The following is a 288,358-nucleotide window of genomic DNA, read 5'->3' on the forward strand; positions in this document are numbered from 1 at the left end:
GATGCGCATTCTTCATAATTAGCCAGAACAGGGTCACGTATATCAGAGTGCCTCGTGGGGGGTAAGAGTGAGTGTTATTTCATGAGTCTCGTGTGTGTGTGTGTGTGTGTGAACACATGTACTATATGGATACAGCAATAGAAAGATGGCACATTCTGATTGGGTTGTTTGTGGGCATTTAATAAAGGAACTATTTACAAAGACGTGGGCAGGGTGTAGGGAAGTCACAAGAGAATTGTGAGGCTTAGTTATCACCCTCAGGCTTAAGGCTTGAAGGTGGAAGGTGTTTCCAGAACTTGGAAACAGAGAGAGTGATGAGGCGAAGGCCCAGACAGGACCTGTGATCATCAGCCAGATGGGGAATGAATACTTACCCTCCCTCCTCTCCCTCCCTCCCAGCTCCTGCTGGGCTGCCCACTAATTGAGCCCAGGAAAGCCTGAGGGCCGGCAGCCACGGACCCAGTCCATGTGTGGAAAAGGCCAGTACATAATGTGTGCGTGGGATGCAATGTAAAATGGCACCGCACTTCTTACTGTGAGTCTCAGTTAATGAAGTTTTAAGCACCCTGGAATCATGTGCCTGAGGCTGAAATTACTGCCAGGAAGAGGCAAAACGTTTCTGAATGGCCCCAGATCAGGGCTTTGGGTGGCAGCTAAGACCAGTGAGGAAAGGGCTGTCCTGTTCTCAGCAGGTGGGAGTGCACCCATCCTCCAGATGTGCCAGGATGGAGGTGCCCGACAGTGGGGCTGAGCAGAGCCAGCCAGTGTCACAGGCTGGGGCTGATGTCACAGAGGAAGAAGGGCAGGAGAGGGGAATGGGTGGGAGAGAGGAACAAAGGGGCCTGTGGTCAGGACACCCACGCCAGGCAGTTGCTTCAGCTCCCCAAGGACAAAGGGCAGGGTTCTATTTCTAGCTCCCATGGGAGCAGGAGACAACAACCTTCTTGCTTTTCACACACTTGAGGTCGGCTCACTAATCCTCGTGTGGTTGTTCTGGACTCACACAAAACTGTCTCTGAGCCTCGTTTCCACGGCCCACACCGCTGCCGAGTCCATCACGGCAGGGTCACATGCAGGCAACTTCACGCCTTCCTCGCCAAGTGTGACCGGGCTCCGAGGCCGAGTCTCCTGAACCCCAGAACATTCCCCCACAAGCCCACTCGACACCCACCTTCAAGTGCCCAGTTCCCAGAAGAGAGACTCTTCCGGAAAGGAGATAGTTTCCTCTAAGGACTAAAAAAACATGACAACAGTGTTCACGACAGCTCGGAACTCTCATTTTACCCTTGCTGTTTCCCTGGACAATAGAAAGCAGCTCTGCCTTCACAGACCTGGTTTCCTCCTGGCTTACTCATCAACACATAAGGCTGAGGTGTGTACATGAGGGTTAATAAAGTGCAGAGCATTTTGCCCTTTGAACGTTCCTTCAGAATTTCTTCATTTCTTTCTGCCATGTTCCTGGTACTGGCAGGGATGGGCCAGAGTCTCGAGAACACGGTGAAGGTGTTTCCTGCCCAAGCCAGCCGGACCTTGGGCCAGACCCTGGTGTTAGATCCTGAAGACACCCCAAGGAAATGGCTCACCAATGTCATCATTTTTAAGTCAACCAAACAGAAAGTGGTTGCTTGACTACTTCATCAGTCTTAACCGACTCATTATTAAGCTATAAGTTACAGGAAAAGGAGAGAGAAAGTCAAAGGGGATCAGGGTCTTGCCAGTGTGATGCTTACAATTTGGACCATGACTTGTGGAAACCGGCGTGCCAGTGGCGATGCCTGGTTAGCATCCCTTTACTGCTTCTCTTTATTCTTCACAGCTCTGCCATGATCCACGAGGGCGCTAACTCCCTCTCTACCTCTTGCACTTTCAAACACACATGGTCAGTGGTTGACTTGACTCTCTTCTTCCATAACTTGAGAGCACTCTCAGAGGGCAGGAGCTCTGTCTTATTCACCTCATGCTATCCCCATGGTCTGCACCAGTGCCTAGGCTGTCAAAACTCTCCATGAAGTATGTCTGGGGTGAAAACCTAAGTTTTTTAATGTGGAAAAAAAAAGATAAAGAGCTAGCCGTGGCTTTCCAAACTTTTATTTTTTGGCAGTGAAAACTTTGATTCCAAAAGAATCTAACCTAAGCTCCAAAATAAATAAAAGCAAAGCAGGACACCCAAGTAAATTTGCCAGGTTTAGCAAATAGAAATGCCAGATAATACAGTTAAGATTGAATTTCAGAAAAATAAATAATTTCAAAAGCGTAAGTATATCCCAAATATTGCATGGGACATACTTATACCAAAGAAAAAATTTTCATTTGTTGTTTGTCTGATGTTCAAATTTAACTGAGTATCCTCATTGTAACTGGTGGCCCTCTACCCAGACCCCTGCACGCATGGGACCCCCAGGGTGCCCTGGGATTGTACAGTCTGGTTTGTGAACCACTATTTGAAGAAACATTGTGACTCTCCCACACTGCTGTCCTTCTCCCGTCTCTGGAGCTGCTCTCCCTCTGAGCAGGACCAAGGCTTACTTCCCAGCACCTCTGCGTGCAGCCCAGGTGTCTCTGTGGCCCTGGGCTGTGAGGAAAGGCTGCTGCTAAAATCGGGCTCAGTTTCCTGAAGCATCAGAGTGTTAAGTGTCAAAATGGCTGGAGAGACAGCCAACATTCATGACAAATAGCTATGCCAGTTCACACAACCATCTCAAGCCCAACATAGATTTCTTCACCCTTTGTTTTCACCAAAGTCCTGACTTTCCCTGAGAGACTCTTCCGAGAAGGCGTGATGGAGCTGGGGCTGTTCCGAGAAGACGTGATGGAGCTGGGGCTGTCCTGCTTCCTCCTCCTTGCTCCCCGGCCCTGTCCTTCTGGGGTGAACAGAGGGGCCACCACATCCAAACCAGTCACCCTGGTTCTGCTGGGCGGATACTGGTGGCCTCTGTGGCACCAAAGCACAGGTGAGTGGGGAGATGTCTCACCTCCCTCTCTTCAGTGCCCCCCTCCTAAGAAAAGCAGTGAAGGGGCTCCTTGGAGCATCACGTGAACTCCTGAATGCCTTCCAGAACGAGCTTGCTCTGGAGAGGGAGAAGGGCAATCTCGGCGGATGATGTCTGCTGATTTTTGCCTGACCACCTTGCACCCCCTTCCCAGATGGTTTGTCCACCAGTGTGTGGTCTTGGTGGGGGGCAGACAGTCCTCTAGGCCCAGGTGTGACTCAGGCTCGGCCCATGGGATGCTCCGCCTTGGGGCTTTGACCCTCGGGGGAGAAGAGGGCAGTCAGAGATGACTCTAAAGGACGTTGCCGGATGTCCCTCTGCAGCTCTCGGGTCCCGTGCTTCCCAAACCTGCAGTGCTTTCTGAAAACAGAGACACGGGCACCACTTTTCCTTTCAGGTAAATATATAGGATCATAGTCCCACCATGGTATGTGCAGAAGGGATAAGTACACTTCTGGGTGGAAATGGTGTTAAAATTCAGTCCATAATTCACCACAATTTTCCCCCCTCTGTCACAGAAGCCAGCAACTCTCCAGGTGGTAGCCACTCCATCAGCCTGGGTCCTGGAATGAGGACAACTCAGACAGTCCCAAACCAACTCAAGGTGACCTTTTGGAGTAAACAAGAAAGAAACCGTTTGTTGTGTCAAGTCACTGAGAGGTTGGGGTTGTTTGTTATTATAGCATAACCTCTCCGATCCTGACAGACACCCAGGCACCGTCCGGGACCTCCTGAGTCTCAATCACCATGGGAGCTCTAGCTGAGCCATTTTCTCAAGTCCCACAGTTGTGATTTTGTAGATCAGCTCAGTTTGTGAACCCGCACTTCACTCCACACTGATCCTGAGGCACAGCTGAACTGTAGTGGGTTGAATAGTGGCCCCCCCAAAACATATCCACATCCTAATCCCTGGAACCTGTGAATGTTACATTACTTCAAAAACGGGGCTTTGTAGACGTGATTAAGAATCTTGAAAGAGGAGATCATCCTGGATTATCCAATAAGTACAATGACAAGTGTCCTTATAGGGGGAGGCAGAGGGAGATTTAAGACAGACACAGAGGAGAAAGCCCTATGAGACAGGCAGAGATTGGAGTGATGTAGCCACAGCCAAGGAATACCAACCACCACCAGTAGCTGGACAGGCAAGGAATGAATTCTCCCCTAGAACCTCAGAGAGAGTGTAGCCCTGATGTCACCTTGATTTCCAGAACTGTGAGAGAATACATTTTTGTTGTTTCAAGCCACCAAGTCTGCGGTACTTTGCTTCAGCTGCCAGTGGACGGACAGCATCCACTAATCCTCAGGGACCTCCCAGTCTCACAAGGGAAATTGGGGCTGCACCAGAGAGAGGTGGGCAGCAGGGGCAAGGCAGCCAGAGCTGGGCTGACTGCTTGGGAAATGAACTCTGGTGGAGGAGAATTTTGAGCAGAGGTCTGGGGGGATATGCACTGGAGCTTAGTAGAGAAGGAGCGGGAGGGTGTTTCAGAAAGGGGCTGGTAGGTGTGGACACCAGGATGGGGGCCAGGCAGGTATTCCAGGCACAGAAGAGAAGCAGAATCTGTGCTGGGGATGAATGAATGGAACAGGAGGGCTGGCAAACTTGGTCTTGAAACCCAAGCTGGCCTTCCTTCATACCAATATTTATAAAGCCAGAATGGTAATTTGAAATATTGTCTGTGCTTTCAAAATAAGCCAAAATAGTTAAATTCAAAATTGTATCTATGCCCTGACCACTACACATATATATATGTGTGTATATAGATATACACACACATATATACATATATATGTGCATATATACATACAGACAGACCAAAACATAAGAAAATCATGGGATAGACTTAGGAATTTTTTTCCTTCATTTTTTAACTTGTTACTTAAGTTGCAACACTTTAATAAACAAAAGAAACCCAAAATGAGAAGTTCTGGGTTAATATGAAATTAATAATGAACTACTGAGCGTTCTCGAGGAAGGGTGGGGTGGGTGATCAAAATAATGGTTAAGGAAGGGAGTTGGGTCAGTCCTGTGCATAAAGGAGAGGAGACGGAGCGGCAGAGGCCAGGAGACAAAGGGGCCGTGCAACATTCCAGGAGTGAGGTGTAGCGAGGCCCAACTAGGGATGTGTGTGAGGACGGAGCAGTGTCGGAGCAGCGCTCACAGCCTCCGGTAGCTGCCAGGCCAGACGCTCGCTACACTCGACTGCCCTCTAGTGGCCAAATCCGGGAAGCCAGCCACGCCTTTCAAAGCTACCTCCTAGGGATAGAGCATTGCGGGAACGTGAAGAAGGAGCTCCGGGCTTTCTGGTGTCAGACAAGGCTTCCCAGAGGACACGATGCTTCCTTCCACTGAGCATGGTAATTCTTTATAACGGGGCCAGTCCAGCTGTCAGAGACCTGACAGGCAAGGCATAAGGAATGGCATGGGTAATAGCCTAAAGGCTTGAGCCTATATTGCGTCATCAGGGAACGCAAGGTATTTGGTAGGACTGGAGAGCAGGGCTTGTACAGGGTGGTGAAAGGTGAGGCTGAAGAGGGGAGCTGAGGCTCTGCCTCCAGTGGGGGTTGAAATGCATCGTAGACAGTGGGAAGGCTTCCAAGGGTTTAAGCAGGGACGTGATACAGGGACAAAAAAAGGTAACATTATCAAATTTGCACTTCAGAAAATCAATCTAGCAAAAGTGTGGAATATGGGCTGGTGGGAGGGGGACCAGTTAGTCCAGGACCGAATGCACACTGAGGGTTGAGAACCCTGCATCTGAAGGTCTTTGCTGTTCACCCCCTGTGCTCACTCCTGAGGGCTTGCAGGACTGGAGAAGTGGTAAAGTGGCAGAGAACTGAAACGCAGTTAACTTGTGAAGATAAGCACAGGAAACAGGAGACCCGACAGAACTGTGCTCTAGAGAATGATGGGTCTTAATTTATTGAGTGCTCTTGAACCTGAGGACCAACCTGCTGACTTTGGGTGGGAGTGTTTTGAATATTACCTTTGATCTCTCTTGGTGCAGGGCTCTTCGTTGCCATATGGCGTCTCTGGGGGTTTAACACTAGCCACTCCTTATACCCCACATAATAGGAGCTGCTCTCTGCTTTATACTGCCCGTCGCTGGCTGGAGTTGGAGCCTAATTTGTGTGGCCAGGTGAGCTGCCTTCCTGTTTAGCACCAACAGCTGGCATATTGATTAGGTCACAACCCTAACAACTAAATACTGTTATGTTCCCATTTTACAGATGAGGAAATCAAGGCCCAGAGAGGCAGAGGGACTCACCCACAGTCACACAGCTGAGGTGACAGAACCAGAACTGGGAGGCTGGGAGGCTGGCTCCTGAGTCTATGCTCTTAACCACTTGCCATTTGACCCTCTTTGTGCTGGTTGCACAACGATGCCCAGAACCACATTGAGGAGTGTTTTGCCTTTAACCATCTTCTATCTTGTTCACCACCCTTGTTCAACCTGTTTCCCACTCCCTGAAGGGTATTTAATGGCTAAATGAATCCCAATTGAATATTAACTAGAAGAGAGGCACCTGAGCCTTCTCCCCCGGAACCTTCCCTTTCTGCTCAGAGTCCCAGTGTTTGTCACAGCATCTGTGTTTGCAGAAGGTTCATGGGTGCAGACATCCCTGCAGGACGGATGGGAGGACACAGCCTCTGGTCTGGGGAAATTTATGTCTAAAGGGAGCCGAGACGGATGAACCATTCAGTTTGCTCCTTTTGCTCTCTATCAAGCACAGTCAGCTAGTGTTTTTTAAACTGTGAGTCACCACACATCAGTGAATCATGACAACCTTTCAGTGCATCTCAAATCACATTTTATTTACAAAAAACGAATTAAAATTTAAAATATCGTGTGCATTTTATGTAGCATGGTTAAGAATTGTTTTAGGGGGCTTCCCTGGTGGCACAGTGGTTGAGAGTCCGCCTGCCGATGCAGGGGACATGGGTTCGTGCCCCGGTCTGGGAAGATCCCACATGCCGCGGAGCGGCTAGGACGTGAGCCATGGCCGCTGAGCCTGCACGTCCGGAGCCTGTGCTCCGCTGCGGGAGAGGACACAGCGGTGAGAGGCCCGTGTACCGCAAAAAAAAAAAAAAAGAATTGTTTTAGGAAATTTTGTTTTAGTTGTGTGCACTGCACACTTGGCTACGATATAAAATATATTCTTACTGTGAGTCCAGTCAAACAAGTTAAAGAGCCACACAGCTAAATGTTTTTCTCCTCTGCTTTCACAATACTTGTTTACAGGAGCTTTACAACCTATGTTTTTCTTTTGCTCGAGTTAATCTGAAAGTGAGTTTCTATCAGCCAGTCTACACTGGCCATGATGGAACAGAGGAGGGGTGAGGGGTGCTAAGACAGCACACGGAGGGAAGCTGTTGGCCACAGAGCCGGGGTTCCACTCCTCGGCCACCAAATGCACCACCAAGATGATGACCCAGCGCGTCACCTGCTTAACTGAAGTCACCTGTGCTTCATTAAAACCTTGAGGCCTGTGAGCAAGTTAAATTGTTTGAATTAACACAGCTTGTTGGAGCCAAACTTAAGCTATATTTTCATAGGGCATATTTGTCGTTAAAATCCTACTATCATATTTATATTCAAAAAATCCAGTTTATGAATTTGTCATTTATTCTCCCCTGCTTCGAATCAACCAGTCCTGGCATATTTATAGGACTTCCTTCTCGCATCCCAGGCGCAGACCCTCGGCTGTGTGGTGTGCATGGGAGGCTGGTCTGGCCAGCCCCGGGCATCACAGGCCTGCTTTGGCAGCCTCGCGGAGGCCCCTCCTCCCGCCCCGCCCCTGCCCGGCTCCACTCTGAGGCCCTGAAGCTGGGTCTTTATTCAGGGAAGACAGCCTTCCACTGTAGGGCAGCCCAGACCCTGGGGTCCCTGGGATCCCCCGTGCTGAAGCCAGAGAAATGCCCCCACATCTGTAACACATTCATCTTTCCTCAGCAAGCCTGACACTCCTGACCCACCTTCTGGGCAGGGTGGATCATTATAGAAGTTAGAACATGAAATCAGACAGCCTGGATTCTCATCTCAGATCTTCTGCTGATAAGATAATGCCTTTGGGCATGTTGTGTAACCAAACCAAGGTTCAGCCGCCTCACCTGTGAGATGGAGGCTGCTAACAGCACCTATTTCATCATGGTGCCGTAGGGGGAAATGACGTAGCACAGGTAAGGCATTTGAGCTCCATACTTAGCAAACGGTAAGTGCTCACTAAGTGTTACGGGCCATTACGGTAACGATTATGATTGTTACAACAGTCTTCCAGGCAGCCTCAGGGTGGCTGTAGTCTGAGAGCCACACAGGGCCCCTCCAGGTTAACTCCCAGTGTCCATCTCTCCATCACCCACTGACTTTCCCGCCTTAAGCCCCGTCGCTTCCCCCAGGGCCCCTCATCCCTGCCGCTTTCTCGCCTCTTCATGGCCCATTACCCACCTCTCAGCTTCACTTCCTCTGTTCTAAAGCCGGCTTTGAAGCACACGTCTCCTCAGTCCTTGCCGTGGCCTGAACAAGATAACGTGGGGTGTGGTGTGAGAGGCCCTGGGTTTGAGTCCTTGCTTTGCTTTTTCCTGTCAGGAAGCATGGCTGTTTGCTTCAAGTAAATCAAGACAGGCTGGAGAGGGATCCTGAGCCTGAGACTGTACTAAAAGGGAGGGTCCTGCCGGTCAGGCAAAGCCCAGGGCCGAAGGTGTGTGACAAGGGCTCCCGGCTGCGGGGCGTCCAACAGGCAGAAGGAACGCTGACTCAGGGAGGGAGTGGACTGGAGGCAGGCAGGCAGACCCTGCCATCTCCTGGACGGGGCTCAAGGAGCCTGGAGGGGTCAGGGGACCCACAGTGGGAACCGGGCCTTGGGTTGGGGAACTGAGGTCAATACCCAGACACCTGAACTGGGCAGGTCTTGTTTTTGTGGAAAAAGTTTGGATGCACACCAGGTGGCTGAAGGGTCACCATCTCCAGAATCCACATGGTGCCGAAGGACATAATGCAAGGATTGATTGGCTGTAGTGGTCCGCACTGGGCCCTGCCCCAGATCAACCTGGATTCACTCCCCGCAAAGGGAGCTACGTGGAGAGAGGCCTCGCTGGTCCCTGAGGCTTCCTGTCTCCAGACTAGATGGGTATGGGCTAGCCAGGACAGGGTCAGAGCTGGCTCAGCTCTAGCGGAGCCGGGGAGGCAAAGGCCTGGGAAATAGAGTCATGAGGAAATACTGTGCTGCTCAGAGACACATGTCCTCTGAGCCTCCTTTAACTCATTTCTGTGAGACAGAAATAGTGATGAGATCCCCAATACCTAAGCTCCTGGGTGTATTATGGAGATGAGTGTAAGAAGTAGTTTGGAAATAGCTGAACTAATGTTCTTATATTGTCATTACTGTCCCTTGTGTAAGTACACAAGGATTTTACTAAATTTCACTACAGTGTAAATTGATACAACACTTCGGGGAATTCACAAGGGTTCCTGAAATCAGACAAGGCTTCTGAGCAGGAATGGCGCTGAGAATGGGCCCAGCCGTGGTGAGAGTAAGTATCTGTGTGGGAGATGAGGGAAGGGAGTTACCTGGGCTCAAAACCGGTGACACAACTGGGCTTGAATTTTCCTGAACCAGGTGCCTGCCTGCCTCGGTGCTCAGGGGCGGTGCTGCCGTGACTGGGGACCCCAGCCTGAGGCCTGCCTCCTCTGAGCCAATCCTGGGCGTGTCTGGGGAAGGCCTTTGGTCAACGTGGGCACACCAAGTTCAGTCGTGGAGCAGCAGAGCTGATTCAAGGCTACCCCTGGGGTTAAAGGAGCCGAGGCAGGGGAATGGGCATCACACTGGCACATCTCTTACATTTCAAGAGTTTTCATAGCCCCTCATACCTTTCATCCTCTCAACAACTCAGCCCAATTATTATCCCATTTTTAACTGCATAGGCGAATAGGACTCAGAGCGATTTGCCTAAGGGCAAACGGCCAAGTTGGGACTAGAACACAGACGCTGGAGCCCAGATCCAGCCCATGTCCCCAGAACACTTAGAGCTCAGTGTCCCAGAATGGGGGCAGGAGCCAGGATCAGACCCAGGCTGTGGCCAGTAGCTCAGAGGACCAGAACCTGGCAGTTCCAAGCCCAAAGTCATGTGCCGAATGTCTTGATGGGTTGAAACCGTGTCTGGTGGCAGCATATGAGAGATATGTCCTTTCTTCTTTATAGTTTTCTGTATTGATCAGAATTTTTGCATAAACAAGCTTTATGTTTATAATCAGACAAAAACATAACATTATTTTTCTGGGGCTCGGGTGGTAGAAATCTGCATATAGCCGAGTTAGGGCCCTTCATCGACCAGCAGCTGCTCTTGTGGGCAGGTCTCTGGCCTCGTCATACCTGAGTCCCCAGATGCTCTTTTCCTGATGATGGTTTCACCACTTCTAATTTCCAGTTCTCTCAGCTCAGTCCCCTTTCTGGCAACCACAGCTGCCCTCCCCCATCCTTTGAGGGTTTTCCAGCAAACCTTTGCACTCAGTTCCTTGGCAGAAGATCAGGGGATCACATGGCTGAGTGACTGGTGTTTTCTGAATCATGGAATGGAAAGAAACACTACACACAAAGCCAGCACACAGACCCTCTGTTGCAAGCCTGGTAATAGCGCGGCGTGGAAGTGATTCATCTGAGACCGCCTGGCGTGTGCACATGCATTGGAGCGAGGTCAGTGCAGTGTTCGCCTTCTCCAGTGACTAATGGGGCTTCTCAGGCAGAGGGAAGCCCCAGGCCCCTCCTAGGTACACCGTGGAGCCCAGCAGCCCTGTGCCCCAGGCTCTGGGGCTGCCAGAGAGGTGTCTGGGGACGTCATAGACAGGCTGGGGCAGGAGGTGAAAAGGGTGGAAGATTTGGGGGATGGGGGTGGGGATTAGGGGAGGAACTAGGCAGACAGGTGTAGGTAGAATGTGGTCAGCCTCTCCTGAAAACCAGGAAACAGTCTCTGACTTCTCCACTTCACATCCCAGAAACACACCCCAGGGCCCACCAGGTACGGGAGACACACACTCACCAATGTCAGAACGCACCTAGTAAATAATTCATGCACTCAAGGAGTCCCTGTGAAGTCCAGGCATGGTCTCAGTCCTTGACTTCAGCCTCCCAATAGCCCTATGAGAACGCCAGTGAACCCATATGGCAGATGAGAACATTCTGCACAGAAACATGAAGTGACTTGCCCAAGGTCACACAACCAGCTAAAGGGAATTCTAACCCAAGTCACCCCATTCCAGAGTCTGCGCCGAGCCCCTCCTGTAGGCCAGGCACTGCTCTACACATACATTATCTGTCAATGTCCTCATAGCAACAATGCAAAAAGGTATTATTATCCCCACTTTAAAGATGTGACAGCCAACACTCAGAGAAGTATGTTGCCTGAAGCCACACAACTGGTATGTGGTGAAGTGGGGACTCACCCAGGTCTGTCTGACTCCAAAATCCATGATCTTTACAGGACATCTATGTTCTCATCATTTTCTGGGACCGTGCCCCTCTTTTCTGTGTCTCCCACTCCCCTACCTGTGGTTTGGATTGGTTAGAGCTTGACGCAACAATAGTAGCCTCTTGGTTATTCCACACAGGGTCCTCTTGTTGGAGAGAGAGGGGAGAGGTTGTGGCCCAGGGATAATGGACTGACTTGGAGAGTTTTGGACAGGTGGGGAAGGATGAGGGAGGTGAGGCAATGCTGGCTAGCCAGCAGATCTAGTGGATCTCACCAGGCTCCGTATCAAAATCCCCTTTTAGGAAACACAGAGGCTTGGCGTGGTGGAGGTCTGGGTGTGGGGGGAGGAAGATGACTCCAAGGGGCAGCTAGGGCTGAGAAGCCCTCATCACATCTAGGGCCATTCTCTGCCCCATGGAGCACTTCCCCTTGGAATCAGCCCGAAACTAGAAGGTAAATTTGGGATCCCAAATTCGTAGTCCATAAGCCTCATAGATAGATTAGATGTAGGTTTTGTTTGGCTGGATTTATTTCTCTTGTTGTCACTTAAAGTTGATGTCTTTAAGCAAGATGTGCATTCTTCAGTTTGCCACAGACCCCACCACTCCCTATTGCCTCACACCATCCCACTCAGTCAAGTTACCATGTTACTGTGGCCCATGACAACACTGGAGTCTGAAACCCTTGAGACATAATTTGGTATCAGCGTTGCACCTGGGAGAAAAAGAAAATAGATGTGCCTCCTAGACCAAAATGAAGACACTGAGGTGCTGGGAGGGCACAGTCAGGTCCGCCCTGAGCAGCTGCTCCTGGAACAGTCAGTTGTAGCTGGAGCAGAGCTCGAAATTTATTACAGTCTCTGTTTCTCTGGGACCTGGACCCATGTATTAGTATCCTGTGGCTGCAGTAACAAATGACAAACTTAATGGTTTAAGACAACATAAGTTTATTATCTTACAGCCTGGAGGCCAGATCTCCAAAATCAGTGTCACTGGGCTCAACTCAAGGTGTCGGCAGAGCTGCATTCCTTCTGGTAGCGCTAGGGGGGAAACGCGTTTCCTCGTCTCTTCCAGCTTCTAGAGGCGGATGTCATCATCGTCCCCAGAGTTAGGGTGGGGAAACTGAAGCTCAGAGGGTTCAGCATTGTTGCAGGCAGTTCAGGGACAGAAGGTACATGCAAAACAGAGGCTGAAGGGCTTGATGAAAAGACTATGTACAGAAGTGTGGGCAGAGTCAGGGGACCAACATGGGCTGGTGGGCACCCAGAGCCTGCAAAGCAGGAGGCTTTTGCCGCCCTAGGCCTCTAGGATCTGATGTGTGCTGTAGCTATAGGAGAGGGTTGCCCATGAGGAGCGGGGGCCTTTGGGAGAGACGTCAGCCATTGCCAAGCCGCAGCCCAGCAGGGAGGGCGTCTGCACCTCACTCTCCTCTCGTCCAGCTGAAGCCAGAGACGGAGGGAGCCCACCAGTGCAGCTTTAGGCCAGCCTCAGGGACATAAAGCTGGAGGGCCCAGTGGGGAAGAGTACAGCATCTTCCTTGGGGTCATACAGGCAGTGAAGAGCTGGCTCTACACTGGTTCTTATCAACCCAGAGGAGATTTCTGGCAGGGAGAGAGACACCTGGTGATAGTTTGGCCTTTTGCCTTTAAAATCATTTCATGCTGCTGAGTCTCCACTCCATCTATCCCACCAATCCGCCCCCCCCACAAAAAAAACACCTTTGGGTTCAGGTTGCCCACCCAACTCCACTAATTGATTTGGGCTCAGTTAATCCAAACTGGACAAAAGGACTCCATTTCAACCAGAACCAGGCATATCTAGAAAGCAAACTCGGCAGCAAACAAAAATTTATAAAACCAAACATGCAACCCACGTTGAAGAGAACTGGCTTGAGATGACCCGTTGCTTTGGGTCACCTCAGTCATTGATGCCCACACGTGTGGAAAACCAAGCCCTGAGTTCATTATTGTACATGCTTGGAGTCTGTCACATGGAAATGCATGTCAATGGACACACCCACAGGTGGAAGGACATGTAAATGCATATCCTTGGCTTTCCTAAGTTAGAAATTATTTTATTGGGCCTGGCTTCAAAAGGGGCCAGAGGTCATTGGTGGGGAAGGAGGAGAATCTTCCTTTCCTTCATTTATTTATTGCTTGCATGATTTTTTCCTGCAGGCACCAATGACCTCTTTAGTACAAAAATGTTTCGAAGAAGGCTGATGATCAAGGCAGCCTGGGGACACGTGCAGCCTGGAGCTCACTGCTCTCCAGACCCTCTGGTTTTTTGTAAGGTTGACAGGCCTTCTCTAAGTGGACAGGTAAGGATGTGGGGTGACACGAGGAGAGGAACAGGCTACAAAGGGATCTGCACGTCCACAGCTCCCCTTCTGGAGCTGCAAACCTGTTATTTTGCATTCTTCTGACGGTACTGCCCTGTGCAGCTCCTGATCTGACACAGGCTTCTTTCCCACCCCACCACTAATGTGAGGTTCCCCACTTCCGGCCCTCCCACTCAGCTGACAGTCCCCCCAGGCCAGGCAGCCCACATCCTGCCCTGCTTCCCCTGGGATGAAGGCTGGGTCTTGTACCCTCCCTGGATTGGGGCAGCCAGGTTAGCTCACCAGGTTGAAGGGTGGAGATAGAGAGATTCGTATCCTGGGACTAACTCTGAAAAGCCCAATGTTATGCTCAACAGAAAAGCTCTGCTGTCCGCAAAGCCCCTGGAGCCATCTCAGGGTGGCCAGGGACACCTGACAAAAGCCCTAAACCCCACACAGTACCAGGGATGGTGGGTCTGGCTATGACCTCCCAAATAAACCCCTGCCCACGACTGAGCTGGTGACTCTCCAGTTCCTGTCAAGCTCGGCTCAGAAGCACCACCCAGCTGCTAGCCTAACACCCCAGGACAGCCCTGGCCCTCATTCTCACCTAGGGACAGCGACTAGAGCCACAGCAGTGCCTTGTATGTGAACAGCACTAGACAGTGTTCAAATCACCATGAGCTCCACATAAAACCCCACAAGGAAGGATGGGCAGAGGTGCCACGTGCATTTGCACAGGTAAGGAATTTGAGCCAGTTGCCTGGGTCCCATGCTGATGAGTGGGAGCCAGAACCAGAGCCTGTGCCTTTGGACTCCCAGGCAAGGGCTCTTTGCCTCAGAAAGCAGTACTTCCTGGTGTATGTCGTGCTTCTGGGACCCCCAGTACCCCTGTGTCTGAGAGCCAGGGAAGCCCAGTCCGTGTCTCCCCAGCCTCCGGACTTGGTGCTCCCAACGCCGTGCACGCAGACCTGAGCTAGCCCTGGCCACTGCCCTCTCCAGCTGACGACACGCAGCAGGCTCGAGGCTGCAGTCCTGCTGTGATGTGGCCACTGTGGGCCCCTGCCTCCAGCCCACAGCCCTGGTTGAGGACCTAGAAGGTCATGTGAACAGAGGAGAGCTGTGGGCTTAGGATAGGCCGAAGGTTTGCCAAGTTTTGAGGTCACAGAAGCATGTCCTTCAAATGCACGCCCATTCAAACCAGAGGAGCAACACCGACGAAGGCCCGGCTGTGCCCTGCCTCCCCGACCCGGCCGAGGCATCCCCCTTTTCCCCAGGCCCTGGAGCCACCTGCAAGGAACACCTAGGTCACTTCATCGAACAGTTTTAAACGCCATCCCAGAGCCCTCCTGGCTGGGCGCTCCCTGCCTTGGGGAGCCCTTGCCTGTTCTGGTTCAACACCCGCTCTCTGCCCGCCAGAGTCCCAGAAACCCCCGTGGGGTTGTGTCCCTGAGCGTGCCAGGCTTCAGGGGGAGGAGGACAGCGAGGAAGGGGCAGGGGACAGCTTTCTGATTCTTCTCCCCTAGAAATCCTGCCTGAGGCTCTAGTATCCAGAGGGAGGCAGAGGAGAAATGGTTCCTGCACATGGGGGCCTCCCCGGCTGCTGGGGAGCGTGTAGGGGGTGCACACACAGGTGCAGAAGCAGGTCCAAAAGAGAAACCCCATAAAAGCAAGCCCAGGTTCCCCCAGCCACCTAGAGCAACACATCCCAGTGAAGGGCCGCTGGAGTGAAGGTGGGCCAGAGCCCGGGTGAGGCAATGGGACGTCCTCCCAGGAAAGGCCTGGGGGGAGAAAGGAAGACCCCTGATGCCGATCAGGTCACACACCTCAGCCAGCAGGAGAATGCCAGGCAGCCTGTGCTTGGCACGCAGGTGGGGCAGGGATGTTTCTCCCAGGTGTGCCCTGAGCTGGTAGTTTGGGTTGGGGTGAGTGAGGGTTACGGGGGCAGGGCGGGCAGCCTGCCAGCGGGGACCCACAGCAAAGGCATCAAATGGGAGAGGAGACAAGTAAAAGACCTTGTGAAGCAGAGGCGAAGAAGCCTTCTACCCACAAGGTTAAAAAAACAAAACAAATGGGAGAGGAACCGGCACCCCCTCCCCCCCCCACCCGGTACCCAGCCCCTGCATGTAGCCAATGTTAAACAAATGATGTTTGAATGACAGAAGGAAAGGAGGAAGGAGGGGAGGGAGGGAATGGATCTGTTTAGCTGCATCATTCTCCTTACTGAGGGAGGAAAAGAAGAAATAAGACAGTCATCAATGAGGACTATTTTTTTATTGAACAGTTTTACTGAACAAATGGTTTCGAGCTTGTAAACATTAAAGCCTCTGAAAAGAAGCAGAGACACGAATTCTGGAGACTTGAGTTCAAGGAGCTTCCGGACCGGTGCTGAGTAAGAACCCCACCCCCGTGACCCCCTCACCCTCCGCGGAGCTGCAACAACCCGGGCGACCAGGGCTTCCCAGAAGGGCCACCTCCCTGCCCCACACACAGCTGGGAGCCCAGCCAGCCTGAGCAGTGGGCGGGATCCTGAGCTTCCTGCCAAGGGCCAGCGGGGCCCAGGGGTCTGTCACATGGGCCTGACTCTCAGGCAAAGCTCATCTCCGAATCCCCCTCCCCAGCTCGGCTCCAGTGGGAGGGCCTTCCAACCCTCACAGCGCTTTCTTCCCCTAATTGTCCCCCTGGAGACACCTGAGGCCACGCCCCAGCACTGCCTGTCCCGGACCCACGTCCTCCTTCTCGGAGCCTGGACTCAGAGCTCCCCGTAGCGAGAAGTTTCCTGAACAGGCTGGTCAGGCCTCCACCCTTTTCTGGCAGATGGTGCGAGGGGGCAGGGCAAACGGGTGATCCTGGGCACAAGAAGGCTGTGTGTGCCTCGTGGAAAGAATCTGTGAGTGAGATAACCTTCGTCCTCACACAGAACAAGGCTCCGCGTTTAGGGGCATCTTCTGGGCCCTACCCTGTGGGCGGTGCCTGTGCTTCTGCTGCTCACCTGCACCCCTGCTTCAGCGGGGCTTGAGGGGCGGGCGAACGAGACTGTCTGAGGCGGGGGTGAGCGTTCAGCCATGTGTCGGCTCGAGGTGGGAGGTGGGCGTCCCAAGTGACCCAGAGCTGAGAGCTCAGCTTCAGGCCTAACACAGGCCCAGCTGTATATGCCTCTTTGAAAACTGTGCCGCTTCTGCAGAGCCGCCGGGCCCACCACCTTGGAGGTTGTCCACGACAGAGTAGGCAGTGGTGGAGGGAGGTCTGTGGCTGCAGAACATCCGTTCCCTGGCCTGTCCTCACAGCCCTCCATCCACTCGCCCCTTCGGTTCCCACCCCCAGATGCCTGTCCCCCTTCCCCACAGAAAACACCGTCCCTGGCTGTCACCCCACCTCACAAAAGACAGACGTCTCCACCGCCTGCCCAGCACACCGTCCTGGCCCTTCACCTGAGATGACTCTTGAGGACCCCCTCCATTTCAGGGCCCAGGAGGAGCAGAGGGCACCCCTGTTCTCACAGCCTGAAACCCCGAGCCCTGCAGGGAGGCTTGCCGGGGTGCCTGGGGGGCTGGGGTGAGGGCTTGGGCCTGGCTCCACAAAGCCACCGCTTTGTCTAACTAGGTGTGAAGTGGGCCTCTGTGACCCAGGCTGAGGACCAGCCCACCAAACATGACTTCTGCAGGGAAACCAGTTCTGAATCCCGAGCCACCCGCTTGCAGAGGTGCGCGTGTCCAGGATCTGTGGTGATTCGGGTGCTGAGCAGGGGGCAGAAGGCATGGCCCAGACCCACGGTGGCTGCCTACCATGGGCACAAGCCCAAGCTGCTCTCCCGGCCCCCCAGGCCTGCACCCTCGCCCTCAGTCTGCCCTCTGCAGCTCCCATCATCCCTTGCAACTTCTGCTGCCAGTTACCAAAAGACCCAGCACATTGCTGGGCCAATGGAGCTTTGAAAACCCAGTCGATCCTCACTACTCACGGATTTAATATTTGCAAATTCACCTAGTCACTAAAATGTTTTACCCCAAAATCAATACTCAGGGGTCTTTCGTGGTCCTTCACGGACACATGCAAAGTGGTGACAATTTGAACTGCCTGACAGCACGTTCCCAGCTGAGGTCGCAAGGTGATACTCTGCCTTCTCATTTCAGCTCCCCTGCTGGAAACAAGTCTAGTTAGTGTCACATTTTTAAACTTTTGTGCGTTTGGTGATTTCCCAAGGATGTTCCTGAGCACAAGAAGGCTGTGATGTGCTTTACGGAGAAAAGATGAGCGTGAGACAAGCTGGGCTCAGGTGTGAGTTTTTGTGCTGCTGGCCACGGGTTTGACATTGCTGAATCCACAATATATATCAGAGTGTCTTTAAACAGAAATACACATACAACAAGGTTGTGTATTAATCAGCGGATGAAGCTTGTGTCCAGAGGCTCACAGGAGCCTAACCCCGTATTTCGTCTAGGGGCAAAGGTTCAGTGTTTGTTAGGTCAGTGTTCCCCCAACTTTACAGAGCGTAACTACCCCGAACAATGAGAATCCACCATCCAGGTGCTACGCCTGGGCCCACCCGGATTTAGCTTATCAGGATCTCCTGGGCTTGGGGCCCAGCATCTGTGTTTTTCAAAGCTCCACAGGTGATTCTGATGCAGGGCCTGGGTGGGAGCCGCTCCAGTGATTCCTTGAAGCACCCATGTTAGACCTGCTGGGCCTGGATGGTGGCAGCCCTGAAACAACCTTCCGGCACCACTGGGAGGTGATGTGTAGTGTGATTTGGTGAAGAGGACACAGGACTGCCACGGTCTTTGGGACCTGAAGACTCTGTGTGACTTCAGGCAGGTCGTCTAACGCTCAGGGCCTCAGCTTCCCCACGGATATCATGAAGGTAATAACACCTGTGCGTGGTGGGGTTTTGCTCCGGCACTCAAGCATGTTTTGTGGGCTGGGACACCAGGAGTCCACTGGTGTCTTTTGAGAGAGAACTTGTTCCCAGAGGAAAGGAGATGGCCTCGGCCGAGAGTGATGGGCACGTGTCTGGGGAGGGACAGCTTGGGGGACCACCCCTTAGGTTCCACCTCCTGGGCTTTTCCGGCAGCAAGATGCAGACTCAGTCAAGTAACTTCAGGAAAAGAGGTTTTATGGGAAAGAAAGATGTTCCTGGGAAAGGAAACGGAAACCCCCAGGATCCCAGCAGCCAGTCTCTGTCCCTCCCCCAAAGGCACCGAGTCTCCTGTCCCCTCTCCTCCCCCTGCCCAGTTTCCGCCTCAGTGCCGGTCACTCTTGGCTTTGTATCTCAGGAGTGCTTCTCTCAGCTAGCTCAGTTTCTGCGACCCTCCACTGGCGTTTTCCAAGGCAGGAACGAATGGGTCCACCTTTCTGGGGCACGGTTGCTGGCTGGCCAGCCCTGTGGGTCAGCTGCAGGGGTGGGTGACCATGTGGGACTGGCCACCACCCTGTGCCTCTGTCCTGCGGCAGATCCTCCCAAGCCCTCTGCGGCCTGAACACACGCACAGAGTGACGAGGGAAGCTTCTGGAGCAGCCCAGGGCCTGGCCTCCCGAAAAGCTCTGAGGGCAGAACAGGCCAGAGGTGGGATGCCGCCTGTGGGGTGGGTGCTGAGACACTGGAGCTGAGGTGGCACGTGTCCCCTTTCCCCTCAGCATCCCTTCTCCTGACACGCAGAGGCCCACACAGGGAGGAGCTGAGAACAGACCACTGACCTCTCCAGGACGAGCCGGCACCTCTTTCTCAGGGGGCAGCAGTTACAAACCACCTGCGGGGGTAGAAAATCTGCTTTTGATCTTTCCTCAGCCCCCTGTGGCCCAAAAGGCCCCCAGAGGCCAGGACATGGCTTGAGCCACCTGACACTGGTGTCGGAAAACTTAAACATGTATCATGGAGGTGGCACTGCAGGAAGCATCACCACCCCGAGGGTGAGGCCAGGGAGGGGAGCTTGGAGGACTGTCAAAACTTAGAAATGGGGGCACGCCCCACAGGGCGGGGACCCAGGAGTCTGGGCTGGCCGGCCCCGTCAGCCGGTGTGACTTCTCTGGGGTGGAAGGGGCACAACGATGTTGGTTCTGCAAGTGCTGGAAAACTGCAAACTGGATTTAGCTGCTGCTGCGGGGAGGAACCCCGCTGCTGGGCAGAGGAAGCCCCGGCTGTGGTGCCGCTCACGGGGCGGGAGGTGAGCAGGACAGAGCCTGTCTCCCTCCAGCGCGCCACGTCTCTGCTCGCGCCTCCTACTGGCAGAGTTGAACCGCGAGCAGCTGCCAAAGCCAAAAGCTGTCTGCCGGGTCCCCGCGCCTCGGACGCGGACCAGGGAAAGACCAGCGCTCCCGGAGCGCGAGCTGGGGCCTGTTCTGCACGTGTGTGTACGTGCACACACACACACACAGACACACACACAGATATACACACACACACACGGAGACACACACACAGATATAAACAGACACACAGGTACACACACTGATAATACACACACACACAGATACACACACTGATAATACACACACACAGATATACACAGCGATACATACATACAGATACACACACACAGACACACACACAGAGATATACACACCGATAATACACAGACACACACAGAGATATACACACCGATAATACACAGACACACACACAGATATACACATAGATACACACACAGACACACAGATACACACACATAGATATACACACTGATACATACAGACACATACACAGATACACACACAGACACACACACAGATATACACAGACACACACATACACAGATATACACACTGATAATAGACACACACACAGATATACACACACAGATATACACATCAATAATACCACACACAGATATACACACTGATAATACACAGACACACACGGAGACACACACAGAGATACACATCAATAATACACAGACACACACAGATATACACACCGATACACACAGACACACATACAGATATACACACAGATACATACAGACACACATACAGATACACAGATACACACAGATATACACACAGACACACACAGCTACACACACAGATATACACACCAATAATACACAGACACACACACAGATACACACACACAGATATACACACCAATAATACACAGACACACACGGAGACACACACACAGATATACACACAGACACACACACAGAGATACACACCGATAAGACACACACACAGATATACACACAGGTACACACACACACACAGATATACACACCGGTAATACACAGACACACACAGATATACACACTGATAATACAGACACACACAGAGATATACACACAGATACACGCACACACACACACAGAGATATACACACCAATACATACACATAGACACACACAGATATACACACAGATACACACACAGACACACAGATATACACACAGATACACACACAGGCACACAGACACACACACACAGATATACACATCGATAATACACAGACACACACACAGATATACACACCGATACATACACACCGACACACACACACAGATACACACACACAGATGTACACACTGGTACATACACACAGACACAGACACACACACAGATATACACACCGATACGTACACACAGACACAGATATACATACAGATAGACACACACACAGATACACACACAGAGATAGACACACAGACACACACACAGATAGACACACACAGATACACACACACACCACACACAGATATACACACACAGGTACACAGACACACACAGAGATATACACACAGATACACACACAGACATACACACTGGTACATACACACAGACACACACACAGACACACACACCACACACAGATATACACACACAAGTACACACACACAGGCACACACAGATATATACACACAGGTACACACACAGATATACACACACAGGTACACACACACACACAGATATATACACACAGATACACAGATATACACACCAATACACACAGACACACACATATAGACACACAGATACATACAGATAGACACACACAGACACACACACAGATAGACACACACAGATACACACATAGAGATAGACACACACAGATAGACACACACAGATAGACATACACAGATATACACACACACCACACACAGATATACACACACAGATACATACATACAGACATACACACAGATACAGACAGGTACACACAGACAGATACACACCACACACACAGGTATACACAGACACACAGATACACAAATACACACACACACATGGATACACAGACAAAGATGTACATGCACACCGAAACCACAAGCTCCCTCCCTGCAGGCTGGATTGTGGGTCCTGCCCCTTGAGTGTCAGCAAACCTCATGGTCTTGACTTGGGGGAACCTTCTCTGATTCTGAACCGCCAGCCCCCTGGGCCCATTACCCGCCACACCCCCAAACAGCCCATGGTTTGAGATCCTGTATCAAAAGGAAGCTCAAAATTCTCCATCTCTGGAGGATCATCTGGGCCTGGTGGGTAGGCAACATCGGCGGTGCCCACCCCTGTTCTGGAGGAGAGTCCCAGGAGCTGAGATAAAGCCAGCTGTGCACTTAATTGCTCTTCATGCAGGAAACACGATGAAACGCCTTTACCAATAGAAGGTATGGGCTAAAAGCCTTCTTCTGGGCTCCTTTTAAATGTCACTTTCTCGGAGAGATCGTCCCAGCCCGCTGTGATTAGGTCGCTCTGCCACCCCACTGTTCTCCATCCCTCCACTCAGAGCACCTGTTACGGTGGGCAATTCTGTTCTTTTGCAGCTGGTTTATTGCCAGTCTCCTCTAGACAGCAGACCCACAGGGCAGGGCCAGGCCGGCCTCCTTCACCACTACAGACTCAGGATCTGGCACAGTGCCTGCCTCATAGTAGATCTCTGTAAGGGTTTGTCAGATGAATCAACTTAACAATATAAAATGGTTCTAGATGAGTTGTGATAAATTGATGGATGATGGAGCTATGAATTAGCGGTGTGTGTGGCATAACCAACTCTGAAAAGAATGCTGTGGAGGGCAATTACTCTCCTCTCCCACAAACCATTTCCAGATTGAGAGGACAGCGGGCAGGAGAATTGTTCTGCCCTCTGCGGCGTTTCTGCTGGGATTGTGGTCCTGTACACCCATGGGGATTAGGGCCTAACCCAGGCTTCTTCCTCGGCACAACTTTCACTCCTGACCCTCCGAAGGCACTGGGCTCATTGAGTGTTAGAGCTGGTGGGACCCATAGATCTCAAAGATGCCTCCATGTCACAGTCACTGGGTACCATTTAAAAACCCCAATTTGTGGACCCTGCTAAGGAGCTTAAGTCCTGACTGTGCCGCATACTGTGTGAGCTTGGGAAAGTTACTTAATCTCTCTGTGCCTTGATGTCTTCCCCTGTAAAATGGAAATAATCCCAACCTCAGAGATTTATTGTAAGGATCAAAGTCAACAATGTACCTAAAGCTCTTGGTGCAATGCCTGACTCAGTAAATACTGAATAAATGTAGCTATTATTGTAATGATTATCTCACCACTAGTTAGCGGCTGACGTGGGGCGAACATCCAAGCCTCTTGATCCCGGATCTAGTGTTCTTTCCAACACGTCACTCTGAATGTGCACACAGCCTTCCCTCTGAGGCCAGGCTCATACTCGGCGAAGAGGACATATGGCCGCTGCCCTGGGACCCTTTAGTCAAACTGAATGGAAGAGAGAACTGTACATGAGAATGAAAGGCAGCTCTAACCCCTGGAGAACAGGCAGCTGGAGAACATGGGAGTTCAGCAGGCGGATTTTGGGTTCCTTTGGGAAGCCCTTTGGCTGCTCCTGTGAGCATTTCATTATGGAATATTGGGAACCAAAAATAGATGTTCTTAAGGGGACCTTAATCCTCTGGGCTTTACAAAACAGCTGCTGGAGAGTTCCATGAACCAACCACCGAGGGGCACTACTGTTCCATGCAAGTGGTTGCTGGTGAGCCGGAACTGGTCAGAAGTTTCCCTGAAAATCCCAACACCTTTCCGAGCCTGTCCCGCTCAGGATCCTGTGGCTCGGGTCCCCACAGATCGCCAGTTCCTGGTCCTAGAGATACCTCTTCACAGCTCAGCCCACTGCTCTCCTCCTCGGGGACCCTTAAGGGCCAGGACAGTTCTTGCATCTATTTTCCTGGCTTCTACCCTCCACCCCACCCCCAGGACTAGCACAGCACTGGATACATAGCAGGCAATGTGCTGGTTGGTAGCTGGCCATGTGAAGTCCGATGTAATTGAGGACGTTGTGGAAAGGAGGCTGCCTGCGCTTTGGGGGAACGGTGAGAGTGTGGAGTAATATGGATCAGAAAGAGGTTAAGGCTGATGGTCAAGGGGAGGGTCACGGCTAAATGGGAAAGCAGGCTCTGAGGGGACTCCAATGGGGAGGCAACAGATGTTATTTCGGAGATTCTGGTAATGAGAAACCGCTCCACGTCCAGGTTGAATCCTTACCTCAGGGTCCTGGGCGGTAGCACCAGGACGTTATGGGGTGACGAGCTCGAGCAGCCCAGCACTGCTCAGCTGACCTCCAGGTGGGCATTGCTGGCCCCAAGGCCATTGTAGTCTCTCCTGTCTTTGGGGTGGTTTGCAGCTGCCACCATCAGGTGTGGGGCTCCCACAGGTGGGCTTGGATCCCACTGCCTCCTTCTGGGTGAGGCCCCAGGCTCAGCACCTTGAACCTGTATCACACGTCCTTAGTCCAAAAGTCTCCCTCAAGAGAGCCTCAAGGATTTTAGAGTCTCTGCCACGAGCCTAGCATATCGCATCCTAATTCCACCCGCCCAGAGGTTAGCCTCGCCTAGAAGACTTGATTTTCAGGTGCAGTATAATGAGGCAGAGTGGAAAGAACATAGGAAGAGAATAAGTCTTGTGTTGGAATCCCAGTGTGTTTTCCCTGGACCTTGTCATCTGTAAAATGTTACTACCTCCTTGCAGAGGATCTGATGAAGGAGTAAATGCCTAGGGCACAGGGCTCATGCCTGCAATCGTCCCTGACACAGCAGTGAACTTAGACAAGAGGTCCACAGAGCCCACAGCAACGCTGACTAATGGCATGAATGTGTAGACAGACAGGAAGCCAGGTCCAACTGGGAGGGGTGTGCAACAGGGTGGGCTTGCCTGGGTGGCAGTGACTGCAGCCCTGAAGGTGCAGTAAACTCAGTACCCCAGGAGGAAGGGAAGTGAGAGGAGAGCAGGAGTCTCACTCAGGAATGGGGAGAAGCCAGCAGCAGCATGATTGACAGGTCACCCACCAGCCACCCACTACAGGTCCTGGGCATCCACTTCCCAGACACCTCAAGGCCACACCCCAGACTCTGCCTCTAACCCTCCCCTCTCAGCTGCCGCTTCTCCCCTCTCTTGGTTCTACTGGAGCCCGGCTTCCCTCAGGTGGTCTGCAGCTCACGTGGCTTCACCCTTTGCCAGTGCTTTTTTATTTTATTTTATTTTATTTATTTATTTAAATATTTTTATTTGATATTTGGCTGCGTTGGGTTTTCCTTGTTGCACGCGGACTTTCTCTAGTTGCGGTTAGGGGGGCTACTCTTCGTTGTGGTGCGCAGGCTTCCCATTGCCGTGGCTTCTCTTTGTTGTGGAGCACGGGCTCTGGGCGCGTGGGCTTCAGTAGTTGTGGCACGCAGGCTCAGTTGTTGTGGCGCACGGGCTTAGTCGCTCCATGACATGTGGGATCTTCCTGGACCAGAGCTCGAACCCATGTCCCCTACGTTGGCAGGCGGATTCTTAACCACTGCTCCACCAGGAGAAGTCCCTACTGGTGCTTTTTTAGATCTCTTCCAGCACCCTCTGCAGCTCGTGCCTCTGACTCCCATACCCCATGGGCCTCTAGAACCTCAGCCTGCGGGAGCCCCAAGTCCCTCTAGTCATCCTGGAGGGGAGGCTGGGGTGGTGCTGAGAGCGGGGTCACTGCAGGGCCTGGGCTGAGCCGGGCGGAGGCTTGGCAAGAACAAGGCCGTGGGCCTGGCTGCAGGGTGGGCACTGAAGACCTGGGCAGAGACCCTGCGGGTGAGGCCTGGGACAAGCTCAGCACAATGGGCACCTGTAACATTAGGCCTCTGGCAGCAGGACCTGAGTCTCCAGCTGGCAGCCTCCGAAGTGAGGCACTGGGCAGGGCGGGGCAGCCAGTGGAGGACCCCAGTGACCCCACAGGGTGGGGACGGGCCAGGCAGCGCAGGGACTGACAGGGGTGGATAGTCTGGGCAGATGGGCAGCTCCTTTGGCCATTTTTTCCCTTTGGGCTTCAGAGCAGGTGGTCCCCAGAAAGCCCTGAGAGAAGAGGCAGCTCAGATGGGCCCTGCCCGGCCCAGACAGGACAGCAACAGTTGGGGCAGGGCTTCTTTCCTCCAGCCTGAAGGCTTCCCAGGACTGTCTGTGCTGGTTACCATCTACTGAGATGGTTGCCAGGGGAACCACTTACTATTTGTATATGTTCCCACATGACAAGGCTGTGCAAAGGCTCAGGCGTGTTTGGTCCAGGAGAGATCCCGGAAGCAGCGATGCCCCGTGGGCTCTGGAGACCTTGGCCGGAGGGCAGGAGCGGTCGTGAGGCCCCAGGATTCAGACCTACATCCCTGAGTGTAGGGTGAGGCGGGGCCAAGAAGAGGGTTGCCCTGGGTGTGGGAGCACCAATCCATTCACTCATTTATTCATTTCATCAAACACAGCAGGTGCTGGGCGGTGTGCTAGGTGGTGGAGAGAGCTGAGAACAGGGCAAGTGCCTCACAGGCTGGTGCAGAAATTAAAACACGATTGCCTCCACAGAAGTATGCTGGGTACCTTCTTGGCAGAGAGGGACCCAGGAAAACTTCCCTGATGAGGTGATATGTAGGCCACGATAAGATTTTGCAGGTGATGTGGGCAAGGGGTAAAAGCATTCCAGGCAGAGGGAACAGGATGGGAGAGGGGCCAGCGGAGATTGTGAGGGAGGCACCTCCTAGAACTGAAGTCACTTAACTTCTGGAGTGTGGGGTAGGGTGAAAGCTGGGCAGGGACCCAAACCATCAGGTACGGGCAGGGGTGGGCCAGGCTGCACCACAGTGGGTACCCCCAGGCACACCTGATCGTAGGCCTCTGGCAGCAGGACTGCAGTCCGGGCAATGCCCTGGGGGTAGAGGGGCCCGTTTCCCCATTGCCCTTGGGACTCTGGGAGAATTTCCAGGGCTTCTGGGAACCAGAGAGTCTGAGCTATTAGAGGTTTCATCAGGGCAGCTGGGTTACTGCTCATACTTCTGGGCTGAGCAGCTAGACGAGAGAGAGAGAGAGAGAGAGAGAGAGTGAGAGAGAGAGAGAGAACTGTAGCTGGTCACCCTGACTTCAACCCAGCCTTTTGCCAAGGCCCCAGACAAACAACTAAATGTTCTTCTCACCTGGGTCCGTGGACCCTGCTGGGAAGTCCAAGAAGCCACCAGTCCTTGAGGTGAGGGTGGAATGGAGTGCAAGGGGGCGGGAACAGGAGGTGACACTGCCCCGTATCAGGAGTCTGCTCTCACATACAATGCATACTGCATGTGTATTACATGTACATTACATACACAACCGAGCCTAATCCTAGCGCCAGCCTTGTGAAATGGGTATTTTGAACCTCCCCCCCCCCCTTTTAAAGGTTAGGAAACTGAGGGCTCAGAGAAGCTAAATAACTTCTCCAGGATCATACAGGTAGAAAGTCATGAAACCAGGATTCAAACCAGGTCCGTCTGATGCTAAACCCTGTCTCTCTCTATAAGACAAATGTGATTTACTGCTATGTGTCAGGCACTGAGCTAAGTACTGCACACCAAAAGACGAGATAGCATCTCTTCTCTGAGAATCTAATGAGATCATGTGGGAGGAATGACCGCAGATCGTGTTTTCCCAGAATGGTCCATTGCCCCTTGACTCTGGGCGGAACTCCGTGGCTGCCTTGGCGAGTAGAAGTGATGCTGCCTGGTGCCGAGGCCGGGTCATAAAAGGAGGCACAGCCCGGACCTCTCGCTGTGAGAAGTGACACGTGGAGAGAGCTGGAGCTCGGGCTGGCAGCCAGAGTCACCATGGGACCTGTGGGTCCCACTGCTCCCTCTCAGAGCTCCTGACACACACAGTCTCTGAGCACGAAGAATAGCCGTTTCACGCCACTAGATTCTGGGGGTGATTTGTAGCCGTGGTCACTGGAACAAGAGCTTTGTGAACCGTAAAGTGCTATACAAGTGTCAGATGTTATTAGTAAAACTGAGTTTGGCATAAGGGGATTGTGTTAGTGTCTTAGGAAAGTAAACTTTGTCTTGATCAGAGTTCTCCCCCAAAGCAGAGACTGAGCAGGGGATCACATTTTGGAAGTGAGCCATGGGATTGGCCAGTTCAAGGGTGTGTATGGAGCTGATTCCTGCTGTGCCCAGCTGGGGCTCAGCATCTCCTGGGACCCCTGTAGAATGGGCGTCAGGGTGTGGGACTGGTGTACTGGTTCCAGCCCTGTTGGTGGAGGGTTGGTCCGGGGGATTAAGGCCTTGCACTTGCCATTGGGAATGCCTCAGAATGGCTCAGAGCAGCTCGCATGGCAGAGGAGTCGAGGGAAGAGAGCTGAGTCTGTCACTGAGGGATGACACCACACGTGCTGGGCTGACCGTGAAATGGAGCATAAAAAATGAGTGACACATCGTGGTATCAAGGCAATGATTACATCTGATGTCCCGGACGGAGGCCTGCAGGGCCATCCTCTGCCTGGATAATTTCCCCACCGGTCGTGGGGCAGCCTGCCCGGCCTGCCTCTCCAGAGAAGCCCGGGCACCTCCAGGCCTGCTTGAGCAAGGCCTTCGTGGCTTGGAAGCCTCCAGGAGCTGACGGAGCCCCAGCAGGCCATGCTTGTTGGAGTCTGGGGCTTTGAGAAGCGGCCTTTTGAAGGAAGCCAGTGTAGAGGGTAAGGCTGCTTTATTCAGACCCTTAGTTTTTCTCCTGGAAGCTAAGGCGGTGGTGAGCAGACCCCCTTGGAGCAGATGCCTGAAGGTCATGAGGTGTCTGAGTCTGGAGGGCATCCGTCCAGACTGGGACCCGGGCAGGATGCCCTCTGCACGACCGTGTCTCTAGGAGCTGGCTTGCTGGTCAGGTCCCTCTGCCTGCTCTCCTGTTGACCAGTCAGCTCCATCGCTCTCCCCTCTGGGATGCTCAGTACTTAGTGGTGTGATCTTCCAAATGGAAAACGAGGCTCCCTGTTCCAGGCCTTGTCTCCTGCCTTTAAACCTTTAAGCCTCTTCATCCCTGTTATGGGCAGGGAGCCGGCTCTGTTCCACCTGTCGGGGAGGCCTGGGCAGCTGCCCGCCAGGAGCACAGAGAGGGAGGGGTGAGTACCCTGGCTGTGGGAAACACGAGGCAGGAGGAGCTGGCTGTGCAGCGCCTTCCGGGAGACGGTGGAGGAGATGCACCTTGTGAGAGGAACTTCGATTTGGGGAAGGACTTAATGAATTACACCAATATCAATAACACTCCAATGTTCTGGGCACCTACCTTAGGCCAGAAATTGAGTGTCCCTTCTGAGAGGTTGAACTTGAACTGTGTGGTTTAAGACCCAGCCCACAGGGCTTCCCTGGTGGCACAGTGTTTGAGAGTCCGCCTGCCGAAGCAGGGGACACGGGTTCGTGTCCCCGTCCGGGAAGATCCCACATGCTGCGGAGCGGCTGGGCCCGTGAGCCATGGCTGCTGAGCCTGCGCGTCCGGAGCCTGTGCTCCGCAACGGGAGAGGCCACAACAGTGAGAGGCCTGAGTACCGCAGAAAAAAAAAAAAAAAAAAAAGAACCCAGCCCCCGTCCACTCTCCCATCGCCTTCCCCTCACCTTTGCTTCTCCTGCGTAAAGGTCACAGCTCCTTTCTTCCTTCTTCCTTCCAAAGTGGTGCGTGACCTCCCCACTATGCCTGGGGTCCCCCGCTGGGAGGAGGCCTTGCCGCAGCAGCTGGTGCAGCTCTGTCCCTCAGGTCTGCTGAAGGGTTTCCTGGGATGCAGGACTTTCAGTGTAAAACCCAGCAAGTCGGGAAAGGTTGGCCACCCTAGGTGAGTCTGTGCTTTCGTGTTTGGGGGAGACAATCTCATCAATAGGCAATTACAGCAAAGCGGGTGAGTGCTAAGCTATAGGGGACCTCAGAGGAAGCCTTCCTGGCAGAGGTGCATCCAAGCTGAGTCTTGCAAGGATATAAACCTTTAAACCAAAGAAGACATGACAAACAAATGTGGGAGAAGGGGTAAATGGGGCAGCAGGCTTTGGGCTCCAGGGATCTCTGTGTTTTTCCTTAGGTCCATAGACCACAATGATGCAAATCCCCCCACCAGCCTGCATCCCCCTCCCCTGAGCTGTACCTACCCTGAGTGGAGCCTGTTGGGGGTGCCCAGATTTGTGTGTGCTCTGTCCTGGCAAACGCTGACTTGGAATCTCCAAATGAGAGACATTCTTATTCAGAGAAGACCCTTGCTGGGGTGTAGAAGGCGGTCTTTGAAGTGCAGGGCAGGGAACTGGGCAGAATTGACCCAGGAGTAGGGGTCCTAAGACCCTGAGGGAAAGATGTGCGGTGATGGGGGCAAGGGGAGGAGAGGGGAGCGGGGGAAACAGTGGTCCTGGAAAGTTCCCAGGGTCCTGAGTTTGGAGACCTTGCCCACCTTGCAGAGACGGGGCTCCAAGGAATGGAATCCTAGCCCATCCGTTGCTTGGTGATGTGGGAAGTGGGTGGTACATAAGTAAAAGTCATCTCTTGGGGGTTCCCAAGGACTTATAACCATTTGTATTCATTCATACATCATCTGTTTGGGGGCAAAATGTCCCAGTACAGACTACCTTGGCCACATGAACAACTTCCTGAATTCTAGGCCAAAGAGTCCTTCTGATAAATTCTAGACCCATTCCTCTTGGATGGCCAGCAAGCTCCCTGCTTCTGGAGTGGGACCCAGGAGTTCACCATTAGTCTGGACACACCAAAGAGTAAAGCAAAGGTCAAACGTGGTCCTCCAAAAGGATCTGGATGAGTCCTCCCTGCGGTGACTGGTAAGGCGTAAGTGGTGTTTCTCAAAGTACATCTGGGCCCAAGTGTATCACAATCTCCTGGGGAGCTCATTACAAATGCAGTTCCCAGGCCATGTTCTAGAAATACTAAATCATAAGCCCTAGGGGTAGGACATAGGAATCAGCATTTTGAACAGTCACCCTAGGAAATTCTTCTGCTTAAAATTCTTCTATGTAAAAGGTCTCTCTTGGGGGTAGTTGCTGTTTGTTTAAATAACAGACAAAGTTATATGTCAAATTTATCTCTACCGTAAAATTTCCAGGATTTCTCAACCTTGGCACAATTGACATTTTGGACCAGGTAATTCTCTGCCATGGGGACTGTCCTGCTCATTGCAGGATGTTTAACAACATCCCCGGGGGACTTTCCCTGGTGGTCCAGTGGCTAAGACTCCATGCTCCCAATGCAGGAGGCCCGGGTTTCGATGCTGGTTGGGGAACTAGATCCCACATGCCGCAACTAAAAGAAAGATCCTGCATGCCACAGCTAAGATCTGGTGCAGCCAAAATAAATAAATATATTTTTTAAAAGTCTTTAAAATAAAACAAAAACAACATCACCGGACACTAGATACCAGTAGCATCCTACAGTTTTAACCACCAAAATTTTAAAAATAATAGCTCCAGACATTGCCAAATGTCTGTTAGAGGGAAGAATCCTACCCTCAAAAGGGATTTCCTTATGAAATCTGACCTGAGTCCAGCGTGTTGCATGTGCTTCACCATCTTGGAATGACCTCCAGGGCAGGCTTCGCCCATACCGGACCCCGGCCCTCCTCACCACCTTCCAGCTGCAGAAGGGGCTGAAGCCAGTTCACACCATCACTCTCCTGGTCATGGTGTAACGCCAGGCCCTTTCATAGCTTTCTTCCCCATTCTCCACCCCTCCACCTAATGCACCCCACTTCTGCCGCATCTCCTGGATGCTGGAGACAGAAAGCAGGCCAGCAGAGACATGGGGTGCTGGTGAGGCTCCAAGGAGAGGGCACGTGTGGAAGAATTCTCCTTTTGTGAAAATAGGAAGTTTATTTTGGCGCTTATTCTGAAGTACACATGGTCATGGTAGAAAACCTGGCAAGTACAGAGCAATATAAAGAAGCAGTAAAGGTCACTCGTAATTCCTCTGTCCCCATAGCCCACGTTGACACCTAGGAGGTGTCCCCCCTCAGCGACTATTACCTCCCTGGCTGGTGTGCGGGCAGGATACCTAGGTGGGTAGAACAGTGGACCAAGGGCAATAAAGGGCATTCAGTGTTCCAGGTTAAACATCTGCTTTATTCAGATCTGGTGACCAGAGGCCCCAGCAGCCTGTTTTGCGGGAGAGTTTGCATCTGAGTGCCTCCCTGCCTCACCCTCCCAGGAACGGTCTCCTGCAGATCAGAACTCGTCCTTTATGTCGAAATGGGGCTGGTCTTCAGGCTTGAAGTCCAGGTTGGGGCTGCCGTCCTCGTTGAGGATTCTTCGGGCTGTGTAGCCAACGATGGGATATTTGGCTTTGTACACTTTGGTGAAGACATCATCCAGGGATTCCAGTTCCTCGGATGTGAGGCCCGTCTTGGGGAGAAAAGCCCAAGAAATACAGGGGTAGGAATGAGTGACTCGTGCCTGCCACCGGCTTCTCGCCAGCCCCTACCCCGACTTTACTCGCCCCACGCCCCCTAATGCGAGGGAAAAAGTGTTTCAGAAAACAAATCGTGGACAATTTTTTCGAGACAGCCCTGTGTGTGCGTGTGTGTTGCAGAGGTTATGTGTGGGGGGTGCAATGGCTGCACCGTGTTTGTGGTCTGACTGATGTAGGAATTAGACTCCAGAGAACCCCCAGCCCGGTTGGCGTCGGGGGGCGCTCTGCGGTCTGCAACCACCTCCTCCTGCGTGATTAATCCCCCTGCCCTCTACACTCCTCCCCTTACAGATTTACACATCCTTCCCCCTCTCTGTAGTTTCTTGATTTGTTTCTGTAACGTTGCAGCTTAAAAGTGTGACTCACCTGAGCACAATGGGGGGGGTGAACGCCAGCCTTTCTGTTGGGATTACTTAGACCCCGAAATGGTTTTTGTTAATGCTATTTTCTCCTTCACAGAAATATAAGCACGGCGGAGACTCTGCTCTCCCACCCTGTTCCTCCCCTGAGCTACTGGTAGTGGCCTGGAAAGCGGGTCTCAGAGACTAACAGCAAAGCTATCACAGGCTGGGGGGTGGCAGGTGCAGACTGTCAGGGGGCTGGGGCAGCCAGGGCAGGCTGGAGCCAAACTCTGAAGATCAACTGAGTTTGATCTCAAGTTCACAAGAGTTCACACTTGACTCTGTAGGCAGTGGGGAGCCCCGGAAGGTTTTGAGCAGGAGGGGCACAGGCAGATATCTACTTTAAGAAAACAACTGGCTACCTCTGGAACAGTAAACAGACTAGTTAGGAAGCTTTGCTACTGCCCAGAGGTGGGGCGTGGGGAAGAAAAAAGGCCATGGCCAAGGAGGTGGGACACTGTGACAGAGGCTTATTATCTGGCTCACAGTGTCATGGGTGAGGTCTGCAGGATCCAGGGACATCTTGGCCACCCCTCTGGTGGAGTCCTTCCCGGTCAAGGCGTTGTAGGGGGCTCCTCGTCCGTAAAACTCTGTAGTGGGGAGGAAGGAAGAAGATGTGAGCGCATGTGCACAGAGCAGCCAGGAGCCTGTACACGGCACGGGGCGGGGCTTCTGAGACCCCACCCCACCCCACCCAATCCTGCAAAGGCTCGGCTGAGGAGAGGGACATCAGTGAGGATGGGAAACCAATAAGCCGCCCCCAGCCTTCCCACTGGATTCCGCTAATTCAGAATATGGAATAAGTCACACATGCTGGGCTGAGAGGTGATTTTTTCTTTTTAAATACAGAATGAAAATAATCCCTTAAAAATATTTAAAATGTAAACAAGAGGGACTTCCTACTGGTGGTGCAGGAGGTAAGACTCCACGCTCCCAATGCAGGGGGCCCAGGTTCCATCCCTGGTCAGGGAACTAGATCCCACATGCATGCTGCAACTAAGAGTTCACATGTCGCAGGCGAGCCACAACTAAGGAGCCCGCCTGCCGCAACGAAGACCCAGTGCAACCAAATAAATAAATAAATATTTTTTAAAAATGTAAACAAGAAAAGTGTTCTGTCTTCCTAAATGTTCATGGAAGCCAAGTCTACTTCCATACATCTTTTGTTTGATATCAAATAAACAACGAACCATTACAAGACTACTTCCACGATATCAGTTGTAGTTTCCATTACGGAAAACATGAGACGGCACTAAAACGTTCTGTAATGTTCTATGATCACGACTCTTTGCTAAGTAATACTTTTCCTCTCACTGCTTTATCTAGGGTAAATCATCCAGTTTGACTTTGATTCAATAGGCAACAGGCAGCCATGGAAGGCTTTTGAGCAAAGCATGACATCATTAGAAAAATACTGTTGAAGTACCTCACTGACAAAGATTGTGAACTCCTTCTGGCGGGGGGAAGGACCTGCCCAGCATTCCCTCCCTTCCCTCACACCTCCAGCACCCACTCAGGCTGCCACACTCCCCAGAGGTAAGGATTCATAAAGCCAAGCCACTTACCCTTTCCAGAAGTGACATCGAACACCACCCCTTTGACTGCCATGTAGATGGGCTGATCTTCCTAGGAAGCAGGAGAGAAGCTGTGAGGAGACAAAGAGCCCAGCTCCGCCAGTTCAAGTGAGTAAAATCTCTTCCCATCACAGCCGGTGCAGAGGGTGGCGGGTGAAGTTACAAGCCGGTCCTCAGGCAGCTCGCCCCACCTGCGTAATGTCATGCCCACTCACAAAAACCTGGAAAAGTCACGAAGCATCAAGACAAGCCTATGGCAATACCTTTCCCAGGAACTGAAGCAGCTCCGTACAGATAAAAACTCAAAAGAGTATTAAATGAATTACTTAAATCAGTCCATGGGACTTCCCCGGCGGTCCAGTGATTAAGACTCCACGCTCCCAATGCAGGGGGCATGGGTTCGATCCCTGTCTGGGGAACTAAGATCCCGCATGCCACATGACATGGCCAGGAAGAAAAAAAAATTAAATCAATCCAAATTTCATCTTCATCAATGTACATACATGGAGGTAATCAGTGTAAATGATTTATTTTATATCACTATATTGCTTCCTACAGGTAATATTAGCTCATACAAACATTTTCATGTATTGAAATAACCCAAACAGCTGTCACTTAAACAGTTCTATTTTATTTTAGTGGTACTGTGTACCTGTTCGTGTAGCTATTCTATTTTGGATCATTTCCAATTCCTGAGAACTATAAATGGCTGCATTATGAATATCTTTCTACAAGGTACTTTCTAATTTGTTGAGTTATCTCCTTGAGGCCTATTTCAATGTATTGCATATAAGTAGATGAACAACAAAGTCACTTTTTATATTTTACCAGTTTGTCCTTCAAAAAGCCATTTAGGGTGCTAGAAATATACAAGCAATACTGTTTCCTTGCAGTTCCTTGGCTTTTATACTTTATTTTTTGCTATATCCCTGGGTATACAAAAGGAAAGTAATTCCCAAGCGACAGATAAGGACTCTGGAGGAATTTTAAGTTAAAATCAGAAGGGGCCTTGAAGATAATCTATCTAACACCTTCGTTTTACAAATGCACCTTCATCATCCAGGCCTACCCAGAGTCACAGAGCAAATCAGAGGGAAAGCAGTTTCTGGAATCTGGAGCCCAGGAATCCAAGGCTCAGTCCCCTCTCTGGCCTGCCCTACCAGGGGGCACACAGCACAAGGACAGTGCACTTGCCTGGGACCAGGAGAGGGTGGGTGTCCTGGGAAATTCATTCAAAAGACCCAGGGCCACGAAGAAAGACAGGGAGTGAGTGGGTCGGAGGTACCCAAATGTTAGGGAACCAGGGGAGTCACCCGCATCAGTGAGGCAGGGCCTTTATCTTTCCTCTGGGTTTTGGGGTTGCTTGGCCATCTGGCCTTCCTCCCTACCTGTGGCCAAGCAGGGCCAGGAGAGAGTGCCACGTGAGCTACCGTGACAAAGGGATACCAGAGCAGTGCGGCAGAGGAAGGAGGGCCTCTTCCACACCTGGAAGAGCGCTGGAGCCTGGGTGCAGGCAGGAAGGCGGGAACTCCTGGGCCTCCAGCACCCTCAGACCCTGCAACAGAAGCTGGGGACAGAGCAGAAGTTCCTCACCGGTGACTCTTCTTAAAAAAGAGAGAAACTACTACAGACGTTTTCTTCTGCAGAAATACCTGGGCCCTCCAGTGGTCTAAGGCCATGTTTTTCTAACCGCAATCGGCATTGGTAATATTAGTGGGTCATGCAATCAATTTAGTGATTTATCAACAGGCTTAAAAAAAAAATGAAATAGGAAAAACAAAGTTCAAAATAGAGCAGAAACTAGAAAACATCAGAGTGCTTCACACATAGTAAGAATGAGCATAGTTTCACGGCACTTTTGTTTCAGTTGTGTGTGTGCGTACACCAGGGTAGGATGCAACATACATTTCTTAACACAGCCAAAACGTCTGCAAGCCGTCATTTTATTGTATAATTAGAGAGGGTGGTTTCACCTCTTTACTCACCTGCCTCTATCCAACAGCCTTCACTGTCTGTATATTCTTTATTGTCTGTCCAGAATGATTCTTTCAGAAGAAGTACAAGTTCTACTCTTCACTATTTTTTTTTTTTTTTGCCGTACGCGGGCCTCTCACTGTAGTGGCCTCTCCCGTTGCAGAGCACAGGCTCCGGACGCATAGGCTCAGCGGCCAGGGCTCACGGGCCTAGCCGCTCCACGGCATGTGGGATCTTCCCGGACCGGGGCACGAACCCGTGTCCCCTGCATCGGCAGGCGGACTCTCAACCACTGCGCCACCAGGGAAGCCCTACTCTTCACTATTAAGTTTTAGAAAAGCAGAAAACAAATGTCACCCCATCCCCGCTTAGTACAGATTCCAGGGAGAGCTGGTGAGTGAGTACAGACAAATTCCATTTACAAAGAATAACCCTAAAGCCCAGAGGGGCCTTGGGTAAGCTCAGGGTCCAGGGTTGCCCTAAATAAACTCAGAAGGTAAACAACATTTCTGGTCATGCTTGCCCTCTGATACCTTCTTCTTAGCTGAACCAATATACCCCCGAAAAGGTCACTGCCTGGAGTGATGGAAAGGGAGGCTCTTGGTGGTTCATTTCGTTTGTACAAACTGGAGAAAGCACAGCCTGGTCCACCTCTTTTACTCACTAGCTGTGTAACCTTGGGCAAGTTACTCAACCGCCCTATGGCTCCTTCCTCACCTGAAAAATGAGATGATGATAATAGCTCCTTCCTCACGGGTCATCATTAAATGATTTAATGCTTTAAAGTGGTTAGGACGGTGCTTGGCAGAGTTGGCTCTACATTAAGTGTTTGTTAAATACAGACATCTGGTCCCAGGCCCGGAAGTCATTCTGGGGGTATGGGGGCAGGCGGCCCTCCCCTCCCTGCATTTGGTATCCTACGGTGCAAGTAAGGCAGAAAACATTTTCTGAGGATAGCAAAAGTCAGTTTTGCCCTTGGAGGGTGGAGGATGACATTTGCTCGGGACCAAAGAGAACCCTCAAAGTCACCCCAGCCGCCCCGCCCCAAAGCTAACTGCTTCATGACATCTGCTTTCCTTAATAAACCAATCCTCCCCCGCCTTTTTCCTCCATCGCTAAGGCAGGGGAAAATAACATTCACGTGCCATTGACTCGTCTCCGTTGGGGAAAATTCTGCAGATTCCAGCGTCTGACATACAGGTTAGAATGCCAGCAGCAAAGAAGGGATATATACACCTCTCCCCGCCAGTCCTGCCACACATTTATTTCCCGAGGAAGAACGATGACCAAACTCATGAATGGCTTGTGATTTATGCTGTTTTTCTATTCTAAAAGCTCGATGTGAGGGTAAGTCATACAAGAATATTATTTTGATCATGTTGCCTGGGCTGGGCCCTCAGCCACTCATGCTGGTTACTAGAGGCTTATAATTCAGGACAATTAATATATTTCAGGTGTGATCAAAGGGAGGGCAGAGAAATTCATATTTACTGAGATTCTACTGTGTTAGGTTCTCTCCATATGTTATACATGTCTACTTATAATAACGTATGTCACTTAGGTCAATTTTTACAATGACCTTATGAAAAAGGTATTACTATACCTGTTTTGTAGATGGAGAAACTGAGGCTTAGAGTTTAAATAACTTGCCGACAGTTTCTCTGCTGGTAAATAAATAGCCAGAAGTCAGACTCACACCTGTTTGATTCTAAAGCCCTTCCCGCGACATTCATCCTTGTCGAAAACTTGAACGCCAATCTTTGACCTATATAATTTGTAAACAGTGAAGCCCTGCTAAAAGAACAGCTGATGTGACATGGCGAAAGCTGCCAATGAAAGCATGTGATCAATATCTCTAGTTATAAGGGCAGCTGAAGAAATCAGGGTCCACAGGAAGGCCCTCTGGACACATGTGACCTTTCTCCACCTACGTTCATTTTTGTTCAACATGCTTACTCTGTGATCTATGTGTTATCTACAGGAAAGGTCCCTAAAATGACTTCCTCTTTGCAAGCCTTACTAGGATTACTGGGAGAATGGGCTTTGAAGAGGCACCGGGGAGGCCGGATTTCAGCAGGTATTCCAAGAGGACTAATTCATGCCGGAAGCACACGTGTAGCTATCTTCACACTCCCACGTGGGAATGATTCAGGGAGCCACACTGTGGATCACTCTGACAACCTCAACTGCCCCAAAGGGATAAAGTAGCACAGGACCTCGTGCAGTAGATCCAGAACACCGTAGGTTCGGCGAAAGACACCAGCAGCCGGGACCCCTGTCTTTCGTGATTTCCAATCTGAAGCGTCCACTGAAGATACTAGGCAGCTTCCTGTCGGGGTGCGCGAGCTCTCACCACAAACCGGGGAGCAGAATGTGGAACAGGTGGGTCTGCCTTGGCTCTCGTCCAAAAGAATTATAACAGAAATGAGAATTCATAGCTAGTTGTTTCAGAACGACTTGTTATACAAGGTCCACAATCCCACAGCAGAAACCCTTGGGGGTCAGATGTGTTTTAGAATTCAGAGTTTGTCAGATTTTAGAAAGGTGTTATGGGGCACATGCCAGAACACCTACCGGGGTCTGAGGCAGCACCCCATCGTCATCTATATCAATATTTCCACAGTAAAGCATAAACATAGATATTCCCACTAAGTAGGATAAAAAGACTATAAATAGACTCATGTAGCTCCAACAAGGTTCCATCACCAAAGGAGTTCAGATCAGGCAGGGTTTTGCTGTCAAATGACGTAAAAAAGAAAAAACCTTCTGGGACTTCCCTGGCGGTTCAGTGATTAAGAATCTGCGCTCCCAATGCAGAGGGCACGGGTTCGATCCCTTGTTGGGGAACTAAGAACCGGCCTGATGCACAGCGACGGCCAAAAACAAAAAACCTTCTGCTTTTCAGAGCTTATCTGATTTCTGAATTGCATAAGAGGATTATGGGCCTGTTATAGTGCCTCTTGTTTGTATCTTTAATAATAAGCTAATAAAAATAATAACAGCTAAGATTGATTAAGGCTTACTATGCTAAGACTACACTAAGCCTACTACGCTATGCACTTTGCATATCGCCATCTCATTTAATCCTCGCAAAACCCCTATGCAGAGTAGGAACTCTTATCCTGTAGCCATTATCACAGTCAGTTTTATGTGTCAATTTGGATAGGCGACAGTATCCAGTTATTCAGCACTTATCTAGGTATTGCTGTGGAGGTATTTTGTGGATGCGATTAATATCTACAATCAGTTGACTTTGTGTAAAGGAGATTATCCTGGATAATCTAGGTGAGCCATCAGTTGAAAGGCCTTAAGAACAGAATTCAGGTTTCCCCGAGGAAGAAGAAACTCCACCTGTGGGCTGCAGCATTGCTCCTGCCAAGGGTTTCCGGCCTGCCCTTCCTGACAGCCTGCCCTATGCATTTCAGACTTACCTAGCCAGCCTGCATGATCACATGAACCAATTCTTGCAATTAAAAACATACCCATATATATATATTTTTCACTGGTTCTGTTTCTGGTGGAACCCTGACTGATAACAAGTACCACAGATGAAAATAGAAAATTGAGACTCCAAGAGGTTTAGCTATTTGCCCAAAGGGACTCAAACCCAGATATGATTCAAAGGCATAACACTCTAACTATACTATTAGTATAATGTATTACACAAACGGTAACACTTCTGAGAGTGAAAGGTGGTGCTATTAATAATTATCCCAGGGCTTCCCTGGTGGCGCAGTGGTTGAGAGTCCGCCTGCCGATGCAGGGGACACAGGTTCGTGCCCCGGTCCGGGAAGATCCCACATGCCGCGGAGCAGCTGAGCCCGTGAGCCATGGCCGCTGAGCCTGCGCGTCCGGAGCCTGTGCTCCGCAACGGGAGAGGCCACAACAGTGAGAGGCCCGCGTACCGCAAAAAATAATAATAATGATAACTATCCCAGGACAATAGGCATAAACCAGAACCATCTAGGGCAAACCTCAGCACAGGGCAGCTCTAACCAGCTGCGCTCAACTGCCTCTCTCCTCTCTTACTCTCTCTGCCTGCAGACATCCTCTGGGCGCCACACCCCAAACAATTCTTTCCTTAACCCGCTTCCATCTCAAGCCTCCCTCTCTCCTTCTGGCAGTTGAGTATCAATCAATAATATCAGCACAAAAAAGCCAAGGGTCTTTTCTCAGCCCTCATCCTGAACCCTGGGCATGGTTGCTGCATGCAGTCTCCACTAGGAATTCTCTCTTCCCTTGGACTCTGTGCTGGGGGTCCCCAAGATTACCCCCCCATTTGGAGATTCACGAGGACTCATGGAACTTAGCATATAATTGTACTCAGAGCTATGTTTTATTACAGTGATGTAGTAAGGGTCATAGGGGAAAGGACACAGGTAGAGTCTAGAGGAATCTGTCTACCTGTGGACTTCCTTACACTGTCTGCCTCCCATGAGGGGCCACACAGAGCACATTCTTTCCCTGGCAACAAAATGCAGCAACACGTGTGCAATGTTTTTGCCCAGGGAAGCCCGTGAGAGACTCAGAGCCCAACGTTTTTACTGGGGACCGGCCATGCAGGCCCTCTCTGCCTAGCAGTGTTCAACATGAATGCACAGTTTCTACGAAGAGCCCAGACTGAGCCACCTTTATCTGTTAGGGAAATGCAGAACACCCTGGAAATCCAGACATCAGCCAAGGCCTTTCTAAGGACTGCGGGCCTGTTATGTTAACTCTTTTCTGCACAGGTTCCCTAACCCAGTACCATCTGGTTCCCCGCTGCTCCAAAAGATGGTGTCCCTTAACATCCAGTCACATACCTGTCTCCCTCCTTCTGTGTTCTCAATGACTCAGGCTTCTAACCAACCTCTCTTTACAGTGATGCCCAAACTAGCACCACTGCCTAAGGGCCAGGTTTCTAAATCCCCCTGGAGAAACTAGTCCAGCTAAGGCTACTTAACTTGGGGGTTAGGGAGCCCACACCAGAGTGTTTTAACAAGAGAATTATTAGGTTCCTTCCTTGTTCTACCACTAACTGGTGGCATGCCTCAGTTTCCTCACCTGTAAAAGCATGAAGTTGATTCCTATCAACTCTGAAATGCTGTAATTCCCTGATTTCCCCACCAAACTGTTCCTCCCACCTCCTGATCCAATATCAGCTCCACGGCCCTTCCCATGTGCAGCATCCTGTTCCCACCGTCCAGGGCCATCACACTGGGCCCCAACAACCCGAATGGTCAGATGGCTGTGAGGAATATCCTAGACACGTCCAGACTGCTGACCGATGTGGACTGAAGTGGATGCGTCTGGGGTTGGGGGTCGTCTTTGTCTCTAACCTCCGATCTCCCCCCCTGCCCTCTCCCCCAGCTCTGGCTCAGCCTCAAGAGCACAGCCATTAAGAGCCAGTGTGAGGAGTCAGCTGCAGAGGGGCACGGTAAATGAGGAAGGCAAAGTGCAGGGAAAGTTTGGATCAACCATGGACCTGCCCCCATTCCCGCCTAACCCGGGGAGCGGGCCTTGCTTCCCTCTCTCCCTCTCCCCCGACTCCCCCCAGGAGCAGGCAGAAGTGTGTGCCCGCAGCTGATGCTTACATTGAAAACAAAGAAGTTCTGAGGTTCGTGTACAGACCGCCAGCCAAAAGGCGTCTCTAGGAAACAGCTCTCGGGAAGAGAGGGCGAAGCGCGGGGTGGGGTGCTCTGGCTGGGGAAGGCGGAAGCAGGGATCCCCGAGTGCTGGGGACTCCCCCCTTGTCCCCAGGCAGCGATCCAGGCCTGGAGAGAGGAGCCCGGCAGGCTTCGCGCCCAGCTCGGAGCCGGGGCTCCGGGAGGGGGCGCCCGCCGAGGCCCGCGCCTTTCCCCGAGGCCTCCCCTCGGCGCCGCGGCTTCCTGGGATCCCCGCCTCCCTCTCCGCGAGGCCGGACTCGGCCCGGTCCCTGGGCCGGCGCTTCCCCGCTCACCTCCTCCCCTCCGTAGCGGGCCAGCTCCTCCTCCGTGAAGAGCCGCACCGGAGGACCCCGCTCGGCAGGGCGCGGCGCCTGCCCGGCCCCGGCTGCGAGGAGCCCCGCGGCCAGGGCCAGGACCAGGGCCAGCGCGGCCAGCCACCGCAGCCGCCGCCCGGGCGCGGGGCCTGTCATGGTGAGCCCACCGAATCGGGCCTGGGGCGGCCTGGGCGGCGGGGCCCGCGCGCGCGCGCGCCCCGCGGCCCTGGAACCCCACCCCGCGCGCGCCCGCCCGGCGCCCGGAGGCCCCGGAGCCGGGAGCCAGGAGCCGGACTCCGCGCCTTCCACGCGCTGCGGGGCGTGCTCGGCCGCTGGGACGCCGAAGCCGAAAACTTGGAGCTAGGATTCTGGGGGCTCCCGACTCCAGACTGCGCACTGAAAGTTGCGCCAAACAGTGGCGTCTGTTACAGCAGTTCCTTGATTAGGTACAGAGTTGACACAGCCAACATTCCAGCACCTAGGAAGAGAGATTTACAACCTAGGGCCCCAACTTTATTAATTCACTTTTACTTTGGGCTGATTTTTTTTTCTTCCCAGTTGTGTTTAAATTTCGAGTCCCCAAAGGACTTTTGCAGAGGGTAGGGCACAAGACATGCACTGAAATAATTATAGCTAACATTTGTGCAAGGATTTCTTCACTGATTTATTCAGCAAATACTTTTTGAGGGCCTCCGTGTACCAGGTCACTGGAGGCACATCGCTGAACAAGACAGATCCACGCCCCATGGAGCTTACATTCTATGGGTGAAATAGACAAACACGATACATAAGTAGTATGTTAGATGGTGATGAATGCTAGGGAGAAAAATAAAGTGGGCAAAGGGATAGGGAGCATTGGGAGTTGCAATCTTAAATAGGCTGACCAGGGAAGGCCCCAATGAGAAGGCAATATTTGTATGAACATCTACAGGAGGTACGGGAGGTAACCTGGGGGAGGACAATCCCTGCAAAGGGAAAACTGCTTAAATGCTGAGGAAGGATAGTGCCCGGCTTGTTGGAGGAACAGCGAGGAGGGAAGAGGGGTAGGAGGGGAGGTCAAGGACTGAAGCAGGGAGCTACTGTAATAATCCAGGTGAGAGATGATGATGGTTTGGCCCCAGGTGGTAGCAAGGGACGTGGTGAGAAGTGGGTGGATCACGGATTTGTTCTGAAGGTGTAGCTGGCAGGATTTGCTGACAGACAAGACATGGGGTCTGAGAGACAGAGAGGAACCAAGGATGACCCAGAGGGTTTTGGCCTGGGCAGCTGGAAGGATGGGGTTGCCACTTACTGAGATAAGGAGAGACGGTAGGAGCAGGTCTTGGGGAAGATCAAGATCAGGCTTGTTCAGTTTGAGAACACCTAGATAGCCAAGTGGAAGGATCAGGTAGACAGTTGGCTATATGAGTCTGGAATTGGATGAAGAGTTCCAGGCTAGAGATATAAATTTTGGAATCCTTGGCATATAGGTTTCATTTAAAGCCACAGAATGGATGAGATTGTCAAGGAGCGGCACATGGATCGGAAGGAGGGAGGACCAAGGACTGCGTTCTTGGGGTTTGCCAAGATTTTGTGGTTGGGAGAACTGGCCACCAAAGATAGGCTTGCTGTGTGCCAAGCACTTTTACGTGTATTATCTCATTTAATCCTCACTGTAGCTCTAGGAAGTAAGAAATATTATCACCCATTTTACAGATGATGAAGCTCAAGTACACAGACCTTAAGTGCCTTGCTCAAGGTCACACAGTAGGTGGCAGAGCCAAGACTCGAGCACAGGCCCTGTGTCCCAGAGCCCCTGACCGCCAGGCTACACCTCCTCTCAGTGACTGCACCTTCTCATCCATGTACTTCTTCAACCGAATGGGCTTCTAGTGCAGAGCAGCCTAAACAGGGTCTGTCCACAAATCGTCTGAATCTTAATTTCCACATCAGTAACGTACCAGCCTGCCTCCTGGATAGGGCTGTGTCAAAAGTAAAAATGGTATGGATGTGAAAAGCTGTGTAAGCTGTGCAGTATCCACATTACACCACGTCACAGGGTCTCCAGATTAGAAGAGGCTCTTCTAAACCCTTAGAATATCACCCTCTTCCTGAGGCATCCTGTTCCTTGGCATACAGGGTGCTGCTTCTCTGCTTGAGCCCTTTCTCTCCCTGCAGCTGGATTTGTTAGGAACTGCTCTGAGTCAAAAGAAACTCCCTATAATTTCTACTGATCAGATCTAGCTTCCTCGTCCCTGAGACACTGAGTGTGAGTCTATAATTTAATAGCGTGCTCATATGCCCTTGGATTTCTCCAGGCATCCCCCTGATTGCCCTTCCCTACTTGAACCCAGCTTCATTTTTCCAAATGAATCAGTAAGTTACCTGCAAGGAAAACAGAAACTAATCTAAGTAAAACAGAATGGCTGTAATGCAGGGAGTTGGTTACATAGGTGATGCAAGAGGCTGAGAAGCAACCCCGAGGGAGCCCAGAGATTAGCAAAGCAGGAAGATTGGCAACACCCTGGTGTTTTTAGAGTTTAGGAGCCTGGGTCACCTAACCGAAGCTACAACCACCAAAAAACCTTTGCATCAGGGGCTAGAGCTATGGAAGGGAAGCTGCCAGCGGCAGAGCAAGGGAAGGAAAAACCCTGGCTTCCCCCTTGCCCAGATCCCCTCCAGTCTCCGAGCACTGCTTCGACTGAACCCAGTGGAAACCCAGCCTTCAGGGCCAGTCCCGGGAACCGAGAGCTGAGCAGGAGAGGCGAGAATGGGACCTGAGAGCAAACAAGCCCAGGATCAGCACAACCCAGTCTCCAGGATCTGGCCTCTGCCTGCCCCTCTGACTCTGTCTCCTAAGTGCCCCTCCATCGGTCCCCTCCAGCCACATTGCCTTCTGCTTGGGTCCCAGCCTGGGCCTCTGTACTGTACCGGTGCCCTCTTCCTGGGATGCAGGTCGTCATGACCCTCTTGTCACTCAGGTCTCAACTCACAAGTAACTACCATCTTGAGGTCTCTCTTGACTCCCCACGATCAGCACCTCCCTCCACAGCTGCCCTATCACGTGGTCTCTTTTCCTTTCTTTAGAGCTCTTGTCACCGTGTGAAATTATTTTGTTCGTTTATTTACTAAACTACTCGTTCAGTACCAGTAACTGCCAGGCGCTGTTGGAGGCACTGGGATATAGCAATGAACAAGACACATAAGCAGCCTGCCTTCACGGACCTTATATTCTAGTGCAGGGAAACTGAAAATGAAAGTCAGAAGGTGGTACACGCTAGGGAGAAATATAAAGTATAGGGGCACGAGCTAGCAATGGGGTTTGCAGTTTTAACAGGGTGCTTCAGAGGAGGCATTGCTGATAAGGTGATGTTGTGAGAAAGACCTGTAGATGGTGAGGAAGTGAGTGGCCTACAGCTGCATCACTGCAATCTCCGCTTCTGTCATCACAGGGCATCCACCCTGTGTGTCTACCTTCCTATCGTCTTCCATCTTCCTGTAAATTCACAGGTTATAACAGACGAAGGGACCACCTTGCTTAGTGTGACCTCAACTAATGACATCGGCCACAATTCTATTTCCAAGGAAGGTCACATTCTGAGGTACCAGGTGTTGGGACTTCAACATATCTTTTTGGGGAACGCAATTCAACCCATAACGGGAATCCTTAGGATATAGATGGTAATTCAAGCCATGAGACTAGAGGAGGCCACTTTATTAGTCCCTAGGGAGTGAGTAGAAAGATCAGAGACCTGGCTTGAGGAAGGCGACCCTGTAGAGGTCAGGGGATGAGGAGAAACCAGCAAAGGAGACTGGAGAAGGAGCAGCAAGTGACGTGGGAAGCAAAGTGGGACCATGTGGTGTCCTGAAGCCAGGGGAGGAAAGTGTACAAGGAAGAGGGAAGATGACCTGAGTCCAGTGGTGATAGAGCGAGAGGAGGATAGGGAAGTGGCCATCTGATTTGACAACGCAGAGGTCATTTGTAACCTTAATAAGCACCGTTTCAGTGGAGTGGAGAACATAAAAGCCTGATTGGTGTGTGCTCATGTGGAAATGGGAGGAGAGGACTTGGGGACAGCAAGTACAGAAAATTCTATTAACGTGTTCAAGGTCTGTTTCTCGACTCTAGCATGGAAGAGTCACAAGAGCAAGGACCTTGGAGCACCCTATTCATGTCTATATCCCAGTGCCTGGCACACTGTATTTGTTAAACCATGTCAGATATTGTATTTGTCAGTATCTCCTTCAAATGTGGGAGCCCATAATTTTCCAGTTTGCTCATACCAACAAAGAGTAGAGAGAAATGATAGGGCTGGACTAGATTTCTCTGGTTCCTTCTAGTTCTAAATTTCTATGATTGTGTGACTTGTTCTATCAACCTCCCTTGTAGTAAAGCAGTAAGTAATTCAATGAGTTGTTTGTTGTTGTTTATTTGTTTTGGTAAGCAACTGTTAACGGAAATGGATGCAATAAGTGTTCCATTCATAAATTTAACAAACATTTGCTGAATGCCTACAATGTGTTAGGTGCTATATATATTGTCCCATTTCATAGATGTGAGAGCAGAGGGTCTGGGCTGGGGTAGGGTGGTCAGAAGAGGTGGTGGAGGCCTCCCAGTACTAACACGCTGAAGGTCCAGGCTGCTCTGATGTGGTTGGTGCTACTATGGTTGCCACTGAGGAGGGAAGAGGCCCTGAGTGCAGGGGTTTGCAGAGTTGCAGCTGCCCGGAACACAGAGCAGCATTCACCAAGGCATAGGCAACCTCTATCTGCTTCACTACCAAGCGGCCCAGAGCAGCCACATAGAACAGCTGTTCAGGCAGCGGGAAGAGGGGATGATGTGGGTCCGCCCTGCCACAGGGCAAACACCCAATTTTCCACCACATTCAGGGCAGGAGGCTTTTGCTACTGTGAACAGCACCTTTGGGTTTTGCTGCAGGACCTGTTTTGGCTCAAATGAGGACCCGTGAAGCAGGGCAGGGTTTAGCAGTTGCATTCTAAGGTGAACAGAGGATGGCTCAGAGTATTACAAGACCTGTGGGAGAAGGGCAGAGCCGGGACAAGAATCTAGAGGTCCTGACTCCAAGTGTCTGCCCCAGGAATAATGGAAAGAACTTGGATTTTGTCATCTGTTCCTGGATTAAATAATCTTCACTTGTTTATGGCCTTCTCCCCATCCCTTCTGAAACAAGGTACCTCAGTTTCCTCACCTGTAAAACAGAGAGAAAAATGTACTCTTTACAGGGTTCCTCGCAGGATGAAAGGCATAATGGGCATGAACGTGCTTATAACTATGGTTATAACCTACAAGGCCAAGCTTCCTCTTTCAATTATAGATTAGGATCTCCTACCTGTCTGACTTGGCCCCCTTGTTCCACTCTCCACTCATTTTCTCCGTCCTTCCCCCTCCAATAAAGAGAGGAAGTAAGAGAAGAGGAAAGCACGTGCGTCTAACGTGCGGGTTAAGCCTGGCTCTTGGTAACTCAAAGGCTTCGCTACTCCGGGAATGCTGAGTGGGGACCTCAAGCCCAGAACTACATTTCCCAGCAACCCTTTCGCGGCTCCGGCGGCGGCGGGGGCGAGGCGCATGCGCCGAGTGCGCCCCGCCTTGTCTCGAAGCCGCTCCTGCGGACCGGTTTCGCCTCGGAGAGCCGGCAGGTCTCGGCGCTGCAGCCGCGGTGGTCGCCTAGCTGCTTCCCGGGGATCGCAGCGGGCTCAGGTTTGCCTTAGGTCCGGTCAGTGCCATGATCCGCCAGGAGCTCTCCACATCCTACCAAGAGGTACAAGGCAGGGGCGGGGGCGAAAGCAGATTTTCCTGTGAGGCAGAGCGGGTCCCGGGGGTCCGGGCGGCTGGGCTGTGTGGGGCGTTCGGGCGGGCAGAGCCCGCCTCCGAGTAGCGGTGAGTGCTTCGGCGGAGGGGTCCGCGCGTGCTGAGCTGCGGCGGAGCAGGAAGGAAGCGGGACGCCGAGCCTCCTCCGGATGCTGCCTTCGCTTGGCAGAAGGATGGAGCCGGGGCCCCGGAGTCTCGACCCTTAACCATCAGGTGAATGATTAAAGCCTCGTCCGACCCAGGCAGCAGCGCTGTCCGCCGGGCGGACTCCCCCCCGCCCCCCACGCCGAGGTTCTTTGCAACAAGTGGAAGCACCCGCGCCTTCCTCCCAGCTGGGCAGAGGCGCGGTGGGCATCAGCCCCCTCCACGCCTAAGGCCTCGTGGCCCCTGCAGCTGCTAACGATAGCGATAATTACAGCTCGTTTTGATGGCCAACCAACTTTGAAAATGTGCTCTCACCGACAGAGCTGCTTCTCGCCCCGTTCCGTTTCTCTCTCCGCTTTCACCTCCTCGCACGACTGTAACTCTAACTTTCCAGTTCTTTGTCTCATTCTTGTCTGTGCTGCGCTGCAGGCTGCGGTTCCAGCTCTTCCCTCAGACCAGCTCCTCCTGCTGACTCTTACTGACTCTAGTGAACTGCTCTCCTTCTCCTCCTCTAGGGTCCCAAACCTTGGTTATTTCTAGTTCTCTTCCCTCCCCTGTGTCCCTCACCGTGCTCCCCTCCCTTGGCAAGTTCAGGCAGTTCCATATCCTCAATCCTGAGGTTTGTGACCCCAAGTCTGCTCTAACCAACTCTCCCTTCGGTGTCTCCCATGCTGGGCCCTGCCTTGATCTCCGAGCATTCCTTTTTACATACACCTGATGCTGCTGTTGGTCTACCCAGAACAGTCCAAACTTACAAGCTTTCACAGCCCTGCAGCCGTGTCTTCTGTTACCTTCGTCATCTTCTCACCCACCTAGGTTCTGGCGGCACTGGAAAGTCACCGATTAAAAACGTGCTCCTGCTATGCCTATGCTCACACCATTTCTTCTTCTTTAACCCCTTCTCAAACTCCTTTGGTTAAAATTCCCCCCATTGTGCAAGGAGGGATCTCAAATCTCACATGCTCCATAGGGGTCTCACTTCCCAGACGAGTCTATCATCCTGCCAGTCCTTCTCATGTGAACTGCTGCTGTCTTGATCAATACTGATCAATATTGATGTATATTTCTCCCTTTGTAAATGATACTGTGTGGAGTATATAAAGCAGATGCCTTAGCCCTGTAGTAGAAGGGGAAGCCAAGTTAAAGACAGATGAGATTTGCCTGAGGCTTGCCATTTTGTAGTGTGGGATCTGGGCTAGAATCTGACTTTGGGACAAATTTCTGTATTTCTCCTACCATTTCCTTTGTCCAAAAGGAGCCTGATGGATTTTAACCAGTGCTGTGGATTCTGTGGCCCCTAGATTCTGTACCCGAGGCAGTGGGGGAATCCTGGGAAATGAGTTGTGTCTTTCCTCGACTCTGAAAGTTTTCAAGTTTGTAGGGAATAGAGCATAGTGGGTAGATACTAGGACTTTTAAGTCAAAAAGCCCGCATTCCTATCCTGCCTCGCCTCTTGCCATTTGTGTGACTTTTGTCAAGTTACTTAACTTCTCTGAGCCTCACGTTTCTTCGTCTGCAAAATGAAGGTAATGATAGTCCCTATCTCACAGGGCTCTGAGGATTAGATGAGTTGGTCTGTGAAAGTGCTCAGCTCAGTGCCTGGCAGTCGTGACCCCTCAGTGAATGCTAGTTCTTATTAGCAGGGTGTGGGCAGCTCCTGCTTCTGGGGAGCTTTGGGGTCCTGGTTTACAGGACCATGTCCCTCACCATTCACACGCAACCTGCATTATCTCCTTACCTAGCAGGGCTCCTAAAATGTTTATTAAAATATAGACAGTTATCCTGCTTGCAGGGGTAAGGCCAAGGGTGGATTCAGTTTCCGTTGGTGGGAGACACTGGAAGGACCCCTCCCCTTACTTTCGCTAGTGGCCCGTTCTGAAGTCCCTGTCTCTCACCTTCTTCAGAAGGAGGCCTCCTGAATCTTTCTTGTATGGGTCATTCTGAGAGTGGACCTAGCTCCAAGTTAGGTTTCTTTGCTGGGGGGAGATTTTGGTTTTGTAGGATGGGGCATTTGAGAATTTGGCCAGGGCCGGGCAAGGAGGTGGGTTTATTATGGCTGCAGGTAGTCAGCAGGGGAACTGGGTTAGGAGTGTGTTAGGGTTAGGCTGAACCTGTGTGAGGCTTGGATCAGAGAACGCTGGGCCTTCCCAGGACTAACATCCTCCTTGCCCTTTGGCCAGCAAAAGGGAAAGAGCCCTGGGGACCTCTTGATCTGTGTTTCTTCCCACTGTGGGCCTGTGTTTCATGGTGTCATCTTTCACGTGTTGGTTTTCTTTTCTTTTGGGCTTTAGGGCTTTAAACTAGAGGCTTTACCTGATTCTAAAGGGGAGGAGCAATAAAGACGCAGACGTAGAGAATGGATTTGAGGACACGGGGAGGGGGAAGGGTAAGTTGGGGTGAAGTGAGAGAGGGGCATGGACATATATACACTACCAAATGTAAAACAGATAGCTCGTGGGAAGCAGCCGCATAGCACAGGGAGATCAGCTCAGTGCTTTGTGACCACCTAGAGGGGTGGGATAGGGAGGGTGGGAGGGAGACGCAAGAGGGAGGAGATATGGGGATATATGTATACATATGGCTGATTCACTTTGTTATATAGCAGAAATTAACACAACGATGTAAAGCAATTATACGCCAATAAAGATGTTAAAAATAAATAAAGGGCAGGAGCAGAGGCATGGAGAAGGAGATGGAAGAATATTAGATACGTAAGAGCTTTGTTGTAACTCAAGTTTCTTAGAGGTGAATTTTTAATGATGTCCTGCGACCTTAAGTGTTGACCCTGTGAGCCTAAGAAAATACCTGGGAAGTCTATCCCCTCCCTCACCTCCCAATCCAGTGATAGGTCCTCCTCTAAACTCTGGTCTTGGTGTTTCTTGCTTTTCTCCTTAATGCTGTGGAACCTTGTTGGTTATCATTGTATCATCGTCGCCATCTGACAGGTGAGAACGCTGATGAAGTGAGGTGGAGGTTGCTTGCTATTAGGCTGCTAATTAGCACCTTTCTCTGGGTGGTCTGCCCTCCCCACTTTGTTCTGCCATTTGCAGCCTGAGTTGGTGGACTTTAGCTCTGACACCAACTTCTGTTCCCTCTGCTCCCTCAGCAGACTCTAAGCTTGCATTTCCTCCTTCTTTGGGAAGTGATTAAGAGCATGGGTTTTGGAACTAGACTAACTTGGATTTTGCTCTTTGCTCTGTGGCCATGGAAAGTATTGTGGGTTGAATTGTCTTCCTCAGAAAGGTATGTTGAAGTCCTAACCCCCAGCACCTCAGAAAGTGACCTTATTTGGAAATAGGGTCATTGCAGATGTATTTAGTTAAGACGCAGTCATGCTGAAGTAGAATGGGCCCTAACCCAGTACGAATGATGTCCTTATAAGAAGATTGACCATGTGGAGACACAGAGACTCTGTGTGAAGATGGAGGCAGAGATCGGAGATGGGATGCATCTACAAGCAAGGAACACCAAGGGTTGCTGGCCATTATCTGGAGCTGGAAGAGAGGCATGGAAAAGGTTCTCCCTCACAGCCCTTGGAAGGAACCAACCTTGCCATCACCTTGATTTCAGCTTTCTAGTCTCCCTAACTGTGAGGGAATAAATTCCCGTTATTTTAAGCCACCCAGTTTGTGGTGCTTTGTTACCGCAGCCTGGGAAACTACCACATTGAAGTTATTTGAATTTTCTGAGCTTCATTGTGCTAATCTGTAGAACTGGTATAACATACCCTATATCATGTGATTTCTTTTTTTTTTTTGATGACAGTTAAGTGAGAAACAGCTTCTGCTTTCTTATTCTAGTCCAGAAAAGCAAAGCTGATATAGCTGACTTCCTTGCCCTCTTTGTTTCTCCCTTTAGCTGAGTGAGGAGTTGGATCAGGTGGTTGAGAACTCAGAGCAGGCAGACGAGCGGGAAAAGGAGGCGGTCAAAGTCCAGGGTCCAGGGATCTTACCAGGTAAGTGGGTTCAGCGCTGGGGGTGGAAGTGGCGGCAAATGGTGCTGAGCCACTGCCGCAGCTGGAGGCCCCAGTCCAGGCTCCTCGCCAGCTGGGGACCTGTGTCGGAGGCACAGCCCCTGCCTGGTGTCGGATCTCAAGTATTGCCCTCATTTTAGAGCTATACATATTTAACCAGCCTTGGGACAGAGGATGTGTCCAAGCCGGCATCTGCTCTTTTCTGTCCTCTAGTTTGAGCCAGATCCTGAGGCCAGGCCATTGGATACAATGACAAGAACTTTGGGTCTCTGTTTTTTTGTTGCTTTTTCCCAGGGACGCTGTCAGCAGTTGAGCCTCTAATACCTGGGTCGCTTCCCAGGGCACTCTGGGCGATTATCTGATAGGCCTCATCCCTGGACATCAGGCCTCTCCAGTTTTGTCGCCCAACTGGGTGGTCCCATCAGTAAGGTGGCATCTTGTAGAGCCTTGCAGGAATGTTTGATACTGTCAACCACTTCTTAATCCCGGATACACTCTGCTCCCTTAGCTTCCATGATGTGACACTTTACTTCTCAGGTCACTCCTTCCAGCCTCCTTTGCAGTCACCCTCCAGCTCTTGGGTGTTAAATGTTTCTCAGAGGCCTCCTTCTCTCAGTCTCTGGCAGGTGACCTCACTCGGGCCCCCTCCCCTGCTTTAGTCACTGTTGGCTCACACGTGACTGCCGTGGTTATATCTCTGGCCCAGAGGTTACCTGTTCTCATATCCTGTGTATCCAGATTCCCAGATGGTGGCTCTGCCAGGATGTCCCAAAGGTCCCCTGAACTCCACACGTCCAGAATTGACCTCATGGCCTCCCCACTGCCAGCTTCGCCCTCTTCCAGTGTCTCCTGTTTCCAGGAATGGTACCATCACCACCCAGTTGAACCCGAAAGTCATTTATTTTTCCTTCCTTCCCTACTTCCCCTTTTTCACTGCCCCTCAGCCATGCTGGCCTTCTTTTACTTTGGGCCTCCTTCCCACCCCTGGGCCTTTTTGTAGTTTTATTCCTCTGCCTGGAATTTTCTTCCGTCTGTCACCTTGTTAATGCGTAATCATCCTTCAGCTCTCAGCTCATTCATTTATTCCCTGCGAAGCCTTCTCTGACCTCCTGGCTAGATCGCCTCCCCTGTCACTCGTAGCCTACACATCTCTCCCTTGCAGCTGTTGCTGATGGAACGGTATATGTGTTTGCCTGACTGTTTGATTAATGTCTCTGTGTTCTACTAGACCGTAAACTCCACCAGGGTGGAGACAGTCCCTTTCGCTCCCCATTCAGCCCTGGCCATGCAATAAGGATTCATTGAGTGAATGAATGAGTGAGTGAGTGAAGGAATGGAGTCCCAGCCTGACTCCAGCTTCTTGGGTGGATTGAGGGAGGTGGGCTTCTGCTCCTCTGGGTTCCCATATTTGTAGGGGAGGGGAATGGGATAGGAAATTCTGTGATTGTGCCTAATCCTTAGAGAGGACTTTGTAGAAGGAAGGAGGCAGGAAGGGCAGCTAATGTTTACTGACTGCCAGGCTCTGTCATCCCCATTGCCCATTTAATTCTCATAACAACCCTGGGAGGCGGTCATCCTCATGACTCCAGATGAGGCCCTGAGGCTCAGAGAGGCTAAGTGAAGTCTGGGAAGATCACGTAGCTGGTCTAACAGACAGACTGGATCAAGCTCTGTCTGACCCCAGACTCTTTCTACTGCACCCATGATTTTTAAAAAATATCTTAAGCATCCTTCTATTAAAGCCTAATGTGTAAAAGGTCGTAGCCTGACTACCCTCACTCTGACTCTAGGCATTGCCTCTGAAGCCCTCAGGTCCCAGGGAGAACTGTTCAAAAGCCCTGTATGTTAGTTTCTATTGTGTGTGTAACAGGTTACTACAAACTTAGTGACTTAAACAGCTCAGGTTTATTATCTGAGAGTCCTGGAGATCAGAAGTCCAAAATGGGTCTCACTGGGCTAAAATTAAGGTGTCGGCAGGCGAATTCCTATCTGGAGTCTGCATGAAAAAAACCATTTTAGTGCCTTTTCCAGCTTCTCGAGGCTGCCTGCCTTCCTTGGGTCATGTCTCTCCTTCCATCTTCAGGTCTTTCTCACATCTCCTCGTTCTGCCTCCCTCTTCCATGTTTAAAGAGCCCTTGTGATTACATTGGGCCCATCCAGATAATCCAGAATAGTTTCCCTGTTTTAAGGTCGGATGATTAGCAACTCTGATCTCATCTTTGCCGTGTAACTTGACATATTTATAGGCTCCAAGATTTAGGACGTGGACATCTCTCGTGGGCCATTATTCTGCCTACTGCACCCTGCACTGCTCTCTTGCCCCCAGTCAGAAGAGAATAGATGGTGACAGCAGGAAGAGGAGGGAGGCCAGACTTGGAAAGATGAAGTTTCCTGTTGTGTTTCCTTTTATAGATAAATGCCAGGCAAATTAGGAAGTGGCCGTGATGACCTTCGACCTTGGCAGTCTCTCTTTTGCCTCAGATTCCTGGGGCCTCAAAGCCTGCGATCAGTCACGGCAAGCAGCCAGACCTCAGGCAGAGCAAATTTTGGGTAGTTCCTTTGGCTGGCAAAGAGCCTTCCCTGCTTTTGGGGAAACTCTCCTGGGCGCATCTCCTGTTTAGACCGTAGACAATCCAGTGCACAGAAGCCCCTTTGGCTCGTCTCAGTAGTGACTTGGCCCGAATTTGATGACCTGGTACACAACTTTCAGAGCTCATTTCCTGCCTCTGAGTCCCCTAAGAATAATAAAAATAATGGTTAATGACAGCAGCCACCAATGATTAGGTGCTTTCCTCTACTAGGCCTGGGTAGGGCTTTTTCTATATACTTTATCCCATAATCTTCCCAGCCACCCTCTGAGGGAGGCGGTTAGTCCTAGTTTATAGACAGAAACCTGGGGCACAGAGAGGTTAAGTACTGTGCTCAGAGTTAAAGAGTAGCAGGGCTCAAATTGAACCCAGGGCTGTCTCTGAACGTGTTCTGACTCTGGCTCAGTTGTTCCTGGTTGAGAGGCTTTCTTGTTCCAAAATCCTCCCCTTCCTCCACCAGAGTCACTCATGGATTCCTTCACCCTTATGCCCAATGCTAAAACCACGAAGAAGGTGAGTGAGGCATGGCCTGCTTCCGGGAACTCAGGCCATGTGGAGAGAGAAGGCAGGTTACCCAAAGAAGAACTTGCCCTCCTTCTACACAGCCTGCCCTGAGCTACCTAATGGGGTCTTTTTCTCCCTGTTACCTGCTTTCTAGTATTCAGTACTTTTCCTTTGTAGCATTTAGCACAGCTGAGAGTGTCCATTTATTGACTATAATTCTTTCGTTAATTGTGTCAGCCCCTAGGCCCTGCCCCTGAGTTTTGTGAGGCACAAAGGTTTGTCCCCTCCCTACCCCCATTGTAACTCCAGTGCCTCGTAGAGTGCCTGGCCCTCTGTATGTGCTCAGTGTGTATTGGTACCCTGGGGGAGGGAGGTGGGGATTTGTAGCAGGAAGGCATCTCATGTAAGCCAACTTGAATGAGTGAATGAGGGCCAAAGAAATGCTAGAGACAGGTGCCTCAGGAGTGAACGAAGGAGGGCTGGTTGGTGAAGGAAGTGGGATTAATCTGAAGGAGGGTGATATATGGGTGAAAAAGAAGGGCTAGCCAGGGAGGAGGGGTGTGTGCGCAAACACGTAGAGATGGGAATGACAATAGGGTGTTTCAGAGTCGGTGGGTGGTACAGTGGTTGGAGCAGAGGGTTGGTAGGAGAAGCAGAGGGAGGTGAGGTAGGAAAGCTCAGCTGGGTCGGACTGGGGGTGGCTTTGAGTGTCGGGGTTTGGACTTTCTCTGGGGGGCAGGCAGTATTTAAAGGGAGTGGAGCAGAGCAGTAAGAGGAGTGAAGCGGGCATGTTAGGAAGATCAGTGTGGCAGGTTGTGGGCCTGGATTAAGGGGAAGTGAGACAACTGTGCCCCATCAAAGGCTGAAGGCTGATGTGATAGGCTGCTTTGATGTAGGGGAGGGGGTAGAAGAAAGAACCAAAGAAGACTCTTAGGTTTGAAGCCAGGTGAGTGGGAGAATAATACCATACAGAGACAGAGTCCGGAGGGGTAAGTGGCTGGAAGAGAAGATGCTCGTCTGCGGTGCACACACCACGCTTCAGTTGATGTGGTGGGTCTGGTTAGAGATGGCCTAGAGGCAGTGAGAGGTATAGGACTGACCAGAGAGAGGACCCATAGTGGGCGGTTTAGGGCCCTGGAAGAAAGCCTGGGACACAGAATGTGGAATGAGCAGGAGAGGGCCATGGAGACTGAGCCTCGGAGGATGTCCACACTTGGAGGCCAGAAGAGGAGGTGGAGCTGGAGTTGAATGCAGGGCCTGGAACTAAGAGTAGCAGGACAGGAAGACAGTATGAGGCTGCTGAGCATTTAGCAGCTGAGGTTTGAGTTAAGCACCTAGCGCCCAGGATTATGTTCCCAATGTGACTCTCTGAGATAAAGGATTCCATACCATAATGTGGTAAAAGCCTCAGTCTGTTCGTTGCCTCTCTATCAGGGGAAGCACAACCACTTATTCTTTTCAAAGGGAGAGATGAGACCAGACATGCTAACTGAATAAGCAGTTTATTACATCAGAGATGTAATCACATTGAGGAAAACAGTTAATTAGTCATTACCATCAGTTCTCCATGGAAACAGTTGTATATTAATAGAATAGATAAAGATAAGCAACCAAAGGAAAAATAGGTAAATTGGACCTCATCAAAATGAAAAACTTTTGTGCATCAAAGGCTACTATCAAGAAAGTGAAAAGATAGCCCGCAGGATGGGAGAAATTTTCAAATCATATATCTGATGAGGGACTTGTATTTAGAATATATAAAGAACTCTTACGCTCAATAATAAAAAGACAACCCAATTAAAAAAATGGGCAAAGAATCTGAGTAATGTTTCTTCAAAGAAGATATCCAAATGACTGATAAACACATGAAGAGATGCTCAACATCATTAGTCATCAGGGAAAGGCAAATCTAAACCACAGTGAGATCCCACTTCATACCTACAGGGATGGCTACAATCAATAAGATGATGATTAACAAGTTTTGGTGAGGATATAGAGAAATTAGAAACCCCATACGTTGAAAGAAGTCAGACACAAAAGGTCACATATTATGTGATTCCATTTATGTGACTTGCCTAGAAAAGGTAAATCCATAGAAAGAGAAAGTATTGGGTTGGCCAGAAAATGCCTTCGGTTTTTAAGTAAAAATAAAAGACACGTTTTTCATTTTCACCAAGAACTTTATTGAACAAGGTATTCACCCTTTAGTTCCACTACCTTCTGCCATTTTTCAGGCAACTTCATAATTCCATCTTCCCAAAACTTTTTATCTTTTTGAGCAAGGAACTGTTCTAGGTGCCTTTTACAGTCTTCCAGGGAATTGAAAATTTTTCCATTAAGAGAATTTTGTAAAGACCGAAATAAATGGCAATTCGAAGATGCAATGTCTGGTGAATACGGCACATGAATCAGAACTTCCCAGCCAAACTGTAACAATTTTTCCTTGGTGTCAAAGAAGCATGCCATCTTGCGTTATCCTGTTGGAAGATTATGTGTTTTCTGTTGACTAATTCCAGATGCTTTTCCACGAGTTCTGCTTTCAATTGGTCTAATTGGGAGCAGTAGTTTTTGGAATTAATTGTTTGGTTTTCTAGAAGAAGCTCATAGTAGAGGACTCCCTACCAATCACACTGTATACACAACATCACCTTATTTGGATGAAGACCGGCCTTTGGTATGGTTGGTGGTGGTTCATTTCGCTTGCCCCATGATCTCTTCCATTCCACATTATTGTACAGTATCCATTTTTCATCGCCTGTCACAGTTTGTTTTAAAAACGGAACATTTGGGACTTCCCTCATGGTCCAGTGGCAAAGAATCCGCCTTACAATGCAGGGGACACAGGTTCGATCCCTGGTCAGGGAACTAAGATCCCACATGCTGTGGGCCAGCTACACCCGTGTGCTGCAACTACTGAGCTGGTGTGCCTCAACTAGAGCCTGCGTGCTGCAAACTACAGAGCCCGTGCGCTCTGAAACCCGTGCGCCACAACTACAGAGGCCTCACGCCCTGGAGCTTATACGCCACAACTAGAGAAGAGAAAACCCGCACGCCACAACTAGAGAGAAGCCCGCGCACTGCAACGAAGAGCCCGCATGCCGCAACTAAGACCGGATGCAGCCAAAAATAAATAAATTAAATAAATAAGTAATAAATCTTAAAAAAAAAAAGTGGAATATTTTCATTATGTTAAAGAATCGTGTGTGGAAATATGGTCAAGAAGGTTTTTTTGGCTCAACTTACGTGGAACCCAAACATCAAAGTGATTAACATAACGAAGCTGGTGCAAATGATTTTCAACACTTGATTTGGATATTTTGAGTATGTCAGCAGCTATCTTCAGTGTGGTATAACGTTGATTGTTCTCAATTAATGTCTCAATTTGATTGCTATCAACTTCAACTGGTCTACCCAACCATGGAGCATCCTCCAGCAAGAAATCTCCAACACAAAACTTTGCAAACCACTTTTGACATGTTCAATCAGTCACAGCACCTTCTCCATACACTGCACTAATCTTTTTTTGCATTTTGGTTGTGTTTTTACCTTTCTTGAAATAATAAAGCATAATATGCTGAAAACGTTGCTCTTTTTCTTCCATCTTCAATATTAAAATGACTACACAGAAATTCACAAATTTTGATAAGTCTTTTTTTAAATGCACGCTGATATGACAGCTCTCACAAACAATCTAACAGAATTGTTTTGAACAAAGTTAAGGACAACTAAGTGCTACCAGAGCCATCTTATGGAAAAAACTGAATGAAACTTTTGGCCGACCCAATAGTTTATTGGTTACCAGGGACCAGGAGGAGGGTGGAGTGACTGCTAATGGGTGTGGAGTTTCTTTTTGGGTAATGACAACGTTCTGTAATTAGATAGTGCTTATGGTTATACACCTTGTGAATATTTTAAAAACTACAAAATATATTCACTTTAAAAAGGTAAATTTTATGGTAGGTAAATTATATCTCACAGAAAAACCAAAACAAAATTAGAACAACAAACCCACCACATCACTAAAAAGAAAAAAACATAAAGAAGTCATTTCTTCTTCACAATCTGAATGCATCTTAGCCCAGTGCTCTCTGCAAGGTAGAGTTTTGCAGGGTTGCGGTAGTCAGCCAGTTTCCTTTCCTGTAAATAAAGGTCCCACAATGTTTTACATATCCTCTTAATGGCCTGATTTACATTCTGGGGCAAGTTTGGGTTTTTGAAGCAATTCTGTCATGGGTTTTACAAAACTCATAAATTACCTTTCCCAAGAAAATCTTGTGCATTATTTTTCTCTTCTACTGTGACTTTGCATATATATATAAAGGATGTATACTTTTAAAATACGTTTATCCTGCTTGCCACAAAAGAAGCCAGAGTTTGGTTTTTCTGACTGCAGAGTGTGTGGGACATTTTCTCAGATATCCAGCACCTGTCTAAAAGAATGGTAAAATGAAACGGTGTCTACTTTTAGAATTGGAGTGTCACATATAGCACGTGTGGATGATAAACAATTCTAGTGTTTTATTTACGTTACATGCCAATTTGTGGATCAGTGAAGGGCCTGTGGAGAGGCTAAACCTGGCTTCTGTGATTGAAACGGAAGAGACTCTGGGCCCGTGTTCCCACGAGGGTAATTTGTCCAGGTACCCCTGCCAAACAAATGCAGATGGTGCAGTTGTCATCTGACCTTTCTGTTAAATTAGATTTTTGCCTTAAAGTTTTTGCCTTTTTGCCTTAAATTAGTTTGTTTTTTGAAGTTTCGAGAATAAGTAGGGAGAAAGTCATCTCTTTCCCTAACCAAAGGCACCATGAAGGCAGAACATTTCAAATCGTGTTCTGGCTGTGATAGAGGAGACACCTGCCCACAGATGCCTGTCATTGTTCATCTTCATCATGTTGTACAGCCTAGACGTAATATGCAGTTTACCTTAAAAATGTTCTGCTTGTTTTGAAGTTATGTTTCTTCAATCAGATCTTCTTTTATCGTCATTAGTAACTGAATCTTAAGGACTGATGTTTACTGTCGTGTAGCGGAAGAGCATGTGCTAGGAGTCAGGACTCTAGGACCCTCATTCTGTGCCAGGTGTTGACTGTGGGACCAGGATCACTGCACAGGGAATGGGGTTGGACCAGATAGCCTTTCAGGTCCCTACCAACTCTTAAAAATTCTATTCAGACGTTACACACCAATTCAGTCCTTCACTTTTATCTTGTGATCTTTTCAAGCCCCCTTAGAATGTAGCAACCTGAAACCTGTTGCCACTGCAGTTATGAACAGCTCATGACAGTGAATATGCTTTTACCTGCCATGTTTTTTTTTAACATCTTTATTGGGGTATAATTGCTTTACACTGGTGTGTTAGTTTCTGCTTTATAACAAAGTGTATCAGTTATACATATACATATGTTCCCATATCTCTTCCCTCTTGTGTCTCCCTCCCTCCCACCCTCCATATCCCACCCCTCCAGGTGGTCACAAAGCACCGAGCTGATATCCCTGTGCTATGTGCCTGCTTCCCACTAGCTATCTACCTTACGTTTGTTAGTGTGTATATGTCCATGACTCTCTCTCGCCCTGTCACAGCTCACCCTTCCCCCTCCCCATATCCTCAAGTCCGTTCTCCAGTAGGTCTGTGTCTTTATTCCTGTCTTACCCCTAGGTTCTTCATGACATTTTTTTTTCTTCTTAAATTCCATATATATGTGTTAGCATACGGTATTTGTCTTTCTCTTTCTGACTTACTTCACTCTGTATGACAGATTCTAGGTCTAACCACCTCATTACAAATAGCTCAATTTCATTTCTTTTTATGGCTGAGTAATATTCCATTGTGTATATGTGCCCCATCTTCTTTATCCATTCATCTGATGATGGGCACTTAGGTTCTTTCCATGTCCGGGCTATTGTAAATAGAGCTGCAATGAACATTTTGGTACATGACTCTTTTTGAATTATGGTTTTCTCAGGGTATATGCCCAGTAGTGGGATTGCTGGGTCATATGGTAGTTCTATTTGTAGTTTTTTAAGAAACCTCCATACTGTTCTCCATAGTGGCTGAACCAATTCACATTCCCACCAGCAGTGCAAGAGTGTTCCCTTTTCTCCACATCCTCTCCAGCATTTATTGTTTCTAGATTTTTTGATGATGGCCATTCTGACTGGTGTGAGATGATATCTCATTGTAGTTTTGATTTGCATTTCCCTAATGATTAATGATGTTGAGCATTCTTTCATGTGCTTGTTGGCAGCCTGTCTGTCTTCTTTGGAGAAATGTCTGTTTAGGTCTTCTGCCCATTTTTGAATTGGGTTGTTTTTTTGTTAATGAGCTGCATGAGCTGCTTGTAAATTTTGGAGATTAATCCTTTGTCCGTTGCTTCATTTGCAAATATTTTCTCCCATTCTGAGGGTTGTCTTTTGGTCTTGTTTATGGTTTCCTTTGCTGTGCAAAAGCTTTGAAGTTTCATGAGGTCCCATTTGTTTATTTTTGTTTTTATTTCCATTTATCTAGGAGGTGGGTCAAAAAGGATCTTGCTGTGATGTATGTCATAGAGTGTTCTGCCTATGTTTTCCTCTAAGAGTTTGATAGTTTCTGGCCTTACATTTAGGTCTTTAATCCATTTTGAGCTTATTTTTGTGTATGGTGTTAGGGAGTGATCTAATCTCATACTTTTACATGTACCTGTCCAGTTTTCCCAGCACCACTCATTGAAGAGGTTGTCCTTTCTCCACTGTACATTCCTGCCTCCTTTATCAAAGATAAGGTGACCATATGTGCGTGGGTTTATCTCTGGGCTTTCTATCCTGTTCCTTTCATCTATCTTTCTGTTTTTGTGCCAGTACCATACTGTCTTGATTACTGTAGCCTTGTAGTATAGTCTGAAGTCAGGGAGCCTGATTCCTCCAGCTCCGTTTTTTGTTCTCAAGATTGCTTTGGCTATTCGGGGTCTTTTGTGTTTCCATACAAATTGTGAAATTTTTTATTCTAGTTCTGTGAAAAATGCCAGTGGTAGTTTGATAGGGATTGCATTGAATCTGTAGATTGCTTTGGGTAGTAGAGACATTTTCACAATGTTGATTCTTCCAACCCAAGAACATGGTATATCTCTCCATCTATTTGTATCATCTTTAATTTCTTTCATCAGTGTCTTATAATTTTCTGCATACAGGTCTTTTGTCTCCTTAGGTAGATTTATTCCTAGATATTTTATTCTTTTTGTTGCAATGGTAAATGGGAGTGTTTTCTTGATTTCACTTTCAGCTTTTTCATCATTAGTGTATAGGAATGCAAGAGATTTCTGTACACATTAATTTTGTATCCTGCAACTTTACCAAATTCATTGATTAGCTCTAGTAGTTTTCTGGTAGCATCCTTAGGATTCTCTATGTATAGTATCATGTTATCTGCAAACAGTGACAGCTTTACTTCCTCTTTTCCGATTTGGATTCCTTTTATTTCCTTTTCTTCTCTGATTGCTGTGGCTAAAACTTCCAAAACTCTGTTGTATAAGAGTGGTGAGAGTGGGAAACCTTGTCTTGTTCCTGATCTTAGTGGAAATGCTTTCAGTTTTTCACCATTGAGGATGATGTTGGCTGTGGGTTTGTCATCTATGGCCTTTATTATGTTGAGGAAAGTTCCCTCTATGCCTACTTTCTGCAGGGTTTTTATCATAAATCGGTGTTGAATTTTGTCAAAAGCTTTCTCTGCATCTATTGAGATGATCATATGGTTTTTCTCCTTCAATTTGTTAATATGGTTTATCACATTGATAGATTTGCATATATTGAAGAATCCTTGCATTCCTGGAATAAACCCCACTTGATCATGGTGTATGATCCTTTTAATGTGCTGTTGGATTCTGTTTGCTAGTACTTTGTTGAGGATTTTTGCATCTATGTTCATCAGTGATATTGGCCTGTAGTTTTCTTTCTTTTTGACATCCTTGTCTCGTTTTGGTATAAAGGTGATGGTGGCCTCATAGAATGAATTTGGGAGTGTTCCTCCCTGTGCTATATTTTGGAAGAGTTTGAGAAGGATAGGTGTTAGCTCTTCTCTAAATATTTGATAGAATTTGCCTGTGAAGCCATCTGGTCCTGGGCTTTTGTTTGTCGGAAGATTTTTAATCACAGTTTCAATTTCAGTGCTTGTGATTGGTCTGTTCAGATTTTCTATTTCTTCCTGATTCAGTCTTGGCAGGTTGTGTATTTCTAAGAATTTGTCCATTTTTTCCATGTTGTCCATTTTATTGGCATAGAGTTTCTTGTAGTAATCTCATGATCTTTTGTATTTCTGCAGTGTCAGTTGTTACTTCTCCTTTTTCATTTCTAATTCTGTTGATTTGAGTCTTCTCCCTTTTTTTCTTGATGAGTCTGGCTAATGGTTTATCTATTTTGTTTATCTTCTCAAAGAACCAGCTTTTAGTTTTATTGATCTTTGCTATTGTTTCCTTCATTTCTTTTTCATTTATTTCTGATCTGATTTTTATGATTTCTTTACTTTTGCTAACTTTGGGGTTTTTTTGTTCTTCTTTCTCTAGTTGCTTTAGGTGCAAGGTTAGGTTGTTTATTTGAGATGTTTCCTGTTTCTTAAGGTGGGCTTGTATTGTTATAAACTTCCCTCTTAGAACTGCTTTTGCTGCATCCCATAGGTTTTGGGTTGTTGTGTCTCCATTGTCATTTGTTTCTAGGTATTTTTTTTATTTCCTCTTTGATTTCTTCAGTGATCACTTCGTTATTAAGTAGTATATTGTTTAGCCTCCGTGTTTTTGTATTTTTTACAGATCTTTTCCTGTAATTGATATCTAGTCTTATGGCGTTGTGGTCGGAAAAGATACTTGATACAATTTCAATTTTCTTAAATTTGCCAAGGCTTGATTTTTGACCCAAGGTGTGATCTATCCTGCAGAATGTTCCATGAGCACTTGAGAAAAATGTGTATTCTGTTGTTTTTGGATGGAGTGTCCTATAAATATCAATTAAGTCCATCTTGCTTAAACGTATCATTTAAAGCTTGTGTTTCCTTATTTATTTTCATTTTGGATGATCTGTCCATTGGTGAAAGTGGGGTGTTAAAGTCCCCTACTGTGAATGTGTTACTGTCGATTTCCCCTTTTATGGCTGTTAGTATTTGCCTTATGTATTGAGGTGCTCCCATGTTGGGTGCATAAATGTTTACAATTGTTATATCTTCTTCTTGGATCAATCCCTTGATCATTATGTAGTGTCCTTCTTTGTCTCTTGTAATAGTCTTTATTTTAAAGTCTGTTTTGTCTGATTTGAGAATTGCTACTCCAGCTTTCTTTTGGTTTCCATTTGCATGGAATATCTTTCCATCCCCTTACTTTCAGTCTGTATATGTCTCTAGGTCTGAAGTGGGTCTCTTGTAGACAGCATATATATGGGTTTTGTTTTTGTATCCATTCAACCAATCTGTGTCTTTTGGTGGGAGCATTTAGTCCATTTACATTTGAGGTAATTATCGATATGTATGTTCCTATTCCCATTTTCTAAATTGTTTTGAGTTCGTTATTGTAGGTCTTTTCCATCTCTTGTGTTTCTTGCCTAGAGAAGTTCCTTTAGCATTTGTTGTAAAGCTGGTTTGGTGGTGCTGAACTCTCTCAGCTTTTGCTTGTCTGTAAAGGTTTTAATTTCTCCATCAAATCTGAATGAGATCCTTGCTGGGTAGAGTAATCTTGGTTGCAGGTTTTTCTCCTTCATCACTTTCAGTATGTCCTGCCACTCCCTTCTGGCTTGCAGAGTTTCTGCTGAGAGATCAGCTGTTAACCTTATGGGGATTCCCTTATGTGTTATTTGTTGTTTTTCCCTTGCTGCTTTTAATATGCTTTCTTTGTATTTAATTTTTGACAGTTTGAGTAATATGTGTCTTGGCATATTTCTCCTTGGATTTATCCTGTATGGGACTCTCTGTGCGTCCTGGACTTGATTAACTATTTCCTTTCCCATATTAGGGAAGTTTTCAACTATAATCTGTTCAAATATATTCTCAGTCCCTTTCTTTTTCTCTTCTGCTTCTGGAACCCCTATAATTCGAATGTTGGTGCGTTTAATGTTGTCCCAGAGGTCTCTGAGACTGTCCTCAGTTCTTTTCATTCTTTTTTCTTTATTCTGCTCTGCAGTAGCAATTTCCACTATTTTATCTTCCAGGTCACTTATCCGTTCTTCTGCCTCAGTTATTCTGCTATTGATCCCATCTAGAGTATTTTTCATTTCATTTATTGTGTTGTTCATCACTGTTTGTTTCATCTTTAGTTCTTCTAGGTCCTTGTTAAATGTTTCTTGCATTTTGTCTATTCTATTTCCAAGATTTTGGATCATCTTTACTATTATTATTCTGAATTCTTTTTCAGGTAGACTGCCTGTTTCCTCTTCATCTGTTAGGTCTGGTGCGTTTTTATCTTGCTCCTTCATCTGCTGTGTGTTTTTCTGTCTTCTCATTTTGCTTATCTTACTGTGTTTGGGGTCTCCTTTTTGCAGGCTGCACGTTCGTAGTTCCTGTTGTTTTTGATGTCTGTCCCCAGTGGCTAAGGGTGTTTCAGTGGGTTGTGTAGGCTTCCTGGTGGAGGGGACTAGTGCCTGTGTTCTGGTGGATGAGGCTGGATCTTGTCTTTCTCATGGGCAGGTCCACGTCTGGTGGTGTGTTTTGGGGTGTCTGTGGCCTTATTATGATTTTAGGCAGCCTCTCTGCTAACGGGTGGGGTTTTGTTCCTGTTTTGCTAGTCGTTTGGCATAAGGTGTCCAGCACTGTAGCTGGCTGGTTGTTGAGTGAAGCGGGTGCTGGTGTTGAGATGGAGATCTCTGGGAGATTTTCGCCTTTTGATATTATGTGGAGCTGGGAGGTCTCTTGTTGTCCTAAAGTTGGGTCTTCCATCTCAGAGGCACAGCACTGACTCCTGGCTGCAGCACCAAGAGCCTTTCATCCACACGGCTCAGAATAAAAGGGAGAAAAAGTAGAGAGAAAGAATTAGTAGAAGTAGGAAGAAAGAAAGAAAGAAAGAAAGATGGGAAGGAAGGAAGGAAGGAAGAAGGAAAGAAGGAAAGAAAGAAAGGAGGGAGGGAGGGTTGGGGGAAGGAATGAGGGAAGGAAGGAAAAAAGAAAGAAAGAAAGAAGATAAAGTAAAATAAAATAAAGTTATTAAATTAAAAAATAATTAAGAAAAAAAAACGGACGGATAGAACCTTAGGACAAATGGTGGAAGCAAAGCTATACAGACAAAATCTCACACAGAAGCATACACATACACACTCACATAAAGAGGAAGAGGGGAAAAAATCATAAATCTTGCTCTCAAAGTCCACCTCCTCAATTTGGGATGATTGGTTGTCTATTCATGTATTCCACAGATGAAGGTACATCAAGTTGATTGTGGAGCTTTAATCCGCTGCTTCTGAGGCTGCTGGGAGAGATTTCCCTTTCTCTTCTTTGTTCTCACAGCCCCCAGGGGCTCAGCTTTGGATTTGGCCCCGCCTCTGTGTGTAGGTCTTCTGTTTTTTGCTCAGACAGGACGGGGTTAAAGGAGCCGCTGTTTCAGGGGCTCTGGCTCACTCAGGCCGGGGGGAGGGAGGGGCGCGGGTTGCGAGGCGAGCCTGCGGCGGCAGCGGAGGCCGGCGTGACGTTGCACCAGCCTGAGGGCCGCCGTGCATTCTGCTGGGGAAGTTGTCCCTGGATCCCGGGACCCTGGCAGTGGCGGGCTGCACAGGCTCCCCGGAAGAGGGGTGTGGATAGTGACCTGTGCTCACACACAGGCTTCTTGGTGGCGGCAGCAGGAGCCTTAGCGTCTCATGCCTGTCTCTGGGGTCCACGCTTTTAGCCGCAGCTTGCGCCCGTCTCTGGAGCTCCTTCAAGCAGCGCTCTTAATCCCCTCTCCTCGCGCACCAGGAAACAAAGAGGGAAGAAAAAGTCTTTTGCCTCTTCGGCAGCTCTAGACCTTTTCCCGGACTCCCTACCGGCTAGCCGTGGTGCACAAACCCCTTAAGGCTGTGTTCACGCAGCCAGCCCCAGTCCTCTCCCTGTGCTCCGACCAAAGCCCGAGCCTCAGCTCGCAGCCCTGCCCGCCGCGGGTGAGCAGACAAGCCTCTCGTGCTGGTGAGTGCCGGTCGGCACCGATCCTCTGTGCGGGAATCTCTCTGCTTTGCCCTCCGCACCCCGGTTGCTGTGCTCTCCTCCACGGTTCCGAAGTTCCCCCGTCTGCCACCCGCAGTCTCTGCTGGTGAAGGGGCTTCCTAGTGTGTGGAAACCTTTCCTCCTTCACAGCTCCCTCCCACTGGTGCAGGTCCCATCCCTATTCTTTTTTTTTTTGTGGTATGCGGGCCTCTCACTGTTGCGGCCTCTCCCATTGCGGAGCACAGGCTCCGGATGTGCAGGCTCAGTGGCCGTGGCTCATGGGCCCAGCCGCTCCGTGGCATGTGGGATCTTCCCGGACCGGGGGACGAACCCGTGTCCCCTGCATCGGCAGGCGGACTCTCAACCACTGTGCCACCAGGGAAGCCCCCCGTCCCTATTCTTTTGTCTCTGTTTTTTCTTTTTTTCTTTTGCCCTACCCAGGTACGTGGGGAGTTTCTTGCCTTTTGGGAGGTCTGAGGTCTTCTGCCAGCATTCAGTAGGTGTTCTATAGGAGTTGTTCCACATGTAGATGTATTTCCAGTGTATCTGTGGGGAGGAAGGTGATCTCCACGTCTTACTCTTCCGCCATCTTCACAACACCCCACCTGCCATGTTTTGAAGTGAACCTGTGGTCTCACATGGACCATGGGGGCTGGGAGTGCCTTCCAAGCAAAACAGCTATGGATAGGTCCCTGTGCACAAACCACCGTACTTTGGGTCCTGTGGCCCTGCAGCCAAGCTACATGTGACTGATGAGGAATCAGCACCAGAGCTAAGGGAAGCCATCTACAGGCTGCATGTGGAGAAGGGCAGTGTCTTGTGATGTGCCTAATGGGGTACCCTATACAGGATACTCTCCAGGAGGCGGTTTGCATGCAAAACTCAGAGAGAGGGACTTCAAGAGTAAAGTGGAGCAGGGTCATGAGAGGAACACAGCGGGAAGGCAGGTGGCAGAGCTGTGAGGGTGCAGAAATTGACACAGTCCCACTAGGGACCTACTAAACAATAAGCAGCCAAAGTAGAATCAGAGACGAAGTTGAAAAAGTGAATTGCTTTAATTCCTTTTGGAGAACTAGAGCTGCTTTGTACCTTGGCTTCAATCTCAGCTACCCAAGGGATTTCCTTGGGGCTTCCTGGTTCCTCTTAGAATAAACAGCTATCGTCAGCAGTAACCTGTTCTTCACAGCCTGAAGGAACCACACAGACACTTCTGGGAATTGCCATTCCTGTAAAGTAAGAATTTTCTAAACTATTTTACCAGAAATAATAAGGCACACCAGTTGGTTTTTTTAGATTGGATAATTACTTTTATGTGCCTGAAATACACTAGTATTCTCTGACCAATTCAGGGTAGCTAGTAAGCATTGTAAGACTTAGTTCCTCTGTTATTTGGGTTATTCATTCATTTAACAGACATGGAAACATTACATGACTACTATATGAAAGACACTGTATTCTGCCCCACCTCCATTTTATCTTCAGCATATATTTTTTCTAGTTAATTATTATGAGATTGTCATTCCATGCTCTTCATCTTTGTTATCTTCATCGTTGAGGGCTTCATTTTTTGAGGGGTAGTGGGTACATTCTGGGTCTCCAATAAGAGTAATTCATTGAGCAGGCACTCTATAGTGCATTTTACAACAATCTCTCATTTGAAATGTTTATTTCCTTTTCACATGAAGAAAGTTAGCCTTAGGAGCATTAAGTAACTGTCCTGGGTCACAGAGTAGTTATATTTAGTAGCAGAGCTGGGGCTGGAGACCAAGCTCTTACTCTACCACTGGCCTAGATATCTGGTCTTTCAGTTCACAAAGCAAATGAATAATGAACACCAAATTATTTCCTCCTCAAAATCCTCCTGGTGCTTTAGGGACAGGGCTAATGCAACCTCCTCCACAAAGCCTTTGCTGATCTCTGCCCTTAGCCCTGCACTCCCCATTCAGCCCTCCAAGAAAAGGAAATCTCACATTTTACATCTTCACATCCTTCTGAATCCTGTAGCACAAACCATCAATCCTTCTCTCTTGGTATCTCCCTGAAGCACCTAGTACAAAGTGTTGCATGTAGAGTTGATGCTTGATGTATGTTTGTAGAAGTAAAGAATGAATGATTTCCTTCTCTCTGTCAACCTAGGACATTTAAAAGTTCTGTGCTTGGGCTTCCCTGGTGGCACAGTGATTGGGAGTCTGCCTGCCGATGCAGGGGATGCGGGTTCGTGCCCCAGTCCGGGAGGATCCCGCGTGCTGTGGAGCGGCTGGGCCCATGAGCCGTGGCCACTGGGCCTGCGTGTCCGGAGCCAGTGCCCCGCGGCGGGAGAGGCCACGGCAATGGGAGGCCCACGTACTGCAAAAAAAGAAAAAAAAAAAAAAAAGTTCTGTGCTCCTCTTGCTTTTGTGCTTTTAAATAAAAGAAAATGAAATAATTATGAGCAAATACTCTTCTGTCTTTGTATTTAGAGTCCATCTCTTATAGACATCATTTGGTTGGATCTAGTTTTTAATCCAGCCTGACAGTCTCCGCCTTTTAATTGGAGTGTTTAGTCCATTTACATTTACAGTAATTATTGATATGGTTGCATTTGGTTCTACTATTTTGCTGTTTTCTATTTGTCTTATATGTTGTTTCTCTGTTCCTTCTTTCCCAAAAGTTAGAAAACCTTACAGTATTGTTGTATAATTTTTGCTTTAGATAGCCTAAAATTTTAAAAATATGTAAATAGCTTTTTATATTTACCTACCTATTTAACATTTCCAGGGATCTTTATTCGTTCCTATACATCTGAGTGTTACCATCTAGTGTCATTTCAGAATTTTCTTTAGCGTGCACTGTAGTGCAAGTCTATTGGTGATGAATTCTCTCAGCTTTTGTGTTTGAAAATAACCTATCCCCTTCATTTTTTTTTTTTTTTTTTTTCCCTTCATTTTTGAAGGTTAGTTTTGCTGGAATTTTAAAATTCTCAGTTGACAGAATTTTTTTCTTTCAGTACTTTAAAGATGTTCCGGGCTTCCCTGGTGGCGCAGTAGTTGGGGGTCCGCCTGCCGATGCGGGGGACGTGGGTTCGTGCCCTGGTCCGGGGGGATCCCGCGTGCCGCGGAGCGGCTGCATCCGTGGGCCGTGGCCGCTGGGCCTGCGCGTCCGGAGCCTGTGCTCCGCGGCGGGAGGGGCCACGGCAGTGAGAGGCCCGCATACCGCAAAAAAGAAAAAAAAAAAAAAAAAAAAGATGTTCCGTTGTCTTTTGACCTTCATTACTTATGATCAAAAGTTAACCTATCATTAGATATAATTTCCTGTATGTAATATGCCTTTTTTTTCCTGGCTGCTTTCAAGATTTTTCTCTTACCTTTGCATTGGCTGTTTGACTATGATTTAGGTAGGATTGGTTTTCTTATTTATCCTGCTTGGCATGTATTGAGCTTCTTGGATCTATAAATTGATGTTTTTTCTCCAGTTTTGGGAAGTTTGGGCCATTAGTTTTTCAAATATTTTTTGTGATCCATTTTCTCCCTTCAGTTACATGTTGTTAGACTGCTAGATATTGTCCCACAGTTGTCTAGGCTCTGTTAGTCTTTTTCTTCAATCTTTTTTTCTTTTTTAGATTGGATAATTTCTGTTCATTTAACTTCAACTACACTGGCTTTTTTTTCTTGTCAACTTTTGCTGTTAAAGACTATGCTGAGAGTTTTTCATTTTATTTATTTTTCTTTTCAGCTCTAGAATTCCCATTGGTTCTTTTCTACAGTTTCAGATTCTCTATTTCCCCTCTGTTCATTCCTTATCCTTACATTTTCTTTTAAATCCTTAAAGTGCTGTAAAATTCCTGTCTGCTAATCGCAACATTTGGGGTCATCTTGGCATTGGTTTCTATATACTGCTTTTTTCCTTGAGTATGGGTCATATTTTCTTGTTTCTGTGCATGTCTGGTGATTTTTTAATTGAACACTAGATGCTATTAATGACACGTTATAGAGGTTCTGGATTCTCTTATGATCCTCTGAAGAAGTTTTGTCTTAGCAGGTAATTAAAATGACAAGACTCAAGTTCTAATCTATGTTCCTTGCATTAGCAGCAGCTGAAATCTCCACTCAGATCTTTTGGTTTCCACTTGCTGCTTTTTTGCTGGCCCTCCTGGTGTCTCCAGTCAAGAAGTTGAGCATATTTCATTTGCAGATTTGGGAGTTGACTACCTTGTGTGGCTCCCTCCCTTTCAGGTTTCCCCCTAACTTTCTCTGACTGCTCTGCCATCCTTGAACTCTGTCCACTGTCACCCCCTCATGTGACTTTTTCCCTGTGTATGCATCATTGGTGTCTCTCCCTCTTCTTTTTTTTTGGGGGGGGTGGAATATAGTTAATTTACAATGTTGTGTTAGTTTCGAGTGTACAGCAGAGTGATTCAGTTTTATATGTATATGTTTTTTTATTTACTCTTTTTCAGATTCTTTTCCATTATTACAAAATATTGAGTATAGTTCCTTGTGCTACACAGTAGGTCCTTGTTGTTTACCTATTTTATATATAGTAGTGTGTATGTTAATCCCAAACTTCTAGTTTATCTCACCCCACACCCCCTCCAGTATCCTAAGTTTGGTAACCTAAGTTTGTTTTATGTGTCTGTGGCTCTATTTCTGTTTTATAAATAAGTTCATTTGTATCTTTTTTTTAGATTCCACATATAAGTGATATCCCATGATATTTGTCTTTCTCTGATTTACTTCACTTAATATGATAATCTCTAGATTCATTCATGTTACTGCAGATGGCATTATTTCTTCTTTATGGCTGAGTAGTATTCCATTGTGTGTGTGTGTGTGTGTGTGTGTGTATGTGTGTGTGTGTATATATACACCACATCTTCTTTATCCATTCATCTGTTGATTGGAGACTTAGGTTGCTTCCATGTCTTGGCTATTGTAAATAGTGCTGCTTTGAACATTGGGATGCATATATCTTTTCGAATTAGAGTTTTCTCCAGATATATGCCCAGGAGTGGAATTGCAGGATGATATGGTAATTCTAATTTTAGTTTTTTAAGGAACCTCCATACTGTTCTCCATAGTGGCTGTACCTATTTACCTTCCTACCAATAGTGTAGGAGGGATCCCTTTTCTCTACACCCTCTCCAGCATTTATTATTTGTAGACTTTTTAATGATGGCCATTCTGACTGTTGTGAAGTGGTAACCTCACTGGAGTTTTGGTTTGCATTTCTCTAATAATTAGCGATATTGAGCATCTTTTCATGTGCCTTTTGGCCATCTGTATGTCTTCTTTGGAGAAATGTCTCTTTAGGTCTTTTGCCCATTTTTTATTGGGTTGTTTTTTGGATATTAAGCTGTATGGGCTGCTTGTATATTTTGGAAATTAATCCCTTGTCAGTCACATAGTTTGCAAATATTTTCTCCCAGACCATAGGTTGTCTTTTCATTTTGTTTATAGTTTCCTTTGTTGTGCAAAAGCTTTTCAGTTTAATTGGGTCCCATTTTTTTTTTTTATTTCCATTACTCTAGGAGATGGATCAGAAAAAATATTGCTGTAATTTATGTCCAGGAGTGTTCTGCCTATGTTTTCCTCTAGGAGTTTTATAGTATCCAGTCTTACATTTGCATCTTTAATCCATTTTGAGTTTATTTTTGTGTATGGTGTTAGAGAATGTTCTAATTTCATTCTTTTACATGTAGCTGTCCAGTTTTCACAGCACCACTTATTGAAGAGACTGTCTTTTCTCCATTGTGTATTCTTACCACCTTCGTCACAGATTAGGTGACCATGAGTGTGTGGGTTTATTTCTTGGCTTTCTATCCTGTTCCATTGAGCTGTATTTCTGTTTTTGTGCCCCCCCCCCCCCCCACCATACTGTTTTGATGACTTTAGCTTTGTAGTATAGTCTGAAGTCAGGGAGCATGATTCCTCCAGCTCCATTCTTCTTTCTCAAGATTGTTGTGGCTTTCAGGGTGTTTCGTGTTTCTGCACAAATTAAAAAATTTTTTGTTCTAGTTCTGTGAAAAATGCCATTGGGCTCTCCCTCTTCTTATAAGGATACTAGTCCTATTGGAGTAGGGCCCATCCTTATGACCTTGTTTAACCCAATTATCTCCTTAACTGCCCTGTCTCCAAATATTGTCACATTGGGGGTTAGGGCTTCAACATAGGACTTTTGGGGAGGAGCTGGCATTGGGACACATTCAGTCATTTACCATCTAATTGCAGAATGCCTGCTTTATTCCAGGTACAGCGTGAAGGGCTAGGGGTTCAGTATGGACAAGACTGGCCCTGTCTCTGCCCTCATGGAGCTCACAGCCTAGGGGGATAAAAAGACATGTAGACAGTAACATTGCAGAGTGATGACAGTGGACATAGGGTGCCCTGGGAGCACTGAGGAAGGGGTGCCCAAATCAAGTTATGGGGTCAGGGAAGGCTTCCTTGAGGAAATGCGTTTCTAAACTGAACCCTGAAGGATGAGTTAGGAGTCCGCAGTAGCAGTGCCTCAGGCCAGGCTTGGGGTGTGAGGGGCTCCAGGGCTTAGGAGGGCACACTGGGAACAGTTGTTTAGTATAGCTGGTCCTGGGGGAGTGGAGTGGTCAGGGGATGGGGCCAGAGAGGTAGGCTGGGGCCGGCTCCCTTGCTGGGTTGTAGCTGTCTGTCCCTCTAGAGGGGCGCCTCCTTCAGCTCAGGGTCCTCCTCCTGGCAGAGCAGGTGTGTGGTGAATGTCTATAGGGGCCGCGTGTTGTGATTCAGATGTGAGGGCTGAGGTGGGGAGGTTGGATGTGTGGGCGACCTCGCCTCCTTGGTAAAGCAGGTCGTGGGCCTGGAGGTTGCCCGCCTGCTCTGGCTCACGTGTGTGTCATTGTCCTCCAGCCCTGGACAGCGAGTCCGCCTGCAGCAGCATCCGCTTTAGCAAGGCCTGCCTGAAGAACGTCTTCTCCGTGCTGCTCATCTTCATCTACCTGCTGCTCATGGCCGTGGCCGTCTTCCTGGTCTACCAGACCATCACGGACTTTCGTGAGAAACTCAAGCACCCTGTCATGTCGGTGTCTTACAAGGAGGTGGATCGCTACGACGCCCCAGGTAGAGCCTGTGCCAGGCAGACATCAGGCCCAGGTCTGGGGCATCGACTTGCAAATACTCCCTGAGCTGCCATTGCACTCCTGGCGTCTTGCTGGGCACCTCGGGCAGGGCAGAGGAGTCCGAGCACAGTCTAGGGGTGGGTTATGCACCCCAAGAGCTGCTGTTGGTGCCCAGCAGAGTGTCACGTGCAAAGGAGGGAGGTGGACCGAGCCTGGAGTGGTCGCTGCAGGACTGGGGTGGGCAAGGAATGCTTACGCTCAGTGGCAGGATGTGAGCTGGGCTTTGGTAAATGGAAGAGAGTTTCTCTGGGAGGGGGGTCTACAGGAGTGAAGGTGAGCGTAGGGAGGCAGAGGGCTTCTCTGGAGAGGATGAGTCTAGCCTGGCTGGAGCCAGAGGCCAGTGATACAGAGAAGTGGGAGTTACAGGTGGCAGGGAGGTGAGGCCATCCAGAGGTGGGCGGGGCCCTGCCTGGAGAGGGGCTCCCGGGCCACATCATCCGTACCTCTCCTGTCCCTGCGAGGGGCTGTCTTTGCCGTAGAGCGGGCTGTCTGCTCCGGGGCGGTGGGGCTGGCACTGGGCTCTGGCAGAGTGGAGTGGACCGGGAGGTGTGAGCTCTGTGAGCTCAGGCTCTGCCCACAGGATGCCCCCGAGTGACCCTTGGATGGCCTGTTCACAGGGCAGAGCCGGAGTCTCAGGTCCCCTCTGCCTGGGGCTTCTTGACAGGTGTGCTGGTCCCAGTGCGCTTGCTGTCTTTGCCTGTTTGGTGATTGTTCCCCTTCTCTGTCTGCTTTCGTCTCTTTATCTGTGGGTTTTGCCCTCTCTGTCTGGTCTCTTGGTCTGACTCTGCCTGTGTCTGGGGCCACGTGCTGCCCTCACTGTTTCTACTATTGAGGTTAGAACAGCTGCTGTCCTTAGAGCTTTGAACGAGGTGACTTGGCTGCGGGAGGGGGAGGGGTTTGGGGCCGCGACTTGCACACTTGGAGCTCCCAGTCTGGGCAGGAGATGCGAGACGGAATGAGACCTGGGGAGTCCCACAGCTGAGGGCTGCCCAGTGAGTCTGCAGGTGGGCGGCGGTGCGGGGGGCCTGGCAGTGCCCGGCTTGGTCTCGGAGGCCTCCTTGGAGGGTGTGGAGCAGGGTTCTGAAGCGGGGCGAGTTTTGGTGCAGGCACTGGGGAGGCTGCATCCCCGGCCGGGGGGGGCTTACCGAGGGGGCAGTTGTCTCCTCCATTAGAGCAGGGCTTTCTGAGGGCAGGGTGTGTAGCTCCCCATCCTCTGTGACACTTTTCTTCTCCCTCGTCTGCAGTCACCCAGGGAGTCCTGAACTTAGGTGGTTGGCGGGTGTGAAAAAATATATGTGACATGATTTTAGGGGTGTGGTGAGGGACTGTGACCGTTCACTTTTCCCTGCTTGTCCCCCAGGCATTGCCCTGTACCCCGGTCAGGCCCAGCTGCTCAGCTGTAAGCACCATTACGAGGTCATTCCACCTCTGAAGAGCCCCGGCCAGCCAGGAGACATGAACTGCACCACCCAGACGATCAACTACACGGACCCCTTCTCCAATCAGACCCTGGTAACTCTCGTCTCCCCGAGCTGGGTCTGGGCAGCATGCTCCGTTGGCCTCGCACCCTGAGGACCCCAGTCTTCTCTCTGCCGGGTGGCCTCGCCCCTCCCCACATCTGTGCGGGCCCTCGGCCCCTGGCAAACACTCCTAAGTGGAGTCTGGCCGCGGCTGGCTCACCTGCTTTCAGGGAGGGCAGTGGGGCCTTTGGCCTCCTCTGAGTGACCCTCCGGGATTCCCGACAAAGTGATAAGATCCTGTCCTTGATGGAAGGGTGGCGAGCTGCACAGTGGGGCCAGTGTGACACAGCCAAGCGGGTCCCATAGCTAACTGCCCAACAGAATTGCCAGGATCCCTTCCGAAAGCAAAGATTCTGGGTTCCATGTGGGCCCACCTGAATCACTGTTCCTGGGGGCGGGACCTAGGCATCCATATTTTGGAATAACTATGCCGGTGTAAGAAGGAGCACTGGTCTGGGAACAAGGACCCCCGCCCTGCCGTCACCCACGGCTTCGCTCAGCTGGGGAGTGGACGGCGGCGGGGAACAGCGTCTGCACAGGGTTCTGGAGGCAGGGAAGGAATTTCGTATATATTTACATCTTCTCCTTTTCATCCCATATCCTTGTTTCCAAAAGGATTGAACAGGGCTGAGTAAGTTTTCCAGCTCAAAGAGAGGAAGGAAAGGTTTTCTAGGCACCAAGGCATAAAGGGAGGAGACAGCACGTTTGTTTGTGCCTCTGAGCAAAATTCCACAGGTGGGTGTTTCTGGAGGGCCAGGTGCCCCCAGAAGGGCGGTGGGCGGTGAAGTTGTGGACAGAGGTACCGGCCAAATGAGGAAAGCATGTGTATCTGCTGTGGAGAAGGACCTGCTCCTTTGGGTGATAAGGAGCTACAGGTGGGCCTTGAGACGAAAGAATCCCACTAAGACTTTTTCGTTAATATTTGTTCTAGACCTCCTCCTAAAATCCTGCTGAAATGATTCCCACTCCTGCAAAAAATAGAATAAGATAAAATATCGATAACAGCCCTGCAAACCAAGGATGGGTATCATCTGAGGACCAGAAATTTTGAGGAACTGGTGTAAAATATAAATAGCACACTGAGTCAGATTGATGGAGCAGAATCAGAGAAAACCCATGCTCTAAAACAGATGCCGGAGAGGACTGCTGTAGAGGTGAAAGCTTTCCTTCCAACTGCTGGCTCTGTGTCAGCACATTAAAGAGCAGGGCTGCTGTAGGGCAGGTCAGGATAATAATTACAGGACCGCCTGCCAGGCTTTTAGCCCTCCTGGGGCTCGCAGAGCTACTGGGGACAGTGTTTGCTCCGGGGAAAAGGCTCTGGGCCCATTCTCTACCTAAGCTAAGGGGAGGTTCCCTGCTTGGGCATTGGGCCAGCAGAGAGAAACAGAGCAGAACTTGAGATTGGACGTCCACAATGGAAGGAGAGAGCCATCAGAAAGGAATCTTTTCCCAGAAGAGAAGTACGCAGAGCGCCTGGCCTGCTGGCCTTCTCTGCTTGCTGCCTCTGAGCGTCCTCACCGTCAGCCCCAGGCAAGGGCGAGCCTGGGAGAGGGCCTGTTAGGAAGAAACCCACAGCCCAGACCTGTACTAGTCAGCCTAACCCTTCACTCAGAAAGAAGAATGGAGAATTAAGGGCCACTAGACTTCTACACGAAACCAACCACATAAAAGGATGGAGAGGAAAAAACAGAAAGGACTCCAGGGAAACGGAAGCTAATTTAAATGAAAAGGAAAAGAACTTTTAAAAATTTTAATGAAGAGCTAGATAATACAGTACAAACGCTGTCTGTCTGGCTTCCCCGCTCTCTCCGTTCCCTGTGTACCGACTGGATGCCCGTGCGTGCTTAGATGGCACTGCAGGTACAGGCTCTCCGGCCGTCTTTCCTCTCGGCTCCCCATTGAGTAGCACGCTAACTAGGAGTCCTGTGTCCCAAACCTGTTCATGCCAGTTGTATCTGTTATAATAGTTACATAGTTTAAGTATTATAGAAAACCATAAAGTAAGGGCACAAAATGGGAGTCATTTGCATGCAAACTTAAGTTGACTGAAGTTACCTGTCTCCAGCCCTGGGTGATGGGCAGTCTTCACCACTGGGGCTCCTTGCCATTCACAGCCGCAAACTAGAGAGAGCTAACCCGCTCCCTGGGTACCAGGTCCCCTCCCTACACAGTGCAGAGCCATGAAGGAGGAGCAGAGGGGCTCAGTGGAGCTCCTGAGGGAAAGGGAAGAGCGGGAAGCATAGCCGCCCCCGAAGCCTGATGGAGCCCCTTGGGCGGGACCTGTGAGGTGTCCTGCCTCGGCCCCCGGGAGGAAGGCAGAGGTGGGTGGCAGGGCCTGCACCTTGGCAGAGACTCCTGCGTCCTGGATTGCCCTGGCCTTGTCCACTGGGAGAGCCTGCCTTGGCTGTGATCCTCTGGGCCCGTCCTCTGGAGTGGACACTAGAAAACAGGCCCTCCCTGGGCCCCGCGGCTTTGGGCTGTATAGGTTGGGAGGCTGAACAGTCCTTATCCTTCTGCTGCCCGCAGCCCCTTTGTTTGCAGTGAGATGTCTGCAGAAACGTGGCTGTTTACATCTTGTTGAGTCCACGTGAAAGCATCCCAGCCAAGGGGCTCATCTGGTCCTGCTTCATCAATCTTCAGATGCTCACTGATTTTCTAGTCTCTACCTCTTGTACCCTCGGTTAAACCTTGTTAGTTTTTACCGAATGCCTTGCTCTGGCGCAGTTAGGGTCACCGCCCTTCCAGCCTGTAGGACCCATGTCTGTTTCCTCACCGCCTGCCATATTCCCGGTGTCCAAATGTGAAGTTGATGCCTTATCTTCAGGCGGTTGTTCCCTCAGCACTCCAGTTCTGGAAAACAGCTTATGTTGGTCAGAGTACAGGCCAAGCTCCTGTACAAAAGCAAACACTCCAGACAAACACAGCGGCTGAGATAAGAGAGGGCTGTTTCTTTCTCGGGGGACGTCTGTGTGTGCGGGCAGTGCTGCCTCGCAGGATGGCCAGTGAGGGCTTCTGTCTGTCACTCTGCCATCCCCGGGCGCCGTCTCGGTCCTCGGGGTCAGTGCTGACCCACCAGCACGTGCGTGTGCACTGCCCGATCTCGGGAAGGTGAGCAGTGGAGGGCGGGCAGTTCCCCGCTAAGGGCCTGGCGTGGGATTGTGTGAGTCACTTTTGTGCTCATTCCAGGAACTTCGTCCCATGGCCACATCTGAGGCCAGAAATGCACCTCCAGTGGGCGACTATATCCTGCTAAAATCCGCAACTGGTTCTGCAGGAGGAAGTGGATAATGGAAACTGGGGACAGTTAGCGTTCTCTGCTGCCCCTTAACCTGTCATGGAAAGGTTGAAGATAAACAGATGGGCAGAGATCTCTTGGGAAAATGCAGCCATAACCGGAAGAAGTGGAGTGGCAGTTTTACTGTCAGTTAAAATGGAATTCCAGATGCAAGGGGTTAAAAGAGGGCTGTTGGACTTCCCTGGTGGCACAGTGGTTGAGAGTCTGCCTGCCGATGCAGGGAACACGGGTTCATGCCCCTGTCCAAGAAGACCCCACATGCTGCGGAGTGGCTAGGCCTGTCAGCCGTGGCCGCTGAGCCTGTGCGTCCGGAGCCTGTGCCCCGCAACAGGAGAGGCCACAGCAGTGAGAGGCCTGCGTACCGCTAAAAAGAAAACCAAAACAAAACAAAAAAAAAGAGGGCTGTTTATGTGGACAAGAAGTTCAAACTCCACTTCTCCCCACTAAGAGTTAACAGCCATAAATTTTTATGTGCAAAACAGCATACCCTTTGTATTCCTCAGGCAAAACCTGTTAGAAATAAAAAATACTATCACCTTAGAGTGTTGCTAACACCTCTCTCAAATTCACAGTTCAAACAGACAGAAAGTAGTAAGGATAAGAAGTGAGAACTGAATTGGCACAATTAATAAACTTAGAGTAAGTGCATGTTGTAACACTGTACCTGTCAGAATACTCTTTTCAAATCTCGGTAGAGTATTTATAAAAGTAGATGTAAAGATGTTTCTCCCCAGTTAATCTGTAAATCCAGTATCATTACAGTTAAAAGTCCCAGTTGAATTTTTTCATGGAACTTAACAAGCTGGTTTTAAAGTACATTTAGAAGAGTATGTGGGGACTTCCCTGGTGGCGCAGTGGTCAAGAATCTGCCTGCCAACGCAGGGGCACGGGTTCGAGCCCTGGTCCAGGAAGATCCCACATGATGCAGAGCAACTAAGCCCGTGAGCCACAGCTACTGAGCCTGCGCTCTAGAGCCGCGAGCCACAACTACTGAAGCCTGCACGCCTGGAGCCCGTGATCTGCAACAAGAGAAGCCACTGCAGTGAGAAGCCTGTGCACCACAATGAAGGGTAGCCCCTGCTCGCTGCAACTAGAGAAAGCCCGTGCGCAGCACAAAGACCCAATGCAGCCAAAAATAAAAATAAATTTATTTTAAAAAATAGAGCATGTATACGGAATAACCCTGCCAGGTTTGGGGATGGGGTGGGGAGTGATGTGGAGGGTACCTGCCCAGTCAGATACCAGAATGAGTAAACATTCAGGGGTCAAACCTGCGTCTGCCCACTGTTTGGGTAGTGAGAGTGAGATCCCTATTTCATACCATAGACAAAACTGAAAGGCAGGCATATTGTGTATCTAAATGTAAAGTTTTTAAAAAAGTGCTATCAAGAAATACAGGAGAATATTGATATAATTTTGGTTTCCCTTAGCAAGCAAATTCTAGAAGCTGTGAAGATTGACACATTTCACTACATCACCTTTAGAGCTTCATATAATAAATGGCGTTACAACAGAGTTAATGGGAAAGTGACGAACTGGAAAAAAACAGTTGTACCTATACCAGATGGAAGTTAGTACCCTTTCTAAATAAAGAGCTTCCCTAGCACTGCCAGGCAGTGAGGCTCGTGGCGGGAGGACAGGTTGCCGTCAGGCCTGGTCCAGACGCTGTTCCTGGGCGTGGGGTAGGGTGAGGAGCCCTGTGTGCCCAAGGCGAGGTCAGGAGCACCCACGCGGCTCTCCCGGCTGAGACTCTGGCCTTTGTCTCCGCAGAAATCCGCCCTGATTGTGCAGGGGCCCCGGGAGGTGAAGAAGCGGGAGCTGGTCTTCCTCCAGTTCCGCCTGAACCAGAGCAGCGAGGACTTCAGCGCCATCGATTACCTCCTCTTCTCTTCTTTCCAGGAGTTCCTGAAAAGGTGGCCTTTAGAGCTCAGGGCGGGCTTGCTCGACACTCATTCTCTCATTCCGGCCATGCCCATCCCTAGGCTGGGGCAGAGGGTGCAGGGAAGCAGGGCTGTGAATGAGCCACTGGCCTGGAGGAGGGCCTCTCCACAAGGTCAGGCGAGCCCGGTGTAGAGGGTTCCAAAACGCAGCGCTGGTTGAGTCCTGGAGGGAGGTTGGTGGGGCCCACGGCTCCTGGCTGGGGCTGCCGAGGACGGGGTTTTGTGAGCCCCCTGGAGGGCAGCTCCTCCCCTGGGCCTGGCTCCCTATGGTGTCCTGGAACTGGGTCCAGCCCTGCTTGAGGGCTCAGTGCCTGTTTGCTACGCGTTTCTAACAGGAGGATGAAATTTCCTGTTCGTGGGTGGTGCCACCTCGGGGGCCCAGAGGGCTCGTGTCGTGGGCCATGGGAGTGCTTTCGGCTCTGGCCTGAGTGAGGGTGACTCAGTCCCTCCAGGTCCTGCGTGGCCCTGGGGCTCCATTTCAAGGAAGCCCGGCGGCAGCTAGGGCAGAGAGGAGGCCGCTCCGCCGGCTGACGAGGCCGTGAGCTGCCACCGCCGTTCACACCCCAGCGCCCCAATCCTGCCCATCTTGGAGCTTGGGGCCTCCTCCTCGGCACCTTCTGCCACCTAGAGTTCCCTCTCGCTTCCCTGCTTGGAGCTGGCCGTGTCCCCTGCCGGCCCAGCCCCTTTCTGCTCCTCTTAGGTGGGTCCTCAGTACTGCCATGCGGTTGCCACCTGCCTGTGGCACCACAATGAAGGGTAGCCCCTGCTCGCTGCAACTAGAGAAAGCCCGTGCGCAGCACGTCTGCACCATCCTGAGTGGGTGTCGTGGTGTCCTGCCTAGCTGAGAGCTCCCTGGGGAAGCCTCTTGCCTTCTCTGGGCCTTCAGGGAGGCTGAGGGCCAATGAGGGCACCCCAGGGCTGCTGAAACCCAGATTTCTCCGAGGCGCTGGGGGCGTGTCTGCAGAACGCGGCCGGCTGCTCCGGGAGCAGATGCTGGGGGTGGGTGGGTGGGAGTGGGGAGGGCTTCTCCTGCCGGGAGCCTCAGCGACCGTGCTCGTGCCTTGAGGCAGCTGACAGCTCCCCCTCCGTCTGGAAGCCAAAAAGCAGGCCTTTGAGGAAGGGGGCAGTGGGCAGTGGGAGCATCCTGGTGGTACCAGCAGAGAAACCGCTTGACGTAGGGGCTGGAGTTTGAGCCTGGCCACGTTCGAATCCCGCCTGATTAACGTGGACCTTTCTTCTCTGCCCTCCAAGCCCAGACAGGGTAGGCTTCATGCAGGCCTGCGAGAGCGCCTATTCCAGCTGGAAGTTCTCGGGTGGCTTCCGCACCTGGGTCAAGATGTCCCTGGTGAAGACCGAGGAGGAGGACGGGCGGGAGGCGGTGGAGTTCCGGCAGGAGGTAGGTGGCGCCGGGCTCGCTTCGCATGGCCACTGACTCCACCCTTGAGTGCAGGGTGGAGGGAAGCTTCGCAGAGGTGACCGGTGCACAGGGTCTTTGGGGTGAGGAGGCCTTCGCCAGGATGAGAGTGGAGCCGGTGCCCGGGAGTCTGCGTGTTCTTCTGCAGGCAGGGCACACCCCAGGCCCTTTCCCTTTGTCGCTGCAGCCCTCACAGTGCCCACGGCGGAGCATTTTACAGAGTGGCGCCTCATGAGGCTCAATCTGATGCCTGTTTTTAGTTCTGCTCTACTCCCCCGCCGCGCTCTGAGAGGCTGGCGGCTGCATAAAAAAGTTGACTATTGGCAGGGCAGAGACTGGATATGGTAGCCTCTGGAGTGTGGGGTGCATGGTGATCCATTGGGACACAGGAGGAAAATACTAGCTTTCTTTTTGTATTAGTTTTTAAAAATTAAGTATTTTTGGCTGCATCGGGTCTTCGTTGCTGGGTGCAGGTTTTCTCTAGTTGTTGCGAGCGGGGGCTACTCTTCGTTGCGGTGCGCGGGCTTCTTATTGCGGTGGCTTCTCTTGTTGCGGAGCACGGGCTCTAGGCGCGCGAGCTTCAGTAGTTGAGGCACGCAGGCTTCAGTAGTTGTGGCTGGAGGGCTTAGTTGCTTTGCGGCATGTGGGATCATCCTGGACCAGGGCTCGAACCTGTGTCCCCTGAGTTGGCAGGCAGATTCTTAATCACTGCGCCACCAGGGAAGCCCCTCTTTTTGTATTGATTTTTAAACCTCATCCTTTCTCTATTCTTGAATGTTTTAAGATGCATGTGACATTAGAACGGTGATAGTAATGTTATGTCCCTTCTAAGAAAGTTGTAAATATGTCAGCACGTGCTCAGAATTCTTTACTAATGGGAAGCGTGATCAAAAAGCTTTCAGCCCCCTGACCTGGGGCCAGGAGATAGGCCGTGATCCTGGGGGCAGCTGGAGAGGATGTTGGAAGAAGGCGTAGCACCGGGGGTGGAGGGATGGAGGGACGGGACGTTTTGGTTGCCTCAGCAGGGCTGGTAGGCAGTCACCACCCGAAGCAAGGCCGCACCCCTGCCTGTGGGGCTTCCACCTCTGCAGGGGTGCTGCCATCCTGCCAGCATTCCTGCCCAGGGCCCGGCCATCCCGCGTGTCGGTGGCTGGGTGCCTGCAGAGGCAGCGAGGAGACAGCTCTGTTCTCGCATCCCCTCCTCCTCCTTGGAGGTTTTCCATTTGGGCCGGACTCTGAGGGGCAGCTTTAGGAAGGGGCTGGCTTGGAGAAGGACCCTCTCCAACCGATAGGGTGGATGGAAGCCGGGCTCTCGTCCGGGTCTGCCCCTCCCCACGCCGCGCTCCTAGGACGATTCCAGATTGGAGGCCTTTGGGAACAGCTTGAAGCCATTTTTCTTCAGAGGGACAGGGCTTTTTTCCTGCCTTAGGCAACGACCCCCTGGCAGTAGGTCCTTATTCGTATTTTGTAAGATAACTGTCATCTCCCGGACTTTTTCGCCACACTTTTCTCCAAGAACTCCAAGTTCTTTCTCATCCGGCCCCCAAATCAGCGGAGAAAGGGAGACTCAGTGTGTTCACCTTACAGTTAGGTCTCCCCAGGCTACCCGGCTCTCCTGGTAGCTCTAGCTGTGATCTGAAACCAGCGGGCCAGACCCCCGTGAGCCTGTGCACTGTAGAATGTTTGTGTGCCTCTCAGCGTCATCTGCATTGGAAGTCTTTTGTGGGGGATGTGAACTCTTTTGAACAAAAATTAAAAAAAAAATTTATAATGTTTTTCTATCACGTTTTAAAGTTTAAAATGCTTTTCCTGTGTGTTGTTTCATGACAGCCTCTCTACAACTCAGTAGACAAAAAATGTCCCCCAAATGGCATTTTGTCCCCCCATTTTATGAGAGCAAAGCAGAGGCTCAGACCAGAGGATGGCCCAGCCAGACTCTGGAACCCGTCTGCTCTCCATTTCACCTCACAGCCCCTGTAGAAGCTGTAAGCAGGCCTCACTAAGCACGCCTGCTCACCGTGTGTTGCCAGGGAGTGCTCAGCTGGGCAGAACTGCAAGGCTGTACTTGGTCCCCGCAGACTGGAAGGGTTGAAATACTCAGCTCTTCAGGTCAAGTATTTTGACGTTTGGAATTTTTATGGCTTTTAGTTGTGAGTCTTACACAGTACTTTGAAAATGGTTTAATCAGGTACAGATACCTAGCGACAGATTTCAGTGACAATCCAAAACACCTATTGTGCACCCCAGATCCTGTCCGTTTCCTCAAAGAATGATGGAAACCAACGTAAAGCCTTGGCTCTGGGACCAGTCTCGGGATATCGTGTAGAGGAGGTTTTTGGCTCTCTCCCTCCAAAAGATGGTGCGAGGAGAGCCGAGGTCTCAGCTCCGCTAACTGCCCTCTCCTTCCCTGTGGCCCTGGCCAGGAAGGGACGCAGAAGCGGTGTAACACTGTTTTCTCTCCTCTCTACCTAGACCAGCGTGGTTAACTACATTGACCAGAGGCCAGCGGCCGAAAAAAGTGCTCAGTTGTTTTTTGTGGTCTTTGAGTGGAAAGATCCTTTCATCCAGAAAGTCCAAGATGTGAGTATTACCTCCGATCTTGAGAGGGAACTTCCCACCCCAAGGCATTTTGGTGCATCCTTGCGGGCCGTCCTCATCTTCTGTCATAGCGCAGATTCCTGTGTCTTTTGTATTTATGACGTTCATTTTCTATATCATTTGTGTTTAATTGATCTCATCTTTAACCCTGGACTGTCGTCGCTGTGAATGTGAGGGCTTCGTCTTTGTGTCACCGTTTATCTGGTGTCCAGCGTGGTGCTTAGTCCAGCGTAGCCACTGAGTAGTGATAGTGAATGAACTAAGTAGAAAGCATTAAGCTAATCTAGATTACTGCTGTTGGAAGCCATTCTTCTTTATTGGTTCTCTGTAGGATGAGAGTCATTTTTGATTTGTCGTAAATCAGAGCAGAAAGGTACTAATCAGAAATTAAGAGAGCATCAATTAATGCCAGATCCCAGACTCACCATCTCAGAAGGGGAGGGGTGATGGGACGGCTTTGCCAAAAGAACATTCGTGAGACGCCATTTACCAGAGCCAGTCCCAGATCTGATACTGTTTGTTGTTTAGATCATCACAATGTGTCCTGATGTGCTCGTGGGTTGGGGGAAGACATTTCAAACCTGAGGCTCAAACAGGCAGGGTCTTTGTGCTGTGGATGTGCCCCATGATCCCATCACCGCTGTTAGTCGTGGCCTGGCTGGGCCGTGTACGCGTAGGCATGTGCAGACTCCCTGAATCAAGACTCCACGTGGAAGAATGAGCGCCTTCAGCTCCACACGTAAAATGTGTGATCCAACGTTTTTTAACCTACTGTGTTCAGTATGAAGTCCTATAATGGGCCAAGTAAAGCCCTGAGCTCGAGGCCGACTGACTTGCATCGTCCCTCAGCTTCACAACTGTCCTAAATGGTGGTGGTGGTGTAACCTTCATAAGTGAGCCTGAGGTCACCCTGCTGAACTGGGTCTTAAAGAAGTGCTGTGTGTTTATCAAGCGGGGAACTCAGACAAGCCATGACCTCGGCCTGAAGGAGTTGCACAGTCAGTGAGAGAACAATCTGGGCTGTAAAGGAAGTAATTCCAGACAGTAAGGACCTGCCAGAGGGGTTTGTGGGATAAATCTCTCTGCTCAAGTCGAGAGGGTTTTGGCTCAGTGGTCAGAGGAAGCTGTGAGGGGCCTGGAAGGATTAGTAACTCGAGGTGGGAGAAAAGCGTCCCGGGCAGGGCAAATTGGAGGGGCCCATCTGCAGGCAGGAGTCCTTGAGGTGAGTGGAGGACAGGCAGTCGCTGGACTGGATGGGAGGGGAGGTGAGAGTCACTGTGAGATGGGAAGCAAACAGGAACTGACTGTACAGATGGGGTGTATAGTTGGGAGAAGATTTGTCTCAAAGCGAGGTCAGTCACATTGTGGGTTAAGCCAGAAATTGAAAGCTCAGGACTGAGTACCTTATTTGTGCAGAGCTTTTTGAAAAATTTTTTTTTCTTTCAGGATCAATTTATTATGGGGAGGGATTAGTATTTTTCTCCTCAAACTGAGCTATGGACAAAGTATGGAGTTATGGCAGTTTTAGAAACCAGTTGTTTTTCTTGTTGCCTCAATAATTGGAGGGGCTCTTTGACAGTAACACTGAAAATCAAAAATGGAAGCCAACAGAGAAACATGTGTTTGTTTCTGTTTTGCAGATAATCACTGCCAATCCTTGGAACACGATCGCTCTTCTCTGTGGGGCCTTCTTGGCATTATTTAAAGCTGCAGAATTTGCCAAACTGAGTGTGAAGTGGATGATCAAAATTAGGAAGAGGTACCTTAAAAAAAGAGGTCAGGTAACGAACCACATAAGCTGAAGTCGCTTGCGTTGTTCGTAGGACTGCCCGAGTTCATGGAAGTTCTCATCACTTCTGCTTTGGTAAACCTAGCTGCCAGCAATCCTGTCCTCACTTGAAGAAACGGGCCTTGCTGGGGGCCTGCCTGTCACACTGCAGCTTCTAACTGGTCCTCAGAGAGACTGTCTAGAGCCCAATGGAACAGATCCAATGGATGACCTTAACCATTATTTAAATATTTAAATTATTAATGAACATTTTTTGACATATGACATGAATAGGGTGTGTGGAAGATGGAATTAGATATAATCCAGTTTCCTGAAGGTTTCTGGAAGCTGCCTTCCTTCTCGGTTTGGTGTATAGTTAAGGTCTAACAGGATGATTAGGGCTCTGACCTTAGGTTCTTTCTCTTGAGATTTTTTTAAATGGACAGGAGAGTGTGATTTTCTTCTCCCCCACCAGTGACTTCTTTGGGTGTGGAGGTCGTGCTGTGGAACCGGTGTACCGTGTGTGAGAAATGCAAAACCCCTCACGTCTCTGGTGCCATCTGCCAGCCCCTGACACGCTCTCTTGTTTAATATTAAATGAGACTTTTTTTTAAAGCTACTAGAAGAACTAGTAATTAGATCTCTTGTGGACTGACTAGCCACCTACCTGTCTGGCTAGAATGTTGGTTGATGCAGGTATGAGTTTGGACTGATTAACATACAAAAACACTAGGACATGTGTACATAGTAGGTGCCTACTCAGTGTATTTTGATGATTTCATTAATAGGTGAATAAAAGTTAGGTTAATACAAAAGGAATCAGTGTGCCAGTATGCATATCTGCTAAATCAATAGGCACCAGTACGCTTTCATTCCGTGACCTCCAAATAAAAGGGAGTGTGAGCCTGGACTTCCAAGATGGACGGGTCTGGACTCCCGAGGTACATCATGACCACGTCCAGGGAAGGGCAAGGTGGGCAGGCGACAGATGGCAGGTGGTCAGGAAGTGACAATAAAGCCCCATGAGTAAGCTGTGTTAGCTCTTCCTGTCCTACAAACCCCCCACCCATCTGAGAAAGGGGCCCTCAGTATGACCCTCAGAGCTTTCAGCTCAACCTGTGACAGAGATGAGTAACCTCTGGGTATTTTTCACATGGTAGCCATTGGCTGATTTAAGGTTATGAAGATTATTTCCAGAGTTTTAAATTATTTACATGCCCTTTGCCTCCAAAGAGGACTTGGTAGCATTTCTTCAATTTTGTAACCCGGTTTTAGATAATTCAAAGAGAACAACTCAAGTGTATGAGTGGGGCAATTTTAATCTCATATCTAGTTAGCAGCAAGAAACTGTGGTTTTTGGTTGAATTATTAAAAGTGAACTTGTGTAAGGAAATATTCCCTGCTATTTTTCTATGGCACAGAAGCAGGCACAAGCTTTAGCCTAGGTCCTGTCTCTATAAAATCTTATTGTAAGGCAAATACAAAGCCAGGCATTAAAGCTTACGTTAACAGCACTGAAAAACAGGTATGTGTATTTTTAAATTCTCTCTAAAGATGACACACCACTTTAATATTAAATAGCTAACAAAATGTGCTCCAATGAACATATTAAAACTGTACTTCCTATACTGTAGAAAGTTGAGAGACCTCTTGAACGTGCTTTCGAGTAAGTAGCTAATTAATTAGGAAGTGGGCATTTCTAGCTCTCTCTTCCACAACAGCTATTAGCTGCAGCCTGCCAGTATCTGCTCTGGCTGCTCTTCAGTGAAAGAAGTGTATGCCTAGACCATCCACAAAATAGACATTTAGACCCAACTGTCTCTTCTGGGGAGGCTGGGGCCTGCCTTTTGCTGTGTTCTGTAGCAGGGTCACCCTTTCCTCCTCCGTGTGCTGCCCCGAGTTGTCAGTAATCCCGGCCGGCCTTAGGTGAGTGTACAGCATCTGGCAAGAGCACTGGGCCCGGACGGCTGAGGTGGCGGCCATTTGAGAGCATCGTAAGATAGGAGCCACGTCCCGAAAGGAAGAGGAGTTTCTCCTGGTCTCACGGCGAGCAGAACGAGGTGCTTTCACAGTGACCTAGGAATAGTGTGCTAGAGTTGTTTTTCATGGATGTGAAAGAGTAGAAGCAGACACCAGTAGTTGAAAACTTTGTAACAATCTCCCTGCCCCCATAAAAAACAGTGCTATTATTACTTATTATAGATTCTGAGATTTATCCTCCTAGGTCTATTTCATTTTATTATTTTATTTTGGCGGCAGCGCACGGCATGTGGATCTTAGTTCCCTGACCAGGGATCGAACCCGGGCCCTTGGCAGTGAAAGCATGGAGTCCTAACCACTGGACCACCAGGGAAAGCCCATGGGTCTATTTCAGTTAAAACTATGTACATATGTACACACATTTAAGGTAAGTTAAACCCATCCTCCAAACATAAAGGGACATGAAGGAAGATGGAAGGATATCCTAGAACTTAGAATTTTATGTGAAAATTCTATACAACAGATATACTTCGGTAAATGGCTAGAACACTCGACTCTGGCACACAGTCTTCCTATTCTTTAACTGGTGTACAACCTGCAATTTGCCTTAAAATTTTCTCTATATACACGTACGTATGTATGTACGTACGTATGTATATATGTATGAATGAAGGGGGGCAGGCTTCTTCCGAGCGCCTAACCTTAGTGCTGAAAAAAAGCAAAGTCGACGTAAGGCAAAATACAAACATGGATTTATTAAATGCTGCTCAATCCCCAATAAAGATCTTTCATTACAAAACAGTTTTCCACACAACTGCAAGTTAAGAGATTGGAATGGTACTCTGATAACAAAATGTGAGAAAATACTCGACCAAGTAGAAACATAAACGACTTCTCTATAGTCAGCTTTTTCAGAACCCTACAGAGGAAGCCTGCTGCATTTCCTTTACACAAAGCCAGGCAGTGACAATGAGCGCTCTGCATCAGCACACCGTGGGACTCAAAGCCTCCATCCCTGCATCAGGAGGTACTGGAGAAGGGCAGGTTGTGAGGACTGGAAAGGCCCTGCCTTCAGCCTTGGGGAGGAAGAGGAGGAATGAACTGAGAGGCAGGCTGTGTTCACGGCGCTGCCCCCACTAATCTGTGCTCAGCGCTCTGGGGAGCTGCAGATGAAGGGCGATGTCCATAAGGATCGATCTGAAGAATTTGGTTTACGTTCCCAGCTTTTATTTATAATTATTTGTGCTTTAGAAAGCCTGGAAATTTAAGGTTTTGCTCAAATTCCAGAGTACAGTGATACCTCTGTGAAGGAAGGCTTAGGGCAAGTAATTCCCTCCGTCATATTTCTGGGAGAGATGAAGGGAAGGATAAGAATTACACCTTAGTTTTACTTTAGGAAAGTCTTTGTCCTGGGATGTAACTAAGGTCTGCAGCAATGTGAAAGCACGTTATCAAAGGGAAAAATACACAGAGCATACTCTACTGTATCTATGTGCAACACAACCCAGACAGAATTCAAGTCATGATTCTTACCACTCCCGTAATGATTTCACTCGTATCACAGATGATAAAGCTCATTCATTTCTGTGAAACTTCAGAAGAGGGACACAAATCAATGATTAGACAAAGGTTACAATGTACTATGGCCATGATATAGCACAGAGCTATGTTCAGTCCATATATTTTTTTCCATTTACAGTTGCCAGAAAAAAAATTGGCCTTTTAATTATACTGATGAGGTTTCATAATTTTTACATATTTCAGAAAAGTGTACAAAACCACCTATCCAACGGAGGTGAAGGCTTTTTTATTCATCAGTTGTATTGCTGAGAATACTGTGCATGTTGTAAGCACTGTTCTGCTTTTCTAGAGCTTTCTTCAGCTTTAGCTCCTCCAATTTTTTCCATAATTCTTCACGTTCCAATTCCTTCTTTTTCTCCCTGTAAATCAAGACTTTTGCAGTTAGAAACTTTTATTTCAGAGCTTGAAGAAACATGCTGTTTGGCAGTTGGCTGGAGAACAGGCTGTCCACTCACATTTCACTTAAATCCCTCTACTAAAGCATTTGAGACTTTATATTACCTAGAGCACCGCGTCACTCATCTTCATCTCCTGAGTGTAATACCATGTCCGTGTGGCTCCTGTACCGACTGAAAGCTATCGTTCGCCTTCCCTCCCTGCATTTTATCACCACCACCACCACGACTGTGGCATCATCTGTGCTTTATGGTTGGCAAAGTACTTAGTCACCCCTTGCAGTAAACCCCTTGCAGTGGGGTCTTGCCGACAGACTGAAGGGCTGGCCACGAGTCAGTCAGCCTGGAGCCGTTTCCAGGTGGAAGCCATATCCTTTTGGCTCCACGTCGCTAGCTGCCAACCAGTCTGTGTCTTACTATGTCTTGTCTCCTGCATGTCAGAAGGAGACTTTAAAGTTTGAATAACCTCTCTAAAAAAGCAAAACTCAAAATATGCTGCTTCAACTACTTAATTTCAGTTCTAAAGAGAACATTTCTGAATAACTTGGACTAAACTATTCTGAAGGGCTATATGAACATGTGAAAAAACCATGGGCTTACCGTTCTGCAGCTACATATGTTTTAAGGGGACAAAAGTGCTGATTTACGCAGCCAGTAAGATATAATGATCGCTCTTGGTTATGTGAAATATGCATTTTTCAAATATAAGTTTCATATGATCCTAGTCATTTTTTCTTCTTCACATTGCTTCCTGGGACTCAAACTATGTACCCAATTTCTATTCCTGCCTGAAAGGTGCTATTTAAAAGAAATAATGCATTGAGTTAGTTATTGATGGACTAGGATGGCCTTGAAGAAGAGAGATCCTTTCTCTACTTGCCACCAGAAAACCAGGACTAGGAACTTACAGTCAAAATAGATCAGCTTTCCCAAACAGAATAGTTAATACACTTACTAGAAATAAATGGGCTCAGGTACAGCAGTTATTGAAACTGAAATAAATATATGAGGAGGAAGTGATTTTTAGATTATTTTGTAGTAATTTATGAAATTTTCAAAAAGAGGTAATCACTAAGCCAAGTTCCTAAATGCTAGTGTGTGCGACCATTTATCCACTAAAGTACATACTGCAAGGAACCAAGTAATAGTATCAGCCACAGAAATATCCTTATGTGAGCTTCCCCTTCCCAAAAGGGAACTGTACTGACTTTAAAATACCACTTTGTTAAAATGTGAAGCTTAAGAACTATCAAGTTATTGTGCAGGGAACAGACGAAGAATAAGCTCACTATGGAAGCCCATGTGGACAAAAGCAGTTCTCCTAACTGTGAAAATAATTACGTAAAATAGTATTTAAAATCCAGCATAAACTCTATTTCACAATGCAGATGTTATCATACTGATAAAGTCTAAGGCTCAGAATGAGATAAAGAGAATTTATGATCCACATTAAAATCATAATCTAACCATTAGGAGTTTACCTGGAAATGACTTTAAAGTACTTATTAGAGACATTCAAATTGAAATGCTAAATGTAATTGGCTTTTTTCTTTTTTGAATTTTATTTATTTTATACAGCAGGTTCTTATTAATTATCTGTTTTATACATGTTAGTGTATATGTGTTAATCCCAATCTCTCAATTCATCCTACTGCAGCAATTGGCTTCTTAAACATGATTTTAACTTAGAATACCTTATTGGACTGAATCACATTCAACTAATCTAAAATGTACAGATCAGTCTATAAATAAAAATGTCAAATACCTTTGTCTTTCAGCTTTGTATGAACTAGTAAGATCATCGAAAAGCTTGCCGTTCATCTCCATGAGGGTTTTCAGCACATTGTACACCAGTGCTACAATGGTCCTAAAATGAAAACAAGCCAGTGCTGGGTTACTGATGCTACTAACAGATGGGAAATGTAACACTATCCCCTCTGAAATGGGTTAGATGCTAGCTGACTCAGTCAATCCATCTTAGAGCTGACAAACTGAAGTTCAAGAAGTTTAGTAATTTGCTCAAGGTCACACAGCCAGTGGTAGTAGAGATGGTCGGTCTGATTCCAAAACTCCTTCCATGATACAGTCCTTCCCACTGTATCATGCTTAGATTAAACCCTAAAAATGTTATGGTCAGCTTCCTGTCTGCTCTAGAGTCTACTATCACAAACCCCGAGTAACAGCATTAAAAGAAATTTGAAAAAGATCCAATTACCGTAACTTGTAAGAAGAAAAGTAAAACACAGGATAAGGGTGTTACAGAGTTTAGAATGTATACAATCTAAACATCACTGATGCGACCTTGAGCACTGAAGCTTCCCCCTGGGCTAGGCCAGCTATGGGGGTGAGACTGGATACTGGCAGCACACAGTCGCCTGTGCATCCTCTGCAGATGCTGGGTTGGTCTCCCCAGCAGGGTTTAACCACACACTGGTACAGAATGTCACACCAGACAGTCCCTAGATTTGCAATTCTAAGTTGAAATTAAGAACATACAGGAGTTCAGGGTTTCTGAGCAAGAGCCACCCATTCTCCTTGCTTGGCCCTGCAATAAACCTTTCTCTGCTCAAAAACAACAACAACAACAAAAAACAAACAACAAAAAAACCCAGAACATACACACATACAACTTCATAAAACTCAGTGCAGAATAGAATAAAACTATGTGACGTTAACCTTGGGATCAATTCCAAATCTGTACAGGTTTCATAAGTATGAGTTATGAGATCAAATGACAAAGAGGTCAAAAAAACAAAAACACAAAAATAACACAATCAACATAAAAGACACTTACGGATTCCAGTGTTCTTTGGAGATTTTGTACAAACTGCCAAACATAATTGGCAGAATTTTATCAATATTCTCCTCAATCAAACTAAGAATATATTCATTGTTCCAGAAGTACAGCGCCCTTTCTGCAACCTAAAAAAAGACATTTAGAAATGTCAAAACTAAAAGAGAAAAGAAGTAATAGTATAAAGTAAAAACGGCTTCACTGAAAACATCATACCTGAAAATGAGAACTGGATACACACTTGGATATCTGCTTAAAAAGGGGCTCTTCAATTTTTTTGAATTGTGTTGGTTCAATGACATCTAAGATTTCTTCAATTTCTCCTAAAAACATCACCTAGGTTAAAAAAATTTTCTTTTAAGAAACATGACAAATTACATGATGTTAATATAGAAAACACAAATGAGAAGGTTAACCTACAAATTAAACAGTGGATGAAAAAACTCTTGGGAGTATACGCAGTTTACTATGATGTACAGATATTCTACCAAGTCTCTCTAATCCCCACAGAACATCTCCCGCTTGGTAGCAGTGATGATACACCCAGCCCAAAGAAGCATGGTTTATAGCCCTGAGATTGAGAAGTTCTAATAAAATGCACTGTTTTTGTTGAATGAAATGCACCTCTTTCTGACTGCATGTTTTTGGCCAAAATTTCAACAATCCTCTGATCACCTGCAAAAAAGGGAAAAGTTTATTTAGCATGAATTAAGCAAAGAAGCTGGTTAATCTCAGGAAATTTTAAATAATTGTGATAATATCAATATTCATTCTGAAGGAGAACAACAGCATTCAATAACTACGTATAGCCCCTTACTCTGCTCAGCTTTAGACTTCTACCAATTCAACAGATACTTATTGAGCGCCTTTGTACCAGATACTGTTCTAGGTGCCAGGGACACACTGATGAATAAGACAGAAGGAGGTCCCTGATTTTCATGAAGCAGGAAGACCAACATAAGTTAGCAATTAAACTTATAAATAAAATAATTTTAATAGTAGTAAGTGCTACTTTCTACTAAGAAAATAAAGTATGAGATAATGACTTGGTGGGGTGAGGAAGGGAAGTTATTTTAAGGAGAAATTAAGGAACAGATAATTCCTGTTATTTAAACCATTATGAAGCACCCAAAAAAGCCAGAAAGCTTCCCAATTTATTTCATGGCTGGCACAGTCTTGATAACCCAAATACAACAAAACAAGCGATTGTGAATTTAAGTAAACATAGTTGCAAAAATCTGTATTAAACCGAATGTAACAGTATATTAACAGAATGCTGCTACCTACCCAATAACTTATTCCAGAAATTCCAGGATGGTTCAACTCATTATAGTTATAGGTTAAAAGGGGGGAAAAAAAACTGTATGATCATCTCAAAAGATTTTGAACAGTTATTTGATTTTTTGATTGATTATATATTCTGATAACAATTTAGTAAGATAGAACTAAGAATTTATCAGAAACCATCAGCAATCAACTATATAATGGTCTCTTGGAAATTGGCAGTAAAACCATTTGGGCCTGGTGCTTTTGTGGAAATAAATCTCTGACAGCCTTTTAAGTAAATTTAGTTATTGGTCTTGTCTAGTAATGAACACTCATCCAAATTAAAACTGGGGAAGAACACTGTTCTGGAGCCAATCCAGTAAGATAAGAATCTGATGAATAATGTTGAAAAGGGATATCAGAATTATACTTATTTGTCTAAGTGTATGATAATTATATACCGCTTAAATATTAAAAGATGAAAAATTACTAGAATGAGTAGGAAAATTCAATATGTGGTCAGATAAAAGATAAGTACGTAAAAATCAATAGCTTTTAAAACAAAGTATCAGTTACAATAATCAGAGAAAAATAATTAGAACAATAAGGTAGCATGGAAACTGACAGAGAAGATAAACGACACAGGAATATCTAGACAGACTCAAGTATATATGAGGTTTTAATATATGACAAAGGTGGCATTTCAGTTCCTGGGAAACAGCTGAATTAGTCAATTAATTGGTGGTACTTGAACTGGTGGCTCACCAGTTAGAAAAAAAATGTAGCTCCTTTGGTAGGCAGACTCCTGAAATGATCTATGATCCTTCCTTCCTGAATTCACACTCTGGTGTAGCTGAGCCCTTCCCCGAAGTGTGGACTGGCCTGCTGACTTGCCTCTAACCAACAGAACGTGGCAAAAGGGACAGAATGTCACTTACATGAGAAATTTACAAAAGATTGTGACTTCCGTTTTATGAGCAGACTCTCTAGGGCCTTCTTGTCTTGCAAGCTTTGATAAAGCAAGCTGCTATGTTGGAAAGGCCCAAGTACCAAGGAATTGAGGGTGGCTGCTGGGCAACAGCATCTGAGAACCAAATGCTAACAACAGTCACGTGAACTCAGAAGCAGATCCTTCCTCATCTGAGACTTTATATGCAACCCTATACCTGGCCAACACCTTGACTGCAGCCTTGTGAGAAAACCTGAGGCAGAGGACACAGCTAAGTCATGCCTGGATTCCTGATTCACAGAAACTATGCAATAATAAATGTTTGTTGTTTTAAGCCACGAAATTTTGTGATAATTTGTTATGCAGCAATAGAAAACGAAAACAATTCCTTACCCGTGTCACACAAAAATTTCAATTTCAAATGATGGAGTGGGTTGAATGGTGGCCCCCAAACAGATATGTTCATGTCCTAATCTCTGAAATCTATGAATGTGACTTATTTGGAAAATGGGTCTGTACAGATATAATTAAGGATCTCAAGATGAAAGCATCCTGGGTTATCTGGGTGGGCCCTAAATCCAATGACAAGTATCCTTGTAAGAGATAACACAGAGGAGAGACCGAAGAAGAGGCAGCAATGTGATATTGGAGCGATGCAGCCACAAGCCAAGAACACCTGGAGACACCAGAAACTGGAAGAGGCAAGGAACGGAATCTCCCCTAGAGCATCTGGAGGGAGTGCAGCCCTGCCGACACCTTGATTTTGGACTTCTGGCCTTCAGAACTGTGAGAGAATAAATTTCTGTTATTTTAAGCCACCAAGGTTGTGGTAATTCGTCATGGCAGCCCTAGGAAACTATTATAGATGGAATAAAGTTTTTACACGTAAAAACTAAATCCATAAAATAACTAGAATATGATACTAGAGAGTATTTTTATAATCTCAAAGGGTAGAAGGATTTTACTTAGCATGACATCAAGGCCAGAAGCCATAATGATGAATAGATTCCACTACATAAAAAATTTTTAGTTCTTTAAAAAGACAGATATTAAAAACAGTATATTCAAAGTTAAAAGGAAAACTCCAAATGGGTAAAAAAATTTGCAAAATATAATAGGCAAAGGCTTAAAAGTAGGCAAAGGACACAGAAATATAAATGACTAATAACCATATAAAAGGATGGCTGTAATAATTTTTAAAAGCCAATTAAAATATTTCATACCTATTAGACTAGCAAAAATTTAAAACAATATTCAGCACTGGCTGATAAGGGAAAATAGGTACCTTCCCACACTGTACTCTTTGACCCAGCAATATGGTTTTAATTTCAGTAATTTGGTTTTATATTTTTTTGAATTTTTAATTTTATTTTATTTTTATACAGCAGGTTCTTATTAGTTATCCATTTTATACATATTAGTGTATACATGTCAATCCCAATCTCCCAAGTCATCCCACCCCCACCACCCCTACCACTTTCCCCCCTTAGTAATTTAAAAAAATTTTACATACAGTAAAATTTTTTCTTTTTTTGGTGTACAGTTCTCAGGGTTTTTTATACACACATAGATTTTTTTTTTTTTGGTAACCAACGTTACAGACAGGACACAGAATAATTCCAATACCCTAAAACATCCCCACACCCAGCAACATGCTTCTAACAATGAAAACTCCAATAACTCAAGTGTCCATGAATTGGGGATTGATTAAATATGTTATGATAATCTATATAATGGAATTTGATGTGACCAGTGAAAAAATGAAGCAGATTAATACGGAAAGATATCCACATTATATTGACAAGTGAAAACACCTAGTCAGCACTGTCCCATTGTTTATACATAAATATAGGTACAGAAAAAAATTTATAGAAATATATTCACCAATTTATATGGTTATCTTTAGGGGATCCGATTTTAAGGAACTTCCTCCACATTATGCTTTATGATTTTGTCTTGTGTGAACCAAATTAACACACTACTTTCATAAGTGGAAGTAACAATAAAGTCATTTCCATTTTGGAAAATAAAATAATTTCAATAGAAGATCTAGGGACATAAAGAATGTAATAAACTACCTAAAGCTCTGACTTATTTACAATTTGTAGGAAGCTTTGATATGAATGCCAGGCTCCTAGAAAATGAGTATTAGGGCTCAAACCCAAGTACTATGGCCTTAATTTTGGTGCTAGAATGGCCTATAGTAGAAATTACAAGATCTCTGTATCTACAGATCTTTATGAATTGAAAAATATTTTCCTTTGTCAACTTGAACATTTTACCTCCTCATGGTGCTCCTATTTCTATTAACCCAACTCATCTAAGCCAAATGTCCGGCCCTCATCTCTCTCCCTAACCTTTTACTCTATGAAAAGAAATCAGCTGTCTCCCCGATCCACTCCATATTAACTTAACTATATTTATATCTGTTTATTATTCACCAAGCATGAACCATGTTATGGGTTTTCTTTGTCTCAATTCTAATGAGAGTTATCATGGATTTGCATTAAGTTTTACTTCACTTTAGAGGTTTATGTGATTTCATGTAAATACTGGGCTTCTAATTCTCCTATTTGTCTTTAAAAACTGTTTTTAGCTGTTTCCAGAAAGAACTGCAAGCCTAAAAAGTCTAAAACTCTTAAACATCAGGGAGTGGAAAAATATCTTTCGTTCCTTTACACAGACAAAGCTCAAGTCAAAGGGAGAACACTAAGTACATAATTTTTTTCAAGTGCCCCTAGCCTCAGAAAACTCTAATATAAAGAAAATCATATAATTTAAATCCTTCAAACCCCTTGCTATTCTTTAAGAACTGTTAGTTTAAATATTTAGGATACCTAGAAAACACTCTCTTACTTAGGATACCTAGAAAACACTCTCTCAAAATACTTACTTCACCAAGGCTAAAATGTTGTTTTCTATGTTTTTATCCTTTTCTGTTTTTCCCTGAACTTATCTTTTGTTTTTCTTAAATCTTCAATTTTCATGATAACATTTTTATTCCTGAATCTTTGTATTATAGACAATTAGTAAGCAGCAGAATTCAAAGACTGAATTGCTATGTTGAATCATAAAGTAAACAATCTTTAATTCCTAGATTACATCTTAATCACCAAAGGCAAGGAAATGTTTTCAATCCCTATTATGTGGTTTACCGTTAATAAGAGGGGAAATCCTATTTCTAAAGAAAACACAAAACTCAAGGGAATAGTTTTGGGACCCTTACAGTATGTTTTAATTTCAAAAGGTGAATGAAGATTAAAAAGACTATCACTGAAGGTACCATGTATATAAAATTTCACTGTAGTCATTTGATCCTGTCCTCACATATCTTAACTACTATATATTAACTTTTAATCTACATTTAAGTTATTCAAGACATATATTATAACTCATGAGAGCTCCCCATCCCAATCTTGTTCTCTGAATACAGATTAACCTCACTTTCCTTCTTCTAAATGATTTTAGTTTAAAATATATTACTACTACTGTTTGGTACTCTATAAGGGAATAAAGAAAGCTAAAATAAAATGCTACAATGTAGACCAAAAACATAAAAATTAAGTAAAACACTTACAGGTTCTGTTAGTGTTGTATCTTTCTCCAGGAACTGTACAACACAGTAGGCTAGCTAAAATACAAGGGACAGTTTATAAATATTACTGAATGAAATAACATTTAGTAATGCAGGATTTTTATATTTAGCTAACAAAACTACCTCATTTTGACAAACTTTATTGCAATATATAAAAATGAATATACTCATAATTGTGCAAGTAACTTCTACTTCAAAAAAGATGTCCTTGGGCTTCCCTGGTGGCGCAGTAGTTGAGAGTCCGCCTGCCGATGCAGGGGACGCGGGTTCGTGCCCCGGTCTGGGAAGATCCCACATGCTGCGGAGCGGCTGGGCCCGTGAGCCATGGCCTCTGAGCCTGCGCGTCCGGAGCCTGTGCTCCGCAACGGGAGAGGCCACAGCACTGAGAGGCCCGTGTACCGCAAAAAAAAAGAAAAAAAAAAAAGATGTCCTTTTTTCAGTAGTAACTTCTGAATATTAAGTTAACTGAAATATTAAAGAAAATGTAGTTGGACATATCAATCTTTCGATATCATTTAGGTGGCAGACCAGTTCTTTGGGGAATTAAAAGCACTGCCTTTGTCTTACAAATCAGAAGTGTAACTATAGCACACTAAATTAATAGATACTTACACAGATAAATAAAGTTGACTGAAATAAGACTAGAGCTAACATTTTAGTTTTTCAGCATGTTTCTAACATGTACGCCTATGCCGATATGATATTATTCTTTGAGTATTAATAGAGGAAACTAAAACCATTCTCTAACTAGGTCATTGAGGCTAGATGGAACATTCTGCAGATATGTGGGATTTATCAAAGTCACACAGTGAGTTAGGTCAGGGCCTGGACCAGAACAGAACTTGATCTTTCCTATATCTATACTTACAGTTCATTCAGCTTATTTAAGAACACTAAATATCATAATGCTTTAAAAATTATGATATAGTAAAAATTTGCTTTGGGCAACTTACAAACGCAAATTGCTTAAATATACTTAAAATTGCCACCTCAATACTTCTCAGTTTCTCTGCCTTTATATCAGTCTTTGAAACAACATTCATTTCACCTGAAATCTCCTGCAACTTACCTGAGCATGAAACAAAGCTAATCCTTTTGCAGTATGCATAGGAATAAGAACCTTCATTAGAAATTGTTTATGTTCTGCTTTCAGTGGCAATGCAAAGCCATTGATAATACTGGAGGGAAAAAAAGGCAGGGGAAGGGTTACGTAGTTACTACTTTATTTCTAAAAGTTATTACATCCCCAAGTACCTAGGAACTGCTCTGCTTCAGTCCTGGTGTTGAATGACTTACTCATCTGCAAACTACGTTAGACTATCACTATGAAGTCTGCTCCTTTAAGTCATTCAGTGATCCCAAAAGAAAACGAGGACTGCCAATTTAATGTCCCAGTAAGAAACTTTTTGTTTTCTATAAAGCCTATCACTTATTCATGCCTTTATTTTTCTTCTCTAAAGCACCGGAGAGTCAATATCACAATATTGTTAGAATTTTCAATATATTCTAAAGTAAATGGGTAGTTTCTCTTACTTTATTGAAAGATCTGAAATTAAGAAGTAGTTCTCTCCATAATCATTCTCTAAGTATTAACAGAGGAGACAAAAACCATTCTCTAAACATAAATAGAGGGTCTAAACTTCTCTCATGTTAATACTGCTATGTGGTGAATAAGGAAGGCAAAAATGTTCATATAAACTAAAATCAAAGGCTGTAGATTCTTCTAAAAAGAACAGATGTACAGGAATGATCTATCAACATCTGAACAAGAACTCCTGTAACTTCACCAAAGATTCACTATAACTTATTTCATCTCTTCCCAATCAGATCCTATAGGTTTCTGAGGCAGTCTGGCAAGATCAGGCATAAAATATGCCACAGCTTCAAAAGCACAAGTCTGTTCTGAAACAGATGTCTTGCATGGCACTATTTTAATATGCTGACCCCCTAAAAAGCTATAATAAGAATTCAGTTGAGAAACTATGCCATATACTATATATTCAAACTCTAAAATATGAAATAATTTCTCCAATCCCAGCTACTTTAATACATAAAGCATTCAAAGTTACTTAATTCTTAAGAAGAACAAAAAACTGACCTACCTTCCTAATATTTCAAGGAGTTCAGCAACACCATTGAAATGCTCTGTTTCATATATAAACCTAAATTTAAAATAAAGATAGATATAAAGAAAAATCAAACATCATAAAATTAAACTGAGAGAAAGATGTAGGAAGGTACAAAGAAATCTAAGGGGCAAATATAAGAAATGTTCAAGCACACTTTAGGAATGAATTCTTTGTAAGCTATTTTGCCCCCATATCAGTTACTTCTTAGCAATCTTATAAAAGGTCTATTTCCTATTAAACCACATATACTTTTGCTAAAATTTGCTATATATTAAGATAACAATATAATTTCATCTGGAATATTTTATTTTACTTTAAAATTTATAAGAAAGATGGGTCTTCTCAAAGAAATACTTTTTAAAATAGGAAACCTCTACTCATACATAGGTAACTCTAAGAGAAAAGGACTCATGTAATAAAGCCACTTTTACTCAGAATTTCTCTAAGCCTAAACTACACAGGCTGACTAGCTTTCTAAGATTAGGGTCGCCTTTAAAGTAGGGAGTCATAGACTCAAATGATGACAGGATAGGCAGGGAAGATACCATAAATGACGGGCAGGGCCCCAGAGAGAACGACAGAGAGCTGGACAAAGATGATCTCTCTAGAGGAGGCACTATTTCTCATCTCTGACTGTTAACAGTGTGAAAATGCTAGCCTAATTTTGCCACATTGTCAACTCAAAAACAAACCAAACCTGAAATTTGGGTATTAAAGCAAAATCTCCTAAACAGAAGCAACTACTCAATAGATTTCATTGATAAAGTAGTCAAAAGATAAATTTAATTAGCTTTGTCAGAAAATCCAATGAAAATACTGCCAAGAGCTACTGATTTAAGTAGTATTTATACAAAATTTTTAAAACAAGTGCTCAAATAGATAACAAGACAAACTCTCCTCTCAATAAATTTTAAACATCAGTAACACTGGTATTATCTATTAAAAACTGTCTTCATTACTACTATCCACTTAGATGAGAAGTTACAAGAAAAAGTTAGATGCAATCAAATGATATCCATAAAACAGGCTAAAAATGACTCAAATACTATCAGTTAAGTTTCTAAGTTTCAGACTTTAAAAAATTAACCTATTGCACTGCTGGTGGGAATGTGAATTGGTTCAGCCATTATGTAGAACAGTATGGAGGTTCCTTAAAAAACTACAAATAGAACTTCCATATGACCCAGCAATCCCACTACTGGGCATATACCCTGAGAAAACCAAAATTCATAAAGAGTCATGTACCAAAATGTTCACTGCAGCTCTATTTACAATAGCCCGGAGATGGAAACAACCTAAGTGCCCATCATCGGATGAATGGATAAAGAAGATGTGGCACATATATACAATGGAATATTACTCAGCCATAAAAAGAAACGAAATTGAGCTATTTGTAATGAGGTGGATAGACCTAGAGTCTGTCATACAGAGTGAAGTAAGTCAGAAAGAGAAAGACAAATACCGTATGCTAACACATATATATGGAATTTAAGAAAAAAAAAATGTCATGAAGAACCTAGGGGTAAGACAGGAATAAAGACACAGACCTACTGGAGAGCAGACTTGAGGATATGGGGAGGGGGAGGGGTGAGCTGTGACAGGGCGGGAGAGGGGCATGGACATGTATACACTAACAAACATAAGGTAGATAGCTGGTGGGAGGCAGCCGCATGGCACAGGGATATCGGCTCGGTGCTTTGTGACCGCCTGGAGGGGTGGGAGGGAGAGGGTGGGAGGGAGGGGGACACGGGAGAGAGGAGATATGGGAACATGTGTGTGTGTGTGTGGCTGATTCACTTTGTTGTAGGGCAGAAACTTACACACCATTGTAAAGCAATTATACCCCAATAAAGATAAATAAATAATTTAAAAAAAAAAAAAAAATTAACCTAAAGGGGCTTCCCTGGTGGTGCAGTGGTTAAGAATCTGCCTGCCAGTGCAGGGGACACAGGTTTGAGCCCTGATCCAGGAAGATCCCACATGCCGCGGAGCAACTAAGCCTGTGTGCCACAACTACTGAGCCTGCGCTCCAGTGCCTGCGAGCCACAGCTACTGAGCCCGCGCACCACAACTACTGAAGCCCTGCACCTAGAGCCCATGCTCTGCAACCAGGAGAGCCACCGCAATGAGAAGCCCGTGCACCGCAACGAAAGAGTAGCCCCCGCTCGCCGCAACTAGAAAAGCCTGCATGCAGCAATGAAGACCCAACGCAGCCAAAAAATAAATAAATAAAATAAATTTATTTTTAAAAATTAACCTAAAAGAACTGGAATAAAAAGAAAATACGGAAGGGAAAAAAAAGTGCTGTGTATGAATATACAACCAATTTACCTGAGGAAAATGTTGTTAATTTGTTTTCTGATGAATGCTCTTAATCCAAGAAATTTCCCATAAATTCGATGCAGAACCGTCTTCAGGAAGTCGCGTTCTCTGGGATCTTCACTATCAAAAAGCTCCAGGAGCTTTAAAAAAAATCTGAGAAATTACTTTTTAAAAATAATCGGGCTAAAACTTCACTCTATTCTAAACTTGATTTTAAGATAATCCACAAAAGCTTTAAAAGTTTTAAAAAGATTCTGCCTCATCAGATTGACTTTATTCTTGCTAAATAATGAAATAAAGAAAAGCTTATGGAGTATTTTTTAAATTTCATTTTGAAAAATGACACGTAATAAATAACATAAACACTTCAAGAAGTGGAATATTGTTTTTTGGCCTTGCCACTCATTTTAAAATGCTGACCTATTCCTGACTACTAAACATGGCTCATAATTTTAAAGTGTTGAAATGAAATGTTTTTTGATAGTATGTCAAAACTACATAGAGAATCTTAAGCTTGTAGACCGCAAATTGTTAAATAAATGAAGTTTAAAAAATACACATGCACAAATGCATATTTCTAGTTTACTAGGCAAATTTATACAAACTAAGGCTTCTTTTTTTTGTGTGATCTTACACTAAAAACATTCAAGTCACCATGCCAACAGTTCAAAGATTAATATTTAGTTAATAGGTAAAATATTGGTAGATATATGCTAACAGAGTGAAAATCATTCATGAAATAACACTGAAATAAAAGATGAGACTACAGATTTTTATTTAAAGTCAGCTTAGCAAATGGCTGAAAAATTTTAAACCAGTTCAAATTGGCCAAATCAGCATTTTACTACACCTCTACACAACTCTTCAGCAAAGGCAGGACAAAGAGATCTTTGAAAAATTTAAAATCACAAGCTCAAATTTCCATTTTAAAACGGTAAAGAAACTGAAATTCTTCAGTCAAAAAAAAGTATTACTGTATTTTAAATGAAACACTGGATTTTCTTAGGAAAAAATATACAAAACCTCTCTTTATAGAATACAATTACCTATGAAGTTGTCAAGGAATTTTATGTTCTGTACTTTGGGATTGATAATTACAGTCATGATGGCATGCTCTGAACCTCAAGTTCTTTTTCCATTCTGTCTTGAATTATATGTAATTGTTTACATGTGTATCTCTTCTACAAGAGTGGGTATTCTTTGAGAGTAGTGATGACTTTAGTCACATTTATATAACCCTAAAGTGTCTGGCTTATAGTTTGCATTTGTTGTTTGCTAGATTATTAAGTACTGCATGCGGCTCCAGCAAAAAATATCCATAGAGTATGAGAATTTATGTTAATATACCTAATTAAGTCACTTTAAATTATTCTAATTAAAATAGCTAAACTATTCACTTAAGACACTCAAATCCAAGTTCTGATGTTGGGTTTACTTGGAAGATATGCTTTGAAATTAATAAAAGGAACCCTTCATTGTTAAGGTTCCTATGTCTAATTCAAGAACAAACATAATGTAATACAAGTTGATCCTCAGGGTCAACGTAAAATAGTAGAGAACAGTTGTTAGCTAAGTGTCAAATCTATTTAAGTTATTTTGAAATACTACAATCTAAATAAAACAATCTATTTATATATAATCAAATATAATCAAATCCTGATTGTGCCATTTTCTAGCTCTGTGAATTTGGATATGGTCTAGCTCTTTATATAAAAGCAAATGATAGTGCCTGGCACATAAAAAGCACTCAATAATTCTTAGCTTCCTTCTTCTGAAATCCTATGATTTGAACATAACCTGGAACTACACACTTGTTTTCTTCTCTTGAAATGATAAATGTCCAAATTTATACTTTAGATTTTTCTCCTGTAAGTCTTAAACTTACCACCTAATCAAATAGTTTCAAAATACAAAAGCTGAGAATTCTCATAGTAATATTTATGGAAGCAACATACTAAGAATACCTCAGAGCAGTGATCTGTGAAATCACAGTGATATAAACTGCTAGAAACAAATTATTGGGCCTTGGCTTCTCAGATAATTCAGGCACTCAGAGTAGAATGTAGAAAATGGGTCCTACCCTACCAGTTTTCTTCTTGTTCCCCCTCAAATCCACTGAATAATCCAGCAGCCAAAACACCTCAAGCTCCAGAGTGAGGAAGCCCTAAGGCAATTGTTCCACTCAACCTGCTATTATCTTAAATACAATTTAACATGGCATTACTAAGTTCCTTAATACACTGTATTCCTTCTGTAGCACACAAGAGCTATAGAAGGAAATAAATATGTATTCATTTGCAATTACCAAAATAACATAGCTCCATTTAATCTGACTGCTTTTAACTTGTTATTGAAATGAAATTAACATTTTACTGTTAACACACACCTAATATTTCTTCATAGTTTATGAAGAACTACTTGAATGGCTGAAGGACATATTCTTGACAATATTCTTCATTTATCAATGAAGTAGCTATACTTCACAGCTACTAGTCAAAATACTTTATCTGGTAATTACAGGAAATGACCAAAAATGAACTCCAAATATGTGGAACTCATGCTTGTATAATCTTTATGCTAGGGGACACACAATGGTGGGAAGAGGGCAGCAAACGTCCTTGTAATGATCTTTAATCCTGGCCTCAGCACTTCATTACAACCCTTCCACCCATCTCCTACCTTTCTTTAAAATGCTAATTAGTTTAGAAGAGGAGAATTCCTAATGAGACCCAACTTACAGATAAGTATTTCAAAAGAGAAAATGGACCCACAGAGGGTTTGGTCTGCTTCACAATTTTGTCTAGGGCCAGCAAAGACCACATAGTTAAAAAGAGGCCTTTAAATTGTTGAAAAGATTTTGAAAATAAAAATAAACACATTCTGAGAAACTAGTTTTGAGTATTTAAGGTTCCAAAAGAACCAACTAATAATCAACTTATAAAAAGAAAGAAGGTATCACACATGTTTAACTCTATCTCCTTTTCTTCTTAAAGATCCCATTTTATCTGTCGTTTAGGAACTGGGTGGCTAGAATGCCTAAGATGGGAAGGAGGGAAAAAAAAGGAAAGGTAAGTGACACTTGATGATAAGAAAGGAGCATAAAGCCCAAACTTCTAACAATAATTCCATTTCTATTTTTTCCACCCTCTGTCATTTCAAAGTCACGGTGCTTAGAACCATATGTCAAGTTCAAGCTCAAAGACTTAAAAATTTTAAAAAAGGTATCCCCCCTAGTTATACCAAATTTTCTAAGTTAGATATTCCAGAAAGGCTTGCTTTTCTGGTCTTTATAAAACAACTATGAGGATTTAGGAGTGGACAGGATAATTTCATTGACTTCACTAGAAGGCCACCCTTGATTAAAAAATACTCGTGTTCTCAAAGCTACTTACTTTTATTTTCATTGCCTGGCAAGAATATTAAGTGCTGTTAAAACAGAAATCCTTAAAGTTTTGAAAGACTATTTTAATCACAAGTTAATAAATCATTGCTAAGATGAATATAAAAATTTAAGACAGAAGAATTCCTTACCTGTTGTACAAACTTCTGATCAATGTATCGCTTTGCAATGCTAGGCTGGAAATCAGGGCTCTCCAAAAACCTTAAGAAGAATTCATACACCAACTACAAGACAAAGTGAAATAAAAGCTAAGATGGTGCCTATAAAATTTTACCTTAAGTCATTACTTCACACCAAAAACATACCTCCCTTACCAACTTAGTAAGGATATTTCAGATCTCATTAAAAAATGTCATGAGTTGGTAACAGTTTTTAAAAAACTAAATATACATGCACAGTTTGGTCTCCTAAGCTAGTAGATTTGGGGATTTATTTATTGTGTTGCATCATTCATTGAAAATATTAACTTACAGGAGCCAGAAAACAAAGATAATGCCTATAAAATATTTAATTTAGAAGACTATTTTGCACTCCATACTCACTGGGAACCCTTCTCCAGTGGACCACTAACCTACCTCAGCTTAATCTCCAGAGTTCCTTAAATGCAGGATCAGAAACCTCCAGGTAAGAGTAAACTGAATTATAAGGGGCAGTGTATCAATACCAATTAAAAAAAAGAGAAAAACTTCAAGTCTTTCTATAAAACCACAGTGGGAAAAAATCCACACTTGGGAAGTAATGAACCAAATCATATAAGTACAGGGCTCAGGAAGAAATGTCTGTGCACCACAGTGAATAAACTAGAAGTCCTAACAAGCCTTCTACTAAAAAGTGCCAAACATCTTAAAAATACAGTATTCCCCGCTTAACCATGGGAGCTAAGTTCCAAGACCCCCCCCACTGGATGACTGAAACCTCAAATGGCACCAAACCCGATTTTCTGTTCATATCTTCTAACCACAAATTTAATGACTCTTCCATCTTAACTAAGCACTGTGGCCATAACTTTTGCAGTCTGAGGTGTGACAGCAAAACTAGCATGATTTTTTTTCCTTCCTCAGAATTTCACAGATAGAAGATTCATTCTTACCATAGATCTTAGCAACCTCAGCATATGCTTTTTTCCTTTCCTTATTAAGTTGAGAACTTTCGCCTTTTGCTTAAAGGAAGCACTTTACAGCTTCTCTTTGGCATGTCTAAACTGCCAGCATCACCACTCTCGCACTTTGGGGCTGTTACTCAGTAAAACATAAGGGTTACTTGAATGCAAGAACTGCAATACCATAACAGTCGATGTGATAACAGAGGTAGCTCCTAAGTGACTAATGGCCTGGATATGCTGGACAAAGATATGATTCACATCTCGATGGCAGATTTCAACATGCTACTCAGAATGGCGCACAATTTAAAGCTTATGAATTGTTTATTTCTGTAATTTTCCACTTAATAGTTTCGAACTGCGGTTGATCCCAGGTAACAAACTGCAGAAAGCAAAACCGTGGATAAAGGGGGACTATTGTAATAGCAAAATATTCACTTGCTACCACAAATCAGAATTAAAAGTAATGTTTAGTTCAACTTACCTACATCACACCTACATCTACCTTTCAAGGAGAAAGGCAAAAACACTAAACTTTTTTTCTATGGTAACCTAATAGCTATAAAAGGCAGGAGTCTAGCCCAAAATGTGCCTTAATTTACTAGCTATTAAACAACATATCAAGCTGGCACCCTAAAAACAAAAAAGGAGGATTAGATCCCAAAGTAAAAATAGTAATTCAATAAACATTTAGGTAGCCAGTTAGGGCACAATACAGAAGGGAGGCGGGGAAAATTGCTACACGAAATTTACAGACCTCACAACATACAAAAAGCATTACCAGATCTGAGCTCTATCATTCACCACAGAATAGCAAATTTTTACTGCAGTGAGTTCAATAATATGCTAAGGCTAACAACAGTTTTGGGATCTGAGTAAATATTGTTTTGTTTGATTCATCTTTGCCCAACTATGCAAAAAGAGTGATGCTTATCTGGTCTAATTATTATCTAATTTAATATTTAATGTTAAGTATGAATTAAGAATATAATGAGGGCTTTCCTGGTGGCACAGTGGTTAAGAATCCACCTGCCAATACAGGGGACACGGCTTCGAGCCCTAGTCCAGGAAGGTCCCACATGCCGTGGAGCAACTAAGCCCGTGCGCCAAAACTACCAAGTCTCTGCTTTAGAGCCTGTGAGCCACAACTACTGAGCTGGAGCACCACAACTACTGAAGCCCATGTACCTAGAGCCCATACTCTGCAACAAGAAAAGCCACCACAATGAGAAATGTGCACAATGCAACAAAGAGTAGCCCCTGCTGACTGCAACTAGAGAAAGCCTGTGCGCAGCAACGAAGACCCAATGTGGCCAAAAATAAATGAATAAAATAAATAAAATAAAATAAAAATTACCATTCTACCCACTACCAGTACCTCCCATCAGGGGAATTGCACAAGCCTCTTAGATAGCCTCATCCACCAGAGGGCAGAAAGCAGAAGCGAGAAGAACTACAACCCTGCAGGCTGTGGAACAAAAACCACGTTCACAGAAAGATAGGCAAGATGAAAAGGCAGAGGGCTATGTACCAGATGAAGGAACAAGATTAAACCCCAGAAAAACAACTAAATGAAGTGGAGATAGGCAACCTTCCAGAAAAAGAATTCAGAATAATGATAGTGAAGATGATCCAGGACCTCGGAAAAACAATGGAGGCAAAGATCGAGAAGATGCAAGAAATGTTTAACAAAGACCTAGAAGTATTAAAGAACAAACAAACAGAGATGAACAATACAATAACTGAAATGAAAACTACGCTAGAAGGAATCAATAGCAAAAGAACTGAGGCAGAAGAACGGATAAGTGACCTGGAAGGCAGAATGGTGGAATTCATTGCTGCAGAACAGAATAAAGAAAAAAGAATGAGAAGAAATGAAGACAGCCTAAGAGACCTCTGGGAAAACACTAAATGCAACAACATTTGCATCACAAGGGTCCCAGAAGGAGAAGAGAGAGAGAAAAGACCTGAGAAAATATTTGAAGATATTATAGTTGAAAACTTCCCTAACATAGGAAAGGAAAGAGCCACTTAAGTCCAGGGAGGGCAGAGAGTCCCATACAGGATAAACCCGAGGAGAAACATGCTGAGACACATAGTAATCAAACTGGCAAAATTTAAAGACAAAGAAAAATTACCGAAAGCAGCAAGGGAAAAACGACAACATACAAGGGAACTCTCATAAGGTTAACAGTTGATTTCTCAGCAGAAACTATACAAGCCAGAAGGGAGTGGCATGATATATTTAAAGTGATGAAAGGGAAGACCTACAACCAAGATTACTCTAGCCGGCAAGGATCTCATTCAGATTTGATGGAGAAATCAAAAGCTTTACCGACAAGCACAAGCTAAGAGAATTCAGCACCACCAAACCAGCTCTACAACAAATGCTACAGGAACTTCTCTAAGTGAGAAACACAAGAGAAGAAAAGGACCTACAAAAAGAAACCCAAAACAATTAAGAAAATGGTCATAGGAACATACATATCGATAATTACCTTAAACATGAATGGATTAAATGCTCCAACCAAAAGACACAGGCTTGCTGAATGGATACAAAAATGAGACTCATATATATGCTGTCTACAAGAGACCCACTCAAGACCTAGGGACACATACAGACTGAAAGTGAGGGGATGGGAAAACATATTCCTTGCAAATGGAAATCAAAAGAAAGCTGGAGTAGCAATACTCATATCAGATAAAATAGACTTTAAAATAAAGAATGTTACAAGAGACAAAGGAGGACACTACATAATGATCAAAGGATCAATCCAAGAAGAAGATATAACAATTATAAATCTATATGCACCCAACATAGGAGCACCTCAATACATAAGGCAACTGCTAACAGCTCTAAAAGAGGAAATCGACAGTAACACAATAATAGTGGGAGACTTTAACACCTCACTTACACCAATGGACAGATCATCCAAAATGAAAATTAATAAGAAAACACAAGCTTTAAAGGATACAATAGACCAGATAGATTTCATTGATATTTATAGGACATTCCATCCAAAAACAGCAGATTACACTTTCTTCTCAAGTGCGCACAGAACATTCTCCAGGAGAGATCACATCCTGGGTCACAAAACAAGCCTCAGTAAATTTAAGAAAACTGAAATCATACCAAGCATCTTTTCTGACCACAACACTATGAGATTAGAAATCAATTACAGGGAAAAAAACATAAAATACACAAACACATGGAGATTAAACAATATGTTATTAAATAACCAAGAGATCAGTGAAGAAATCCAAGAGGAAATCAAAAAATACCAAGAGACAAATGACAATGAAAACACAATGATTCAAAACCTATGGGATGCAGCAAAAGCAGTTCTAAGAGGGAAGTTTATAGCTATACAAGCCTACCTCAAGAAATAAGAAAAATCTCAAATAAACAATCTAACCTTACACCTAAAGGAACTAGAGAAAGAAGAACAAACAAAACCCAAAGTTAGCAGAAGGAAAAAATCATAAAGATCAGAGCAGAAATAAATGAAATAGAAACAAAGAAAACAGCAGCAAAGATCAATAAAACTAAAAGGTGGTTCTTTGAGAAGATAAACAAAATTGATAAACCATTAACCAGACTCATCAAGAAAAGAGGGAGAGGACTCAAATCGATAAAATTAGAAATGAAAAGGAGAAGTTACAACAGACACTGCAGAAATACAAAGCCTCCTAAGAGACTACTACAAGCAACTCTATGCCAATAAAATGGAAGAAATGGACAAATTCTTAGAAAGGTATAACCTTCCAAGACTGAACCACGAAGAAATAGAAAATATGAACAGACCAGTCACAAGTAATGAAATTGAAACTGTGATTAAAAATCTTCCAACAAACAAAAGTCCAGGACCAGATGGCTTCACAGGTGAATTCTATCAAACATTTAGAGAAGAGCTAACACCCATCCTTCTCAAACTCTTCCAAAACATTGCAGAGGAAGGAACACTCCCAAACTCATTCTATGAGGCCACCATCACCCTGATACCAAAACCAGACAATGATACTACAAAAAAAGAAAATTACAGACCAGTATCACTGATGAATATAGATGCAAAAATCCTCAACAAAATACTAGCAAACAGGATCCAACAACACATTAAAAGACTCATACACCATGATCAAGTGGGATTTATCCCAGGGATGCAAGGATTCTTCAGTATACGCAAATCAATCAATGTGATACACCATATTAACAAATTGAAGAATAAAAACAATGTGATCATCTCAATAGATGCAGAAAACGCTTTTGACAAAATTTCAACACCTATTTATGATAAAAACTCTCTAGAAAGTGGGCATAGAGGGAACCTACCTCAACATAATAAGGGCCATATACAACAAACCCACAGCAAACATCATTCTCAATGGTGAAAAACTGAAAGCATTTCCTCTAAGATCAGGAACAAGACAAGGATGTCCACCCTCACCACTATTATTCAACAGTTTTGGAAGTCCTAGCCACGGCAATCAGAAGAAAAAGGAATACAAATTGGAAAAGAAGAAGTAAAACTGTCACTGTTTGCAGATGACATGATACTATGCATAGAGAATCCTAAAGATGCCAACAGAAAACTACTAGAGCTAATCAATGAATTTGGTAAAGTTGCAGGATACAAAATTAATGCACAGAAATCTCTTGCATTCCTATACACTACTGATGAAAAATCTGAAAGAGAAATTAAGGAAACACTCCCATTTACCACTGCAACAAAAAGAATAAAATACCTAGGGAGAAAAAAGACCTGTATGCAGAAAACTATAAGACACTGATGAAAGAAATTAAAGATGATACCAACAGATGGAGAGATATACCATGTTCTTGGATTGGAAGAATCAATATTGTGAAAATGACTATAATACCCAAAGCAATCTATCAATTCAACGTAATCCCTATCAAATTACCAATGGCATTTTTTATGGAACTAGAACAAATCATCTTAAAATTTGTATGGAGACACAAAAGACCCCGAATAGCCCAAGCAGTCTTGAGGGGAAAAAGTGGAGCTGGAGGAATCAGACTCCCTGACTTCAGACTATACTACAAAGCTACAGTAATCAAGACAATATCATACTGGTACAAAAACAGAAACATAGATCAATGGAACAAGATAGAAAGCCCAGAGAGAAACCCATGCACTATGGTCAACTAATCTATGACAAAGGAGGCAAGGATATACAGGGGAGAAAAGACAGTCTCTTCATTAAGTGATGCTGGGAAAACTGGACAGCTACATTGTAAAAGAATGAAATTAGAACACTCCCTAACACCATACACACAAAAAATCTCTAAATGGATTAGAGACCCTAAATGTAAGACCGGACACTTTAAAACTCTTACAGGAAAACATAGGAAGAACACTCTTTGACATAAATCACAGCAAGATTTTTTTTTGATCCACCTCTTAGAGTAATGGAAATAAAAACCAAAATAAACAAATGGGACCTAATGAAACTTCAAAGCTTTTGCACAGCAAAGGAAACCATAAACAAGACGAAAAGATAACCCTCAGAATGGGAGAAAATATTTCCAAACCAATCAACGGACCAAGGATTAATCTCCAACATATATAAACAGCTCATGCAGCTCAATATAAAAAAAACAACCAACCCAATACAAAAATGGGCAGAAGACCTAAATAGACATTTCTCCAAAGAGGACATAGAGATGGGCAAGAAGCATATGAAAAGCTGCTCAACATCACTAATTATTAGAGAAATGCAAATCAAATCTACAATGAGGTGTCACCTCACACCAGTTAGAATGGGCATCATCAGAAAATCTGCAAACAACAAATGCTGGAGAGGGTGTGGAGAAAAGGGAACCCTCTTGCACTGTTGTTGGGAATGTAAATTGCTACAGCCACTATGAACAGTATGGAGGTTCCTTAAAAAACTAAAAATAGAATTACCATATGATCCAGCAATCCCACTACTGGGCATATACCCAGAGGAAACCATAATTCAAAGCGACACATGCACCCCAATGTTCATTGCAGCACTATTTACTATAACCAGGTAATGGAAGCAACCTAAATGCCCATTGACAGACGAATAGATAAAGAAGATGTGGTACATATATACAATGGAATATTACTCAGCCATAAAAAGGAACGAAATTGGGTCATTTGTAGAGATGTGGATGGATCTAGATACTGTCACACAGAGTGAAGTAAGTCAAAAAGAGAAAAACAAATATCGTATATTAACGCATATATGTGGAACCTAGAAAAATGGTACAGATGAACCGGTTTGCAGGGCAGAAATTGAGACACAGATGTAGAGAACAAACGTATGGACACCAAGGGGGGAAAGTGCTGGTGGGGTGGTGGTGGTGGTGTGATGAATTAGGCAATTGGGATTGACATGTATACACTGATGTGTATAAAATTGATGAGTAATAAGGACCTGCTGTATATAAAAAAAAAATTTACCCTTAAGAAAAAGAATATAACAAGAAAAAATAGAAGTTGATATTAGTTTTTTATTTATAAATAATTTTCTAATCAACCAACTATATAGATAATTTTGCTTTGGGCTAACACATGCAAAAAGATATACAAAAATTATCAGAGTCTTGTGAAGTGTCAGTACATTCTCACAAACTGCTATGCAGTTTCACTGGCACAACCTGCTCAGTGCCTATTTTCATCTCTAATACTGGGCTACTGTGATATTGTGATAAAATAAGAAATATATATTTGGTCTTCATCCCTGGTTATTGGCAGAGGGCTCCTAAACCCGTGGAATTTCCTGAGCGATAAAGAGTGAGAAGAAGATCTTTTGTTATTCATAATAAGCCCCTTTCAACCACAGTTTATGGTTATGAGTTTATGCTAATGAGGTGACGCTGGAGGATGAAGGCTGGTTATCAGAGGAACCAACCATAGTATCAGAGGGTTGGAACTTTCAGCCCAAGCCCCCATCCTCCAGGAAGGGGAGAAGAAGATTGAGTTTAGCCACCAATGGCCAATTATTTAATTTATCATGCCTACGTGATACAACCATCAGAAACATCCTAAACAAAGGGGTTTGAAGAACTTCTGGGTCGGTGAACACGTCAAAGTGCTGGGAGGGTGGTTCATGGAAAATCCAAGCCCCTTCTCCACACCTTACCCTATTCATCTCTTCTATTTGGCTGTTCCTGAGTTATATCCTTTATAATAAACTGGTAACAGTAAGTAAAGTGTTTCCCTGAGTTCTGTGAGCTGTTATAACAAATTATTGAACCAGAAGAGTGGGTCATGGTAACCCCAGATTTATAGCCAATTAGTCAGAAGTATGGGAGGTCCAGACTCTCGACTGCCAACTGCAGTGATGGCAAGACCCCAGTCTTGATGGACTGAGCCTTTAACCCCTGGGGTCCTTGCTAACTCTGGGTAGTCAGTGTCAGAATGAATAAATTGTAGGACCCCCAGTTGATGTTCACAGAGAACTGAAGAATTTCTTGGTGCGGAAAATCTATATATTTGGTGTCAGAAATGTTTAGGGTAGAAGAAACAAGTTTTCCTTTAACTATGTTTAGTGTGAACAGATAGCAGGTAAGCTCTGAAAAGCTCATTCACGTACTGGGGAGGTAAGACAAAAATAAAAACATATAAAATGGTATATACACAAAAACTATATGGCACAAACTATGAGTTCAGGAGACATTTAGAAAAGGGCTATATCACTGTGGAATAAGGTCAACAGGAAAGTTTTAAGGAGGACATAAAACTTGAGCCCTGCATTAGGTGTGATTTTGGACAAATCAAGAAGAAAGAGGAGGGCTTTTATAAGAAAGGTAGATGTCTCAAGAAGAAGATGGTGTAGCGTAGGGGCTGGTGGGTATGAAATCAGAGACTCTTTATGCAGATTCCAAGTTAAAAGCTGTGGTAAGGAGGGGCCAAGTTAGCCCTGAGTCAAGCATGGCATGCATTCAGGGCTTAAGGCTTATTAGTTTTAACAGTAATAGCATGTCTTTTGGGAGACTTACATGACATCAAGCTCCAGATCAAAATGAATCCTCTAAGTCACATATACAGTTGAAACCTGTGCCTATCACAGATATGACATATCATTTCTTACACAGGTTTCATCTGCATCACTTACCTGACACAGTGAACATTAATTAAGTGACCAGTCAAGATGAGTAGCAAAAAGTTTTTATGCAACCAACTTAGCACCACTGAAGAGATGATGACAAAAGGTTAAATACATGTTCAGTAATCCCAAACAGAGGTAGAAAAACACGAGTGACCTACAGAGCTAAAAATCTTCAATATGGCACAACTAAGACCATGCTTCTATAAAACTTTACCCCGCCCCCACTGTCACTCTCTCTATACCCTTTATTCTGCATTACTTTTTTTCTTGTATTTATCACACCCTGACATAGTATTATTTATTCTTTTCCCCTAGAGTGCAAGACAGTTTGCTTATTACTTCAATGCTTTACCCCCAATATTTAGAATAATGCCTGAAACACAAGAGATGCCCAATAAATATTTGCTGAATGAATGAAAACCATAGTTGAGAAACTGTATTTGTATTTCTGTATTAAAGTTTCTCTATGTTCTTCCACATGAAAAAATAATTTGCTCCAAGAACCTAACAAACAGTGCTGCAAAGGGACAACAGATACTTTCAGCAATGGGCTTATTTCTCTAATAAAATGGCAATCTTCACATATGTTCAAGGTCCTCCTATTCCTTTAATCCAAAAAATACCCTAAAAGATGAAGGATAACTAAAAAGTGTAAGGAAAGAAGGATAATCTTAGCATTCTATTCAGTTCTGACTGTGTCCTTCCTAAGGCAGTTAAAGTAAAATACGTAAAATTCTGGTCTTTACCAATAAAAGATTTTAGAAGGCACACCACAAAAGAGCATAGATCATTAATGTATTTGAAAATAAGACCTATATAAAAAGCTAAAGGAACTAGAAATGTTTGGCTTAGAAAGGCAGACTTAAAAGCAACTTTAATGATTTACAAATACACAGAGGCTCTTTTTCAAGGACTATGCTGACTGAATGTTTTCCAACCTCCATTAAGAGGAAGCTAATTTAAATGGGGCTTTAAAAATTGATTTAATATTTGAAAGAATTTATGTAAGAATTAACGAATACTAAATTCAATGACGGATATTAAGTGCCTAGAACACTGCCTGGTACATAGCAAACACTAACAAAATCTTAGTCCTATAAGAATCTGGGTTGTTTTTTTTTTTCTCCTTTTAAAAACAGGACATATTCTGCACAAACCTTGAATAGCTTAAATATGATCAGCCTATTTTTCCGCTGCTCTTTTAACCATAATAATTAAAAAGATAATTAATAACAAATAACTATTTACAATTAAAAAGGTCAAAGTAATGAAAATGTTTCTCAACCTTAAAATAAGGATAAAAGATGTTCCTTTTCTATTTCTGTGCATAAGTGTTGGTGCATTAAGTCATAGTCCCTATAATTTTTTATTCTTAGAACATGCAAATATTTAAAATATAGCATCTGGTCAAGAGCTATTTGGATGTGAAGGTGTACATTATAAAATATATATGTCCCCACTTTAAATTTCTACTTATACAGATCATAAAGAAGAGCCTCTAGTTCCTCAAATCAAGTTATCCTAAAAAGGTCTGTGTTCTATTCAGTATCCTACGTAATTACATCTTAATTATCTGTGCCAAAAAAAGAAGATAGTTGATAAAAGAAAATAAAAATACTACATAACCTGCCTGTATTCCAAGCTAGTATAGCAGTCATGCCTCTCTAATTATCTAGAAGTAGGCATATAGAAAATTACTATCTTGTTGGTCTTCAATAAATACAAAGCAATAATACTTAGGAAAGAAAATTTAAAAATAACTTATAGCTGTTTTACATCAATAATTATCATATAATACTCAGTAAATTAAAAGATATGGCCAGATAGTGATCCCCAGTGCTAAAATGGCCTTTCTTTTGTTCTTTTCGTCTGTGTTTCTTTATTCCATTTATTCCATTGTTCATTAGTATTTCCATTACAGTGTGCAAAGAAAAGTAAAAAGAAATTGTAAATTAGCACCTTTTTAGAAAATTCACAAAACGGTTGAAGAAACAAAAATTTGAAAGGTCTGAAATTACTTGAGATTATTCCCCATTAACTAAATTTAATATTTATTTTTCATCCTGGCAAATTAATTTCTAGCATCAAAGACCTGATAAGCTATATGTAAAATGTAAACTTTTAGTACAAAAAAAAAATTCCAGGTGACATGATTCAAGATATATTAACAACAAGGAATGACATTTTCATTGAGCAAACTTCCTCAGTGCTATACTCTCTATAAGTTCATTCATGAGAACAGCTTTAACATTCCACGCTAAAAAAAGTATGATGATATAGCTACTGACAAATCCTATCAATCAGTTCACTTCACATTTAACAGACCATCTGATTGCCAAATTTAAAAACCGTATACCAAATTTTAGTTACTAGAAAGATTTTTAACTATAAACATATATATCCAGAGCAGAGCCTTTTAATCAGAAGACCATGGCTATGTAATACTTCTTGGGTATCTATGAATTTGTCTTGAGAGAAAACTCATTTTTAAAAAATCATATTTTGAAAGCAACTCACCATCTCCTAAAATGTTAAGAACCACTAGTTCCAGTGAATTTAAGTAAACTTCAAATCATACCAGTGAAAAACAGAAAGCACATTGTATATATGGCTGAATATTTACTGTTAATTCCCAAGGGCATATAAAAATATCTTAATGGAAAAATTGTTTTTAAAAATTCAAAGACAGATTTTTTTTCAGGTTATCCAACTACATGTGATTAAAAATATATATAACTTACTGGCTAATGAGAATTTCATGCTTTTAAAACCTTTGCATCATTAAACCTATTATCACTAATTTTATACCAACTATGGCATGAAATTTCAGATGAACCCTGTGCAGTGCTATTAAAACATAGTTTACCACTTCAGTTTTTCTATTCTATAAGCTCTAATGTGCTGATAAATCTCAAAAATTTTATCAGTTTACACTAATCCTAGGATTCCTCTTCCATTTTATTTGGATGTATAGGTGCTAGACAGAGTGAATAAATAATGAGGCAGACTATTGCTTTAAAGTGCCCCAAATAGTTTAGAATATAAATTTCTTTCTCATCTTTTATAATAAAAATAGAATGAAATGGCACTAATAAATATAAGTCCTGGTAAAATAAAAACTCAACAATACAATCTGGAGGAATTCCCTGGTGGTCCAGTGGTTAGGTCTCCACACTTTCACTGCTGAGGGCCTGGGTTCAATCCCTGGTTGGGGAACTAAGATCCCGCGAGCCATGTAGTGCGGCCAAAAACAAGCAAACAAACAAACAAACAATATAATCTGAAGCAACACCGAGCACCCATATATAAAAGCAAGGTTCCTCTCTATCTCCCAGGAACTATGTAGAAAATAGCTGATGTTATCCATCCTATTGTCATTAACAAATCTATCATTTTTCATTTTATTCAGGATAGACTCTTGCCTCCAATGGTTCAAGCCTGTGGCAGGCATCGTTGCTTAGCTAATCTAACACCCATTCCCTTTCCCCTGCATGTCTCTACTACTGAAGCTGGAAAAACTAAATATTGATTCTGTCAGTCTGCCTTTCAACCAGAGTAATGGAAAAATGAAAAAGAGTGTGGAAAAAAGAAAAATTAAAAACAATCCAACAAAATGAAGAAAGAAATAAGAAAAACAAGAAGATTTCAAGAGAAAGTGATATATACAGACAGAAGCAAAGAGCCAACATATGAACAGCAGGTATTCCCAAAGAAGAAAACAATGTGGTGGAACAAAAGAAATACTAAAAAGTATTATTGAAGAAAACTTTTCAAAAATGAAAGTTTTTTTTTTTTTACAGCAAAAGAACACTATTCAACTGGGAAAACTGATGTAGAAAAAAATCAACACTTATGTATAGACCAAGAAAAGCAATTGGTGGGACTTACCTGGTGGCGCAGTGGTTAAGAATCCACCTTCCAATGCAGGGGACACAGGTTCGAGCCCTGGTCCAGGAAGATCCCACATGCTGAGAAGCAACTAAGCCCGTGTGCCACAACTACTGAGCCTGCACTCCAGAGCCCGCGAGCCACAACTACTGAAGCCAGCACGCCTAGAGCCTGTGCTCCACAACCAGAGAAGCCACTGCAATGGGAAGCCCACGCACTGCAGCAAAGAGTAGCCCCTGCTCGACGCAACTAGAGAAAGCCTGTGCGCAGCAACGAAGACCCAGTGCAACCAAAAAACAAAAATAAAAAACCAACTGGCCATTAAAGGAAAAATATCCTTTGGGCAGAAAGACCAAGAATATAAGAGGAAAAAAATCAGACTGAAATAAGAAGACAATGGAATAACATATTTAAGGTACTTAAGGAAATTAAGGAAAGAAGCTGAACCAAGGATTTTATATCAATTCAAATTGATCTTTAAACATAAATGCTAGAGACAAACTGAGATGAAACATGCAACAACTCAGGAAGTAGTGGTCCCATGAGCCCTTCTACTAAAGAATGAGCTTCAAATTACCAAGAAATGGTCAGAGAAACTTTTCATAAGGATTGATAGTAAATATTAAATATATTACTTGTAGAACTAATGACAAGTGTTGGGCATAAAGGTGACAGAATAGTATAAAATCAGTTATATATTCTAACTATGTACAACTATCAAAAATAGGGAGTTGGAGGAGGGGAAGGAGAAGAGTATGGGAAATAGAAGAAGCTCTGAATTGCTATGTATGTAAGTATTTACTGTGAAAGTAAAAGGCTATTACTTTACATGAGATGCTAGAGAGGAAGGAAGTGGGGGAAGAAATACTACCTTCAATATTGTTCATTCTGAGAATGAATAAACTAACTACAAAAGAGGGAACCAAGGGTATCATTTAAAGGTATCAGCATAAAGGTAACCATAACAAAAAATATATACCTCTTCCTAAATATCAAAAGTATATATATTTAAAAATGGGAAGGCAAAGAAAACAGATAGTACAGTTTAAAAAAATTGTGCTAGATTCCACTCAGATGTTATCCCATTCGGTTCTTACAAGGCCCTTGTTTTAGGCCAGTTTCATAAAGGAGGATGCAGAGAAATTTAACAGCTTAACTAAGGCCATTTCTGTAGAAAAGTTATCAAAACTGGGATTTGAGTAGAAGTCTGTCACCAGAATCATTTCCATTTCACCGTACTTTGTAATGATACTAATTCTCTTTATCTCTTGTTAGAATGTGTATATATAAACTTTAGTTCCATTTAACTAAGGCACATCTGTACCTGTATAATTATACCTTTAAAAAGTCATTTATGAGGGCTAAAAAAGAAAAAGTGATAGCTAGTGGGAGATCTTATTTATTGGTGCTTAATGAAGCTAAAAAGGTATGAATTAAACTTCATAAGAATTTGTATATACTTGTTTTAGAGCCATAGATGATATCTAGGGGAGGCAGTAAAGCTTTTAATAATGGAGAGCAAGGACTATGGAGTAACACTTTTGTTGTAAATCTTATTCTACCACTTACTTTTTGTATAATCTTGGGCAGGATTCTTAATCTATTTTAGCTTCATCTAAGCTTATCTATAAAATATGAACAATACCTACTTCATAGTTTTACTATAGAGATTAAATAAGATGATGTATATGTAATATAATTAGCTAAAATGACCAGCAGTCTCATAAATAATGCTGTTGGTCAGATGTGTGACCTGTGCTTCACTGTGCTTGCCTGCAGATTTTAGGTCACTAATACTATCTTAAAAATACAAAAGTCATCCTGTCAGAATAGCTATTATCAAAAAGACCACAAATAACAAATGTTGGTTAGGATATGGAGAAAAGGGAAGACTTGTGCACTATGAGTGGGAATGTAAATTGGTGCAGGCACTGTGGAAACAGTAGGGAGGTTCCTCAAAAAACTAAAAATAGAACTTCCATAGGACCCAGCAATTCCACTCCTGGGTATATATCCAAAGAAAACAAAAACACTAACTTGAAAAGATACATGCATGCCAATGTTCATAGAAGCATTATTTACAATAGGTAAGGACTTCCCTGATGGTCCAGTGGTTAACACTCTGCACTTCCACTGCAGGGGGCACAGGTTTGATCTCTGGTCAGGGAAGTTCTGCATGCCACGTGGTGCGGCCAAAAAGAAAAACAAAAACAATAGGCAAGATATGGAAGCAACCTAAGTGTCCAGCAACAGATGAATAGATTAAAAAAGATACATATACACAATGGAATGGAATGCTACTCAGCCATAAAAAAAGAATGAAAATTTTGCCATTTGCAACAACATGGATGGACTTGGAGGGTATTATGCTAAGTGAAATAAGTCAGACAGAGAAAGACAAATATCATATATCACTTATGTGTGGAATCTAAAAAATAAAACCGACTAGTGAATATAACAAAGAAGAAGCAAACTCACAGATATAGAAAACAAACTGGTGGTTACCACTGGGGAGAAGAAAGCAGCGAGAGGCAAGATTGGCACAGGGGATTAAGAGGTACAAACTACTATGTGTAAAATAAATAAGCTATAAGGATACATTGTACAGCACAGGAAATACAGCCAACATTTTATAGTAACTATAAGTGGAGTATAATTTATAAAAATTTTGAATCAGTATGTTGTACACCTGAAACTAATATAATATTGTAAATCAACTACAGCTCAATAAAAAAATATTAAACTCATTATAAAGCATTAGGCAAGAGTTACTTTCACTTTCTCCCTCAGAGCTTTGCTTATTTTGAAAATAAGAAAATATCTGTAAACTGAAGGTGTCATATGAGTCTTCTCAGAGTATTTTAGTTAGACATTCTGGGGAACAAAAATAAAACCTAATGTATATAGTAAAAAAACCCAATAATCATAAAGACTAGCTATATAAGAACATGTGCAAAAGAAACTCTAAACACATGTAACTATATTTTATAGCTATAATGGAATTTTTGTAACAGTTTTCATAATACAGCGTAAGAAGTGTAAGATGTTCTACTCTGAATCTTATCTAAAGAGTTCTAGTTACTGAAGTATCAAATGTGGTAGTGCCAATGTGATTCAACTGAGTGAACCTTAGATGATATTATATTAAGGTCACATATTTGAGGGGAATGTTTGAAGCAGTTAGAGCTAGATAGAATTAGTTTGGGAAGGTTTCATGGAAGATTTGGTCCTACTTATATAACATATTCCCCCAACCCCCTGCCACTTTCCCCCCTTAATGTCCATATATCTGTTCTCTACATCTGTGTCTCAATTTCTGCCCTGCAAACCTCTTCATCTTTACCATTTTTCTAGGTTCTGATTATATGTGTTAATATACGATATTTGTTTTCCGCTTTTTGACAATACTTCACTCTGTATGACAGTCTCTAGATTCATCCATGTCTCTACAAATGACCCAATTTCATCCTTTCTTTACAGCTGAGTAATATTCCATTGTATATACGTACAACATCTTCTTTATCCATTCATCTGTTGATGGGCATTTAGGTTGCTTCCATGACCTGGCTATTGTAAATAGTGCTGCAATGAACATTGGGGTGCATGTGTCTTTTTGAATTCTGGTTTTCTCTGGGTATATGCCCAGTAGTGGGATTGCTGGATCATATGGTAATTCTATTTTTAGTTTTTTAAGGAATCTCCATACTGTTCTCCACAGGGGCTGTATCAATTTACATTCCCACCAACAGTGCAAGAGGGTTCCCTTTCCTCCACACCCTCTCCAGCATTTGTTGTTTGTAGATTTTCTGATGAAGCCCAATCTAATTGGTGTGAGGTGATACCTCACTGTAGTTTTGATTTGCATTTCTCTAATAATTAGTGATGTTGAGCAGCTTTCATGTGCTTCTTGCCCATCTGTATGTTTTCTTTGGAGAAATGTCTATTTAGGTCTTCTGCCCATTTTTGTATTGAGTTGGTTATTTTTTAATATTGAGCTGCATGAGCTGTTTATATATTTTGGAGAATAATCCTTTGACTGTTGATTCGTTTGGAAATATTTTCTCCCATTCTGAGGGTTGTCTTTTTGGTTGGTTTGTAGTTTCCTTTGCTTTGCAAAAGCTTTTAAGTTTCATTAGGTCCCATTTGTTGACATTTGTTTTTCTTTCCATTTCTCTAGGAGGTGGATCAAAAAAGATCTTGCTGTGATTTATGTCAAAGAGTGTTCTTCCTATGTTTTCCTCTAAGAGTTTTAAAGTGTCTGGTCTTACATTTAGGTCTCTAATCCATTTAGAGATTTTTTGTGTGTATGGTGTTAGGGTGTGTTCTAATTTCATTCTTTACATGTAGCTGTCCAGTTTTCCCAGCAACACTTAATGAAGAGACTGTCTTTTCTTCACTGTATATCCTTGCCTCCTTTGTCATAGATTAGTTGACCAAGGTGTGTGGGTTTCTCTCTGGGCTTTCTATCCTGTTCCATTGATCTACATTTCTGTTTTTGTGCCAGTATCATATTGTCTTGATTACTGTACTTTTGTAGTATAGTCTGAAGTCAGGGAGTCTGATTCCTCCAGCTCCGTTTTTTTCCCTCAAGACTGCTATGGCTATTCGGGGTCTTTTGTATCTCCATACAAATTTTAAGATTTTTTGTTCTAGTTCCATAAAAAATGCCATTGGTAATTTGATACCGATTGCACTGAATCTGTAGATTGCTTTGGGTAGTATAGTCATTTTCACAATATTGATTCTTCCAATCCAAGAACACGGTATGTCTCTCCATTTGTTTGTATCATCTTTTATTTCTTTCATCGGTGTCTTACAGTTTTCTGCATACATGTCTTTTGTCTCCCTAGGTAGGTTTATTCTTAGGTATTTTATTCTTTTTGTTGCAATGGTAAATGGGAGTGTTTCCTTAATTTCTCTTTCAGATTTTTCATCATTAGTGTATAGGAATGCAAGAGATTTCTGTGCATTAATTTTGTATCCTGCAACTTTACCAAATTAGCGCTAGTAGTTTTCTGGTGGCATCTGTAGGATTCTCTATGTATACTATCATGTCATCTGCAAACAGTGACAGTTTTACTTCTTGTTTTCCAATTTGCATTCATTTTATTTCTTTCTCTTCTCTGACTGCCGTGGCTAGGACCTTCCAAAACTATGTTAAATAACCGTCGTGAGGGTGGCCATCCTTGTCTTGTTCCTGATCTTAGAGGAAATGCTTTCAGTTTTTCACCATTGAGAATGATGTTTGCTGTGGGTTTGTCATATATGGCCTTTATCATGTTGAGGTAGGTTCCCTCTATGCCCACTTTCTGGAGAGTTTTTATCATAAATAGGTGTTGAATTCTGTCAAAAGCTTTTTCTGCATCTATTGAGATGATCATACGGTTTTTATTCTTCAATTTGTTAATATGGTGTACCACATTGATTGATTTGCGTATACTGAAGAATCCTTGCATCCCTGGGATAAATCCCAGTTGATTATGCTGTATGATCCTTTTAATGTGCTGTTGGAGTCTGTTTGCTAGTATTCTGTTGAGGATTTTTACATCCATATTCATCAGTGATATTGGTCTGTAATTTTCTTTTTTTTGTAGTATCTTTGTCTGGTTTTGGTATCAGGGTGATGGTGGCCTCATAGAATGAGTTTGGGAGTGTTCCTTCCTCTGCAATGTTTTGGAAGAGTTTGAGAAGGATGGGTGTTAGCTCTTCTCTAAATGTTTGATAGAATTCACCTGTGAAGCCATCTGGTCCTGGACTTTTGTTTGTTGGAAGATTTTTAATCACAGTTTCAATTTCATTACTTGTGATTGGTCTGCTCATATTTTCTATTTCTTCGTGGTTCAGTCTTAGAAGGTTATACCTTTCTAAGAATTTGCCCATTTCTTCCAGGTTGTCCATTTTATTGGCATAGAGTTGCTTGTAGTAGTCTCTTAGGATGCTTTGTATTTCTGTGGTGTCTATTGAAACGTCTCCCTTTTCATTTCTAATTTTATTGAGTCCTCTCCCTCTTTTTATTGATGAGTCTGGCTAATGGTTTATCAATTTTGTTTATCTTCTCAAAGAACCACCTTTTAGTTTTATTGATCTTTGCTACTGTTTTCTTTGTTTCTATTTCACTTATTTCTGCTCTGATCTTTATGGTTTCTTTCCTTCTACTAACTTTGGGTTTTGTCTGTTTTTCTTTCTCTAGTTCCTTTAGGTGTAAGGTTAGATTGTTTATTTGAGATTTTTCTTGTTTCCTGAGGTAGGCTTGTAATGCTATAAACTTTACTCTTAGAACTGCTTTTGCTGCATCCCATAGGTTTTGGATCATCGTGTTTTCGTTGTCATTTGTCTCTAGGTACTTCTTAATTTCCTCTTGGATTTCTTCAGTGATCTCTTGGTTATTTAGTAACGTATTGTTTAGTCTCCATGTGTTTGTGTTTTTTACGTTTTTTTCTCTGTAATTGATTTCTAATCTCATAGCATTGTGGTCAGAAAAAATGCTTGATATGATTTCAATTTTCTTAAATTTACTGAAGCTTGATTTGTGACCCAGGATGTGATCTATCCTTGAGAATGTTCTGTGCCCACTTGAGAAGAAAGTGTAATCTGCTGTTTTTGGATGGAATGTCCTATAAATATCAATTAAATCTATCTGGTCTATTGTGTCCTTTAAAGCTTGTGTTTCCTTATTAATTTTCATTTTGGATGATCTGTCCATTGGTGTAAGTGAGGTGTTAAAGTCTCCCACTATTATTGTGTTACTGTCGATTTCCTCTTTTAGAGCTGTTAGCAGTTGCCTTATGTATTGAGGTGCTCCTATGTTGGGTGCATATATATTTATAATTGTTATATCTTCTTCTTGGATTGATCCCTTGATCATTATGTAGTGTCCTTCCTGTCTCTTGTAACATTCTTTATTTTAAAGTCTATTTTATCTGATATGAGTATTGCTACTCCAGCTTTCTTTTGATTTCCACTTGCATGGAATATGTTTTTCCATCCTCTCACTTTCAGTCTGTATGTGTCCCTAGGTCTGAAGTGGGTCGTTGTAGACAGCATATAGATGGGTCTTGTTTTTGTATGCATTCAGCGAGCCTGTGTCTTTTGGTTGGAGCACTTAATCCATTCACATTTAAGGTAATTATCGATATGTATGTTCCTATGACCATTTTCTTAATTGTTTTGGGTTTGTTTTTGTAGGTCCTTTTCTTCTCTTGTGTTTCCCACTTAAAGAAGTTCTTTTCGCATTTGTTGTAGAGCTTGTTTGATGGTGCTGAATTCTCCCAGCTTTTGCTTGTCTGTAAAGCTTTTCTCTGTTGAATCTGAATGAGATCCTTGCTGGATAGAGTAATCTTGGTTGTAGGTTCCCTTTCATCCCTTTAAATTCCTTCCCTTTCATCACTTTAAATATATCATGCCACTGCCTTCTGGCTTGTAGAGTTTCTTCTGAAAAACCAGCTGTTAACCTTATGGGAGGTCCCTTGTATGTTATTTGTCGTTTTTTCCCTTGCTGCTTTCAATGATATTTCTTTGCCTTTAATTTTTGTCAATTTGATTACTGTGTGTCTCGGCCCATTTCTCCTTGGGTTTTTCCTGCCTTGGACTCTCTGTGCTTCCTGGACTTGGGTGGCTATTTCCTTTCCCATGTTAGAGAAGTTTTAGACTATAATCTCTTCAAATATTTTCTCGGGTCCTTTCTCTCTTCTCCTTCTGGGATCCCTATAATGCGAATGCTGTTGCGTTTAATGTTGTCCCAGAGGTCTCATAGGCTGTCTTCATTTCTTTTCATTCTTTTTTCTTTAGTCTGTTCCACAGCAGTGAACTCCACCATTCTGTCTTCCACGTCACTTATCCATTCTTCTGCCTCAGTTATTCTGCTATTGCTTCCTTCTAGTGTATTTTTCATTTCACTTACTGTATTGGTCATCTCTGTTTGTTTGTTTTTTAATTCTTCTAGGTGTTTGTTCTTCAATTCTTCTAGGTCTTTGTTAAACATTTCTTGCATGTTCTCGATCTTTGCCTCCATTCTTTTTCTGAGGTCCTGGATCATCTTCACTATCATTATTCTGAATTCTTTTTCTGGAAAGTTGCCTATCTCTACTTCATTTAGTTGTTTTTCTGGGGTTTTATCTTTTTCCTTCATCTGGTACATAGCTCTCTGCCTTTTCATCTTGTCTGTCTTTCTGTGAATGTGGTTTTTGTTCCACAGCCTGCAGGATTGTAGTTCTTCTTGCTTCTGCTTTCTACCCTCTGGTGGATGAGGCTATCTAAGAGGCTTGTGCAAGTTTCCTGAAGGAAGGGACTGGTGGTGGGTAGAGCTGGCTGTTGCTCTGGTGGGCTGAGCTCAGTAAAACTTTAATCTGCTTGTCTGCTGATGGGTAGGGCTGGGTTCCCTCCTTGTTGGTTGTTTGGTCTGAGGAGACCCAACACTGGAGCCTACCAGCCTACCTCTCTGGTGGGGTTAATGGCGGACACTGGGAGGGCTCACGCCAACGAGTACTTCCAAGAACTTCTGCTGCCAGTGTCCTTGTCCTCATGGTGAGACACAGCCACTCCTGGCCTCTGCAGGAGACCCTCCAACACTAGCAGGTAGGTCTGGTTCAGTCTCCTGTGGGGTCACTGCTCCTTCCTCTGGGTCCCAATGCACACACTACTTTGTGTGTGCCCTCCAAGAGTGGAGTCTCTGTTTCCCCTAGTCTTGTCGAAGTCCTGCAATCAAATCTCGCTAGCCTTCAAAGTCTGATTCTCCAGGAATTCCTCCTCCCATTGCCGGACCCCCAGGTTGGGAAGCCTGACGTGGGGCTCAGAACCTTCACTCCAGTGGTTGGACTCCTGTGGTATAAGTGTTCTCCAGTTTGTGAGTCACCCAACCCAGCAGTTATGGGATTTGATTTTATTGTGATTGTGCCCCTCCTACCGTCTCATTGTGGCTTCTCCTTTGTCTTTGGATGTGGGGTATCTTTTTTGGTGAGTTCCAGTGTCTTCCTGTCGATGACTGTTCAGCAGTTAGTTTTGATTCCAGTGCTCTTGCAAGAGGGAGTGAGACCACATCCTTCCACTCCACCATCTTGAACCAATCTATATAATAAATTTTTATTACCAATTTTCCAATTATTATGAGGAGTGAGTTGTCACACAATGGCATTAGGACAAGAAGACTATCCCTCCCTCAGTCTCAACTAAAAAGATGTGCTACAGAGATGGACTTATGCAATGGCCGGGTGAGGACTTCAGTAAATTTGCTGTCTCACAAAAAACAATGAAAAACAGTTTGAGCTGGCAGAAGAAAGGTCAATAGAGATTATCTAGTTTGAGGTGTAGAAAGAAAGATTGAACACAAAATGAACAGAGCTTCAGAGACCTGTGGGATACCATCAATCATACCAAGATATACATACTGGGAGTCTCAGAGGGAGAGGAGAAAGATGAACAAAAATAGCTGAAGAAATAGCTAAAAACAACCCAAATTTGATGAAAAGTATTAATTTATACAATGAACTATTAAGTGGAGCTCACTGAAGTCCAGCTAGAATAGTCAAAGAGATGCATATCTAGAGGCATCATAATCAAACAGACAGAAAGTTAAAGACAAAGAAAATTTTCAAAGCAGCAAGTAATAAATAACTTATCACATACATCAGATCCTAAATATGATTAATAACTGACTTGTCACAAGAAAACCATGGACACCAGAGCACCAATAGGATGACACCTTCGAAGTGTTGAAGGAAAAAGGCAGTTAGCCAAGAATTCTATAGCCAGCAAAACTCTCCTTCAAAAACGAAGGGAAAATTAAGAGATTCCCAGATCAACAGACAAATAGGAAATACTATTGCGCCTTACAGGAAATACTAAAAGGAATCCTTCAGGCTTAAATGAAAGGACAAAATTACAAAACTGTGTTGTAATTACAAAACTGTGTTGTAATTACAAAATTACAAAACTGTGTTGACGGGTGTACAATGTATAAGCATACCTTGGAGATATTGCAGGTTTGGTTCCAGACCACCATAATAAAGCGAATACTGCACTAAAGCAAGTCACATTATTTTTTGGTTTCCCAATGCATATAAAAGTTATGTGTACACTACAGTCTCTTAAGTATGCAATAGCATTATGTTTAAAAAAAGTGTACATACTTTAATTAAAAAATACTTTATTGCTAAAAAATGCTAACCATCATCTGAGTCTTCAGGAAGTTGTAATCTTTTTGCAATAATAACATCAAAGATCACTGATCACCATAAAAAAATATAACAATGTAAAAGTCTGAAGTATTCCAGAATGTGACACTGAGACATGAAGTAAGCAAATGCTGTTGGAAAATGGTTCTGATAGACTTGTTCAACACAGGATTGCCACAAACCTTCAATTTGTAAAAAATGCAATATCTGCAAAGTGCAATAAGATGCTATTTTATGTCTGCATAAAGATCTAATTTGTATGACAGTAATACCACAAAGGAAGTGGGAGGGAATGGAGGTATACTGGACCAAAATTTTGTATACTACTAAACTTAAGTTAGTATTCAACCAAACTAGATTGTTTTAAGATGCTAATTGTAATCCCTAGGGTAATACTAAGAAAGTAACTCAAAAAAATATAGTTAAAGAAACAAGAGAATTAAAATGGTACACTAGAAAATACCTATTTAATACAAAAGGTAATAATGGAGGAATAGAGGAACAAAAAAGATATAAGACATAAAACAGCAAAATGGAAGACATAAATCCTACCTTATCAGTAATTACATTAAATGTAAATGGATTAAACACTGCTCAAAAGGCAGAGGTGGTCAAAATTGATTAAAAGAAAGAAAGAAACAAACAAAAAAAAACGGGTTCCAACTACATGCTGCTTACAAGAAACACTATTTATTTATTTATTTATTTGCCATGCTGTGCAGCTTGCAGGATCTTAGTTCCCTGACCAGGGAATGAACCCAGGCCCTCAGCAGTGAAAGTGGAGAGTCCTAACCACTGGACCACAAGGGAATTCCTAAAAAACACAATTTAGATTCAAAGAAACAAACAGATAAGAAGTAAATGTATGGAAAAGACATATCATGCAAACAGTAACCAAAAGAGAGTTAGACAGCAGCAGTGACAGTAAATATCAGAAAAAATGAACTTTAACACAAAAACTGTTATTAGAGTTATAATGATAAAGGACATATCCAAGAGGAAGATAAAACAATTATAAACATATGCAGTTAACAATAGGGCCCCCAAAATTCCTGAAGCAAAAACTGACAGAACTGAAGAGAGAAATAGACAATTCAACAACAATAGTTGGAGACTTCAATATCTCACTTTCAATAATGGACAGAACTAGACAGAGCATCAACAAAGAAACAGAAGACTTAAACAACCAACTAGATCTAAGAGATTTCAACACAACACTCTACCCAACAACAATAGTATACATGGTCTTCTCAAGTACACATGAAACATTCTCCATGATAAACCATATGCTAGACCATAAAAAGAAGCCTCAATAAATTTAAAAGGATTGAAAACTTCAAAGTACATTCTACAACCACAATGGAATAAAATTATAAATCAATAACAGAAAGAAATCCGGGAGTCACAAATATGTAGAAATTAAACACATTCCTAAATAACTAATGGGCCAAATAAATCACAGAGGAAATCAGAAAATATTTTGAAATGAATGAAAACAAAAACACAACATATCAAAATCTATGGGAAACAGATGTTAAACAAAAACTTGTACATGAATGTGTAACATTCTTAACAGCTCTAATCACAACACCGAAAAGGTAGAAACCATCCAAATGTCCATCCACTGATTAATGGATAAACAAAATGTGGTATGTCCATACAATGGAATATTATTCAGCCATTAAAAGGAATGACATATTGATACATGTTACAATATTGTTAAACCCTGAAAATATTATGTTAAGTGAAATAACCCAAACACAAAAGGCCACATATTATATGACTCCATTTATATTAAATATCCAGGACAAGCAAATCCATAGAGACAGAATGTGGATGAAAAGCTGCCAGGGGCTGTGGGGGTGGGAGAATGGCAAATGACTGTTAATGACAAGGGGGTTTCCATTTGGGGTGATGAAAAGGTTATGGAACTAGATAGTAGTGATGGTTGCATAGCATTAAAAATGCACTAAATGCGGGGCTTCCCCGGTGGTGCAGTGGTTGAGAGTCTGCCTGCCGATGCAGGGGACATGGGTTCGTGCCCCGGTCCAGGAAGATACCACATGCCGTGGAGCGGCTAGGCCCGTGATCCATGGCCACTGAGCCTGCGCTCCGCAACGGGAGAGGCCACAACAGTGAGAGGCCCGTGAACCGCAAAAAAAAAAAAAAAAAAAAAAAATGCACTAAATGCTACAGAATACACTTTAAAATGGTTTAAATGGTAAATGTTAAGTGTATTTTACCACAATAAAAAAAAGTGAAAAGCAATATTTTGAGAAAAGAAAATGTTAAGAAAACACATTAAAAGTCAAGTACTTTAGGGCTTCCCTGGTGGCGCAGTGGTTGAGAGTCCGCCTGCCAATGCAGGGGACGCGGGTTCGTGCCCCGGTCCAGGAAGATCCCACATGCTGCAGAGCGGCTAGGCTCATGAGCCATGGTTGCTGAGCCTGTGCATCCGGAGCCTGTGCTCCGCAACGGGAGAGGCCAAAACAGTGAGAGGCCCACGTACCGCAAAAAAAGAAAAAAAAAAAAAAAAGTCAAGTACTTTAAATAGACACTCAGGTCTAAAACAGAGTTCTGTGATTTCAGCAGAATATCATAAATGCAAAAATTGTCAATACAGAGTTATGTTCCATACTTGTATGTGAGGCCAAGAGGCCTCAAGTGTGGGCTCATCCTCTTCTGGATCAAAATCTGGATTATCACTTGGAGGAAGAGTTCGGAAGATGTTAGCACTGATCTGTAAAGAAAAATAAATTTAGATTCATGTTCTAAATAAACGTATGTTTTTGTTGCTTAATTGAATTAAAAAATGCAAAATGAAATATTTTTAAGATAACTTTATTTAAGAAAAAGGTTAAGTTGTGGCTGTAAGCTTAGTTCAAAACCTATAAATCTCTTCAAGATATGAAGGCAGCCATTTGTTTCTCTCTTTTCTCTGTCCCATAATTCTGACTTCTATAGATATCAAACTTCGTACAGATTACCTCTAGACTCTTCTTCCTTAAATCACAAATTTTTCTTTCCAAGTTTTGCTTTTAAAAAAAAAAAAAAAAAAAAAAGGATGTGAGGGAACTGGGGGGCGGAGCATAAAGTTCCTAACTCTCCCTATCCCTAACTTGATTCTTTTCATCTTTCCACAACTCCCCCCATATTCTAACCCAGCCATTTACTTACCTTATAACCCAAGAGTTTGGTAAAATATCTCTTACACATACACATCACACTAAAGAAGAGGAGGATGGGGGTAGAATACTTTCACTGTCATTACAGACACAGTTATTCACTACCATTACAGACAGAGTTATAATACCCCATGATGACTTAATTTACTGTATTTCATTAACTCTGAGTGTTTTTTAAAAATATATTAATCTCTCTGAAATAAGGATATGCTTTGAGACTCTTCATTTCAGAGTCTTCATTTTAGGTTATAACTTCATCTTTCACATTGTCTGTCTTAGTACCAAAGTAAACTACATATCCTTTTTCTCTAGCAAAGGATGGATTGTGAGCCCAACTCAAAATTCGTTGAAGAATGATGAACAGACTGACAGACCAAATGGTTTAGTAAACATGTAAGGCCCTAATTTTGAGGGGTTGGTCATTTAAGATTAATTATTTGGGGAACAGAGGATGAGACAAGCGTTGTTTGGTGGTGCAAGCAAATTCCCAACCATTCATATGAAGTAGCATCTATGGCAATCCAAACAACTGCTAATGGTCAATTACTATAACCATAAGACTTAGAAAGTTATAATCCAGAATTTGATTTGCTAGAACTCAAAGCCAGTATATGAAGGCAGAGCCAATAAATAGTTTGATAAATATCAATTTCACAGAGTGGCAGAAAGTCATAGATAGAACTTGAAAAGGAAATATATCCCATAGGAGGGCATAATTTGCCTTTGAAATCATACTTATTATTGTTGGTAGTAAAAGTTAAACCTTGTAGCCACCAATAAAATTAACTGTATACAGCAAATACACAGAAGAGCTTTAAAGAACTAAGTGGGTGAGTTCGCTTCTTATCTAGAAATTAAGTACCCAGAAGTTTAAAAAAAAAAAAAAGGACAAAACACACGCATCTTTTTACTTGGGAAAAGAAATTAAATCTCAGAATTTATTAGTAAATAGAAAATTACAAAATAACTTGACTCAAATATTTGAGTACTTTCAATATCTGAGGCAACAACTTTAGAGAGATAAAAATATCTTCCCTAGGATTTTCAAAATTCCTGAATACAAACCATTTGAAATCAATAAAGTGGAAATATTGCATTTTCCCCCTGAACATTTTTTAATGACAAACACAAAACAAAGAACAAAATACAAAGTCTATCAATAATCAATACTTATATTCTCAAACTGTCTCTTTTAATTATCTGTGGAATTGAGGAAGCTAATTTCATTTTGATTAATGTTCTCTCTAGAGCTAATGTTTAAAAAAATCTTAAGGCTTTTATTTTGTTTTTTAAAAAGAAAAAAAAACCCAAAATGTCCTAACTCCTTTTAATTTGTCTTCTAGTACAATATGATGAAAGAAAACTCAGCTAGTACATTAGGGTCAAATTTAACTTTCCTGCACATTTTGCTCTTCCCCCAGAACATATATCAGGCACAGGGAAAGAAATTAAGGCAACTAAACTGTATAGTTTATAGCTTAGATTATACTTGCTATAACCTTCTATAACCAACATTTAAGCTTAAATTGTGTACTCAGTGACTCTAATTATTTCAAATGAATTTTTTGTATTTGTTATGCACCAAAATACAAAAACCACAAGTCCGAAACAAATTTCTACAGTTTGATGGAGAATATGGTTAAATAATTAATAAACAGTATCCTAAACAACCTTACTTCAATACTTTTCACAGCAGATATTTCAAACTCTTGTTTACATCATTTAACTTGTCTCACGTTTTGTTTAAAATTCAGTGTTATAGAATCTACATATATGATATCAAAATGTCCTAAATAAGATTTATTTTAGACCTGACTCCCTTATCCACTGCTGAGAGCCCCATAGTTTTTCATTGGTCTTTTCTTCCCCCTTTAGATGTTCTTTCTCCGCAGCTATTCAGCTGCATGTTAATTATCTATCAATCTGTATTACCTTGAGCTTATATCTTTCTCCTAAGCTCTAGATATGCACTATCCAATGTGGTAGCCACCAGCCACTGTGGCTACTGAATTCCCAAACTATTATAAAGCAATGACACCATCATTGGAATGGATGGATAATCTTTCAAATGGACTATTTAAAAAAAACATTCTTTTGAGCACATTAATTATTGTATATTTATTAAAAATCAGTCTCATTAAATCATAATTACACTTCAGATCTTACTTGAATTTATATAAATCTGAGGAACTTAAGTCTAGAGGCTTACCATTTTTACTATATCAGAATACGCTGATTCAACAATTACACCACGATTAGTTGAAACATACTCAACCAGTTCATTCAATGTTGCTCTTTTAACTTCTTTGCTCTTCAAGTCTGAAACAGAGTCCATGAAATCAAAGAGTATGCAACACTGCTGCAGCTTCTGACAGAAAAGCTCTTGTTGTTCATTTGAAGTGGCATCTGTAAATAAAGATAAAGAGAAACTTAGAAATGACCTACTCAGAAGTTACCTTCATGTTTACCAATTTTGTAGAAGCTATTCACATACATAAAGTAAAACTTCTCTCAAAAACCTAGTGAGAAATTTACCCATCTAATCCCATTATTCACACCAGACATGAATTTCTATCTTCCTCCTCTCTCACTACCCACAATCAATCATTAAATGTTATTGATTCCGTTTCTTTAATTTATCTGGAATCTATCCTTTTCTTGTCATTCCCTCTGCCACTTTAACGGCCCTCACATTCATCATTTAGACTACAGCAATTGACACCCTAACTGCTTCTCTTGCCTGGGGCCATAACCTGCGATTCCTGATTTATCCTCTAAGCTACTTCAAAAGCTAAAATCTTGCTAAAATGAGAATCATTCTGATCATACTCAATACTTTTCAATGATCCTCCAAAAATTACAGAATGACGTTCAAACTCCTTAGGATTGTATACAAAATGAAGCTGCCTACGGCCAAGAGTCATCTCTCAACACTATCTAGCATGCACCTTCACTTTAGTTAAACCATGCTCTCTGCAATTTCCTGAAGATTTTACACTGTTTCCTCTGCCTGGAATGCCCTTTTCTCACATTTCCACCCTGAGAACTCTCCCCATTTATTAAGTTTCAGCATAAGCATATTCCACTCTCAGAAGCTTTCTCTATGGCACTGAAGCTAAATTGGTTGGTTAACCCACACTGACCCAAATGTATCTTAGGTGCTATCTCTATTGTCGTATTTACTGTGCGATATGGCAGTTATATTTTACATGTATTATACTCTTAGGTTACGAGGCCCCCAAAGACAGGAAACAAGTGTTCTCCCTTTCTCTCTCTCTCTCTCCCCCTCCCTCCGCCCTCTCATTATCTAGCACAGTACCTGCCACACAACATGCATTCAGTAAATGTTTATTGTTTTATCTTCTACTGAGTACAAAAATATGGGCACATTATAATCATTTGATTCTAACAAATGTATTAAATCTTTTTGTTTGCAACATTCAAAAAGTAATGAAATTTCACTTCTGAATTTCAAATCTATAAACAGGGACCTTCAGTTATTCAGCTCAATTATTTGTTTCTTGAACTACTGAGATTAAATTTTTAAAAATCATGTATTCCAATACTGATATTGAGCTCATAGTATACAACAGTATTCCTTCATTCAAAACCAATGCCTGCTTTATATAAAGATAGAGGTAGAAATCTTCATAAAGATGATAACCTAACCAAGGATGCCCATGCTTTTTAATTCCTCTGGGGCAGGAAGCCAAGTGAAATTACTTTGCAGCTATATTCAAGTGCTGTCCTTAAAAAGCTGAGCTAGATAAGGTACTGCTAAAATATAGCAGGTCAGATATCCTAAGCCCACTCACACAAAAAGGACAAATACAGCATATCCTTTTGATTAGTCAATTTTGTTCAATAACTTAAAACATAATATTTACAAAAAAACAAACATAGATATATTATAAAGAAAAACAAAATTCACATGACTTTTGAAGTAAAAATATAAAGATTCTAAAAAAATTTTGAATTTGCTGCAACCCATTTATGGAAACTTCTTCTGTGGTAGTGCCACACTTACAAAGAATTTGCATAACACTCTATGTTCCAAAATCAATAATGGCTCTCTGCTACATGAAAGCCAAGGTCTACAATCCTAAGATAGGCATCAGAGTTCATGTAATATTGACAGAGTACATGACATTTTTGATGATCACTTCCATAAAGTTTTTGATTCAAGAACACCTTTATTTGAACTGTTCTGTTGCGGGAACATTTTTATGTATCCTTTTAAAAAAAAGACCATTAAATCTGCAACTACTTTCAATACCAAGTAATTTGTTAAACAGTTATCTTTACCCAGAAGTTTATTAAACCTCATTCTACTGCGGGTGAGAGTGAAGCACCATCCAGCATACATACTGCATATAATCTTACCAGTCATAATTCACTATACTAGTTCATCCCAAAACGACCATCAGTTATTCTAAGTAGAATCTGCTCATTCCCTGAGACGTTAGCTGTATCTTAAATGGCCTTTTTCTTAAATTCTCTTGGGGTTTTCTCCCTTAAAGTTAAAAAGGTATCCACTTAAGATTGGTATTTAGTTTATTTCAATTACTAAACAGACGTCTGCTTAATACAAATACTTGGCTTGAAAAACTAGAAGATGGACACCTGTCCTTTTTGTAAGCTTCCTAATCAGGCTAAACTTATTAGATTGGGTATGTATTATACATTAGAGAAGTGGGTAATAATTTGGGCTTAAGAATCCTTCTCAACTCACACTGTACAAGAAATCCCCATAGTTCTCTCCATTACTCAGTAATATCTCTATCTATTTATAAATATATCTACATCCTTATTGTATAGCTTTATACTGTCTATTATAACACATATCTTTGTATATAGTTAAATTCCATTATAATGATGGTTTGGGGAAATAGGTGCCATACCTTTAGAAGGTAACTCAGTTCAAGAGAGTTTAAAAAAAATTTTTTTAACTTATTTATTTATGTATGTATTTATTTTGGCTGTGTTGGGTCTTCATTTCTGTGTAAGGGCTTTCTCTAATTGCGGCAAGGGGGGGCCACTCTTCATCGCAGTGCGCGGGCCTCTCACTATTGCGGCCTCTCTTGTTGCAGAGCACAGGCTCCAGACGCGCAGGCTCAGTAGTTGTGGCTCACGGGCCTAGTTGCTCTGCGGCATGTGGGATCTTCCCAGACTGGGGCTCGAACCCGTGTCCCCTGCATCGGCAGGCAGACTCTCAACCACTGCGCCACCAGGGAAGCCCCTTAAAATATTTTTAACCTTTTTTTCCTTATGCTAAAAAAATACAAACTCATACAATATCCCAGTTCAATCAGAGATCACCTTAGATAGCCAGCGCTATTCTCTCCTTCCGCCTCCAAACCACCTTCTCTATTGTGAAATCACTCCTCTCTCTGTTCTCCAAAGGCCATATCTTTGTTCAGACTCTTCCCTACCTGAAATACCTTACCAGATTCCTCCCCTGTGTTTCCAAATCCTACTCACCCTTTAAGAATAAACTGAGGGCTTCCCTGGTGGTGCAGTGGTTGAGAGTCCGCCTGCCGATGCAGGGGACACGGGTTCGTGCCCCGATCCGGGAAGATCCCACATGCCGCGGAGCGGCTGGGCCTGTGAGCTATGGCCGCTGAGCCTGCGCGTCCAGAGCCTGTGCTCCACAACGGGAGAGGTCACAACAGTGAGAGGCCCACATACCGCAAAAAAAAATAAAATAAAAAAATAAACTGAAATCTCACATTCTCCACCAAATTTCCCTTAGGTAGGTCAGGATAAACTGATCCCTCCCTTCTCTGGACATCTGTAATACAATCTCAATCATACACTTGAGCATGCATTAACTTTGGGCCTGTATTTAATGAATATTTCTTTTAGCACTCATCAAAAGAATTCAGGTTCCTCAAGGGCAAGGATCATCCACTGAGCAGGCTTTCCTTTTTATCTCTTTTACTTCTAGCATAGGGTATATAAGGAGCCAACAAATGTGTATTTGATGGTAGAAAAAACTCTGAATTTGAAGAATAAGATTATGCACTGAATTAAAATAGGCTATAGAACAAGGAAAAGAGACTGCATATCAAAGTTGGCATAAATAGTGAATTATTACATCATATCTATGCTTAAGAATTTATAACAATGACCATTTTTATCAATACCCTACCTTGATGGTTGATTTAAATGGATTAAATGAGATAATGATCATGAAGGTGAGTACATATATGTCAAAGTAGATACAAATGGAAGGCATTTTTCTCACCACAGGCTAGTAGCCTACAGCTAACATGTTAGAAGACACAAAATGATTTTCAAGACTGACAAACAGTAGAATCAGGAACATGTTATATATAAAAAGGAAGTTTCTTTTTCTTTTTTCTTCTTTCTTTTTTTTAGGAAGTTTCTCTTTCTGGGCACCTAACCCTTGAGTCTCCTTGGGAAGAAATTAATGTTTTTCATAGCTTCTCCATTCAGTGATCCGCTACTTAGCCTAAAGATTTCTTTGAAGTTGCTTTCTCCTCCAGAATTATATCTCAGCAGTACCTAATATTTGGATGGAACAGGTCACATCTGGATTTTCCCAAAATTAGATATATTTAGAAAGCACTTAACATTTCAACTCCTTTGGCTCTGAGTTGAAATAGAAATGTCCAAACTTCAATTATTTTTAGGTATTAGGGAATAGAAAAATCTTTTGCTACCTAACCCCTCCTGTAGGTAATACATGTTCTATTGAACCGTCTACTGTGCTACATAATAAAACATAATGCTGCGAACATTAGCGCTTCCTTCATGCCAAATACAACTCTGTTTCCTATGTCTATTTATTTAACTTTCAAAGCAGTCCTTTACGGTTAGTTTTGAAAGTTAGAGATGATTTCCTGCCTTCAAGAGCTTAGAAGCAGGTTGGGAAGACAAGATACAAAACATTAAAAAATAATGCTATCAGGCGATAAACAAATGTAAAAGGTATGGTTGTTTACCATATACACACACACACACACACACATATATATACACACAATCTATTCTCTATATAACCTGGAGTCCAAAAGAATTTGAGAGCACTTACAAGATTAAATATAAGGAGAACAATTAAAAATAAAATCAGGATTAATTAAAAGCAGGAAAGCTATAGATATTACAAGGTATTTGACTGCTATATTTAATCACTTTGTGTTGAGTTGCTTGGCAACTAAGGTAAAACAGCAGTGGAAGAGATCAGATTGTAAAAGGTTAAGTGAGAGAAGAGAATGCTCCTGTCGCCTACTGTTGGCTGGCCTACTTCTAGGTTCAAGACAAGCAACCTTTTCATATAGATCGAAAACATTTTTATAATGGTTACCCTAGTAAGAAAAGATGAGATCATTGTTTTCATCATTAAAAAATTATAAAATATTTCACACTTGTCTATGTTTAATATAATCCCAACTCTTTTTTTTTTTTTTTTTTTTTGCGGTACGCGGGCTCACTGTTGTGGCCTCTCCCGCTGCGGAGCACAGGCTCTGGACGCGCAGGCTCCGCGGCACGTGAGATCCTCCCGGACTGGGGCACAAACCCGCGTCCCCTGCATCGGCAGGCGAACCCTCAACCACTGCGCCACCAGGGAAGCCCCTAATCCCAACTCTTAGGCACCTTTCTGAAACATCAATTTTCAGAATTTTCTTATAAGAAAAAGAGACAAAAAGCAAAAAATATATTTCAGTAAGCTGAAAAAAGATCAGACTACATTCTGGCTATATTTCATAAATATGAATAAATACTTTGTGAGGAAAAGAATGGGTAATAATTCTGTTCACTAGGGAATTCCCTGGTGGTGGAGTGGTTAAGAATCCGCCTGCCAAAGCCCGGGACAGGGGTTTGATCCCCGGCCCGGGAAGATCCCACATGCCGTGGAGCAACTAAGCCCGTGCGCCACAACTACTGAGCCTGTACTCTAGAGCCCGCGAGTCACAACTACTGAGCCCACGCACCCTAAAACCCGTGTGCTGCAATTACTGGGCCTGCGTGCTGCAACTACTGAAGCCTGTGCGCCTAGAGCCCATGCTCCGCAACAAGAGAAGCTCGCACACTGCAACGAAGAGTGGCACTCACTTGCCACAACTAGAGAAAGCCCGTGCGCAGCAATGAAGACCCAACGCAGCCAAAAAAAAAAAATTCTGTTCACTAAATGTAAAAAGCACTGACAGTATCTACACTGACCACTTTATACTTCCGCTTCCCCATTACAAGCATGCTTGCAAATGAAGTCTGTCATACTCAGTGGTGTTTCAGTATGGCAATGCCTTACTTTTAGGCAGTTAGGTCACATGCTGTTTTTACTTGGCTATTTTTACTAGGCTTATGTTGATTATCCATTTGCCATTCTCACATGTGGATAATAATATCCATTCTGATTCCTATAGTGATAACTTCCTCACCTGGGATTCTCCCTGCAATATTAACTGATGTTATACATCAGAATTCCACTTAGAGGTTCAAAAATAAAAATACTCCTGGAAACATACTAATTCACAGGAAAAATTCATAATACCTTACAGTGCTACATCATATAGCAACCGGAATGGTGGATGCTGACGATGTAATTGTTTTGCAACATGCCCCAAGTACAACACAGTATTTGCTAGTCACTCTGAAATTAATTACAGGAGACCCCAAAATTTTGTGGGAGCAGTTTAAATCTGGACTTCTTGGAAAGATGACACTGTACCTATTTCAAATAAACATTAATTTCTTCCAAAATGTGTATATGAATCATGACCAAATAAAAGATGAGCATTTAAGATCCTGGTGACAGCCATTTAAATAAAGAGAGGGACTTCCTGGTAGCACAGTGGATAAGACTCCGCACTCCCAATGCAGGGGGCCCTGGTTCAATCCCTGATCAGGGAACCAGGTCCCACATTCATGACACAACTAAGAGTTCGCGTGCCACAACAACTAAGAAGCCTGCCTGCCGCAACTAAGGAGCCAACGTGCAGTAACTAAGGACCCCGCAAGCCACAACTAAGACCCCAAGCAACCAAATAAATAAATATTAAAATAAACATAAATAAATAAGCAAAGAGAAAAACCCAGTCCTATACATAAACCTATTAGCATACCTTGACCTCCCCCTAAGTATTGATCTGGGAGCAATTCAGACCACCATTTATGATCATAATATAGCATACTCAACAATCTTAAATGTCTTCAGTCTTTATGTTGCTTCAAAGAAACTTAATCACAACTTAAGAATATAATGTAACAGACCTGAAACACCAATATATTATATTCATATTTATATGCATCTCTTCACTAACAATATCAGAGCTAAGGATTTACTAAAAGTGCTCTTCTAAAAAATATTATTAAATCCCCAATATAAAAAGCTCTTCATGTAAAGTATTAAAGATGCAAGAAAAGCTACACAATCAAGGAATTATCTAAAAAACAGATATGTGTGCAAAACACATAACAGTTAAAATCTGACTGGAAGATGAATTCTTTTTTTTTTTATACAGCAGGTTCTTATTAGTTATCCATTTTATACATATTAGTGTATACATGTCAATCCCAACCTCCCAGTTCAGCCCAACACCACCACCCCACGCCACTTCCCCCCTTGGTGTCCATACGTTTGTTCTCTACATCTGTCTCTATTTCTGCCCAGCAAACCAGTTCATCTGTACCGTTTTTCTAGATTCCACATATATGTGTTAATATACAATATTTGTTTTTCTCCTTCTGACTTATTTCACTTTGTATGACAGTATCTAGATCCATCCACATCTCTAAAAATGACCCAATTTCATTCCTTTTTATGGCTGAGTAATATTCCATTGTATATACATACCACTTCTTCTTTATCCATTTGTCTGTTGATGGGCATTTAGGTTGCTTCCATGACCTGGCAAGTGTAAATAGTGCTGCAATGAACATTGGGGTGCATGTGTGTTTTTGAATTATGGTTTTCTGTGGGTATATGCCCAGTAGTGGGATTGCTGGGTCATATGGTAATTCTATTTTTAGTTTTTTAAGGAACCTCCATACTGTTCTCCACAGGGGCTGTATCAATTTACATTCCCACCAACAGTGCAAGAGGGTTCTCTTTTGTCCACACCCTGTCTAGCATTTGCTGTTTGTAGATTTTCTGATGATGCCCATTCTAACTGGTGTGAGGTGATACCTCATCGTAGTTTTCACTTGCATTTCTCTAATAATTAGTGATGTTGAGCAGCTTTTCATGTGCTCCTTGCCCATTGGTATGTCTTCTTTGGAGAAATGTCTATTTTAGGCCTTTTGCCCATTTTTGGATTGCATTGTTTGTTTTTTTAATATTGAACTGCATGAGCTGTTTATATATTTTAGAGATTAATCCTTTGTTGATTCATTTCCAAATATTTTCTCCCATTCTGACGGTTCTCTTTTGGTCTTATTTGCAGTTTCCTTTGCTGTGCAAAAGCTTTTAAGTTTCATTAGGTCCTATATGTTTATTTTTGTTTGTATTTCCATTACACTAACAGGTGAATCAAAAGAGATCTTGCTGTGATTTATGTCAAAGAGTGTTCTTCCTATACTTTCCTCTAAGAGTTTTATAGTGTGTGATCTTACATTTAGGTCTCTAATCCATTTTGAGTTTATTTTTGTGTATGGTGTTAGGGAGTGTTCTAATTTCATTCTTTTACATATAGCTGCCAGTTTTCCCAGCACCACTTATTGAAGAGACTGTCTTTTCTCCATTGTATATCCTTGCCTCCTTTGTCATAGATTAGTTGACCATAGGTGCGTGGGTTTATCTCTGGGCTTTCTATCCTGTTCCATTGAGCTACATTTCTGTTTCTATGCCAGTACCATATTTTCCTGATTACTGTAGTTTTGTATTATAGTCTGAAGACAGGGAGATTGATTCCTCCAACTCCGTTTTTTCCCCTCAAGCCTGCTTTGGCTATTTGGGGTCTTTTGTGTCTCCATACAAATTTTAAGGAGTTTTTGTTCTAGTTCTGTAAAAAATGCCATTGGTAATTTGATAGGGATTGCATTTGATCTGTAGATTGCTTTGGGTAGTATAGTCATTTTCACAATATTGATTCTTTCAAACAAAGAACATGGTATATCTCTCCATCTGTTTGTATCATCTTTAATTTCTTTTATCAGTGTTTTATAGTTTTCTGCATAGAGGTCTTTTGTCTCCCCAGGTAGGTTTATTCTTAGGTATTTTATTCTTTTTGTTGCAATGGTAAATGGGAGTGTTTCCTTAATTTCTCTTTCAGATTTTTCATCATTAGTGTATAGGAATGCAAGAGATTTCTGTGCATTAATTTTGTATCCTGCAACTTTACCAAATTCAATGATTAGCTCTAGTAGTTTTCTGGTGGCATCTTTAGGATTCTCTATGTATACTACCATGTCATCTGCAAACAGTGACAGTTTTACTTCTTGTTTTCCAATTTGCATTCATTTTATTTCTTTCTCTTCTCTGATTGCCGTGGCTAGGACTTCCAAAACTATGTTGAATAATAGTGATGAGAGTGGCCATCCTTGTCTTTTTCTTGATCTTGGAGGAAATGCTTTCAGTTTTTCACCACTGAGAATGATGTTTGCTGTGGGTTTGTCGTATATGGCCTTTATCATGTTGAGGTAGGTTCCCTCTATGCCCACTTTCTGGAGAGTTTTTATCATAAATAGGTGTTGAATTCTGTCAAAAGCTTTTTCTGCATCTATTGAGATGATCACATTGTTTTTATTCTTCAATTTGTTAATATGGTGTACCACATTGATTGATTTGCGTATACTGAAGAATCCTTGCATCCCTGGGATAAATCCCACTTGACCATGATGTATGATCCTTTTAATGTGCTGTTGGAGTCTGTTTGCTAGTATTCTGTTGAGGATTTTTACATCCATATTCATCAGTGATACTGGTCTGTAACTTTCTTTTTTTGTAGTATCTTTGTCTGGTTTGGGTATCAGGGTGATGGTGGCATCATAGAATGAGTTTGGGAGTGTTCCTTCCTCTGCAATGTTTTGGAAGAGTTTGAGAAGGATGGGTGTTAGCTCTTCTCTAAATGTTTGATAGAATTCACCTGTGAAGCCATCTGGTCCTGGACTTTTGTGTGTTGGAAGATTTTTAATCACAGTTTCAATTTCATTACTTGTGATTGGTCTGCTCATATTTTCTATTTCTTCATGGTTCAGTCTTGGAAGGTTATACCTTTCTAAGAATTTGCCCATTTCTTCCAGGTTGTCCATCTTATTGGCATAGAGTTGCTTGTAGTAGTCTCTTAGGATGCTTTGTATTTCTGTGGTGTCTATTGAAACTTCTCCTTTTTCATTTCTAATTTTATTGAGTCCTCTCCCTCTTTTTATTGATGAGTCTGGCTAATGGTTTATCAATTTTGTTTATCTTCTCAAAGAACCACCTTTTAGTTTTATTGATCTTTGCTACTGTTTTCTTTGTTTCTATTTCATTTATTTCTGCTCTGATCTTTATGGTTTCTTTCCTTCTACTAACTTTGGGTTTTGTCTGTTCTTCTTTCTCTAGTTCTTCAGGTGTAAGTTTAGATTGTTTATTTGAGATTTTTCTTATTTCTTGAGGTAGGCCTGTATTGCTATACACTTCCCTCTTAGAACTGCTTTTTGCTGCATCCCACAGGTTTTGGATCGTCATGTTTTCGTTGCAGTTTGTCTCTAGGTATTTTTTGATTTCCTCTTTGATTTCTTCAGTGATCTCTTGGTTATTTAGTAATGTATTTTTTAGCCTCCATGTGTTTTTTATGTTTTTTTCTCTGTAACTGATTTCTAATCTCATAGCGCTGTGGTCAGAAAAAATGCTTGATATGATTTCAATTTTCTTAAATTTACTGAGGCTTGTTTTGTGACCCAAGATGTGATCTATCCTTGAGAATGTTCTGTGCGCACTTGAGAAGAAAGTGTAATCTGCTGTTTTTGGATGGAATGTCCTATAAATATCAATTAAATCTATCTGGTCTATTGTGTCATTTAAAGCTTGTGTTTCCTTATTAATTTTCATTTTGGATGATCTGTCCATTGGTGTAAGTGAGGGGTTAACATCCCCCACTATTATTGTGTTACTGTCAATTTCCCCTTTTAGAGCTGTTAGCAGTTGCCTTATGTATTGAGGTGCTCCTATGTTGGGTGCATATAGATTTATAATTGTTATATCTTCTTCTTGGATTGATCCCTTGATCATTATGTAGTGTCCTCCTTTGTCTCTTGTAACATTCTTTATTTTAAAGTCTATTTTACCTGATATGAGTATTGCTACTCCAGCTTTCTTTTGATTTCCATTTGCATGGAATATCTTTTTCCATCCCCTCACTTTCAGTCTGCATGTGTCCCTAGGTCTGAAGTGGGTCTCTTGTACACAGCATATAGATGGGTCTTGTTTTTGTATCCATTCAGCGAACCTGTGTCTTTTGGTTGGAGCATTTAATCCATTCACGTTTAAGGTAATTACTGATATGTATGTTACTACTACCATTTTCTTAATTGTTATGCATTTGTTTTTGTAGGTCCTTTTCTTCTCTTGCGTTTCCCACTTAAAGAAGTTCCTTTAGCATTTGTTGTAGAGCTGGTTTGATGGTGCTGAATTCTCCCAGCTTTTGCTTTTCTGTAAAGCTTTTGATTTTCCGTTGATTCTGAATGAGATCCTTGCTGGGTAGAGTAATCTTGGCTGTAGGTTCCCTTTCATCCCTTTAAACCCCTTCCCATTCATCACTTTAAATATATCATGCCACGCCCTTCTGGCTTGTAGAGTTTCCTTTTTTTTTTTTTTTTTTTTTGCGGTATGCAGGCCTCTCACTGCTGTGGCCTCTTCCGCCGCGGAGCACAGGCTCTGGACGCACAGGCTCAGTGGTTACGGCTCACGGGCCCAGCCGCTCCGCGGCATGTGGGATCCTCCTGGACCAGGGCACAAACCCGCACCTCCCGCACCAGCAGGCGGACTCTCAACCACTGCATCACCAGGGAAGCCCTGGCTTTTAGAGTTTCTGCTGAGAAATCAGCTGTTAACCTTATGGGAGTTCCCTTGTATGTTATTTGTCGTTTTTTCCCTTGTTGCTTTCAATGATTTTTCTTTGCCTTTAATTTTGTCAGTTTGATTACTATGTGTCTCAGCGTGTTTCTCCAGCGTGTCCTGCCTGCAACTCTGCACTTCCTGGATTTGGGTGGCTATTTCCTTTCCCATGTTAGGGAAGTTTTAAACCATAATCTCTTCAAATATTTTCTCAGGTCCTTTCTCTCTCTCTTCTCCCTCTGGGACCCCTATAATGCGAATGTTGTTTTGTTTAATGCTGTTCCAGAGGTCTCGTAGGCTGTCTTCATTTCTTTTCATTCTTTTTTCTTTAGTCTGTTCCACTAAAGACAGACTAGTGAATTCCACCATTCTGTCTTCCACGTCACTTATCCATTCTTCTGCCTCAGTTATTCTGCTATTGATTCCTTCTCGTGTATTTTTCATTTCACTTACTGTATTGTTCATCTCTGTTTGTTTGTTTTTTAATTCTTCTAGGTGTTTGTTCTTCAATTCTTCTAGGTCTTTGTTAAACATTTCTTGCAGCTTCTCGATCTTTGCCTCCATTCTTTCACTATCATTATTCTGAATTCTTTTTCTGGAAGGTTATCTATCTCCACTTTAGTTGTTTTTCTGGGATTTTATCTTGTTCCTTCATCTGGTACATAGCCCTCTGCCTTTTCATCTTGTCCATCTCTCTGTGAATGGGGTTTTTGTTCCACAGGCTGCAGGATTGTAGTTCTTCTTGCTTCTGCTGTCTGCCCTCTCAAGATGAATTGTTTAAAAATTTAACTATCTTCTATTTTATTTTTATGACTGAAACTTGATTGGACTCAAGAATTCTTACCACTGTTGAGATCCATGGCCTTAGGCAGAGAGAGAATCAAGATAATTCTAGAGAAGTGAGGCATTTCATCTTTGGAGAATTATTAACACAACTTTTAAAACTCACAAAAGCCCAGCTAGATTTTTCCTACTTATCTCTAAATTGTTAAGTTTTTTCAATACTCAACTTGAAGATGTATCTGGCTCACACTTTAAAAAATAGTGCTCTAGAGAACTGTTTTTCAAAGTGTGGGTTGCAATGCGTTAGTGGGTAGAATAAGATAACTTTAGTGGGTCACAACCAGAACTTAAAATAAATATAAAATATTAGCATATTGCATGTAAGAGTGTTATTTTATGAAACATTATATGAGAACTGAGTTGTAAAGTAAAATGTGTTTCTTGTTATAGTTTTCAGTCAAAAAAAAAAAACCCTGTAAACCACTGCTGTACAATATGTAAAGTACAATAAGATCCCACACTACATAGCACGCCCAAGATCACAAAGAATATCTGTAATAAAAATGGGATTCAAATCACCTAGAATGCAAGGAAAACAAGTGTTATATAAAACTACTGCCTTTGAAATGTCAACTGTTCCTTTAATAGCTATCTTCTAAATCTTTACCCACTTACAGATCACAGTGCATATACTTAAAAATGGCAAATTTGTTTATCTCCTTCCCTTTACTCTAAAACAGAAGTTCCCAACGTTTTTGGCAACTCGTTTCACGGTAAACAATTTTTCCATGGACCGGGGGGTGTGGGGGGTTTGGGGGTAAGGTAAGGATGGTTCAGGCAGTAATGCGAGAGATGGGGAGTTTTGCTCGCCTGCTGCTCACCTCCTGCTGGGTGGCCCAGTTCCACAGACCATTACTCGTCTGAGGCCCAGGGTTGGGGACCCCTGCTCTAGAAGATTAGACCAGAAAAAAGAGAGAGAAGGAGAGAAAGAGAGAAAGAGGGCGGGGGAGGGAGGGAGGGAGAGGGATAAATCCACAATACCAAAGAGAATAGAAGAATGGTCCCCCAGGCAAAAGACAATCAAATTTCTGGAAAATTCGAAGGACATTAAGTGGTAAGTGACAAAACCAAAAAAGAGGAACCCACATCCTAGAATACACAGAAAATGTATTACAGGTGAGGTTCCTACAGAACTACAGATTAGAAACACTAGATGAAATAGAAGACGGATTAAGACGTGAACTGAAAATAGGGGGGATGACATAAATCTGTATGTGCTATGCAGTTTACTACCCCACTCCGAAAGACAGTGAAGCATTCATGCTCCAGGCAAAAACAAAATCAAAAAGAAAACCCAAGAAACAAAAAAACAAAAACAAAACCTGGAAAGTTCTTCCCTAAAGAAACTGAATAGTCCCAGAGAAATATTCATACATTCTAGCTTTTAACCAGTTCCCTGCCCGATTACTCTAAACAAAACTAGACCGTCAACAAATCCCATCCAACTTCTGAAGTGACTTTTTTTTTGTTCACTCATACGTATCAATAGATTATAAAGGATCACCAGATATTCGAGGAAAGCCTATAACATAAAAAAAAAACTAAATCAACAGAGGAAAAAAACCTAAACAAAGGGATAATTCAGTTAACACCAAAATTTCAGACGCCCAGGAAAAAAGACTAAAAGCTTTCAAATTAAAAAGTTACTCAAAAAAGAACCAGAGGCAGATCTCCATCAGACTTCTTATCAGCAAGAGTGATGCCAGAATATAATGGGGCTCTGCCACTAGAATTCTTTTTTTTTTTGTGGTACATGGGCCTCTCCCTGTTGTGGAGCACAGGCTCCGGGCACACAGGCTCAGCGGCCATGGCTCACAGGCCCAGCCGCTCTGTGGTATGTGGGATCTTCCCAGACTGGGGCACGAACCCACGTCCCCTGCATCGGCAGGCAGACTCTCAACCACTGCGCCACCAGGGAAGCCCTGCCACCAGAATTCTTATGCCAGTCTAGAACTCTATAACTAGCCAAGTATCAATAAAGTATACTGGTTCAAAAAGGGCACTTTCAGACATGCAAATACTTGGAAAACTTAGCACCCTCATATCCTTTCATAGGAAATTCTGAGGACATGATGTAGCAATAGGGAGAAAGAGAAAGGAATGGAATCCAGGAATTAGGGAAATTCAAGAAAGCAGGACTAGAGAACAAGTGGATCAGTTTAGAGCAGGAGGAAAGAAGGCCCCATGAGAGTGGTCTCTAAAGCAGAATCATTAGGATATCTTACCACATGGAGATTTGGAGGAAAAAACCGTGAGTATGTTAAAGGTGCAAAAAAAAGACAATTAGAAACTCCAGGAAATACTAAAAATAGTATATAAGAAAGGAAATATAATTACATTATGCAGCTCTGAAGCCTACACAGTCACACAATATAAACCTTATTCACTGGCTTTCAACTTTTAGAATTAACTTACAATTTACAGAAAACTTAATTATGGCTACGGAAAATGTTATTAGCCTTAAAAATGTAAAGATGACAAAAGCTGAGGGTAAAAGGAGAGGAGGAGAAACTGAGGGGCACTACCTTTCCAACTTCATTTCCCATCATTCCCCCCTTTACATCCCACATTCCCTTTATACTGATACTTAAAGTTCCCCAAATGGCCTATTTGCACATGCACTGGTTGGGATGCACTCTCCCATCATTATTCTTCATTCCTGCAGAAGCAAATAAAGACAATGCCCACCCAAATACTACCCAATGAGTAAAAAGCTTTAGCCAAAGGATTTGAAGTCTACCAGGACCATTAAACACGACTATATCCTCTGTTGTGAGACAGAGAATCAGGTTATGTTAAGCCTAATACCATTAAATATTTATAAAACTTCCCTTGTTCTAATTCCATGCTTATCAAGTGTAGTAGTTCTAAAATTAGTCCACAAATTATTTTGACACTCCTCTCTTCAAAAGGTGGAGTCTACTTCTCCTGTGAATGTGGGCTGGACTAAAGCGACTGGCTTCTAGGGAACAGACTTGAGTATTGCAGAAGTGCTGCTACATGACTTCCAAGGTGGATTCTTCCTGGAAATATCTTGGAGTCATGAGAGACCTCAAGGTTCACAAATAAACTATTTGAGAAAAATAATACCTATGTAGTTGAGTACATAGCCTAGCTGATCACACTGACTCATTTGTTATTAGAAAACTTTGTAAGAATTTTTTTGAAGTAAATTAGAGTCTTTAGAAAAATATAAGGAAGTTTTACACTGTACTCTCTGGTGTCAGTTTACGAAACCTATTTAGAAAGACTGTACCACCAAATCAAGAGGTATTTAAGACAAGTTCAGGTTTTCTAACATTGTACAACTGTATCTGACTACAGAAATATCATGGAATGTGAAAACTCTCATTCTCAACCACATGGGTATGTTTCCCATGGTGTTCATGATGAATTTTCAATGTCTGAATTTATTCCTCTGCCTTACACATGCAAATACATGGTTTCTTCTTATACACAATACAAATATAAATTAGCCAAGCTCATGACACAGTAATAAATGCCAATTTATTAATTTAGGATGAGAAATTATTCCATGTAATATATTAAAATACTCTAATTATATTAAAATATAATTAGACCTTAGGCAGACCTACAGGAGAAACCAATCCATAATCATAATGATGTCTGGTGTATTAATTTTCTATTGCTTAATAAATTATCCCAAACTTTAGTGGTTTAAAACAACAATTATTATACCATCTATCACGATTTCTTTGGGTCAGAGATTCAGACAGGACACAGCAGAGACAGCTTATCTCTGCTCCATGATGTCTAAGGCCTCAGCTAGAAAACTAGAAAGCTAGGGACTAGACTCATGTGAGGACTCAATCATTCATATGTCTTGCAGTTGATTCTGGCCTTTGGCTGAAGGACTAGTTGGGGCTAGTGCCAGAACCCCCACATGTGACCTCTCCATGTGGCCTGAGCTTCCTCATAATATGGTGACTGGGTTCCAGGGGCAAGTAATTTGAGAGGTCTAACGAAGGACAAATATGACTTTTATGAAGAAAATTATAAAACTTTTAAGAAATATATCGAAGACGTAAGTAACATACATTGTATCCATGGATGAGAATATTCAACATCTTCCCCAATGATTCTATACAGGGAATAAAGTTTGGATTGCAACAGGGTGTTTTGTTGGAACTTGAAGACTCGCTCTTAAAATCCGTCTGGAAAAATAAAGAGCCAAGAATAGCCAACATGATTTTTAAGATGAAGGGAACAGTCATCTTACCACATATAGTAATTAAAACTAAATGGTGGGGGCTTCCCTGGTGGCACAGTAGTTAAGAATCCACCTGCCAATGCAGGAGACACGGGTTCAAGCCCTGGTCCGGGAAGATCCCACATGCCGTGGAGGAACTAAGCCCACGCACCACAACTACTGAGCCTGCGCTCTGGAGCCTGTGAGCCACAACTACTGAGCCCACGTACCACAACTAAGACCCAATGCAGCCAAGTAAATAAAATATATAAAATTATTTTAAAAAAACAAAATTAAATGGTATTGTGCAGGAATAGACAAAAAGACCATGGGGGGGGGGGGGCGTGAATAAGGCACCTGGAAACATGCCAGTGTACATACATAGGAGGTTAATATACAATAGAATTGGTGTTTTAAAAAGTCAGTGGGGAATTTTAAAATAAATTATGCAAGGACCACTGTCTATTCATATAAAAAATTAGATTCCCTCCTTCACATCATTTATAAAAATTAATTCTAAGAGAACTAAAAAACTAAATGTGAATAGGAAAATTATAAAACATTTAAGCGTTTTATAACCAACTCTGGATGGTATCCAGAATGCACACACAAAAATCTATAAATCAGTAAGAAAAAGGCAAATAAACCTATAGAAGGGCACATGAAACACAACTGACCAATCAACATATGAAAAGACATTTAACCACACTGGTAAGGAGAAAAATGTAAATATGTATTATATAAACTATATATATGAATTTATGTATGAAATGCCATACATCACTTCATACCCATTGCATAAGGATGACAAGAAGTGTGGGCAAGACTTCTGCTTCTGGCAGATTAATCTTCCTATAGTAAACTACTGAAAACTGGACAAAATATATGAAATAATTGTTTTCAGATGTTGAAAATCAGGTAGTATGGGACTTCGATCCCTGAGAGAAGGAAAACAGACTGAGTCCCATAATTGCACCTGTTCTACCTGTTAACACTTTCCAGATTACAGCATAGGGAGAAGCAATATAGCTTCAAAATAGCCAGCAGCCTTACTGAGCTAAACAGACAGAGTAGATCAGGGCTACTGAGGTGGCTGGAATTTGTATGGAAAAGTACTAGAGAGAAGGTAACTATACAGAAAAGGAATTTTCTACTTTTCTATTTATATTGAAGTAATGATATGATTTTTCTCTTTTATTCTATTTATTCAGCAAATCAGTTTTTAATGTAAACCAGCCTTGGATTCCTGGCATAAATCCCACATGATCATGATGTATCATCCTATGTATATGTTGCTAAATTCAATTTGCTATACTTTTGTATAAGATTTTTCCGTCTATGCTCATAAGGGATATTGGTCTGTAATTATCTTTTTTTATAATGTCCTTGACAGGGTTTTTAATGAGGATTCAATTAAATAGATATGACTTATTCAGACTTTTGTTTCTTCTTGTGTCAGTTTGAGAAAGCTGTTTATTAAGGGATTTTCCCAATTCCTCTAAGTTTTCAAATTTATTGGCATTATTACATACCTGTAAGCTATGAAATCCTAGATAATTGTAAAGTACTAATTTTTACTGTAAAAGAAGCTAAATTTTTAGTCCACAGGGAGATCAACTTTTAGCAAGACAAGGTTAAGATTTCCACAGACCTGCTCTCCAGTGAAGCTGATGAAAATCATTTTTAAAACAACCTTTTAAAGCCTCTGGAAATGGTCCTAAGGCAAAAAAGTAAATGAGGAAACATCTATCCAAGAATATTTATGAAAATTTAGTAAGAAAAGCCAGTCTTGGTATCTGAACCAAGACAGCCTCCTCCCAGCTCAGTAGTCAGAAACTCCACTCCAGAGAGGTGCGGTCAAGAACACAAGCCTTCGGGTTTCCCTGTTGGCACAGTGGTTAAGAGTCCGCCTGCCAATGCGGGGGACACAGGTTTGAGCCCTAGCCTGGGAAGATCCCACATGCCGCAGAGCAACTAAGCCCGTGTGCTGTAACTATTGAGCCTGTGCTCTAGAGCCCACGAGCCACAACTACTGAGCCTGCATGCCACAACTACTGAAACCCACGCACCTAGAGCCCCTGCTCTGCAACGAGAAGCCACTGCAATGAGAAGGCTGCACACCGCAACGAAAAGTAGCCCCCACTCGCCACAACCAGTGAAAGCCCGCGCACAGCAACGAAGACCCAACGCAGCCAAAAATAAAAGTAAAAAATAAATAAATTAAAAAAAAAAAAAAAGAACACAAGGCTCCCTCTACCTCCAGCTCCCAGTCAGACAGCTTTCTTCAGATGTGGAGCAGAATGCTGGCATTTCTCATTCTGCCCACAGCTACCTGTTGCTGAGGCCAATTTCCAGACCAGTGTAGCTAAAAAGAGGGGCTCCCTTCTTCTGCCCAACCTGTATTTCTGGGACAGAGACTCTATTTTTGGTGCAGAACCACTCACTGAGAATACTGGAGCCCTGATTACCTGAGTCTTGGCCTGTAATGCTATGGTTCCATATTGGAAGAGGAAAAGCCAAGATCTCAGGCTACTGCCCCCTCTCCATCTCACATTCAGCTCCTAAAGTGTGTTGTCCCTCAGAGAGAAGTCTGTTATTTTCCTCACCACCAGCTCCAGAGCCCTGGCTCAGAGATTTTGCCTGGGGCAGTGGGGTAGTGGGGAAGCAAGCCATGTCTCTTTCCAAAGACTTCATTTTCAACAGAGAATGGGAAAGTTCAAGCTTAAATTCAAGCTTAACCCCTCAAAACAATGGAGGTTGTGGTAAAAGGTAATGGAGACATTTGCAGATTCAATGAGGATATAAGGCTAAACTCTAGGCTGGCTAGTTTGCAGGTCAACACCAGGGAAAGGAACAGCTTGGAGGAACCCTCTTGGTGTCAGAACAAATATCAAACACTGATGTCAGGAAATATTCCTTCAAAGGAGCCCAAATTTGATTGGATTGCTCTGTAGAACAAGTATGCTCCACGGCATTGTTGAAAACAAGTAAGCAATTAGCTGAAAGTCACTGGAATTTAAAGCTGGGGCTGTGGTCAGGAGGAGACAAAGAGAGCCCTGTCACAACTACTGTTATCTCAGGGGGACTATGGGCATACCCAAAGCTGCCTTGCTGAGGAACACCAGAGGCTTAATGCTGTGGTGGAGGAAAACGTCACCCAGTCACTAAACAAACAAACAAACAACAGTAACAGGCCCCAAAGGGTAGGACCAGTACCCAGGGCTGCTAGACTGTGTTGTCTAAAATGTCCAGTTTATAACAAAAAAATTATAAGATGTGCAAAGAAACAGGAAAGTATGACCTATACACTAGGAAAAAAAAAAAAAGGCAACAGAAACTGCCTGTGAGAGCAATCAGATGTTGGATTTAACAGAAAATGACTTCAAAGCAGCTATTGTAAATATGTTCAAAGAAATAAAGGAAACCATGGTTAAAGAAGTAGAGAAGACGTGACAATGTCAAATCAAATAGAGGATACCAATTAAGAGACAGAATTAACACACACACACACAGAGAAACAAACGGAAATTCTGCATCGAAAAGTATAATAAAATGGAAAATTCACCAGAGGGACTCAACAGTAGACATGACTGTCAGAAGAAAGAATTACAGAACTTTGAAGATAGAATGATAGAAATTAGGAAATGAGAACAGAGAGGAAAAAATAAGAGATGAAGAAAAATGAATAGAGCTTCTTGGGACTTCATCAGGTTTGACAAATGCACATAATGGGAGTACAATAAGGAAAGGAGAGAAAGGAGCAAAATTTTAAAACTTTGAAGAAATAATGACTGAAAACTTCCCAAATTTATTGAATAACACTACACATTGAGGAAGCTTAACAAACTCCAAGAAGGAAAAATTCAAGGAGATCCACAAATACACATATCATAGTAAAAATGCTGAAAGTTAAAGACAGGAGAAAATCTTGAAAGCAGCAAAAGAAAAACAAATAGATTTCAGGGATAAGATTAACAGCTGACTTCTCAGCAGAAACAGTAGAGGCCAGAAAACAGCAGAATAACATATTCAAACTGCTCAAAGAAAAAAGCCATCAACCAAAAATCCTGCAAAGCTCTCTTTAAAAAATGAAGGCAAAATAAAGACATTCCCAGATAAACAAAAAAATGAGAGAATATATCACTAGCCAACCTTCCTTAAAGGAATTTCTTCAGGCTGAAAGCAAATGACTACAGAAAGTAATTCAAATTCACACACACACAAAGAGCAACAGTAAAGGTATTTATATAATTATAAAAGACAGTATAAATGCATATTTTTTCTTTCTCTCTTAACTGATTTTTTAAATTGTATAAAATAATATGTATACAGTGTATTGTTGGGTCGTTAACATATAGATACCTAATATATTTGCCAGTAACAGTACAAAGGAGGTGGGTGGGAGCAAAACTGTACTGGGCTAAAGAAATAACTACTTATGGTAAAACAATAATTATAACAATGTATGATTGGGTTTGTAACATCAATAAATGTAACTGTATAACAATAATGCCACAAAAAGGAGGAAAAGGAAATAGAGGAATATAGGAGTAATGATTCTATTATCTCACTGGAACTAAATTAATATAAATCTGAAGTTGATTCCAATAAATTAATATGCATATGGTAAGCCCAAGAGCAATCACTAAAAATAAACTAAAAAAGATACAGTGAAAAAAAATTAAACATAAATGCTGAATTGGAAAATATAAACTTAATATTAAAGAAAGCAGTAAAGAGAAAATACAGAACAAAAAAGACATGACATATATATAAAACAAAAAAATAAAATGGTAGATATAAATCCAACCATATCAATAACATTAAATACGAATGGATTAAGCAATCCAATCAAAAGGAAGAGATTGTCAGACTGGATTTTTTAAAAAATGACCTAACTATATGCTGTCTCCAAAAGATATACTTTAGCTTCAAAGATATAAACAGATTGAAAGTAAAAGGATGTAAAGTGATATATCATGCAAACAATCACAAGAAAGCTGGAATGGCTATACTAATATCAGATAAACAATGCAAACAAAAAAATTTACTAGAAACAAAGAGGGCCATTTTATAATGATAAAATGGTCAATTCATCAGTAAGATGAAACAATTATAATATTTGCACCTACTAACACAATGCCAAAATACATGAAGGAAAAACTGACAACTCAATAATAGTTGGACACTTCAATATCTCACTATTTTTCTTTTGGCTGCATTGGGTCTTTGTTGTTGTGTGCGGGCTTTCTCTAGTTGTGGCGAGCAGAGGCTAGTCTTCCTTGCGGTGCGTGGGCTTCTCATTGTGGTGGCTTCTCTTGTTGCAGAGCACGGGCTCTAGATGCATGGGCTTCAGTAGTTGCAGCACATAGGCTCAGTAGTTGTGGCTCGCGGGCTGTGGAGTGCAGGCTCAGTAGTTGCAGCACATGGGCTTAGTAGCTCCAAGGCTTGTGGGATCTTCCCAGACCAGGGATCGAACTCGTGTCCCCTGCATTGGCAGGTGGATTCTTAACCACTGCGCCACCACGGAAGTCCAATATCTCACTTTCAATAATGGATAGAACATTGAAGCAGAAAATCAACAGGAAATAGAAGACTTGTTCAACATAATAAACCAACTAGACTTAACAGACTTCTAAAGAACACTACAGAATTTTTATTTACTATAGAACACTCCACCCTATCACAGCAGAATATATATTCTCAAGTGCACATGAAACATTCTCCAGGACCGACCATATGCCAGGTCATAAAACAAACCTCAAAACATCTAAAAACACAGAAATAATACAAACCATGTTCTCTGACCACAATGGAATAAAATTATAACTCAAACAGAAAGAATATTTGGGGAATTCAAAAGTAAGAGGAAATTAAACAACACACTATTAAAATAACTAGTTGATCAAAGAAGAAATCAAAAGGAAAATCATAACATACTTTGAGACAAATGCAAATGAAGACACAAAACATATGGGATGTAGCTTAAACAGTATTTAGAGGGACAAATATAGCTGTAAATGCCTATATAAGAAACAATAAAGATCACAAATCAATAACCTAAGCCTTACAATTGCAAGTGACCAAGAATATCCAAAACAATCTTGAAAACCAGTCCTTTGGGGTTAATTCTGAAAGTTAGAGATGATTTACTGCCTTCAGGAGTTTAGAGGCAGGTTGCGAAGGCAAGATATAGAACATAAAAAGAATAAAGTAGAAAGACTCATACTTCCCCATTTCAAAACACACTGCAAAGCAACAGTAATTAATACAGTGTGGTGCTGATTAAGACAGATAGATCAATGGAATAGCATTAAGAGTCCAGAAATAAAATCATGTGCCAACTGATTTTCAACAAAGGAACCAAGACCATTCAATGAGAAAAACATATAGTATTTTCAACAAATAGTGCTGGGACACACACAAAAGAGTAAATTTTAACCTTTACATCACATTCCATACAAAAATTAACTCAAAATGGTTCAAAGACCTAAATGTGAGAACTAAAACCATTAAATTCTGAAAAGAAAACATAAGGGTAGATCTTCATAACCTTGGATTTAGAAAGGATTCTTAGATATGACACCAAAAGCAGTAAGGGAAAAAAAAAGATAACATCTGTGCTTCTAAGGACACCAGCAAGAAAGGGAAAAGACAAAGGGACTTATATCAAGAATATATAAAGAATTCTTACAACTCAATGATAAAAAGACATACAATTCAATTAAAAATTGGGCAAAGGGGCTTCCCTGGTGGCGCAGTGGTTAAGAATCCGCCTGCCAATGTAGGGGACATGAGTTCGATCCCTGGTCTGGGATGTGTGTGGAGCCCACATGCCATGGAGCAGCTAAGCCTGTGCTGAGCCTGTGCTCTACAGTCCGCGAGCCACAACTACTGAGCCCACGTGTCACAACTACTGAAGCCTGTGTGCCTAGAGCCCGTGCTCCGCAACAAGAGAGACCACCACAACGAGAAGCCTGCGCACTGCAACAAAGACCCAAAACAGCCAAAAATAAATAAATTTATTTTTTTAAAAAAATTGGGTAAAGGATCTGAAGAGCCATTTTTCCAAAGAAGGTATAACAAATGGCCAATAAGCACATTAAAAGATGTTTGACATCAATAATCATTAGAGAAATGCAAATCATAACCACAAAGAGATATAACTTCATATCCATTAGGATGGTTATAATCAAAATGTCAGAATAACAGTGTTGGTGATGATGTGAACGATCAGAACCCTCATACACTGCTGGTGAGAATGTAAAACAGTGGGGCTGCAGTAGAAAACCGTGAGGCAGTTTATGAAGTGATTAAACACAGAATTACCACATGACCTAGCAATTCCACTCCTAAGTGTAGGTATACCCTAGAGAAATGAAAACATATGTCTACCCCAAAACTTGTACACAAATATTTATAACAGCATTATTCATAATAACTAAAAGGAGGAAAAAACATAAATGTTCATCCACTGATGAATGGACAAATAAAATGTGGTGTTAAAGCCATTCTATGGAGTATTAATTGGTCATAAAAGGAATGTAGTAATGATATGTACTACAACATGACAAGCTTTGAAAACATTATGCTAAGTGGAAAGAAGCAGTCACAAAAGACCATACATTATAGGCTTCCATTATTGTAAAATGTCTAGAATAGGGAAATCTATAGAAACAGAATTAGATTAGTGATTGCTTAGGGTAGGGGTGGGAGGGATGAGGGGATAGTGGGGCTAATAGTTAAAGAGTATGGCATTTCTTTTTGAGATGATGAAAATGTTCTAAAATTGACTGTAGTGATGGTAGCACATATCTGTGAATATACCAAAAACCACTGAATTGTACACTTTAAATGGTGAATTGTATGGTACATAAATTATATCTAAATAAAGGTGTTTAAAAAATTTAGTCCAGTCCTGGTCTCTAAAATACTTTCCTATCAAATACCTAAGACATTATTGAAAGAGAGTAAAAGTTTAAAGATCAATTGTAGTTTAAAGATCAAATACATGTAAAAATAACATAAACTTCATTCCACCATAAATGTACAATATATACAATGGATGCTTAGAATACCCTTGTTTTTGTCTTTATGTTGCCTATACTAATTTATAATACTAAATTAGAAATTTTCACTGAACATGTAAATGAAAATTCAAAACCATCACATAAGAGATAATAATAACACAGGCAAAACAGTCTCTGACATAAATCATACCAAGTTTTCTTAGGTCAGTCTCCCAAGGCAATAGAAATAAAAGCAAAAATAAACAAATGGGACCTAATCAAGTTTATAAGCTTTTGCACAGCAAAGGAAACCATAAACAAAACAAAAAGACAATCTATGCACTGGGAAAAAATATTAGCAAATGACGCAACTGACAAGGGCTTAATTTCCAAAATAAACAAACAGATCCTACAATTTAATAACAACAAAAAAAAAAGCAACAGAATTGAAAATTTCTCCAAAGACATTTCTCCAAAGACAACATACAGATGGCCGAAAAGCACATCGCTAATTTTCAGAGAAATGCAAATCAAAACTACAATGAGGTACCACCTCACACTGGTCAGAATGGCCATCATTAAAAAGTCTACAAATAATAAATGTTGGAGAAGGTGTGGAGAAAAGGGAACCCTCTTACACTGTTGGGAATGTAAATTGGTGAAGCCACTATGGAAAACAGTATGGAGGCTCCTCAAAAAACTAGGAATGCCACATGATCCAGCAATCCCACTACTGGGCATAACTATAGATGTTCATAGAAGCACTATTTACAATAGCCAAGACATGGAAACAACCTGAATCTCCACTAACAGATGAATGGGTAAAAAAGATGTGTTTTATACATATATATATATATATATATATATATATATATATATATAATACAATGAAATATTACTCAGCCATAAAAAAGAATGAAATAATGCCATTTGCAGCAATATGGATGGACCTAGAGATTATCATACTAAGCAAAGCATGTCAGAAAGACAAAGACAAATACCGTATGATATCACTTGTATGCAGAATCTAAACTATGACACAAATGAACATATCTACAAAACAGAAATAGACTCACAGACATAGAGACCTGACTTGTATTTGCCAAGAGGGAGGGACGAGTTGGGGAGGGAAGGATTGGGAGTTTCGGATTAGCAGACACAAACTATTATATATAGGATGGATAAACAACAAAGTCCTATTGTATAGTACAGGAAACTATAGTCAATATCCTGTGATAAACCATAATGGAGGAGGAGAGCTTCAAGATGGCAGAAGAGTAAGACATGGAGATCATCTTCCTCCCCACATATACATCAGAAATACATCTACATGTGGAACAACTCCTACAGAACACGCACTGAACGCTGGCAGAAGACCTCAGACTTCCCAAAAGGCAAGAAACTCCCTACGTACCTGGGTAGGGCAAAAGAAAAAAGAAAAAACAGAGACAAAAGAACAGGGACGGGACTTGCACCTCGGGGAGGGAGCTGTGAAGGAGGAAAGGTTTCCACACACTAGGAAGCCCCTTCGTAGGCAGAGACTGTGGGTGGTGGAGTGGGGGAAGCTTCGGAGCCATGGAGCAGAGCGCAGCAACAGTGGTGCGGAGGGCACAGTGGAGAGATTCCCGCACAGAGGATCGGTGCCGACCAGCACTCACCAGCCCGAGAGGCTTGTCTGCTCACCCGCCGTGGCGGGTGGGAGCTGGGAGCAGAGGCTCGGGCTTCAGAGGTCAGATCCCAGGGAGAGGACTGGGGCTGGCTGTGTGAACACAGCCTGAAGGGGGCTAGTGCACCACAGCTAGCTGGGAGGGAGTCCGGGGAAAAGTCTGGACCTGCCTAAGAGGCAAGAGGCTTTTTCTTGCCTCTTTGTTTCCTGGTGCGCGAGGAGAGGGGATTAAGAGCGCCGCCTAAAGAAGCTCCAGAGACGGGCGTGAGCCGTGGCTATCAGCGCAGACTCCAGAGACGGGCATGAGACGCTAAGGCTGCGGCTGCTGCTGCCACCAAGAAGCCTGTGTGCGAGCACAGGTCCCGCTCCACACCTCCCCTCCCGGGAGCCTGTGCAGCACACCACTGGCAGGGTCCCGGGATCCAGGGACAACTTCCCCAGGAGAACACAGGGTGCACCTCGGGCTGGTGCAACATCACGCCGGCCTCTACCACCGCAGGCTCGCCCCGCATCCGTACCCCTCCCTCCCCCTGGCCTGAGTGAGCCAGAGCCCCCGAATCAGCTGCTCCTTTAACCCCATCCTGTCTGAGAGGGAACAGATGCCCTCAGGCGACCTACTCGCGGAGGTAGGTCCAAATCCAAAGCTGAACCCTGGGAGTTGTGCAAACAAATAAGAGAAAGGGAAATCTCTCTCAGCAGCCTCAGGAGCAGCAGATTAAATCTCCACAATCAACTTGATGTACCCTGCATCTCTGGAATACCTGAAGAGACAACGAATCATCCTAAATTGAGGAGGTGGACGTTGGGAGCAATGATATATATATATTTCCCCCTTTTGCTCTTTTTGTGAGTGTGTATGTGTACGCTTCTGTGTGTGATTCTGTCTGTATAGCTTTGCTTTTACCATTTGTCCTAAGATTTTGTCTGTCCGTTTGGGGTTTTTTTTAATTACTTAAAAAATTTTTTTTCTTAATAATTATTTTTTATTTTAATTACTTTATTTTATCTTCTTTCTTTCTTCCTTTCTTTCTCCCTTTTATTCTGAGCCGTGTGGAGGACAGGTTCTTGGTGTTCCAGCCAGGCGTCAGGGCTGTGCCACTGAGGCGGGAGAGCCAAGTTTAGGACACTGGTCCACAGACACCTCCCAGCTCCATGTAATATCAAACGGTGAAAATCTCCTAGAGATCTCCATCTCAACGCCAAGACCCAGCTCCACTCAAAACCAGCAAGCTACAGTGCTGGACACCTTATGCCAAACAACTAGCAAGACAGGAAAAACCCCATCCATTAACACAGAGGCTGCCTAAAATCATAATAAGGCCACAGACACCCTAAAACACACCACCAGACGTGGGCCTGCCCACCAGAAAGACAAGATCCAGCCTCATCCACCAGAACACAGGCACTAGGCCCCTCCACCAGGAAGCCTACACGACGCACTGAACCAACCTTAGCCACTGGAAACAGACACCAAAAACAATGGGAACTACGAATGTGCAGCCTGCGAAAAGGAGACCCCAAACACAGTAAGTTAAGCAAAATGACAAGACAGAGAAACACACAGCAGATGAAGGAGCAAGGCAAAACCCCACCAGACCTAACAAATGAAGAGGAAATAGGCAATCTACCTGAAAAAGGATTCAGAATAATGATGGTAAAAATGATCCAAAATCTTCGAAATAGAATGGAGAAAATACAAGAAACGTTTAACAAGGAACTAGTAGAACTAAAGAGCAAACAAACAGTGATGAACAACACAATAAATGAAATTAAATACTCTCTATAAGGGCTTTCCTGGTGACGCAGTGGTTGACAGTCTGCCTGCCGATGTAGGGGACATGGGTTTGTGCCCTGGTCTGGGAAGATCCCACATGCCGCGGAGCGGCTGGGCCCGTGAGCCATGGCCACTGAGCCTGCACGTCCGGAGCCTGCGCTCCCCAACGGGAGAGGCCACAACAGTGAGAGGCCTGCATACTGCAAAAAAATAAATTAAAAAAAAAATTCTCTAGAAGGGATCAATAGCAGAATAACTTAGGCAGAAGAACGGATAAGTGACCTGGAAGATAAAGTAGTGGAAATAACTACTGCAGAGCAGAATAAAGAAAAAAGAATGAAAAGATATGAGGACAGTCTCAGAGACCTCTGGGACAACATTAAACGTACCAACATTTGAATTATAGGGGTCCCAGAAGAAGAAGAGAAAAAGAAAGGACTGAGAATATATTTGAAGAGGTTATAGTTGAAAACTTCCCTAATATGGGAAAGGAAATAGTTAATCAAGTCCAGGAAGCATAGAGAGTCCCATATAGGATAAATCCAAGGAGAAACACGCCAAGACACACATTAATCAAGCTATCAAAAATTAAATACAAAGAACAAACGTTAAAAGCAGCAAGGTAGCAGGGCTTCCCTGGTGGCGCAATGGTTGGGAGTCCGCCTGCTGATGCAGGGGACGCGGGTTCGTGCCCTGGTCCGGGAGGATCCCACGTGCCGCGGAGCGGCTGGGCCCGTGAGCCATGGCCACTGAGCCTGCGCGTCCGGAGCCTGTGCTCCGCAACGGGAGAGGCCACAACAGTGAGAGGCCCACGTACCGCGGAAAAAAAAAAAAAAAAAGCAACAAGGTAAAAACAACAAATAACACATAAGGGAATCCCCATAAGGTTAACAGCTGATCTTTCAGCAGAAACTCTGAAAGCCAGAAGGGACTGGCAGGACATATTTAAACTGATGAAGGACAAAAACCTACAAGCAAGATTACTCTACCCAGCAAGGATCTCATTCAGATTTGACGGAGAAATAAAAACCTTTACAGACAAGCAAAAGCTAAGAGAATTCAGCACCACCCAACCAGCTTTACAACAAATGCTAAAGGAACTTCTCTAGGCAGGAAACACAAAAGAAGGAAAAGACCTACAATAATAAACCCAAAACAATTAAGAAAATGGTAATAGGAACAGACATATTGATATTTATTTAAATGTAAACGCATTAAATGCTCCAACCAAAAGACATAGACTGGCTGAATGGATACAAAAACAAGACCCGTATATATGCTGCCTACAAGAGAACCACTTCAGACCTAGGGACACATACAGACTGAAAGCGAGGGGAAGGAAAAAGATATTCCATGCAAATGGAAATCAAAAGAAAGCTGGAGTAGCAATTCTTATATCAGACAAAATAGACTTTAAAACAGAGACTATTACAAGAGACAAAGAAGGACAATACATAATGATCAAGGGATCAATCCAAGAAGATATAACAATTGTAAATATTTATGCACCCAACATAGGAGCACCTCAATACATAAGGCAAATACTAACAACCATAAAAGGGGAAATCGACAGTAACACAATCATAGGAGGGGACCTTAACACCCCACTTTCACTAATGGACAGATCATCCAAAATGAAAATAAATAAGGAAACACAAGCTTTAATTGATACATTAAACAAGATGGACTTAATTGATATTTATAGGACATTCCATACAAAAACAACAGAATACACATTCTTCTCAAGTGCTCATGGAACATTCTCCAAGAGAGATCATATCTTGGGTCACATATCAAGCCTTGGTAAATTTAAGAAAACTGAAATCATATCAAGTATCTTTTCCGACCACAACACTATGAGACTAGATATCAATTACAGGAAGAAACCTGTAAGAAATTACAAAGACATGGAGGCTAAACAACACACTACTTAATAACCAAGATATCACTGAAGAAATCAAAGAGGAAATCAAAAAACAGCTAGAAACAAATGACAATGCAAACATGACGACCCAAAACCTATGGGATGCAGGAAAAGCAGTTCTAAGAGGGAAGTTTATAGCTATACAATCCTATCTTAAGAAACAAGAAACATCTCAAATAAACAACCTAACCTTACACCTAAAGCAACTAGAGAAAGAAGAACAAAAAAAAGCCCCAAAGTTAGCAGAAGGAAAGAAATTTCCTTCCTAGTGCATTCCTATACACTAATGATGAGAAACCTGAAAATGAAATTAAGAAAATATTCCCATTTACCACTGCAACAAAAAGAATAAAATATCTAGGAATAAACCTACCTAAGGAGACAAAAGACCTGTATGCAGAAAATTATAAGACACTGACAAAAGAAATTAAAGATGATACAAATAGATGGAGAGATATACCATGTTCTTGGATTGGAAGAATTAACATTGTGAAAATGACTCTACTACCCAAGGCAATCTACAGATTCAATGCAATCCTTTTCAAACCACCAATGGCATTTTTCACAGAACTAGAACAAAAAATTTCACAATTTGTATGGAAACACAAAAGACCCTGAATAGCCAAAGCAATCTTGAGAAAGAAAAACGGAGCTGGAGGAATCAGGCTCCCTGGCTTCAGACTACACTACAAAGCTACAGTAATCTAGACAGTATGGTACTGGCACAAAAACAGAAATGCAGATCAATGGAACAGGATAGAAAGCCTAGAGATAAACCCACACACATATGGTCACCTTATCTTTGATAAAGGAGGCAAGAATATACAATGGAGAAAAGACAGCCTCTTAAGCCTCAATAAGTGGTGCTGGGAAAACTGGACAGCTACATGTAAAAGAATGAAATTAGAACACTCCCTAACACCATACACAAAAATAAAGTCAAAATGGATTAAAGACCTAAATGTAAGGCGAGACACCATCCAACTCTTAGAGGAGGGCTTCCCTGGTGGCACAGTGGTTGAGAGTCCACCTGCCGATGCAGGGGACACAGGTTTGTGCCCCGGTCCGGGAAGATCCCACATGCCGCGGAGCGGCTGGGCCCGTGAGCCATGGTCGCTGAGCCTGCGCGTCCAGAGCCTGTGCTCTGCAACTGGAGAGGCCACAACAGTGAGAGGCCCGCGTACCGCAAAAGCAAAAACAAAAACAACTCTTAGAGGAAAACACAGGCAGAACACTCTATGACATAAATCACAGCAAGATCCTTTTTGACCCACCTCCTAGATAAATGGAAATAAAAACAAAAATAAACAAATGGGACCTCATGAAACTTCAAAGCTTTTGCACAGCAAAGGAAACCATAAGCAAGACCAAAAGACAACCCTCAGAATGGGAGAAAATATTTGCATATGAAACAACTGAAAAAGGATTAATCTCCAAAATTTACAAGCAGCTCATGCAGCTCAACATTAAAAAAACAAACAACCCAATCCAAAAATGGGCAGAAGACCTAAACAGACATTTCTCCAAAGAAGATAGACAGATTGCCAACAGACACATGAAAGAATACTCAACATCATTGATCATTAGAGAAATGCAAATCAAAACTACAATGAGATATCATCTCACACCCGTCAGAACGGCCATCATCAAAAAATCTACAAATAATAAATGCTGGAGAGGGTGTGGAGAAAAGGGAACCCTCTTGCACTGTTGGTGGGAAATGTATATTGATACAGCCACTATGGAGAACAGTATGGACATTCCTTAAAAAACTAAAAATAGAACTACCATATGACCCGGCAATCCCACTACTGGGCATATACCCTGAGAAAACCATAATTCAAAACAGTCATGTACCAAAATGTTCATTGCAGCTCTATTTACAATAGCCAGGACATGGAAGCAACCTAAGTGTCCATCAACAGATGAATGGATAAAGAAGATGTGGCACATATACAATGGAATATTACTCAGCCATAAAAAGGAATGAGACTGAGTTATTTGTAGTGAGGTGGATGGACCTAGAGACTGTCATACAGAGTGAAGTAAGTCAGAAAGAGAAAAACAAATACCGTAAGCTAACACACATATATGGAATCTAAAAACAAAACACAAAAAAAAAGGTCATGAAGAACCTAGGGGCAAGATGGGAATAAAGATGCAGACCTACTAGAGAATGGACTTGAAGATACAGGGAGGGGGAAGGGTAAGCTGGGACAAAGTGAGAGAGCGGCATGGACATATATACACTACCAAATGTAAAATAGCTAGCTAGCTAGTGGGAAGCAGCCGCATAGCACAGGGAGATCCGCTCCGGTGCTTTGTGACCACCTAAAGGGGTGGGATAGGGAGGGTGGGAGGGAGGGAGATGCAAGAGGGAGGAGATATGGGGACATATGTATATGTATAACTGATTCACTTTGTTATAAAGCAGAAACTAACACACCAGTGTAAAGCAATTATACTCCAATAAAGATGTTAAAAAAAAAACCATAATGGGGCTTCCCTGGTGGTGCAGTGGTTGAGAGTCCGCCTGCCCATGCAGGGGACACGGGTTCGTGCCCTGGTCTGGGAAGATCCCACATGCCGCGGAGCTCCTGGGCCCGTGAGCCATGGCCGGTGAGCCTGCGCGTCCGGAGCCTGTGCTCCGCAACAGGAGAGGCCACAACAGTGAGAGGCCCGCGTACCGCAAAAAAAAAAACCAAACAAACCATAATGGAAACGAATATGAAAAAGAATATATATATGTATAACTGACTCACTTTGCGGTACAGCGGAAATTAACACAACCTTGTAAATCAACTATACTTCAATAAAATTTTTTTAAAAGAGATAATAATAATAGTTTATTAACATGGCTATGTAGTATTGGTTTTAATAACAGTTCATTGAATAAAAAAATATTAAATTCAGTACAGTAAGATAATTTTGAGTTTTCCCTCATAATATAGTTTTGCTGGTACTGTCTCAAATGAATCTTAGCAGAAAATCTAGTCTATATTCGTTTCTCTCAAGACCTCAAATATCAAGAACACTAAAATTTTAAAATATTCATTATCATAAAGCCTTCCGTTTCTTGTCCATTTTCATAAAAGTCAATGTGATAAACTAAACTTTTTAGGGATAACCAAATTATTTCAAGTTGTTCATTGTTAATCCTCTATTTTACATCTAAGAATAGTCTGAAGTACTAGATATCATAATTTGTAACAGAAATAAGTTTTATAGGTATAATTTTCCTTAAAGAAAAAAGATAACATATTCCCTATTACTGTTGCTCACATACTTGAAATCTAAAGTAGGCTCTCATATAAGATTCGTGCTACAAATTACAGAACAAGCACCGTATCATAGCAACCCAGCAATACCACTACAGTGACATGCTGAGGATGCAATCCAAGATTCTAATTTAAGAAACTGGCACAGAATATAGGACATGCAGCTTTTTTTGGCAATACCCCTAGAACATTAATAAGTAAGAGTCTAAAATCAGCTTTTATTTGAAACTTCAGAGGATCAAGCTTTTATAAGGTAACAATGGGAACGTTTATTAACAAATGATTCACAGCATTGTAACTAAATATGACTTAGGTAAGGGTCTATGATTTCATTAAAATTGAAAATGGTGGGAAAAATTGTAGATATCACATCTTAGGAATTTGAATACATGAACCCTACCAGTTTGATAATGCATTCTAATATACAAATGTAAACCATTTTAAGAAAACCCGTAGAATACTATCTAGAACTTTAAAAAGCATAAATATTTACATGCTTTACTCAATTACCATTCAAATGCAAATACATTCACAACTACTACACTACAAAAGGGTTAAAATATACTGTTCAATTTTTATTTCAAAAAATTATGTTACCTCTTGTTATCAAAACCACTTTAAAGGGGCTTCCCTGCTGGCACAGTGGTTGGGAGTCCGTCTGCCGATGCAGGGGACACGGGTTCGTGCCCCGATCCGGGAGGATCCCACATGCCGCAGAGCGGCTGGGCCCGTGAGCCATGGCCACTGAGCCTGCGCGTCCGGAGCCTGTGCTCCGCAACGGGAGAGGCCACAACAGTGAGAGGCCCGCGTACCCAAAAAAAAAAAAAAAAACCACTTTAAAGAAGATAAGAACAAGAAATGAAGATGAGCTAGTGGGGCATGTTATATGGATTTCTTGGAATGTAGAACCTTGAGAAGCAGATACTGAAAAACAGTCTCCTAGAAGAATAAATGGAATATTGTGTCATCTATTTAATTCAATTTGAATATAAAATCTATTCATTAAATAAAGGTTTTTAGAAGCATCTTTGTTTCATTTGGGACCCTTGGGGAACAAGAAGTGTTTTAAAACAGATCTTTATAGATGGTTTCCATAGCTGTGATGAGGTTCCATCTTGCAGCTAACTCTATCTGCAACTCCTAAGAAACACCTGCTACTGTGTTAGGAAAAGGATTACCTACTTTAACAAGGTGGTTCAAATCTCTAGAGCAGGGCCTAAGGGCCACAAAACAACCCACCCACTTCCCTCCTCCATCTGACCAGAGACGGGCTTCAGCATGGCGGTGGTGCTGCAAATCCAAGGACCCTGAAATTATATACAAAATATTGTATATGATATTTTCTGAGATGATGGATTTCTTTAATCAGATTTTCTAGGAGATCCATGTATAATCTCCCTAAAATTAAACACCAGTACTCTTAGAAGTTATTTCCTCTCCTTTTAACATAAGGAATTTTCATAATCAAGGTTTAAAATGATTTGACTCAGTATTTCCAAAAATAAAAAGTTTAATCAGAAACAATCCTAAATAGATTTTAATTTTTTTCTTTCAGAAACATGCTATTTATAGTATTCTATTAAAGTGAAAGTAATGGGTTATAGAACAACATACATTATATGATCTCACTAATGGGAAAATATAGGAAGATGTTCAAAATTTTAGAAGTTTCCTCTGCCTGGGGATTTTTACTTTCTATTGACTTGTTTTTAAGAGTGAGTCTGTAAGTTTTTACAAAAATAATAAAGCCATTATACAAGAAATAGGGTAGTTAAGAATATGACATTTCTCACTGCATAGTCTTTAAATGACTTTATTTTAGAAAACCATGAAAACTGAGACTCACTCATGACTCACAGCAAGTACTGTATCCTAAAATAGTCATTCCTATTCCACAGGAGAAGCTACTTTCTAGATCTTTTTTAAAAAGAAGTTCTCAAATATCAAAATATGATTATGTGTAAGCTTATACAGGTGGTTCAAATTAAAAACAGAATTATCAAAATATATGAAATACCAAAATCAGTGCCTGGGTATCTGGTAGCTAAGTAAAACCTGGGTTATTTTTACCTCTCCTGCATGAATGATAGAAATTTCCTATGAAGGAAATATGACTGAAAATTAAATGCACCTGAAAAGCATTTCATTGTTACATGTGCTACTTTATTTCCACTTTGGATTCAAATTTAGTCACAAATGTATGTAGAAAACTACTTAGAGAGATGACATATTGTCTAATTTCAGTTTTTCTCAGTTTTCAGGAGAATAAAATCAGTAGAGTGATGGATGAATTGGCCCAATTGACTTTTATATCCAAGTCTCAGTTATCTTGCCCAATTTATTTTTCCTCCCTTGAATTGGGAAATAATGATCAGAAAGACAGTGCTATGTTAATGTGGTCATAGTTTAAAAAAAAAAAGTTTTCAAAAACTGTATGTACATAGCTTGTGTATAGAACAGAGAAGCAAAAATAAGTAGAATCTAATCAGTCTTGATATTCCATAATAATTCCATAATTCCTCAAAGCTGCTAATTACTTATCATTATAACTTTAAGTGAGTAGAGACTCCAAATTATAAATCTAGCTCTGACACAAATGTGCTGAGTGATTAAAAGTTCATTTCATCTTGTTTCTCAGTACTCATTCATAAAAACAACTGTTCTCCAACTTCTTCTTCAGAAAAACTTTACATTACTTTAAAAAGGGAAGAATTGTGCTAAAAGGGAGACCTGCAAAGATCAATGAAGCATTTTTATACCAGAAGAATTTAAAAAATAAAGATCCTCTGCTTTACAGGGTCTTAGAAAAACCTACTTTCAGTACCTGCCCAGGACCTAAAAGAAATCATTCTCTCTCGTAAGGCTCTCAACTACAAATATTTCTCCTTTGCACTGTTAGAAAATAACATGCTAATTTTGCTTTAGTGCAGATAATACACATCTTGGTTTCATATTACAGAGGACGAATCAATTGAGAAGATGAAGCTATAAATGACTTGCACAAGAATATAACCTACCTGTTTTGGTTTCTTCATCAACAAAATGCTAAATTTGGGGCTGTATGTAAACTATTACTCAATTATAAATCATTATAAATTTGTGAATTACTGCATGACACAAAACGGTGTTTTTCTTTAAATCAATTTAATAGCATTTGCTTCATTATTTCATTCAATAATATTAAACCAAGTACTGACTGCCTAAATTTCTGGGAAGGAAGATATGGATCTCAGGTCCTGGAGCACTTTACTCATAGTCTAAAGGCAGAAAACAGCCAATTAAGTAACTAACCCTACTCATGAACCTGTCCCAACAAATTCTGTAATCTACCTCACACATATACCAAGGACATCTTGCCACTGCGCAATGTCTTATACACAGACATTCCGCTGAATGGGGAATATATAATCCCATTTTGCCCAAAAGACCAAGTGGCCAGCATCCCAAACTATGAACATTTTCTAATAAACAACGTTGAAAATCTTTTTTTTTTTTTTTGCGGTACGCGGGCCTCTCACCGTTGCGGCCTCTTCCGTTGCAGAGCACAGGCTCCGGATGCACAGGCCCAGCGGCCATGGCTCACGGGCCCAGCCGCTCCGCAGCATGTGGGATCTTCCCGGACCGGGGCACGAACCCGTGTCCCCTGCATCGGCAGGCGGACTCTCAACCACTGCGCCACCAGGGAAGCCCCGTTGAAAATCTTTTAATGAATGTTTAGAAATCATAGAAATTACCAATGGGCACTCTGTGATTCACACATCCAAAAGTCCTATTTGATGTTTATACCTAGGTTCCAAAAGACATCTCAAACTTAAAATCTCTAAAATATAACTCCGGATTTTCCTCGTTATCTGGTTCTTTTTCTAATGTATTCCTTCTCAGTGGTGGCAGACCTATGCAACGCAGCTGTCCAAGCTAAAACACCTGGGAAACATCTTTGGCTCCTACCTTTGCCTGTCCATCTCCCCCAAACAATTCATCAACAAGTCCTAGCTTAGTTATATTGTGAATACATCTCTTTCTCTCCATCTTTACTGCTACCACCCTAGCCCCAGCCATATCATGCCTCATCTAGTCTATTAAAACAACCTCCTAACTGATCCTCCTTCTAAAAATCTTGTTCTGCTACAATCCATTCTCCACCCAGCAGCCAGTGATACATTTTTTTTTTGTTTTAATTGTCAAGCTTCCTGAAAGAGATGTCCATACTTACTGACTTAGCTTTCCCAATTTCCATTCACTCCTCATTTCTCCTTAGAGAAGTCTGGTTTCAAGTCTATCAATCCTCTGAAACCCCTCTAGAGTCACAAATGTTGCCTGAAGACTACCAAACCCATGGAAACATTTCCATTCTTATTTGACTTGTTAGCAGTTCTTCTCACTGTTACTAGCCTCACCCCACTCCCAATTAAAAACATATTTTCTTCCCTTGACTGCCTTGTCTCTACTCTCTCCTGTCTTCCACTCAAGCTGTTGCTCCTTCTTCTTTGATCATCATCTAAATGATGGTATTCCTTGCCCTCTTCTCATTCTATATACATTTTCAGTAAGCAGTTGCATCTCTTCAAATGCCACCTTTAATCTAAAGCTCCTAAATTCTTATTTTTAGCACAGATTTTTCTACTTAGCTCCAGACCCAAATATCTAATTTCCTACTAGACTCTTCACTTCTATTTCCACAGGCACTTCAACCTGTCCCACAGACAACCTGTCCGTCTTCTCCCACATCAGATCTTCCACTCTTTTTCCCTTTCAGTAAATTGCTACCATACATCTAGTTGCACAAGTTAGAAATGTATCATCATTGATTTTTCCCTCTCACCAAGTCCCCCTGTGATACCACCTATCCCCACTTAGATAAGGCCACCATCATCTCTTGCCTGGATTACTGTGCCAGCATTAACTAGTATTCTTCACGCTCATCTCCCAATATACTCTTCACACAACTGTCAGGAATAAGTGCAGGACATGGCATCAAGGCTGTTACCTAGACACTAATTGTTGCTCCAGTCTCTTCTCTAGCCAGTTCCCTATTATAATATTCTTTATCACGGCCACATATATTGCTGGCAGTTCCAAACATACGCTATGCTCACCTACCTCTGGGGTTGCCCATACTGTCCTTTAGGTGGACCTCTTAGAACCCATGTGTCTTGGTCTAACACATCTGGCCTTTCAGGTCTCAGCTTACCTGTCACCTTCTCCAGGAAGCTTTCCCTGATCTCTCTCCTCACATACCAAAACTGAGTTGGGTCCCTCACACACTCCCCTAGGCTTTCACTGCTTACTCTTATCACAGCACTTGTCTCTAATTGAAACCACCGGCTTACATGTCTATATTTATCCCACCAGACTCTAAGCCCCTAAAGACATTTAATTTTGAAAGAAAAAGCATTCATCATTTTATTCACTTTACTGAGTAAAAGTTTTAATCTCTACAATGGTTTACCTAAAATTTAAGCACTATGAACATCAAAGAGGAAAATATTTCTGTACTAGATTTTGAAAGCAAAGTATGTATCTAGTTTCACAGCAGGCAAACAAAATCTTCTTCCTCTGGCTAATTATAAGAAGAACAGTAGTACAAGTTAAAAAAAAAAGCAGGGGCTTCCCTTGTGGCGCAGCAGTTGGGAGTCCGCTTGCCGATGCAGGGGACACGGGTTTGTGCCCTGGTCCGGGGGGATCCCGCATGCCGCGGAGCAGCTGGGCCCGTGAGCCATGGCCGCTGAGCCTGCGCGTCCGGAGCCTGTGCTCCGCAACGGGAGAGGCCACAACAGTGAGAGGCCCGCGTACCGCAAAAAAAAAAAAAGCAAATATATATTCCTATAGAAATTATATTTTATTTTACTTATGACTTCAACAGATGTTTATCTTTAGAAAAGTCTGTTTGGAAAATTATGTTTTTAAAAAAACACCCAGTTTTGCTAAATCAAAATTCAGAGCGTATGACAAAAACTGTCTCATCCTTTTGACTTTATCAATTTAGAGGCACAGGATTAACTATGAGTTCAAATAATCATCATCTTCTGGTAACAGCTATAATTCTGGAATATCTGTGATCAGTGAGTGTGAATCAAAGGCAAATCCAATTAAAAAGAGAAAATGTATCATTTTTAAAGCTATATTTAATATTTTATTATCCTGTACTACAAGTTAAGCCCAGTCATTAAAAAATTCTAGTTTCATACACCTAACATCTTTTTAACTATCGTTTATGCAGTTTCCTCAATAAGCAAAATCTGAGAGAGTATCTAAGAGCTTAAAAACCCTGTACTTCTTCTCCCTACCTTAATGAAAGCTTTTCTGATGAAATGACAAGATAGCTATTTATTTAGAACAAGAGTGAAACTCATTCCTAATGAAAGCTAAACCAGAATGACTTCTGAGGTCCCATTCAGCACTGGAAGGCTCAACTAGATATAACATCACAATAATGTTACAGTAAATGCAATTAGCATCACCATTCCAGTAGGAGGAGTGAGTTCCCAAGAAATCCCTTGCCTTCAGTATCCAAGTTAGAAATAGGTTCTCTGAATTTTATTAATGTGAACCTATCATATTTGGCAAACTACAAAAAAAAAATCCTAATAGATTTCTTTAAGAAATCTGATCAAAATTGCAGGATTTCTAAAATTCACCATTACACGAAAAAACCACATAAACAAATTCCTTCAAGGAAAATTCAAAAATACATATAAAAAGTGGTTTGAAACTGCTCATTAGTGAATATCCTGCCCAGACAAGCAGAGCTTATTTCACATAAACCTAGCCTGTCATGTAAAACTCTTTCAGTAAAGCATTTAGGTTCCCTATTACATAATAATGCACTGAAAGTAATTACATATTTAAAATCTGTTCCTTTCATCTCCTTCAAGGACATCCTTATAAATAAAGATTGAGCCTCAAATTTAGAAATTACTGGAAACTAGTTATTTCAGTTTACCCGATATTTACATAGTTGTCCACATCTGGAAGTCAACCCAGTATTACTTTTCCACACAGACATTACACAATACTTTTCCTAGAAATAAATCTATCAATAATGTTACACGTCACTTAAACCAGTCACTGGCAAAGCACAAATACAGCAGCAAACAATCCTTTGTTTCAAACCTACATTTACTATTTATTATCATGGTACTGAAAACCCAAAATTCATAACTCTGAATCAGATTTAGGCACAAATATATTAAAACAAAACACAAAACAGACGAGAACCCATCTGTTGGTAGATAGCACAGAACACCACTGAAGGAAGCATAATCAATAACGGGGGAATGTGTGTAGAGGGAGGGCCAACAGGTAATTTCTTAATCAAAACAGTGACTCCGCCTACATGACCACACTTATTATGCACAGAACACTGTATTTGGTACTATAATAGGATATGAAAACACAGATAACTTCTGCTTTCACAAAAATTTTACCATCTCATTCTGGATGGAGAACATCACTTCATAACTGACACTGACTCTGCACAACAAATCAACAAATACAGGTATCATTCAAACTGGTTGTTAGCAGAAAGGCCAAAGACAAAAGAGAGCTATGGAATATAAGTGGTCCCAGGTCCTTGCTGCCCCACCTTCAGTAAAAAACTGTGGTCAAGATTAAGATGATAGACGTAAAAACACTCTGACGAAAAACATTTCTTTTTCCTTTTTCTTGTTCTTTCCAAAATGCCCTGTTTATTCTGCAAAAATCTGGAATACTTCACAAATCTGTGTGTCATCCTTGGGCAGGAATCATGCTAATCTTCAATAGTTTCAGTTTTAGTATTATGTGCTGCCAAAGCAACCACAAGAAAAACATTACTTGACGCTAAATAAATACAAGGCATGACCAAAAACAGTTATGATCAACAAGATCTCATCTGTTCAACATCTAATAGTCAACATATACACTAGTAATGTTAGTTCTAAATCTTCAAGAGGCAGAACAATGCTGTGAACATACAGCAAATATCAGCTTTACATTCCAAATTGGTTGGGATTATCATGCTACCCTGAATGATGGGATTAAAACTAGGCAAACTGCTATCATATGTTCTCATTTTTACTTGACAGCTCAGCCACAGCTCTGAAAATCACAGAGAGAAAAAAAAAAAAGTGACCACCTTGTATCAAAGGATAATAGCTGATTTTTAATTATGATAACTACAGTAAAATCCAATAAAATCAACTCATCACACCTAAAACTCCAGAATCCAAGAGCACTATCCCCTTCAGGAAAGTAGCTGATTAGCCATAGGGGGCAGCAAAGTTAAGAGAGTGAAAAGTAAATAGCACGAGGTGAAGTGAGGGCAGGAAATGTTAATAGGCTGGGTAATGAGCCACGAGTATCCAGAGAAAAGGACAAAGTCTCAATTAATGAATTAAATCAATAGACAGATAATGCCAAACCAGTGATTCTCAACCCTGGCTGCATATCAGAATCATCCTGGGAGCTTTCAAAAATACAAATGCCTGCATCCTACCTTAGACCAATTTATTTAGAATCACTTGAGGGTAGGACCCAGGCACTGATGTTTTTTAAAACTCTCTAAGTGCACAGCCAGGGTTGAGAACACTGCTAAACACATAAAATAAAAATAAGGTAGTTTATATCCCCAGCTTTTTACAATTTAAAAAGTTAAAATTTTAAAAACACACAATCTATTATTTCCCAAATGTATGATTTTTGTTGATAAACCTGTCTTTGTCATCCAAAGAGAGGCAATACCTCATTAAAGACTAATTCATTTTTGTGATTTTATCAGGGGAAAATATTATTCTTACAAGTAAAAATGATTAAACTGAAGGTCAAAGGGGTTAAACAACTAGTGCAAAGCAACTGTGACTCATCAATGATACAGGAAGACAGTTTAAGTGTACTATTTACAAGATGGTACTCTATCCCAGTGATCACACTATTTTACTTAAATACATTTTACTGGATTCTCACTTTACAGGCACTTCATAAAAGGATCCAAAATTCAATTAAGAATCAGAGGAGGTAATAACATTGGGGGAAAAAGAAATTTGACCCTAAAGAGGAATTCTGAAGATGTTAAGTTAGACTTAAATGGAAGTTTTTCCTTCATGCGAAGGCCAGCAACAGACACTATATTAATTTCTCTAGAAGTATATCCTTAAAAAGTTTTTAAAAATTTAAAAATAAGTCTACCAGAAGAAATATAATATTACTTCCAGAAGACAGTCCTAAAATAGGTAAAATGTTATATCCCTTTGTAAATAAACATTTTTAACATATTCAGATGAATTTCAACTCTCCTTTATTGCCACCCCAATTACTAAAACAGGTTTTGGGTTTAGATGGAATGAAATTAATTTTGAAAGAAATCTATAAACCTTAAAAGTTCAGTCAGTAGTGTCCCTCACCAGCACAAAAAAGTTAAGTTAGTTATGAAATTTCAAATCGTGTCTTTGTTCTTGTTCCAGATACCCTAAAAGACCACATACATCAAGAAAAACAAAATTTTTTTTTCCCTATAGGTAAGCAAAGCACTTCAAATGAGCACCACTGTTACTGGACTCAATACCTCCAGTGGGACCCAGCTTCTAAGAATATACCAACCAAGAAACTGAGGAAACTTGGTGAGTTCTTTACCTCATCTGAAGGGGACTTCAATCTCAAAGCCAGTTTCATTCTGTTCTTTGCCATTTACTGGCTGTCTCCCATAAGAAATGCACATCTATACAATTCTACTGGTTAATTCAATTTCTCTGCTTGATAAAAAAACTTCTAACTACAACTTTCAATATTTTAAATAGTCACTCTACCCTATTTCCACATCCACACTTATGCTGATGTTACAGCTTCACCTCATTTCACATAAATCATATGTGAAAACTGATTATAAACAAATTATACATTAAGTACACTAGCAAAGTTTACTATTTATGTGAATCCCTCATTTAGAAAATACCTTTGATCTGGATTTTCAAATATCAAAGAGAATGGGAACTAACATTCTTTGCCTATTTTTAGGCACTAATTACATTATTTCACTTAATCCCCCAAATCCTGGGGAGATAGAAGGTATTATCCCCATTTTAGAGATAAGGAAAGCAACTCAGAAAGATTAAAATTTTACCTTTGACCCAGGGCTGACCCCAATGACCCAACTCTATGATACTGCTCAAATTTCACAAAGCAGGAGAACAGCAAAAATACTGAAATCATTTAACCTGGGTACTGGTGTCAGGTGCAACACCATCCAGATAAGTAATCACAGGCCTGAAACTAAGCTGTTTAAGCCTCAGCTTTCTCATCTGGGAATAATACTGGTCTTGCACAGAGTTGCTGGGATAACACAATGAAATATAATTTTTGTAAAAATACATTGAGCTACGGATTGTCACAATATTACCTTAGGTGTTAAAAAGCAAGGGTTATCGGGGATTAGATGTTACACAACTTTGGACTATTTCACTTATTATGAGTAATACTGTTTTTATAATTTAAAAATATAAATAAAAGTGTAAAATAATTTGTAAATGTTATATAACTGTATGGCATCTACTATTTTACCAAACCAATCCTTCTAGAGACTTACACAAAAAAGGTTAAACAGACTGAAAAGCTTCCAATTAACTGATTTTTTTTAAGTTAAAAGTCTCCTAACTGTTGGTTACCAGATGAAAAGTTTAAGGTAGAAAAATTAAGTACTATACTAATGAAAATTTAAATACAGAAAAAAATGATTGACAGAATGTTCCTACCTTTATTTTCTAATACCTAGTTCTCAGAGGAACTTACAGAATTAACATAAGAAATTTCAAGTATTTTGGAAAAAAAAATTTTTTAAGCTATAAAATATAAGGCAGTTAAGTTTGATGACCCACATAACATTTTCTCATTTTTAAAACATCCTTTTAACAAGGCTTGTGTTTTAAATATTTTCTGTAATAAAACAGAATTTTCTCTGAACATTTTCACCATTAAAATCCTGCAACCCACTTACTAAATTATTTCACACAAATAACTTCTTATAGATTAAAAAGTGGGATTATTTTGTTACTCTTTACCCATAGCATGCTTTAAGGAAAATAGCTGGCACCTTTCCAGTTTAGATTCATGTGGACAAAGTGTAACGTAAGCAGGTTGGCATAAACACTTAAAAGATTTTGGATGGCCACAGATATTGAATCACTCCACAGCAAGATTATATTTCAGAGCAGGAAGAAAAATTCTCTTTCATACATGTATTACAGGGCTTTCCACTGGTTTTTGTTAAGGCCACAAATGGAAAAAACTACTACTGACAGAAAAAGCACTCAACGTTGTGGTATCAAAGACACTACCAAAGTACCAAATGAAGCAACTGAATTTTTAAAAAACCACTTTTCAAGCATTTTGGCATCTGGAGTACAAGTAGTTTTTCCTAGTGGGTAATCTAACTAAGAATCTTATTCTTCAATTAAATTTACATAAATTTATCCTGAATACGTAACTTTGCTTATAAAGAACACTATATTTTCATGTAAAACATATAGAATAAGACTAAAGTTCTAATTTTATTTTTTTCTCTACTAGTGAGCAAAACACTATAAATAAAACATTCAATGACACCTTCAACTTGTTGAACTATACACCGTGAAATCTGGATGAATACTGACTCTGCATATTTTTGCTAGGCTTTTAAAAACAAAATATATTAAAAGTGCATCTCCTGGCTTGAAGCAACCATATATCTAATATTCAATTATTTTTATTAAATATAAGTAAATATTATATTAAAAAAGACAATATAAGGAACATCTTACTAAAAAGCAAATTAAACATGAAAGAAAAACACTAGCACCAAACCTTCAAACTGCAAAAACAATTTGCCAATTTAATGAAAAAAAATTAAAAAGGTAAAAATATCTGTTTTAGTTAAGTTTAAAATTTTAAATTCATGAATAGTAGTTCAATGTCCTAATAGGTAAGATGATATTCTTTTATAGCTATGACATCACTCAAGTATTAGTCTTGGCAATGCCTACCATTGTGGTCTACCGTTGACTATGCTATGTAAATTTTCACAATTTTTGTATGCAAAATAGCAAATGATAAATGCAGTACCACAGGCTACACATCTTAAATAAAACCTTCTTTCAAAAGTCAGTTTGATTCTGGCTGTGGGATGTCTTTAATTTAGAAGCACCCCAAGAGGCAGGGCAGTGTAGGATCTGAATGGGGTTCCAGAGCTATTGCAGGTCAACTGTGATTTGATCTGGGGTTTTCTTTAGACTCTTAGCCAAACTAAGGCTGGATTCATAGGCCCAAAGACAAATCAGAACCAGACTGGCCTTAAAGGGGATGCTGGAGCTTTTTCAAACTGATAGAAAAACCTGCTGAACATTTATCTATTTCAGTATGAACTTTTCATTTCCTGGCCTTGCAAAACAGATGATCTAGATTTCTATCAGGTTTCTTTTGTCGAAAAAAAATTTCGAATGTTTAGGACCATTATCATCTTGTTCCATGATGATGCGTATCTCATAAAAAGCAAAGACATTAAAATTATAAAATTAAAAGGTAGTAATCCACAAAGAATAAACTAGAACACCAGGAACCAATTTCTTTCTTTCTTTCTTTCTTTTTTTAATCCTCTAAACCTAGTGGGAAAAAGGAGTGAGCCAAAAGGAGTGCCAAGTTCTCCTGCAAGGCATTGACACGGATACCAATCTGAATTACTGTACAAACCTACAAAGTCCCTGGAATCACTGCTTGGCGAACTAAGTTCCCATTCCATTGCAAAGCGACACTATCTATTCCTTAACACCTCTCCAAGTTTACCGTGTGTATCTTCTCAGACGATAAAGTATTTTAAGTCTTTCTATTCTTTGGGCAAAAGGGAACATTTAAATCTAATGACCCAGTAAGACACTACACTGGTCAGATTTTTTAGGCTTTTTCTTTATAGATAAATCTAAAGGCCAGGTAACTCCTAACCGGTGTGTGCATTAGGATTCCTGGTCTGTAAGACTCTTAGGAACCATCAATGGGAAGGAAAGTTAGGGAGAGAGTGCGTACAGGCGCTTTATAATTGGAAAAGTAAAGGATTGGCTAAGAGTGGCCGAAAAGAGGAGGCAGGTCTCAGAAAGGGAAGGTCGGAACGTAAGACAGGTTGTTAAAGCAAGATGGGGAAGGGCAAGGCTCGGGGTAGAAGAGTGAAGAACTCTACCCCTCGGGCCGCAAGAGGAGAGCTCCAGTAGCAAGGGCAGGTAAAAGAGCGCGCAGGTGGGGAGGGGTGCCGACCTCCTCCAAGACCGGAAGAGCTGAGGTGAACCAAGAAGTGAGAAAAGCAAGGCTCTTAACAGCAAACCTGTTTGAATCCAAGGGGGTGGGAGGACGCCAAGGAAGCATGGGGAACGCGACTCACACACTCCGAGCCCCAGCTGGGCAGAAGAAACCCTCAGAAAGAAATGAAGAAATGACTCTGGCGGCGCGGAGGCGAGCCCCCACGTTCCTCCCCGGGCTGCGCCCTCGGAGGTTACCTTTGAGCTGGGGCAAGGGGTGCAGCTCCGGCTGGCTGCCCTGGCTGCGGAACTGCGACGAGCCCTGCGAGCGCTTCTGCCTCTGCGCTTTGCGCACCGATTTCCGGGTGAAGCCGTCCACTTTCTCCGAGGCCGAGATGGCGGCGCTGGCAGCCCCCGCCGGCGGCGGCGGCGACGACGACGACATCACCACGGCCCTGGTGCTTGGCAGCTCCGGCTGCTGCTTGCACGGAACGGGCAGCAGCAGGAGGAGGAGGCGGGGGAGAGGCGCCGAGAGCTCGCGCCCCTCCGCCCCGTTCCCCGGCCGCACTGCCCTCCCGCTCCCGGGCGCCGCCGAGCTTCTCCTGGCCGCCCACCGACGCCTCACGGCCACATCTCAGTGCCGGAGGTTCCTGGTCCCCGACGCGCGGCGAACTCCCGGGGCTGACGGAGGCGAGGGCGGGGGTAGAGGGGGGGGGTGAAGAAGTTGTTGACTCCGAGTTCGGAGGGCTGGTGGACGGGAGCCCGAAGTTTAGACAACTGAGGCGAGGACGCTGGGGTGCGGACGTCGAACGCGCCTCTCGTCCCTGCAGCCCGGGTCGCCAGCCGGCCGGCCCGCCAGCACCTCAGTGGCCGCAGCTAGCGCAGCCCGCCCTGCCTGGAGCCTCCTCCCGAGGCGCTGCCATCGCGGGTCCCCTCCGAGCCGCTGTCGCCACCGCCGCGGTGTCCACTCTTCCCTGTCAGCGCCGACCCCTCATCTCCAGTGAACCGCCGCCCCGGCCCTGGGCGCGCACACACACTCGCTCCTCGAAGCGCCGAGCAGTCCGAACCCCCTCCCCCACGCGCCCTTCCGCAGCCCACAGAGAACCCCTGGCGGGCGACCGCTACAACTTGAGAAGGTGCTGGGTAGAGGCAAGGGGGGAGTGTGAGTGCGTGTGCGCGCGCGCGCTAGGGCGCGCGGCCAGGGGGAGGGACCGCGCGGGGGATGGGGAGGGAGGAGATTGACTGACAACTTCCGCGGGGTCCCGCCAGCCTCTCGGAGGCCCGGAAAGGAGTAGGGGGTGGGAAAGCACGCCAGCTCCCTCAGCCAATCGCATGGCTAAGCGGCAGCAACGGGGTGAAGCTTGGCCTCCTGCAAGGGCTATCAAACTGGGAGGTTAGGCAGAGGAATGGGGCGTGGTTGTATGACGGACCTAGGCTACAGCCAATCGTTAGTGAGGATGACAAGCGGAGTGCCACTCTCACGTCACAGCAGTGTAACTAACTCTCTAATGATTGAGGGGAGGTGCCCCTCCACCAGCGATCAGCTTTGCACGCCTGCGCGACACCTCCAGGCTATAATTGCGCTCCTGACAGCCTATGAGAAGACCGGGAAACTAGAGGAGGGAGTTTAGAGAACAAAATAGACTGCGCCCATCCTTCCCTCCCCTCTCTACTGGCCAATGAGGAACTGAAGCGACTGGTGGAGAGCTTGAGGGCTGGGGCGCGAAAGAGCGCCAGGTGTTACATCACTGAAAAGGGGTGGAGCAAAGGCCTGGTAGGGGTGGAACAAGCAGTGTGATTGATGGCTGAAGTAGTCCCACTGAGGAAGGCGAGGAAATGAACTTGTCCAATCAGAGCGAGATGCTGGCCCCTGTGGGCGGGCCTTGGAGCCTCGCCTGCCCTAAGCCGCGCACTTGGAAGTTAACGGGATAAATTTATAGCTCTCTGGTGGCTCTAGCACTGCACTTCCTGAGAGCTGTTCTAGCGCGAGTTTGGGCAGTCTGACGTACACTACTGCAAAGAGTTTCCCAGATCCACACCCTGCTGGGAGAGATTTATCATTCCCAATTTAGTATCCTACTAATTTTCACTCTTCTTCAGCCGGAGGCCTTCAGCTGCTCCAACAGGAAGAGTACAAATTGGCTGATCTGTGGTTTGTGGATTTGAGGGCTTGCCATTTACTCTTACTGGGATCCCCTGTAGATTCCATCCAGATTTTAAACTTTTTAAGGACAGGGACTACTGGTCATCTTAGTTTTTTTGTGTGGCGCCTTCTGTATAATGATGCTTAATAAAAATAAGTGAGCTGAACAGTCTGTCTTCTCTGCGGCTTGGCGGACCCCAATCACCATTTCTCTCCCACAAGCCCCAGACCTCTTCCTTTCGACAAAATTAAAATGGTTGCCATATATTTAAGCAAAACTATCTGATGCATATGTACCGAAGATGCCAACTTTGGGTAGGAAGTTGGATTCCAGATCTAAAACCAAACACTACTTTAGAATACTTCCTTCCTTACATTCACTGAGTGGTGAAATCGTACACAAGCCTCCTAGTCAAGGAGGTTCAAACCTCAGCAGCGTCTTTGACACCTTCCTCATCAAATCAAGTTCCAGATCGTGTTGAATCTACCTTCACAAACGTTCAAACCAAGCCTTCCTTACAATTTGCACAACCAACCCACCAAATATAGTTCAGGGCTTTCAAACTCATTGCCAGATCAGTCTTTTTAAATGCCAAATTTTCTTATTGGCATGTGTGAAGAACCATCCAGTACCTACAGAATAAAGTCCCAATTCCAGGCGCTTCTCAATCTAACTCGTGGCTGTCTTTCCAGGCATCAATCGTGCCATGTCCCTACACAAACTCTTTTTCAATATAGACACATCATTCTACATACTGACACCCTAAAAGTATAGTGCTTCCTTGACCCTCAGCTCCAACATCTTGAAATAATTTTCTTCCCCATCTTGTTGAGACCTGTTTTTTCTAACCCTAGCTCAACCCCTATCTTTTATGAAGCCATTCATGATAATCTGGCCAAAAGGGATGCCTTTCTTCTTTACATTCCTATAGCGTTTATTATCTATAACACTCACAGGGTCTGTCATCATATAATGTCAGAGATGGCAGGCACTCTGCTCTTCCTCCCCTGGAAGTCTGTAAACACTAAGAGAGCAAGAACTCAGTTATTTTATACCTGTGTATCTTTTACTGAACAAAGGATAGATATGCAGTATGTAACAGTCTAATTTTTAGTTCTCAAGAACAAGGTTTCTGAAAGCATGATCATTGGATCGCCTGCATCAAAATCCTCTGAGGTGCTTACTTAAAATGCAGATTCCTGGACCTGACCCCAGACACACAGAATCAGAACCTACGGGAAAAACACTGAGAAATCTACTTTTAAGAAGCTCCCTAGGTCATTCTTATGCACACAAAAATTTGAAACTACTATTATCTAGTCACCTGGATTTTATTTAGAATAGATTATAAATGTCTAAAAGTCAAGGGTAGTACTATTTATAATAAAGAGCATTTACATAGGATAAGAAGGGGAAATAAATAGCAGAGCACACCAATAAAGCTAAAATTCATACTGGAATATGATAGATACTAAATAATGGAAAATAGAGACCAAATAGAATAGAGAAAAATAGATACTAGAAACAAATTATTGGGAGGCTTGGAACCAGCAAAACTGTCAGGGCTTTCTGAAACAGCCTCTTGGAGAAGAATTTTGAGAAAAATTTTAAATAAAGAGTGAGTCAAAGCCTAAGACGAGAGAAGGATGGCATTCCATGTTGAAGTCACCAGACATTTCGGGGGAGATGGAGAATACAATAGCCAAAGAATCAAAAGGCCTGACTTTATTAATTATCAATAGTTTGGGCCTGTCGAGTCACTCACCCTCTCTGAGTCTTAGTTTCCACATTTGTTTATCGGAAAAAAATAAGTAACCAGCCTTTTTTACAACGTTGACATGAGTTTTAAATGTGATACATAAAACATAGCACTTGGGAAAGTGAATATTTTGCACATGATAATTTTGTAGACATATGTTTTTATTTAACATTTATTTTCCATGTACTATCTTAAGTAAATAAGGTATCTGGGTCCTAAATAGAGATTTGTTCACTAATAATCATCTAACAGAAAACTGCAATCTCAGTGCTGATCTGTATGTAACTCTGACACAGGAAGAGTGTCAAGGATGATTCCATGCTGTATCACTCCTGCCTTTTCCCATATGTGAAGACCCATATGTGATTCAGAGGTCAAGGCTTCATCACTGCAAATTCTTTGGTTTACTTTATCCCCACATGACTTGAATTCCTTAGTCCATAAGCATAAATATGCTTAGTGATCTCATTCTTTTATTCACAATACCTAGCTTGCTGGGGAAAATAAGTAATTCGTGAGACAACAATATCCACAAAGCAAAATCACAGTCTTTTAATGGTTTAAAGAGTGCATCCGAGGGGGGAAAAAAAATTCCACCACCTCTGATGGCTGAGCATATTATATATGCTTTCAATTTCAAGAATAATAGAAGAAATATTTTTTTTAAAGAGTGCATCAGGGAGAGTATTCTTTTCAAATCACTGTGAAATTCTCTAAAGCATGTCCAAGTAAAGTTTTGGCTGTCAACGTTCTCTTTCCTTAAGAGCCATAATACCCAAACTGTGCTCCAACAGAACACCAAACAAATGTGTTTTATCTGCAGAATCAAATAGTAGTGGTCTTTTCCAAATTTACAAAAATATAATAAAATAAAATTTCTTCCTTACATCTTTCTTAAAAGTTTGATTCTTTTCTATTGCTTTACTATACTGGAATCTAAATCAAGATAGTATCTGATTTATCATAAAAATTTTAATTTTTAATATGTCACTCCTTTTTATTTAAATACACTCAAGTTATGTAAAATTCAGAAAGAATGAAAGGGTAACAGGAAAAGTCTCACTCCCATTTCTGTCTCCCAAAATCCAGGTCCCCTCCTGGGAGGGAATCAATGCTCTCAGATTCTTATATGTGCTTCCAGAGATAAAATAGGTTTACTCTCTTAAGATTTAATAAATTCACATTTTTAGATGTTCCACCAAAAGCTACATGATTTATAGTTATTTTATCACCTGAAGAAGTTTGAAAACCACTGCTCTATCCATCAATGAACCTTCCAGAGTTCTTACAGGTTTATTCATAGCTATTCATTATTTTATTCGTTAATTCATCATGTAACAGATATTTATATATACATGCTATACATCAACAAAATATGAAAGTTGAAGGGACCTTAGATGCTAATCTGGTCAAGTTGGTACCTGACCCCAGGTAGACCAAGAAGGTTCTCCTTCAAACTGATCCAAATTGGAAAGTCCTTTTTTTTCATATCTTACAGGAGACTTTTGTTTCTATGTACAATGAGATCTTCTGACCAATAACTTACTAGGCAAGTTGTCAAAGCTTATAGGCACTTGGTTCATAAACTAAACTCAGCGCTTTTCTAGATTTTTTTCAGGGACTCTAATTCTGTGTTGTCTTTCTGGCCACTGTTCAAGCACAAGTACACATTGAGATGATTGGAATTCCTGCAATTTTCAGGAAGGGTCCTTTGTTAACAGCACAAGATCCGTAGTCATGGTTTTCAATTGCTGCCATTTTTGCTTTAATTATAAATTGCTTACAATTAAGCTTGTCATTATTAAATCAGTTTGTTACTGGCTATTACACAGGCTATTGTCTTGGTCAGTCAAGAACTTAGACTAGGTCAGTAGTCTGGCGGTAGAGATGGTTAGATTGGAGACTTTTTTCAGAGGAGGATTACATAGGACTTGCAGAAGGATTGAATGTGAGCTCTTGGTACAGCAGAGTTATTATTAATCCCCCCAAAACATGCTGGTACACTTATACTTTATGATTATCTCTGAATCCTTTTTCTATAGCTGTGAGATCTTTTGCCCCATCTTAAGTGGGCTGCAATCATAAATGTTCAATAACCCCTGGTGTGCCCAATCCTACCTGTATACTAGATGAGGAACCAGGATATAGTTTGAAGGGGCTCAGCTCATGCCGTATTCTCTCGTCCTTGCAGAGTGGGATTTAAAAGACTGATACTGGCGAACTCTCCACTCTTTAATTCAACTGCAAGTATTTTTCAAGTGCCTTCTATGTGCCAGGCAATATGCCAGACACTAGGAATGAAGAGATAAATAAAGCATGGACCTTACAATTTAGTGAGGACAGACAGCATGACAACTCAAAGACTATACCCTAAATGTTTCCTACGGTGTGGTGTAAACATAGTGGAAAGAAGAGCAAATTCGGTTTGTGAAGAGAGAGTCAGAGAAAAATTTAACAGAAAACGTAATGCTTGAAGTGAGCCTTGAAACAAAATGAAGTTTTCATATGTATAAGAACAACAACAGAAAAGAATACTTGCCATTCAAGAAACTAATTTCCCACATTTCTTCATCACTAATAAGATTTCCAGGGAATTCCCTGGTGGTCTGCCATGGCCCGGGTTCAATTCCTGGTTGGGGAACTGAGATCCGGCAAGACGCGTGGCCAAAAAAAAAAAAAAAAAAAAAAAGATTTCCGTATCTCAGTCAATGAATTTACTTATTTCACACAATATGTTACCAAAAAAAAAAAAAAAAAAGAAAAAATTCCATTGCAACAGAAGAATATATTTTGCCACACCTTGTCAGAATTTGACCTGGAGGTGAATGGGCAAAGACAAGCAAAGATGAAATTCAACACAGGACTGCTCTCTGGGTACATATTGAGGAGCAGTGATTACAAAACTACTGTATGGCTCCTTAATGTTCCACTCATATGCAGATTTTATATAAACCTATAAGTGGTCTTCCCCTTTCATCTGCCTGGAGGAAGCATGTAGTAAGCTTTGAAGCAGTCCCTGTCTTAAAATACCTAGCGGCTGCATGCCAGCAATACGTTCTCTCTTATTGGCTTGTTATTTTGGCTCAAACTTGCAGAAAATAATTAATTTGAAAATCTAAGAAATTGACCTTGTATCTTCAATATCAGGAGGTGTTTATGCTTTGAAGAAGCAATGCTAGTAGTACTATGGGATTTTCAGGAATTATTGAACTGGAAATTCTCCAGTGTTTTCAGATCCTAAGCTTTGACTTCTATACCAGAGGATACAGTTTTTTAAAAAAAACTGTGTGTGTCTCTGGGTGTGTATATATAATCATCACCATAAATTTAACACCTACTGTGTACTAGGCATTATTCATATAAAGAATCTGGCAAAAAGAGATCAAACAAGATTCTCTATTAAAGTCCCTCTCATCTGTGTGACACGCTTCTCTATTCCCCTGGGAGTTTGGTCCCAGTGACTTCTGTCATGTCCAGGAGCAATTTTTTGTATTCTAGCATCTCTGGGGTCCTCTATTCTTTTCTTGTAAAAATCAGTGAAAATTCAAGCTCTCTTTATTCATTCTGTACCAAGACATTCACCAAAAATGAAATTGAATGGATTGGACTGTCACTGCCACAAGATGCCCAGCACTTTAAAAGTTTTGTATATGTAGAGCTCTGAAGTCCTGTTACTTGGAAGGAAAATGAGATTATCAAGAGATATAATGGTGCCCAATGTTTCCCATTCATTCACTCAAAAAATATTCATTAATCTCCTATAGCATGCCTGGTTCATTCCAGGTGATTGATAAATAGCCATGAGTGACACAAGGCTGCCTACATGGAGCTCACCATCAGTGGGGAGAGCTCACATCAATTAAAATCCAACTATGGAAACAAAGCAGGGAATATGCACCAGAGGAAACATTGTGTTATCGCACACATGTATGGGCAAACCAGGAGGGTTGGTCATGCTATGGACCAAACAAGCACCATCACCAATTTATGAGGCCTGTTATGAACACAGCCCATGGCTAAACATTGTGGTGTTGACCCTAAGGGAGCACGAACTCTAGGGGAAGAGATGAGGCATCAGCCCAGGGAAAGATAACTTCTCATTCAGGACAGTATTTGATGAGAGCCAAGACAACAAAGGCCAAGGGAGTTCACAGGTGATACTCGTGCTGAGGTGGAAGACATGGGATTTTAGCTGGATCCAGAGGATTGGGAATAATTAAGTAAAGAAAAGTAGACGTGTTAGGGGAGAGCACCATCCAGCTACTTACTACACATCTCTCCAGCACAAAGTGTCCAGCTTATTATGCCCACCTCCTCCTCCCCCACTACTTGATATTGCCGCCCAGCAGTCAGTGAAGGAAGGGTGTGAAGGCACACGGGTGGGGAAGTACAGGCACGTACAGGGGGTGTTAGATGTCTTTCCTAGAGAAGGTGATTTCTGGAGGGGTAGTGGGAGACAAAGCTGGAAAAGGTGCATTCATTCAGTCATTCAACAAACATTCAATGCTTATTATAGGTTATTTTCTGCTCTAGGTTCTGGGGATAGAAAAAAAAAACAAACAGGTTTTTCCCTCAGAGAGTCTGGAAAGGAAAGTAAAATGAAAACATAAAAACAAAAAAACCCACAAACCACCATAGACAGTATAATAAGTGCCGTGTCAAAGGTAAGCACAGAGGAAGAATGCAGAATCTATGGGGTGGGGAGCAAGATAGCCTTTCTGGAGGAAGAGGTTCTAGATTTGAGAATTGAAGAACATAGGGAGTTAGTCAGGACTTCCCCAGTGGCGCAGTGGTTAAGAAGCCACCTGCCAATGCAGGGGACATGGGTTCAAGCCCTGGTCCGGGAAGATCCCACATGCCACGGCGCAACTAAGCCCGTGTGCCACAACTACTGAGCCTGTGCTCTAGAGCCTGCGAGCAACAACTACTGAGCCTGCGTGCTACAACTACTGAAGCCCGTGTGCCTAGAGCCTGTGCTCCACAACAAGAGAAGCCACCACAATGAGAAGCCCGCGCACCGCAGTGAAGAGTAGCCCCCGCTTGCCGCAACTAGAGAAAACCCCTATGCAGCAACAAAGACCCAATGTAGCCAAAAATAAATAAATAAATTTTAAAAAAGGAGTTAGTCAGGAAAACCCAGAAAGGGGAATTTATTCCAAGAAGCATGAAGGAGATGTTTAAGGTACAGAGCCCTGAGAGAAGGGGATACATCAGGAAGGTGAAGGGAGTTTGGTATGAAGACTTTGAGGTAGCAGCAGACAAAGAAGATGGTATCAGATTATGGAGTGTCTGTAAGTTTGGACTTTATGCTGAGGTCAGTAGGGAGACACCAAAGCATGTTTGAATGGAAGATGTCACGTGGAAAGCAGTGTTTTAAGAGTACTGGGTGGGGAAAGTGGAAGCCAGCAAGATTAGCTGGAGGTGAGGATAGGTGTCCAGGAGAAGGACTTGACTGAGTGGTGCTGAGCAGTGTGTGTCAGCACCTGTGGAGCTTTTCTAAGCTATACGGTATTTTGAAAAAATTCCCAAGTGACAATCCAGACCCCCACCCCCCATCCCCATCCCCCATTCCTTGATGATCACTGGCTTAAACTAAAAATGGCCCTGGAAATAGATATGAAAGACATTACAAAGGAAACACCCGAGAGATTTGATGGATGGGGGGTGGCAAGTCAAAGGGAAGAATTACAAAGGGTGCCAAGGTTTTGAACTGGGGGCCTTTAACCAAAAGGTTCAAAAGCTAAGCCAGTTTTCTTCTGTGGGAGGGAGATGAAAGGAGTGCCAGAGGAAGGAAGGAAAGGGGAAGCAAAGATGACTCTGAGGTTAGACATGTCGAGTTAATAGTTCTTTAAGGTCATTGAGGCGGAGAGCTGGATCTTTATTTTTAAAAAGAGGTGATGACATGTTGTATATTAATTTGGGGAAAGATGAAGACTAGACTGGGCTAACAGCCTGGAGTAGGCCAGAGCAAAGAAGGAAATTACACAAACAACACAAGCCTCTTTTTTCCGCTTTAAGGAGAAAAAAATCATGACAGAAACAAATGGGCAAAAGATGTGTAGCCTGTCATGTGTCTCGGCGGTCTCCGGTGCCAAACGCGCAGTAGGACTGCACAGGAGAGAAGCAGGGCCCAGCCACTTGTACCTGCTGTGGCAGAGGGTCAGGGATCAGGAATGAGGCAGCCCTTGCTATTCACAAATAGGGCTCAGTGACTCCTCTGGACACACCATCTCTCACACACACACACACAGACACAGACACAGACACACACACACACACGCACACACACACACACTGTCCTTAATTCCTAACCACCATCCTAATCACAAAACTATGACAAAATCTCTTTATGATACCTTTACAGAGGAAGAAATCTATCTACCAACTGAGGATCTCTTTCCAGCTTGAAGCAAAGCCTGTGTAAATTTTCCAGCTTCTCCAGCCTCTTGAATGGCTAAGACCTCTTCTTGCCCTAAGGAGCTCAGTCCCACTCCCTCACACTGAATTAGTGATTGTATTTTAGCTTACTGAGGGTCAAGGATATGGGATAGGACTGGAGAATGACCATAAACTTGTGAGGATGCAATTCCAGTCCTTGCACATGTTAGACTCCATATTTCAACATGAATTCTTTGAGTACTGGTTTTCTTCAGAGAGAAAGAACTCTATCAATTCAATGATTTACAGCACTGTCTCCTTCTATGGGCTAGGAGGTGCTAGGGAAACAAAAATGAGGGAGACATAGCTTTTGCTTCTTTGGAGTTTACGCTTTCATGGGGAAGAAAGGTCCAATGCACAGAGGATCAGCCATGAAGAGGGATGTACAGACAAAATGCAATTAGAATTAAAGGAGGAAAAATAACATCCTGGGGGGGAGGTGAAGGACACATGACAGGGAGGAGCAGGACATTTAAAACTGACCTTGAGGGCTTCCCTGGTGGCGCAGTGGTTGAGAGTCCGCCTGCCGATGCAGGGGACACAGGTTTGTGCCCCGGTCCGGGAAGATCCCACGTTCCGCGGAGCGGCTGGGCCCGTGAGCCATGACCGCTGAGCCTGCGCGTCCGGAGCCTGTGCTCTGCAACGGGAGAGGCCACAACAGTGAGAGGCCCGCGTACCGCAAAGAAAAAAACAAACAAACAAAAAAAACTGACCTTGAAAAATGCACAGAATTTCAATGGGTAGATATGTAGAGGAAAAGGGGAGAACATTCTGGTAAAGGGAAGCATAAGCAAAGTTGCTGAAATGTATGGCATATTTGAGAACAGCAGCTAGTTTAGTCTGGCTGGAGTATGGAGTAACAGGAGATAAAGCTGGAACATAGGTTGGGGGCCTAGTGTAGAGTACTTTGAATGGCAGGGCGAGAAGCTATTGAAGGCTTAGGAGCAGGCAGTGATTGATCAAACCTGGATGTAAGAGGATTACTCCTCCAGCTATTAACTCAGGGAATAAAGGGGATGGAGGCTACAGGTAGAGAGAAATTTTGACCATGTTGAGTCTAACATGTCTATGGACTCTCCAAATGAAGATGCTCATTAAAGCTTGGGATGAGGGTCTGTCTGTGTTCAGGATGGTTAAGGTCTTTATAGCCTGAGTTTTTTCATCTGTAAAACAAGGACAAAAAAAAAACTTACTTTGAAGATGCTTGGGGAATTAGACATAATTCTTTGAAAAACACTTACCACAGTGCCTGACTAATACTAGGCAGGTGGGACAGATCCTGGTGATGGTACTTGTGGTGGTGGTAGCATCAGTAGTAGTTGTACTGTCAGTTCTTCCTTGTAATCCTTTTTTCTCCCCAGAATTCTGCCACGAGTTCAAGAAATAAAACCAAATGGCAAACCCTTGCTGTAGCCAGAATTGCCCCTCCCCTGAGATGACCAAGGCTGTGTATTCGGTCAAGCAATTGTACTGGCTCCTTTGTCCCTTAAGGTAACCACTCTACTGGGAGACCTCTTAGCCCCTGGTAAATAGAGTTCTGTTGAGTGTCTGTTTTTTCTGCTGTGTCCAAACACTGCAACTCAGAAAAGCTATAACCCTGAATGAATGAGTAGAGCTTAAAGACATGTAAAATGCTATTGTTTAGGGGTATAGGGAGAGTATATATGTAGTTATATATACAAACACTCATGCCATATCTATCTATGTATCTATCTATATTCCTAAATAATAAATAGCATTATATTCACGAGAATTAAAAACATCAAAATCAGAAGCTTCTTACTTCCTGGAAGGAGGATAGGAATGGGGGCACAATTGGGAGGGGTACAGTGAGGGTTATACCTATATCTGTAATGCTTTATCTATACATCCTCTTTGCTGGATATTGGGTGTTTATATTATTCTCTGTACAGTATGTACATAGTAAATAATATATTTATATATATGTATTTTTTAATTTCAGAGTGAACAAAGTAGGGTCTCTGTATTTTGAAAATGGTGAGATTGAGTTGATACTTGGGCACTTACGAAAGGGGAAATCCAGACATGGAGAGAATGCTTTGCAACATATAAAGTGATATGTACAATATTCCTAGCTTTCTTCTTAGAGGCACTTTCCAGATCACAAGAAGGGGGGATCTGAGCAGACAACAGAGTCTTGCTAAAATGTGGGCAAAAAGATCAGAGTTTGGGCAGGCTGAGGTGGCGGTAATTTTTGAGGCAGAGTACCAGAGAAGAGGGAGGTATACAGAGAAAGAAATGTTGAGTCCCCTTGAGTCTTAAGCTGAAAGCTGCATAAGGTATAACTCTATGAGACTCATGAAAGAGAACTCTTAGATGGCTAAAAGTTAAACAAATTCCTGAGCTGAGCTCAAGTTCCAACCAGGCAGAATGGAGAGACCTTGTTGAACTCTTGTGGCTTTTAGAAGAGACCCTAGAGCGAGCATACCTATGTAGTAGGGCTAAACTAGCCCTAAAGTAAAGCCCTAAAGTAAAGGTTAGATCTTCCCTAACAAAGCTTAAAAAAGATCAAACTGAGGTTATGCAATTAGGTGACAAAAACTGTAAAAAAGCTATAATGTGCTCAGTAATTTAAAGGAAAACATGAACATAATGAGGAGTGAAATGTAAACTATAAAAAAGAACCTCGTGGAACTTCTAGAGCTGAAAAGTACAATATCTGAAATGAAAAACTTACCAAATGGACTTAACAGCAGCTCAAACAATGCAGAAGAAAAGATCATAGACTTGAAAACATAGCAGCAGAAACTATCCATATTACAGAGAAGAAGAAACCTGGTACCCTTGGTGACCCACGAGAAAATATCAAATGGTGTAAGACAGTGTAATTGAAATCCCAAAGGAGGGTGGGGAGAGCAGAAGCAATATTTGAAGAAATAATGACGGCACATTTTCCAAAATTGATAAAAATCACAAATCCATACATTCAAGAAATTCAAAAATCCCCAAGGGTAAAAATCAATTGAGATAGAAACTGTATTCTGAATTTTTTCAATAATGGAGTGATTTTCTGAATGGACCAGTACCTGAAGGCTTAGTCCAGGGAGGAGAAGGAAAGATCTGTAAATTGGAGGAAACTGTACAAATTGTGATGTGGGAAAGTAGAAACCAGCCTAGGAGACACAAACACAGAAACTTACTAAAGGAGAAGAGGTGGGCCCTCTGGAGAACCCAAATACCAAAGATGCAGACATATTGCAGAGTAAGAAGAGGAACACTTGAGAATAAAAAAGGGTGGAGTGGCATCTCCAACTTTCTTCACTTTAAAATTTTTTTAGTCTCCTTGACCCCCGTACCTTACTTCTTGACAACAATCATCTCAGACTTGGGCTTAAAGCTCCTTTTTTTAAAAAAAAAAAAAAAGTTTTTCTTTCTTTAAACATTTTTTTTTCTTTATTTTCAAATTTTTTTCTTAAAAAATTTTTTATTTTCTTTCTTTGTTTTTGGCCACACGACTTGCAGGATCCCAGTTCCTTGACCAGGGATCAAACCCGTGCCCTCGGCAGTGAAAGAACAGAGTCCTAACCACTGGACCCCCAGGGAATTCCCTGAAGCTCCATTCTTTTCCCTATCCAGTCTATCCTGAAGTTCACTGCTTCCAGAGTGGCTTCCTTAAACCCAAGAATCTCATCACTCCTCTGCCAGACATCTTTAGCGAAATCGGTACCCGAGTAGCCCTTATGTTAGATTGCCACAGGGATGGATCATGCCTCCTCACCATTAAACAGATGTGAGTTTGGCCTCAGCTTCCCAAAGCTTCCTATGTGTAGGGCTTCATGTTATTCCCTACTTTATCTTGCTTTTATTGAGTCCAGTTCTCTGTTGAGTCTCTGAAGGAGGACCATTAGAAGTGCTTTACGTTTCATTTGCTTCCTTTTGCTTCTAAATAGACCCACACCTGTTCCCTCTGCCTCTTACATGCCTGTAGTCCTGGTTGTTCAAAACTTAGGCTGGCTCTCTTAACCCAAATTTATAGACCTTGAACTTGAGAGGCCACAGGATGTCTCCTTGCAGCCAAGAGCTCCTGGCTTCAGAGGCAAGAAGGGGTTAATAAAGGCATACTGGATTTCAAATTAGGGTTTGAATCATAGGTCAGATTCTGCTGCTGAGAGACAGTCTAGAGCTGTGTTGTCCAATATGGTAGCCACTAGCTACCTGTGGTTATTGAGCTCTTGAAATGTAGCTAGCATGACTGAGGAACTGAAGTTTTAATTTTATTTAATTTTAATTTAAAACCTGAGGCACTGTAAATCATTTTCCTATTAAGCACATTGCGGAAAATATTGTTATAGTGTATGTGTTGGGTGTGTGCCTAGTTACACACATAAACATATCTCTGATCTAGTTGGTTTCAATGGATTGAATGGGTTGAATGATTTTTGTAAAGTAAGATTATGTTTATTTGATTATTTTATGCAGACAGTGGAAGTTACAGTAATATCTATGTAAATCATGAGTAGTATTGAAATTGAAATACTTATTTTAATTTTATTTATGATATAATAAATTGTTTCTAATTTAAAAAATAAGTATGGGAAATTTTTAATATTTAAAATGATGGCATACTACTGAAACACAACTGAGTAGAGATGCAGAAGCTAGTAAATACTCCGACTAAAATAGTAAAGAAAAAAAGAGACTGGAAGAAGGTATGTTGCAGATTTTGAAATGAATGGCAACTGCAATTTGCTGCAGCTAAGCAAATGAAAAAGCTGCTCATTTTGTAAAAAATAATTTTAAAGATAATAAAGTGGACAATATTAAGACATATTTTCAGGAAATACATAGTGAATTTGATAAACTGTTTCCTCTTAACAGACCAAAGAGAATTAATATTAGTTGCTTGAAATTAAAATGAAATGTCCAACAAACATTTTAAAAACAATTTTTAGCAGAATCCGAGCTTATAATTTTGGCCAGCTATAAGATGACTTGGATTCTTGCACAGAAATTAAAACTATTTTTAGATGGAGAGATAATAAATTATTATTTTAGTTTTGAAAATTTTGTTTTCATATACGAAAAAAACTTGAAAAGATATTCTTTACAAAAAGTGAAAGCTATTCAATTAAGGTACTAAATAATTGCTTGTTGAATACAAAATCCTTCTAACCATATAAAAATTCAATTGATTCAATTTTTGAAAAATTGCAAAGGCTTTCTTCAGCTTTAGAGTAATTGTGATATGAGATACTGCACGGTTAATACTTTGGATGTGGTTTATCTCAAAAGATTTTCAAACTCATGAAAAAAAACCCCTTATTTTGCAGCCTAAAAACTGAACTCATTGGTATAGATACTGTTGAGTCTTTTACAACTGTTGAAGAAAGACTTCAGTCAGATATGAAAAATGTAGTTTCCATTACAATGAAAAGTTCTCCAACTATGTTGGAAGTCTGGATTTATTGAAGTTTTAAAGCAAAAAACGGATCTTTCTTCTATTGCTTCATTCCTCCTATATGATACATATGAAGATATTTGTGTTCAGTTTTCTGAACAGTGCTATGGATATAGTTGTTAAAATTTTTCTATGTATGTTATGCTATGAATCATCAGCTTATAGAATTGTAGAGAGAGTAGTGGAGGACCTTTACAAAGATTGATTGTACTGTTAATTCGAGTTAAAGAGTTTCTTGAAACGAAAGGAATACTTGCCAAATATTCAATAATCAAAGACAAAAAGATAGCAGTGTGATTTATGTTTTCTCACTGATATCATACTGCATATGAATGAGCTAAATTTGAAGTTCCAAGGAAAGGAAAAATGTCTTTGTGATCTAGCTAGAAAGTACAAGAGTTTATGTTGAAATTGAAATTTTTCATAGTAATAATCAATAATAAAAATTTAACACATTTTTCAAACATGAATTAATATACAGAAGAGTTTCATTGTAATCAAAAGCATGATGTAAATTAGCTGCAAAAATGAAAATCAAAATATGAAGAACACTATTAATTTCAATGAATTCATAGTTGCTTTTCAATTTATGCAATACTTCTTTGAATTTAATGTTAATAATACTGGGTTGACAGAAGAGTTAGTGAATTACTCAACTTAGATAAAAATTGAAACTGATAGGACTTGCTTCAAAGTCAGATCATTTCTTCTAAAATAAAGAAACCAAGTCTGACAATACAGATGCAAATATTAAAAGAGTGGTGTTTGGAACTCAATTCAATCATTGGAAAACTTTTCAGTAAGTTAGGAATAATTTGGGTATGCAACTCTAATTTTTTAACTATAAATTTTATGAAATATAATTACAGAATAAATATTTCTGGTGAAAATTTAACATTTGAATTGAAATGTGCTCTAAGTTTAAAAAAAACCCACTGGATTTAGAAGATTTCACATAAAAATGTGAAATATATAATAATTTTTATATTGATTACATATTGAAATGATAATAGCTTGAGATATTTGGTTTAAAAATGTGTTATTAAAATTAATTTTACCTGTTTCTTTTTATTTATTTAATGTGGTTACTAGAACATTTAAAATTACATATGTAGGGAATTCCCTGGTGGTCCAGTGGTTAGGACTCAACACTTTCACTGCAGGGGCCCTGGTTCAATCTCTGTTCAGGGAACTAAGATCCTGCAAGCCGTGCAGCACGGCCAAAAAAAAATTACGTATGTGGCTCACATTTATGTCTTTCATTATATTTCTATTGGCAGCTCTGCTCTAGAGTAGAGGCTTCAGAGACTGGGCTCTACACCCAGATAGCCTAAGTTCAAGTCTAGTCTCTGACACTTCTTAGTTGTATATCTTGGGCAAGTTGCTTAACATCTCCATTCTTCCATTTTTCCCATCTGAAGAATGGGGATAACAATAGTTTCTACTGCATAGAGTTGTTATAAAAATTATTAAATAGTATCTGACACATAGCAATTACCATGTGTAATAGCTATTGTTGTTTTATTAACTATGTGACCTTGAGAAGTTTCTTAACCATTAATTTACTCATTTGTAAAAGAGTGAAAACAACATCTACCTCACAAGTTTATTTCCTGAATTAAATGAGATAAGGTATGCAGAATTATTTGACAGGAGGAGGCTGCCCAACCACAAACCTGCTGAATCTTCCACATCTTAGTTGTTGTTCAGAAGTTTCATAATGTGGCTCAGCTCACCACTCTTTATTTTTTTTTAGGTTTCTTTTTTTTTCTTTTTAATTGGAGTAGACTTTATTTACAATGTTGTGTTAGTTTTGGGTGTGCAGCAAAATGAATCAGTTATACATATACATAAATCCACTTTTTTAGATTTTTTTCTACACATATATACATTCTTTTTAATTTTATTTTTTTATAAGTTTACTTATTTACTATTTATTTATTCTTGCTGCATTGGGTCTTGGTTGCTGCGCGCAGGCTTTCTCTAGTTGCGGCGAGCAGAGGCTACTCTTTGTTGTGGTGTGCAGGCTTCTCTTTGCGGTGGCTTCTCTTGTTGTGGAGCACAGGTTCTAGGCGCACGGGCTTCAGTAGTTGTGGCACGTGGGCTCAGTACTTGTGGCTTGTGGGCTCTACAGCGCAGGCTCAGTAGTTGTGGCGCACAGGCTTAGTTGCTTCGTGGCATGTGGGATCTTCCCGGACCAGCGTTCGAACCCATGTCCCCTGCATTGGCAGGCAGATTCTTAACCACTGCGCCACCAGGGAAGTCCCTACATTCTTTTCTAAATATTCTTTTCCATTATGGCTTATCCCAGGAGATTGGATATAGTTCCCTGTGCTATACAGTAGGACCTTGTTGTATCAGCTCACCACTCTTAAATTCAATAGTGTGTGCATGAAAGAAGTTGCAAACCATAAAGTACTCTTTAGTTGTTAAATATTATTTTAAAAAAATATTTATTTATTTGGCTGAGCTGGGTCTTAGCTGCGGCATGTGGTATTTTCATTGTAGCATGCGGGGTCTTCATTTGTGGCATGCTAAGTCTTTATTTTTTTATTATTTTTTTAACATCTTTATTGGAGCACAATTGCTTTACAATGGTGGGTTAGTTTCTGCTTTATAACAGAGTGAATCAGCTATACATATACATATATCCCCATATTTCCTCCCTCTTGTGTCTCCCTCCCACCCTCCCTATCCCACCCCTCTAGGTGGTCACAAAGCTCCAAGCTGATCTCCCTGTGCTATGCGGCTGCTTCCTACTAGCTTTCTATTTTACACTTGGTAGTGTATCTATGTCCATGCCACTCTCTCGCTTCATCCCAGCTTACCATTCCCCCTACCCGTGTCCTCAAGTCCATTCTCTACGTCTTTGTCTTTATTCCTGTCCACGGCATGCTAACTCTTTAGTTGCAGCATGTGGGATCTAGTTCCCTGACCAGGGATAGAACCCGGGCCCCCTGCATTGGGAGTGCGGAGTCTTAGCCACTGGACTACCAGGGAAGTCCCATATTTTTATTATTCTTTACCATGAAATTCCTCCTGTGAGTATTTGTTCCCTAAGCTTGCTTTACTTTGAACCTCCCAAGTTCCACCCTCTTACCATCTAGACTGAAGGCCTGCTTTTCTATGAAGCCTTCAATGTGGACTCCAGCTCCAGTATGATCTCTCTCTCTCCTCTAAATTCCTGAAATACCCCCCACCCATTGTGTGTATTTGGCATTGAATCATATATTACTTTGTATTGTTTAAACTAATCATGCAGGGTGAATGTTTAATAATTTGTGAATTCCCCAACAGCACGTGATAGTTACTCAAAAAATATTTGGTCAACAAGTGGGAATATTTGAAAAAATTAGGGGGAAACTTTTTTTGAGTTTGGACTCAGGAGACTCAAGCATCCTCTACAAAAAACAAAGAGCAACACTGGAGAGAGGAAGTTTTAAGCAAAAGTTTGAGATAAGCGTGAAAAGGCAGAACAGAAGTGGTGTGGGAGTGAGAAAGGCAGAGGTGGTAGCTAAGGACAGAGCAGAGGTCAGGAAGCAAAGTGGAAACCCACCCTGTGGGACATTCCTAGAACTCAAGGTAAAGCTCCTTCTTTCCCAAGTCCCTCCAGCAGCTATTTTTAGCCACATCCAATTTTAGAAAGTGACACAAGGTCTCATTCCAATCAGTTTTGTTTTGTTTTTTTTTTTTTGGAACAGTTAAAACTTTAATTCATATATATTACAAGGCTAAGATTTTATACTTGTGGCTGCTATATAATTTTTGCTAAATAATAGAGCAAAAAGATACCTTAATGATCTTTTAGATTAAAAACTCCTTTGGTCAAGGATCAAGAATGTTGATGTCCCTCAATCCTTTATTTTGTAGGTTAAGCAGTTGAAGCGATCTTGGTTTTGTGACCGAGCAGGATCCAGGATACAACAGTTCTCCCCATTCTCAGTTTTTTGATGGTTGTATTTCCTTTACCTTCTCCCCCCAACTCTGATGTTTTATAACTATTTTTTTGAAGAGTATTTTTGTATCCTTGGTACATTGTGTCTATATATAATTGATTTATTCTGGTCATTTAAAATTTCTATAAGCATGTTCTTGCCAAAAAATTTTTTGGTCTCTGTACTTGAAAATAGAATTTTCTCCTTTAGTGAAATTAAAAACAGTATATTAAAGTAGGGAGTATGAGATGAAATATTAAGATTACTGAACTCAAGGGCATTTGGCATTTTTGAAAGTGGTACAGCTTAACCACCACAGCAATGTCACTTGTTTTTCATTGACAAGAAACACAAATGCTTTGTTTCCTTTGCCCCATGCCTTTCCTCTGAATTCACATGTCCTCTTGCTGGAATAAATCCTTATTAGTTCTTTTAGAGACTGCTTGTAAATGTTAAACATTCCTAATGTATGTATTATAATATAATTATTTTGCCCTCAAAAGTGCATGGTAGTTTATCTGGGAATAAAATTCTATATTCACAATTATCTTTCCTCATCATTTTAAAGGTGTTTTTCCAGGGTCTTCTACTAACTTTTGTTGCTGATAAGAAATCTGCTCTGAGTCTGATAGTCACTTCTTTCTAGGCTATGCTACCATTTGTCTCTACTGGCTTTTGAAAGTCATATTTTTCAGTTTTACTAAAATTCGTCCGGGTGTGGGATTTATTTGTATTTATGCTCCTGAATACTTACAGAGCACTTTCAACTGAGGATTTTCATTTTTCTTTGATAATGGAAAGAAAACTTTTGTATATTTATGTACAAATACTGCTCTTTAGTTGATCCAGCCTTCTTTTTGGAATCTCTAATAAGAGGTTCTACATCTCCATAAGCCTCTAAAGTTGGAGACTCTCAAACCATCCGCCCTGATTCTTAAATGGTCTTTCACAAGTTTTAATTTTTTTTCTCCTCCTTCTGGCTTCTGGGCAAATTACTTGCTACCAAAATATAATTTACTAATTCACTTTTCAGTTATTTCAGGTGTAAAGATTATCCCATCCTCTGAATTTTTAATTTTAAAAACTATATATTTTTCACCAATCAGTTATTTTGCTGATCTCAGACAGCTTATGCCCAGAAATTCCTTCCTCTTGCCCTGGGAGCCTTCACTACACCCAGGTAGTTAAGATGCTTGGAAATCCTTCCCTCCACCTTGGTCTTTGCTGACCACCTGAAAGTGAATGTCAGGTGACTTCTGCACTCAAAAATTCCCCTGGATACTCCATTAGGAGAAGACAACTTACTAGCTGGGTCATTGCAGAATCCAAACAGTGCCTGCTCCATAACAGGCACTCCATTACCATTGAATGAACCAATGTCGTTCTAATGACATTAATGGTTAGCATGGTTGATTCTTGTTTGGACTACAGTGGAGGAAAAACACAGCTAATGTGAAGAGAAAAAAGCTGTTGTTCAACTATGACTCATGGGCTTAGCTCTCAACACAAGGTTCCAATTTGTTTTGCATTTTTGTGGCTCCAAGGTGATGGTGAATTGGCAAGGAGAACGGGAGGCAACATGGTGGAAGACAGGATAGGCATGATTCAGGCCTTATCACTAACTTTAGCATGAGTTTGGGTACCAACTCGCATGGACTCGCAACATACAGGGGTGCCTTCCCTCCTCAAAATTTTATTATTCTAAAGCTAGACTGTTGTCACCGGGCATGATGCCCCAATGACAATCATTCCTGGAAGGGGGTTGACCCTCGCCAGGGAAGAGTCCCTAATCACTGGATTTGGGGAGATACGACATCTCAAGACTGGTTACCTTGGGCCCCCAGGCTCAAGGGCACAGGACTAACAGAGGCCAGCACGCGTGGAGAGGGAAGGGCACGGGACTAACAGAGGCCAGCACGCGTGGAGAGGGAAGGGCACGGGACTGACAGAGGCCAGCACACGTGGAGAGGGACGCAGTTGTCTCAGTCACTTGCTCGTGCTCTTTTCCACCCACCCAGGTACAGCCAGTCTCTTTCTCTCTCTTTCTTTCTAACTTTATTCCAGCCCCAAGCCAAAATCTGATTACATAATTAAGCGCTTAGTAAGTGTTCTCTGATGCTGATTTTTAATGAACTTGGCCAGTGCTACTTCCTGTTTTGAAAGAAATAGGCCCATTTCAAAAGCTAGTCCATGCCCCCAATACCCACTTTGTCTTAGAAATCCAATAGGCATTTTAACCATTTTAGGGGAAAAATAATTAGATGTAGATAGGTTCAAGTTCTTATAGCAGAGAGGGTAGCTGTTGAAAAGGGAAAGTGGTAACAGGATCTGATTGTGACACCGAAAGTAGTACTTGCTTTCCTGCCTGTCTATCTGTCTATCTATCTATCCATCCATCCATCTACCTACGCTACCTATTCTCAGATTGCTCTGAACTAATATCAAAAATATCATGAACATGCTGTCTCCTAGAGCCTGCCTTTTCCCTGGGATTTTGGAGCAGCAAGTAAGAGATATCTCTAAGACTTTGGAAGGCATCTTCCTAGCAAATTGCTTCTCAGTCTCCTGGGTACTTTTGAAGGGCACCTTGGAATGAATTCTAGACCTTCACATGGAGGCCTGTAAGCTCGACACCAGGCCTGCTCGTGTTCCTTAGTGGAGTAGAATCAGGACACCCTCCCAACATTCTTGGTGTGTGCACGGAACAGTACAGGGGGAAAAGGAAAAGAGAAATGTTGAGGGGGGAGAAAGGGTGTTGGGAGAGCCGGTGGGCATTCCGGAGAAGCACTGTAGTTTTGTTCTATTTTGTTTGGCCGTGCTGCGCGGCATGTGGGTTCTTAGTTCCCCGGACAAGGGATTCAGCCCTGTGTCCCCTGCATTGGAAGTGCAGAGTCCTAACCACTGGACCGCCAGGGAATTCCCAGAGGTGCTGTAGTTATTCTCCATAAAACTATTCTCTCTTCTCACTCTAGCTCCATGACTATCGACTGCTGAAGTATTAAATCTAACACCATTATTTCCCTCCTTAAAATCTTTCATCCCAAGATGCTTACCATTGCACACTTGGTTTGACACTTAGTCCTGCCTGTATCTTCAAATTCATTTCCCAACACTCCCTGCCACACCTAAATACTTATAATTCTCCATGAGCTCTCTCCTTTCAATAGCATTGCCCATGCTGAACTCTCTCTCAGAATGCCCCTTCCCACCTTCGTCACTTCCATTTTCTATTTTTTCTTTAAGATAACTTAAGATGCCACCATCCTTGACATCCCCCTGAGCTTGGTCTCTGCCCTCTGTTATCTCTGAGCACCCAGGCATATCTCTATCATTGTCTCTATTACAAGATACTGTAATCATCTCTTTGCTTTACTGTCTCCCTAACTAGACTTATGGACCATAAGCTCTTACAAGGTAAGACTATGTATTAACCATGATTATATTTCTGGTGTCTTGCACAATGCCAGTCACTTACTGAAGCTCAATAAATATTGATGAACTAATTAATTAGGTATAGATTGGGGGTAAAACCATGCCCACCAGCTGGCATTGGCATGGTGCCACAGAATACAGCTGGCTTCATCTCCACTGCTCCCCTGGGCATAAGCCTTGAGCTCCAGAAGCCCCCTCTGACCTGGGCCCTGTGTCCACATACAGGGACACATTATTCTCTCCATCTAGGCTGGAACTCTTCAACCCCAGGCTCCTTGCTCTCCCTCTTTTCGGAAATCTGTTCCTTTTTTAAACCCACTTGGTTCTTTTCCCTTTGCATCTCTGCCCTCCTCATCATTATGTGCGCTATGTTTTGGGGTACATGTTTCTATGTTTATTTTTGCCTCCTCTACTCAGGTCGAAGTTCCTAAGATGGCCCTGGCTCTCCACCAAGCCCACTGTAGTGCTGTGTACACGGTGGAGCTCACCTCCTTCGCTAGTCTGGAGCCTGTTTTGGGCAACGCACAGTCCCCACAGTCTCCAGCTATAGCTGCAAGAGGCCAACTTATATGGCTTTCTCTGTAGCTATTCATTTCCATTGTATACCCAGCCCTGTACCAGATCTGTGACGAGTTACTGAACACTAGAGATTTCACTTCTGTCTCTGGGATGTCAGGAGGTGGTATGTCATGACCTCAACAAGCTCAGAACAATTAAACAAAATTTGATATCTCAACAGGGTTAGAATACCTCTATAATTTTTCAGTATACCTTTTAGGGGAAAAGGAGTACATTTTGGAGCTTGGCCTTTCAAGGATTGGGATTCACTGAGATGCAAGGTCTCTATTGCAAATAGAAAACTACCTTTATATAAGGTTGTAAATTTTGACCATCCATCTGTAAGGCATATGCTTTTATGATTTATTTTTTTAAAATAGAGGATTATATTAAGCCACTTTCATTTCATCCAGTGGTGTACACTTGAGAAATGCTGGCCCGAATTCAGAGTACCATCTGTGGCCACAGGATAGATGGAAGTGAACTGGCCCACGAAGGAATCAGATTTGTGACCTTGGCCCTATTACCACCCGCCCAAGTAGGATGTGGGCCCAGAGGCCTGGCAAAGCTGGAGCATGATGACTGCAAACTTGAGAAAGAGAAAGCTTCCCTGCAGATGACCACTTACAGGTCCCTATGGCTTCTGGGGCAGTCTGATCCCAGATCCCTGGGGACCAGCTTCCTCCCCAAAATAGCTTCCTGTTTGAAATGGTCTTCCCCACTTCCGTGGGTGGGAATAAGTTGAGCTAAATGCCTTTCAAGCAGCATGTCATGACGCTTAAAAGCAGGGGAATCAGGAATTAAGCATATCTGAGTCTGCATCCCAGCACGGCCACTTGGTTGCTATCCACTCTTGGGCAAGTTGCTTAACCTCTCTGAACCTTATTTCCTTATGTTTTAAAAAGGGATGGTGATAGAGTTAGCATATGATCCAGCAATCCCACTCCTGGGCATACATCCAGGAAAGACAAAAGATCTAATTCGAAAAGACACATGCACCCCAGCGTCCATAGCAGCACTATTTACAATAGCCAAGACCTGGAAGCAACCTAAGTTCCATCAACAGATGAATGATTAAAAAGGGGATGGTGATAGCACCTACTTTATGTGTTTGCCGGGGGATTAAGTAAGTGAGAAAAGGCTTGTAAGGTGCTTGGCATGTAGTTAGGTACTCACTCAATGGTTGCTCTTCTTCATATATTAAGAATATTAAGAGTAATAATAATAGGAAGTCATATTTAAAATGATTATAGCAAGACGGGGCCCAGGTGGGCTGTGCTCTTAGGCCACAACCCCAATCACTGCTGCCTGCCTTCTCCCAAGGTAACCCATCTTGGCCATGCCAGCTCTGGCCAGGGCTGCTGAGTGAGGTAAGGGCTGGCTGCTGTGGGAGGAGGAGTACAGGGGCAGAGGAGAAATGGGGTTTAGTGGGCAGGCTAGGACTCCGGGGCGGAAGTGGGTTTGTGGTGGGGTGAGGGCGGAGTAAGGAAGAGGGGATGGGCTACAGAGGTTTTTAGCAGGAAGGAAGGCGGTTGAGAAAAAAGATAATCCACCTTGTGTCTTACTGGCTTCTTGGTGTCATTTTCTGGAAACAAAGAATCAGAAAGAGAACCCAACACAAAGCTTCTGGAGTGTCACAAAATATCGGGCCTTTCTCTCTTTGATTTTTTTTGGCCAGGGAGCAGTCTTACCACTGTCCTAACTGCGACTACAAAAAAGGAAAAATGGGCTGTGTTTTACAAATGGCCAGACTGTCAGACCAAGATCAAATGTGTGTTTTTCACCCCAAAAGTCTTGTTGCACAACTTGGTGTTATTTCCACAGGCAGCTGAAGTAATTCTGGTCTTGAAATCCTGCCCTGTGTGGCTTTTCTTTTTCTTGTTTGTTAGCCCAGTAATTAAATAGTCATGACAAACAGTCCCCCAGTTCTGTGAGGCAGAGACCTGGGAGCCCACCAGCAGCTACCGTGGCATCTCCAGAAAGCGCATGCTGTGTCCTGGGTGCTTGGGACTGAAGTAATAGAATGGGTCCCTGCCCTCCAGGAGCTTCTAGCCTAATGCCCTGTGTCCTTCTTCAGCCATCAGTATCCAACTGAGATGCAGACTGAACGCCCCACTAGAGCCATGCCTGACGGATGGAACCCTAGGAAGGGCCTCCTATCTCAAACAGGAAGCAAAGGTCATAGGAGAGCAGGATTTCGAAAGCAAGGTTTCTTCAGCACCTTGGAAACACCCACTTGCCACCCACTCTCCCCATAGTTTCACTTCTTATCTCTGCTCAGCCACTAACTTTTCCATATTCTCTTTCAGACTCCAGTCTCCAAACTTTCATCAGGCTTTATTTACTTAACCAGGCGATTTATTTGACTCTCAGTCTCCTCACCTCCCCATGAAACGGCCTATTGTTTAGAACAGTCTATTGTTTGATATATCTCACCTCGGTTATTCTATCCTCGCCTCAGATTTTGCACATTTGAAATCAGCCTTTCGTCCTCATCTCCAAAATCAGCCCAGTTTCCTCACTTCTATTAAACAACACCACCATTTACCCAGTCATTCAAGTTAATCTTTGACTCATGCCTGCTAGCTTCCTAAATAATCACCAGCAGATTTGGCTGCTTCTTTTTTTATATAAATTTATTTTATTTATTTAATTTTTGGCTACGTTGGGTCTTTATTGCTGTGCACGGGCTTTCTCTAGTTGTGGCGAGCGGGGGCTACTCTTTGTTGCAGTGCACCGGCCTCTCATTAAGGTGGCTTCTCTTGTTGCGGAGCACAGGCTCTAGGTGTGCGGGCTTCAGCAATTGTGGCACATGGGCTCAGCAGTTGAGGCTCGAGAGCTCTAGAGCACAGGCTCAGTAATTGCGACACACAGGTTTAGTTGCTCCGTGGCATGTGGGATCTTCCCAGACCAGGGTTCGAACCCGTGTCCTCTGCACTGGCAGGCGGATTCCTAACCACTGTGTCACCAGGGAAGCCCTTGGCTGCTTCTTGATGCATCTTTAAAAAAAATATTTATTTATTTATTTTGTTGTGTGGGGTCTTAGTTGTGGCAGGCAGACTCTTTAGTTGCGGCTCGCCGGCTCCCTAGTTGTGGCATTCAAACTCTTAGTTGCGGCATGCATGTAGGATCTAGTTCCCTGACCAGGGATCGAACCCAGCCCCCCTGCATTGGGAGCACGGAGTCTTATCCACTGTACCACCAGGGAAGTCCCTTGATTCATCTGGAAATGTCATTCGATTGGCCCCTCATCGCCGTCACTCATGTACAGTCCAAGCCCTTATCACTTCTTCATGCCTGGACCTCGGTAACAGCCCCCACCAGACCTCCCCAGCTCACATCCTGCACAGCATGTCAAAATTAATCCACCCAGAGCACAGATTTTATCACTACGTTTTCTGCACAGAAACCTCATCACTGTCTATAGCACGAAGTCCAGCCAGACATGCAGCCTGGCATTCCCCACATTCCTCTGCAGTCTGGCTGCCGACTTCCCCAGCAATCTCCCCACTCTCCAAAGGACACCCACTGCTCCCATTGGGCTGCTTTTAATACCACACCCCACTTGCTATGTGGGAGATGCTAACTCCTAGGAAGAGAGAGAGGGAGACAAGGAGGAAGGAAGTGCTTGGCAACATCCCCTCCACAAATCTTTCTCCAAGGGCTCTAATCTTTACTGTAGCACCCAGCTCTGAACTTCTCATCCATTCAGATCTACACCACTCATTAAACAATTTACAAGCAAAAGCTTGTATTATGAAAACTTTCAAACACATCTAGAACCTTCATGAACTCATCAGCCAGCTTTAACAGCCATCAAGTTTTACCATATTTTTTAATCTATCCTTGATTTTTTGGTGTGTGGGGAAGGTAGACCATTTTAAATCAAATTCTAGACATGGTGTGAATTTATACACAAATACTTCAGTATGCATCTTGGAAAAGGACATTTTTGTGCATGCCATTATCACACCTAATAAAGTGGACAGCAATTCTCTCTTATCATGTATTACTCAGTCTATATTCAAGTTTCCCAAATTGTCTTTAAAAAGTCATTTTTAGAGTTGGGTGTGTTTTAATCAGGATCCAAAGAAGGTCACACTTACTCATCATCATTGGTTATGCCTGTGAGATCTTTTTTTTTTTTTTTTTTTTGCGTTATGTGGGCCTCTCACTGTTGTGGCCTCTCCCATTGTGGAGCACAGGCTCCGGACGTGCAGGCTCAGCGGCCATGGCTCACAGGCCCAGCCGCTCCGCGGCATGTGGGATCTTCCCGGATCGGGGCACGAACCCGTGTCCCCTGCATCGGCAGGCGGACTCTCAACCACTGCGCCACCAGAGAAGCCCTGTGAGATCTTTTTAAACTCCTTTTAAACTAGAAGAGCCCAATTTTTCCACTTCCTCCCCACCCACATGCCATTGCCTAAGTAAACAAATAAACAAACTGGGTCCTGTAGAATGTCCCACATTCTGGATTTGGCCAATTGCTTCCTTGTGGTATCATCTAAACCCACTCATTTTAATTCTTACACCTTGCCTTACCCTGTCTCGGACCTAACTTTTGTATGTGTATGTACCACTACCTCCCAGTGGAAGTACGAGCTCCCAAAGAGAAAGTCTCTGCGTGTGTGTGTGTGTGTGTGTGTGTGTGTGTGTGTGTGTGTGTGTGTGGTGTGTTATGTTTGGCTTCAGTGTTATGAAGAGTTTTTCACATAACAGATCCTCAATAAATACTTGCTGATTAGTATTTATTATGCTCCACTGTCTGCAGCGTTGTGTACTACGGAGAGGGATACAGAGGAAAGAGACAGATTCCTAACCTTTGTGTTTCCAGTTCTGTTAATGATGCAGGATACTGGCTCTTGAACATGCATCAGAACCACGTGGAGGGCACTGCGGGGCTCCATGCCCACATTTCCCGACTCAGTAGGTCCGGGATGGGGCTTGAGAATCTACATTGTTAACAAGTTCCCACATGCTGCTGCTGGTCCAAACTTTGAGAACCACTAAAATCAGACAAGAGCTTCAGAAAGTTTTCCCACAGTCCTTGGTGGCCCGGCCGTTTACACAGACCTGATTTCCAGCACTGCCCACTTCTGAGGTTTCTCTCTGGGCTCAGTGAATGATCTGGTTCTCTAAACCTTTCGTGGGGAGGAGTTACTTTGAAAACACGTTCTCCTCGTGGAGGGAGAGGAGTGGGGGGCCTGACTGTAGGGTAGAGACATAGAGGAAAGGGTCAGCTAGGTTCTGTGAGTCTCAGAAAGCTGTAGAGGAGTGCTGGGCCGCAGGGGCCTTCCCCAGGCTGGATCCTGAGAGCTTCAAGCAACGTTCTCCTCGTACAAAATGTGTGCCTGCAGCTCTGCCCTGTATAGTGATTCATAGCAGCCCCGCATGGGTCAGCCGCCAGGCAGGATGTGGCTAAGGCTTTGTGCCACTTCTCCTGCCCCATGGTCTGCCATCCAGATTTGGAAGGAAAAGATGCCTTTGAAAGGAGTGGGCAAAGTGAGAGAACTTGAGTCTTTTAAGAGGATCCTAGAATCAAAGTGACCAGATAAAAAATTTTGTTATTTTGCTCAGGACTCTCAACCAGACTTCTTTCCATTCCAGGCTTATTTCTTTCCCTGAAGCCAGCTGTTTCTTAGTGCTTTCCTGATGCTAATTCCTGTTACTTTATTCTTTCTACCCCCTACCTCATTCTTGGGGGACAGACTACCTTATCTACCACCTGCCCCTTAAATGCAGGCGTTTGAATTTCTAGACTCGGCCCTCATCTCTTCTCACTCGTATATTCTCCCTGAGAAACATTATCTACTTCTTTCACCTCAACTTTCCACCCATATGTTCATGGCTCCCAAAAAACATCTCCAGCCCAGACCTCTCTTTTGACTTCAGACCATAGTTCCAACTTCCTGCCAGATGTGTCTCTATGGCGTGGTCCACGGGCACTGTACTCAATATGTCTAATCCAGCTTGTTAGTTCCATCCCAACACTTTGCTTATCCCTTCCCCTTGCCCTGTACCCTATTCTTGTTCCTCTTTCATTCCCAAACTCTGAGATGGTGTCACCATCTCTTGCGGCGTTCAAGCTTGAAATCAGGGAGTTTTTTTCAATTCTTCTCTTTTCTTCACCCACCCTCTATCTAATTGCTCATCAAGCCCCATCTTTCTACCCCTAAAATGTCTTTATAATTCTTATTCTTCGTGCAATCTCTCCTTCCTTTGACTTAGTTCCAATTCTCTTGCAATTGCAAGAATCACTGCAGTATAATAACAGCTAGTAGGTATTGAATTCTTACTATGTGCCAGGAACAGTGCTCAAACCCTTATATACCTTATCTGATTTAATTTCAAGCTAATGAGGTCATTATTTACTTACTTACTTACTTACTTATTGGCTGCACCTCTCGGTATATGGGATTCTTAGTTCCCTGATCACGGATTGAACCTGCATCCCCTGCAATGAAATCGTAGAGTCTTAACCACTGGACCACCAGGGAAGTCCCCAAGCTAATGAGGTAGTTATCATTTTACAGATGAGAAAATTTCTGAAGGCTTAAAGATATCAAGTGACTTGCACAAGGCTCCCTGCTTGCTGGTAAGTGGTGGAACCAAGAACCTCTGTTCATAACCACTACCCTGTACTAACGTGACCCCAACTTTGCAGGCACACTAGAATCACCTGGGGAGATTTCAAAGCCTCATGTTATTCCAGCCCCATGCCAGACCAACTGAATCAAAACATTATCTACTTCTATAGCTTCAGCTTTCCACCCATATGTTCATAGCTCCCAAAAATCTCTCCAGCCCAGACTTCTCTCTTGAGCTCCAGGCTCCTCCTTCAGGTGATGCTCCTGGACAGTGTTGAGAACCACTGCTTTTCTGCCTCAACACATAACTACCATCCCTGCTTCCCATCCCACTGCACTCTGAACCTTCCTGCAGGACACTGTCGAGCCGTCCATTTAAAACACCACCGTGATCAAACAGCCCCCGTATCTCCCCTCTGCCTATACAATGAAGGCTGAACTCCTCAGTGGAATACCCTCTACAGTTTGCATTCCCATCTGCAAGCCCCCTCTCCTCACTCTACCTGCAGTCACACCGTGGACTTGAGATTTCCAGTACCTTTGCACATGCTATTTGCTCAGCCTGAAATAGCCTTACCCCTTATCTGTCCCCCACCTTAACTCTCTTGCAAATAGTTTGTTTTTTCTTTTTTTGAGACATAATTAAAATGTCACCTCTATAACTTCCCCAGATAGTATTAATGGTTTCCCCTTTGCTCTCTCTGTCATCTGCCTCATTACTCTGAGTTGCAATGATTCATTTACACATCTTTCTCCCTCAAAAGACTTTGAGTGTCAAAAAGATCTGTGTCTTGTTCATGTTTTTACCCCCATGACTTAGTCCATGTTGGGCGCTCAGTAAATGTTGAATTAATGAATGAACGAATGAACTCCCTTGCTGGCTTGTGTTACCTACTGTTGCTGGGCCCTATAGTCAAGAGCAGAGTTCCTGAATCAGATGAGTCCAGATCCAGGTTCTTCCCCCTTACTAGCTGTGAGGCCACTACCCGGAGGCTAACCTTATTAACGCTTTTTATGGCTGAGTCTCCTCATCTGTAAAATGGGGATATTGATAGTACGGACCTCATAGAATGGTTATGAGGATTAGATGAGATTAGTCCATGTTAAGGGACCAGCGTGGTGCCTGGCGCATAGCAAGCCCTCAGTAACTCACAATTATTATCATTAGCTTAGAAAATAGCCTTCCACTATATGGTTACCACTTATGGAAAATTTCATCTATATGTGTGTGTGTGTGTGTGTGTGTGTGTGTGTGTGTGTGTGTGTGTATGGAGAGAGAGAGATACACGGGAGAATGTTCACTAAGGTGATATTGAGTGGTTTTTACTTATATTTTTCTTTATTGTTAGACTGTTTTACAATAACTATTGATTTTTACATACACTTAGCACCTCAACTCCCAAAATACACACACCCATACATACACGCAAATACTCCAGTCCATGATATACATATACAAACCCCACAGATACACACATAAAGCACACAAACACACAGACTCCCTTGGGAGGCAGACATGCTGAGTCCTGACGCACCCCAGCAGCAGGGATGCTGAAAATGTGGCTGCAGAGAGAACGTGTAGACCTAAGGCCATTTCTGGCTTTTAGCCAGTAGGAGGGGCAGGCAGTCTGCCAGCTCTGGAACAAGGAAGTGGCATTCCTATTCATCCCAGCCTTCCAGTAAACAGCCAACCCGCGTGTCTGGAGACCCTTATGAAGTGCAGGTCCTGGAGGGGAGGCCCAGCTGCACTAGTCTGTTTCTCGGGTGGAGGAGTGAGAGGCAGAGGGCTGCAGTGCACAGCACAGCACACAAAGGACTGCTGGGACATAACTACCTTCCTGACCGGGCTTCCCAGAGCAGAAGGGAACTAACTGCTGTCAGAAATGATTTATTTTTATTCCAGAAAGTTTAGGAAATACAGGAGGAGCTGGATGGAGGGAGATAAATTCTACACTTTAATTGGAATTTCTGTTTTCTTCCACTGAGAGGGAAAATTTGATGGAGAGGGAGGTTGGGGTTAGCAGATGTAAGCTTTTCTTTCTTTTTTTTTTTAGGACTTATTTAGTATTTATTTGTAAGTTGAAAAATTAAGTTATCATACATTCAGTGAAGTGCACGATGTCAGGAATCCTGATAAATTTTTACGTAGCGAGCGTACTCTGACCAAGATAGAGAACATTGCCCACACTCCTAAGGCCGCAGCACTTGTAAGCTTTTATATATAGAATAGATAAACAAAAGGGTCCTACTGCATAGCACAGGGAACTATATTCACTATCCTATGATAAACCATAATGGAAAAGAATATTACAAAAGAATTATATGTATAACTGAGTCACTTTACTGTACAGCAGAAATGAACACTTTTTTTTTTTTTTTTTGGCGGTACGCGGGCCTCTCACTGCTGCGGCCTCTCCCGTTGCGGAGCACAGGCTCCAGACGCGCAGGCTCAGTGGCCATGGCTCACGGGCCCAGCCGCTCCGCGGCATGCGGGATCTTCCCGGACTAGGGCACGAACCCGTGTCCCCCGCATTGGCAGGCGGACTCCCAACCACTGCGCCACCAGGGAAGCCCAGAAATGAACACCTTTTAAATCTATACTTCAATAAAAAATACTGATAATTAAAAAAAAAAGAAAGAAAACTTGTAGTGACTTTTGTACTGGCTTCGTTGCTTCGGCCTCAATTTTGCTAGAGTTTAATATCAAATATCATAATCTGCCTACTCCATATTGGCATGTATTGTGACCCAAGAAGCAGGTGACATATGACCCCTAGAGATCAATCCTGCTTTCCCATTGATGGGAACAAATGATGCCAAGTATCAGGATAGAAATCAGGAAAATCTCTGGACCCGTGAACCATCCACACCTTTGGAGAAGAATCTGGAGATTAGCAGCAAATAGAATAGAGCCCTGTCCAGAGTCAAAGAGTCACACAGGCTGGGCCTTGTTGCCAGGCCTCAGGTCTATATCCAGTTTAGAGTCAGCATGAGAAGGTCACTGGGTCAAGGACCACGTATGGGTGCTCAGCTTAGGGCAGGAAGAGAAAAGGGGATCCCTAATTCCCTAAAAAGACACAATCTCTACCCTCAAAAACTTTACACTGCAGTTAGGGAAATGAAATGGACACTCAGGAAACAACTAGAAAAATGTCTCCCACCTTCTATGTTGGGCAGTGGAGATCCTAAGCGTTAAAGAAGTTCACAGAGATATGGAACTGAGCAGAGCCACTACATAATAGACACAGAGGAGACACCCTGTACAGTCTGCAAGACCGGACCTCCTTCAATGCTTATGTAACGCCAGTGATCCCAATCATCGGCAGCCTGATGACCAACAATTTGGGTAACAGATGAAGGCGCATTAATGTAAATAACCAAAATGTTTTTAGCTTGTAGCTCTGGTGGATTAGGACCTCGGGCCATCCTTCTATCACCCCAAAGTTTCCTAATTCTCTCCTTCCTTTTTAAAAAATTGAGATATAATTTACATACCACAAAATTTAGCATTTTAGTGGTAAAAACCATTTCAGTTGTTTTTAGTAGATTCACAAGGTTTTGCAGCCATCACCACTACCTAACTCCGGAACACCGTCACTGCTGAAAGAGAAACCCTGTACCCAGTAAGTAGTCACTTTTCATTCCCTTCTCCCCCGGCCCCTGTCGATTACTAATCTACTCTTTGTCTCTATGGATTTGCCTGTTCTGGATATTTCATGTCAAGGGAATCATACAATATGTAGCATTTTGTGTCTGGTTTCTTTCTTTTTTTTTTTTTTTGCGGTACGTGGGCCCCCCACCGCTGCGGCCCCTCCCGCTGCGGAGCACAGGCCCCGGACGCACAGGCCCAGCGGCCACGGCCCACGGGCCCAGCCGCTCCGCGGCAGGCGGGAACCTCCCGGACCGGGGCACGAACCCGCGTCCCCCGCATCGGCAGGCGGACCCCCAACCACCGCGCCACCAGGGAAGCCCTGTGTCTGGTTTCTTTTACTTAGCCTGCTGTCAAGGTCCATCCATGTTGTCATATGTATCAGTACTTTGTTCCTTTTCTCAGTTTTTTCTGGGCATCCCAGACGGTGGTTCCCGTGTGCTCAGGCTCAAGTGTGCTCACAGACGCCTGCTCTCTAGAAGCCACTTGGGAGAAGTGCCTCACAGCTGCTACCTCTGTCCCCTGTGAGAACGCTGTTCCCCTGCCTCAGTCTGTCTTCTGGTTCTTCGAGTTGGAAACCCCTAACTCTAACCTTAAGGTATCAAATGACATTCGGTTCCCATCAGTCCTCCTCTTTCAGAACTGGAGCCACCTCCTATGCAGACATGAGGACATGGTCTCCCTTCCTGCCTGAGAGCTGCCCTTGTCCCCTGGGCCTTTAGGAAGGCCCCACTCACCTTCAGCTTGTAATGATGTCTCTCTCTTGCACTTGAAGGAGTGCCTGGTCTTCTTCCCTCACATGTCTCTCATTTACTCTGACCCTAAAGACCAGGGTGGGAAGACGTCCAAGACAAAACAAGCACATCCTAAGATAAGAATTGGTGTGAGAGTCATTTTTTAGGATGTGCCCAGGAAAAACCAGTAGCACTGTGGGAAAGTAGCACTTGGGAAATGTGGAAACCATGAGTGAGGGCCCACAGAGGGGAACTTGAGCTCTGTCCCATAGGGGAGTGATGATGCATGTCACTCCTCAGAGTGGGGTGTGTGTTCCCTGCCCCTGTCAGTCATCGGTTGAGGGCTGCTCCCCTTGTATGTACAGTCCAGACCCCTCAGCTTGCAGAGATCCCAGGCAAAGGCCATCCTGCAGTCTGAGAGCAGCCCTTTGACATAGAGACACAGGTGCTGACTGTTAGAAGTGAAAGCACACAGGTTCTGCTACTCTCTCTTTCAGGAGGTTTCCTTTCCCCACAAACATATCAGAACCTAGTATCTATTATCACGTAGCATGGTGCTGAGACTCAGTATTTGTTGATAGAGAGATCCAGATTGATTGATTGATTAATTGATCGATAGACTTCATCGGAGGCCTAAAAGTAATTGTCTTTACAACCATAAAACACTTGAAAAAATGGAGCACATTATACACGTTTCTGGCTCTTTCCCACTTACTGTATATACTTCGGCGTGTGCAAAAGAAAATGAAGGTGGCACCTTCTGGATTGTTGATGTGAAGGAAGCAACTTAGATACTCAGGGAAATCGATTTCATGAAATTCCGGGTGACAAATTCAATGGTCAACCGAGTGTTCAAGTCTGATAAGCCAGGGATGCAGGCCAATGTTGTACTTCTCACCCTGGATTCTGGAAGGGCCCCTCTCTGGCATCTGCAATGGGTCTCAGTTTGTCTTTTATGAAGCATAGAAGGCCCAAGGAGCAGGGAACAGAGTTCTCTGACTGACTGGGGCATGTTACCAAACAGCTTTATTTTTCTGTTTCGTCAACTGCTTTGCCCACATCCCAAGGTATAAAGATTAAATCAATGGATCTAAAAGGCTTTGAGAAAACATACTCACAAATATAAAGAATTTTTTTTAAAAATAGCTTTTGGCATTTTAAAAAAGGAATCTTGGGCAACTAAGAGGAAAACTTTCGAAGAATGAGGCTGAGAAGGTCCCCTTGAGTCCTCAGTGGGGTCTGAGTCTCACCATGATCCCAGACCTGGCCTGTGACCGCACATTCATTAACCACCACCGGAAGCCTGTTTAGACTTTCCAGGCCACAGCAGGGCTAATCAATAAAGGTCCACGAGGGGCCCCAGCAGAATTAAGAGGTAGGGAGAGAAGGCAAAAGAGGAATAGAAGAAAGAGTGAGGGGAAAATGGAGGAAAGTGGATGAGACAGGGAAGGTAGGTAGGTAAGAGATAAAGAAGTAGGGGGTAAAGGAGAGGGAGGAAACAGAGTTGACCATGAGGGAGGGTGATGGGCGCCACCGGCAGCTGCCCCTCTGATGGCCACATCCTGGGCTTCCCGGGCACTGGTTCTGTGGTAGAGGCCACATCCAAACCTGCTCTCAACTCTCTGGCTACCTTTTCAAATTCTCTGAAGGGAAAATAAGTCCAGGAGGGTCTCCAAGGCAATCTGACCTTGACCCCTACAGATCTCCCGCAGGTCTTGGGCAGAAGGTGGCTGGGAGAGTCAGGAAGCAGAGGTCCTGATCCAGCCAGCACACAGAGGGCCCTCAGTGAGCGTGCCAGCCTGAAAACTGTCCTTTTGTTTTGCAGGCTTTACCGAGCACGGTTTTATTTCATGTGACTGTGCTATTTCAGGAGTAAATATTGCCGACGGTCTGTTTAAAAAGGCCAGTGACCTGACATGGTGGCTTTTTTTCTTTCTTTTCTTTTCCATCTGAATTATCTCCAAGAGACAGGCCTGCCCAAGCATCGTGAAGTTTTAATTCATTGACTTTTAGTTCTAACTTTCCCTTTTCTGCTTGTGATTTGCTGGAGTGGCAAACAAAAGGGAGAAAAGAGATGAGATAAAGACTTGAAGAGCTGACCTAGGCCCAAGGAAAGAGGGGGGAGATGTCCAGGGTGCAACCCGGAAGACGGCAGGGAGCCACAGGCTCTCTGTTGCCTTCGTTGCTTCCGGAGCTGGTGCTTGACCTACAATTATAGCCTCTTTCCTCTGAATTCCTCTGTGAAAATAGCAACATTCAGACTAAGCGCAGAGTAGAGACAAGCGCTACGTAAAGGATCAGGGATTTATAAATACAGTTATAATTACAGGATTGTTACCCCCGTAGTTTAGTTCTCTGAAGAGCGGGTTGGGAAGAGGTGGGGTGCACAGGTCTTGAAACTTGTCTCAAGTCCTAAAATACCCAGGTGTGTCTCTGTGGGAGCCTAGTCCAGGAAGATTCACTACAGTTTTTTTTCCACTGGATGTGGATCATTGTAAAAAAGGATGTCCCTGGTCAGGAACATCCTACTCCCCAGAATTTTATTTTGACATCTTAAGGATTCTCACTCACCATCTAGTTTTTCAGTCTCTTCTCCTCAAACTCATTATCTCTAAGGAGAGGATGAAGGATATCTTTGTCTCATAAAATACCTCCCAGTCTTCTGTTTTAGACAAACAATGTATTCCCATTGGAATTGTCATGTTCTTATATGACCCAGAACCCTGGTTGTAGCTCACCCACACTGGCCCTCCCATGGGATTTCTCAACTTGGGATAAGGAGAGATCATCAACAAAGTTCATCCCTGGCGAAGGAGACTGTCAGATGGAAATATGGCCATAGAAAGTGGAGTCAGCCTGTGCCATGAAAGAGAATGAAGCAACCATGAGAGAGAACCAGAGACAAGAGGCGGAGACAAAGGCCTGGCCCTGAGGTCTTTGGTTCTAGTGGTTCCTGTGCCTGGCTCCATGCTTGCCTGAGCTTTGCTTAGTTAGAATACTCAACTTTCCTTGAATTCCATGAACTAATGTATTCCTTCTTTTGCTTAAACTAGTTCAAGCGGGGTTTCTGGTGTGTGCAACCAAAAGCCTTGACTAATATGATTGCGCTAATGCCAAGAATTCCCTAGGGAAGTTGACAAAGTAATGTTAGCAGTGCAGCCTCTCAAAGTTAGTTTCACAGGTTAAGAGCAATATTTATAGTATGCTGACTGAATTGCTATCACTACTCTACTTCGCAGAAAGATAAATGGTGGGAAGAAGAGTGAAAATACCCCAAGCAGCATTTATGACCCAACTACTGAAGAAGAGGAAGGAATATGTGGAGAAGACTTGTGGGCCGGCCTCTGCCTTCATGTGGGATCACATATAAGCTTTCCGGATAGGAGATTTCCAGAAAAGAGTGTAAGATATCAACTCTCACTATCACATTTCCAGTAAGTTAAACCCAAATTTCCCTATTTGCTTCTCAGTAGAGATGAAAAATAGTGACTGACCATCATTAGCATAAAAGCCTGTCCTATGCTTAGAGTTGTCACCTCCACACCAAATGACTCCAATCCTCTTCATGTGTCAATGGGCAAATTGAAAGGTCTGGCATGATGGTGTAGAAAATGCCCTGAACTGGGAGTCCAAGGACATAGATTCCAGCCAAGGTTTCGCTACCAAGCACTTAGAAAACCTGCTAAGCCTCTGGGTCCAGTTTCCTCATCTGCTAAACAAGGAATTGGGCTAGACAATCTCTAAAATCCCTTCCAGCTCTTATACGCCATGACTCAAAGGTAAGCTACTGGCCTAGAATCATTCTCCACAATGAATACTATTTGCTTTCCACCAAAAGCAGGAGGGACAAAGAGGAGAAAGAAGAAGAAATTCAGACATTTTGTTTTCTCATATTTAAGGTGAGATGATTCTTTTTACAAAATTAAGGTTATTTCTAACATACCATTAGATTTTGAAAATAAGTTTATTGCATAAAAATAAATGTCACTATCAGCTCTGAAAAGAGTAATATAAATACATATAAGAACCTATTATATCATAAAAGTGACACTTCAAATCAGTGGTATGGATTAGTCAATAAATTGTGATACATACATGTTGGGGTATAAATATTTCTCTGGAAGGATCCACAGCATGGCAAAAGCAGATGTCTAGGAGGAGGGAAATATGTGGCTGGGGAACTTGGGAAAAAGGGTGAATTTCCATTGAATACACTTGTGTACTTTTCCTAATGTTCTGTCATGTGAATCTATCACCTCTGAAGTTTGTCTGAGTTCCAACCCCAGCTCCTCCAATTGCTAGCTCTTAATCTTGGGCAAAATCTTCACACTCTCCAAGACTATCCCTGTATCTGTGAAATAGTGTCAATAACTTAGCCTGGTGATTCCTGGCACAGAATAAACTCTAAATAAATGGAAATTATTAGTGAAAAAAAATATCTACTATAGAAAATGTAAATACAAATAAGCAAAAAGGAAAGAAATTAAACAATCTGTAATCTTTCCTATCAAAGATAGCATCTATTGATATTTTGTGTATATAAATGAGATTTTTTTCTATACACACATGTACTTCTTTTTTCTTATGAAAACAGGATCAGAATATCTGTTTTGTTTTTTCAAGTTGATCTTCACATTTAGCAACATGCTGAAAACATCTTTCTATGTTAATAAATATGCTTGTATAGCAATGATTTTAATAGTTATATATTAATCTGTTGTTTGGATGCAGCTTAATTTATTTAATCAATCTCCTATGGCTGGATAGCTGGATAGTGTTATTTTGCATTACTATAAACAATCTTATAAGTATACTTTGTGCATATATATGTGTGTGTGTGTATATATATATATATATATATATTTTTTTTTTTTTTTTTTTTTTTTAAGACTTGTAAGTGAGCAGCCAGTAGTCAGTGTGGTTAGGGAAGCAGAGCATCCACACACTTCCTTGTGGTTCATGTGTTAGTCAAGCTCTTTCAGACTGCAGGGAACCATTTGATTCCTCAGCGCCACATGACCTCCTACCATCCTGATCACAACTGATTGGACTGGTATCCCCTCCCCAACAAAGGCAGCCATCTGGAGGCCGGCCAAATGGGACCTGGCAGGAGACCTCTGTCCTGGGGTGGTGACTGAATTAGTTGAGCAGGTAGATCCTCCCTCAGGGTGTTGAATGCACTACACCTGAGTGGCCTCTTTGTGGGGGCAGGCTGGGTGATAGCTCCATGGGTTAAACCCCATTAACTGTAACCAGTGGGTTCCCTACGATCTGAGAGAGAAAACAATCCCTTCCTGCGTGAGACCATGGGTTCACCCTCCCTGGCTCCAGGTAGTTTAATCAGAAGGGTAAAGGAGTGGTCTCTGGAGCCAGAGGGCCTGGGTTTGGATCCTGGGTCGCTTCTTACCTGTGTGATCTTAGGCTAATCTCTTAGCCTCCCTGTTCCTGAGTTTCCCCATCTGAAGATAAGGACAACAAGGCCGACTACAAAAGGCTACTGTGAAAACTAAATGACATAATATATAAAAGCCTTTAGAAGTGTGCCCAGTATCCAGCAGATATTATTATTATCCTCTGCTAGTAGGGTTTGCTCTATCTAGAATCTCAGGAATTTATAGAGTCTTACAGGTCACTGATATCTGCAAGGACAAGCTCATGACTTCAGATATTCTGCTATTATTCAGTTACTTTTTAAGTACTTCTGTTTCTTCCACCAGAGTCGTGACCTCCTTGAAGGCACGGGCTAGGCCTCAGGTTCCATTGTGCCCTCCAGGGTGCCTCCTGCCCAGTAAGTGCCTGATCCATGGTTGCCTCTGCTGATTGGTGAGAAAGCATTTTGTTTTGTTTTTAAGCAAATTTATTTATTTATTTATTTAAGGCTGCGTTGGGTCTTCGTTGCTGTGTGCGGGCTTTCATTAGTTGCAGAGAGTGGGGGCTACTCTTTGTTGCAGTGCAAGGGCTTTTCATTGCAGTGGCTTCTCTTGTTGCGGGGCATGGGCTCTAGGCGTGCGGGCTTCAGTAGTTGTGGTGCACGGGCTTCAGTAGTTGTGGCATGCGGGCTCAATATTTGTGGTGCACGGGCTTCAGTAGTTGCGGCATGCGGGCTCAGTAGTTGCAATGCACAGGCTTCAGTAGTTGTGGTGCACAGGCTTCAGCAGTTGTGGTGCACGGGCTTCAGTAGTTGTGGCACACGGGCTCAGTAGTTGTGGCTCACAGGCTTAGCTGCTCTGCAGCATGTGGGATCTTCCTGGACCAGGGCTTGAACCCGTATCCCCTGCATTGGCAGGCGGATTCTTAACCACTGTGCTACCAGGGAAGTCCCGAGAGAGGGTTTTCTGTGCAGCCCCAGCACAGCCAGTTTGGACAAGTGTAGTGGTCAGTGGGCTAGCAGCCCAGCTCCCCCTCCCCCACTGCAGCCTTCCCAAAGCGGTTCTCCCTGGATGGCCCAGCGCCAGCAGCCCTTGCCTCCAAGTGGAAGTCTAGTGCTGTGTGCAGAGCCAGATTCTTGGGGCTAGAATCTCGTATCCTAGTCGCTTGAATTCTTATATTCAGTTTGCAGGCTTAGCAAAACATCCCCACCAAAGCTCACCCAGAGCCTCCTTTGGCTTGTGCCAAGAGCCGACAAAATGCATGGGTACAATCTGTTTTGGGGACTCCTCCCTCCAGGAAAGCAGCACATCTGCCTGCTTCCTGAGAGGTAGTCTAAGTCACACAATCTGGTTTCCCTTTCTGGAGTGTCCCTGAGGCTAGAGGCCTGGACAAATAATGGAACAAATGCAGTGAAATGTGCTGGTCCTTCTCACCCCTTTGGTCTCCTCTAGACACACCTGTTGACTTACCTGGGCCACCAAACATGGTTCTCAAATGCCTGATTGCTGAGCAGCTCCTGAAGCCCCAGCTTCCTATTAGGTGGAGAGAAGCTCAGCTAAGCAGGACAACTAGAGAGGAAGGAGTTCCAGAAGACCGACAGCAAGTTTAGTGATAAAGGTGTCAGGGAACAGGGATTTAGTACGTTTTTAGCATTACTGTGTGCCAGATATTATGCGTGCATGTTGCATAATAATAACAATGATATTAACAGCTAGCACAAGCCACCTGCCAATTACTGTCCCAAGCATTTTACACATATCAACTCATTAATCATTACCTCAGATCAATGGAGTAGGTAGTGTTATTACCTCCATCGTATAGATGAGGAAACTGAGGCACAGAGATGTTAAGTAACTGGCTTAAGGTCCCATAGCTACTATATGGCACACTTGGACATGCACCTAATTCCTACTCAAAAGCTTTTCAATTAACGTTTAAGTGTGATCATGTATGTTTGTCCACATTTGATTCTCACAGTAACTCTGTAATGGCTTATAGGTTAAGGTGGTCCCAGCTTATGGGTAAGAAAACTGAAGCTCAATTCAAGTGACATAACTCTCTGTGGAATTCAGGCCAGGACTATCTGACTCCATGACACTATGATATAGAGAGAAGACCGTGGAAAAGGACAGGGAGTTGTTCAGTGGGCTTTGGAAAGGAGGCCACTGCAGGATCACAGAGATTAGGGATGTGCAGATCGGGTCTGCTGGAGGTTGTATCAGGCCCAGCAAAGGAGCCAGACCTCGGATTACCTGCTCTTTTGCCACTTTCAAGCCACAACAATTAGCCAGATGGGTGAGCTTATTTAAATCTCAGAGTGGCATGCCTTTTAGAAAGGTGAACCCAGCAGAGCTGAAAAAATGACTCTAAATGCACCAGATCTCCAAATGGAAAAATCTTAAAGCTTTTCTCACTCTCCCTCCTCACTTTCTAAGTCATCTAATGTTTTTTCTTTTCTCCTCTCTCTACTGGGATTTTTCAAACCCACTTCAAACTCTCTTCAGCTTAAGACTGTTCAGATTCCAGAATCGCAGAACTAGAAGGAATCTTAGAGATGATCTAATGTCCCTTGTCAAGGCTAATTAAAGCAACTCTTACCTCTCATTGTATGTTTAAACCTCTTTTCCTTCACCGAGGAAGAAGACTTGCCCCTTATTAATGGGGCTCAGTGGCTGGCTAGTGGTAGAGTTATTTCAGGGACTTGCCTGGAATCATACAATGGAAGCTGACGCTGAAGCTGCCTTCTCAAAATGGCTTTGCCTGCCAACCTCCTCCTCTTACCTCCAGCAGCTAGGTCCTCACTGGGGAAGGCAGGGGGTCCACTCTGCCTTTTTCTAACTAGAAGGAGTCCTTGGAAGGATCACCAGGAATACAGAAAGAAATAGGATCTATTGAAAATCTCACATGCACATAATGATAATACCATGAGATTGTGTTAACAGATGCCTGTAAGAAGTTTTACACCCCAGCCAGAAACTATCAGTGCCTGCAGGTGTCCAGAAACATCACCAAGGAGGACACTCAGGGAAGAAACTGAGGCCTAGAGAAACTGCAGGCCTGGAAGGCAGCAGGGTTTATCGGCTGAAAGCAGGCAACACTGGTTTAACAATCTGACTTTCCCCTTTCCAGCATGGGACTATGACCTGTGACACACCTTGACATTCCCAGACTTTATTTCATTGTGTCTGATTGGTTGGCTCCCCATACTAAAGAGGAAATGAATGATGACTATAAAGTCGAGTTCATAAGATGAATGACTATACATTTGAGTTATACTTTATACAGATTCTTTATCATCAGCATTATTATCATGACCATCGAGCCCTAACTGATTACCCAGCTCTTTTAGATCAAGTGAGTCAGGGTGAGGTTTGTCCAGTGGAGTGGAGGCTTATGTCAAACTCAGCATTTATGGTCCCATCCCCGCTGGAGCTAAGTTTCTGGCTGTGGCACTGCTGAGGCGCTAAACTCCCAGGAGGGAAGATTTGACTACGGCACCAACAGGCATATCAGCACACTGATAATCTGAGTCCCACACCAGTTTTTTCTTAGCAGGAGCTAACAGCTAACATTAGTTAAATGCCTGCTAAGTGTTAGGCACTCTGATGAGTGCTGTATATACCTTACCCAGTGAATCCAATGAGTCAGGTACAATATTATCCCCATTTTACAGATGAGGGAACTGTAAGACTTTAAATCACTTGCCCAAGGGTCCCCCACTGAATTGTGAACTCCACACGAGGAAGGACTGCCTTATTATTGCTGCCTCCCTCAGGTCTAGAACAGTGCTGGGCACAGGGAAGATGTTCAGCCAAAAAAATTCTCGAAGGGATGAATGAAGAGGTAATAAATGGTAAAACAAAGAGGACTATATTCTCCCGAAAGATTTTCCAGGTTAACCAAAAGAGCTATAATAATCTACAGCTCTTTTAACCTTCCATTTCTCCATGTATTCACCCATTGGGTGAGTGTTTTCAATGGGAAGTGTCTTACTATGTGGGTGTACGAGGCTAATTGCTAATTTTGCAACACTTGTGAATCCTGGGCCCAGAGTCATGACCAAGGCTGGTGAGTCATATTCCCCACACCGGGCACCCTATACACTGGCTGTCAGAATAAACCAGAAGTCTCCATCTCTTCCCCTCCTCTGGCTGTCTCATTTTACCTCCTTGAAATGACAAAGGATGTTCTGCAGAGGGTGGCGTCAGGTTAATAGTACACTTCTGGGGACTCCTGTGCTCTGGAAACCTGCAAATTGCACAGGCTCTCCTGGAAGCCTCACTTTCTACTGGAAGAGTCCATCCCTCCCCGTGGATATCAGTGTGAACCTGTAAGGGGCATGGCTTCTTTATCACAGCCAATGTCTGAGCAGCCCCGTTCCAGGTGGGTACATAACACAACTTGTCACCAGGAGACCATTAGCCTCTTTCACAAAGGACACGTCTTCTCATTCCTTACTCACAGAAAAAGGTTTAGAAAGACAAGTGCCCATAAGAGAGGAAACACATTGATCTAAAGGCACACAAAAGTACAAAAAGTTGATGGCGGACCTTTCTGGGGCAGAAGGAAAACAGAGTTCGGAGGGATTTATAACAGAGGTGGCAGTGGCTTGGCTCCATTCACAGATTATTGGGTACTTAAAATACAATCTACTGACTCTCATTCACACTGTGGGTAATCCACACTCCTCTGGTTGGTCCTGGTAGATGGCTGAATCCTTGCTTCCTTCCAGATCTCTCAACTGGGGGGAAATATAAAGTCAGGGAGAAAAGAGAAAACCCAGACTAGGTCCTTGTTACCTGTGATCAACGCTATGATCAGGTTCTGATACGTGTAGTACCCAGGTGTAGCACACAAGAGTACCCAGGTTCAATGGAGATTTTTATTCTCCTTTCAGGCTTTGACTCTCATAACACCTGCCATCCCCTTTATTAGAGAAAACTGGGAGTGCATAGCGTTCAGGTGTGTGAGGATGTTCTAGCTGGATGGGCAGCTACATGAATTTTCCAAACGCCAATTCCACCACATAAAGTGCCCCGATAATTTCATTCCTAAGAACAGAGAGAGGAGCAGTGCTTTTAAAAATAGGCCTGACTTAGTAGCCTTTAAATAACCAAGAATTATGATACAAAAGAGGGCTACTTTGGAGCTCCATCTCCACCGAGAGCAGAACTTGGCAAAAGGGCTTCAAAGGACATGCCTAAAGGGGTTTGGCCTTGCTAAGTAAGAACTTCCACAAGGTAAGAAAGCTGCTGAACAAGGGAATTTCCTTCTTTGCAGCAGGATAGATTCTTGTTAGACTGAGATGGTCCCTGAAATTCAGCCTACCTTGACACAGAGGAAAAGAGTAAATCCTTGCTATTCCAAGGGTGGTCCCCAGACGTGCAGCATCAGCCTCACCTGGGAGCTTGTTAAAGATGCAGGCTCTGAGGTCCCACCCTCCACCTACTGAGTAAGCATGTCTCCTTTGACAGAATTCCCAGATGAAACACTTGTACCTAACAGACTGAGAAGCGCTGGACTGAATGACCTTTGCAGGTTCCTCCTACTTGGGGATTTGATGGGCCACCCCAGTTGAGAAGCAGTGTGGTCCCTCTGTGAGGGGGGACCAGGCTGCTAAGGAAGTCTGAGGCGCGCTGTTGTTCCCTCCCAAGCCACAGCTCTCCACTCATCTGTTTTAACGGGACACGTTTCTCCACCACCTCAAGGGGACCACAGCTGCAGTCCTCGTGAACACACACCAGACTCCCTGTGGCAAACTCCCGAGAGACCACACAGCTTGGGAGTCCGGTGTGTGTTCAGAGGGACTGCAGCTGCAATACACTTGAGGTGTGCCTCCCTCAGGCCCATCAAAGACACCCAGAGCAAGGAGCCGGGCAGCCAGCCTGGTGGTTTGTGCGCATCTCCCCTCCATGGTGAGAACCACCTGCATATCTCCCCGTTCATTCTTCGGGGGCTACAGATGGCAGGCATCTCATCTGCTGAAGGATCATAAGGCAACTCACATACTTTCCCTAGAAGGTTTTGAAAAGTCATTTTTGCATAAATTATTCATAAATACCAATGGGAAAAAGAACAGCCAAATGTCATGTGGAGAGTGAGGGGTCTCAAGATACAGCCAACAACCCTCTAAGAGGATCTAGTTCATGGACACACACACAGGGAGCGTGTCCACCCAACTGCTGATATCAACCTCTGATTTGGTCCGTTTGGGCTGCAATAGCAAAATACTATAGACTGGGTGACTTAACAGATGTTTATTTTCTCAAAGTTCTGGGGGCTGGGAAGTCCAAGATCAAGGTGTGGTGAGTCTGTCTTCCCAGCTTATAGATGGCCACCTTCTCACTGTGTCCTTACACAGTGTGCGGGGGTGTGGGAGAGGAAAGGGAGAAAGGAGAGAGAACGCTCTGGTGTCTCTTTCCTCTTCTTATAAGAGTGATAATCCCATCAAGGGAGCCCCACCCTCATGACCTTCTCTAAATCTAGTTACCCCCGCAAAGGGCCCACCTTCAAACACTATCACATTGGAGATTAGGACTTCACCAGATGAATCTTGTGGGGACAGTCTATAACTATGAAGGTAACAGACTTCAGAGAGCCCATTTTCTAATCCATATTTTCCCCCTAAATCATGTATTTGTGGCTAATGCTAATTTTTTTTAATGTACTAAGACTATATTATTTAAAGAAATGGAAATTTAAAAATTATGCATCTTCATAACAACCAGGAGTGCTGTAGAAATGCAGGTCACCAGTCCCTAGGGTCTCTCTACCCCACCATTTCTGATGGGCTGTGGTCCAGTGGTCAGGTCAAGGATGGGCTGCACGGGAATATTTATTCACAGTAAGGAGAGCAGTTGAGATCAGGGCTCGAGAATTAGAATGATCTGGGTTCAAATGTGATTCTGTGATGCCCTGCCTATGACCTCTCCAAACTTGGGTTTCCCCATCTATGAAATGAGTGAATTATAATACCTTCTATCATTATATATCATTCAATAATCGTGTGAAGGTTAAATTAAATATACATGAAACACTATGCCACAGAGGAAACACTGACTACAACAGTGGTATTAATAGCACTGCAGTTGATATTATTGGACATGATACTTCTAGCTCTCTGGCTCATTTGCGCTCTTTCCACTCTTAGGCTGAGACCTCCAAGAAGCAGGGATTCAGTTTCCTGTAACTGACTTCCTCTCACGTTTCTGAGATTATAAAAGCTCTCTTGCTTCCTGTATCTTGTGGAGCAGCCAACATAGGGCTCTGCCCTTGGAGAGCAGAAGAACTGTGGTGGCCACTTGCCTGACTACTGGCCAGAAGAACTCCTCCTATGCCCTGAGCTCCCAGTAAAATTCGCAGCACAAGTCAGGCCTTGTTTGTTAGGAGGCCAGGAGTGCGCTTCCACCTCTCCAACCCTCATTGTCCTGCCCTGGTGAGCACTGATCTTCATCCATACCTCTTTACCCTGCCCGCTTACCCTTACACAACTCTTCACCCCTGAGCATTGGCCTTCAACGGTGATCTTTCCTTCACTTTAGCTCTCATGTCTGCCAGGATTCCATGGGGTCAGCTATCTGAGCAGGCACCTTGGATCATATCCAGTACTTCATGAGTGGGTCACCTGTACTTTCCCACAGTAGAAGGAGGCATCATTTCTACCCTGCCCATGTGGTCCTAACCATACCCAGTGACATCAAAATCTGTTGTCATCCATCCATGGAAAACCCACAGCCCCAAAGTCCTTCATCCCAATTCTTTTGTCCAGTGCTCCTGAACAACATGAATGGCTTGGCCTGCCAGGTAAAGGCCCTGGGCCCTGCTTCTCCCCCATCCCCACTCCTAATCAATCATCCAGTTTTCTCTTCTAGGAAGCTTTCTGCCATCTCTCCCAAGTCAAGCTGGATTTAGGGCCTTTCCACTGAGCTTACCTCTATCCTGTCCCATTGTATTGAAATGATCTGTGTCTCTGCCTCCCCACTAAACCAAGTTCCAGGAGGGCTGGGGCCATGTGTTATCCATCTCTGTATCCCCAGCACTTAGCACTGTGTCTAATACATACTAAGCATGCAATAAATGTTGAAGGAAGAAAGAAAGAGGGAGGGAGGGAAGGAAGGAAGGAAGGGAAGGAAAAAAAAAGAAAGAATAACAGTCATAGGAAGAAGGAAATAATGAGAATAGGCTGGATCTAATTCTGTAAAAGACTTCCCAGTGGCCCTGAGCAGTGAAGCTAAAACCCATTCTCCTCTATGTTTAATCTTCCAACTTCTCCATCCCTGTTATTAATATAAAAATAGAGTGAGTTTATATAGATTCATTAACATTGTTGGCTAAATAATCATGATAGTTCTTGGAGCCCTGGGCCGTCAGCAAGCCCTATAAAGTACTCTCTACTGACAGCAGGGCATAAAACCATCATCAAACACAAACACTGAACTTTTTCCTGGTCACAGATACACAGTCCGATCAAAGGTTAAGGTCAGTCACTTCTTGTGTCCATGAGCCCTCTACAGCTGACAAACATTTCCACATACATCCAAGAAGTGGGGGACCAAAAACCCCTTCAGAATTCACTGTTGGTCATAGTCACCTTATAGGTATCTCCACAAATGGAGAGGAACAGGGGCCCAGAAAGGTAAACAGCAAAACAAAACAGCCAGATGGTCCAGAAAGTATCCACATGTGTACACATAGACACACACTCAACAGTTTAACTTTCCTAATACTGTTTTGCTCAGATTAATAATTAAATGGCCTTGTGTACTTTGACTAGAAGCCAGCTGCTCAACAAGGAGAGGTGACGGAGAAGCATAGCCAAGAGGTCAGCCTGGAATGGAAATTAACCAGCCCACCATGCAGATTATCTAGTTTCTTACATTCATTCCCTATATTTTCTCTGCCATTGTTCAACTCAGAATTTTAGAGGTGGATTTAGAGAGGGATTAGGTACAAACTTTGGTCTGTTCCAGCCAATTCAGTCATGATTCTCTCTACACCGACTGGAAGTAATAGTTTGACCCTGAAGCCTGAGCCCAGCTGTCTTGGTTGTGTCTGGAGGACAGCTCCTCTTGGCCTTGGGTGCTAATCAACCCACGCATCCTCTCCCTTCAGCAGATCATGCCCCCTTGTAGGTACCATGACATCTTTCCTGACAGAGTGCATATTCCCCAGGATTCACTTTGTGCCAGGAATTTTGTTCCTGAAGGTAGAAATCATGTGGCAGTTACCTTCCAGGGTGTTGGAAAAATGAATGTGGAATCTACTACAGATTACTTTTTAAAAATACTGTCAAGTATTCGTGTCACTGGAGAGGAAGAGCTTACAGTTAACAAAGGATCTGAGGGGAGCCCAGCTAGTGCTCAGGCAAGGGAGGCAGAAGTGGGGAAAAGGAGTGAGAGGGAAGAAGGCACAGGCCACAGCAGGCAGTCGTCCTCCCCAAGTCCAAGGACAGCGGTGCCTCCAGGAGAGCAGAATATCCCCCCACCCCTCCCCCCAAGGTGCCTACCAGACACGGAAGCTGGTGCCCGCCAGGGCCTGCTTCTTTCCCACTCCCCTCCTCTTTTTCCTCCTTCCCTCCCTGCCTCCTTTCCTTCCATCCACTTTTATTGACCATCTGTGTGTCAGGTACTGTGTAGGTGGTGGGAATATGAAGATGATAAAAGAGTTCCTAACCTCAAGTTATCAAGTAGCAAAACTAGTAATCAACAAGTTCAACAAAGCAAACAACGCGATTGCAACTCAGGGCTCATGTTAGTAAATGTGCCAGACCCAGGGGGCCTCAGTGGAAGCTATGGCCATTTCCACCTGGCAGCCTTTCAGTAACAAGGTGGATCTCAAAATTTCTCTACTGCTCTAGATTTAAAACAACGAATAAGAATCTGCTATATAGCACAGGGAACTCTACTCAATACTCTGTAATGGCCTATATGGGAAAAGAATCTTAAAAAAAAAGAGTGGATATATGTAGATGTATAACTGATTCATTTTTCTGTACACCTGAAACTAATACAACATTGTAAATCAACTATATTCCAATAAAAATTTAAAGAGAAAAGAACAAAGAGACATGACAACTAAATTCAATGTCAGAATTTTGACTGGATCTTGTTTGAAAAAAGTCTATTAGAAGACTTATTGGGGGACATTTTGAAAATTTCTGTATGGAATAGGAATTAGTTAATTCAGGTAATTATTATTAATTTTCTTGAGTATAATAAAGATTCTTGTGAATATGTAGGGAAATAACCTTATTTTTCAAGAGAGGTATGTTTGAGTATTTAGGGGTCACATCTATATCTTACTTCGAAAGGGTTCAGAAAAAAAATACATACATATATATATGTATACATATATACAGCAAAATGTAAGCAACTGTAGAATCAAGGAGAGGGATTCGAGGGTCAGTTGTACTATCCTTTCAGCTTTTCCATACATTTGAAACTTTTGCTAATACAATCAACTGAAAAAATTCTCTCCACTTGCTAGCTGTTACACTAAGGACTTAGAATAAAGCGGTTTGTGTGTCAGTTCGCCAACCAGTAATCACAACTAACATTTACCAGGTGCCAGGAAATTCTGAGAGCTAGCATGCGTCCTCACAGCAACACTGCATTATGGGTTTTCCTTCACAGAGAGGGAAAACTGAGGTTTGGCGAGGGAAAGCACTTAACCCACATCACAGAGCTCGTAACTGTCAGGGCCAGATCCCAACCTGGCTTTGATCTGCTTCTAGGCCACTAGCTCTTAACCACTATCCTCCCAGGAAACACGTTGAAATGCAACGTTCAGTTGAAGAGATGGTGACATCTCTTGAATCGTTTCCAAGAAGACCAATCTGTCAACGTATGAGTACAAACAAGAGTCACAATTGTGCCAGCTGATCGCAGTACATATGTCTGGAAAATTCACACCACTGTGACAGCTACAGACCCTCCCTTGGCCAAAGACCAGGGGCAACATACTCTGAAGCAGCCCTCAGGAGACAAAAAGTTGAAGTCAACTCTGAGCGTTCCTGCTTTGATAGGGAGAAGAAAGGCCTCCAGGGGCTGTCAGGGGAGGTGAGCCCACCGCTGTGGGAGAAAGGGCTGAGAAGGAGGAAGTGGGGAGGAAGCACGGCCTTACCTTGTATTCCTACAACACTGGGGGGCAAACTGAAGCTGTAAGGCAGGTATTTCTGTCCAGAGCAGCAAAGTATTTTCTGTTTAGTAGACAAGTTGCTCCAATCAACACGGCTCCATGTCACTAATGAAGTCTGGGGGGTAAAAAAATCACAGCTGAAACATATAATGGTGTTTTCTTCCCACAGGGTTTCTTTATCAAGGTCTCATTATGTCTGAAGCTCCTATTAACGAACCCACCATTCAGGACACGCAATGAGGGTTAAGAAAGTGGGGCTGGGCTGCCATCCCTACCCTCTTTTCCCCTTATGCCCTGGGCCAGAGAGAGTGAAGGGCGGGGTGTGCCCAGCCAATGGCCTCTATAGGAATTTCAACCATGACCTCAACCTTACTTGCCCTCTGCTCCCATCTCCTGACTAACCAGCCCAGGCACATGGCAAAGCCACAGTTCCAGAGCCAGCCTGGCAGACCCACCATGTAATAAACCAGGGTCAAGTTCTATTTTGCTCTTGGTGTATGAAATTTAAGAGTTGGAGAAATCATGTAAAAAGTCAGGAGGATGTAAACATTCCAAACACCAGTCTCCCAGGGGTTTGGCATTAGAACAAAAGTCACTTCCTTCAGTGCCCTTTTCTTACAGTCTAGCTTTTCCTGTGAGGGTAGAGTTACCTCATAAAATCTCCATCTAGTAGGGTGTGCTGAGTAACTCAGGATTAACCATTTATGCCGTGAGGCAAAGGGTTCCCTTGTACAGAATTTGGGGACTGCCCTGGGAAGGATTTTGTTTTGTTTTGTTTTTTTAAAGCAGCGCAATTGTGCCAGCTGATCTCAGTACATATTTCTAGAAAATTCACACCATTGTGACAGTTACAGACCCTCCCTCTGCCAAAGACCAGGGGCAACACACCCTGAAGCAGCCCCCAGGGGACAAAAAGTTGAAGTCAACCCTGATGATTCCTGAGAAGCAGAATCCATTTCAACTGAGAGAAAGGGGAAATCATCACCCGAACTTCAGAAAGCTACAGAAATGACAGCTATTTTAACAATCCCCAAATGAAAGGTGCTCCTGGGGGGAGAAATGGAGCAATGGGAAAGTGTTTAACAGCTTTCACTGGGCATTTCCCCCAATGGTTTCCCTAGACCCGAAGAATCCTCCTGCCTCTAATCCATCCTGCACACCACACAGCTCTGAGCATCCTATGAGCTGCTGCTAATTCCTCATTTAAAAGCCTCACCCACCACCCCCAAAACTGGTCCCCTTCCTCTGGCTTCTCTGAGCCCCGGGACTCCCTTTTCCCAGTGATTTTTTTTTTTTTTTTTTTTTTTTTTTTTTTTTTGCGGTACGCGGGCCTCTCACTGCCGTGGCCTCTCCCGTTGCGGAGCACAGGCTCCGGACGCACAGGCTCAGCGGCCATGGCTCACGCGCCCAGCTGCTCTGCAGCATGTGGGATCCTCCCGGACCGGGGCACGAACCCGTGTCCCCTGCATCGGCAGGCGGACTCTCAACCACTGTGCCACCAGGGAAGCCCCTCGCCCTGTCTTTAATTTGTGCCTCCTGACAATACCTTCTCACTAGCTGTTCCCCCACCTAGGATGCTATTCCTCCTTCCTCTGAGTCCACAGACTAAACTGAGGCTTTAAGACTCAGCTCAAATGTCACATCCTCAGTGGAGCCCATCCAGAGCACTCTCTCTCCCTCTACATATCAGAAACCACATGCACACTCACACACATTCACACTCACACACACAACACACTCACACTCTCACATACACACACTCACAAGCACTCACACTCACACACACACACTCACACGCACATATTCACACACACACTCCCTAATATGCTTTCGGGAAGTCACATCTTTTACTCCCTCCCTCCCCACACCAGGCTTTGGTTTTGTTTAGGAGATATTGTTGACTAATTTATCGACTGGTCCTCTAAGACATCAACGTCAATTGTTTTAATATCTTTTAGATTATAGAAAAAATTTAGCCTAAAGACTGGCTCCATTTGTTCTCCATTCAGAAGCCCAGGGTTTCTGGAGGATGAATGCTGAACGTTTGGAAGTTGCAGGAAAGCAAAGGGCTAAAATAGGAGAAAAGGTCCTGGCTCTGTGCCCTGGCACCCTCCCCATTGTCTGTCCTCCTGCTTGGCCTCCCCTGAGGCTGGGCTCTTTTCTCTCTTCCCAGGGCCACAGGATTCCGAGGCAACCCTAGATTTACACACTGAAGTCCCTCTCCGACTTTCTTAGGGTAACCCTTGTGGGGTCTGGTTCTCTGCTGTCCTGATAATACTTCACAGACAGGACATGCAGCTTTCTAACTTACCTTGGCTCTGTGGCCCTAGGGAGGAAGCTCATTTACATTGCTTCTTTCAAAGTGACTTTAGAGAATTTTTTTTCAGTCTCACCATTTCAGATATTCTAAAATGCAGATCTAGGGAAGGAGAAGGATATGCAGAAAAACTCTCCCTTGTCTCCCACCTGCCACTTTTTATCACCAGCTATGGAAGAGTTCGATTGCCTGGAGGCCTTTAGACAGGATGGTGGTAAACTAGACAATGTCGCTGAGCTGCCATAGAATAGCATCAAAACGGCCTCAGGACTGTAGGGCCAATGGGAAAGCAGCTGGCGTCTCTACCCACCACGCTGCCTCCACCCGTATGACCCGGCCTTACCCTCCCATGTCACCCTGCCACAAACTACCCCTCAAAGGCAGGGGGCCAAGACTTTGTTAGTTGATGGGAAGAAGTCTTCCCTTCAGTGGGCTCCCACAGCCTCCCCTGCCTGTATCCTTCAGATGCTGGGCTTGAGTCTTTGTGAGATGAAGATGCAAATCCACATAGCTGCTCCGAATCGAGGGATGGCCAGGAGTTAAGGGCAGGGCAAGGTTGCGGACTAATTACTGGGGAGATAGACACACATGCGTTCAGGCCAGCCTGGAAAGGACAGGGTGACATAATCATTGTTAACCAAGTGTGGGCTTAACCAAGTCCACGATCGTAGGAGCCTCTCCGAGGGGGTCATTCAGACAGCTGACAGCATGTTGGGGTTTCAACAGCAGGTATTAGAACTCAAGCTGGAGGTGTCTAGGTTCCAGGGCAGGAAATAACTTGTTGGATCTTAGAGGGGGAATGGTGAATTATAAGGCACGGGCTTGGTTGAAATAGAATATCATAAGGCAGATAGATAACAGGGAATTAGGATACTGAAGTCAAACCAAGATACTAGCTACAGAACTGCCTCGTTAGTGGGAAACAGGCTGAGGGCATCTCCTCTTCCTCCTAGCAGGAGACAGGCCTGGTCTCAGACCTGGGCAGGGCTGACTTTGCAGTGGAGACCTCCCTGTGCTAGACAATCGGCTCTATAAGAACAAGGACCGTGCCTGGTCCACTCTCCAGTCAGTAAGTGCCTGGCATATAGTAGGGGCTGAATAAATACTTACTGAGTGAATGACCATTGTGTAAGTTGCTGGGGAGCAGGATAAAGATGCCAGGCATAGCCTCCGTCCATTAGAAGACCAGAGTCGGTCTTCGTCCTGACTGTTAACCACCACTACCAGAGATCTGTATGGGCCCTTTCAGCTCTAGCCTCTGGATTAGTTTTGTCTAACACATGTCGTGCTTGGCATGCGCCAGAAAATACTAATTTAATCTTCAAGCAACCCTATGAGGAAGGTAGTTTATTTTAAAAATTTATTTGGCTGCACCGGCCTTAGTTGCAGCACGGGGGATCTTTTAGTTGCCGCATGTGGGCTCTAGTTCCCCGACCAGGGATCGAACCCGGGTCCCCTGCATTGGGAGCATGGAGTCTTAACCACTGGACCACCAGGGAAGTCCCAGGAAGGTACTTTCATTAGCCCCATTTTATAGGTGAGGAAACTGAAGCACAGACAGGTCAAGTAACTTGACCAAGGTTACACAGTAACCAGTAAGTGATAGAGCCTGCATGCGATGCCAGGCATTCTGCCTGTAGAGCCCATGCTCATGTAGACTATCGTAAAGGCTAGGGGATCCACACCCATCACTATCCGTGATTATCCACGTAGCGCTCATCTCTGTGATGCTCCCGAAGCCATTCACCACCCCTAAACGTCCTGAAGAGTCTGATATCCTGGTAGTGGCCACCTGACATGGAAACGATTCCCACTGTCTTGGCATGTCTCTGAAATGCGAGTGAGACACAGATTGGTTAAAAATCTTGCCTGGTAGAACAACTCCCTGGGGCCTCCTAGCTCTGCCACCTATGAAAGGACCAGCTTCATGGGTGGGCATGCAGCTGTGCTGTCACACAGGGCCCTGTGCTCAGAAGGGCTCCACATTTGGTTTTAATGCTCTCCTGATGCCATCTTGAAATTCCTGATAATTTTTGAACCAGGGCTCTGGAATTTTCATTCTGCATTGGGTCCTGCAAATTATGTAGCTGGTCCTGCCTGAGCTTTTATATTGTCTATCAGTTCATCCAGATTTCCTTTCTCTCGCCCTCCCTCTCTTGTTCACAGGAATCAGCCTCTTACAATCTCAGTAAATTCTTGTCATTCTTAGGTGTTAGGAGTGTGCAGGTCAACTCTAGTTGTTAAGAGTCTCTTATTTTAATGTTTGCCCTGAAGCCCATTAGGAATTTTTTTCCGTAAGATCTGAGGATTCTGATACTCATTCCGTCCCATCCACCCTCTCCCCATATTGAAATCTTCTAATCCCTCAGCTCCCTGCCCATCCAGGGGTGAGATAAAGGCTGTGAGCCTGAGGTGGTTGGCAGCAAAGAGAAGTCCCAACTAAAAGAGAACATTCATAGTGTTAAAAGAAACTGAGACGCAGTAAACATTGTAAAAATTTATTTGAGCAAAAATCAATTCCAGTTGGGTGGTGCCCAACTGGAAGTGGTTAGGAGTGATCTGTTGTCAGGAACCAGGGGAAGGACTTATGTAGAGAAAGTGAGGAAGAAAAGAAAGGAAATTATTTGATTGGCTATGACTTAAAGCCTAGCCATAAGCTGTTTGTGATTGGCTGTCTTCAGCATTTTGATTTCATAACCTTGAGGCATTTACAGGCTTAGATTTTGGTTTGCTTTTGTAGTCTGCCACGGAGTTGGAGCCACCTCTGTCTGACGACCTCCTTGTTTAATTAACAGTTGTCTAGATTAAAAGAGATTCAAGAAATGTGTCGACTCATATAATGTGTGGACCTTGTTTAGATCCTGATTCAAATAAACCAGGTGCAAAAAAATATGTTTTAGATGTTCAGGAAACATTGAATATGGATTGGGTATTAAGTGATATTGAGGAAGTACATTTTATTTTGTTGGGTGTGAAAAAGGTGTTGTGGTTGTGTAAGAAAATGCTCTTACGTCCTTTAGAGATGCATACTGATGTGGTTCAGAATGTTATGACATGGTATCCAGGATTAGCTTTAAAATGCTTTGAGGGAAAAATAAAGTTGGAGAGGGAGAGAGATGAAATAAATATGGCAAAGTATTGATGCTCATTGAACTTGATCATGGGGTTTCTTGTACTCTTTGTGTATGTTTGGAAGTTCTCATAATACATAGTTAAACACAAAAGAGAGGACAAGCAAGAGAGAGAGAGAGAGATCATTCAGACTACAAGGTTTCCAGAAGAGTAAAAGATGTTTACCGTTGTTCTCTTTTAATGGTTCAGAGGAGTCTGGTCTCTAAATGACCTGTTTTTTATTTATGTGGACAACACTGGACTTTGCAGTCTCCTCTGAAACAACCTTCTTGAGCTGTTTCAGTGATAGTGGGAATGACTCCGCTTACTCTCCTGCCTGGTCCCTCTTGTAATCAGTAGCCTATGAGGATACCAATATAATAAGAGCTACAGAGGCTCAAACTCATAATCTTGACTTATTAGCCTCCTTCTCTAATTTCATCCCATTAAAATCCTATTTCTTCTCTGGACCTAGTTCAAGTGCTACCTCCTATGTGAAGCCTTCAGTAACCACTGGCATATCCTGAGCCCTTCTTCCTGATCTCCCACAGCAATTACAGTCCAGCATCTGGTGTTTAGCTTTCTATTTGTTCCTGAGTTGTTCTCGAATAATTTTGTACAACCCATTCTTATCTCCCCTACAGATTGCAGTTTTCCATGGCCTTCTAGTCTGACAGAGTCAGAGTACTCTGAACAGTCCTGTTCTATTGGGAGCACACTGTCAGCCATTCATTCATGTGTTTGTTCATTTATTCCTCCAATACCGAGCACCTACTATACACTGAGCAAGAGGCTAGATGCTGAGGATTCGGCACCACACAAGATAGACCCAGTCTCTGGCCTGGAGCTCTTTCTGTTGAGAGGGAGAGATGACATTAAACAAAAAAATACACAGCAAAGAAATTCATAACAATGGTTTTGAGGTCCTATAAAAGCAGCACCCATGGTGCTCTGAGCACGCAGAACAGGAGACTTGATGTGGTCTGAAGAGTCAGGAAAGGCTCCCCTCATGAAGTCACTTCAGAAAGGGACTTGAAGGAAATGTAATAATTAGCCTGGCAAGGAGGTGGGGAGGAACATTCCAGGCAGAGCAAACAGCATGGGAAAGGCCCTTGGGGAAAGGCATTTCACGTATCAAAAGAAGTCCAGTTTTACTGATACGTGGAGACCAAGCTTGAAAATATCTTTTTTTTGGGGGAGCGGATTTACACATATGGTTGAATTTAAAATCCTGGAAAACCTGTACATAAACTATTAGAATCAATAGGAGTTTAACATTTGTATTGATATAGGATAACCATAAAACACAGCAGAAATCAATTAGGAAATATGACTTATAAAAGATCCCAGTCACAATAGCAAAAAAACCCATACCTGGAAGTAAGCTCAATGGAAATGTGCAATTCCATTGAGGGTCCGCCTGCCGATGCAGGGGACACTGGTTCGTGTCCCGGTCTGGGAGGATCCCACATGCCGCGGAGTGACTGGGCCCGTGAGCCACGGCCGCTGGGCCTGCGCGTCTGGAGCCTGTGCTCCGCAACAGGAGAGGCCACAACAGTGAGAGGCCCAAGTACTGCAAAAAAAAAAAAAAAAAAAAAAAAAAGTAAAAAATAATAATAATTTTTTAAAAAGTAAAAAATAATAATAATAAAAAAAATATGTTCATGTCCTATGACCCAGTAATACTTCTAGGAACATAACCTATAAAAACTTCCTCAGAGCCATGTGCAAGGAAATTTTTTGCAGCACTGTTTGTAATTGGGAAAAAAAATAGAAGGAATCCAAATGTCCACCAGTTGGCAAATGCATATTCATGTGAAGAAGTGGTATACCTCAGTTAAAAAGAATGAAACAGATAAGTATACACTCTGCTCTGCAAAAAATACAAGTGTCTGGCTGCAAATTAGGCCATATTTGATTGGTAACTGAAAGAACAGTGTCAGAATAATATAGAAGTTACATCCATTCGTATGCCACCATCTTTATCCTTAACAGGTTAATGCAGTGAAGCGATAAAGACCACACTTTCTCACAATTAAAGAAAATACTTAGTAAGATATGGAGATCTTAATGCAAAGGCTGAAAGTTCTTTCTAAGTGCCATTAGTGCACGCAGTAGATGGTTTAGTGGCTTCAAAAATTGCCGTGCATTTCATAGCATTAAACTATATCGTGGTGCTGCCCGTGCTGATGAAAAAGCTGCCAAGATATTTCTCTTCTTTCTTTTAAAAAAAACACATTTTTTTGATGATTAAAACTACACTAGGGATCAGATTTTAAATTTTGATGAAGCCAACCTCTATTGGAGGTGATTGCCCTCAAAAACATACATCTAAAAGGAGGTCGTGTGAGTCCTGGGCTGAAGGCTGCCAAAGCGTGACTGATTGTGAGGCTAGTGAAAGTGTCTGAAAAGCCTCCACCATGCTAATAATTTGACTGGGATTGTTACTGTTCATGTTAGTATAAGCATACTTCTTTAACTGAGATGAATTTCTAAGCACACTGGAAGCTGGGTTCTCGTTATCATCTGAGGTAGACTGTTGCGCTAAGAGCCTCTAAGTTGTTCTTGTCTTGCGATTTGTTGAATCTGGGCTTGGCCGGACGACCTTTGGCGAATGGGACAAGAGTAAATTTGACACAGTGGAGGCTCTCCCTGGTGGGAACCCTTTGCCACCACGTGAACAAGCTTGGCCCTGCCCCCTTGAGGATGCGAGGCACCACACGGAAAGAGGCTCTGGCCATACCCTTTGCTCCCGCATGCCACTTGAGGCCCCAGATCTACAGGTGAGGCTATCCCAGGCCATCTAGCCACAACCAAACCAGCTGAGACCAGGAGAACCACTCAACCAACCCACAGAATCATGAGCTGTAATAAATATATGCTAAGTCATTAAGTTTTGGGATAGTTTGTTATGAAAAGCTATCTGATACATCATCCTTACATCTTACACTTATGCACTCATATCAACTCCCTCCTATGTGCAAAGCATTTGTTAGGCACTAGGGGTACAATAATAAATAAAAACTCAAAGACTATAATCTAGTTGGGGAAATGTTTCATATGCAAAAAGATAAGTATCACTGAAGCTCAAAATGATGAATTCTAAGTGAGTTCTACCAATCATGCTATGGGAATTGGAAGGAAGATGTGATCCCCAAGGCAGAGAAAATTTCTGCAGGGGCGGAACTTCAACTTGGTCTTGAAGGGCATTGATTTAATCTTAAGTGACTGTAGAGGAAGAGAGATAGGATCTCCAAGACAGGAGAAGAATGAAAATAACACGTTCAGGAAACTGGTGAGCAGTCTGGTTTAGCCAGAAGATAGAGCCTGTAAAGGAGATCAGTGGGAGATAGTTGGAATCAAGAGGCCAGGCTATTGAGAGCTGGGGACCTGGAGTTAGAGTTGACAGATTTAGCAAATAAAAATCCAGGATGTTCATCATTCTTTGGGACATATACTAAAAAATTATTTGTTGATTATCTGCAGTTCAAATTTAACTAAAGTTCTATTTTTTAATCTGGCAACTCTAGCTGGGATGGCAAATTCAAATGCCTACAGAAGGCTAGGAGATAAAATGAATGAGTAATATGGGCCAGGTGTAAGGCAATAGAACAAGGTGGGGACCATGGCAAAACAAGAGAACACTTATTCCACTTAGGTGACAGCCCAACTTTGCGCCTGCCAATTATTGTCAAGTGAAAATGTAGGTCCACTGTTTCCAGATCTTCCAGTATTTCAAGAGAAGTTGGAACTTCGGATTTTTATGTGAAATCTCCTATTTAATATAAATGAATATTTCAATTTTTAAAAAATTGAAGTATAGTTGATTTATAATGTGTTAGTTTCTGGTATACAGCAAAGTGATATATATATATATATTCATATTCTTTTCAGTATGGTTTATTGCAAGATATTAAATATAGTTCCCTGTGCTATACAGTAGGACCTTGTTGTTTATCTATTTTATACACAGTAGCTTACATCTGCCAATCCCAAACTCCTAATTTATCCCTCCCCCACCCCGTTTCCCATTTGGCAACCATAAATGTGTTTTCTATGTCTGTGAGTCTGTTTCTGTTTTGTAAGTAAGTTCATTTGTATCATATTTTAGGTTCCACATAAAAATTCCATGTTTATAACCTAAACACCTGAATAATGGTTTTTTGTTAACCACAGTAACATATACCTATAAAAAAATACAAACATCAAAGAATTAAGGTAAATAAGAATGTTTTCCTCCCCATCCTTCCCCCAAAATCCTATTCCCTTCCCCAGAGGTAGCCCCTGTCAGAGTCTGGGCACATATGCTAAGTATAATCTGGAGGCTGGGGGAAATCTATAATCTGAAAATTCTAGATATATATTCTAGTAGACCTTCATATATGTGTACAAGGAGAGATGTGTGTGAGGAAATATGAGCAAGGATGTTTATTGCTGTGAAAAATTTTAAACATCCTAATACCCATTTGAGAGAACTACATAAATAAACTATGATATATTCATATGACAAAATGCTATATAGCAGTTAAACTGGATGAACTAGATATTCATGTATCAAATGGATAGATTCTCAAAAACATGAAGTGAGTATAGAAAATACATAAAACAAAATTATTTTCTCTATTTCTTTCTATCTCTCTATCTCTCATCTATCTATCTATCTATCTACCTACCTACCTACCTACCTATCCATCTAGTTCAAGTATAAAAACATGGACCAGATGGAAACTTGCTTAACCCATTGTATTAGTTTCCTGTTGCTGCTATAACAAATTAGCACAAACTCAGTAACTTTCAAGAATACAACTTTGTTATCTTACAGTTTTCAAGGTAGACGTCTACAGTGGGTCAGCAGGGCTGTGTTCCCTCTGGAGGTTCCAGGGGAGAATTCTTGCCTTTTCTAGCTCCTAGAGGCTGCCCACGTTCCTTGGCTCTTGGCCACACCACACCAACTTCTTCTTCTATCGCTACATGTCCTTCGTTGACTCTGACCCTCCCTCTAGTAAAGATACTTGTGATTACATTGGGCCTAGCAGAATAATCCAGAATAATCCCCCAATTTCAAAATCTTTAATTTAGTTACATCTGCAAGTTCCCCTTTGCCATGTAAGGCAGTGTATCCACAGCTTCTAGGGAACTAGGACCTGAACATCTTTAGGGGGTCAGTATTCAGGCATGATTGTGTTTATATGAGAAGAGAAGGAAGAAAATACGATGGGGGAGATGAACTAAGAGAATTTACCTTTATCTACCAGGTTTTATTTCTTTGCTTTAAAAGAGTTATCTGAGACAAATACGTTAAATTGTAATTTTCTGATAGTGGATGGTAGGTGTTATTATATTATATTATATATTATAATATATTATACCCTGTATATATATTATTCCCTCTATTAGAATTTTTTTTTCAAAATTACAGAAAGAAAAAGAGAGAAATGGTATTAGGAAGGGAACGCTATATTTTCTCCTAATTCACGTCTATGGAAGTTGTGTTGTGCTACCGTGTGAATCTAGAAGGGAAGAATCAGACTTTCTTTTGGGAAAGAAAGAGCAGAACCTTAGTATTTTAGACAAGAAGGGACCATAGAGAACAGCTAGGCCAGTGGTTGTCGAATGGCCCTGGGAAGACCCAGCTTTGGGGCAGTACTTCAAGGGGCTGCCAGGGCCAAGAATGGGGCCTTTAAAGACACTCCTCCTTCACTTACTTCACTTACCCTCACCACTCCCACCCTCCTTTCAACAAAAGCACATCTGCTTTTACCTGGTTTTTTATGTTGGGGTTCCACATAAAATAGCATAATTCTAAAAGATGTTCTGTTGTTTAAATCCACACGCATATACACACGCACACACGCGCACACACACACACACAGATACAGTTTGAAAACCACTAATCCATTCCAACCTTCATCATTGTGTGATTGAGGAGTCTGAACCTGGGGAAGAAAAAGTGACTAGTAATTACATAAAAGGTGTTACTATCTCTTAGTAAATCTATTTTATTTGTAAGTCACAGGCCAGGGCATTGCAAACCCACAGAGGAAAGCCTTAAGATTTTCCAGGAACTGGAATTGTTTTATCTGAAAACGTTTCCTGGAGTCATGGATTCCTAGGACAGGGGTGTGGAGACAAGGAAGGAGGGGGTGTTTCTTGAGGAGGAAAGATCCTTTGTTCATCCTTCCGTCTCCAGATGAATAAAGGAACTGCTGAAAAGACGGCTATTAGAAAGGGGGGGATAAGAAATAAATCTTTAAATCTAAAAAGCAATTTAAAAAAAAAAAACAAAACTCCAGATTCCCCAGAGCTCCAGTGGACCCAGAGATGGTTCCTTTGCCTCCTTTTATTCTCTCTTGCTTTTGTGAAAATGTGTGTGTTTTCCTTATTCTGTCTTTCTAAGTCTGCTTTTTGTCTGTCTGGGTTTTTCTATTTTCATATTTATTGTATTTTATTTGAAATGAAAGGACAGGGCTGGGTACCATCCCTCCCAGGCCTGGTGTGTGTGTGCGGTGGGGGACAGGGGGCTCTATCCAGACAAGACTTTCTTTGCCAGTTATGGAACGAAGGCTGTATGGAGGCTCAGGGACACAACCAACACAGAGGAGAGCAGAAGGAGGACCTGATCAACCCAAGAACACCGGCTTGGCCATGTGCTGTGCTGTGCTCTGTAGCAGGCAGCAAGGTATGTAGAGCTGGCATCCCCTTCTGGAGACTGTCTAATCTCAAGCTTTTGAAAATTTTTCATTGGCCCCTCTCAGATGACTTGCCTTCTAAGTGGAGAATTGCATTAAGATGTTGCCCTCAAACCAGCTTGTATAGATTTGGTTTGGGGGTACTTGAGAGAACTGGTAACTAACCTTTCTTGGACATGCACCTGCCAGGTGGCCATCATTGCCCTGGGCATTTGCAGGCTGCCGTGGAAACGGTTGGTGGCCTGCTCAACTTGCATTTCTCTCTTTCTTCCTTGTTGACAGAACCCCAGTTTTGTCCATCTATTCTTTCTTTCTGAGGCTCAGAGAAAGGTGACCCTATTCCCCATTTCCAAAGGCAAGTGTTAATCAGTCTAAACCAATCATGATATTTCCATTTCCCTTGACATTAACTGGCTTAGGAGAGGTCATGTGATATAATTCTAGCCAATAAAGCATGAAGGGAAGTCTTTCTGAGGGGAGAGGAGGAAGGTTCTGGGAAACAGACACGGAAAGAGATGGCTTTTCTCTCTGGGTATTGTGTGGGGATGAGATTCCTGAAATTGCTTGCATTCGTCTTGTTATCAGCATCAGGATGAATGGCAGCACACAGAGGAGGGCAGAGCCAAGAGTCCTAATATTCTCCCCTGGAGCCTGGGATAACTCTGGACTTCCTAGTAAGTGATATGATAATTTTCTTATTGCTTAAATCATATTAAATTGGAGGTTCTGCTGCTTGCATTAGAAATCGTTCTGACTGATATCCATAGGTTAGTCTACCTGGTCTTCACCATTGTCCATAAGGAATATATCTCCTTTTTATAGGTTAATAAATGTATTTAAGTTAATACGCCTAGTAAGTAGCTTAGCCCCAATTCAGTCCACTTCTGACTTCATGAAGGAGATGGGACCAGGCATCTACCTGAGGGCAAGGGCAGAATTTTGTCCACAATGTCTAGTACAGTGCCTGGCAAATAGCAGCCATTTTGGATGAACTAGTCCAAATCCCAGGTTTATATTATTACCATATGCTACTACTTTAGGAATAACAGATAACTTCTATTTCCCACTAGACATTCTTAAAAATCCTGTCATTACCAAATAACCAAAATATCTAAAAATACTCAAAAATGTTTTTATTTTAGTTTTTAAAATTTATATTTATTTCTTATTTTTGGCTGTGTTGGGTCTTCATTGCTGCACGCAGGCTCTCTCTATTTGCGGCGAGGGGGGCCACTCTTCGTTGCGGTGCACGGGCTTCTCTTGTTGCGGAGCACAGGCTCTCGAGCACGTGGGCTCAGTAGTTGTGGCTCGTGGGCTCTAGAGCGCAGACTCAGTAGTTGTGGTGCACGGGCTTAGTTGTTCCGTGGCATGTGTGATCCTCCCAGACCAGGGCTCGAACCCGTGTCCCCTGCGTTGGCAGGCAGATTCTTAACCACTGTGCCACCAGGGAAGCCCTCAAAAATGTTTTTAAATTTTAAAAATGTATTGCTGAGCTGGTGTGCCTGTATCCCCGCCCCCCCACCTCCTGCCAGCACACACGGAGAGAAAAGGAAAAACTAAGAGGCAAAAAAATCAAAGCAATAGCAAATCTAGAGAGGTAAGTGAGCACTAAAGCCAGAGGCACCCTGATGTGAAATCTGTCAGTTTCTAGCAACCAGAGGGCCACAGAAGCTTAAGGATCAGATCACATACCCCAGCACAAAGCTGGACTTCTGCAGAGCTGAATTGCACTGGGAAAGCCTGAGCACAGCAACGAAGACCCAACACAGCCAAAAATAAATAAATAAATTTATTAAAAATTAAAAAACCAGATGATAAAACATACAAGGAAATAAAATGCCTTGAGTGAGAGTTAAAAGAAACAACCAACAGAAGAATCATATTACAGAGACTTCAGATATGGGAATTATCAAACCAGAATATAAATTAAATACGCTTAGTATCAGAGGGATGAGGAAAAGAAAGACGTCTTGGGGGTAGAAAAAAGGTGAGAGAATGAAGAGGGTATTGGGCTTGGATTCTTTTTTAAAAAAATACAGTTAACATATATTAATTACTCAAATAATACATCAATATATACATGCTGTAAAGATTCTAGCAAAGCAGAATATGAGGAAATTTGGAATAGCAAAACCCCCAAAAACCAAAAAACTGTGTCTCCAATCAAAAACTATGCATTGTTTAAAGCATACCATTTAGGGTTATTTGATTCTAGCCTTTCATTGCCTTTGATCTATTGTATAACCCTGTAGATAGTAGAGAACTGATAGCAGTACAAAATAATAATTCTCACCTATGGGCATTCAAATGAATTCTGTCCAGTGGAGGGACAACATTCCCTGCTCCCACCCATTTGCAAATTCTTTGCAATATTTTGTACTTTGCAAAAGTACAAAATAATAATTCTCACCTATGGACATTCAAATAAATTCTGTCCAGTGGAGGAACAACATTCCCTGCTCCCACCCATTTGCAAATTCTTTGCTATATTCCTGATATATAAACATGTCGTCCTTTGGATTCCTTTGAGTCAGTTGTAACATCTGCCTAGTCCTCTCATTGATAATGTGTTTAAACAATCTTTAACATGTGTTCATTTTATATCTGTAGGAGAGTCATGATTTTTACCTTTTTAAAAAAAGGTGTCCTTGGGAATCCCCTCGTGGTCCTGCGGTTAGGACTCCAAGCTCTCATTGCTGAGGGCCCAAGTTCAATCCCTGGTCGGGATTGAACTAAGATCCCACAAGCTGCATGGTGTGGCAAAAAAAGAAAAAAAAAGTTGTCTTTAACCCTCCTACACTGTTGGTGGGAATGTAAATTGCTTCAGCCACAATGGAGAACAGTCTGGAATTTCCTTAAAAAACTAAAAAATAGAGTTAGCATATGATCCAGCAATCCCACTCCTGGGCATATATGCAGAAAAGACAAAAACTCTAATTTGAAAAGATACATGCACCTCAATGTTCATAGCAGCATTATTTACAATAGCCGAGACATGGAAGCAACCCAGGTGCCCATCAATAGACAACTGGTTTAAGAAGTTGTGGTACATATATACAATGGAATATTGCTCAGCCATAAAAATGAATGAAATAATGCCGTTTGCAGCACCATGGATGGACCTAGAGATTATCATGATAAGCTAAGTAAGTCAGACAAAGACAAATGCTATATGATATCATTTATATGTGGAGTCTAAAATACGATACCAATGAACTTATTTACAAAACATAAACAGACATAGAAAACAAACTTATGGTTACCAAAGAGGAAAGTGGAAGAGGGATAAATTAGGGATTTGGGATTAACAGATACACACTCTACTATACATAAAATAGATAAACAACAAGGACCTATCATATAGCACAGGGAACTATATTCAATATCTTGTAAAAACTTGTAATGGAAAAGAATCTAAAAAAGAATATACATATATAAATATATGTAGAACTGAATCACTTTGCTGTGTACCTGAAACATCGTAAATCAACTACACTTACATACATATATATATAAAGTTGTCCTCATAACGAGAAGCATAACCAAATAGAATAAAAAGTGGAAAGTCCCCTACCAGGGGGGGGGGCGGGGAGGGATACATTGGAAAATTGGGACTGACATAAACACACTACTGCATATAAAATAGATAACTAATAATAACCTGTTGTATAGCACAGGGAAATCTACTCAATACTCTGTAATGGCCTACATGGGAAAAGAATCTAAAGGAAAAAAAAGGGCTTCCCCCTGGTGGCGCAGTGGTTGAGAGTCCGCCTGCCGATGCAGGGGACGCGGTTTCGTGCCCCGATCCTGGAAGATCCCACATGCCGCGGAGCGGCTGGGCCCGTGAGCCGTGGACGCTGAGCCTGTGCGTCCGGAGCCTGCGCGTCCGGAGCCTGTGCTCCGCAATGGGAGAGGCCACAACAGTGAGAGGCCCACGTACCGCAAAAAAAAAAAAAAAAAAAAAAAGTGGATATGTATATATATATCTATAACTGATTCACTTTGCTGTACACCTGAAACTAACACACACTGTAAATCAACTATACTCCAATAAAAATTAAAAACATAAATAAAAGTGGAAAGTCCCCTTCTTCCTCATCCCTTGGAAAACCACTAATGACCTGGTAATCCTGGAGAGCAAATTGGAGAAGAGGTGGTGATCAATGAGAGGTCATTCAGAGCGTGCTGCCCCTCCTCCTGGGCAGAGTCCACTGCTATCCTAGAGGCTGCTCCCAAACTAGCTGCTTGCCCTATTTTCTTTGGTGCAAGAATGCCAGGGTTCAAATCATGGATGGCCCCAACACGCAAATCTGAGAGACTTGGGCCAAGTTACTCAAACCTTCCACGCCTCAGTGTCCTCATGTGGAAAATGAGAATAGTAATACAACCTACCTGGTGGGCTTCTTGTAAAGATTAAATGAGTTACATTTGTAAATTACTTGAAATAGTGCCTGGCCCATTGGTAAAAGCAAGTCTTAGCTAATACTATTTATTATTGTCAACATGACTCAGTGGTCTAAATTTCAATCTAAAACAGTATCACTGCTTCCCGATACGGTAGTAGTTTCTTAATCTTTCTCTTTGCTATTCCTTTTCTCCCACTCACTGTTTCTGGTGGACTCCTGGAAGCAAACTGTATGGGTTGGGGGGACACAGAGAGCAAAGAGGTAGGAGGTAAATGCCAGGAATCAGCAGAGCTAGCTATCAGCAGGAAAGCTGGCATATCTGTGGCATCTGATTTGAGGTGGGAGAGGAGGGAAATGTTGAAAATTTTGTTTGTCTCAAAATATCCTATCAACCTCAGCCCTGTGGTTAGAGAAGTATTCCTACTCGTCAATTCATTTCGCCGGAGGGAAGATACTTTCTCCAGGAGACCCTGTTAAGATGTGGCAGAACAAGTGGGGACCATATGGAGTAGTGGCTAATCCTGCAGCCTCTGGTGTCCAGCTCAGAGGTGTCAGTAGTAGGGAAGCTGGGCAGGGCAGAGACAGGCAGTGGGGAGCAGTCCATTGGCTTCTTCCTTACTGAAAAATAAACTCCTGTCCATTTCTGGAAGTTAGGAGCCTTCCAGTTAGCCTATGGGGTATTCCCTCCTGGCCAGTGGAACAAAAATATCTCACCTGGGCTGCACTCTATTGAAGAGGGAGGCAAGCTCTGTGGTTGTTTTTGTTGGTGGGGTTCCCCTTCATCCAGCCACCCAACCAGGGGCAGCGTCTCTTTGATGTCTCCCTACAGTTGCTCCCTGAGTTACAGTCTTGTGACGGAATGATCTAATTCTCAGGATTAAATTCACAAACAGATTCACACACATTGTGACACAAAACCAATAACACACAGCCAAACCAGAACCAGAAGAGGTTCTGAGGCTTAGTCAATAGACATGACAGACACTGCATCCCCTTTTCATCTCCCACCCCAGCACGCCAGCAGTAGTTCCCCATCTGTCCAGGTGAGGAGGAAGCCCTCAAAGGGGATATGTCCCCCTCTGCTCTTGGGGTCAACTTGCTCAAGATATGGCCTATATTTACCAAGACCTTTCTAACCACAAGACATTCTTAGGGGATATTGGGAATGGTGTGGGGTGGGAAGCTTGGAACTCAATTTCAGCTTTCTCTGCAGTTGTCTCTTTGTTGTTCACATTATGATTTTTCTCAGCTTGGGGCTCTTGTTGACATTTTGCCTTTATTCTGACCATTGCTGCCTCCTGCCCTGTTTCCAAGAGCACATGCACCCCATTTCTCTTCCAGGTGTGCAGCAGAAACATCCAGGAACCCCTAGTGGAATGGGAGTTCCTCACCTGTCTTATTCCTCTTTACAGCCCTGGCACTTAGCCTAGTACCTGGCACCAAGATGGTCCTCAGTCATGGATGCTGAGCCAGAGGAGAATCACTTAAGAGAAGGGTGGCTCTGTCCATCTCTGGCTTGACTGAGCAGAGGGCAAAGGAGGGGTGGTGGGACGAGGAACCAGCAGCTTTCCAACTCCTCCCCCAGGCCAAGGGAAACACTTGGGATTTGGAATCAGAAACCCGAATTCAAGAGACAGATCTACTTAATAACTGCATGAACCTTGGGCCATTTACTTAAGCCCTCTGAACCTCAGTTTGTTTACTTATTTCCACGAAAATATAAGATTTTCCTTTCCCGCCCCACAATCAAAGAAGTTGTGACAATTAAAGAAATTAGCTTTACAAAAATGCATATGAATGACAGCTTTTCTTCTTTGTAAAGTGGTTTCACCAGTGGGTTTAAAGTGTTGTGGTTCAAAGGTACTAGGCACCTATTATGTGCTAGGCACTGGGCTAGGGGTTTCAGTAAGTACACAGTCGAGAGGTGAGGAGAGCGCTGTGAAGGCAGCCCAAAGAAGGGAGCCATTCACAGACCACAGTCAGGCCGGGGATGTCCTGGAGGTTTCTGTCGCTAAAGCGGCCTGGAGCCTTTCATGCTCTGGAGTCTGAAGCTGTAAATAACACCCGAGTTATTCTCATTCGACTTCAGGACACCCCCAGGCTGACGCTGTGAATGGCTCCCTTCTTTAGACTGCCCCCATTTGCACCAGTGCTGGCAACCATCTCCAAGAATATTGGGAAGTAACCAAATATAATCTTTGCTGAAGCCACATTTGGATCATGGACATTGTGTGATTTCAAGTAACAGCATCCCTTCTAATAGTAGATATTGTAGGAGGAAAAATTAATAGACAAACAAAATTTTTGATATTTCCCTCCTTTCCCACCTCGAATCAGATGTTATAGATATTCCCACTCCTCTGCTGATAGCCAGCCCCCCTGACTCCTGGAATCTACCTCCTACGTCTTTGCTCTCTGTGTCTCCCCCTTATACACTTTTGCTTCCAAGAGTCCACCAGAAACAGTAGGTGGGTGACAAGGAATAGTAAAGAGAAAGACTAAGATCACTTTGAGGGAAAGGGGGAGGGGCAATACAGGGGTAGATGGGTAAGAGGTACAAACTATTAGGTATAAAATAAGTTACAAGGATATATTGTACAACATGGGGAATATAGCCAATATTTTATAACTATAAATGGAGTATAAACTTTAAAAATTGTGAATCACTATATTGTACACCTGGAACTTATATAATATTGTACAGCAACTATACTTTGATTAAAAAAAACCAAGAAACTACCACTTTATTGCGAAGCAGTGATACTATTTTAGATTAAAATTTGCCTGAAAATAGGCCATTCAGTCATATAGACAATAACAAATTATATGTAAACACTAAACACTTACGCACACTTTTATGCAAATATCCATGTGGTACTCCTGGGTATTTGGAGATGGTGTGAGAACACCCCAAGTATAGTCTAGTGGTTAAAAACTAGTTGTTGAAGTCCATCAGGTCTAGGTGTTGAGCACAAGCTCTGCTGATTACTAGCTACAAGACCTCAGGCAAGCTCCATGATGTCTTTGTGCCTCAGTTTCCTCCTCCATACAATGGGAACAATGTAGTACCCACCTCTGGATAGGTTGTGAGGACAAAGTGAGTAAAGCACTGTAGACTCTCCTTTATAGTGGCCTGGAGGGAAACGGTGACCCTAATGGGACCCATTTCTCTTATCTCCTTTCCTCAATTGGTGTCAATGACTTGTCTTCTCCCCTCCCACACAAGGGCACCTGATTCAATGCAGACTCTTCCTCCTTTAAGGTGGGGAGCTACGTTCTTGGCTTTAAGACAGATTTCTTAAACTGTCTTCCGCAGTTACAATGACTCAGCCGTTGCTTAGGGATTTAATTAACTAGCAATAGGAGGCTTAAAAGAGACAAACCTCTGGGGAATTTTTGCTATGGCTGGCTTTCCGCCGGGTGAGACTGGAACATAAAGAAGCTTCTAGAACTCCACTGTCCAATATGGTAGCCACAGTGGCTACCGAGCACTTGAAATGTGACTGGCCAAATTAAGATATGCTGTAAGCGTAAAATACACATCAGATTTTAAAGATTTGTATTAAAAAAGGAATATAAATGCCTCATTAATAATCCTTATATTTATTACATGTTGAAATGATAATATTTTTGACACATATGTTGACTTTGGTTAAATGTGGCTACTAGAAAACTTTCAGTTACCTATGTGGCTGTTGGATGGGGCTGTTCCAGAGTATTCATGATTCAATAATGACTTGATAATGTGTCAACACTTTTTAAAAGTAACTTTAGCAGAGATCTCCTTTTACTTTTAAGAGTAGGTATTGTTATAACCAATTTTCAGATAAGACCATAACCCATTCTGTGTTGACAATCAGTAGATTTGAACAGATCTAAGTTGGGGGATAATCAGATGGAAGAACACTGACTTGGGAATCAAGAAACCTGGCTTCTCGTTCTTGTTACACCACTAAATAGCTGTATGACCTCAGGCAAATTACTGCCTCTCTCTGGACCTCAGATTTTTACTTGAAAAATAAAGAGATTGGCTGGATTTGAATTTAAGAGTGGGAAGCTAGTAGCCTGTGGACCAAACACAGTCACAGATTTGTTTGTGTGTTTTGGGCAACCCAGTGCTTCATAGTTTGTAATTTACATAGTTTTAGGTAGGGGTCAGGAGCTCTCCTATTGACTATGGCTCCTACCACTCCCCTTGGGCTCTCACTCCACCACTTCACACACTTTTGTTACTTGCCTCAGAACCCTTGGCTGCCGATTTTAAACTCCGTATACAGTGACCCTGTGGGAGGACTGCTGACTTCTGTTCACACTAATGCTGACCATTTTCAGAACCGGGGGTCTTAAGGTCTTAAGTGGTGATCCCCAATCTACTTCAGGCCAAATTTTTGTCTCTCCCTCTATTCCTTTTTTATTCTTTTTTTTTAAAGTGATATTACCACCTTGAATTTCCAACAGAAACAGCACCATATTTTCCTGTAAACCATAAATATTAAACTAGAAGGAAACTTTTAAAATCTCTTTTAATCTATTCAGGGTAAACTTTCATTTCACAGATAAGGAAACCAAAAGAAATTTAGGGCATATAATGCTTTTATACTTGTCTGTGTCAGTGATTTTATCACGTGTCTTGGAAAGTAAGGTAAAAAATAAGAAAAAAAAAGATAAAAAATAGTTACTTTTTAAATTCAAAACTTAAAATCCAGGTAGAATTTTCTTCTTCTTTTCTTTTTTTTTTTTTTAACAAAAATGCAATGGGATGACTAACTAGAAAAAAAAATAGTGGTATACAACTGCTTCCCTTTCCTTGTGATTATGCTATATAAAACTAGTAACAAAAAATAGGTAAATGTAACCCACCAATGAAAGTAAATAGCTAAAGGATTTTAAAGCACTGAAAGAAGTCTTTTTGTTAGGATAATAGCAATTGAGATGCGAGCTACAGCTTTTACATATTAAATGCAAGTCTTTGTCTCTTTCACCTAAGTAGTGTGAGAAAGCAAAATCTGATTTGATGGGGGAAAAGGAAAAGACCATAAATAAAAGGGTGTGTTGTTTCCTGAGGGACAATCTTCCTAATGGCATTCTGCCCAGAAGCCCTTTCTTCTTAGCTAAACCACTGTGATCAGGATAAGCTGAGTAACCAGATGGAGACCCCAGAGGGTCAGGGGTGACTACAAAGTTGATCAATGCCTTCAGGGTCCAGGTGTCAGCCAGTGCCAACCCTGAGGCTGGTCAGTGTTGCTGTTGGATAAACACAGAAGCTCCACATGTGATCTCTGTCAGGAGAAGCTCACGGCCAGTGATGGGGGAGATCCTTCCCAAAGTTCCGTAGTCACAGGCACCCCAGAAGTGTCTGAAGACGCTCCCCAACACCACTCTCAGGCACCTCTTCCTGGGAGAGAAGTCTAACCTTGGGTACATGCCAGATTCAGGCAAGGAACAGCTCCTTGTATTTTTCCCAGAAACACTGTCGCCCATCACGGCCATGACCTCTACCCTCAGGAAGCCAGTGTCCAAAAAAGGAAAAAGACAGATCTATTTTTCATCCGCAGAAATATAAAAAGGTAAATGCTAGAAGCTGTGTTAAGGAGAAGAGGTGAAAGCAAAAAAACAGACTTTGCAACTGGTGAAAGCCCATCCAATCAACTCAAGGTCAAGACAAGGTGAAAATTCATAGTAAAATGGTTTGGGGAGATACAAGTTTTCTCAACATGCCCTGTTCATTTCCTTCTCTGCTTTTAGACTCCCTGAGCAGCAGGCCCTTAATTCTCCCTCTGTTTCTCCAATAATCTGTCTATTCTTTCAAGGTGCCTCAAGAATCCCACTTCTCCCATGAAGATTTTTCTAACCCTCCAACCACAGAGTTTCTTACTTTACTATCTGTATTGTTCATTTGCCACTTAACTATGGCCTTGAACTGCTTTTAATATATACGTGCACCTCACTTTCCTGATCCGGCTGCTGTAGACCCTTCACAGGCAGAGCTGTGTGAGTGACAGTGTCTAGCTGAGCACAGAGCTATAGAAAGGAGTCCAGGGAAGCAGCTATCAGCCATGGCCCAGGGCCTCCCTGATTCCCCTTCCCAGCATGCCCTGGGACACTGTGCATTTTGCTGACTCCCTGCCTGGTTCCCTTCTGGACCAAACAGGAACCAGTTCTTTCCTCACCAGAAGGCCGAGAGAACCAAAGAGATGTTTATCTTTTTGTTCAAAAACTAAAGTATCAGGGTAACAGAAAGTATTATTAGCTGATCAGGTAGGTTTAAGAGAACAATTACCATTATCCAGATTATCAAGATTTTCTTAGAAAACCAAGCCTTTTCCTGTGGAACAGACCTAGACCATTAAAAGAAAAAAAGGAAGCAAAGAAAAACTTTGCACAGATTCCTTCTGGATGTTGTTACCAGGCATCTGAGGACTTTTTTTTTTCTTTTCAACAGATATGTATACATTGGGTTTACACAGTACACAAGTTAAAAGCAGGCAGGTCCATAAAACAAGCATTAACAATAAAAATACAGTCCATACTGAACTGTACACTTAAAACGGTTAAGAGGATAAATTTGATGTTATATGTATTTTACCACAATTAAAAACTGAAAGAAAAAAAAAATACAGTCTGTGTATAGTACCAAGCACTGAAATAAGAGTAGCAAGTTGGGCTTCTCTGGTGGCGCAGTAGTTGAGAGTCCACCTGCCGATGCAGGGGACACGGGTTCATGCCCCGGTCCGGGAAGATCCCACATGCCGCAGAGCGGCTGGGCCCGTGAGCCATGGCCACTGAGCCTGCGCGTCTGGAGCCTGTGCTCCACAACGGGAAAGGCCACAACAGTGAGAGGCCCGCGTACCGCAAAAAAAAAAAAAAAAAAAAAAAGAGTAGCAAGTTGAAAACATATGAGGGTTCCTCATATGAAAACATATGAGGAACATATGAGGGTACAAGTTAAGGTGGGTGATGGGCTAAACTATTTTAGCTTAACTGGAGGGCAAGTGCAGTCAATAACTGTGATATACCACAAGTTAGGAAGAAAATGACCATTAAAAATATAACCATGGAATAGAGATAGGCATTTGTTAAGAAATTAAAATTTTACTTGAAATGCAAATGCAACTGAATGCATAAGTAAGTGCTATATTCATTAGAGGTCTGTTTTTACTTATATAATTCACTGCCTTTGTAAAAGACGATGAGGTGGAGTCGAGATCTACAATATTATATGGTTGAATGTGTAACTTCACCCTTTTCCCCCTAAAAGTCAGAACGTGCCAAAAACATAATATTCCAGCCGGACAAATGAGGTAAGGAACAAAGGAAGGAAATGGCCACTTTGGCCGGCACATCTGCAGAGAAAGTACAACACTAGAGGCGGACTCTCCCTGCTCAAAACCCTTTCAAAAGAGCTTCCCCATTGTTTGTTGATTTCTCAGACACATCTGACTTCAGGACACTTTTTATAGATGATATATTGGGAAAAACACCGGGAGGAGATTATGAACTATATCGTCATAATGATGATAACAGATAGCATTAGCTGATACTTACATGCCAACACTATTCTAAGCACTTTATACCCATTGACTCACTTAATCCTCAGAGAAACCTGCAAGGTAAGTATTGTTAATACAGTCAGCCTTCTGTTTCTTCAAGTTCCATATCCAAAGATTCAACCAAACTTGGATAGAAAATACTGGAGAAAAAAAATTCCAGAAATTTCCAAAAAACAAAACTTGAATTTGCTGCATGTCAGCAACTACTTCCATAGCATTTACACTGTATTTACAACTATTTCTATAGCATTTACATTGCATTAGTTATTATAAGTCATCTAGAGATGATTTAAAGTATATGGGAGATTGAGAGATATACCATGTTCTTGGATTGGAAGAACCAACATTGTGAATATGTCTCTATTACCCAAAGCAATCTACAGATTCAATGCAATCCCTATCAAATTACCAATGGCATTTTTCACGGAACTAGAACAAAATATTTCCAATTTGCATGGAAACACAAAAGACCCTGAATAGCCAAAGCAATCTTGAGAAAGAAAAACAGAGCTGGAGGAATCAGGCTGCTGACTTCAGACTATACTACAAAGCTACAGTAATCAAGACAGTATGGTAGTGGCACAAAAACAGACATATAGATCAGTGGAACAGGATAGAAAGCCCAGAGATAAACCCACACACACATGGTCACCTTATCTTTGATAAAGGACGCAAGAATATACAATGGAGAAAAGACAGCCTCTTCAATAAATGGTGCTGGGAAAATTGGACAGCTACATGTAAAAGAATGAAATTAGAACACTCCCTAACACCATACACTAAAATAAACTCAAAATGGATTAAAGACCTAAATGTAAGGCCAGACACCATCAAACTCTTAGAGGAAAACATAGGCAGAACACTCTATGACATAAATCACAGCAAGATCCTTTTTGACCCACCTCCTAGAGAAATGGAAATAAAAATAAAAATAAACAAATGGGACCTCATGAAACTTCAAAGCTTTTGCACAGCAAAGGAAACCATAAACAAGACAAAAAGCCAACCTTCAGAATGGAAGAAAATATTTGCCAATGAAGCAACTGACAAAGGATTAATCTCCAAAATTTACAAGCAGCTCATGCAACTCAGTATCATAAAAACAAACAACCCAACTCAAAAATGGGCAGAAGACCGAAATAGATATTTCTCCAAAGAAGATATACAGATTGCCAACAAACACATGAAAGAATGTTCAACATCACTAATCATTAGAGAAATGCAAATCAAAACTACCATGAGGTATCACCTCACACCAGTCAGAATGGCCATCATCAAAAAATCTACAAACAGGGCTTCTCTGGTGGCACAGTGGTTGAGAGTCCACCTGCCGATGCAGGGGACACGGGTTCGTGCCCCAGTCTGGGAAGATCCCACATGCCGTGGAGCGGCTGGGCCCGTGAGCCATGGCCGCTGAGCCTGCACATCCAGAGCCTGTGCTCCGCAATGGGAGAGATCACAACAGCGAGAGGCCTGCGTATCACAAAAAAAAAAAAAAGAAACAGTAAATGCTGGAGAGGGTGTGGAGAAAAGGGAACCCTCTTGCACTGTTGGTGGGAATGTAAATTGATACAGCCACTATGGAGAACAGTATCGAGGTTCCTTAAAAAACTAAAAATAGAGCTACCATACAACCCACCAATCCCACTACTGGGCATATACCCTGAGAAAACCATAACTCAAAAAGAATCATGTACCACAATGTTCATTGCAGCACCATTTACAATAGCCAGGCCATGGAAGCAACCTAAGTGTCCATTGACAGATGAATGGATAAAGAAGATGTGGCACATATACACAATGGAATATTACTCAGCCATAAAAAGAAATGAAACTGAGTTTTTTGTAGCAAGATGGATGGTCTGTCATACAGAGTGAAGTAAGTCAGAAAGAGAAAAACAAATACCGTATGCTAACATATATATGGAATCTAAAAAAGAAAGAAAAAAAATGGTTCTGAAGAACCTAGGGGCAGGACTGGAATAAAGATGCAGATGTAGAGAATGGACTTGAGGACACGGGGAGGGGGAAGGGTAAGCTGGGATGAAGTGAGAGAGTGGCATGGACATATATACACTACTAAACGTAAAATAGATGGCTAGTGGGAAGCAGCCACATAGCACAGGAAGATCAGCTCTGTGCTTTGTGACCACCTAGAGGGGTGGGATAGGGAGGGAGGGAGGGAGACGCAAGCGGGAGGAAATATGGGGATATATGTATATGTATAGCTGATTCACTTTGTTATAAAGCAGAAACTAACACACAATTGTAAAGCAATTATACTCCAATAAAGATGTTAAAAAAAAAGGATATGGGAGGATGTGTGTATTATGTGCAAATACTACACCATTTTATATAAGGGAGTTGAGCAATCTTGGATTTTGGTATCTGTGGGGGACCCTGGAAACATTTCCCCTCAGATACTGGATACTGAGGGCCAACTATATCTCCCATTTTACAGATGAAGAAACAGGGGCAGAGACAGTCATAGAGCAAATTGTTCAAGGTCACAGAGATAGTAAGGGGTAAGGTCAGTGTGCGAACCAAGGTAGTTCGACTCCAGAGCCTGGAGACCTTAACTGCTGTTGTGTACTGAATGGCAGTGTATGTTGAAAATGTGTTATTGAAGTTCTAACCTCAACGTGATGGTATTTGGAGACAGGGCCTTTGGGAGGTAACTAGGTTTAGAGGAGGTCATGAGGGTGGGGCCCTCATGATTGGATTAGTGCCCTTATAAGAAGAGACACAAGATAACCTCTCTCTCTCTCTCTTTCCAAAAAGATGTCATGTGAGCACACAACAAGATGGAGGTTGCCTACAACAAGAAAAGAAACCTCAGAATGAAACTTACCCTTGCTGACACCTTGATCTTGGACTGCCAACCTCCAGAACTTTGAAAAATAAATTTCTGTTGTTTAAGCCACTCGGTCTATATGGTATTTTGTTATGGCAGCCTGAGCAGACTAAGACAATCACTATACTACAACCTCCTCCTGCCCAGCACAGAATTTTAAAGAATGGTGTGTAAATGTTTAGGCCACAATAAACATGGAATAGCATAACAATGAATGCTGAAATCACAGGGGGCCTAATGAGAGATGATTGTTTATTGGTAAGTGTTGCCGCCTCCCTTAAGCTCCCAAAGGAGCTTTGCACACCATGCCTGTGTAGACACACCATTTCTAAAGGGAAGTGGACACCATAGGGGAAAAAACCATATGTGTTTTTAGTATCTTTTTTAAAAATAAGTTTTAATTTTTAGAACACTTTTAGGTTTACAGAAACATTGCAGAGATAGTATGATACATTTGTTACAATTAATGAAGCACAATTGATACATTGTTAACTGAAGTACATACTTGATTCAGATTTCTTTAGTTTTTAACTAATGTCCTTTTTGTGATCCAGGAACTCATCTAGGATGCCACATTACATTTAGTTGTCATGTCTCCTCAGGCTTCTCTTGACTATGACAGTTTCTCAGACTTTTTTTTTTTTTTTGCGGTATGCAGGCCTCTCACTGTTGTGGCCTCTCCCGTTGCAGAGCACAGGCTCCAGATGCGCAGGTTCAGTGGCCATGGGTCACTGGCCCAGCCACTCCGCGGCATGTGGGATCTTCCCGGACCGGGGCACGAACCCGCATCCCCTACATCGGCAGGCGGACTCTCAACCACTGCGCCACCAGGGAAGCCCAGACTTTCTTATTTTTGATGACCCTGATAATTTTGACACATGCTAGTCAGGTATTTTGTAGACTGTTTCTCCGTTGGGATTTGTCCGATGTTTTTCTCATGATTAGACTAGGATTATGGGTTTTTACGAGGAAGATCACAGACATAGAGCGCCATTTTCATCCCACGATATCAAGGGTACATACTATCAATGTGACTTATCACTGTTGATGTTGACCTTGATCACCTGGCTGAGATCATGTTTGTCAAATTTCTCTACTGCAAATTTACTCCTTATCCCCCTTCCCATAATGTTCTCTTTGGAAGGAAATCACTACATCTAAGGGTGGGGAGTTATGCTCTCCCTCCTTTAGGGTAGAGTATCAACATAAATTATTTTCTTGCAGAATTCTTCTGCAAGGGAGACTTGTCTCTTCTCCATTTATGCATTTCTTCACAGTTTCTTTCCTCCTTCTTCTCCTCCTTCCTCTTATTCTTCCTCTTCGATCTTTATTTTTAGAGCACTCTAAAGTTCACAGCAAAAATGAGCAGGAAGTACAAGTATTTTCCATATACTCCCTTCCCCCCCACAGACTCCCCAACTATCAACATCCCCCACCAGAGTAGTACATTTGTTATGAATGATGAACCTACATTGACACATCATAATCGCCTAAAGTCCATGGTTTATATTAGGACTCGCTCTTGGTGTACATTCTGTGGGTTTTGACAAGTGTACAGTGACATGTATCCACCACTGCTGTATCATGCAGAATATTTTCACTACCCTAACAATCCTCTGTGTTCTGCCTGGTCATCTGTCCCCCACTACACCCCTTGGAGCCACTGATCTTTTTACTGTCTTCATAGTTTTGCCGTTTCCAGAATGTCATTTGGTTGGAATCATACAGTGTGTAGCCTTTGCAGACTGGGTTCTTTCACTTAGTAATATGCATTTAAGATTCCTCCATGTCTTGTCATGGCTTGATAACTCATTTCTTTTTAGCATAGTAATATTCCATTGTTTGGATGTACCACACTTTATCCATCTACCTAATGAAAACATCTTGGTTGTTTTGACTTTTGGTAATTATGAATAAAGCTGCTATAAATATCCATGTACAGTTTTTTTTGTGTGGGCATAAGTTTTTCAGTTCATTTGGGTGAATAGCAAAGAGCAAAATGGCTGAATCATATGGTAAGAGTACATTTAGTTTTATAAGAAACCGTCAAACTGTCTTGCAAAGTTGCTGTACCATTTTGCATTCCCACCAGCAATGAATGAGAGTTCCTATTGCTCCATATCCTGGCCAACATTTGGCCATTCTAATAGGTGTGTAGTGGTATCTCATTGTTGTTTTAATTTTCAATTCTGTAATGACATATGACATTGAACATCTTTTCATATGCTTACTTGTCATCTGTATATCTTCTTTGGTGAGGTGTCTGTTCAGGTTTTTTGCCCATTTTTAATCAGGCTGTTTGTTTTCTTATTGTTGACTTTTAAGAGTTCTTTGCATATTTTGGATAAAGTCCTTTGTCAGGTGTGTCTTTTGCAAATATTTTCTCCCAGTCGTGGCTTGTCTTATTCTCTTGACGTCGTTTTCACAGAAGAGAAGTTTCTAATTTTGATGGAGTCCAGCTCATCAGTTATTTCTTTCATAAATCATGCCTTTGGTGTTGTATCTAAAAAGTCATTGCCATACCTAAGGCCATCTAGGTTTTCTCCTATGTTATCTTCTAGGAGTTTGATGGTTTTGTGTTTTGCTTTTAGGTCTATGATGTTTTGAGTTTTGTGTTTCACTTGTAGGTCTATTTTTGTGAAGGGTATAAGTTCTGTGTCTAAATTCATTTTTTTCACATGTAGGTTCATAGTTGTTCCACATAATGTCATATATATATATATATATATATATATATGTATGTATGTATTTAAATACACATTCAAAGTATGGTATATATATGTATGTATTTAAGTAAATTTTGGAAGAAAAATATTGATAACATCCTAGAAACCTCTATGGCACAAAGATGGCTGCAGAGCAGTTTGGGAAATGTTGATCTTCTAAATAAAGACCCTCCATAGTCTTGTCCCTCTCACCTATGCAGACTTGGCCCCTGGAACTTTCTCTACACATTCAGTCTTCCAACCAGACTGGCTACAGGCTGCCCTTTTCCACCAAAATGGCCACGTCTCAAAACCCCTTCATCCCAGCAGTTACATCTTTCACACTGAAACTTTCCTGGCTGAAGTAATGTCTGTCTCTCTGGGCTAACAGGATACTCTACCTATAACTCTGTTAATAGCACTTTTCAAGTTGTATAATGATAGGTTCTTGCCCTGTTTTTGCTCTACCTTCTAGAATCTGATATTTTCCTTTATAACCCCCCTTTTCAAGTTCTGAGGGATATTTCCTCCTTTTTATCACCAGCTGGATAAGTGGGCCATAGAGAGGTTTTACTCGGGTACAGTCCTGCCTGGGAACCAGTCGATGTGAGCATGGTCACTTGGCTCTCTCCAGATCTGTGTATTTTGGGTACAACAAAAACATTTGTGGGACACAAGCAAAAGCCCACATGGAGTCTCCTGTACCTATGTCTAAATATTTAAAAGTTATGAATCGAGAATAAGCTGTTAAATAAAATGTTTTATTCTCCTACTTTGACAAGTGTACCTTCATAATGACCTGGAAGGGCAATGTCAAATGCAGAATTCTTGAACTCCTTGGAGTTCTGTGCTGGAATGGGGTGGCTCAGGAAATGACTCCCATTCCCCTCTGACCAGTCCCCACTTCCTTTACTGCCCTTGACTCTCTCTGAGGGGCCTCATGAGCGAGGCCATGGGTACTTCAGCCTGTGGTCCAACCTCTGTCCACACCCCCCTGCAAACAGCTGCCCCGAGGCCACCTTTCAGGGCCGCAGATCTCATACCAGAAGTGAGGTTGGCTCTGGAAGCGTGGTCTGGGAAAAGTGCACACAGGCCCTGGAGGCAGGAGCAGGAAAGGCCAGCTTTGCAGAGGATTCAGGCATCCCTGCTCCCTGGAGCATGGTCTAGAGGAGAAGGTGGGCTCAGGTGGCCACATCTCCTTGGCCCCGAGGACCCCTCCTCCAGTGAGCAGAGACACAGCTGAAGGAAGCACATTTCTCAGACTGCAATGTGCATGTGAATCCCCTGGGATCTTATTTAGCAGGTCTGTGGTAGGGGCTGAGATTCTGCAGTCCTAACAAGCTCCCAGATGATGCCAGTGCTGTGGTATAAGGACCATACTTTGAATAGTAAAGCTCTAAAGCATAGGCCCAAGGCAGAGGTCCCTCTTACCTGGGCAGACCAATACCTTAGACAAAAAAGGATATATTTGATATTAATTTAATCAATTCCATGGGTAGATTACCAATAGAACTTAGTACACATTTATTACGCAAAAATAATGTAGGTGTAAACAAATTTGAATGTAGCATTAATGCCCACTCGGGGAGTTCTTTAGTCTAGCAGGACCAAGTAAGTGTCCAGTTTTTGGCCCTAACAGTTGTCGTTTTTCTTCCCCTTCTCGCACACTTGACCCCTTCCTGCGTGTAGCCAGCCCCATGTCCCTCACTGACCAGTTACTAGCATTTCTATCAGAGCTTTGCTGTCCCTTCCGCAGGCTCTTACGAACATACTTCTCGTCCTTCCTCATCATTTAGGTCCACTCTTTCCTTCATGCGCTTGCCTTACACTTTCAGCACATTTCTCCTGGCAGTTTCTCCAGCAGACCTGTTACTTTTCTAAGTCCTTTTGCCCTTTGCCCTCGGCCCCCCAAGCCCACTCTTCTCAGTCACGCTGCTTGTCCTGCAGCTGCTGCCTCCTGTCCCCAAGCTCCCTGAGGGGCTCACTTTCCTGATACTGGAAGCACCATCCCGAGGCCTGTCTTCTGGAGTGGGGAGGCATCTTCAGCCAACTCTGTGTGGCAAGAGAGCTATCACTGGGGCAGGAAGTGACCAACTTCCTGGCAAAGAGTTCCCGAGAACATCTTCCCAGAGGGAAAAAAGAGAAAACGTATCTCTGACATATGTGGATGGTTTCCTCACTTTTAACTGGTCCTGCCCCAGCTGAGTCATATGGCTCAAGGCTGATAAACTTCTGCTGGTGACAGAAGCCCACCCTGTGTGACCCACTCAGACTCAGGGTATTGGATGTGGCAGGTGTTGTTAGCCTTGACTGAGTCAAGTTCAGCTTCCTGGGGCTGAAATCCTATTTCTTATTTACTCTCTGCTGCTGTCGCTCCTTTCATGGGGCACTGCCAAATATTGGTTAATGCATAAAGTTAATTTTTTGCTAAAACTGAGGATTCAGGTATGTCAGAATGCTGAGTCAAGCAGATCGTACCACGGGGTATTGAGAGGGATGCAAACTTTCTTGTAGAAAGAGGAATGGTATAACGTGGAGCCAGAATGTATAACTTCCCCAGTTCAACCATCCCCCAATCCCCCAGAAAACAAAAAACAAAGCAGAAAAAAGTTCTGTGTTGACTGGAACACATGAGAACATTGTCTTAGGATTATGTAAGAGATGGCTTTAGGGGGCAATAAACAAGCTCTTTCCAAATAGTGACATGTTGATATAAATGGACGGTACTCTCTCTTTGATTGTAAATACTGTGAGGGCTTGTTAGATTCTAGCAATGACTGCAGGTGAAATCACTGCTGAATTTGGTGTCATTTTTGAATTATTCTAATAATAATAATTTTTTTCAAATATTCCATCCCAAATTCTAGTAGTCAAAGATGCGCCTCCATATTAAGAACCACCATCCTACTACCATCTAAGACTCAACAGGACTAGGCCCAAGGGCAAATTGAAACAGGAGGGTCGGTCTTTAGGGTGTTATTCCCCCTTACTGATGCAAGCTTCTTGCCCACCATGGCTGGTTTTATCTTAATGCAGAAAACTTAACTGCTCTATAGTTCTTTCTCCCAGGGTTAGTAGTTCCAAGGTATAGTTCAGCTAATCTATTTAACCGGTTCATGCTAACATGCAAATGGAAGTGGTCCCTCCCCTCCAGTCAATGTACGTTTTCATGGTGGTCTCAGAAAACCTCACCTCTCTAGTGCCTGGGGGGACAGAAGACAGACACATGAAGAAACCTTGGTGGGAGAGACTTACACACAAGTGTGGTCTTGGGACCATCTTGTTCTACCCTGTCACATTGGTCTTCCCCTACACAAGTGGTGCTCATTGCTACGATGTGCCTCATGGGGTGGCTGATTGACAGACTTTCCTAGATGACAGTGAAGGTCCAAGGTTTTTTTCCTTAGCGGTGTCCTTTAGGATAGTGTTCAGGAAGGTTGTCCTGGGAAAGTGCCTGGTGTAGCCATGATTCACACCATAACTCCCTTTCCACAAGAGAGCCAGAAGCTGAACCAGGTGGCTTTCCTCCCCCGAAATCAGGAGGTTGGGAAATGTATCATATACCTGTGTTGGCTGGAAAGTTTAAGCTGTATGTTTTCTATGTATCTCATTTGTTCTTCATTTCTTTTCTCCTCTGTCTTCTTTTGGATTTATTGAGCATTTTTTTATGCTTCTATTTTATTTCCACTATTAGCTGTATGTATCTCTTTTTTTAAAGGGAACTTTATTCTTATTTATTTATTTTTGGCTGCATTGGGTCTTTCTTGCTGCACCGGCTTTCTTTAGTTGCGGTGAGCGGGGGCTACTCTTTGTAGTAGTGCACAGGCTTCTCATTGCAGTGGCTTCTCTTGTTGCAGAGCACGGGCTCTAGGCACACGGGCTTCAGTAGTTGTGGCTCATGGGCTCGAGAGCACAGGCTCAGTAGTTGTGGCACATGGGCTTAGTTGCTCTGTGGCATGTGGGATCTTCCTGGACCAGGGCTCTAACCGTGTCCCCTGCATTGGCAGGTGGATTCTTACCACTGTGCCACCAGGGAAGCCTTGTATGTATCTCTTAAACAATTCGTTTTGGTGGTTGCTCTCTATGGTTACAATGTACATCTTCAACCTTATCACAGTCTACCTTCAAATAATTTTATAGTTTATGTCACTTCACATATAGTGAAGAAACTTACAGAAGTGCCTTACATTCCCTCCCTCCTGGGCTATTGTCAAACATTTTACTCTGACATATGCTATAAACTGAAGATACATTGCAATTATTTTTGCATTAATCAATGATCTTTTAAAGAGATTTAAAAGCAAGAATGTCTTCTTTTCTATGTAGCCTACTATTTAGCATTTCTGTGCTTTTTATTCCTTTGTGTAGATCCAAATTTCCATCACCTTCTGCCTTTAACATTTCTTCTAGTGCAGGTCTCCTGGCAACAAATTCTTTAGGTTTATTCTGCTTGGAGTTTATTGAGCTTCTTATATCTGTGAGTTGATAGTTTTCATCAATTTGGGGAATATTTCAGCCATTAGTTTTTCAAAATTTTTTTCTACCTCCCCTCCTCTCCTGGGACTCAGATTTACTAGATATTGTCTCACAGGTAACTGAAGCTTTTTTTTGTTTCCCTGATCTTTTTTTTTTGACAGTTTCTATTGTCATGTTTTAAATTCCTTGATCTTTTCATCTGCGTTATCTGATTTGCTCTTAATCCCATGCAGTATATTTTTCATTTCAGATATTATATTTTTCACCTCTAGGAGTTTCAGTTGGACCTTTTCGGTGTCTTCCATTTCTCCCTTCATTGTCTTTACGTTTTCTTCTACCTCCCTCAGCATGTGGAGTATGTTTTCATTTTCTTGTCTGCTAAATTCCGTCGCCTCTGGCATTTCTAGGGCAGTTTCTACAGATGTGATTTTTCTCCTGGTTTATGGGTAATATTTTCTTATTTTGATGCATATTTGTCAAGCTTTGCTTGGTTGCAGGATATTGTGAATTTTACATTTTGGGGCACTGGGTCTTATTGTAATCCTTTAAATGGTGCTCTAGGTGGTTCGGACACACAGCTTGCTTACTTACAGTCAGTTTGATTCCTGCACAGTGTACTATAGTTCCTGTTAGGTGGGTGCTAGACAGTGAGTCTAGGGCTGATCAGGTCCCACTATTCTGACAATGTCCTTCTGAGGACCCTACTTGATGCCCTGTGTATTATGAGGTCTTTCCACTCTGGTTGGTGGGAACAGAATTCCATGAGCTCCAGGAATTTGGGGGGCTCTTGATGCCCATTGCTGTGTGTGTTCCCCTCAACATCCCTCCTCTCCCAGCTTCGGGTCATTTTCTTTCACATGTGTTTTCTCTCAGCCAAGGAGTTGATCTGCAGATCTTCAGAGCTCTCTCTGTGGGCAGGTCCCTCCTCTCTGATGCTGCCTCTTAAACTCTAGCTATCTTAGCTTCCCTGAACTCCAAGCTCTCAATTCAGTGCGACCACCAGGCTCTGTTTGGGTTCCCGTCCTCAAACTGCAGCCTAGAAACTGCCTCCAGCTAGTAAGGTGAAGCAATCATAGGACTGGCCTTGTTTTTCTCCCCCTCCTCTCAGGGGAAACAGTCCTGTGCTGACTATTGTCCAAAGTCTGAAAACCACTATGTCATAGTTTGTCCAGATTTTTAGTCGTTTAAGGTAAGAGAGTAAACCTCTGGAGCCGCTATTACTCCATCATGGCCAGAAGCAGAACTTCTCTCAATGAATATTTAATTACATAACATGACATTTTACATCATGGTGTTTTTGCTTAACAGTAGATATTGGTCATTTAAAACTTTTTGTTGCATAATTGTGGTAAACATTTTTTTTTAATTTATTTATTTTTGGCTGCGTTGGGTCTTCGTTGCTGTGTGTGAGCTTTCTCTAGTTGCGGCAAGTGGAGGCTTCCCTTCGTTGCTGTGCGCGGGCTTCTCTTGTTGTGGAGCGCACGTTCTAGGCTCACAGCCTTCAGTAGTTGCAGCACGTGGGATCAGTAGCTGTGGCGCACAGACTTAGTTGCTCTGTGGCATGTGGGATTTTCCCGGACCAGGGCTTGAACCCGTGTCTCCTGAATTGGCAGGTGGATTCTTAACCACTGCGCCACCAGGGAAGCCCTGGTAAACATCATTTTAAACTGTGTATACATTCATTTACTTACCAAACAGCCACTGATTGAGAGACTCCTACACTCCAGCTCTGGATAAAGCAGATAAGATTGTCACTCTCCCAAAGCTTTTACGCTAGAGGAAGGAAGACAGGTAAAAGATAATAAACCATAGCGTGATAAGAGCTAGGAAACAGGGTGATATGTTAGAGAGTAACAAGGGAAGCTCCTGAAGCTGGGTGTTTAGGGAAGTCCTCTTGGGAGGTATGATGTGGGATCCAAGTCCTGAGTGATTTTAGGGGCAGCCGTGTGCAGTGTTACAGACAGAGGGAAGGGAAGTGCACGAGCCCCAGGAAAGTAGCAAGCCTGTTGCATTGGAGGAACAGAGAGACCAGTTTGATTAGAGCATAGTGAGCAGGGTGGGGAGAGTGGTACCAGATGAACTCAGGGAGGTAGATGGAGGGGGGCAGACTTTATGGGGCAAAGAATGCCGTGCAAATGCATAATTTATTTACCTAATTATATCATTACATGCTTATTGACTTCCTTGTTCCTGTCCTGTGAAACTTCAGATTTTTGCATTTTACAGCATTTTATCATAAATCAACTGCAGTTAAAACCTTTTTCTTTTTTTTTCTGTACTTAGAATTACTTCAACATGGCAGAATTTCAAGACGAATTAAAGAGTCAGGGGGTAGGTAGCAGAGGTGGATGGTGCGCTTGGGGTCCCTTTAACAGTCAGGGATCTCTGTTCTCAGCTGTTGCAGGTGCTGCTGACACCTCACACTTTGGACAACAGGACCCACCTCCCCACGTGCCTGGGAATGACACCCCTCCAAGCCTACAGCCGGTGGCTGACTGGTGTGTGGATACGAAAGCACCCACCTCCTTGCCTCAATGCAGGACAACTCTGTGGTGCCATTTATACTCCAGAGCTCCTGGAAGGACCAGGTGGAGGCCATGATTCTCCTGAAGTCACATTCCTGCTTAGCTTTCCCCTTCCTTGCTCTGCTCCCCTCCTTCCCTCAGATTTCTTCTGAAGCACTCCCCCGAAGAGTCACCTGTACAGGAATCCCCACATCAGGCTCTCGCTCTAGGGAACCCAACCTAAGACAGGATATGAGCCTTTTGAAGATTCCTGATTTAGTAACTCCTTGGTAAGAATCCATTTTTAGAAACACTATGTCCGCTGAAGACAATTTGAAATGTACCCCATTCCCACGAAGGGTAGGAAGCACTAGAAGGTAGCAGATAGGTAGTTGAAGGATAACTAAAAGTCCTGAGGTGAAGAACTAATGGTACTGACAGCTCCATGTGGGATGAGGATTAAGATTCCACTGGATTTGGATGAGTTAGGAACACAAGTCTGGGAAGACTTAGGAATAGCTAGACTCAACCTTCAACACCAGTAGGCCATTTGAGAACATCAGGTGAGCCTGTTCCTCCTCTCAGCGACACTGAGAGCCTGCAGGTTACCTCACTGGTCCCAAAGCACATCTCCTATTTTCCTCCAAGAGTCTGTCATTTGATCCCGGAGGCCCTGTGGCTTTAAGAGGACAAGAGAGGGCTTCCCTGGTGGCGCAGTGGTTGAGAGTCCGCCTGCCGATGCAGGGGACACGGGTTCGTGCCCCGGTCTGGGAGGATCCCACATGCCGCGGAGCGGCTGGGCCCGTGAGCCATGGCCGCTGAGCCTGCGCGTCCGGAGCCTGTCCTCCGCAACGGGAGAGGCCACAACAGTGAGAGGCCCGCGTAACGCATAAAAAAAAAAAAAGAGGACAAGAGAACAGAAACACTACAGCCAGGAGTGGAAGCAGTGGTCAAAAGAAAGAAGGGGACAAACTGAGAGATGAGAAAGAGGGTTCAAAACAGAAGAGGAAAACTTAGGGTATCCTGACACTTTAATCATGATTCTTTTTTTCCTCTCTTCTACAGGAGAAGAAGGTAGTCATATGGGAAAGCTGAAGATCAGCAGTGACTATCACACACACACATACACACACACATACACACTCACCCTGTTACTCTTCCCCAGCTCCCTATCTTCCCATCCTTTGAAGAGAGGATCTTAGATAAGGGAGCCCCCTGGCAGAGGGTTTGGAAGTACCCTCTTTTTTTTTTTTTAACATCTTTATTGGGGTATAATTACAATGGTGTGTTAGTTTCTGCTTTATAACAAAGTGAATCAGTTATACATATACATATGTTCCCATATCTCTTCCCTCTTGTATATCCCTCCCTCCCACCCTCCCTATCCCACCCCTCCAGGCGGTCACAAAGCACCGAGCTGATCTCCCTGTGCTACGCGGCTGCTTCCCACTAGCTATCTATCTTACATTTGGTAGTGTATATATGTCCATGTCACTCTCTCACTTTGTCACAGCTTACCCTTCCCCATCCCCATATCCTCAAGTCCATTCTCTAGTAGTTCTGTGTCTGGAAGTACCCTCTTATTGAGAGTCTGGGCAGATTCCAACCTGGCTTCCAAAGGAGATGGTAATTCTACTGCCAATTGTTTCTGAAGAGGCTGATATCTGAAGAGTCTGAGATCTAGAATCATTAACAAATCTGACCAAATGTCAGGAAAATGAGAAAAGTCTACGTGCCGGAAGGCGGTTGGTCTTACTCTGGATTCTTGTCCTACCTCTACCCACATCAGAATGAGAATAGCGATGACTAAGTACACATCTGAATATACCCCTTACATGCTGAACACACAGAGCCCTTCAGACTCTAAGGTGGCATGTCCCTGGGGCTGCAGTTCCAAGACTGTGGATGGTCGAGCCAGCCAGGATGATGGTAAAAACTAAGACTTGCACAGGAGTTTACAGCTTCCAAAATACTTTCATAAATATTATATTTAGCTGCCACTCATCTGTAAGATAGCTACTCTTATTAGTGTTGTTGTTTTAACTTTTTCATGATGAGTACCTTGAGATGAGTACATTGAGAGTCAGAGCAATTAAATAACTTGCCCATGATCCCACAGCCAACAAGAAGCAATTCTTTTCTATAATACTGAGTCTAAATCCTGTACAGTTCTTACTCTATTTGCCTGCCTTGTCCCCTTCTCTGCTCCCTGGAGTCTTCTTACATCTTGCTGTTCAGGGCTAAGAGTTCTAAGATCCTAGAAAGGGCAATAAGGAGTTGGCTATCCACGGGATCCTGAAAGCCTACTCTCTCTCTCAAGAGGACCTTCCCACGCTCGCTGGAAGAAGGGCATGATAGCTCATTCTTTTATATTTTAAGGTACAGCTCCCAACTTCCTAAACTTAAGAAGAACTTCTTTTTCTGCCTGATTTGCACCTCTGTTGCTCCCAAGATGGCAGGCCTCTTCACATCAATGGGAAGATGGCAAGATGTATGAACCTATCCCTGCAAGTGTAATCACTGCCTCCTCTGGGCATGCAGGAAGTGAGTATGGGTATCTCCGGCCACTGTAAATGTTGAGCACATTGTTTTGTAACCTGCGCCACTGGCTCCCCTTTACTCCCCCACCTGCAGAGCTGCCTATCTAATCTGGGCTGATGGAATGCCATTTCTTTCTCTCCTTGCCCTAAATGAAGTATCATTAGGAAGGTAAAGGCTCTGCCTAAAACAAATCACCGAACATATCCCAGAGATAAATTAAAATTATTTAAATTATTTTTTTAGATAGTGTGTCCCGTCATATTATCCAAACCATTGCTGCTTTCCCTAGCAAGAATAATTGAGAATTGACACAAAGAGAAACTCACCTGAAGCCAGGACTTCAGCTGACTTGCAGAACAGGTGTAAAGCCTGCCATGGAAGGAAGTCTACAGTGATAGCATTTGGGAGAATTTATCATCCCGAGGCATATGGTGGTAGTAATTTCAGCATTTGCAAGCTGTGACTCACAGCAGAGCCTGCTACGTGGTGGGGATAGACCTAGCTCTGGATTGGATGACTTTCCCAGGTGAACTCACCCAGCAGGCCTGGGAAGCTCCATAAACTCATCAGGGCGTGATTACCATTGCCAGTGAGCAAAAACGCCCTGCTGAGGTTCGCAGGCTGGGACTTGCGGGCACAAGACACCTCGAGAAAAGGATATAGAAGAGCCTCTAGACCAGAGGCCCCTCCCCCAGCTCACAGGAACTGAGGTGGCTTAGTCAGGGAGGGAGGGGCAGGGATGGAGAAGGACTGCTGGTGGGCCCACCCCTTAGAGCAGTGTGCCTGCCATTCCTTGGCACCGGAAGCGGGCTAAACAGCCATGCCCGTGCCTGCAGGTCTGTTGGCTAACCTAAGAGGTCCCTTGAGGGTGATTAGAGCTAGAAGATTCTGCTTCTCTGTCAGCAACACTGAGCACAGATTCTGGAGGCAACCAGGCAGAGATACAAGGAAAAGAAGTGGTGGTTCCTCTAGGAACTGCTGTGGTCATGCGGGGAGAGTTCTGGGTCAAAGACCAGGAGATTTAGGAACAGGCTGTGGAGGTGATCAGTGAACTAGAGTTCCTCCCATTCCTAACATTCTGTGATTCCAGTTTATGGGAGGAGACTGGATAAACATACCTCAAAAATATACAAATGCTAAGCTCCAGGAAGTGTAGCGGTGGAGTCAAGACTTTCTGTCTTGAGCATGATCTTTATAGACCAGTGACAGCGGGGCTGAAGTCTGGACACCGCGGACAGACGGTGTGAGAAAAGATAGGTGATTCTAGCTGAAATATCAGAGAGAGTTGGTGATAGAACAGATTGGAAGGGGAAAACTCTATAAAAAGAACTTTTTTTTTTTTTTTTTTTTTTTAACTCGAGGCTGAAAATCTCTTTCCTCCTGGGGAGAGAGATTCTGCTATTGCTTCAGCCAAGATGTGAATTTCCTGAAGGAGGAGATGACTCAGGTGTTCCTCATGGAAAGGTGGCTGCTGGTTGAGTGAGGGGTGGGTGCAGGGGATTCAGGGATGATTTAGGCCTTGCCCGCAGTGATTCAGGCAGCCCAGGACCCTGCCTTCTGTGGGTGAAAATCCTGAGATAGGTCCTCCCATGCAGACACGCAGGCGGTTGCCATGTGGATGGTCTGAGATACTTCTGTGACTGCTTAGTAAATGTCCCAAGGGAAAATCATTTGGAGGTTAACCTAGGGAAGGGGACAGGTATGATGTTCTAAAGCTAAGCAGATTCATGCAGGGCCAGGAGGGTGTTCTAGAAAAGGGAATTTCTAATCGGCTTCACCGAGGAAGGGGAGCTGTCTTCTGTCTCATGCATGATCTGCAAATGTATCTCTGTGTATACTTACCTCACCTGCAGCGGTGGTACTGTTACCAGCTCCAGTCCTTGGACTCTTTAATCAGTGTTAACTGATAAGAGGCCAGATGAGAAATTCAGGCAAGGCTTTACTGGGACTCATGCTGCAGCAGGAGGGAGAGAAAACAAATAACAGGTTCCCTTACTTGCTCCCTGAGGAGGGGCCAGCTGGTCCCTTAAATGGGGTGGGGTGAGAGTGGGGGCAGATTGGTGGGTTGGGCCGGAGGGATGGCTCTTGTGGTCTGCCGCCCGCTTGGTGGTGCTGTGCGCATGGATCATGCGCAGTGCCCTGCTTTTGCTCCCGGCACCTCAGAAGTGGCAGTTGGTTTGTGGCCTTTTTGTATCTTGTTCGTAATTGCCCGGACTGCTCGTGCACGCAGTTGTTTTTAGTCTCTTATCGTTTCTTTGTCTTCTGTTGCTTGAGGAGACGTTTGTCAAGGTGCAAGCACTGCAGCAAAGGGTCCCAGGTCACAGCCTGTCTCAAAACAGCTTTTAAGCATTCAGGTTGATTGACTCTCCTTTGACCGGTCAGAGTGAGCTGAGGGGTTTTACTGAGCTCCTACTGCCCAAGGAGGCTGGGTAGTATGTAGGAAAGCCCCCGGGGTTGCCAGAAAGATCTGGGTTCACGTCCTGCCTGGGCCACTTACTAGTCGTGTCTTCTTGAATATGTTGCTTGACCTCTCTGATTCCACAGAGTCCTTAATTATAAAACGGGGACAATCATTCCACAGAGCTGGACTGAGAATTAAATGCGATAATATACAGCACTGGGACAAAAGTAGCTCCAGTTATTTTACTTCTGTGAGTGTCAGAAACACAGTGGGAGGGCAGGACCTGAGATGAAGGTAGGTTAAGGGGATGGATGAACAGGTGTGCCCAACTTGGGGCCTTAACTGTGCTTTCCTCTAATGCAGTGCCATGTGGAGGGGAACCAAACCAACCTGAACCCAGGGTGCCTTACCAAGATGGCGGGCCCTCACTCCAGAGACTTCTCCACGTAGAACCTGTGACAGGCCCAGGACACATAAGCCATGCAACCTATGCCTCAGCCCTGCCTTTGGCAAACAGGATCACCCTGGGAACTCCCACTGAGCCCAGGCTCTCTGGCTCTGCCTCGACAACACAACATAAACACAGCATTAAGGTCCAGAGGCAGTGCCTTGGCCCTGTCTGTGGTATGTCTCCTTGGCTTTAACGATATGGGCTGTGAAATGAAAAATAATTTCAAAAGGGGAAATATTAGTTAAGGTCATGTGAACAAACTTCCAGTAGACAGACTTTCATTTTTCTTCTTCTTACTTTTCAGTCCTATTTGTGTGTTCTTGTATGAGACTATGTCTGCCAGGGCTTAAATATGTCAAGCAAGAAAGAGGAATAAGTTCTGGGTTCCAGCTCTTATTAACTGACAGGGAGAGACCTTGGGCTAATCCTTTAATCTTTTTGAGCCTCAATGATCTCATCTGTAAAACGGGGAGACTAGTGCCTCTCTTAAACTGTTGTGGTTAGGATCAAATAAAACAATGAGTGTAAAAGCCCTTAATAAACTGAGGGCAAAAGTGATACAAATGGAAGCTCATTTTTGCATGTCGAATGTTCATTGATCGTCTGCTTGAAGCGTCTGTAATTACTGGGTTGACTTCCTAGGCTATCTAATGATATTTTGGCAGACATCTGAGCCTGCCCTTTCGCCTCTGCTCATTCAATCCCTACCTCAGTCTCACCCCTCCATCAGGTCAAAAGAACTGAGACACTGTTGACCCATCGTGCCTGGGGCAGGTTGGATGTTCCTGAATGGTCATTAAGGACTCTAGGGACAGAGGTGATGTGACAACTTGCTCGTGTGAGTGTGGGGAGCCTTTCTGTGTTTGCCTTGCAAACCCTCTCAAGGCTCCTGTTGCCTCAGCCTTTCTCTCAACAAGGGCAACAAAAGAAAAGAGGAAAGGTTCACGGGACACAGAGAGTGGGATACTGACTGCCATGGCCTCCAAGTTTCCCCACCCACAAACTCTCCATCAAATACCTGAATACGCAAGAAAGGAATGATAGGCTCTCAGGTTCCCTCTCTTTACTTTTCTCCTCATGCACTCCCCTCTCAAACACTGCAAAGATTATAGAGAACAGGGCTATAGCTACACAGTCTGAAAGCCAAAGAGAGGGTGCAACTCACAACGATTCTGCGTGAATGGGAGTTTACTCTCTCTTGTTCATCTTGCTTTGAACATAAACTATCTTGTCCTATCGATTTTTTCATTAAAAAATTAAAACCATTTTCGAACTATAAAACAATACATACTCGTTGTAGAAAATGTAGAAAATAAAGGAAGCGATAAAGAAGAAAAAAGAATTACCCATAATTCCACCATTACTAACATCTTGAGTATCTTTCCTTTCAGTGTTTTCTCAGCCACAGAATGTGGGTGGTGTGTGTACAGTTTTGTGTACTTTTTCACTTAATGTTATGACATGAAAAATTTCCCATGATGCTAATTCTCAGAAAACAGGATTTCAATGGCTGAGTAAGGTCTATCATACGGATGAATCACAAATTATTTAGCCGTTTCCCTATTGTTCAACACTGAGGCTGTTTTAATTTTTTCCATTAAAAATAACACTGCTATTAATATCCCTGTACATGTGTCCATGTCTCTGATTATTTCCTTAATATAAATTGCTAGAAATAGAACCGCTGTGTCAAAAGAGTAGGAATGTTTCTGAAAGTTTTGATCTATGCTGCCAAACTGCCCTCAAGAAAATACGTACCAATTTACCCTACGAGTAAGAGTGCATAATAGCACGCATTTCCCCACACCCCCAACAAAGCTGCATGTTATCTCCATTTTAATCCTTGCTGTTTTAATAAGTGAACACTGATTTGCTTTATTTATTTTTATGTAGCGATCCTACCTTATCATTCCAGCCATGACACTCATTTGTATGTTTACTACCTGTTTATTTTGTATGCCCTGCCTGCCTCCAAACAGAATCTGAAGTCGTGCCAACTAGGTAATAAGCCCTTAAAATTTTCCCAGTAATTTTCCCTCTTTGTAGCTTCTATGACTGGCATAGTGGTCTTCACATATTCAATAGTTGATACATGTTTACAGGTGAACCATATAGAGATGTTCACTAACAGAATCTTCTCTCTTTTTGCTATGTGTATGGCCCCATTATGGCCTTTTCTCTCAATTTTCATTGCTCTTACATTTAATCTTTTTTTTTTACACAATCTTAAATGCATATAATTATTTAGTGGCTTTTAGGAGAAAAAAACAAAATATAAATTAAAAAACCCCTCTGTCTCCTCAACTGGATTGTCAGTCACTTGAGGGCAGGGGATACATGCCTTTTATTTATCTTAGAAGAAATGAGTATAGCATCAAGCACATGGGGACATTTAATGTTTCATACATTAATTCACTTATTTAACAAGCATTATTGAGCATCTGTTAATACGTCAGGCACTGCACTCAGTGTTGAAGAAACTAGCTCCCAGTCTGATAGAAGGAGTGGGGTAGGGTGGCATGCAGGATGTTATGAGAGCATTAAGGAGGGACCTCAAACCCAGATTGGAGGAATCAAGGAGGCTTCCTGAAGGAGGATGGTGGCTGACAGGAGCTAGCTGATAAACAATATGGCTGAGGGGATGGGTGTTTCAGGAAGAGAAAGCAGCACATGTGAAGTTATAGTCTACAAAGTAAGTACGATGCTTCGAGGAATTTACTACTGACTTAACATATCCAGAACTTAGAGAGGGACAGAGAAAATGCAGGAAATGAGGCTGGAGAGTTGGGCAAACGTACAATGAGGATGAAATTGACCAGTTTGTGGCTTCACCAGTCAATGTATATAGTGGCAATCCCACTGGCATCAATACCCAGTTCTCACATGCTCTGTATCCCGCCAGCTTGACTTAAAGGAAGCCAAGATCCTTGGAAGAAATCAAAGTTATTTTCAACGTCTTTCCCATCAAGTATTTAGGGGACCCTTTGGGGAGTACTTCCACATTTCAGTGAAACAATCTAGGTTATCATTTACTACGCAGTCTAGCCAGGCTGGAATTCTGCAGTCCCAAGCCTTAGTGCTTCAACAAGGATGCCAACGTCAGGCTGGAACAAATACCTAGCAGTTTATGGAGCTCCATAATGTGGAAATCAGAGCATCACTGCTGCATCTGAAGACCAGAGATTATTGCCACTGATCTAGCAAAGTGTGAAGGAAAATGCTCTTACCAGTACAGTTCAAATAAGGGTTCTGTGAAGCCTGCTCAACTTCATAGAAATAGCTCTTTAAATGTCCACACAAGGCCCTTCCTTCCAGGAGCCACACGTGCTGCCAAAGCAGCTAGGGGAAGCAAGTTCCAGTGTTAGCCTCCACAGTGAACCCAGAACACCGTTCCCCTTGGGCACTCTGGCCCAAATGTTAGATTGATTCAAGAGGCCAGATGCCTTTTTCTCTATGATGACTGAGTTCTCAGGGCCCCCACGACCTATAATCATGCCTCCCTCAGGGCCATCCCAGTCCATCAGGTGCCTGAATCCAACCAGGAATAAGGTTCAGACTCTCTCTCATAGGTTGTACTGTTCAACTTCTGTGTAAATCAGTGGGTGTAAATGGATACACAGAGGGAAGGCAGTTTCCCAGCCGTTCTTATCAAAGGCATCTGAACACCATCTCCTGCCCAGACAACACACCTGGCTTTGTTAAAGTACATAGACTCTATTCTGCAGGCAAAGGGGATCCAATAGAGTTATCATATATTAGTATACCAATTGCGCTATACTAATTAATGATTAATATCCACAATATGCACAGAGCTCTCAGAAACTGGTTAGGAAAGACAAACCTGGTAGAAATGGGTAAATGACATGAATATGCGATTCATAGAAGAGAAAATCTAAATGTCCAGTAATGTGCTTAAAATATGCTAATGAAAATTAAAGCAATAATGTAATTTTACTTTATACTCTTCAGATTGGTAAACGTTAAGAATGATAACACCTAGTGCTGGTGAAAATGAAGAAGAAATACTTGACATTGCTCGATGAAATGTGAATTGCTACAAACTTTTTGGCAATCAGGCAAAGACTATAGAAATTTAATGCATGTACCCTTCATCCCAGCAATGCCATTGCTGGTAATCTACTCTATAGAAGCACAGTTAACCCTTGAACAATATGGGTTTGAAGTTTGTGGACCCACTTACATGTGGGGTTTTTTTCCACAGTAAATACTGTAGTAGTAAACGATCTGCAGTTGGTTGAATCCGCGGATACAGAAGAACCGCGTATATAGAGGAACTATGGATCTATGGAAAAAAACCATAAGTTATATGAAGATTTTGGACTGTATGGAGAACTGCTGTCCCTAATCCCCGTGTTGTTCAAGGGTCAGCTGTAAAAGCAGGGCACAAAGGATACGTATGCAAAGGTGTTTACTGCTGCATTGTTTGTCGTTGGCAAAACACTGAAAACAAAGTGAATGCCCACCATTAGGGCATTGAATCCCACCATTAGGGGATTGAATAAATTATGATGTACACATGCCATGGGGAATTGTTCTTTAGCCATTTAAAAATATAAGTTAGGTCTATACTGACTTGGAGGGATTTCCATGAAGTGTGATTAAGTGGGAAAAGCTATATGCAAAGGTGTATATGTACTCAGATCCAATTTTTAGAAAACGAAGACATCTACTGCTAGCAAAACAACAACACTAAAATCTTGTGGGCGGGTGTGTATTTTTCCTGCCCTGTCTTGCAGATAGGAGTGACCAATGAGATATAAGTGGAAGTTTTGGATGGAGGGTTTGCTGAAGTTGTTTCTTACTCCTGGTCTTCCCCTTTTCTTATCTGAAATAAGGACATGTGATAGCTGGCACTTTTACAGTCATTTTATGGCTTTGAAGATACGATGGTGTGAATGATTACAAGGCAGACAGTTGGAAGGAACGGCTCCCTGATCACTTTGTGTAGCCCTGGACTTCGTACATATGAGAATAAAACCTGAAGTGATTAAATATCTGTAGTTTGGTCACTAGAATGAGGAGCCCAACACCATTATGATTATATGAGCATGAAGAAAAGGTATGAAAGTGTACATACCAAGTTCTTAGCATTGATTACTTGGTGTGTGGGTGCAGAGAGTACAGAAAGAGAGAGGAAGGTACAAAGAAGGTATTTAAATAAAAGGTGACCTTTATTCAAAGCAAAACAGCATTATGATATAATTCCATTTGTTTCCAATCATATATTCACTCTTTCCAGGCCCTCTTTGTTCCTACTTAAAATCATTCCTCTCTCAGGGCCGTGAGGGGCAAGGTTTACACCCTTTTATCATATGATTGATCAACATAAAAAGGTGCCTGAAAGGATGATCATCAAAACATTAATGGAGGAATGGGGATAATCTCAGGGTAGCGTGATTTCAGGTGATCGTTTCTTTCTTCCTTATATTTGTATGATTGTTTTAATTTTTATATAAATATATATATAATATATATTTTATATTATAAGATTATAAAAATTATAATTATATAATTTTATAAAAATTTAAATTTTATATTTTATATTTATATAATCAGGAAAAAAACCCAACAATTCTATGTTTGCTGTGGGACAACAAAAATAAAGCAAAGGTTGAAGTGAGGCAAGATCAACTATGAGGGCATTTTAATAATCCAGTTAAGAAATGATGATGGGTTGAAGACAATTGGAGATGGAGAGATATAGAAAGATTTAAAAAATAGTAAGGAGGGCTTCCCTGGTGGCGCAGTGGTTGAGAGTCTGCCTGCCGATGCAGGGGACACGGGTTCGTGCCCCGGTCCGGGAAGATCCCACATGCCGCAGAGCAGCTAGGCCAGTGAGCCATGGCCACTGAGCCTGCGCATCCAGATCCTGTGCTCTGCAACGGGAGAGGCCACACCAGTGAGAGGCCGGCGTACCACCAAAAAAAAAAAAAAAAAAAAAATAGTAAGGAGGTAGAATCAATAGGATATAGTGATTGATTGGAAGAAGAGGAGAAGGCAAGATTTCTAGGTTAAATAAGTGGATGGAGAGGTGTGCCATTCCCTGAAATGAGGAATAAAGGAGGAAAAGCGACTGAGTGGAGGACATGTAATATCTTCAAAATGCTGATGCCGAAACTCATTATCTGAATCACAATCTCTAGGCACGTATTGCCGGGTGATTCCAAGGCACAGCCAGGGCTGAGAAACACTGGTAAAGACCCCAACACAGGGCTGAGGACCAGAGGACCAGGAAGTTTGAGACTAAGAAAACATGGTCAGAGAAGGAGGAAAGCAAAGGAGAATATGTCCTGGAAATCAACTAGAGGAGGACGTTTCTGATACTTAGCACTGTGCTCGTTGCATCACTGGTGCTTAATAAATATTACTGACTAAATGACAGAAGGAAGGGACAATGGTGTCAAATATTGCTAAGGACTCCAGAAAGAGAAGAGTTGTAAAGTGTCTGTTGGAGTTAGCATCAAAGAGGTTACCTTTCACTCTTGTGGGGTTGGTTTGTGTTGTTGAGGAGTGAGGAGTGAGAGCAAAAGGGCCATGGGTTGACAACTGAATGGATGGTGACACACCATTATATCAAAAATCTTGATTATGCCTCAGAAATCACATTTCTAAAACATATTTTGTGATACTGAAAAATGCTCAGTCTACCTATAATGTATGATTTTGATTAGAAGCATGAAGAGCTGATTTGAGAGCTTATGTTCTGGAGCTAGACTTCCTGGGACTGAATATAGTCTAAGCCAGTGATTCGATTGATGTGCAACTGTGGGTAAGTCCTTCACTGGATCATGGTAAGCCTTGGACACAGCAAACACCCAGGAAAATGTCAGCTATTAAATGTTAGACATAGATATATACACATGGAAATCTGAAAATGAGTGGCAAGATTATAAAATTCTTTCCTATATAGTTTTGTACAAATATTCTGTAACACATACTAGTTTTATAATTAGAGAAACATGTAAAATAATATTTAAAAACAACAAAAAAACTTTGCTGTTAAAGGAAAGATAAAGAAAAGGCACTAGCTAAAGGATGTAGGATTGATGTTTCACGTGCTCATGACATTTGCCTGTTCATGGCTTTTGGGAAAGAGCCTGAAAGGGGTTGAGAGTGGTATCTGCGGCAACAATGTTTCTGAGAGGGAGAGGGAAGTGAGTATGAGAGCAGTTGGAGGACTTAGCCTTAGAGAGGACATGTCCTTCTGTGATTGGGGAGGAAAGAAGTGGTGAGTAGGTATAAATGCAATAATTTGTAGGTGCAGAGAGACACAGGAGGTGGAAGAAGTTCTTGACTGATAGTCTTCGTGTCTGTTACTGAAGCCAGCAAGGCTGTCTTCTGAGAGGGGAGATTTTTTTTTTTTTGCGGTACGCGGGCCTCTCACTGTTGTGGCCTCTCCCGTTGCGGAGCACAGGCTCCGGACGTGCAGGCTTAGCGGCCATGGCTCACGGGCCCAGCCGCTCCACAGCATGTGGGATCTTCCTGGACCGGGGCACAAACCTGTATCTCCTGCATCGGCAGGCGGACTCTCAACCACTGCGCCACCAGGGAAGCCCCCGAGAGGGTAGATTTTGAATAGCCACCATAGGGAATGAAGGAGGAAACTGACACACGGAGACATCCAAGCGTCTGGCTTTGGATGGAGATGTAACCCTGCCATGGCCCTGACCTGTGTCACCTCCACTGTAGCAGATGTACCCACTGTTCTGTCACACAGTTTTGGTGTACTTACGGCTTGCTCTGGATTTGTCTCTCAGAACCCCATGGCTTCTAGGTTCAGGAACTTGCAAAAGCTCCATCTGTGCCTTTTCTCTTTGATACCTGTGCTATCTGATCATGAAAGAGTCATTTTAGGACAGGGGTTTGCCTTGGAATCTGACTTCCTGATGATTTTTGATTGGAGGCCAGTATTATATTCAGTCTGTGTATGAGCATGCATGTGCTTCCTTCCCTTCTACTATTAAGGATTTAGTTTACTGGAGGGGAAGCACCTGTAATCGCTGTTTGGAAAAATGTCTGCTGAATGGCAATCCTCCCAGATGGGACCCACTTGACAATAAAAGTTCTAATGGAATCAGGTCTCACTGTAGCCCAGTTTACATATAGATATAATTAGACATTTGGCTAACTAGCCGCAAATGACTGGGTCCGCCAGAATGCTTAATCCCCCCATACATATTCTCTAATTTTATCAGAATCTCTGATGTTTCCACCCCTCCATTTTCTACCAATTCAGCATACCTCCTGGCATATTTTCCTTCTACATCCTGCCTGAAATTCATGGCATATCCTCTGCCATTCTTAGCATCCAAGCTCCCTGATTTTCCTGTCACATCTTTTTTATAGTTCATCACCCTTGGATTAATCTAGCCATTTCCTCTTCTTCTATGTCAGGCCTACTGAGCCCTTCATCAGGGCCTAGGTTTTTGCTCCGGTATGATGAGCAGGGATTAGAGGGGAAGGATTCACCCTTGATGTCACCGGTGGGAATCAGTGACTGCAGAACCGAGGACTGGCCCCAGAGTAGCCAGGGCATTGGTTACATGCAAGGGAATTGAGCAAATATGTTATATATTAAGGATAATGAAAGCCACTCATTGTTAATGAAAAGAGTTACAAATATGAAAAGGGGAAGGCTAAGATAAACCCTGTGATATTGAATTGGGACTGGAGAACTCATGGTTTTTAGTAGATAGACAAACATGGAAATAGATATAGATGAGCATGGGTGTTTTATATATATGTGTGTGTGTGTGTGTGTGTGTGTGTGTGTGTATGTATACATTTCCTAGCTCTGTCCACTGAGAGGATAGGGGCCTAGAAGTAATAAATGACACTCTAGGAGCAATGAGCACACTGAATACCCAGATCCTGATTTATGAATATCACCTTCCACTAAAAGGAATCCAGCCTCCTTGGAGAAATGGCTAATCTGGGGGCCAGGGCAGGGAAGTATGAGTCTAGAGCCTGTTACCAAAAGTAACAAAGTGCTCAGAGAATGATGGGGACATACCAAGAGGACATAGGAGATAACTTGAAGAGATAACTTCTACTGGTCATATGTGTGGACAATTTGAAGATCAAAAAAAAAAATAGTAGTAATAGATTATAAGTCATTGAATAAAATAGGAATCCATGAGTCTACACAACTGACTTTAACCAAAAATTAACAATTTGTGGGGCTTATAAAGTATGTAGAAATAATTAAGTGTATTACAATAGCACAAGAGCCAGAAAGGGGTAAGTATATTATTGTATGTTTCTTAGCTTATACATGAAGTGATATAATATTATTTCAAGATATACCTGTGATAAGTTAAAATGTATATTATAATTTGTAGAACAGCCACTAAAATGAACAAAAGTCTCATGAGAAATGCTAAAATGTCAATAGAGAAGACAAAATAGAACACTAAAAACTTTTTTCTACTTTACACAAAAGGAAGCAGGAAGGGAGTTTAAAGAAAAAGGAACAGAAAACAGATGGGGTAAATTGAAAATAATAGCAAGAGGGTTGACTTAGAGGCCAGCTCTGTCAATAATTACACTAAATGTAAATAGTGTAAACACTACAATTAAAAGGCAGGCTGGATAAATAGAATGGTCTAGGAAGGCTTCACTACGAAGGTGACAACTAAGCAAATACTTGAAGGAGAGGAGGGAACAAGATGCAGATGGATCAGAGTGTTCCAGACAGAAAGAAGAGCATGTGCAAGACTGACCTGGTCTATTTTAAAAACTGAGAGCTGATTACCAGACACTGCTCAGAGATGAAGCTGTCTGGATTCTCAATGACTGAAACATCTAGGAATATTCTTAGGATTATATATTAGTAAATTATTATGGCGTCAGAGCTTTGCAGGAATATCGCTTAGAACATGACTAGTTCTGATTCTCAATTATGCCTTTTCTGAGCTCATATGTTCTCTACGCTCTAGCTCAAGCCCCGATACTCTACCACAAAGTTTATAGTGATAATGATCACAGAGTCATGGAATTAGGGATTGGAAGGTATCTCAAAGGTCATCTTGCTCCAACCTCACATCTGTGGTATGGCTGACAGATGAGTCAGTCACATCCAATGGAAATGATTTCACACCTCCCAGCGCCAACTCCTCATCTCATGGAAGCCTCTACTAGAAAGTTCTTTCTTTTGTGGGGCACAAACCTGCCTCACTGCAGTTGAATTTTTTCTGCATCTAAGCAACTGTGATGAATGTCTTACCACATGTAGTGAATGAGACAAAGTGCAAGAGTTTCAAACTGACCATAAGTTTCTTGGCTTTTATCACCTTCCCAGAGCCTGTCAAATGGTTTAGGTTTCAAAACTTAAATCCTTGGCCTTCACTAAACCTTCTCAATATCTTCTGTCAAGAGGCTTCCTGGACTTTTGAAGGGAAAGTAAACCAAATGGGCGTTTGTTTCCCATCATCGAAATCTAAGTGCTTGCAGAGGCCAGCTGGGTTATTTTTGTCTGTGGGTGGTGGATGGTTTCCAAGACTGAGCAGAGGTGTTTGTCTGTGGTAAAGACAGAGACAGGGATTGATGGAGATGAGTATTGATGCAGGAGAAGGAAGGTTCATGAATAGGATTCAGAACCTGAGAACCTTGTTGAGATGATCCTAGCTTGACCTTCAAGCTCAGACCTTTCATTCTCCTCCTCACTTGCACCTTCTCATCTGTGGGCTCGGGACTGCTATGGGATTCATTCCTCTTCTGACAGGAAGTAGATATCAAGCCTTTGGTTGGGCCAGGTCATGCAGTACCCTCATCTGACTGCATGATGCTCTGATTGCTGGTACCCCGAGTCCAAAGTATCCTCTCCCTCATCCTCTCTAATGAGGCTCAGCACTGCTTTGGCTGGATGCAGAAGGCTGAGGTGGGAGGATAGAACCACCTGAGGTAGCACAAAATCTCAAAGGAGTCAGGTTAATCCGAGGGATCTGGGGACAGACTCAGATTCAAAGACTGAGTGTCGTCCAGAGAAACACCACCTCCACTGGCCCCAAAATGCTAGGATTTCAGAGCCATGAATTTGGAACCAGTTATATCCTGGATTAAACGGAAGCAGTTTGGGAACAAGCCCATGCAGCGTCCTGGGTTATTTTAGCATTTGCACTTTCTTTAAGGGCCCATGTGTGTTGAATACTTACACATGAATGAGTGTGAATTCAGGGTGACTTTTTTTTGTGGTACGCAGGCCTCTCACTGCTGTGGCCTCTTCCGTTGCAGAGCACAGGCTCTGGACGCGCAGGCTCAGCGGCCATGGCTCACGGGCCCAGCGGCTCCGCGGCATGTGGGATCTTCCCGGACTGGGGCACGAACCCGTGTCCCCTGCATCAGCAGGCAGACTCTCAACCACTGTGCCACCAGGGAAGCCCCAGGGTGACTTTTTTAAAAATAGATTTTAAAAATATAGGTTAAAATACAGATTTCTGGGCCTGCTCTTAGAAATTTTGACTCAGGCAGTCTGAGTGGGACCCAGAAAGCTATCTTTAGAAACTTCCCCAGATGACTCTGGTTTGTGATTGGGAATCATCAGCTTAAAGGACTGGCGGTCAGGCAGACACCTGTGCTGAGTCTCTTGTCTGTTGACATCTGAACTTCCTGTCCTCAGCTGTGGTACTGTGTGTGCCTTATCTTTTCTCTCACCTACCTGGTTGGCTCCCATGACTTGATTATCTCCCTGCGCAGTTTTAGCCGGCCTCAGGGCTGCTGTGAGCTAATGATAAAGAATACTTAGCACAGGGCTTCCCTGGTGGCGCAGAGGTTGAGAGTCCGCCTGCTGATGCAGGGGATGCGGGTTCGTGCCCTGGTCCAGGAAGATCCCACGTGCCGCGGAGCGGCTGGGCCCGTGGGCCATGGCTGCTGGGCCTGAGTGTCTGGAGCCTGTGCTCCGCAACAGGAGAGGCCGCAGCAGTGAGAGGCCCATGTACCACAAAAAAAAAAAAAAAAAAAAAAGAATACTTAGCACAGTGCCTGGTACTCAATATCACTCAGTAAAAGTCAGTTGTTATTCTACTTACCTCTGGTTAAAATTATATGATGGGCCTGAATTATATGACCCATTAGACCATGCAATCATATCCCTTGAAGATAGTGGAATTAGGTGAACCTCCTACTTCCTATACTAATCCCTGGAATCTCTCCTCCTCCAGGAAACTTCCTGTTTGGCCCTCCTGGGTTCTCACTTGGTGCCAGTCTGATTTTCTTGGGTTTGCTTTCTATTGTTTTGGCAGGATCCGGAGCAGGTGTAATCCCCTTTG

General features: G+C 43.1%; 3 protein-coding genes, 1 long non-coding RNA gene and 1 pseudogene across 7 annotated transcripts; 2 read left to right on the forward strand and 3 right to left on the reverse strand.

The window, feature by feature from the left end:
- The first annotated feature begins 5,072 nt into the window (after positions 1–5,072).
- On the forward strand, positions 5,073–6,265 carry LOC116739284. Of its 2 annotated transcripts, none has more exons than XR_004345514.1 (3): positions 5,073–5,348; positions 5,999–6,130; positions 6,222–6,265. It is a non-coding gene; the product is annotated as an uncharacterized LOC116739284 (long non-coding RNA). The 2 variants fall into 2 exon arrangements; XR_004345513.1 differs by having other exon boundaries at positions 6,067–6,130.
- A 25,522-nt stretch (positions 6,266–31,787) lies between these two features.
- NENF (neudesin neurotrophic factor) lies at positions 31,788–42,715 on the reverse strand. The gene is made up of 4 exons (XM_032611547.1): positions 42,303–42,715; positions 34,382–34,442; positions 33,303–33,406; positions 31,788–32,348 (listed from the first exon to the last, which is right to left on the reverse strand). The coding sequence occupies exons 1-4, from the start codon at positions 42,477–42,479 to the stop codon at positions 32,172–32,174; spliced, it is 519 nt and encodes a 172-aa protein (XP_032467438.1). The 5' UTR covers positions 42,480–42,715; the 3' UTR covers positions 31,788–32,171.
- A 5,155-nt stretch (positions 42,716–47,870) lies between these two features.
- On the forward strand, positions 47,871–92,837 carry PACC1 (proton activated chloride channel 1). 3 transcript variants are annotated; one of them, XM_032626751.1, is made up of 8 exons: positions 47,871–48,082; positions 52,135–52,231; positions 74,312–74,521; positions 75,941–76,092; positions 81,166–81,308; positions 82,587–82,731; positions 85,222–85,329; positions 86,988–92,837. In XM_032626751.1, the coding sequence occupies exons 1-8, from the start codon at positions 48,047–48,049 to the stop codon at positions 87,147–87,149; spliced, it is 1,053 nt and encodes a 350-aa protein (XP_032482642.1). In that variant the 5' UTR covers positions 47,871–48,046; the 3' UTR covers positions 87,150–92,837. The 3 variants fall into 3 exon arrangements, with proteins under 3 accessions (XP_032482642.1, XP_032482649.1, XP_032482657.1); XM_032626758.1 differs by lacking the exon at positions 52,135–52,231 and having other exon boundaries at positions 47,909–48,082; positions 86,988–89,680; XM_032626766.1 differs by lacking the exons at positions 82,587–82,731; positions 86,988–92,837 and having other exon boundaries at positions 47,919–48,082; positions 85,222–85,333.
- Positions 89,826–184,096, reverse strand: PPP2R5A (protein phosphatase 2 regulatory subunit B'alpha). Its single transcript, XM_032626736.1, has 13 exons — positions 183,161–184,096; positions 136,177–136,373; positions 133,421–133,522; positions 107,658–107,750; positions 104,136–104,266; positions 101,778–101,837; positions 100,745–100,853; positions 99,658–99,711; positions 94,490–94,540; positions 94,082–94,201; positions 93,866–93,993; positions 92,837–92,938; positions 89,826–91,035 (listed from the first exon to the last, which is right to left on the reverse strand). Exons 1-13 carry the CDS (start codon positions 183,345–183,347, stop codon positions 90,903–90,905), a joined length of 1,467 nt encoding a protein of 488 aa, XP_032482627.1. The 5' UTR covers positions 183,348–184,096; the 3' UTR covers positions 89,826–90,902.
- Positions 177,371–177,470, reverse strand: LOC116745269 (annotated as a pseudogene).
- Positions 184,097–288,358: the final 104,262 nt, after the last annotated feature.

The sequence above is a fragment of the Phocoena sinus genome, chromosome 1, assembly GCF_008692025.1.
Source record: "Phocoena sinus isolate mPhoSin1 chromosome 1, mPhoSin1.pri, whole genome shotgun sequence".
NCBI classification, from domain to species: Eukaryota; Metazoa; Chordata; class Mammalia; order Artiodactyla; family Phocoenidae; genus Phocoena; species Phocoena sinus.

Coding starts and splice junctions, on each gene's coding strand:
- NENF (XM_032611547.1), bottom strand. CDS start 42,479: ATGACAGGCCCCGCGCCCGGGCGGCGGCTGCGGTGGCTGGCCGCGCTG. Junction 33,407..34,381: donor CGATGTCACTTCTGGAAAGG/GTAAGTGGCTTG, acceptor TCCCCACTACAG/AGTTTTACGGACGAGGAGCC. Junction 32,349..33,302: donor CAGACCTCACCCATGACACT/GTGAGCCAGATA, acceptor TTTCTCCCCAAG/ACGGGCCTCACATCCGAGGA.
- PACC1 (XM_032626751.1), top strand. CDS start 48,047: ATGATCCGCCAGGAGCTCTCCACATCCTACCAAGAG. Junction 76,093..81,165: donor CCTTCTCCAATCAGACCCTG/GTAACTCTCGTC, acceptor TTGTCTCCGCAG/AAATCCGCCCTGATTGTGCA. Junction 82,732..85,221: donor CGGTGGAGTTCCGGCAGGAG/GTAGGTGGCGCC, acceptor CTCTCTACCTAG/ACCAGCGTGGTTAACTACAT.
- PPP2R5A (XM_032626736.1), bottom strand. CDS start 183,347: ATGTCGTCGTCGTCGCCGCCGCCGCCGGCGGGGGCTGCCAGCGCCGCC. Junction 93,994..94,081: donor TATCCAGTTCTCATTTTCAG/GTATGATGTTTT, acceptor GTCTTTTTTTAG/GTTGCAGAAAGGGCGCTGTA. Junction 91,036..92,836: donor TACAAAGCTGAAAGACAAAG/GTATTTGACATT, acceptor CTTGATTTACAG/GGAGAAAAAGAAGGAATTGG.